The sequence below is a fragment of the Podarcis filfolensis genome (assembly GCF_964270895.1).
Source record: "Podarcis filfolensis genome assembly, chromosome: 3".
Classification (NCBI taxonomy): domain Eukaryota; kingdom Metazoa; phylum Chordata; class Lepidosauria; order Squamata; family Lacertidae; genus Podarcis; species Podarcis filfolensis.
Window position 1 is genome coordinate 61,000,069 of NC_139606.1, and position 243,793 is coordinate 61,243,861.

The window sequence follows — 243,793 nt, forward strand, 5'->3', positions numbered from 1 at the left end:
CCTGAATCCTGTCTCCAATTATCTCAGTATTTCTGCCACCTGTAGCACATCCCCTTACTGAGACATCTGATTACCTGGAAGTTTTTAATGTCAGCTGACTCAGCATAAAGTAAAAATAAAAATAAAAATCTGGTTTTATTTGTATTTTATCTTGTTAGTCGCTTTGAGACTTTTTTGTGTAAAGCGACTAACAAATGAAAATAATACTAGTATATGTTAAAAGCATGGTTTTCCCAATCCCTAAAAGAAGCTCATAAACACTCAGTCACCAGAGGTGGATAGGACACATGCTGGAATAAATAGAGCACTAGCTGAGCATGAAATACAGTGAGGAAGCTCTCTCCAAGCAGATTTCAACACTGATTTCTATAATAAAAAAAGGTGGGGGAAGGAAGGGCAGCCATGATGGATGAAGCCATCAAGACAACCCCAGTGAATGTGTGGGTTCATTTGCCTTTCAACCAAAGCTTCCATGTGGTTCACGATTCTAACGTTTCCTGTTCAGTAGTCAGATGGAAAGGAAATTCCATGTGCTTCCTGGATTTGGATGTGACATGGTAAAAAGGGCAGCCAGCATAAGCAATATTCAGAGCGTTACAAAAATATGGTTACTTCAACCATATGCAGCTTTGTTTCATCCCATTAAAAAACCATTGTTGTTTCTGTAAATTTAATTCAATTCCTGACTAAAGAAAGAATATTTGAAAGGCAATGAGACCCCCGCCTCCTCTTGGCCTATAAAATGCATTTTACGATCCATTTTGAGACTGAGAGGCCAGTCAAAATATTTTTCTCCCTTCCTTACTTCTGTCCAAACATTGAAGTTCTCTATTCAAGTGTCTGGGTGAATGCATGTGAGCTTAAAGTGGGGAGGGGGGGTGCCTGCATTCTCATCCTCAACCTCCCTGTTCACCCACTTCCAACCTTTACATACCAAACAAAAAAATCCGCAGGAAGAGTCTCAGTGTGTTCACCTAAACATGGTTAGAGGCCTGTTCGTGATCAGGAACCCTGCATTATTGTGTATTCAGCAGGCTATCAGAAGAGACCCAATACATATATGAAATGTAGATAAATAGTATTGACTCAGGAACTATTTTTTTTTCAGGGCTTATAACTGCAGTGACAGAGCCTAAGTACATGTAGTTTGGATGTACGTGGAATCCATTCTGATGGCCTAGTGCATGCATATAGCTCCCTTATCTATGCATGCTCAGTATACACATAAACACACACAGCTTTTCTAAATCCCAAGTATTTCTAAGATGATTTGAAGTTAAGCCATGTTTTCTGTTTCTAGCTCTATTGCTGTCTTCCTTGTCTTTGGGAAAGATGTTATTTGCACCCGTTTCCTTTTCTCTGCTGATAAAACGTTTGCAACTCTGAAATAACAGAATGCATTTTGTTACTATAGTAGACTCTCTTTAAAGAACAAGTCATCTAAATTTTTTTTTAGTTGAATAGTAAATTAGCTGGCTACGGAATTAGCTTTCCCCAAACCCAACCCACCCATTCATCAGCTGATGCCATTGGTGAAATCAGTTTATTGGAGCGAGGACAGGATTTAATCCTGCCTTGGCTGCAGGTTTTAACCCCTGCTCATCAGTTGGTGACTGGTGATCAAAGTGCTTCTCAAAAATGCTGTTTGAAGCAGCACATGCATGTCTTGGGGAGGTGGCAGTGGCAGCAGTAGTGGCAGCAGCAGCAGTAGAGTGGGGGAGAAGAGACCCCCCCCACTCTCCATCCAGCCACCTGCTCTCAGGAGAAGCACACAAGCTGCTTCAAACAGCACTTTTGAAAAGCAATGTGAAGTGACTCCCACGCTCCCTAAAATACTTCTCAAAAGTGCTGCTTGAAATATCAACCCTCTCCATCTACAGACAAAGGGGGTGGCAGACACGACTAAACGACTAAACAACAACAACAGCTTCAAATAGAACTTTAAGCCAGTGGGTGGGAGTGGTGAAGTCTACCCCACCCTCCCCATTACTGCACACCTACTTTAAGGTAGATGCCTGCTTTTGAGAACAGTGCTTTTGAGAAGTGCTTTCAGGCAGCTCTTGTATGCTCCCCATGCAGCTGGTCCAAAGTGTGGGAAATAACCCTGGCAGAAAATTAATTGGTTTGAAGTGAAAGACTTGTTTATTAGCAGCTTTTGTGTGTTAAGCTTTTAGGTGTGTATTATTCGGCTTTCCTTTCCTTTTTAAGCAGCCCTCCCTCTATATAACATATGTCTATATAATAAAAATGTAAGAATGTCATCACTCAGCTCCCATTGGAGATTTTGTAGTTCCCCTCCATAATCCTGGATTTGCATGAAGTCAGAGCATAGCCACTCCTGGAGGATTTGTAGTCTCTCATTACAGTCTTTGATTTGTACGAAGTCAGGGCAGGATAGGAGAGCAAAAATGAAGGCACATCACATAACAATAGGGGCCATGACATGGGAGGAACATGGGGGTTGAAGAGGTAGGGTTAAAATAATGGCAGGGGTTTGCACAAAGTACCTTCATTGTCTGAAAACACAATATAATAGTTGTATGCGCTGCATCCTTTATGTCTTCCACATGAGGCAGCTGAGGAATGGAAGAGGGCGAAGTTTAAGAAAGTGGCTACTTTAAGCAATGACAGATGTTGGAGTAAAGTGGGGATGTTGGAGTAAAGTGTGTCCTAGGTTTGCCACACACAAAGTTGTTGAGCTAATTTTCTGAAGTTTTGGAGCTGTTTTTAAGGAAAATTGGCAAAATCCAGACTTCTGACATGAGCTGCCATACACAGATTTCCAGTATTCCAGCTATGTCCAGGAAATTCCTGATGTATGGAACCCTATGGTGGTTTAAACAATCTGAATAAGGACAGGTTGATTGTTATTAACTCATGCCTTTAGTAATTTACCTTTTATTTCACTCTATAACTAAAACTCCTCTTTTTGACTTTGCCTTTTATTCCTTCCCAGATCTGTTAGGAAGGCACTCTACTACCTAGACTAAAGTTCCCTAGGCTGTGTGCTCTTGCATATTTTGGTAAACATGTTAGTCTCTGGGCCAGTTCTGTTGGGCTGACAGCAGCCTATTGCAAAATGCAGCCAGAGCCACAGAGGGAGATGTTCCCCTAGAGCTAGAGTAATTTCCTCCAGTCATTTGTGTTCCAGAAGGGCTTATTGCCTGCACACAGTGTAGTAGGTTTCAGACACACATAGAGAGCTGCATGACCTGAGCAAGTGCAGTAACAACGCTTAACCACTTTGGCAGCTGAAATGGTTTGTAGTGTTAATGTTCTTCCAAATGGAATACCTCCCTGTCTAGCGTAAGGAAGCATAAAACTGTACATATTTACATTGAGGAAGAGTTTAAACCACACATTAATTTAATTTGCAAGCAAATACTTATATAGCAGGTTATAAATACAGCAACCAGTTTTTCTCCAAAGCTGTCAAATCAGCACATTTCAAATATAATTTGGTATGCACAGTTTCAACAACCTCTTCCAAGGTGTAAATACCGTGAAAGTATCTGCTTTTTTAAATGAAAAGTTTTTTGCTTTGTTTTTAAGTGAGTGAAACCATTATTGAAGAAAGCAAAAAAACATAGCTGTATGGGCCATTTTGCAGCAGTAGTAGCTGCAATGGAACTGAGAGATGGTAACTTTATTGATCCTTTCCAAGTGGGCTGACTTGTCTATGGAATCCCCTCTACCTGACAGTAGAGATCCTGGTAACCAACGTTAATTTTAGCAGGGCACATTCAAGTATACACAAGATCTATATAGCTTATAAAAGATTCCTTCTTTTTCTGATACTGTGTGGCAGAGTAATCCACAGAACCTCAGCCTTACTCCTATCTCAGTGTGATGTTGGGGTCTAGACGGCTGGGCCTCAGGTTTGAAGAAGAGTTGGCACAAGGCTTCCTTGAAACTTCAGGCTCCAGTTAGCCTTTGGTCTAAAAGCAAACTTTGCTTGCTGCCAATAAGCTTTCCCCAAATATTTATTGAGGTTTCAGAACTAATTTATTCTGATCAGCTGAATTATGTATGAGTGCAACAAAAATGCTTTCTCCAAAAGTCAGATTTCTTTGTTTCTTCTGTGGCCAAACTTCTTTCAGAAATGCGTACCTCTCAGTTTCCCCTGCATATCCTTATTATGGCCATTCTCTTGTTGTTTGGCTCATTTCTGGTTTAACTGACATTTGGCACAAATGCAATTGCAAGAACCTTACCTGAACCTGTGGTCGGAATGCCACTGTTTCTTTTCTAACTTACAAATGTTGAAATGTTCATTTTCTTGTGCTCAAGAGTTGAAATGCTTTTCACTCGAGGAGCCAAGAATTTCTTTGCCTCAGGGGTTGACATTGACCACCATTTCAAATATTTTCAGATTGATAAGTGTGTTTGATATGTCAGTGTGTTTTTCTTTTTCTCCTCCTCCTCTCAGAAGTTAACTTTCTCGAGCAAATTGATGCATTTTGTTGAACGCTGCCTGGAAATGAAAATGTATAGAAGTAGCATAAAATTAGTGTATGCTCTTTTCCACAAGGCTCATGGTGGAAAATGAATTCTTATGCTGACGATAAACAAGTGTACAATGAAATATATATTTTTTTACCTTTAACACCCAAAGCATCTTGGGATCTGAGGACCTAAAAGGAACACCTCTTACAGTAGGAGCCCTTTTCATGCACTGAGCTCAATATCCACAGTGGCAGTGTGGTCAGTGAGGTGGGATTGCAGCGCTCACCTGACCTCTGGTCGCTTGTATTGTTGCTGCATACTAGGATGGAAAGAGACAGGTGGCAGTGAATTGGGTGCACTACACAAGCATTGACAGAGCCAATCTGGTGCTACAGGTGGTTTGTTGTCACCATGCTGTCCTCACAGCCTCCTCCACCCTCCTCCCCTCTTTCCCGCTGTGCAGCAGTGATACCGCCAACCAAAAGTCAGGTGAGCACTGCTGCTCCACCTACCACAGCTGATCAAAGACCCTGCTCTTTGTCCCACCACCAGTTGAATTTCATCAGATGCCTACGTGGAGCAGGGGCCTTTCAGTGGTAGCAGCAATTGCATAGCATGCCTCTCCAAAGAGGCCTGCCCAACCTCAGCACTTGGGTCCCTTAGGGGCCAAGTTCAGGTTCAGATTTGTCTAATTCAAATAATGTCATCATGATGAAAACCGCTGCCATGTCTGCAGTAGCCAGTGGAGGAGATTGGTAGGGGTGGGGAAATAATATGGAATGGCACGAGTACATGGAATGGGGAGGGAAATGCCAATCAATCTCCCCACCCCCCAAAAAGCTCAACAACTTTGACGAAGCTTCCCCCCAAAAGCTGAACAACTCTGGTCAATCCAATGGGTAGATCACTGCCAGTTTTTTTTAATAGTGGGAGTAGATCACAGTCTCTTGAAAGTTGGACGTGCCTATATTACTGCATCCCAACAGCACAAGGATTCCCTCAAGTGCAACAGGATCTCTCTCCCTTCTCTTTCTCCCTGACCTCCCTGTGCCCTCCCCAATTCAGGGGGTTGGGAGAACATATATAAGGGGGAGAGAGTTGAAGTTCCATTGCACAAGCAAAAACCCTTTCACTCACAGAGCTGCCTTATTAGCACACACAACCCCAAAACTGCAATCCTAACCACATTTACTGGGGAATAACCCCCACTTACTTTTCAACAGGCATGCACTGATTGCACAGGGCACATATTAAGGAGTAGATCTACTTCTAAGGAATGGTGCATTTTTATTTATTTTTTAAAGGAAACCAATTGTCTCCTTTGTTTTAATAGGGCCCTTGGCTACCTTTACCGTCCCTAAAAGCAAAACATGGAATTAATACACCTAATCTAAGTTGGAAAGAGTGGCTACAATTTAAATGGTGAGTTGTCTGTGCCCTTGTGAACAGCCTGCTCTCCTTTCCTGCCTGCTTTATCACTGCAATCGTAAGTGCTTGAATATGACTACTCCCGCTTAGAACATCCTGCGCTTGGCAGGTTGCCCAAGGTTAAAGGTCTCTCTTGCATGTTTGTTGCTCAACCCAAAGCATTTCCCCTCTTCTTTCTCCTCTAGGAGATCTTAAAAAGCTAGAAATCCATATAATCCAGTACTTCTAGTAGAGCAACATATTCTTAGGCCCTTTTCTGATGATAGCTGAAAAGACCCTTTAGTGTTGTACTAGGGTTAGGGATGCTGAAGATTTGAGAAAAGGTGCCCTAAACATAGTCTGCCTCCCTTTTTCCCTGACTGGATTACCACACCCAGTGGGGTCACCACCTAGTGGTCGTAAAAGACAATTGAATTTTGGAACATGGAATATACAGACTTTGTCAGATAACACAGACAGCGAGCGTCCTGAACGCAGAACTGCCATCATTGCAAGAGAGCTGCGACGTTTTAACATCAATATTGCAGTGCTTCAAGAGACTCAAAGAGCAGGCGAGGGACAACTGAAGGAAGAAAAAGGAGGCTACACATTCTTCTGGAAAGGTCTATCTGAACAAGAACATCAAATACATGGGGTAGGCTTCGCTATCAAAAACGACCTTGTGAAGCTCCTGTCAGAAGTCCCTACCGGCATTAATGAGTGACTCTCAACCCTTCGAATAAAGCTCACCCAAAACCAACAGGCTACTATTATAAGCGCTTATGCACCAACACTGGATGCGGATGAAGACATTAAAGAAAAATTTTACTCTCAGCTGGATACTGTCCTATCAGAGATGCCAAATGACTCTTAAAGGCCATCTGCTTTCAGAATTCCCTGATAACATCGAGGAACACTGGACCAAGCTAAAAACATCCATAATTGCAGCCTGTGAACAAACAATTGGATACCAAACCAAGAAACACCAGGACTGGTTTGATGAGAATGACAGTGAGATTGAATGCATGATTGACAAGAAAAGGAAGGCTTTCAGATCTGACAAAGAGATAGAAACTGTGCCACTAAGAAAAAAACCTATGGCAATGCTAATGCTGAGGTTCAAAGAAGAACCAGAGAACTAAAAAACACCTGGTGGATAAAAAAAGCTCAAGAGATCCAGCACTTAGCTGACACTCATGATGCACAGTTTTTTTAAAGCCACAAAGAAGAGTTTGGATTTGATATTCCGCTTTATCACTACCCAAAGGAGTCTCAAAGCAGCTGACATTCTCCTTTCCCTTCCTCCCCCACAACAAACACGCTGTGAGGTGAGTGGGGCTGAGAGACTTCAAAGAAGTGTGACTGGCCCAAGGTCACCCAGCAGCTGCATGTGGAGGAGCGGAGACGTGAACACGGTTCCCCAGATTACAAGTTTACCGCTCTTAACCACTACACCACACTGGCTCTCACACAAAGACCATCTGTTGGCCAATAACTCATGGCATGTGCCCCCTATGCTCAGCAGACAGTATCACACTTCTAAAAGATAAAGAAGCTATTGCACTGTGCTGGAAAGAACATTACCAACATCTCCTTAACCACAACTCCCCCGTAGCTGCTGAGGTACTCTCACAAATTCTGCAAAAATAAGTTAGAGATGAGCTTGCAGTATCTCCAAATCTGGGAGAGTTGTGTACAGCTATTAACCAAATAAAAAACGACAAAGTCAGTGGACCTGATGGGATACCTGCTGAAATCTTCAAAGTGGGCGGAATTAAACTTACACAACAACTTCACAAGCTCTTTGAAAAAATCTGGGAAATAGAAGAAATCCCAGCAGACTTTAGGGATGCCAAAATTATCAATCTCTTTTAAAAAGGTGACAAAACTGATTGTGGAAGGCATCTCTCTATTAGCTGCAGCCGGCAAAATTCTTGCAAGGATTTTAGCAAACCGTCTCGTAACAATATCTGAGGTGACCCTTCCTGAATCCCAAAATGGTTTTCGGCCCTCTAGGGGGACAGTGGACATGATTTTCACCACTCAACAGCTTCAAGAAAAATGCAGAGAGCAAAACCAACCCCTGTATATAGCGTTTATTGACCTGACTAAGGCTTTCGACACTGTAAATCGTAATGCCCTGTGGACTGTCCTTCTGAAAATTGGCTGCCCAGATAAATTTGTAAACATCATTCAGCTCCTCCATGATAATATGACAGCAGCAATTGCAGATAACAATGGCTCTCAAAGTGAACCATTCACAGTAGGAACAGGTGTTAAACAGGGCTGTGTTATTGCCCCAACTCTATTCATTATTTTCATTGCCATGATCCTATACTTTGTTGAAGGGAAATTCCCCACCGGAGTAGAAATCATATATCGAACAGATGGAAAGCTCTTCATAAGAGCAGGCTGAAAGCCAAGAGTAAGGTTACCATAACTTCCGTCATAGAGCTTTAGTATGCTGATGACAATGTAGTGTGCGCACGCTCAGAGGATGACCTCCAAACCATCCTAAATATCTTTGCAGAAGCTTACACTCAACATCCAAAACACCAAAGTGTACAAGTACAACCCTCTGCAGCGCCACAAATCCAACACAATGGTGTAATGTTGGAAAATGTTGATCACTTCTCCTACCTAGGCAGTTATCTTTCCACAAGGGCCAACATTGATTCCAAAATCCGGCATCACCTGAGCTCTGCGAGTGTGGCTTTCTCCCAATTGAAGCACAGAGTGTTTGAGGACCGGGACATTCACAGGGAAACCAAAATGCTTGTTTACAAAGCTATTGTACTACCAACCTTACTATATGCTTGTGAAACATGGACCACTTATAAATGCCATTTCCAACTCCTCGAAAGATTCCATCAACGGTGTACCCGAAAAATTTTACACATCACTTGGGAAGACAGGCGAACTAATATCAGTGTACTGGAAGAAGCAAAGATCACCAGTGTTGAAGCAATGATTCTTCAACATCAACTTCGTTGGACTGGTCATGTTGTGCGTATGCCTCATGATCGTCTTCCAAAGCAACTACTCTATTCTGAACTTAAAAATGGAAAGCGTAATGCTGGTGGTCAACAAAAGAGGTTTAAAGACTGTCTCAAGGCAAATCTAAAAAAATGTAGTATAAACACTGACAACTGGGAAACACTGGCCTGCGAGCGCTCTAGTTGGAGAACAGCCTTTACCAAAGGTGTCATGGGCTTTGAAGACACTTGAACTCAGGACACAAGGGAGAAACATGCTAGGAGGAAGGCACGCTTGGCAAATCCACACCGTGATCAACTCTCGTCAATGTCCCCACTATGGAAGGACGTGTGGATCCAGAATTGTCTTCCACAGTCACTTACGGACTCATTGTTAAAACCATGTTTATGGAAGACAATCTTACTCAGCTATGAGTGATTACCAAAGAGATCTGTCCAATAAATTTGGTGCTTACGATAATTTTTTTTTTTTTTTTTTGCCCTGGATGTGAATGAATACCCAAGAATGAAATACATAAGCAGCATGAGCTGGCACCTGATAAAAGTGGATCTTCTTCCATTGATGATCTGAGTTTTAGTTCATGGATTAAATTTGCACAGGGTTGTGTCCAGTGGTGGCTTTTGTGCCAGCAAGCAGTCCTTTTGCTCATGCAAGGCATGATACCTCGTCTACCCCACCTACTGAACTTTTCTGCAGCAGTCTGTTCTGGAAGGTCCCCCAACCCTCAGGAGCAGGGTTGATTTACTTTGGAAGGGTGGAGTAGCTAAGGGTGATTGGCGAAACATGTTGTGCTTTGCCTTGCATGAGCAGAAGTGCTTTCTTGCCAGCACAAAGCCGCCACTGGATACAACCCAGATATATCATGTGTGCTTTGAGGAGGAAGGGAGCCAAGAATAATCACAAACGAACAATTTGTATTTGTTGCACTGCTTGTATACAGTATTTTGAAATTGGTATACAAAAAGAAAGAACTCTCTTACAAAATTGCTACTGCTGTGCTGTGAGAAGTTGCTGCACCTTAATATCCACCCATCTCAGTCACATTCTGACTTTGCCTTTGTTGAGATCTTCTCTGAGTTCCTCCACAGGACCTGTCTATTGAGCATTTGTCTTTATTTGCTTGCCCAAAGCTTATGCAAAGATTTGGTGATGTTGAGTCTTTATTTAAACAGTTGCTCTGATTTGTTTCTTATGAGGTTATACGACCATGAACATTCATCCTGATTGCATTCTGATTTGCTTGCATGGTGGTTATACAAATTCCCACTAGCCAAATGTTTATCCCACACTTCTAAGTGCATTTTTCTGACACTTTCCTAACTGCAAAAATGTTCATATCTCTTAGGAAAATGGATTCGTTGTGCTAGGGCAATAGAGCACTTTTATCCATTCTAGTTGCACAAATCCAAATCTCTGGTATGCAGTTGAATCTCACAAAATACTGACAGTCTGGAGGCAGCTTCTGTTTTCCTCTAAGCTCCTTTCCAGATCAATGTCACTGAAGTCACCTCATGGAGTAATAACAGTAGTGAATTTACTGTTGTCTCCCAGCCGGCGGAGAAGAGTAGAGCCCTTGTTCTATCATGAGCTCTTGTCAAATTCTAATGCCAGTGATGTTTTCCAGTACCTACTCATGGCAGGTAGTCTTTGTGTTCTAATTCTTGTTCTCTTCCAGTGGTGTGTTTATGACAGGGAAGTTTTGCCCTTAATGATGAGTGCAGCTTGTATATGATAGGAAGATGTCAAAGAGAGGAAGCACTTTATGATCTATGCAACTGGCCACAGAATTGCCTTATTGTATGAATCCATATAAATAGGAATGCAGTGAGAGAATTTAGCCAAACTGAATATCCTCAGCAGTTTATCTTGTTTTGTTGTCCCTCAGGCTTTGTATGGTTCATATGCATGTTCAAAGCTTACTTCAGTTCTGTTTGGTTTACTGTCTAACCTAGTTCAGCCAAATCACTTTTCTGAATAATTTTTCCCCTGTGCTTGCTCCTCACCCCTCCTTCAGCTATTCTTTCTTCCCTGGAAGGGACACCTGCATATTCCTGAATTGCAGGGGGTTGGACTAGATGATCCTCCTGGTCCCTTCCGACTCTATGATTCTATGAGACATTGCAATCTTCCTGATACCCATTCTGCAAACTTCAGTCTGCAAATTGTTTCAACCCCATTACACATTTGAACAATTCATTCATGGCTTCTCTCTCTCTCAGCTTGCTGTATAACAGGTGTTTGAGTCTCAGCCACTTAGCCCATTGTATAATTCATGCTACACATTTTACTGCTTGTTTCCCCCTTCACTTTGTTGTCGCCTTTCTCTTGTCTGAACAAGGCATTGTGTGCATGCTGTCCAATTGTGAGCAAAGTGACTCCCTGATGAACGCAACATCATGCATGTTTAAATGGATGTGGAGTGGAAATTAAGTGCTTCTAATCTTTCATACACCAGTAATTTATTCTCCAGAGTCCACAGCCAGGCTTGTCGGCTTCTCAAATGTATTTCATTCAAGGCTCGGCAGGATTCCAAAAAAACAGACGGCAGCTTCTCTTTTGCTTATGCCAACTTTGAGGGCCTTTCCAGACGCTTCATAGGGAAGATTTTGCTTCTCTCTACTAGGGTTGCACTCACATTCACCATATGATGCCATATATCCTCTGCCCCCATGTACTGAAAAAGTCAAAGTTGCTGCAGGGGGTGGGGGGACTTGACAAACAATGACAGACCAGTGCTTCACTGATATGAGCAAGCACACAACTTCCAAGGGAACAACAGTAAAGAAACAGGGAGAACTGTAGGATCCTGTCTGTGCTCCCTTGTTGCCTCCACTGGTGGTACACGGTTGGCAGCTGGGATTTGGGGACCACAGGACTATCCTTTCTGCTACGTGCAACAACATATACAGTAACAAAAAGTGAAATCACTACTTTGTTTCCATGTGTCTAAGGAGTCAAGGGAGAAACTCAGGGCCCATCTGGACATCTGGGATCAGGGATTAAGAGGAGGGTGCAGGGAGAGGAGAAAAATGATTAGCCAGGAAGGAGAAGGTAGGGATGCTACAGGAATCAGAAGTGAAAGATAATGGAGTACTAAGAAGGCAAGGTGGGAGAAGATGCATGTAAACACACAAATCTAGATCTAGTAAAACTGATCTTTTTGAAATTGCATGGTTTTTTCCCACAGACTCTCCCTTCAACCACCATCAAATCATAGATCACATTTGTCTGCATTAGAGATGGGCTAAATCTGTCAATTTTGGCTTGTCTCGTTTTCTCAATTTTCCAGTCTTACATTCAGTTCTTCCTGTTTCCACAGCAGTTTGATCAAATTTATCCCCCATTCCAAGTCTCCATTGGCTGAATCATAAAAATCCAGTGCTTTTCACTGCTGCCATGATGCAAAACTATGCATCGGAGGAACATTTTTTATGAGGATTCCCTCAAAACAGCCATCAAACCATAAGCCATCTCGGTGTCCACATGTGTGTTTTGTGATTTGTAGGTGGTTTTGTTGTCATCCTATGTTAAAGGGGGAGGGGGACACCCATGAAAACCCATGCCTTGGATCAATGTTACTGAGGAACTGACAAGCACCAGATCTGGTAAAAATAACAGATCATGTTATTCTGTGTCCCCCTACCCAGTAAGCTTTTATTTGATGGTAGCTTTTAGGGGACACATATAGCATAATGCAAATTCAAGAGGAATTTTAATTCTGCTGTGTCAGAATTTTATCCAACCTTGCTTGTGTTTATCTGTCTGGGAGAGTGACCCAAGGGAGCGGGGAGATAAGCAACCAGAGGGGAAGGTGCCCACAGGAGTCACCCAAATTTCCAAATGAGCCCAAAGGTTCTAAAAGGTTGGTGATCCCTGTCCTAGAAATATTCCAGAATACTATTTTTCCTGATAATGTTGTATGTACATTTATTAAACTTGGTATATTTCAAGTACACTCAGTGAGTGATACAAATTTTGTTGTCAACATTAATTGCCGTTCATTAATTTCAGTTGTTGTCATTTAGACGGGGTTAAATTCTATAACAATTTATGGGCTGGATAATATTGCACACTGTCAAATATTTTGTCCTTATTATAACAAAGGACAGTTTACAAGTCATTTTTGACAAGGCAACCGAAGTCCCAGTACTAAAAATTGCACAAAGTAGCATTTAGGATTTTACATCCTACCGTATATGAGAAATATCCATTTAGGTTTTCCTTTCAGATCCATTTTATAAGCGTTTGCAGGCTTAGCCCATGCAAAGCCCAAGCAATCTTAGTAAGTCTTACTCATGCTACCCACAAAACTTTCATGTGGTTCCCTTAATTAAAAGACCGGGGAAAGTACAGTATGTTCTATGGTGATGCAGTCCAACATGGTGATGTGAACAAACGAAAGCATATTGATTACAAAACCTGAGTCAAAGCCCTTAAAACTGTAATAGAAAAGAAAAAGCGATTTCCTCTCATTCTTTTCCCCTTTCCTTGAAACAAACAAACAAACAAACCCATAAATTGTTAAATCATGAGGTGTAAAATGCATGCTTAAATTAAACAGTGTGACAGTAGTCACAGGTTAAGAGTCCTCCTCTGTACAGTATGTAGCACTAAGAGAATGATGTGGAGAAGAGAATTTGAATTTGGGAAGAATGGGTTACATCCTGAATAGTATCTCCTAAGTTACATCAGGACAAAGACAGATGTAATGAAAACATAGATCCACAATAGTAGCTCTATTTGCAGATTGACTGAACAGTGGTTCTGTGTGCGCCACCAATCTTGTCCCCTCCTTCTGCTCTCTCTTTCACTTTTTAATTTTATTTATTTAGAAGAGCATTTATAAACCACTGACTCACAAAAATATATCATGATTATACAATAAAAGCACATTGATCCCACAGTTGCCTCCACCAGGGAGAGAAAGTTTGGAGGAAGGTTAGATGTTACCAGCTATTTATTGAGTGATCATTCTGATTCATTTGTGGGGAGGTTGGATGATGTTGGCTATGTACTGGGTACAGCAGGGGTGGGGGACTTTTTTGGCTTTGCAGGTTAGATCTTTATCAGGATCAGACTCAGGGTCCAGTTTGACAGGTGGGTGGAGCCAGCCACCTATTAATCATCACATGGTGTCATTATGATTCAGCACAGGGCTCATGGTTAACTTCTTCCAACTAAAGAAAGAAAAGTCAGAAATGGCAGTAAGGGAGGAAGCAGGCAGGCTGGAAGAGACAAGACTGATATGCTGGTACAATCATCTATAGTTTTTGCAGAGCCAGGCAGGAAGCATGGTTAGTTCTCTTCTTATTTTATGTCTGTCATCAATTTGCACATGCACACTTGTGGACGGGGTGGGGAGAAGAGGCCCAAAGGAAACAATGGAACTGAAAGCTGTGGCCAACTGTGCATTCACAGCACTTTGGAAAACATTCAGACCTAAAAAAGAGAGTTTGTCATGCATCTCAACAAGACCAGGCAATTTGGAACTCTGGGTTCCAGATGGCACTCAGTTAACAGGTCATCTGGAAGGGTCCTGAATCAGACCAAGAATAAAAATTCTCACTGGAGAGAGAGCTCAGTTGGTAGAGCATAAGACTCCTGATCTCAGAGTTGTGGGTTTGAGCCCCACATTAGGCAAAAAGATTGGATCCTCATGCTCCCTTCCAATTCTATGATTCTAAAGTTGCTCACTGAGGCTTATTTTATTTCACTTCAACAATTTGCACTAATCTGCTTAATTTATCTTCTCTAAGACGTATACAGGAGACCTAGTACAATAAGACTAAAAATGAGTTAAAACTATGAAATCAGAATTCATTTGAGAAGCCTGGTGGAATATTTTTTTAAGTCTTCAGTAAGCACTGGAAGCATAACAAGGAGGTGGCCTGTTTGACCTCTGCTGGAAGAGAGTTGCATAGAATTAAACAGTATTTGTTGATACTGTTCAAAAGACCTTGGCTGAAGTATACCAAACAATTCAGGTTTCACCCTGAAGCTCCTGCACAGATCTCCTACACTGGTGCTGATGCTCTGAATATCATTCAGTAGTCAAGCGTATGCCAGTGGCAGGCTAAAAGTTAGGAGGCTTTGTAGTTGTAAATATGAAATGAAGGGGAAAGGAGCAAAAGAATCTCCAGTGATAAAAAGCTTTGAAACTGGGAGATTATCAGTATAATCCTAACTACTCAGATTTAAGTCTTACTTCAATAATTCAGTGGATCTTACTCCCAAGAAAGTGGGATTAGGATTGCATCCATAAGGTATAAAATCTTTTCCAACTATGAATTTTACTCATTGGCTATGGACATGTCAGTCTTTTCCCTTACAATCTATTTGGCCTCTAGTAGAGTGTGTGATTTACACGCAGAGGACTCCCGATTTAGTCCCGAGCATCTCATTTGCCTGGGACCCTGGATAGCCACTGTCAGTCAGAGTCAACAACTCTGGAGTTAAATGGTCAAGAAATCTGATTTAGTAGAAAGCATCTTTTTATATATGTCTATTTGACTTGGCTGCTCTGAAGTTTATTACTAAACCTAGGACTATGCCACATTTTTGTGGAGTGTGTTTTTTATTTTGAAATGGGGGCATTCAAAGTGCACTATTTTATTTTATTTTGCCAAATACAGTGCTTATTTTGGCAAACAATTCATATTGGTTTCAAACTGGTTTGGTTTTGCTTTCTGCTTGGCTGTTTTTGCCTCCATGGGTGGCAAAGTAGTTTATGTGTAATTAAACAAATCATCATCATCAAGGCAACCAATCAGCAAACACATGCACATAATGCTTTATATTATGCTATGTCTGGCATTGTTTTTATATTGTTGTTGTAAGCTGCTCTGGTGCCATTCAAGAATGGAGGTGGGATGCAAACCCTACAAACAAATCTAATCACACATCTTCTATCTGGAGATGCTAGAGATTCAGTTTGGAACCTTCTGCATGCAAAGCAGATAGTGTACAGCTCTACCCCTTCCTGCTTCCATTGGAAAGCAGAGCTCAAAAGCTCCTGAGCTTTCATAGAAGCAGCTAACTCTAACTTCAAAGTGGACTCAGAAGTCAGGGCTGGCCAGCTGTGCTACAATGGGTTAGCAAGGTGACTAAAGGGCTTGTTAAGGAACCCCAAGTTCTTTGGTGGGGCTTCAACTTAGAAAGTAGTGTGATTTGAGGTGAGTAGGCAGGGAGAGCATCTCAGCACAGATCACTGTTCTTAAACCAAGCTATGCCAGATAAACGACAACTTAAGAAAATTGCTCCCAGACAGCACAGTAAAAAACAAAAACCCACGGAATCAACTTTGACTCACCCTTTGTCTTTCCCAGGATACAGAAGTTTTTCCATATCTGGGAAAATATGTGTGACTCTGTGGGAGAATGACCTAAAATATGAAGAGAGTATGGATTAATTTGATGTCTGCAGTGAGCCATTTGTTTGTATTCTTGTTGTCTAATTGGAACCATATCACTTGCCACTATGACAAAACTCGTATTGGTTTTTGAGGGAGTACTGTTGCTTTAAGAAAGTCTTGTAGAAGCTTGCATGGATGTTTCCTAGTTGCTTACCAGGGTCGAGGCCCTTCCAAGTCCCGCTGGGCTAGATACTGTATGTGGAAAACTATCAATTGTCAGTGTCAGAACTAAAAGTGATGATCCAGAGCCTAAATTGTTGGGAAAAGTATCATTTCTACCGTGTCTGGTATTGCTATTTCAGTGCTCCTCCCCACTTGCCTCGTTCTGCTCCTGTTGTCACACTAAATGATTGCCAGGTCTATTTGCCTGTTATGTAGATTAGGTAACCAGATGTTATTATATTGAGATGCATTCAGAGCAACAGTGCAAAATTTAAGAAGCCCTACATTATCAAGTTAAATTTTTAATGCTGCTCTGAATGTGTCCATACGTGTACACATAGTGGCATTGAATTATGCTATTCACGATATTGATTACAGGCACAAACTTTAATTGTGTACAATTTCTGAAAACCCACACCTAGATTTATTTCTGCCTAACGTATTAAATTAATAAGTGAAGTTGAATTTCAGAGCTATTGATAAAAAATGAAACTTTTAAACAAAAGATGCCCAGATTAGGCAACAGGCTGAATGCAGATGTTTGTCAATTTAGCCATCAGATCAGGGGTAGCCAACATGGTACCCCCCCCCCCCAGAATCTATTGGACTACAATTCCCATCATCCCTCACTAGTTGCCAAGCTGGCTGAGGCTAATGGGAGTTGGATTCCAACAACATTTGGAAGGTACAACATTGGCTACCTGTGCTTCAGAAAATCCCTTCTCAGTCATACAGAGTGGCTAGCCAATTGCCCTAGAAAGAAACAAGGGAAGGCACCTGGGCCGGAACCAAAGACAGACAAGACCTCAAAGATGAACAAAGAACAACATATCAAGCGACATGTGGGACTTTTTTAGAGGCAACTGACTCACTTTTCAAGGATGCCTAGGGTGATAGGATAACAGTCAGATAACTATTCACTTCCAATGGATGTTTTATCTCAGTATTTTTCTCCTTTTTTTTTTATCCCTGTCCCTAAACTATGGTTCTTGGGAAAAGCAAAGAGCAAAAGTGCTAGAGTCGTGCCTTGTTGTTCTGTGTAAGATTTAGCTGAGCTACATACAAGATCTAATGGTTGTTACTGTGTAGAATCAGGCAGCTAGATGCAGACAGTGTGGGCAGTTCAGTGCCCCCCTCACTATACAGGACACTGAGCAATGGTCTTCCCATTCCCTGCAAAATTATACAACCCATTTCATTGTTTCCTCCAAATGGAGGTGTCCCAGCTGAGATTCACTTCTAAGAACTGGATCATGAGGAAGAGGAAATCAGTAAAAATCAAGAATAGGTCTTAATTTATTAAAACCTTGCATGAAACCATGACACGTTAGGCTGGTTTGTAGTGAAGTGTACAGAAGTATTGTCTTCCTTCCTAGCCATGCCATAGGATGTGACCAATCATTTTTATTCCAGAGCCAAAGTGCGCTTAATTGCCAATTAATCTTATTGAACTTAGCATTTTAAAATTGATTTCTCTTTAATCCTGAGGGAAAATAATAATTAGAAGGATATCAAGCAGTGGATGATACAGCTTCTAAACAATTATCAGCTCCTAAACTGCTGCTGTTGCTGAGATTTTCTGCTACATCTGACTGGCTGCTGACAGAGGGTCATTTCTGTTAGCAGCATGCAGCGTAGTGTAGCTTGCTTGAATCAAATTTGTTTTTTCCAGGTCCAAGTCCTTCCCCCCCCATTGTTTTTGCAAAAAAAGCAGTTAAGAATCTTGAGACACCTTATAGGTGAGAAATCAATATATTGTGCCATAAGCTTTCATGGACCAACTTAGCCAGATGCAATTTCTCTCTCACACACTCCTTTGTACAAGTACACTGTTGAAAAGCACTTTCTCCTGCATTTAAAGGTGCAATCAAGCTTCAAACTAACCTTCTTCCAAAAGAAGAGCTTGTTTTTATTATTTTATTATTAATTTTTATAATATATCTGTGCCAAAATGGCTTCTAAGCAGTTTGCAGCTATAAAAATGCGTACATAATTAAAATAGACAACAGAACCTTAAAATAGCATGAATTAAAATATACAGCAAAACATGGCAGCTAAGAAGCACAACAGTTAAAAAAAACAGGGGGAGGGAACCAGTTTAAATTGTTCAAAGTTCAAATTCAGAGGAATAGTTGCCAGTTAAAAAGCACAACAATTGAACAGTCAAAAAGAAGAAGTTAAAACTGTTCAAAGTTCAAACTCAGGGGAATCGTTGTCTAAACAGGTGTGTCTTCAGAAGCTGGTTGACTGCCAATACTGTTGGAGCCTCATGTATTTCAGCGGGGAGGGCATTCCACAAAACTGGTGTCACCAGTGAAGAAGCCTGCCTCTTTTATCACAAGCTGATAATCATCAGGCCATGGCAAAACTAACTGGGTTGCAATTGCTGATTGTAATGACCTTAATGGGCAATGGAGCAGAAAGTAGTTTTTGAAATAGCCTGGTCTGGATTTATTCAGGGCTTTGAATGTTAGTAGCAGAACCTGAAAACTGGCTCCGTGGCCAATAGGAAGCCTGTGCAGACCCCTCAGCATTGCCGTGATATGTTCAGTATGGAGCCCCACTCACCCTAATTGTTCTGCGCCAGCTGCAGCCTTCAGACCAGCTGCAAGGGAAGTCTGATGTAGAACACATTGCAGGCACCAATGCACTTGTGTGTGACCGATGCACATGTGACTGCTGATGGGCGTGCCACTTTTGGTGCTGCAAGGGGTGGCGGTGGAGCAGAATGGAGCAGAGAGGGGACAGAACAGTATTTTCATGATGATGATGATGATGATGATGAAGAAGAAGAAGAAAGCACTGAATAGTTGTGGGCTTCTGTGTGTTTCACCACAGTTGCTTGCTCTGGCAGGTTATTCCCCATGAAGGACTGATTCACCCAACATAAATTTTTTACTCAGCACCAATATTTATTTCAGATACTATAGTTTTTGTATGTGTTCGTGTTTCACAAGCTGCATAGTAGCCTCCTGATATCTGTCACTGCATCTGCAGTCCGGTTGATGTCAGGTCACACCGCGCAAGGCTGAAAATTGTGGCCTTTTCTTTTCTTTTTACTGCCACTGGACTTCTCAGTGCAATCTTGTGAGTATTTGTGCTGGCACAGCAGCTCCTTGGATTGTGCCATAAGTCTCTGTAATAGTGTGGAATAACTCATGACAGCTGTTGAGTTGTAAACACCAACTTGTCCTGGAGAAGACTTGTAAGAAAAAATGACCCTGCAATGAGATCACCATGTACTTCTAGGTTGTTTCCTGCTTGCTGCATAGTTAAATACACAGGGAATAGCCCTCCTGTTACATGGCAGGCTCTCCATTAGAGGGTGGGCAGCGATTCAGTTGAGAGACGGGAAAATGCTCTTACATAATAGCAGATGCAGAAAGCAGAAATTCTGCTTTAAATCCATTGGGAGTGGGTTTGTGTTGGCTTTCTGAAGTGCTAAGATTCACATTCCAATGAATTCACAGAAATAACGAGTCTGAAAATAAGGATCTGGCTTTATGTTTTATCTTTCCCCTTCTTTGCTATTCTGCATATATTTAGTTGCAGTTTCAGCATTATTGGAGCAAATCTGTATATATATATGCTAGATACAGACCATGTCCAAACATATTGCTTCCAGGGCCAGCATCCAGAATAGGTATCATTGGGCAACTGCCAAAGCCACACCACAGTAGAGGGCCCACTCCCAACCTTTGAAGCCTCATAGCCCTGCTGCCTTTCCTTACTGCCACTGCTTATTCACACCCAACCAAGGTGAGCAGAGCATCCTTTGCTTGCTTTTCATTCTCCCTCTGATTGATTGTATGGACTGGGGGTAAGGGCAAGTGAATGGGCAGGAGAACAGAAGTAGAGTGGGTGGGTGTACTCAGGGAGGTTGTACACCTTGCCCAAGGGCCCTCCAAAACCTGGAGCAAATGTATACAGTTGAAAAGGGAGCAATGAGGATCCTAACTGGGTCCCATTATGTGGAGCATATTACTCTATTACATATATTCTCCATTGGCTTTTAATTTGTACCCAGGCACAATTGCAAGTAATGGTACGGACTTTTATAACCATAAATTGCGTTTTGTCCTGGATATCTGAAGGAGCACCTCCTACAATATGAACCTCCCCAGTCACAATCAGAGGAGGCCCTGTTCACTATTTCCCCACCTGCCAGGTGGGTGGGGGGAGGGGGGCAGGTGACCATATGGTTTAGGAAAGGACTTTCTCAGGCTTGGGAATCCTCTTCAAAGGAGTCGCGAAAGGAGTGTTTTCCATTGGGGTTATAAAGACACTTAAAATTTCAAATCATGTTTGGAAATATGGGAATTTTAGCTGTCTGGCTACATATGTAGCCCCAGCAAGTAACAATCTGCTACACACCTACTCCTTGATTTTATTGCAGTTAGGGTTTGTGTGCTTTTAATGCTTGTCACATCTTATTGCCAATCTTACGATATATTAATTTCATGACTGATATGTTTTATCACTGTTGCTTTCATTGTGTTATCAAGTTCATTGAGTCATGGATCTGCTCTAGAAACACGGGGTCAAGCTCAGTAAAAACCAGTTCCATAAGCAGGGGAAGATGTCTGTGCACAGTTCTGATAGGCTGGCAGCTCTGATGTTAGGAACCCCATCCCTACAACTGAATGATAAGGTGATTATGATAAGGACCACCTCTGGCCCACCTCTTCTGCAGCATCAGACACAGACAAATCGCCCTTGGAGCTCAGCCGTGGCCAGCAGCAGAATTCCCCCCCCCCCAAAAAAAAATTAGGTGCCAGTACTCACCAAGAAGTTGTTACAGCAAGTGCCACACTTTTTAACAATAGAAAAGAGGTGCTGGTACTGTGTACCCTTGAGTTGGCAGCATGTTGAGTTGGAGAGGGCTATCACAGATAAGTGGTCAGGCCATGGGACAGAAGATGGGCCACCTCCCAAGGTGGAAGGGGGAGTCATTGAGGCCAGAGATTTAGGAGACAAGCAGGTGGAGAGCCCTCTCTTCCTTCACAAAGAAATGAGGGAGGCGTAGAAAAACAACAACAAGTAGCCTAAGTTAGCTGAGAAACATACCTGGATCCAATGACAGCATGGCCTTCTAAGCTTCCCTAGTTAGGGCAAGCTAGGAGACTGAGGAGCCAAGTTGGAACCTACTACATATTAGGTAGAGTGAGGTCCACCTCTCAGGCAAAGGATGCTCAAGGGAAGGAGGCAGGAAGTATCGGCAAGGTGTTGAACTGTGGGTGCCAGATAAGAAGATAAGAAGAGCCTGGTGAATCAGGCCAGTAGTTCATCTAGTTCAGCATCTTGTTCTCACAGTGGCCAGCCAAATGCCTGTGGGAAACCTACAGTAGGATTCATGCACAAGAGCACTCTCCCCTCCTATGGTTTCCAGCAACCAAACTGCTGCGCCTTGGCCTGCCCTGCACCCCCTGAGCCAGGCTTCTGCTCTCAGGCACAGTGGAGGACTCTGTTGCATCGCCAGTGTTGAAATAAGATCTAGCTTCTGCATGTGGAATGTGTGTGTGAGAGAGAGACACACACCATCTTTCTCTTCACAAGATGTTATGGGTGCAACCCTGAAGAGCGCTTTGAGGAGGAAATATTCAACACTCCTGTGAAGGCATGAGAGGTGGAGATAGGTAGCCTAAAGCCCTGAAGGCTTTCTGCGAAGACACAGTTTACCTTAATAAGCTCAGCTCTGTTGAAACATACTTACATATAAGTGTAGCCACCCTTGAGCGGCTTCCGTGGAGCTCCTGGGCAGCCAAACACACCACAAGAACTCAAAGCAATCAATTAATGTTTATTTGAATGAAAGTACATGAAGTGCTTAAATAAATAATAAAGGCACACAGGCTGCCTGAAGCGTGAGGGAGAGGCAATATGACGATGGAAACTGCGTTCAAATCACTGGGGGTCAGTATCTCTGTCAATTAAGAAGTCCCTGTCAACTATGTCTGTCAAGCTGGGCTCACCCACAGGATAAAAATGCAGAGTGACAGCTGCTTTTATGTTTTGTTTATATCCTGCCTCAGATGATGATATACTGTGCAACTGAGAGGGGCTGTGTGATGAGTTCTATATGTGGAGTGGGATTCTGGCTACTTCTTATTTTGCCTTGGTTCCAAAACAAAATGTGAAGCAAAATGCTTTGTAGTTCGCACTTCTTCAAATTTTGCAATACAGTTCTCTGACCATGGATCAATGCGCATTAAAATGCATATGTTAGGGAAAATAACATACAAAATGTGTTATATTTCAGAAAATGCTTTGCAAAAAATGTATATTGAGGAGAAATGCACACTAAAATGCTGGTGGGTTTTCATGAGGGCTTTAAAAACAACAACTTTGTGCTGCATTGTGTTGAACTGAGCTTCAGACTAAAGATTCAAATAAGAAACTGAAACAAACCAAAATGGACAGATTCACTTTTCCTTAGGGAAGGAGCATGATGTGGTGGGAGGTTTAAAAAGAGAGAGAAGGAAGGACAAACCCTAATGGACACAAAGTTATCTGGATTCCAGCCCCCTGCCCCCATCTAACATAGTTCATTCATCAGCATGCCTGTGCAAGTATCTGCTTTTAAATTGCTCCATGTGTCAGACTTTAAGCTTGTTTTCTGAAATGCCAAAGTTGCCCTGATTTCCGCTCATTTTGCGCATAGCTAAATTTGTTCCCCCCAGAAGAGGGCACTGCACATATATACAAATATGCCAACACAGCCTAGAACTTAGATCTTTGCAGAATTAAGCTCAAGGGTTTCAAGCAGGGAGAGCCTCTTAAACAAGGCAGAGGAACAGCAAGCAAGAAGGGACATTTCCCTTAGCTGGACTACTTATAAATGGGCACCTAAAAGTGCTCACCATGATGTGCCAGGTATTGCTAGCCATGTTTCAAGATATCAAATTGTGGAAGAGTAGCTGTGTTAAGGCCAGTTTAAATGTTCCAGCTGCCACATTTTAGGAAAACTGCCATGAGACACTAGTTTAATTGAATGGGCTATGATGTTTGACAGCTACATACCATGTGGATTTTCTCAAATCACGTAAAAGCTCTCCATATGAGCACCAGTGGTGACATACACCTACTAAAACCTAACCTGACAATATACAGCATACACAACTGGCTGGCAGGCTGCATGTTCTATATAGAACCAAAAGGCAGCAAGAGACAAAATCTTGATCTCTTGAACTTCTCACCTTAACTTGTGATGCAGTCTAATATTTTCCGCTCTACCAAAGCAGCAGCTAGCAGAGGAACTAATCAGAGAGGGTGATAGAGAGTATCTGATATTAAAGAGAGATGACTGATGCATCTGCTGAGTGGAAAGATAGCACAGCTAGTAGCTCGGTAAGTGGCGGCAAAAGAGCTCTAAAAGGATGTTTTAACTCATTTCCTCATCTAGTCAGATTTTTCTGTTATATGGATGCACGACTTGGCAAATTCCTGTTTAACCCAGCTTTGAAAATAGGGCAAGCACGTTGAGCATTGTGTTGGTTGACTTTCTGTGATTCTTTGTGCCGTATCGGGATGGCTTCTAGATGGCATCATCCTCGTTATGCAAGAAGAAGCAGAATTATGAAAGCAGCGAGGCTTAAAGTAAAGGCATGCAGAGGAATAACCAATTTCCCATGACACAGTAAACTGTGAAAGGTGGCATATTTTTCACCAAAGCTGCGACCACCTAGCAGCAACCAATGAGAGGGAGGCCCCCATCCCCTTACCCCTGAGTATTCCTTGTAAGAAGTCTGCAGTGAGTGATGTTTCACACTGCAGATACACGACTATTGGCTGATCAGTAGAGCACAATGACTGAATGAACTCAGTGCATCTGATCCTTCACATTATATGCAACCTCTTCACACATCCACATTTCATTGAATGGGTCTGTTCTTTCAAACAACAAGATGGTGGAGGCATAGCTATTGTGGAACGCCACCCCAATCTCTGAGTGGGATAAGATTCCAGGGGTTCCAGGTGCTTAACCAGGGTTCAGTTTCCTTACAATGAGGAACAGTGGAGACTGTGGTGTCTTTATGATGTATGGTTTATTCACATATAAATACAACCTGAGCCTATGGTGGCGAGGGTTTATGCATCAACACTGCAGGAGGGTCTTGCTTCTCCCATAGCCACAGCTTTGGATTGTATCAGAAATTAGACATGGCTCTCACTCTCTGACTGCTTCTAGCCCCACACTCACAAGTTGTCCTTCCAACTGCCAACCAGGAGAGGGAGGGAGCCACTTCCTTTCTTATACCGATGACCCATACCAAGGGGCCATTATGGCCCTTGCCTGGCTAATTCAACAATGGAATCCTCCATTAGATTTTAAACCTTTCTGGATCCAGGAATTGGAAGGGGATCAAGCATCATCCAACCTAACCTTCCCACCGCCCCAACTCACAACACTATAAAATGCAAATGAATGAATGTGTGACAGCCCATTCACATAGAAATAATTAAACTTATGTTGAGGCCATTGATTTACTTCATGGGACTTCACAGAGCCATGTAGCAACATATTTTTCTAGTTACTTCTTGTGCACATGGCTGTGCATCTCATTTTGAGTTAATATTCTGTTTTCTGTTAAGTTTTTTCCTACTCAAATACTCCTTAGGGGCCTTCCTAGGTACTTCCTAATATGCTTCCTAATATCCTCATTTTGGAGACTTCTCCACAATTCACAGTAATTACTTTCCATGACCTTTTTTTTTTTAATTAGTTGGAGATAATCCAATTAAAATGTAAAATATGGTTATTATGATTTTCCATTGGCTTAAACCGAGTGTTTGTCTTTCTCTTCATGCATAAGGAAGGGCAGATATTCCAGCAATGTTTCTTCAAAGTCACAGTGACATTTTATTCACCACCGTACCATTTTATCCTCCTCTGTGTATAATCTAATGATGCGGTTTGCATTTTGGTTTGGAGGGCTAAGACAACTTCTTGGTTTGCTTCTATCTTTAATTTTTTCTGGCAGGCATGAGTCGGTTAGAAGAATAGTGTGTGTGTGTGTGTGTGTGTGTGTGTGTGTGTGTGTGTATGCGTATGCTTTTGCTCTTCTACTTAACAGAAGAATAGTTTCTAAAGCTTAAGACTCACTCAGCACAGCAACCAATGCCTCATTTTGTGGCCTTTTGTATTATAACGGGTGCTAGTTTCAGCTGCTACAGAGCAATTTGCAAAACAGCCTGCATTAGGCATGCACACACACACACACACACACACACACACACACACACAGGGCTTGCCTTACTGAGCATTCATCCTAATTTGCTTGTGGGGAGGTTATATGACAGTGAGCATTCATCCTGATTTGCCTACAGTATGTTTAATATGTCTTCCCATGATTCATTCATTCATTCATTCCATACCTTCCCATGCATTTCCCTGTCACTTTCCTACCTGCAGAAAGCTCTGTTTGTTTTATAAAGTGTGCTTGGGTGACAAAGCGCCAGTTTCCTGGTATGTGCCTGAATCCCTCTCATAAAATACTAGCAGTCTGAGTGCACTGATTATTTTTCAGAAACCAATTACATTTGTTATAGGGAATGAAGTTTTCTGTGCTATGAAGGTGAATGTTTTGTGTGGAACTTAGAACAAAATCCTGTTGAGTTTAGCCAATGGCAATGGTGCCCACCTGAGAGGTGTTGGAGCTGAGCTTTGGTGAGCTCCAGCTGGGGGGGCGGGGAGCCCTGGGTTTAGCTATGACTGAGTAACCAAATTATGAAACAAAAATCCAAAATGTGAATGAAATAAGTTTTTCCTATTTGGCAAAAATGTTTGCACTTTCCCCTTTCCTTCTAGCTTTTGAAAAATCTCTTATATGGTTAATTTTGAAGTTCAGCAGTGAACTGTGGTATAAACATATTGATGTTAACTAATTAATTTCAGATGCCTTAGCACTGAGATTGGACCTTGGTCTCACTGGAGCTCTGAACAGTTCACTGGGATGGGGATGGTTCACTTTTGCAGACAGAGCAGAAATGTGCTTATCATTGTGCCACCATGAATTGCTGACGGCATCCAGGACAGGGAGGGTTGCATCCAGGGGGGAATGCCGAAGATACAATCCAGACATACAAATTTCCCAGGTACAGAATTAGCCTGTCTATGGGATTTTTCAGAAACGAATGCAAACATTCATTCAAACCATCCAATTCTACCCACCCACATACTTGCAGACAAGAGGAGCATCGTCTAGAGGGCTTCTGCAAGCATGTTCCACTCCAGACTCTCTTAAAATGTTCAGAAAAAGAGTGTGGTTAAAGCCCTCTTCAGACTACTGTTTCAGAATACAGGTTTGGGAACCAAATGATTTAAAGTGGCCTCGTGTCACAAACTCCCAACCTATGCAAAGCCAGCATGGCAGCAGAAGTCTAAATTAGAATTTTAGCATCTTCACTAGAATACTAGCTTTCCACAAAAGGCACACACCCAGAGATGTGATTCTTCATCTTGTTTGATGTTGCACCTTCCCTTTCAAAACAAGGCTTTTTGAGCAGGTGGTGGTGCCATTTGCTTCCTTTGGACAAACATAGAGCCTTGAGTTCCATCACTGGAACCTGGTAAAAGGACATACACTTCATTTAAAGAACACAGAGCCCAGGCATCTGAGTACCAGAACTTCATAAACTCACAGGTCTGCCACAGAAAAACCCACCCCTCTCAAATGTTCTTCTTATTGTTAAATAGGGTTGCCATATTTGAAGCAGTGAGCTTTTTTTGGCAAAATTGTACAGCTTCTTTTTTTGGGGGGGGGGGGGCTTTTCTGACAATTTGCCAATTTCCACCCGAACACTGCTGCCAACTACAGTATTCCGGATATGTCTGGGAAATTCCAGATGTATGGCAACCCTAATTGTTAAGCAATTCAAATGAGAAGCCTTTGCGGATCTACTGCAAATCACCCATAGATCTGCCAGCCAATCCTGATCTTACCTCCTGCCTAGCCTCTAAATAATGATATATCCTCACTAGCACCATCTCATACCTACCCCCTCAGAAAGGACACCCACAAACACCTTGAAAGGAAGCAAAGTGTTACAAGAAACCCTGCACTCCACCCACAAGAATTTCACTAGCCCTCTCTCCCCCCTCTGATAATTTTTGAATGCAATTTCCTTTTCTTATTAATTGATGGAGAATGCTTTAAAAATGCAGGAGAAATATTCTCCACGCTGTTCAATTTGAAGAAGCTGGAGAAACAAGAGAGTACACTGCAACTGTCTGGGACTGTCCTGCAGAAGTTACTGCTGAAGATTAGTCTCACAATGCTTGCTGGGTTTCACAGTTGCACTGCCAACACCTTGTGATGAGTGGAACTGAAGGTCACAGAAAGGTCTGATAGGATGGAACACGCACAATTTCCCTTGTCGGATTTGAACAGTAGAGGAAGGGAAGGACTGCATCTCGGTGTTAGAGCATCTACTGTGCATGCAAATGGCCCTGGGTTCAAACTCTGGCACTCCCAGGTAGCACTGAGAGAAAACTCTGTCTGAAATCCTGGAGATCTGCTGCCAGTCAGTGCAGACAGTACTGAACCATATGAACCAATGGTCTGATGCAGTACACGGCAGATTCCTAACTGTTGAAGGCAGACTCCGTATGTTTCTTTCCCTCTTTCCTTCTCCTCCTGCTCTCTGCCCCTTTGTCCCCTTGCTCTGGCCTGCTTCTTCAACATCCTCTTACTGTATATCCACTGGTTGAAAAGGAAGATAATTTAATTCTTTCAGGAAATGCATCCCTGGGACTTAACTTAAGGCATGTGGACAGATGAGAGCAATGGGGACAGGTTCTTTTAAAAAAAAGAAAAAAGAAATATATGTAAAGAGGGATGTTGTTTTTCCTTATAACACTTCTACTACTTTGGGCTCTGAAATCAAGTCTGTTCCAACAATCTTACAGCATAAATCACACAACACACACACACACACAGAGAGAGAGAGAGAATGGAGATGAAGACGCTTGTTTTGCGGCAGCAATAGCAGCTGCTTATTTTCAGGCAGCATCGCTTGAGAGCTTCTCACATTCTCTTTCTCCCACCTCTCCCCAAATGTTCAGCCTGCTGTGTTCAGGCTTGGTGTTTACAGTTCAGGGCTATGGAGGAGGAGGAAATATTTTGCCTATTGTTCAGTGACGTCAATGGCTTAGCTCCCAGTCACTTGAGGGACTCTGGTGCTTAGCAAATGTCAGAACAGTGCTGCTACAGCATGTGCCTCCCAAGCGCCTGCTTCTTGCAGCATATCTTTCAGAGGCCTCAGCCTGGATCGAACTGGCGTGTGTGAGGGAAGAGGTATGGAAATGGCACATTTTAAGTTTGTTAGCTTTGGAGCAGATATTATTTCCTGGCCTGTGGCATTAGGAGTGCGGGGGGGAGTGCTTCTAGGCAGTTTTCTATCCAGTGCAATAGTGCCACTCTTCCAGAGTCTTTTTTTCATATTATTCTAGAGAGAAAAGTATAGTGAATTTCATAATTAGAAGCAGCTACTTATGAGGTGGAACTGTATTCATTGTTTCACAGCTGTGAGCAGATGGCCTTCATTGGTTGTTGTTTTTTTGTGACCTTCCCTCAGCTCTCTCTTTCTCTTCCCACTCCCTGGCCCAGAAGTAAAATTCTGAAGGTGGAAAAATACCTGTATGTTAAAATGTAAGCAATATTGCTTCTTGGTATTAGTGCAAGTTATGGCAGTAGAAGGTTAAACTGAAGTGCCATTGTTGCATTTACGTATTACAAAAAAGCATTTGTAAAAAAAAAGAGAGAGAAGTGCTTTGAAAAAAAATTCTGCAGGGACAGCATATTGATTTTATTAATTTGGAAAGCACGTACCCTACCATGCCTCACTCAGGGATACTTCCAACTATTAAAAAGAAAACAGTCCCATAAAACAAAATCTGGTATGTATATCCACCTCAGTTAGGTGCACCAATAGGAAATGGGTCCTGTAGATGGAGATTCCCAGATTGCTTTCTATAGGTCCGTGTCAAATTGTTCAGAGTTGTGCTTAAGGCTGTGATATGAAGCTCACTTGCTTGGAATGCTGCTCCCTTGAAATCAGTGAGATTTCACTTCCAAGTTTATGTGGTTCGAACTGGGTCTGGTGAAGGCACAAGAATATGAATGTGATTTCTGGGAGGAACTTTCATCAAGGTCAGAGGAACTCGAGACCAAGCTTCCCATGTTGTCCATGCCTGAGGTAAGTTTGAGCACTTTTGGTTCTGCTGTGTTCCCATGATTAGATCCTTTGATCTGCAAAAGGGTGGGGTGGGGTGGGGGGGTAGAATCCAGCTCAAATGCAAGACATCAAGAGGCAGAGACAGCCAGCTGCCCTAGGTGACTGATTTGAGACAAAACAAATGGTATTTACCTATGCATCTTTATATGTTTTTAGTGGAGTATGGATTTGGATTTTCTCTCTTGGGTGCTCTCTCTCTCTCTCTCTCTTTTACTGGACCTATAACATGTACAGCAATAATGTCTAAATCTGTTTGTCTCATATTGCATTTGTAAGCTGAGGCAGCGTATCTGGCGCTGTCCCTTCTGCAGAATGGCAATTGTCAGCCAGGAGAGACTAACTGTAGGGTCAAAGTAGAAAAATGAACTTGGCTAAGCAAGCCATCGTCCTGGTTTTGACTAATTATCCTGCCGTTGCTCTGTGTGGAAAAGGAAGTCAGCTAGGGTCACCGGGTAAGATCCAGCACATAATCAAGTCTTGTTCAGGGCAAGGAAGCAGGAGAGAGATAATGCTGAGAAGATGCAGCCTGAAAAGTGGACCAGAGATTTTGTGATTTCACAAAATCTGAATACTGCTCAGAATCCTTCTAGGTTTTTCTTTCTCATTTGCACTAGCTTTTGCCTCACAAGGACAGTCAAGGCTTTATTTTGTTTCCCACCACCTGCCTTATCTTAATTCTCCTTGTTAAGGGCTGAATTAATTTTCCATAGTTTTCTGCTGTGTTTGGTTTGCAACAGGGGAGTGGGGACCAGTTGGACTCCAGCTCCCATCACCCCTGGGCATTGGTTATGCTGGCTGGGGCTGATGGGAGTTGGAGTCCCACAACAGTTTCTCTATACCTGGTTTACAATAATAATTTCAGAATGGCAAAAGACTGCATTATGGAAAAGTTGCATGTAAATATTTCTAAAGCGCCTGAATCTTTCAGACTGCACCATGTTTAGGAAAAAAATAGACTACTCCAGTTTCTTCCTTGCATTTTGTATCGTCTCTCTCTCTCTGTCTACATGTATTTTAAACGTGCTTGATATATGATGCTGGTGGCTGCTGTTTCAGAAAAAACAGCAGCAGCAAAATAGGGTTGTTATGATAGAAAGTTCCTACTTGCCTCACAGTAACAACCTGTGAGCTTGTGTAAATAAGCCTATTATTTCACAATGGGTTACAGAACTACAAGCCTTGTTATAAGACCTGCAGTGTAACAGAATTGGCAAGGGGGACTGTCCTTTCCCAAATAAGCATTCTCAACTGGGAACAAATCATCACTCTGTGTACATATGCTATAGTGTCCCCTTTATTTCTGCAAAAGATTTATATCCCACTAATGCATTAACATGGCTTAGAACAGCTAACACCAGTTGAAATACGATGATCTCATCATAAAACAACAGCACACACACACACACAAACACACACACACACACAGACACAGAGAGAGAGAGAGAGAACATGCACAATATAAGAACTGAAACAGGCTCAGCAGATAAAATACCTAAACAGGCTTGAGAAAAACTTACTGGAACAGGAAAGTTTTCATAAAATGGCAGGAAATGGCAAGGGAAGGAGTCAAGCAAACCTTGCAGAGCAAGATACTTCATAACTTGGATGCAGCCACCAAGAAGGCTCCTTCTCTTGTCCCAAGCAGCCATGCCTCTGCCACAGTTGGGACAGCTAATAGGGTCCCCTAGGTCTTAAGAAGCAGTCATGTATTGAAGCAGTATTGGAGGAGGTGATTCCTGTATAAGGGCTAATTCATCCCATCTTGTGTTATTTTTGTGGTGCAAGCAATGAAATTTAGAGGCTATAAGCCAGGGCTGAAGAACCTGCAGCCCTTCAGAAGACTGCAACTCATATCATCCCTAACTAGTGACCATTATGGTTGGGGATGATGGAAGTTGGAGTCTGACAACATCTAGAAGGCCACAGTCCTGCTGCAGACAAAGAAGAATAGAAGGGGGAAATCACTCATTCATACCGTCAGTTACATTACCACTTACCCTTTTGGTTTACCAGGAATGAAGTATGTATAGCAAACTAGATGGGTCAATGTTGTATGGTGGGAGAAAAAAATGAACAATGCAAAGTGGGAATGCTCTATTCCCAAAGTTGTTTCTAAATGAACCCATCCCACCCTCACACCCCCAGTAAAAATATATTTTAATTTTTAAAAAAAAATGTCCAATAGCACCTTAGAGACCAACTAAGTTTGGTCTTGGTATGAGCTTTCGTGTGCATGCACGCTTCTTCAGATACACAATGAAGAAGTGTGCATGCACACAAAAGCTCACACCAAGAACAAACTTAGTTGGTCTCTAAGGTGCTACTGGAGAATTTTTTTATTTTTTAAATATATTTCTACTGCATCAGACCAACATGGCTACCTACCTGAATCTACCCCCAGTAAAGATAGACAAGCTAATACAGACAGAGAAGTAAATGTAGTTGGTTACCGTATTTTTCGCTCTATAGGACACACTTTTTCCCATCCAAAAATTAAGGGGAAATGTGTGTGCGTCCTATAGAACGAATGCAGGCTGCGCGGCTAAGCCCAAAGCCAGAACAGGGAGACGGAGCACTGTGCAGCACTCTGTCTTGCTGTTCTAGCTTGGGGATGGCTGCGCAAAGCTTCCGCAGGGCAGCGGGGTGCCTTCACCCTGCTGCCCTGCGGAGGCTACAAAGGCTGTCCCCAAAGCCTCAAGCCTTTGGAGTGCAGCGGGAACTCCCACTGCGCTCCGAAGGCTTTGGGTGAATGCACCTTGAAAGCACCTTGTTTTAGAGGGGGAGAACAAGAAAAAAAAATTCCCCTGTTCTCCCCCTCCTATGGTCCGGTGCGTCCTATGGTCCGGTGTGTCCTATAGAGTGAAAAATACAGTATATGGCAGATCTTGATTTGAATGGCAGGGGGAGAATTTGTTATCATGTTGCTAAGGGTGCCTGATGAGTCAGAAAGAAAACAGGGCCTCATACTTCTTTAACTTATGGTTAAGCCAGGCTTCCTCAAACTCGGCCTTCCAGATGTTTTGAGACTACAATTCCCACCATCCCTGACCACTGGTCCTGCTAGCTAGGGATAATGGGAGTTGTAGGCCAAAAACATCTGGAGGGCTGAGTTTGAGGAAGCCTACGTTAAGCAATGGTGTCCTGCTATCTCATTCTTCTGAAGAGGTAGCCAAGGAGGTGCCCACCAGAGGTTGTGGCCAATGGTCGGATATGATGGGAATCATAATCCAAAACATTTGGAGGGCACCAAGTTGGCTAATCTGCTTCAAAGTTTTGCAAGTGTAGCATTCAGCTGCTGCATCCATGCAAGGGGCGACCACCTGTTCTAGTATACTAGGACTTCCCAATTACCAAATCCAGTCCACAGGCAGTTAAGCATGCAGAGAGATAGAGCTACAGATCTTGGCTGGATTGGGACTTGCATCAGGATGGAGAGCAAAGCCAGGTCTAGAGGCAGAAGCCATTCCAGGCCACACTCTTAGTTGAATGTCCAACCAAAAGGGGATGGAACAAGGACAGAGGAAAGCAGCGGGTAGAATAGTGTGGGAAGGAGAAGAAAGCAGGCTTTGACCAAGATCAGGAAGCCATGGAGGCATGTTTCCCATCTTGGAATCACACCCATTTGCATAAGATAATTTGGAGTCTATTTCAGACAGCTGTTGAGTGCACAGGACTGTTGGCTAGCTCACAGCTTGGTGGAGATCCTACAGTGGTGCTGACAGTAGGAATTGAGGCCTCTACATGGTAATTTTAGGGACAGCCACTAACATTTACACAACCCAGGCTATCCCAAAAAGAGCCTCCATAACTGCAGAAGTCACAGCAGCCACATGTTTGGGTCACATGTGGAAGCCCTGGTTTATATTACTAATGCCTCCATGCTGTCTCCACCAGGCTGCAAGCCTACTAGCAGCCCTTGCTCCCACCCCAATTCCCATGACCACTTTTGTAGAGCCAGTGGGTGTCTGAACCAAGCCTTAGTCTTTCCATCATTTCTAAATAATGTAATGAGTTGCAAAGTAGTCATTGGGAGGCACGTCATACATTTATTTTTCACTGGTATTCCTCTGTCTCCAGCATTCTGCCGTACATTTTCTCAATCTTGTCCCTTCCGAAGAGGACCACGACAAGGCCTTCTTTATTTCCTCTTCATGACTACTCAATGCTCTCATTAAAATATGTCAAACATTAATCAGATGTTAAGTACAGGAAGGAAGCTTGTCATCACTCACAGAAACAATGAATTGTATCCAGGGGGCTGATAACAGTCCTCTCTTCACACAATATAAATAACCAGGCACTTGGTTTCTCCAGCAGGGGCTGCAGATATATGGATGTGTTTGAAATCTGTCGACATGATGATGATTGACTGTGTGAAGCCTATGAACAAAATGTTGCTATAATTTAATTGGAGAAAAGATTGGGAGCCAGTTCTGGCCCAAAAGAGTGGGAGGTTGTAGTATATTGCTGTAAAGACTGAAAAGGGGAGAAGGAGATGAGCTTCGCAGCCACTGTCCTCTCTGGTTTTCTTGGTTGCCTTGGCTGCATGCACACTAACCAAATGTAGTTTGTTATTTTTTTCCCAATCCAAAATTGTTTGTCCTCAACATGCTGCTTTCAATCTAGATTGATCCTAGATCCTACTGTCCACGAGGTTGGATGTGGTTACTTGATATGCATTTGAAAACTCTCCCCTTTTCCTCCCTGCAAATGTCCCAGGTGAATGAAGAAGGAAGTGGTGATTGTGACCTTGGTATATGCCCACCCACTATGTCATTGAGCAGATGTAGACCAATGGTGGCCCATTGCCAGGACCACCAACATCTGTTTCCAAATAGGCACGCTGCAGGGTATTGCAGCATCAATCTGCAATGAGCTTTTATTTTCAGAACGAAACCAGTTTCTCAAGAAGCTCTTTTTAGGCTAAAACATATGCAATAGATGTAGATTGTGGGTGGCCTACATTGAAAAAAGAACTACTCAGTCTCCATTGATTCTGGAATAAAATGTTGAGTGTATGCAGCCTTAATCTTTATTTTGCCCCTTTGGATAACTTATACTACTGTACTACTGTTTTACTTTTAATGTTGTGATTTTTTGTGGTTTATTTTTAGCAACTTTAATTATGTTGCATCTACTTGCAGAAAGATTGGGTTGTGAAGGGCATCACATTTGATCAGGAAGCTTTGGGCTCCTCCAGAGCACCTGTTTATTAAGCATTCATCCCAATACTGAAAATTTAGGTTTTCACAATTAATGTGGATTGAAGCATTCTGTCACAACAAATCCACAAAAAATGCAGTTAGGAAAGTGACAGTGAATGTGCTGAAAAGTGCAGGTTAAAAATTTGATTAACAGGAAGACTGATAACCTCTGTGCAAGCAAATTAGGGTAAATGCTCACCTCCTGCAAATTCCCAATAAAAAACAAACATCATTTATACATTTTTCCCAGTGGAGAACTTGAAGCTTCAGATGAATCATGGCAAAGCACACACACAGAGAGAGGATAAATAAAGGAACCAGATACAAAAGTGTGTGGTGTGGTGGTTAGAGTGTCAGACTAGGTTCAAACCCACACTCTGTCAATCATGCACACTGGGTCTCTCAGTTCAATCTACATCACAAGGTTGTTGTGAGGATAAAATGGAGATTGAAGGAGAACCAGGTGTGCTACCTTGGAAGAAAGGTGGGGTATAAATGCAATAATAAATAAACAGAATACCACAAAGAGCCACCAAGTTTATACAAGGCTCAGTTATTCATTTCCCTAGTGGATACCCATTCAGTAAAATAACCATTTTGTTGTTGGCATCCATCTGTCTTGAGGCACAATGGAGTTACAGTGCCTGCTGTGACTGTAGAGACCGATACAAGAGAGACATGTTTTATTGCAGCGGGGGCAGATGAAGGTGTCTGGTTTTGCTGCTACAGGTGCACCAAGGTGTTTCTTCTCTCTGTGCTCCTCCCAACGGTCATTCCTCCTCTGGTCACTGCTGTGGATACATGACTTGACTGCCTGTCTCCAGGCACTGCGGCTGCCTGCGAGGAATTTCCACCAAGTGGGGTTTATGTTGCCAGCCTTCGTGGCATTGGAACTGACCTTCAGCCATGAGAAAATGCAAGCATTTGCAGTGGGACTCACAGCAATAGTTTAGCTGTAAACCCCCTGGTAAAAATGTTGTGTAAACACATCTCCCGTATACATAGCATAACATTGCAATGCAGCCACCTGCCACCTTTGAGATGGAACAACATGCAGCCTCTCTGTGCCTCCCTTGGTCCTGTGCGTGTAAGTTATCAGATGTGGAATGAATATTGATTTGCAAAGCGGAGGTGGGCCGACAAGTAGGCTGCAATTATTCTAATTGGAAGATAGAGTTAGACTTAAGCTTGCAAGGAAGAAGCAGACTTTTAATTTTCTTCCTCCCACTTTAAAAAACAGAATTGCAAAAGGCACTGGGTATTGTTTCAAACAAGCCCACTGGCCAAGGTAACACATGCAAAAATGGGAATGAAAGGCTTTGCATCAGATGCCACACTAAAGCGGGCATCTGCTGCACATGCAGCATTTAATGCAAGATCTAGAGCACTTCCCACCAGAGGAGAATAGTGCTCATGTTAAGTGTCCTCTAAAAGACAAAGCCTCCCTGGAAGCTGTTATAAAAGTTCCATATAATTTGCATCACAGCTCAACCATCCCTCCTCATTTGAATAGATGGATTAGAAGCACATTATCTGTTCCTGAAGTGCTTTGAGACAAAGTTTCGTTCTAGGTGTCAGGAGCATTGATTCAGCTTTCTACATGTCTGTAAGCTGTGCCGGGACCTTGAACTGATCTCTGCTAGTCAACATAGGAAGCTGCCTTATACAAAGTCAGTCCAACAATCTTTCTAGCTCAGTTCTGTCAACACTGATTGGCAGTGTTTCTCCAGGGTTTCAAGCAGGCATCTTTCCCAGCCGTGCCTGGAGATGTTAGGGATTGAACCTGCAGCCGTCTGTATGCAAAGCAGATCCTCCACCACCAAACCAGGGCCCTTCCCCAATATAGGAAATTAGGGTTTAGCACAGGAATGGGGAACCTGCAGCCTCTAGATATTGTTAGACTTCAGTTCCCATTAGAACTAACCAGGATGGCCAATATTCAGGTGAGGCAGTGGATGTGCTGGGCCAATGTCTTGCCTTGATAATGGACTGGATGAGAGCCAACAAACTGAAGCTCGGTCTGGACCAGACTGAGCACCGCTACTGGGTGGTTCCACAGACCAAATGGCTGGGAGGTTGCCTTCTCTTGTTGAGGTTATACTCCCTCTGAAGGAGCAGGGGCATAACTTGGGGGTAACCCTGGATCCTCTGCTGTCACTTGAGGTCTGGGTGGTCTTCATGGTGCAGAGTGCCTTCCATCAGCTTCAGATGGTAGCCCAGCTGCACCCCTATGTCCTGGACAGGGTAGCCTAACTTCTGTTGTCTATGCTCTGGTAACATCTAGGCTGGTTTACTGAAACACGTTATATGTAGGGCTGCCTGATGGTTCAGAAGCTTAGGCTGATGCAGAATTTCTGCTGAATCAGTGAGATCTCACCTGCCTATCCTGGCCTTCAAAATGACCCACAAGGAAATGTAGTGCATCTATTCCAATGGGCACAAGATGGAATGGCAGCTTACCTACACCTAAAAAATCAGGAGTTACAATTATGCATATCTGGCATTCACGTATTTGTCAGTATGTCAGGGTACAGGGCGCACAGAGATGTTTGGCTGAAGATGGTATAGGTACTATTCCTTTGTTGTTCAGCACATCTTTAGTATGCATTATCCTGTTGCAAATGTATGCATAGGCAATAGCAGTGAAGTACAACAAGCATCATGTAAGAATATTGTGGGAATAAAATTTGGGGCAGTATACCGACGTCCAGTTTTTTCCTGCTGTTTTCATGGGGGGATCATGGTACATGCATGTGCAAAAAGAGTGGGAGTAGTGATGCTGTTTGATGATGTTCATTATTGTGTCACTGGTGTGAATAAAATTTAGCACGACATGCAGGTATATTGGTCCAAAAGCCACAGTTCCATAATACAAAGGCTATTGCAATGTAGAAGGAACATTAGAAAACGTGACAGAAGAGCTAGCGTTATAATCAGGAAATCTAATGCAATATTCCCCACACGTGAATCCACCCCTAGGGTTATTAAATGGCTTCCTTGTTTTAAAAATCTTCACTGAGATCAAGAAATCCATCTGATGTACAGGATACCCTGTTGATAAGAGCTTTAGGTAGGGGTATCTGAACGCAGTTCACAAAGTGATTTGTAAACTGGTATAGTGATGGAAACTGCTGCCACCAAACCGTTTCCTGAAGATATTTGCCAATCTTGTTCAGGCTTGGCTAGAAGGGTCCTTATTTTAAATATGTATAAGTATCTGATTAAGAAGACGCTGAGTCCATGGGCCTCTATGGCATTAGAGATTTCAAATGGGGAAAATGAATGAGGTGTTTACAGGTTAGCCAAGACATTTGCAGCCATCCCAACCAAGTCTGTTTTCTTCATCTATGATTCCTGCAGCTCACCGCTGTGGAACAAAACTTGAACAAACATGACACCTCATGCAGTATCTGCCAATATAAATTCAAATCAATGCAGGACTCCAACACTGTCCCCATTCTTTCCACTCCCCCCTAGTTCAATACCTTTACACTTAGCAAAGCCTAGAAAGTGAAGATTCCTTGTGCCCTTTTTTGTGGACACACAACTTATTTCCCTCTTCTAATCCTTTTGAAAAATCTTATTTTTCTCTCTGGGATGGAAAAAGTGGATATAGAATGAGCACATAGGGCCTTCCCTCCACTGTAACCTTGGGACGAGGAGAAAGGCTTATGAAAAAGATTAATAATACACGTTAAAATAATGTTTAAGAACTGCAGGACTGAAAAGAGACCAGAAGACTTCTCAGTTCTCCCCACCTCCTTTCCCACTGCCTGATTACAGAGTCACAACAAAAGCTCTGCAGCAGGGATAGGGAACCTGTGGCCCTCTAGATGCTGCTGTTCTCCAGCTCACACCAGCCCAGCCTGGTTAGCCAATTGCCAGGGATGATGGAAGCTGCTGCCCAACAACATCTGGAGAACCACATGCTCCCCAGTTGTGCTCCACAGTGATGGTAGGACAACTTTGCAGTGTTCCATCAGTTTAAGGATGAAAATTCTGTTTCTTATAAAGTTGATACAATGACTTCTGTCCATATGAAATTTGCTTCATGAGGTGTACAAGCTCTTCGCATGCTGGAAACTTGGATAACAAAAGGCTGGGATTCAGCAATTTTTAAGAACAAAAATTGGCTGGCATTGTGAGGATCCTTTGTTTCCTCTAGAAAATAATGTACCTTAAAGGTATCTTTGATATTTCAACTATTTGATGGGTTGATTGAGTTTATTTATGTGTCACCATTCCAGAGGGCTTTGCCCAAAGTTGCGTACAACAATCATTCACTTACACGAGTACAAAGCGTCGGGGTGGGGAAGTGAAATCAGTTTACAAATCTTGCCAGTAAATTCAAATAGAACATACCAACAATTTGGCAAACATAGAATAAATTCAAGCTTGGACCCAGGACTCAACATAAGGTTTGAAGAGCAAGAGCAAGATACTGTGGCATTTCCCAGCAGCTCCAACCCAACTCTAATCTTTCTCTCATTACCACCAGGACATCATGAATGATGGCTATGACAGGCATGTGCCTAATCATGTATCAGGCACTTCAGTGTCCCTCTGGCAGCCTGAGACCTCCCTTCCATCTGGTAAACTCTGGAGGTGGAGGAGGCAAGCTCAGGGCCCCATGAAGATCTTGGAAGAGAGAGAGCCGCCAGTTTACTGTAAAATCATCAGTCCGTAGCTGCTTGGTGCCAGTTCATCTCTTCTGTAAGGCAACAACTCCTCTGGCTTTGCCAACCCAGATTTGGCTGCTTGAATTCTGTCATATGGATCCTCTGCTGAGTCAGGACGCTGGGGCAAAACCCTCCTCTCCTCCCTTCATTCTTGCTGGACAGATTGTCAGAAATACACACGAACCACAAAGGATTTGCATAATTTGGCTGATTTCCCAAAACCTTTAGTTAAGGTGAGGAGCTATGGCTCATAAGGCAAAAGTCTTACCAACTCACACAAAAATGAAACTCATGGAAGACTCCTGCTCTGAATCTGGGGCCAGTGCTGCAGTGTGAGTGTTTAAGAAGATGTGCTATGTTAGCAAATTCCATACGGTTATTTATGCTACCAAGTCTCTTCCAAAGCCTATCTTCAGCTGCAGAGCTCAATTGTGTGCATGTTTAATTGATGCATTAGCATGATACCAGACTTGGTCCGCTCTGCTTGTAAATTTCAATCCTGTGCATGTTTACTCATAAATCTGGGGCCTACCCACCTCTTCCTTCCTTTTGCAATATAGCCTCTCACCTCAGCACCCTCCTGTCTCCATTCATGTGCCCCTTTGCACACTGCATCTATCAGCCTTGCTTCTCTGAACATGCAGCCCACAGTGGCTATCTCGTGCCATTATGTCTAGTATAAATGAAAGATGCAAGGAAAGCCAGGGGTCAGCATGCAGCTAGGCGGCCGCCACCACTATAATGTAAGGTTTGGTGTTGCTTTCAGGAGGATTGTGGCTGGGAAGCCAAAGAAAATTGCTGACACAAGTACACTGTAAGAATAGCCAGCCAACGCTTGACTCCACTCTATTCCTACATTGAACACCTGCAGCAACTGAAGTCCCCTCACCTGGGATGCCATAGTGTGACTCCTGGTTAGCACTCCTTTTCCCTGCTGCGGATGTGCTCCACAAACTAAAGGCAAGGGCCGGCAGACAGTAACTGTTGGAAAAAGAGATGCCATTGGTTTGCCTCTCCTCAGGCTCTTCCTGTCACCACACACTCCATATCCCTCTATGCTTGGCTACCAGCAGTCCAGTGCTGACTCTGTGAGTCCAGAAGGGCTTCAGGGATGATAGAGAAGAAAACACAGGCACTCTTAACTCAAACATAGAGTTAAAGCACTTAAAAAAAAACCAAAAAAAAAAACACTAAAATATATTGGAAGCTGGGGTTGATTAAGTGGTGGCAGCCTTAGGTTATATTTAAGGATGGCAAGATGAATTAAATTCACAGGAGGTGTTGAGAAGAAAAGTATGGAGCTGGCAACTGTCAGCAGGAGTTCATAAGTGTACAGATACTGAAGCACACATCATTGCAAGGAAATAGTGCTGAGCCATCAGGACTGCGTTGTTCAAATGTGCCATACTTTCCAGATTGCTTTGGCTGGTTTTTCCTCAAGAGTAGCCCAAGCAAGCAGTTTTCCAAGAGTGGAATATCAGAGTGTGTCACCATGCATCAGGATGGGGGTCCCCTTTACAGAGCTGTTTGTGGGAAGCTGATAAAGAGAGAGAGAGAGAGAGAGAGAGAGAGAGAGAGAGAGAGACTGCTTTCAGCATGCTGAACAGCCGTCTTTTGAAAGCATTAAGTTCATTCTATCAAAATATATGCATATAAGCATAATATATTTTCCAAGTGTAGTTTTTTGGCAACTGCTGTACCTCTAACACTTTCAACAATTTAAGCAAGGCTATGGAAATTACTGGGAGCATTGAAGTAGCACATTTTGTTTGTAGAGAAAAGGATTTGCTGTTCTCTGCTTTTTTGGACCAAAAAAACATCAAGCCGAAGATGAACTCTGTCCTTAAAAAGAGAAAGCATTTTCAGAAGTTAAAAAGCTTCTGTCCTCATTTAGAGGGTAGTAAAACAATAACTTTATCAGCAACAGCTGAACAAACTCCACATTGAAGAAAGTGAGTAATTTCTAATGATGTTTCTGTTGCTCTTTACCTGAATACACACATGCATATAATAATCAGTATGACTTAATGCATTTCTGATTTCCACCAGAACTCCTTTCTCTCTATATGAGGATCATTAATAGAGGCGAGGAAGACTCCATTCTGTTGCTCATGGTAAATGCCAGCTTTTATGTCAGATACCTCCTCCACATTTGGTGCTATGTGTGAAGTCCCGCCAGTAAAAATAAAACTCATCAATATATTTTTTAAGGACACTTTCTGGTTTAGCATCCTAATATTATTCATGGACCCAAACACAAGAAGATATACAATGCATAGAGGAAACAAAAAAACACCACAGTGTTATAATGTGGTCTTTTATACTAGTACTTAAAAATGGAAAAGAAAGTGAGAGAGAGAAGAATGCCTAGCTTTGTGTAGAAGACCAAAATCTGGATTTTGGGGGGAGGGGAAACAGTTGTGTGGGATTTGGGATGTGAGATTTAAGTGGATGAATGGCAGGAAGGACAGGTCACTTACTTCACCACTGGTCCAACACTCTCAACTACAGCTTCTGGGGCTACTTTTCAGGTTTTTTTGAAAATGCAACAAGAAAAACACCAGGGGATGGTGCTGTTGCTGAAGAAACATGAAACTGGGTGTAACATGTAGTTTGGCTGTCAAGCGTCCTATACAAGATATGGCGTTATTCAAAATTACAGATACCTGCAAACAGTTTTGCATCCTCCATCTGTTTTCCTGTTTTCTGATGCTTATCCTTGACAGATTACTATCTCTGTTTTGCATTTTGCAAAGATTAGGAGCATTTTTAAAAATAAAAACAAACAAAGCTGTGCTATTGTGCACCCATATTCGTGCAGTACTGTACAATTAATCATGTTTCAGCCCCATCCTTGAATCTGTCTGGAAGTTAATTCTCCATGTGTGTGGTGGGAGGGCAGATGCACCTTGTCTCTGGCGCTGATGCAAGCTGTTGTATTTGTGCGGACACAAAAATAGGATTGCTTTACTTTTCCATCCTACCTTCCCACCCCCGGTGTCTATCCAGATGGTTAATGCAACTAAATGTGTTTTGAGTCGCAGCTATTCTATAATGAGTTCAAACAGATCCATTACTAAACTTTATCTTAAATATTTGTACGAAAGCAATATTGTAGGCAGTGGCACTATCTATAGATTACATGCAGATGTGTGTAAGGTCCCCTTCAGACTATCACTATTTTGTGGGGGAGATTTAATTATGTAACAACAAATTTATGTTTGTGCAATTAAAGTGGGTTAAAACACTCTGGTGCAACCACCCCACAAAAATCAGACTTTTTGCAGCAAGGAAAGTAATGTGGAAATACACTAGAACAGGATGGAGCAACTTAGGCCAACCCCTTCAAATATGGCTCTCTGGGCCAATGGGAATCTCCCCATGCCACACACTCTCCCCAGGCTCACAAGTCCTCAAGTGTTTTAACCTGATTGGGAATTGTCCCTGAACTCTGTTAATTCCCCTTGCTGAGCTGCTGCATGGAGGATAGAGGCATGTTTGTGTGTAGAAACTAGGGGTGAGTGGATCTGTTTATATTGGCTTCTCTCATTCCCCCTGAAAGAAAATAACAGTGGTTTAGCCAGACCTCATTGGTGGGGCCCCCATAACAGGTCAAGGTTCAGGGCCTCCAAAATGTAGGTCTACCACTGTGCACAGCCTCCAGGGGTCCCCAGAAGAGAATGTAGCCCTTGGTCCAAGAAGAGTTTCCCAGCCCTGCACTAGAAGGTGTAGGGCAACAATAAGTTGGCAGGAAGTCATATGTAACCCCTGCACAAACAAACCAGAATGATTGCTCAATAAACAGGGGACAGCCTATAATGTCCATGCAGGCATTGTGCAAACAAGTCAGGATGAATGCTCAATAAACAGGTCATCTGGAGAATCCCGATCCTATTTTGAGAAGAAGAAGAAGAAACTGCTGCACTGGAAGAGGAAATTTAAACCAGAGCAGTGTGGGAGAGATGCCCTCCATGTTTCTACTCCAAATACACCCCTCTTACAATTCAGGACACTTGTTTTACACTTGCCAACAAGTTTGGAATACTAAATACTAAAGGGGGAGCCATGGAGAGGTGATTTGAAGAAGAAACTGTTTTTTGCTGCTTCTTTATTCTGAAGTTCCCTGGCCCAAAGTGTCTTCTTGTTGGAAAGAAGGAAGGAAGGGTGTTGGAGTGAAGGTGTTCTCATAAGCATTTTGCATGCAATGCTCGGCCACTCGTAAACATAGACCTTACTTCAGGAGCCAGTCCAAGACAGGTCACTGCAAGGGAAAGGAATGCCATGCCTAGAAGAAGGGCCTTCACAATCTTTCACCTGGCTGGATGTGTGTGTGTATGTGTGGCACTCAGGTTGTGACCCCTTGCTGTGATGTTACAAATGCTCAAATGTTTGTTTTCATCAGTAGAATGTTGGAGAATATGCACTCTTGGCTTTTATTAGCTATTTATATAAACTTATAAATTCCTTTCTCCTCCTCTTTGAGATTGTAAGTATTGGTGGCGGCAGAAGAGGGGGGAGGTTCCGTCTAGTCTGAATGATTTTCTTTTCTTTTCTTTTCTTTTCTTTTCTCCAGTTTTTCACATAAGAGTAGTCTGAATAACGACATTTGGATTTCACTCCAGCCACGGACGCTGACCTCATGTTCGCCATTACCATGACAACTCTTATGATAGCACAAATGTAGAGTAGGACTTCAGCGGCGAAGGAACACAATTGCTAGCTGGGTTGGAAGGCTGAAGAGTACTTATTTGAACGCCGAGATCTAGTGCGGCAACAGAGTAATGAGAAAATTCACAAAACAATGACACAGTTTTATATTTATTGCCCAGCAAAACTGAGAATCAAATTCCACTCCTCAGTTTCTCATAGTAAAAAGTCTCCAGTATTTTCCACATCCCAAAAACTATTGTGGTGGGAGTTGCCATCTTTTTAGAAAGTCTGTGCAAGCCCTTGATAGATTCTGCACTGGATTATTTTTTTTAAAAAAAAAAACTTTCATTCTGCAGAATACTATACAATGTTTATACATAGTGCATTCCATGTGTACTTTCATTAGTGATTGCTACTGTTTTGGCTCTACACACACACACACACACACACACTGTTGTGTGTTTGGAGGTGGGTGGGGGTAGGTTGATGCCTGAGTCCCTTCAAATTCCTGGCTGCAGCAGGAATTCAATTGCTGAATTAACCAGACAGGGACCATAAAGGTCCCCAAAGTATAGGTCACTAAAGTAACAAAGGAAGTGGCTCTGTGCCAGAAAGCAAATGGGTGGAACCCCCTTCCACAACTGTCTGGTAGTTAGAAATACAAAAACCAGACTTGTGTGAGAGAGAACTGGAAGCTAGAAGCAGCCTGGGCAATTGAGAGACAGAGCCATGCCTGTTTTTTGCTGGCACCCAAGGCTTTGACTATGAGACAAGAAATATCCTCTTGGGGGCTGTGAGCCCCTCCACCCCTTGTTAATTTCAATAGGTTTACTCTGAGTGAAGCTTATTTGAATGCCAGCCTATGACTGTCACCCGTAGAACCAGCCTTTCTGTATCCTTGAAAAGCAGATTTTGCCATTAGTCTTTCTTCCTTCTCTAGAAGGAACAATTTAGCTTTTGGGTACTGCAGTAGACAAGGCCCCTGCACTGTTGAGCTAAGCTGTCCTTATCCAAGAAAAAATCCATTCCGTTCCTGTTCTAAATTTTTAAAGTCAAAAGCCAGATCAAGTCTCCAAAGGAGAAATGGCCTTGTGTTCACTTCATCTGAGAGCTGTGACCCAGAGTTCCATCTGCTGATTATACGTCTGTAGCAGTGCATTAGGCAGCCTTCCAATCAGATGTCTGTGTCACGTCCAAAATACACAGCATCTCTAAGCTTTAATAAAGGGTCATTTTTGTCTTTTTATGTTTAAGACCATCTTTTAGGTAATGCACTTCAGTAGTGGATACAAAATAGTTTGGCCATGCCCTTAAGCGGCTTTCCTATGGATTTCACCACGCCACAAAATGGAGCTGTGAAAGATAGTAGCAAAAAACATATGCTTCATCTAAGAAGCGTGCCTCGCCTATGATTCATTAAGAGCTTTCTCCAAGATTACTGCCATGCTCTTGGAAATATAATTGCACTTTCGGGGACTTGCCACAGCTCTTTAAATGGTTCAGCTCAAGTTGGAAATTCTCATCAACTCTCTGAGATTTTAACTGGCTGAAAAGCTATTACTATCTGCTATAGCCATTCCATAGAGAGCAACATGCTCTACCCAGACAGTTTAGAACCGAGTGAATAAGGCAGGACAGGGGATGTAAATGAAAAGCCGACTTCCTGTTTGCCTGCTGTTGGACAAGCAGACTTAATGCTTCCTCTTTCAACACAAACACAGCTTGCTGCAGAAATGGTCCAATAACAGAAGTAAAATCATTTGTAAGGATAATGCATTAGCAGTAAAGCTGTCAGGGCATCTGTCCACGGATTCCCAAGGAAGAAATGCAGTGCAAACCTAGGTGTGTTTATTTTTTAAAAAGTCCCACTGTGTTCAGTGGGGCTTACTCACTAGTAAGTGAGTTTAGGATTGCAGCCAGAACGCAGGAGAAAATATAGCAAAGCATTAGGCAAAGAGAGAAACACGCAGGAGGTAATTGTGGGGTGGATAAAATAGGCACAGATCAGTAGCTGAAGGGCTTGTTCTCACCAGCCTTGAACTGAAGAACTGGCTCTGGCACAGCTCTGTATCTATGAGGCATGCAGATCCATGGCAAGACTAACATTCTGGCTTGCCTAACTAGCAGCTGAAAGCAACTCCTCTATAACATTATGTGTTTCCTTGCACACGTGTGTACTTGGTTCCAGTGGCTGAAATTGCACTTGATCCAAGCATAAACTTGGCTTTAGTCTTGCTTAGGGATTCTTTTAGTTCCTTTTTGGCTGTTGATCTCTATTGCTCTGTTCACTGCCTAGACTCACAGGAAAAGAGAGGTTTTATTTTGTTTTGTTTAAAAAGTGAAATTATCAGTACCAAGTTAATGGAAAGGAGTGGAAAGAAAGGGGCCCCATCCAAGCCGTATCGAATTGCTGCCGTGACGGAAGGACAATACAGCAACCAAGGGAAGGTTAGAAATCACCTCTTGCTAAAATTTAGGAGTGTTGTTTTTGGTTTTTTTAAAAAATCCATTTGGCTAAAAACTAGGAGGTAGTATTTCCATTCAGAAAAGTTTTTCTATTCTTCTTCCTAATAGCACACAGCTGTTATCACTAATGCCTTGACTTCACGTGCATAACATGATTTGACTTCACTGTCGTCGGTTTTTTTTACTGGGGAAAGTTTCCAAATGAATGCCATGCATGGCCATGCAAAGTCCCTGAAATACTTGTCTAAACATTTGGTATATCTGCTACAGCATCATACTGTGCTGAGAGGCCTCAATCGAAAAGATACATGTTTTGTTATACACATTTTATTCTCAATGTAGGGCAAAGTAAGGAAACGACTGGGGAATATTTTTCTGACAAAGCTCCTATCAAAGTTATTACTTTGAAATGTTTAAAAAGTGTGAGCCCTGACTTACTTACTTACTTACTTACTTATTTGTACCCTGGGTTGCCCCAGAGATTCTGAGTGGCTTGCAGCATACCAGGTGAAATATAGAGACTAAGAGAATTAGCAATGAATCAGGAAGGCCCTTCTTCAAATCTCACCTTTACCAGGAGCTTAGTCCTCCTGCCTCCCATCTGTAATATGGAGGATAATGGCCGCATACTTGGTTCAGAGGTGGGCAGTGGTTGTGGCCCGGCCCAGCAGTCCCTCACACACCCGGGGACAAAACAATTCCACATGGTGCTTGGCTGTTGGGACTTGCCCCGGTTGGTGACTAAAGTCGCTATCCCAAATTTTGAAATTGCCTTAACAGGGGCAAACTCGGGGGTGGAGCCTGAGTGGCAGACTGGAGTGGAGAAGTCTTCATTCTGGTCCGTTGCCTGGAAATAAAGCCCGACTGTGCCTGAGCATGGCACAACAGTTGGCTGAAGAGCTACTCTCTCACCCTCAGCCCTCCCCCCACCTGTCTGTAATATGGAGGATAATAGAATTTGCAGGGGTGTTGGGAGGATTACAACTAGATAATGCATGGAAAACTCTTCAAAGCACTATACAGATACTAAGCATGATTCTGATATTAAGTAAGTAACCCACACCATAGGCTTCTTGTGAGGATGAGATAAAAAGGTCAAATTCTTCTTACCTAAGATAGAGTCATGAAAATACTGCTGGTGCCCTACTCCTTGGCTCTGAACCAGCTGAAGTTAGCTGTGAATAACTTCCATTCAAAGCTATATTAAAATTAAGCCCTGGATTTTTGATTGCATGGAGATTGTGCAATAAAATTCACTTCACAGTTTTGTGAGAAGTTACAGATTATCATGCCCCCCCACCTGCCCTGACTATACACCCCATGTGCAGTTGCCCCTTTTGGTGAGCAGGGGTGTGGAGGTGAAAGAGAGCTTTCCATCGTACCCCTTCCAACATTTCATATAGGAAAACATAGACACTCTTGTGTACTTGGATGGTCCATTTTTTAACACTAAGTTTCACTGGCTGAGATTTACCCCTCTGGCACACACATAACTTACACAGAGGTGTGTATGTGTGTGTGTGTGTGTGTGTGTGTGTGTGTGTGTGTGTGTGCATTCACTCCCACATAAATTGAAGCCAGGGTAGCCAACAACAACCTTTGTCATTCCTGATCATGGGTCATGTTGACTGGGGCTGATGGTATCTAACAATCAAAGAGAGAGGCAAAGGGGGGCTATTTTTCCCTGAGGGAGAGGCAGTGGAAAAGAGGGGCTCTCTCTTGTACATAGGGATGGTTGGGGGACTATGACATTGGACTGCCACTGGTTTCCCGCTCAGGCACCATTCAAGTTCACACCTACTTAACTTCAAATAGACTCTGGCACTGAGTGCTCACATTCACTGAGTTCAAAGCAGAAATCAGTTGGGCTAAATCTTTTCATGAATTCTCATGGATTTTCATTTGCATAGTTACCTCCGTTCTACATCTTTGAGCCAACTTGGTATATTCATTGTTCTGATTAACTAATTTCATAGCCCATTTGAAAACAGGCATTTTCTCATTTTCTTCTGGGGACCCCTGGGGGCTTCTTCTCAGAAGAGGCAAAATATCACTGACAGAGCCGAATGAGGTCAATTCTCATTGTCTTTACAAAGCAAGCTTGGAATTTGCATTTTCCCTTTTCCCAAGGCAACTTTCTAATATTGCCGAATTGAATGCCCTAAGTCTGCACTCCATTCCATCAGACGCGTCTCTTCTTTAAATTTGCACTAGTATCCTAATTCAGTTCTTGATCAGAAATTGAGTCAAAAGATAGAATCTTGGCTCCTTTTAAAGCCCAGTAAACGCCCACAAAAGTCTATTCATGGGCAGAATGCAAGAAAGAAAAAGAAGGTCACATGTAGCATGGCTTTTACCAGTTACAGCCCATCAGATATTTCCTGTTGTGAACGACACTGATTACTGTCTCTTTAAATCATAAAGGAAACAGTTTATACAAGATTGGAAACCAGACAAAGCGAAGCATCAAAGTGTACTTTACAAGGGAAGGCTTTGGCAGGGGTGTCATTGACGATGCAGAACAAAATTATAGGGCATGCAAAGCTCCCCTTGGTAATAGCTTTGTAAAATAACCAAGCTTGGGATTTCACCCTCACCCCTTGTGTGTCCAAAGTCCTGGGGTAAAATCATAAAAAAAGCTCAACTACAATCCTAAAGGAAAAAGGGTCAACAACTTTGGTCAGTCCTCATGCATGTTCACTTCATCAAATCTGGCCCTCTTTGAAAAAAGTCTGGGCACCCCTGGCTACTGCATTTGCTATTCACTCATGCAGATGTCAAGTCCTTTCAACCAGTGTCTAAATGCTGATTTTTCCAATGCTTCGTCTAACCACAAAATGGGGACTGAAATATGTTATGCATGAAGTGGGATGGATGAATCTCACCATTTTGGTTTATCTCTGTTTCTCATTTTTCCAAGTTCTGTTTGCCGTATCTCCATGTCAGTTTGCACCTTTAAAACACACACACACACACACACACACACACACACAATGAGTCCTCGTGAAAATTCTGCAGCATTTCAGTGTGAACTTACCCTAATGTGCATGTGTTTGTATGCAATTTCGCCAAATACACGCATTTTGTAAAGCATTATTCTCTTACATAATGCATTTTGTATGCTATTTTCAATAATGTATACATTTCACACACACTTTACCTTAGCACCTGCATTTTTGTACACATTACTTAGCTGGAGAATTGCGTTGCAAAATCTGAAGAAGTACGAATTTCAAAGGTTGGCTGTGTTCCAGTTCAAGTCTTGCATCAGAAAGTGTGAATTAGGTAGATTTGCCTTTAAATGGGAAGCAAATTAAATCCCCCCCCTTCCATAACTACACATGAGATATCAAGACATCACCTTCCTTGCTTGTTAGCTGCAAGTCTCTCAGGATGAAGCGGCCAGGAGCAATTGTATTAACTGAACTTTATAGACATAACAGACAACACAAAAACATATATATCAGGTTTGTGAAGATAAACATTTCCAACTCATGCCGATTTCAAAATGATGTGCATTTTAATGTTGGTTCTAGATTGGGGGAGGGGAGCGCAGGGGGTGATCATTGGACAATATTCTCTCAATGAACCCCCTTCTTTTATGAGCCCACTTTACTCGTTGACATTGTCACTACTGCTCATTCACTCTCTCCCTCTGGGAATCTATACCACTTCTTAGATGGGGAGGATGTGGTGGAAGTCACTGCTTGTATGAATAGGCAGCCACACCAAAGAGGAGGAAGCGCAGGGTCAGTGAGCCCTGGGGGTCAGCACTGGGATCCTAGATATGCTGACCCCTGGAACCAGCTCTGGGGTGCCGGATTGCTGTGGTGCTTCCTGCTGTCTTGTTCTGTCTGGTTCTTCCTGCTGTACATCCCAATACTTGCTCAACCTAGAATAAAATAAAATAAAAATAGACTTTTTGCAATATGGAAAATTATGGGGAAATGCACTGGAAAATGTGGCACAGTACTTGCTTGATGCAATGTCATCTAACCTCCCTTCAGACAAATGAATGTTGAAATGCTCAATAAATCGCCAACATTGTCTAACCTCTCTGCAAACAAATCAGGATAAATACTTAATCAGAAGGTCATCTGGAAACGGCCAGGGGATAAGTTTTACTCAAAACAGTCCCATTGAAATTAATGGACCTAACTTAGTGGGTCTACTTTGAGTAAAACTTAGTTGAATACCACCTTTAATCTGAAGTGCAGAAGAAGAAGAAGAAGAAGAAGAAGAAGAAGAAGAAGAAGAAGAAGAAGAAGAAGAAGAAGAAGTGTACTCTGCCCAGCTGACTGGGTCATCCCAGCCACTCTGGGTAGCTTCCAACATATATAACATATATAAAAACATAATAAAACATAACACATTAAAAGCTGGTCAAGGAAGCTGGTTTAATAAAGGCTGTCTTCCTACCACTCAAAGAAGATGGACTGCAAAACAGTATCTCTTCCCCTGTTTATAGAAAGTACATCCTCCTATAACAATATTATATGACTGCTTCAGGATGTATATTCATCCTCACTACAATTAAATATATTTCCCCCTTTTTAAGATAAGGAAACTGAGTAGCTGATATATTTCCTGATACGTTATGTGTGTGAGAGAAGGATTGTGAACTTGCATCTCACTTCCATTCTCCTCCCCTGTTTCCCCCCCTTTACTGTCTCCTCCTTGCTTCCTCTTTCCTTGTTTCTCCCAATCATTCTCTTCTATAGAGACTGTCTGCTTCATATTCTCTTATCGGGGTGACATTCATTTATGTAACCTCTAACACTCTTGATTACTACAATGAGAGACTGCCACCAGTGATTAACGTCACTCTGAGTGGTGCGCACTTCAAAGAGCACCAGACTTGCTAAGTGTGTCTTACAGTGCGCACAAAAAGTGGGAAAGAGCACTATCTCTCATCTCCACCAGAAGCAGTCTCTGCGCATCTGCCTAGTAGATCTGGAGTGGTATTGCAGTTGTGCTTATGGAAATAACTTAGCGATCTGTCATTGAGAAGCAAGGTGTGCCTTGGCTCACTGCTAGCAGTGTGTTATCTGGACATATATCATACTTCAAGTCATTTATAAGGCTGTCATGGGACAAAAGTTTCAGCATCAGTAGAAATGGTAGCCAGAAGGTGAAATAAAAACATTTTGCTTTGAAAGCTTAAAGCAGGGGTGGGGAACCCCAGGCACAGGGGGCAAATGAAGCCCCCCAGGAGTCTCTTTCCAGCTCTCTGGACTCTCCTTGGGCCATCCCCTCTCATCAAATTCTCATCACATTTGCACATGGCACCAAACTGGGAGGGGTAACCGATGCCGCAGAAGGCAGAATCAGGATTCAAGATGACCTTAATAAACGGGAGAACTGGGCCAAAACTAACAAAATGGATTTCAATAGGTCCAAATGTAAGGTTCTACACTTAGGCAGGAAGAACCAGCTGCACAAATATAAGATCAGGGGCAACTGGCTTGCCACTAGTACGTGTGAATAGGATCTAGGTGCCTTAGTAGACCACTAGCTTAACATGACAAAACAAAGACACTTTGAGACGAATCTTAATCAAGGCAGAGTAGGGCAGAGAGCAACTCATTCCCCGCTGCATCTGCAGACTTGCTGGCCAGGGCATATGCAGAGGTGGTTAAAACTTCTTCCTGTAGTAGCACTCAGACTTTGGATCCAGCACATCCATCTGTAACCCTGCACTGCATTTCGCAAATCCTTTATTTTGGGGTCTTATGCCAGTGATGCTATTGCACACGAATGCCATGCTATTTCACACTAACTGCTACCAGCAGCAGGGCTTTTTGTTATTATTCTATCTATGTATCCTTTGATTTAGACAATTCATATATATTAGTATAATTCATATATAAACTGGGTACAGGAAATATATATTACTCCTTCATAGTCCATTTTCTGCTACATGTTTTCTGTTGTTGGTCAAGAGACAATGGAGTGTGTCCCCAGGTTGAAGTCAAATGGCTGCATTAGCAGCACGAAAGTGACGTCCCTGGGGCACAAGCCTGGGCAGTGTGTATGGAGGTCCTGGGTTGCCCAGACGAAAAGAAATCAGAAAAGGAAATCAGAGCAAAAGGTTTGGTCCCAGTTTGGCTAGTGGGAAGTAAAAAAAACCAACAGAAAATGAACTATCATGATATCACTAGTGTCATTAAAGAACAGCAACACAGAAATTTCATCATTATACACTGTCAGCATGACAGAAAAATGGAATAGCAACTCAGTGAGGTGAAAAAGTCTTAAAGAATACCCTGCAAAGAGATTCTTAGTCAAGCTCAAAAGAAACTTAGTCAAGATCAAAAGGAATGTTTTGTAGCATCCTAAAGCATAGTTAACAAGGCCCATGATCCTGCCTGTCCATGTTATTCTGTCATTGGTTCCAGTGGGAAATTTCCTCTCAATACAAATTTCAGAAAAGAGATTTTCCTCAGGATCTCCCTCTTCCTCAGTAAATCCCCCTTCCAGGTTTCCTCTGATCCTGATAGTTATCAGTCTACCCAGCTGGTGCCGGCTCTTGGTCCAGCGTCGAGGGCCTTCTGGTGGTTCCCTCACTGCGAGAAGCGAAGTTACAGGGAACCAGGCAGAGGGCCTTCTCGGTAATGGCACCCGCCCTGTGGAACGCCCTCCTGTCAGATGTCAAAGAAATAAACAACTATATGACATTTAGAAGACATCTGAAGGCAGCCCTGTTTAGGGAAGTTTTTAATGACAGATGGTTTAATGTATTTTTAATCTTTTGTTGGAAGCCGCCCAGAGTGACTGGGGAGACCCAGCCAGGTCGGGGTAGAAATGATATATTATTATTATTATTATTATTATTATTATTATTATTATTATTAGCATTATTAGCATTATTAGCATTTTTAGAAAACCCTCAGGTTAAACACCAAAATATCAAGTGTTGTTTGACTCTTAAACTGACTGGAAAACAGGATTAGAGACCACCAAACTTTGTTGCCACAGAACTGGTAGCCATTCTTACACTTGTCAGTATAAGGGCAATACCAGATGTGAGCTAGAAATACAATGATACTGAGCCATGGCAAGTGTGATTGGGGAGTTACTAGCTCCTGTACCATGCTACTTTTGCAAATGAAGGTGACCAAATAGCTCGTGTCAGAAAAGCATGAATGTGAAGTTTGACTCAGATGAGTGGTTTTCTGTCAAACTTCATTTCCGTGCATCAAGAATGGCAGCAAGTTTCCAGGCAGAGTACACATGACAAATATGACTCTGTTGTCTCTGTCCCGAAGAAAGTCATGCTGACCTACCACTTTCACAAGGGATTGACTGTAAAATCCTCGCTCATCCCTATAGTGAATCTGAGTTAATCGCCGAACATTGCACAATTCAACTTCTCCTCCCTGCTAGCCAAGAGCTTTCCTCTTAATCTGGGTCATGTTTAGCCCGATTATGAGCCTTGCTGATAGAATAGTCTGCCTTTAGGATTATAGATCAGGAACCGCTCAAATGATTTCAGTCAACATATGCCTTTAATTCACATTTTAGTCCTTTCATAACACACACACACACACACACTCCTACCCGTTCTCTCACACTTTATTCTTCCTTTGGTTTGTGTTTTCACTACAAGATAATTATTACTTTCTTGTGTACATGTGTACAGAAGAGTCATTACATTTTGGTTATGGTTTTTAAACAAAACATTCAACGTTGGTTCTTAGTTGTGAACGCGACTTCTTCATTTTATATTTGTTACGCAATAAATATATGACTGTTATGGTATGATCCCTCCCTGGGCTTCTTTTTTTCAGCCGGAACTTGCTGGAACTCAGTTCCAGCACCTCTCAGGTGGGTGCCATTGCTGTTGTAAGAGAACAAGGGAGGCGTTCATGGCAAGCTCCGGCACCTCTTTTCTAGAAAAATAGCGCTGAACCCTCCGACTTCATAAATAAAATGAGGACAGAATTGAAGAAAAACAGTGCCACAATCGTGATAAAGATGTGAGCAAGGGGTATTAGCTGCACTTCACCTGCCCAAATTGGTTAATATGCAGGGCACCAGCCTCTTTCTCTCCCAGCTTCCAGAGACATGTTCGTCTGTGTCTGTGTGAAGCAGGGGCTGGGAATCTTTTTGAGCTTGACAGATGCATTTCCTCATGGCTAGCCTTCTGGAAGCCACATGCCACTGGTGGGCAGGGCCAATGCAAAAGTGGGTGGGGCCACTCAGGCGTATTCAGACTCCCTCCCTCACCCCCAGCAATCTGGCTTGGGAACAGCCTCTTACTGAAGCCAGTGGGAGGCATTTGCCCACACCAGTTGCTGTGTAGAGGTGCTACAACCCTTAGGAAGGCATTGCTTCTGTAGACAGATTTCTGGGATAAAGTGTAAAGCCATTTAGTTCAGACCCACCCCCCCCCCAAAAAAAAGTTCCTGCAACCTTGCATGGAAAGGACAATTCCACCTGCTGCCTTCTTCTGTCAGAAAGCATGGGAAACACTGCACCTGGTGAAATTCTTGGTTCTGTGCAACTCTTAAAGGAACAGCAGCTTCCTCAAGGGCCTTCTCTTTACCAGCTGGGCTAGCAAGCCTTTTCTGCACCTGTGTTGCCAGCAACAGGGAAGAGACAGCAGGTGCAACCAGCACAGCAATAAGAAGGAACATGCCTCTTTCTCTCTTTGAAAGCTTCCTTGGGCACCTCAGTGTGGTTGGAAGAAAAAAGCAGGTATGTTTTCCTTTTAAGATAGAAAGACAGTGACAACAACAGTTGCTGCTGCTTTTATTTTGATTATATATTTTGTGGTTTTATATTGTGATTTTATTTTGTGAACTGCCCTGAGACCTGTGGGTATAGAGCCGTATATAAATTGAGTGAATGAATGAATGAGAAGGCCCATAGCTCAGCTGCAGGCCATTTACAAGATTTAGTGGAGGACTGGGGGATGCAGCAAAGAAAAGGGGAAACTGCTACAATCGTGGAAGGAAAGTCGGGGTCCATGTACAATTACTTTAATGTCTTTCATTAATTTGCCATGACAGACGGCCAGCCATGACTCTTTCCAGCTATTGCCTGCAATTCTGTGCACACTCGTCACAGGGTTGCATCCCCTGCTATCAGTTAATGCCATTCCATGTATTAATAACCAGCCAGTTAGAATCCTGATCCCAGGGAGCTGCATTCCTTCCTACCACCTTGGAGTGGCAGTGGTAATTTGTATTACATCACACAGTCATGTAATAATAAACTACTGAGCTAACGTAGTAAGCTGGAAGTTCAGTGGTGTTGCCTTACCTGGGAGTGGCTGTTCATGTTAGTACTTGCAACTCTGACCTTTCAGCTTCTACTCTGATGGTTGGTGTACGAAACTAAGACCATCACTAGCATGATGTTGAGGCCCAAATTCCCCACTATAAATGCACCCAGTGCTTTTATATTATAATAGGAACTGCACCCCTGCTCACACCCTGCGCCGACCCTCCCTGCCACTCCTCCCATATTAACACCCTTCCCACCCCATGCAACCATTTTTTACCTTCCCAACTCCATTTCTGAAGCCACTTTTCTATTCTGCAACCCCGTTTTCACCTTCACTCCCTTGTCCATGCCTCCTCCTCCCCCTCCTTCTGTGCAACCCTTCCTGGCACACAAACCACCCCAACGCTAACATACCCTCCAACATTTCTCTGATGAAAATAGGGACGTCCTAAGGAAAAGTGGGGCGTTCTGGGATCAAATCAGAAATAGGAACAGCTTCTCTAAATCAGGGACATCCCTGGAAAATAGGGACACTTGGAGGGTCTGTAATTATACATTATTTAGGGCAGGTAAAAAGAGATGTCTGTCACCGATGAACACATCCACTCTTCGCAAAACAGCATGGGGGGGTGTTGTCTTGAGAACGTAGACCGAAACATTCCACTGCTGAAACTGGAGGGCAATAGTGAGAATCCCAACAGAACTCAACAATATTATGTGATATTTCAATCATGTATGTAACAGCAGTACATGAGAGAACGGAGCGGCAGTGGTGTACTTTGGGTGCCAGTACTGCATCCAAGGGGAAGGTGATGGGGAGATGTGAGGGCAAGGTTAGGGGAACTCCAGGTTGGGTGCAAGCAGTGGGTGCATGTATCTGCAAGGCCACTGCCATCAACCTGGAACTCCCTGGATGTTGCAATCCCTGCCCTGTCCCATCCCTATTGTGGCAAGCAGTACTGCTGCTGGGAGGGTGCCACTGTCCTTGCACACACACATGTGCCACTGCTTCATGTATGTGGGCAATTTTTTTTTAAAAAAGTGTTTATACTTGTGTTTTTCAAAATGTAGCAAATTAACCATATAATAAACAGAGTACAAATTAGTTTGGAGTACAAACGTAAACAGAAGTGCAAAAAGTAACAGCACAGTCTTGATTTAATATGCATTATACTCAATAATATGGAAATAGAAATATCTAAGACCAAACCTCTGTGTCTAGTACGTGAACAATTATGAAACCAAAAGTTTGTCCAAATCTAGAAAATTTAAAAGTTTCCTGTTGCTCCTAATTTAGTACCAGAAACACCACTGGTTTAAGAGGGTTCCTGTCAATATGGATTTTGAAGATGTGGTGACAAACCATGGTTGCTTATGACAAGAATGAGAACTGGCAAGCTACAGGCTTGTACAGTCCTCCCTCCACTATTCCCCTGCACATGAAGGAAGGAGATTTTTCATTTCATCTGAACGTGGCAAACTGTGGTTTGTGCAAAGCACCATTTGCCCTCAAATGATGTAGTGTAGTGCAACAGAAATTTGAATGGGCAAGAAGTTGGGCTGCTTGACTGTTCAAGCTGAGAGGTCAAAAGACCCATTGGGGGGTAACTCCATGACTTGAAAAGTTGAGTATGTGAATGGATTTATGAAGCAGGCAAGTCAGTGGCTTGCTCAACCATCTCTGATCTATTATGCAATTATTTCTTCACTAATTAATGATGAACCATCAGGAGTCCATAGGATGCAGATATTTTTGAATCTATAAATTATCTGTGAGGGCTGAGGGGAAATGCCACCAAAATGTTTGTTCTGATCTATGCTTGAATTTGTAGTATGAACAATGTCTTTGCAGCAGCAGTTTGATATCTGTTGATTAGCGCCACATTTATTTCCCCTATGCTAAGATGTACCCTTATTTCTTTCTGCCTCAAATCTCACATGTTATTCTCTTACAAGTTACAGTAGACAATATGCTTTTATCTGGTATATCTACTTAGAAATATAACCATCCGTTCTAAATACTCAAAATTGTTCTGGAAACTTTTACATAAAAGATTTAACCTTTTAGTGTTCCCCTTGGGAGATTACATGAAACAAGCTTTTACTGAACCTGTGAGACATTTCATAAAGGATTTTTAAAGCAATCCAGTTGTGCTTTATGATTTTAAGGAAATTTGTCTTGCCACTCCACCCCTCCAGCATAACTGGAGCAGTTCACAGCATTCTTTTAACATTCACATTTGCTTTTAAAAAGATGTATCAGAGATAATCCTCTGCTTCCAAATTATGACATGTCTATGCATGACTATTTATTACAGCTCAAACATGGTGTTGATTCACCTGGCTTGCACCACATTTGTATCAATCTGACTTCCAAATACTTTAAACCAGTGCTGTATTATAAGCAAAGGATTTGTTGAATCACCACCTTCCCTTTAGCACTGCCAAGGACTTTCCTTCATTGCCACAATCATATCTACTAATCAAACAAACAAACAAACAAACAAACAAACAAACAAACAAACAATACGTATCACAGGAACTCACACAATTTCCAGTTGCACTTATGCACTTAGTTTAAGCTTTAAACCTTCTAGATTTTTGCAAAGATCTAGCACCCAAGCTATAAAAGCAACTGTTATTTGCTGAAATATCGTGTTGCATTCTGATTACAATTAGATTAGCAGAGACACCATAAGTTGGGCCTTTGTACAAGTTTAGTGTCACAAGTCTCATGGAGATGTCTTGGAGAGGCTGGTCAGATCAGCATGAACAGTGGGAGAAGCCTGAGGAGCTGGAAGCCAATTATTCCAGGGAGGGATCCAGCAGGCTGAGATGGGCCATGAGAGACATCGGAGTTGCCTGGGGAGAACCTGGGGAGTCTGATCCCGGGGAGGGATCTAGTAGACTGTCCCCCAAGCAGCCCATGCCAGCCCAGCCCACAGCCCCTGCACTGCTGGAGCATCCTTTCCCTCCAGTTCCTACTGGTGAGCCTCTGCCTTTGGAGGAGCATCAGATGCCAGGTTGCCTAGAACATGGAGTTGCCAGCACTGGCATGAATGGACAGCTCAGGTCCAGCCCACCAGAAGGAGTTCCCATTTGCTTGTCCAGTCCAAAGACATGCCCCACTTGCCACACTAAACCCTTGCCCACCCCATTACTTTACAACAGGGATCCCTGGTATGTGTCAACGACTGGATCAGCATCTTAGCTTAAGCAGCCAACATATTGCACCTGTTGTGCCTTTAACCTGTGCCTTGTTTATGAACCATACTGATTTGAACATGGAAGTTTTTGGCATAATCTGAGTTTGAATTCTTTACCCAGAGAGAGCCAGGACATCTCACTCTTGGTGTATTTTCCACATCTGAAGAAGGAGGAGGATCTTATGGTTGTGAGTGCCCCCCCCTTCTCTTCAGATTGCAGGCCCAGGAACTGCTCTGATAGACCACTGAGTCTTCTTACTTCTCTCCCCCTTCTCCCTCCATTTCCTCATTCTCCCATGTGAACGCCAAGTTAAAGAGTGTCAGTATATGGTCTGCTTCTATGTTCTTTGCCACTGAATACAGTGGCTAGCCCCCCAACACACACACACGCACCATGGTGGCTAGGAAGTGGAAGGCAACCTTCATCTACAGTTAACCTTCACCGCCTACAGCTTTTCTGTGGCTTGGAGTCGTTTACTCAGAAAAATGGAGTGCTGCCTAGGGGCTTTGAACATGGACATTGTGTAAGTTTCCATGTTATGAAGTTGATAAGTAAAACTTAAGAAACAGTTATTTTTGTCAAATCCTTGGAAATAAAAACAAATAAATCTGATATCAACAAATACCAGAAACATTGAAGCATGGGAAATCTGATCCAGAGTAGTAACAAACATGAAAATACAGTGACAATTCAGATCCAAGTCCTCCTTCAGCTCTTTCTCATAGATCTTGGATATATGTTATATATAACAACAGAACACAGAAGGAGAACAGATCCATTTGAAAGCCCTTGCCTTGATGAGGTTGTTTGTGCCTTTTCCTCCTTTCATATGCCCCAGGTGAATGAAGAAGGAAGCAGTGATTGCAGTCTTAGTATACACCTCCCCACAAAGTCATTGATCAGGTATACCCACTGCTGGGACTACCCTCATCTGTTTTCAAGTGGACACACTCATGGGCGTAGCCAAGAGGGCAGTAGAATAGAAATACAATAGAAAAACAATAGAAATACTTAGGTAACTGACCAGTCACATTGGTTCTGTCGTCCCCCCCAAAGTCCTGCCCCCCCACCCAACAAAAATCCTGGCTATGCCCATGTTCACACTGCAGGGTAATGCATCAATCTGCAATGAGCTTTTACTTTTGTCATGAAACCAGTTTCTCAAGAAGCACTTTTCGGGGCAAAACACCAACAAAATAATCTAGACACTGTGTGGACTATGTAAAACAAACTCCAAATACTCAGTCTCCATTGATTCTAGAATAAAATGTGCGCACATAGCCCAAAGCTCCTTTTTAATTTAGATTCTTTCCATCAAACCCCTGCAACGTGCAGTCTTGCGTCCTGACACAAATCTATATGTGAAGCCTTTTTATTTTGCTGGCATTCATCAGCTCGCTCTGGCAGCAAAGCTGACTGCAAAAACATTTCTAAGTGAGATCTAGATTCTTTTCTTTTCCTCTTTTTTTTTAAAGAATAATCTGTTGGCGGGGGTAGGGTTGTGGGGCGGGGGACACCTCCAGCTCTGGTTTCTTTCTAGAGTAGGGTGGTAGCCTGCCGAAATCACTGCCACATTCTTCCCATAGTAGTCCTTTAAAATTAATAGCACATGCAGAGGAAAAACTAAACCCCTTTGACGTCACTCTTGAAACGAGGAAACATAAACAGAGCAGGCTTCACTCTAGCGAGCTCGCAGGGCGCAAGCTGATTGGCCGGCTCGGCTGTGCCTGTGGCAGTTGACAGCACCTCCCAGCCAGGCACGGCACTGGCCTTCGACTTGCTGCTGCTGCTGAACACTCAGCCACTCAGAGACTGCAGCAAAGCCCCAGCTGAGCGCTCTATCCCAGCACCCGTCTGGCAGGAAAGTGCCCGCCGCCGTCTTCTGTGGAGAGCCTCTCCTCTCTTTCTGCTTCTTTGGCACTCTCCTGTCTCCTTGGTCATTCCACCCACCCCGTTGCACATGTCCATGCGCACCTTCCTCTCTCCTCTCGCGCGTCTCCCTCAATTATTTGCTTCATCCTGAATTCAGTTTCTGGATCCTGCAGCACAAGTCTTCATGAACAAGCTGCGCCGCTCACAGATTTCGCAGCATTCAAAGGTCACAGAACTGCCACTATGGTTAAATGTCTTGTTTAATGGTTGAGGTATGTATATAGCAAATCCTCAGAAACGGCATGATCATGGGTGGGAAGGTTTGTTTTAAAGGTTGCAGGAGGGGGAGGGGGAGAAAGAGAGATTGCGTTTGCCAAAGTTAGTAGCAGAGGTGATATTTGTGTTTGGAAGAAAACCTTGATGGCTCTCACTAAGAAAACTGCTGCTTGTTTATTTTTTAAATATCCGTGGCTGCATTTTCATCGTTGTCCTAAGCCACGGAAACTTGCATGAATTGTAACCGAACTGAGTGCAAACGATAAAGGAAAGGTTCTGGGACAGTAACACTTAATGACCATTAGGAGAGCTTTCTTCCCCCTTTAGTTCTTAAGCATTTCAGTGGCTTGAAAAAGAGAAGCTTTACAGGTAACTGAGGCTGCAATCCTGTACCCATTTACCTGGGAGTAAACCCCACTGAACTCAATGAGTCTTACTTCTGAGTAGACATGAAAAGGACTCTGCTGTAAATGTGCTGGAACAGATAACTAGGAATATCGTGTGTTTTTAACGGATGGAGGGAGAAATGAATGGCAATGCAAATAAAAAATATTTCTTAGCAATATATGTTACAGATCTTTATCTTCTGAGTGATTTAGCAGGTTACAAATGCTCCTCTGTTTCCTTAACTTCATTGAAGGGTTTGTGCTGAAACTATCAACAAAGAGATAACATATTAACAGCTAGCTGAAGGGCAAAACAGTGAACAGCATCTTCTCAGGACTGTTTGATGACATATACGTTCAACTGGTCATCAAACAACAGCCTGTACTCTTAACTTGGAGGGTGGCTGCAGCATTCAAGTGACCTGCTAGTGCTGCAGGGAGCAGGAGCAGTGGTTCAGCTGAACAGAACTCACATTGTTTTCAGGAGAGTAGCTGCAACATGCATTTGAGAAAGCTGCTCCTAGAGAGATGTATGTTTAAAATCCTGCCCAAATAGCCCATGATGCACACACACGTATATAATGGCAGAAAGGTGTATCGTCTGAAGGCATTGCAAGGTTTCATCACTCTGAAAGCTCTGCAAGCTGTTCAGAAGGAGGGACGTGTTGCATTTTTGAAAATTATTGTTCTTAATTTCAAACTCATTTTGCTTTTACGAATTCAGAAACCTTGGATGGGTCACCCTAGCAATATACCTTGAAGGGGTTTTTTTTTTGGGGGGGGGGGGAGAAACAAGTAACTGCACTTGATTCATAAGTGCCAGCTTAGGAATGGTAAAATATTAGCTCTGAAATGCAGACTATCTGCTATGTGCTGTGAATGGACAATTGCTATCCTGCAGTGCCTGGTGGGAAAAACAAGGACTTTGTGTATTGCAAATGCATAACTGCAGCTCCTCCATTTCCTTTGCTGTATCTTCACTGATGGCTGCAAGAACAAAGAGGCTGCTGTCATTAATAAATTGCTTAATGACACATTTCATATGCAGAGTTAAGGCATACTTCTTCCTTTTTTGCCTGTCAGCCACAGTCAGTTTTTATCAGCTGAACTGTTAGCTTCTCTCGCTTCTCTCTCCAGTCTACAGTAGATCTTATACACTGAAAAATGTTAGCAAGCTCCGGAAATTCAAAAACACTATTTTGAAGAGAATCATTTCAACTGCTATGTATAAATTGTGCATTATTCAATTTGAATGATCACTGTAGCAGGAACAGGAATATGGAGAAATCAGAGGGAAGAAGAAAGAAGCCCTCAAACTTTCTGAAGGACACTAGTTTCTGATAGTATTAACAGTGCAATTCTTTACAGGTTACTTTGATGCAAGTCCCACTGTGTTCAGTAGTGCATGCTTCCATGGATGCAAGTATAGGGTTGTACCCTGAACGTCCCTGTTGCAAGTTTAATTGGGGTATGCAACTAATGCGGCACTATACTATATGAGTGCTGAGGATTGTAAATGGGAAGAGAATTCCCTTCCTGGCATCCAGGACTGCTGATCAGGAGAGGTTAAGTTCTGTTTAAATCCTTGTGTCCTTGTGAGTTTAATGGGTTTAAATAAGTCACAACAACCAAGGGAGAAGCTAAATGTTACAGAAGATGCATAGATGCTTGAAAAATCAGTACACCATGTGGTGCGTCTCTCCAATGTTCCACAACATGTTGCAGCACTTACTCAACGGCGTGTTGTCATCCCACTGTGGGCTCCCTTGTTCCCTTCAGTGGAAGCGAGCAACTTAGAATAGGGACAGTCGAAACATATGAGTGGAATGGAAAGACATCATGTTGTGCCCTTGCATCACGAGAAAAGAGATGCTTCACATTTCACAGGACAGGAGAAGACCTCAGTGCTAGGATACCTTTTTCAGCATCAGCCATTGCCTTTTATAACATGTTGTTCTTACAATTTGTGATTATAATTCCATTGGTTTCAATAGGTTTGGGGCCCTGTGTGTGTCTTCTATATGGTTAGAGGATCACTCTGCCTCTTCTAAGCATCCATTTTATACAAACGTTTTGCATGCCCTCAGAATGTCTGCAAAGAGACTGTATGCAGTATTCTTGAGCAGGCTTGCAAACAGTGATAAAATGTCTTAAGAGGCATACTAACTACAGGAACCAGAACAAAATGCGGAAACAAAATTACACTCTGTTGGGACACACTAGCTAGTTTCTGTAAATGTCCTATAAACAACACTGATCAGTCATTTGTTTAAATTTCTGGTCCACTGCATCCCAAATGCTAGGAGCTGATTACAATGTATAATTCAGATGTCAGGTAGACACACAACAATGGTAAAAAAATATATCCACCCAAAGAGCAGTATTCAACCAGGTTTCATTCAATGTAGACCTATTGAAATTAATGGCCTAACTTAGCAATAACAAACTCTAGCCCAAATAAATATGTTCTGTTGTGCTTTGAATAATACCCAGGCCAAATGTTTGCTCAGTTTCCAGAGGAGGAAAGTTCCAAAGGACCTCAGGAAAGAAAACTTAGCGTTAGAATGTTAAGACAAGGTAGCCAGCTAAGGGTGGGATTCACCTAACCATCCCTATCAGCAAAAGCCCTGCACAAGGACTTGTGCAATGGGGACTTCTTCCCTCCTTTGCCTGTGCCCTCCAAAATTGGCTCTGGGGTTCAGGAGAACCCACAAAACTGTGCATAGGCAGGGAGAGAGGAGAACATCTGGCAAGATGCAATACGTGGACAGACAGAATTACTGGAAGAGTGTGATGTTGAATTCCATCCTAAATGTCAGAATAAAATGAAATTATTAGAATGATTTGACTCAACCCCTAAGGGGGCTGGTTACTTTGTCCAACAATGTCATAGCCTAAACATATCAAAGCTCCGTATGAGAATATTAACAGCACCATGTAAGCATTCCATTTTTCTTACGATAGAGTTCATAGAGAATATATTTATCTTTATGCAATGCAACCTTTAAGCTTTCCTTACATGTGCTCATTTCAGCCTCAAGGGAGGTTGGCACAGGCTGAAATGCATTATGATAAACGCTAATAACACCTTCAACTGCAACTTCCGTATGGTTTTAGTTTGTTCACGTATACCACTACACCACATTGCCTTCAGTCAGGCAGACTTTGGGTCAATAGGTGATTGGAATTGATGTGCAAGCAGCCCATCTTTAAAACTTCTGTGCTTCATACCACCAGCCATGCCCTACCTAAGGGCAGGGGCAGCTCTTTCAGTCTGAGAACCACATTTCTTTGTAGGCAACCCTTCCAGGGGCTACATGCCAGTGGTGCCTGAGGCCAGAGGCAAAAAGTGAGTGAGAGTCTTTCCTTTCCACAGTAAACTACATACCAGCAACACAAAATTCACAGGCTATTACTCCTCTCTCTCCTCCATTTAGGCAAACAATAGGTTTAACATAGTCAAAGGACACATGACTATGTTCTTTGGGTGCAGAGCAGGGCTGGGGAGGAGCTGTAGCTCTTCCAGATTCAACCCACCATTGGAGACTCCTAAGGGCTTGCGGGGGCTGCATTCAGCCCCCAGGTCCGAGGTTCCTGACCCCTGCCTGACACACTCCCACAAATGCCTAGGAAATCACAGTAAGCATTGTGTCCTCGTGGCCCAGTCATAAACTCATCACCCTCCCTTGATTATCAAGTCTGCAGTTCCTGACCCACGTGAACAGTAAAGCCGATAAAACTGGTGTGTGTAGTTGAATATTTGCCTTAATAAAGATCATGTTTTGCGACTTTAATACATGCTTAAAAAATGAGAACATTCAGAGCTGCATTACATGTGCAAGGCAGCAGCAAGACAAGATGTGCCAGTCATTCCCGAGTCCTCTGCTGCAGTTTCCTGTAGCAAATGCAGCAGCTGAAAAATGCTTCATATAGTTATTCTTTATGGATGAAAAGCAGTGCTAAGCCTGTTCTGCTTTTATGTCCTGAACTTAGTCAGCAATTGTACTCTGTTAGAGAGTTATTCCCTCTCCTCCCGTTTTTTTTTTTCTTCTGAGAGGAACTATCCACAGACGTCTATTTTTGCTTAGGAACCACCTGTTAACCCTGTTCTTGTCTGAACTCATTTTCATCCAGCCTCTTTGTGCATTATTCCTCAGCTGGATCTCTGGTGACCCATGCTTACAATTGATCGATCCCGTTATTACTCACTGATGGATCCTAGCCATATATTCAGTAACTAAACAATGCAGAGACTTTGTTTATAGCTGAAAGCGGTTGGTGCAGCAGCACTGGACGTCTTTAAAATGATGCTCGTCTACTGAGCTCTATTCTCAACTGGCTTGGTACAGATATCCTGCAAAGTTTATCTTACTTGCAAGGTGCCTGTCATCAGCTGCTAGAGCAACCTTGTAATCTCCTGCGCCTTTCATCACAGGGAGCAAGCAGCAGATGCCGTTGGATGAGCACCTAAGTGCACTTGTCTGAAGGAAGGCAGATGTAGGCTTAACCAGACTTCCTTTTGTGCCATGTTACAAGGCATGGGTTGACACCTTTTCTGTTTTTGCCCTGGTGCTTTCCCCATGAAAACCAATGGGGAGTAAATGGCAATCTGCAGGAAACCTGAGTTGCAGTTTATTCTGATTCAGTGTTAAAGAGCTGAAGGGTGGAGGAAGAGATGGGGCAAATAAAAAAGCACTCCAACACGGAGCTTGAAAGTGCAGGGCTGTGCCTTGAAAGTACGGGGCAAATCGTAATTGTGAATGAGCCTTAAGTGCAGTTGACAGACAGAGCTGGGACTGGCAATACATACTGGGCTGTAAATGCAGCTATCTGACCAGACTCAGCCTTGCATTTTGATTATTCTTTGTGCACCTTCCACCCTCACTTCAGTCAATGCTCATTACTGCCAATTGACAAATTAATGTCACCCATGCCTAAAATGTCACCACACCTCAGGTGCTTCTAGACAGGGACATAATGTTGCAAGCAGGTCATTGAGATATCAAAAATGGCCCATTAGCAAAAGTTTTTTTCCCCTTTTTCCTTATTGGATTTCCTACTGGATTAAATGGGTGTAGGTGGGATTTTACGGACTGGCATTTTAGGAAAACAGAGTTGTCTGTGTGGAGTTACAGCCTCATATAGCTCTAGCATCTTTGAATCTAATTAGTGCATGAAGGGGTTAAACCTTGGAGTAAGTTGTCCTGCCAGGCTTAGCCTATGTCATCACTTCCCACCTTGAGAGGAAATGGGTCACCAAGCCTCTGTCTTTCTGTCTGTCTCTTTCTACCCATGTGAACTTCAGTATATAAGAAGCTCTGAGCCTGGCTTTAACCAGCCTCTTTTGTTTCAGACCTGAACAGAGTCTGAAGCTAGTGTTTTTCACTACCAATAGTTTAGAAACCTTTACCTTTTGTCTGCCTGTGCATCTTTTCTGATTGCTGTATGCAAAAGCACATGAATTCAACATTGGAAGAGTTTTGTGAGTGAACCATTTTATGACTTACCAAACTTGTGCTCTGCCTCTATGCCAGGGAAGTGTGATAGCTTGGAAACTGCTTTTAAAGGGGGACATTTTCGGGACCAGTGCAGGACGAGTCTCCATTACCTGCCTGTCCATATTACCCTGTGACTAAACAGATGCAATCCCATAGGTATCCTTCTAGTCTATCCCACTGCCAATTCCTTTGCAATCTCTCCCTCTGTCTTCTAGTGAAATTAATAGCTTGTTAAAAAGTAAAGGTAAAGGTACCCCTGCCCGTACGGGCCAGTCTTGCCAGACTCTAGGGTTGTGCGCTCATCTCACTCTATAGGCCGGGAGCCAGCGCTGTCCGCAGACACTTCCGGGTCACGTGGCCAGCGTGACAAGCTGCATCTGGCGAGCCAGCGCAGCACACGGAATGCCGTTTACCTTCCTGCTAGTAAGCGGTCCCTATTTATCTACTTGCACTTAGGGGTGCTTTCGAACTGCTAGGTTGGCAGGCGCTGGGACCGAACGACAGGAGCGCACCCTGCCGCGGGGATTCGAACCGCCGACCATGCGATCGGCAAGTCCTAGGCGCTGAGGTTTTACCCACAGCGCCACCCACATCCCAAATAGCTTGTTAGTTTCTATAAAAATTAAGTGTTGCTGTGCTCAGGAGTGCTTGTGCTCATACATGGCCCCTTTTGAGGGGTGGAACATCCCCCTCCTTTTCTTCAGCTATGGTGGCAGGGAAACGGACTGGACGGGTAAAAATTCCCCAGCGTGAGTGACAAGGTTTCCCCCAAGGTTGTCAGTTACACTGGAGGCAGGGGGAGGATGGTGAAGTGAAGCTTACTGGCAGCCTTGAAACTGATAAGATTTCCCAACAACCTTGTCATCTTCACTGTAGGTGGGGGAGGGAGAAGGGGAGTTGTGGAAGGAATGAGAAGGCTTTCCTCCCACACTTTTATGCCATTAGTGTTAAAATGTAAAAATCTCAGTCCCAGGTGTATACAACTATGGTGTGTGTGTGTGTAATGGCATATGGAGGACTAAAAAAAGAAAATGACAGAACATTTCTCTTTAAGGTAGTCCTAACACCGGTGTGGGGAAGCTTTGTCCCTCCAGATGTTACTAAAACTACAACTCCCATGATCCCTGACAATTGGCCGTGCTTGCTGGAGTTAATGGGAATTGTAGTTCAGCAACGTCTGAAGAGCCAAAGGTTCCCCGTGCCTATTCTAACAGGAAAGGAAAGCTGGAGTGAAATTTCAAATGTAAATCCATCTTCTTGCATAGCCATCGGTTATGCAATTACACTGAAAACTGCATTTCTGTGTTTCCCACATCCACACCGACCATGAGAGAGATGCCTCAAAAGTAACTGAAGTGGTGTGTGTGAAACCTGCATGTGCCTTCCTTTCAGTGGACTCTTTAAAGCACAAAAAAGGCAGGAGGAAGAGAACGCAACCTGGCACAGTGGTGGTATGGTTGCCTCCTTTACCCTTGGGCTTCTGAGTCAGGGAGAGGTGTGAGCAATGAATTCGTTCCTATGTTTGTCTCCCTGCTGTAGTTGAAAGTACTTCTGCTACCTGGTGTCTCTGCTATTGCTTCCCCCAAGTCCAAAGCAAGCCCCAGTAGAGCTTAGGAGCTGTTCCAGAGGGCAGGACCTGAACCAATAGATTCAAATTACAAAAAGGAAGTTCCGACTAAACATTAGGAAGAACTTTCTGACAGTAAGAGCTGTTCAACGTGGAATGGACTACCTTGGAAGGTGGTGGACTTTCCTCCATTTGAGTTTTTTAAACAGCAGTTGGCATAGCTGTCAACGTTTCCCTTTTTTAAAGGGAAATTCCCTTATTCCGAATAGGATTTCGCACAAGAAAAGGGAAAAGTTGACAGCTATGAATTGGGTGGCCATATGTCAGGGATTCTATATCTGTGAATCCTGCATTTAAGAGGGCTGGGCCTTTGGTGTCTCTTCCAACTCAACAGTTCTATGATCCCACCTCTATTAGAGCTCTTTCACACTTCCCTTTGTCCCGTGGTTTCTAGGCTCAGGCCCAATAGGGGTTTTTTTTGCCCTGCTGCTTTCGCAGGAAAACCCATGGTTTATTGATAAATCACAACGAATTTCAATCAGGTTTTCTGCGGATTGATGCTTGTTCTCATTCAGCAGTAAACCACAGGTTTTCCCAGGAAAACAGATGGGACACAAGAAAAACCTCTTGGATCCGGTCCTAGGGACAAGGGAAGAAATTGAAAGACAAAGGATAGTAGGGATGAGCCTTTCGTTTTGTCAAACAACTCAGCTGTTGCAGGTTTATCTTCATCTTAATTGCTAAGAACATGCTTATTTACATATTTAGCATGATAGGCAAAGCAGAGAAGGGCCAGGCTACAAGCTAGTAGATAGGATTTACAAAATGGCTGGGATATGCCTTTACCTATTTAGCTGGAGCATAGATGCCTAAACAGTAGTGTTGATAAGTGGTTTGTAAATTTTTTTTAAAAAAAAATAGAGGTATTGCTAGGACTTTGCATTTTAGAATATTTATTTACAACATGTGGTTAATATGCTTTTAGGAGTCCTCTTTGCTCTCTAATAAACTCTGGACATTGATATTAATCCCAGTGCTACAGCTGCTATATGTAGTAGATTAGTGATTTGGATTTCAGTCCTAGAGATAGAACATCATGTGCCTAAGCATTCTCAACAGATGCCTGACCAAACATTTCTTGAAAGCTGGAATTTGAATATCTCTCCAAGGAGGGAGATCTCATAGCTCCACTGGGTAGCTTATTTCACTGCTGAATTGTTCTAGTATTAGGGTAACCTTTAGAAGAAACTTTTTATGGAGGACAAGGCTTTCAATGGCTACGAGTTTTGATGTGGCTATGTTCTGCCTTTGCAGTTGGCAGCAGTAATGCTTCTGAATACTAGCTGCTGGAAACTGCTGGACGGGGAGGGGGCTCTTGTGATCGGGTCCTCCTTGAGGGTTCCCATGGGTGTACGTTGCCCACTGTGAGAATAGAACTGGACTAGATGAGCTAGATGGGCTGGACTAGATGGGCCATGGGGCCTGATCCAACAGATTCCTCTTATTTTCATCATAGGTTTTCCTATAGTTTTCTCTCCTTTATTGATCTTACAAGAAAGAAGGGAAATGGAAGAACAAATCTATGAAAATACAAAGAAAGACATATCAAGGTGTATTGTGCTCTCTCTCTCTCTCTCTCACACACACACACACACACACAAAACACAATATTGTGTGAGAATCCCTGCTGAAGGACTCTGAATTTTTTTAGACATTCCCATTATTAACTATCTCAGGATATAAACGTTCCATGAGTGTCATATTTTATTGTATAAACAGTCCCGAGCTGATTAAAATCAACTACTTGAAAAAGTTGCTGCTCTAGGCCAACTCTCACATTATCATTCCATCCTTATTCCCAATGGGAGTTTTGCTTGAACAAGACATCAAGTAAGGATTTAGGATTTATTTTGTCTCCATATCAGTTTGGAATGCAGTTAATCCCCAAGAAATCAGATTTCCAGGTGAAATATTGTTATTATTATGTTGCATGAAAAATTATATTATTTACAGCAGTGATGGGAGTCCTGGTGCCCTCCAGATGTTTTGGACTTCAACTTTCATCATCCCTGACCATTGGCTATGCTGAGTGGAGCTGGTGGGAGATGGAGTCAAACATCGGAAATGCCACAGGTTTCCCCCCTAGATATTGGCTAAAAGGCAAGCTGAGAACTTTTCAGCCACCCGTCATATACCGCAGATCCCACTGTCAACAGATCTGGTACTTTACAGTGAGCACAAGCACAAAAGAAAGACAGTAGATTTGGGTGTGGGAGGCCTCTCTGTTCTGGTGAGCTTGCAATCTAAAATTTGACTGGGTTGAGAGACAAGATAGGTAAGTCAGAAGTAAAAAATTATTGGGGGAGGCCATATGTACAAATGTAGTTATGTGGTTACATGTACACAGGTTTGTTCTTTATCATTTATTTACACTATTTTAATCAGCTTCTCAAATGAAAGTTGCCGGAGGCGGTGTACAAGATTCAAACAAACGAACCAGCGAATAATAAAAGTGCCATTTGCAATGCACGTGAATGATCCAGTAAATTAAGTTTTGTCAAAATGTTAATTTGGTTGCAGATTGCAGTGTTGAGTCAGATAAAATCATGATCTAACTTTTTTTTCTAGTTCCCATGCTTTTATAATGGATTGTTAAGGTTAAGTTTTCATGTCAACATGTATTCGTTTTGAACACTTTTTAGTAAAAATAAGTTAACATTAATATTTTCCTAGGACTTTTTGCTTTAGTTCTGGAATCTTGTTCTGATGTTCGGAGAACCTCTAAAATTGCAAAGCATATGCGTCCATATATTGTATTATTATTTATCAGTTTATTGTCCTTCAGAATCGTTTTCTCATTAACCCCTCCCAAGAACCTTTTGATAAAAGTTACTTTTCCCCTATGTCTTTTATAAATGGACATTTATATGGAGTAGCAGGGGCTTGTCATTCAGTGCCTATCCTTATGTTTCAGCCATCACATGGGACTTTATAGAAGTGTGAGCATTTGAACTTAAGCATCCGATACCCAAGGACCATGTCATACACGATGCTTTCATGTGCCTATATAGCACCCAACCCATCTCCCTGGCACATGTATATATCCAAACCAAATGTTTGCAGTTACATGTGCCTTGTAACATACAATCTGTTTATAGTATAGATGGTTTTTCTCCTCTTGTTTTGTTTGAGTTCTTTCCATTTTGAGTGCAAGTTTAGGGCTTCTTATTTAAATCATTTTTACATTTATGCACATCTAGGGTGAGGATTTGGACTGTGATTTGCTGAGAAACCTCATCTATGCATAGCTGCAGGAACCAGTGCCTTTTTTCTAGCCAAGGGTTTTTAAAAGCAGTCTGCTTCACAACCCCAGAGTATGGGAATTTGGACTGTAAGCATATGGGAATCCACATGTGGAGTTTCCAAGTTGTCCCCAGTGGCTGTAAATCTCTTCCTGGCATTCGGCTGCCCTCTAGGTGCCCAGCATAGAGTGAAGAGAACCACCCCCCAAGTTCTCAGTGTGTTAAAGAGAACTAAGAGGGGAATGGTAGACTTGTTCTCGCCATGTTGGCATGCACAAAAAACTTGAAACATTAACAAGAAGGGCCCATCCCATTCACTTTGTAGTGAAGCAAGCTTTGGAGATATTCAAGGCAAAGACAGTTTCTCTTGTTGGTGCCTCTGAGTAAAACTGTTGACTACCACCCTTCAAATTGGAAAAAAACAGAAACTCAACTTTTTGGGCTAAGAGCAATAAGTAAAGGGAAATGGAGCTAAGGATAAGGAAGGTACAGTACTAGTGCACCAGTCTCCCGCCCCCTCCCCACAATGGGGTTCCCCTTCCAATCCCTCCTCTTAATGCCAGACTTTTCTTTGAAGAACCCCTCAAACACAAAAAGCACTTTGGGGATTAGGTCTGATAGCTATTTAAAGAGGAAAATAATGCATGATCATTGGGGGCTTTTTCTCTTGATCTTTAAACTGCTTAGAAATCTTTAAATGCTAGAACATCAAGAGGAATCAACAGTACTGTAACACTGTGTTTTACATGAACAAAGAAAATAAGAAAGATGAATAGTGAGAAACAGAGAGAATTGTTCCTCAAATCAAATATATTTTTAATGACTAATTAGAACTGAAGTTTAATTTTTAATGTCTAATTTCAACTGATTAACTGTTGTGCAGTTTTTATTTTTGAAAAATCAAGTCACTTTCACATTTCATTTTTAAAATTTGACTTAGAAAGCTTAAAAAAAACCACCCCTGAATTTCACAGCAGTTTGTTTTTTAGCAGCCATTCCCAACCTGGTGCCCTCCAGATGTTTTGGACTAGAGCTCCCACCAGTCCCAGCAGCATGGCCAGTGGTCAGGAGTGATGAGAGTTGTAGTCCAAATCATATGGATAGCAGCTGGTGGGAGAAAGCCTGATTTAAAGCAATAACGTTAGGTAGTGCTTCATAAATAGGGACGCGGGTGGCGCTGTGGGTTAAACCACAGAGCCTAGGACTTGCCGATCAGAAGGTCAGCAGTCAAATCCCTGCAACGGGGTGAGCTCCCATTGCTCAGTCCCTGCTCCTGCCAACCTAGCAGTTCGAAAGCACGTCAGAGTGCAAGTAGATAAATAGGTACTGCTCCAGCGGGAAGGTAAACAGCATTTCCGTGCACTGCTCTGGTTCGCCAGAAGTGGCTTAGTCATGCTGGCCACATGACAGGGGAGCTGTACGCTGGCTCCCCTGGCCAATAAAGCGAGATGAGTGCCGCAACCCCAGAGTTGGCCACGACTGGACCTAATGGTCAGGGGTCCCTTTACCTTTACCTAGTGGTTCATAAAACCCAATCATTTGCACCATATTTATCTTTCAAAAACATATTCATATCAGTTTTTGGGAACAACTGAAAGAATGTTCTAAGTAGGAACAAACCATTGAGCGTTTTCAAAGCTGATATCAAGTTAGAATTATTTGCCTGAGAATCGTTTTCCAAATTCATTTTGTCACAATATGTGGATTGGTTGATAGTCAGAGGAGGATACCAACAAACTGAAGAGAATTCAGGGTGACTGAGTGTTTCGAGGCAGACGAGTGTCAATATGCATTCAATAGAAAAGGAAAGAAAAATGGGTTCATATGGCTTGGTTGCAATACATTTCCAACCCTGCTAGGAATAGTGGCAAGGCAAAACAGACAAATGAAAGGGAACATAGCTCCCCAAACAAACCATTGTGAAATATGTGTGTTTACAATGAGAAGTGTATGGAAAATATAACCCCATTAACACTAGCATTAACTCTACTCAGGACAGATTAGAAGGCAGTGTTTCTCTAGGACTTTGCCAATAGCATAAAGAAACAAGCCTCCCTTTCTTGTCCAGCTCACAATTAATGTTTTCTGCTTGCTGAATTGGTATAGTGGTTTTATATATTACACAACTTTATTGCAGCATCTGTCTTCCTTCACCATATTATGAAAGACAAGGCAGCCATGATTTTAGCTGTGTTGCTCCGTAGCATTTGGAAGCCACTATAATTCAAACAGCATTTGTCACTTCCATTGCCCTTCTGTCTCTCCTCCTGCCTTTCCTCCAGGCCTGCCACAACATTGTGAAAATAAACCCCTGCACAGCATTCAGACTGTCAGCATTTGCAAATTAAGTCATAAGCCTTTCCTTTGCAACTACAGTTGTGACCTGGGAAGTGCCTGACTTTTGTCTCCCTCTTGAGACATCCCTTCTACTCCATAAATTTGCCAAGCCCTCGATTCTTCTTTCCAGAGCCATGTTGCAGATGTTGTAGAGTAGGATTTCCCAAACTTGGATCTCCAGCTACTTTTGGGCTACATTTCCCATCATCCCTGCTAGTTAGCAAGTTTGGGAAAACCATCATTGCCCACTCTACATTTGATTGGTTTTGTCTCTGCCCAACCTATTTTTGGTACTTGAAGCTACCCTTGAAATTCCAGAACCACCCTGAGCAGCAGCTTCTTGGTAGCATCAAGTCTCCTTCTAGTCAGTATGAAGATTCAGATGTGTATTGCCTTCATTAGTCACAGTGAGACTTTTCATGATAGGACAGAAATAATTGTTCTCTCTGCAACAAAAAGTCACAGTGTAAAGTGCTTCTGTTTACTCTTTCAGTCAGTTAGCCATGCCCTCCTGTATGATAGTCCATTCCATTTTTCCTTCCTTCCAGTTTTCCATTCCCACTTCCAAACAGGTAGTCAGCATTCCATGGCTGCTGAGCACTCTGTCTTCAATGGGTTGTTTTGAGGTTCTCCCTCATTCAGAGTTTCTACAGGGTGCAACTTCTGTAGACGTCTGGATCTCCTGACAGCTTCTTCACAGATGTTACTAGAGACAATATTTGCCACAATACATCTCTCATTATCTTTTTGGAAGATCTCCCATAAGAAGTATTTGATACAAAAAGAAACCAAGTAAAGATAATGAACCAGGCTCATTTATCTTGATACATTGAAAGGCAAGCTTGAGCATTTAATATCATTGTTTAAATGCTATGTTTCCTAAGCATTTTTTTAAAAAAATCATTCTTTTCTGGCAGAAAACATAAGAAAAAATATTTAGTCAAGAGAGAGAGAGAGAGAAGCACTCATATAGATTTTATTTTAGAAAAAGAAAGCACATTTGTCTATGGATACCCAGAAGAAGAGAGGTCAATGGAAATCCAGAAACAACCTCACTAAATTAAGGTGTTGAAAAACAAAGTGATCCTAATTCTTAAAACAGCATGCGCTAGCCCATTTGTAATATTCCATATTGGCTTTTACACCTCTGTATTATAGCAATGATATAGAACACAAATTAGGATAGTAAATGTGAGTAAGTAGTTTTAAAAAAACAGAAAAATTGTGGACATAGACTACCAATAATGCAAAATAGTAACTTTAAAAGTCCCATGAGTACACTAGAAACGCTTATAAAAAGTGTCAGTGCCATTCATCCTCAATGGGTTTCAGTGGGGTTTATGCAGGATGCCACCTGCAAGCTGCAATGCTTGGAGAACCAGCTGCAGATGTAAGTCAAATCAGATTAGTTTCTCCCTTCCTCATGCACAGTTGGTTTTCATTAAGGCTGGGACCCTCTGTGACAGCAATATGGCTTCATGAAGTACCAGTATCTGTGCAGCACTCATATGCTGGCTGTCTGGGAGCCCAATTTAAACAACCTGTAAAGATACAAAACAGGTGAATACTTTTGAAGCTGCAATCCTCTGCAGACCTGCTTGTAAGTACTGTAAGTTCCATTGAGCTCCACAAGACTTATCTCTGAGTAAACAGGCACACAAAAGATTGGGGGTGGGTGGGAAATGGGGCTTTTCTGTGCTCTAGAGTAGTCTTTCTGTACAGGAAGGGAGTGGGTGAATGTAAGGAGTTGGATTAAGCCCTTCTATGAACACAAACATGCATGCACATCGGGTGTTGTGCTTTTTAACAATAGCATAATTGGCAGAATCCATCAGGCAAAGATTTTTGTGAAATAGAAGTTAATGGTAGCTGTCTAGACTTCTTTGGCGATCACTCGCAGCCGAGTAAGATTGTCTTCCATGAAGACATCAGGTTAAGGGCACATGAGAGGTGTGGCCAGGGGACAAAGTGAACATAGTTCTATTTACAGGTGTGTAAACCTCCTTTTCTATTTAACTGTTCAAGGTGTAGAAGACCTATCCTCTTTTTCACCTGACTACCCTACACAGGAAAAGGGACTGGGAAATTAGTTAAAACCTCTAGAAGATGTTTCTTCTTTGTGGGGGAAATGCTGCTTTTGTTGAACTATATCACTTGGCTTCTGTACCAAATTCATCCCTTCGTTGCTACTTCTTGTTTTGGATGGAGTACTCTGTCTTCAAGGTAAGCCTCTGAAAAATAGCCTGAATTGCTAGGTCACCATTTGTAAGCCATTTTTAAGACACACGAGAACGAGAGGGAAACAATCTAAGGTGCATCTTTCCCTTCCTCAATTTATTAAATTTTTATTTTAAATCCTATGCTTCTAACATGCTCTCTTCTCTGTGACATTTGCACAAACATTGCAATATTTATGCTTAACACAAACTTTTTAAAAAACGAAACCAGATATAATGTTCTTTTTAATTTACATTCCCATGCACAATAATAACAGTATGTGTCTACAGTTGTTTTCTTAAATTGTCTCCAAACTAAATATAGTATACTAAAAATAGACTGAAATATCTCATGACATTCTGCTGATTATCCAAAAGGCACGATTTTTCAATAAAAGAACTTCAAGGTGAAATTCCAGCGTGAAATTGCTGACTCAGAATTTATGGGCAAGTTTGACTCTATTCCTTTGGGACTTGGTTGAGACCAAGGTTTTCTCCCCAACCAGAACTGTTAACACAATCTTAATTGCTTTGATCTTAATTGCTTTTCCAGCAGTGGCAGTTGGGATAGTCTCAGTGATTACAATGTATATATTTGAGCTTGGCTTATGCATCTGATGAAGTGGGCTTAGTCCACAAAAATGTATGCCAGTGCAGTCCTATACATGTGTCCTATACACTGAGCCTCTTGGGCTTGCCAGTCAGACAGTCAGCAGTTTGAATCCACACGACAGTGGTGAGCTCCTGTTGCTCTGTTCCAGCTCCTGCCAACCTAGCAGTTCAAAAGCACACCAGTGCAAGTAGATAAATAGGTACTGCTGTGGCGGGAAGGTAAGCAGCATTTCAGTGCACACTGGCACTTGTCACGGTGTCCCGTTGAGCCAGAAGCGGTTTAGTCATGCTGGCCACATGACCTGGAAAGCTGTCTGTGGACAAAATACTTGAAAAGCAAGATGAGCGCCGCACCCCATAGTCACCTTTGACTGGACTTAACCATCTGGGGGTCCTTTACCTTTTTTAGTTTTGGCCAAAGTTGTTGTCAAATTTCTTTGCAATTTTGCAAAACAACTCATTTTTGAGCTATTTCTCAAATCAGTAAAAACGACATGGATTTTCCTGGACATTTAATATGATTTCCACCTGGACACTGCTTGCAGCAGCAGTATATGTCCGGGAAATGGCAACCCTACTCTAGGACTGTCACTAGGCAGAGCAATCTTACACTTGTATTATGCTGGGACTGGAGATATACCCCAGTGATGCTGACAGGAAGAGCACTCTCTTACAGTGGGACCTAGGGTTAAAAACTTAATTCATTCTGGAGGTCTGTTCTTAACCTGAAACTGTTCTTAACCTGAAGCACCTCTTTAGCTAATGGGGCCTCCCGCTGCCACTGCGCCGCTGCTGTGTAATTTCTGTTCTCATCCTGAAGCAAAGTTCTTAACCCGAGGTACTGTTTCTGGGTTAGCAGAGTCTGTAACCTGAAGTGTCTGTAACCCGAGGTACCACTGTATATTCTTGTTGTTATTATTATTATTAATTTGCTGAGTCTGGGAGATAAGATGAAAAACACATGAGTGGGAATGCAAGAAAGGTATAGAAACATGCCCCCACTTCCCTGGAAACTCTGTCAGTGGCTACCGATCAGGAACTAGGCCAGCAAAAATGTCCACATAACAACCTACATGTGGAACTAGTGAACTCACAATAAAGCGAGGCTACACTTCTGTAAGAAAGCCACAACACACATGACAATGCCAACAGCTGTATTGAACAGGATAGAGTGGATCCAGAAAGTGCTAACAAGTGTTTCGCCAGCCATGCGAATGCTTGGAATGGAGTGCCTGGCCTTTGCCAACAGAAAGCTTGCCTACATGTACAGATGCGTGCGTTTCCTGAGTGTGTATGTGACAAAAGGTAGGACGACATGGCACTTATACATAATGGTGTATGTTCCCTTATTCTATTGCTCATTTGTGTGGGGTGTTCTTTGCTGGCAATAGTGTGTCAGGGTAGTTCTGCTATTGTAGCTCATATTGCTCAGGCATATCGCGTACCCACCTTGTGCCCATAAAAAAGGAGCATCCTGTTTTTTGGTACGAGATTGCAGTGACCATCTTATGTGCTCTCGTCTTGGGGGAAAAAGCATGGGGGGCGGGCGGGCTAAGATTGCAGTGCAGGTTACATGACTTGCCCAGGAGCACATCATGGAAGATGGGCTTTTTTGACCTGAAATGTTGGACAGTATGATATCAAGGCTTCTGTTCCTAGGACCATCTCTAGGGGTGTGTTGTGCCTGAGAAAGTCACACTTGCTGTCCACCTAGCTGTGGGGCTCTTCCAAGTGCCTGTTGCTTCTGCCACCATCCCTGCTCCCATTTCTCCTCATCTCCCCACCCCTTATTTAAAGTTGTTTTGGTGCTACGCCAGCCCCCTTTCATTGAGGAAGGTGGCCCTTCCCTAGAGTGAAGCATTCTGGGCAAGGTGGCGTAAGAGAGCACCTGCATCACTGCTGGCTTAAGAATCTTTATTCAAAATGGTTGAATGTTTAAACAAACTTCAAACGAAAACATTTTCTATCTGCTGCCACAGCAGCACAGGCACTTTCTGGACCACCTTGCCCCAAATGCCTCACTCCTTCCTCAGAGGGAGGGAGAGAGAAAAATGGTGCTGCTGTACTGGCAAAACAATTTTAAACTGGAGGGTTAAGGAGAGGAGAACAAGGAGTAGTAAGGACAGCAGTGTTCACTTCTGGCAGTGTAATGCCTTGAGCCATCCCTCTGCTGGGGTCCCCAAAGCATGCAGCCAGGGTATTTACCTCAGTTCACCAAACCCTAGGGATGGTACTATCCATCACTTCCAAGTGTCCCTAACTAGAGGGTCTTGACTATAGGATTGTGCTGCTCAAATTTGTCTGCATTCTTTCTTCGTATTCCACAAGGGTGTGTGTGTCTCTGTGTGTGATCTTGTCACATTCCAAGTGCATCTGATGATCAAGGACAAGTGGCTTTAGATATCTCATGTGGTCTTAGGCATAGTTTTGAATATTTGCTGACGTAGTGATTGCTCTTGCTTTGCTGACACATTGGCTTATTTTATCCCCTACTATTTTTGGAGCTGACGTAGGTTTTGTGACATACAGTGGAATGTCAGCGTAGACTAATGTTACTGGCTGAGGTCATTTGTCGTTATACTCTCCCTAGAACATTATCCTATCTTATTTTTCTGTTGCTGAAGCAAAAACTTCATGGCTGGAGGGAAATATTTTAAGGCTACACTCCAGAGTGTTAAGTTTTCTTAGTATGGGACAATGAATTTTTATAAAATGTAGAATGTTTCTTAACCAAGCATCGAAGTTCAGTACATTCGAGATTATCTAAATGCAGTACGCAGAAATGAAATTAGTATATCATTTATCAATTCTTTTTATAACATTATTGTTCTGCTCATTTACATTTCAAATTACCTTATCTTCCGCGCAGTGTATAGCTCTTGGATAATTACAGAAATCATGTGGAAAATACTTCAAGGTTAATGTCATTCTTTGAGGTGACAATTGAAACACGCTGCAATTCTATGCCTATACATACATTGCATCCCCATTGAAAACATTGGTCTTGAATCTTAATCCCAAATTTTACTTTGAAGTTAGTCCTGTCCTCATCTCAACATAGCTTACGTCTAAGTAAGCAAATACAGGTTTCAAATATTCAGTCAAAACCTGGAGTAGAATTGTAACTTGTTTCCTAAAATGTACAGGAATACATCAGAAATATTACAATAACAATAATTCATCTGAATTTCCTGAGTCATAGGAATTTGCAAGGGCAACCTCTTTACAAGGTTTGCCTCCTTGTTATAAAAGCAATAGATATGGACCTGCCCCTGCAATATCTGTTTCTTTACAAATTTATAAGCAGAACAATTTCAGAGCAAGCAAACTCCTAAAGCACACAGCAGAACTGCTAATCCTGCATCAGATCTACAACAAATAACCCCAGGAATCTGTTTTATTTATAGTTATTTCAGCTAAACTCCTAGTTCTCTTGAACTCCTAGTTCAAACTTCCTCAAATAGTATGCTTGTCCTCTTCCCAAAATCTGCTGCATATGAAATTCCAAAGGCTGATGAGAGATTTCCAGTCAGTAATGACTAAAACACTCTTATCTCCCATTGCTTGTCCAATTATGCAAAACTGTAGTGATTGGCTGTTGGGCTTACAGTAAACACGCCTAACTAGAAGCAATATTTAAGGGGAAAGGTGTGCTTCAAAATAACTGAACACCCAACCCTTGGCATAGAAAAACCCACAAGAAATAATAATAATAATAACATTGTATGTTCACACATTGTATAGCTTCTTGTCACAAGTGAGCATGCCAGACTTCAGTTCTGGCCTAGATTAAAATGACTATAGGAATCTGCTTTAAACTGAGTTGGAGCACTGGTCTTTCTGGTCCAGGGATATCTGCTTTGTTCAATAGTAGCTTCCTAGGGACTTGCACATTACTTAGCACCTGTTAGCTGTTAAATCTTTTTAGCTAGAGATACATGGGATTGAACCATGTATAAGAATAAATCATTCAAAGTAGGACATATATAGAAACACACTGTTAAAGATTCACATAGACTAGTATATGAGCTTTCATAGGGAGAAGCCTACTGTTGTGGGTGTAGAGAAAACTAGGAAGTCAAGGTGGCCATTCTACCAGTAAGCTAAGGTCCATTACATACTTTTTTCTGTTCCACATTAAAATTGAAACATTTTTTCATAGAATTGAAGGTACCCTGGGGGTCATCTAGTCCAACCCCCTGCATGCACGAATCTCAACTGAAGCATCCTTAAAAGATGGCAATCCAACCTCTGCTTAAAATCCTCTAATGAAGGAGAGTCTGCCACCTTCCAAGGCAGTTCATTCCATTACTGAACAGCTCTTACCATCAGAAAGTTCTTCTGATGTTTAGGCAGACTCTCCTCTTATCCAAGCTAAACACTCAATTCCCTCAAACGTTCCTCATGAGGCTTTATTAAACACTTATCACCAAAGTAGGAATAAGCTGGCCGTACCTAGCAGGTTTCATGATGTGTGTATTTTCTAAACCACTATGCCTCCCTTAGTAAATCTGAATGGTGTAGAAACAAATTCATTACAATTCTATGCTGTGTTGCAGTAGGAGAGGCATTAATATGTCTATAAATCATAGGGACCTTAAACATCATAACAATATGCACTAAAAAGAGATGAAGTTCTGAAGAAAAAGGGTCTAAGAACTATTTCCAGAAGGATAAAAGAAGAGTCCTGTGGTACCTTAAGGATGTATTTATTCTGGCATAGGTTTCTGTGGCCCCTGAAAGCCTATGGCATAACACGTTAGTCTTTAAGGTGCCACAAGACTCTTTTGTGTCTAGATAGTGCCAAAGGAAGAGTGCTATAAAGAGGAACAGGGGGGGGAATACCTACTTGCAAAATCATCAATAGAACTCTTTGAAAAAAATATCAGCCATATTGGAGGATGCAGATGGAGAACCAGGAAAATCAGAATCATGGTGCAATGTGTTTTCACACACACACACACACACACACACACACACACGAATTCTTATGATAGTAAGGTACAGGAGCTGTGCCAAAATAAAATGTTGGAGTAACAGGGGGCTTTTTTATTATAAAAAGTTAAACAATTCAGAAATGTTACTGAGATAAAAAAATGATACAACATTGAAAATGTGACCCTACAGAAAACGAAAGAAGTCATTAAAAAGGCAAAGTATAACCTATGATGCCAGTTGAAAAAAACCTTTTCAACTGAGTAAAATATGTTTTTGGCCTTGATATACCCCAGATTCTATTGGCACTTTATATTAATTAATGTTTGGCACTGTTCAGTTTCACTTGCGACTGTGTTATTATCCTAATAACAAACTACCTAATACTTGCCCACCTTGGAAAAGACAGATTCATAAAGCTACCACAGAAGAATGGGGGTTCTGTAATCTGATTAAATATTACTGGTTACAAATCCTGTGCATATTTTCCATTGAACTCAGCAAGAATAAATCCTGCTTTCAGTGGAAATGCCCGCCCCCCCCCCCCCCCGGTAAACATAGATGGGATTGTACTGACCCAAATATAATTAAATTCTATGGAGAAATGCCTTAAAACCAGGATTAGGAACATGTTCCAAGGGCCATTGGCCAAAATGGCTGGGATGATGGAACTTCAAACAACATCTGGAGGTGCCAAAGGCCCACCCACACCCACCTGAAAACATGATAGTAGTAAGAACCTTAGTGTATGACAACTGGCAAAAAAATTTTTTTTACCTGTGCCATCAACAGAAGTTTAAAATTCAGAAAACAGCAGATTATTATTATTATTATTTTATGGTGTGAAACAAAACATAACCATCTGCTAGCAAAAGGTTGCCATATTTCAAAAACTGAAAATCTTGACGCAAAAGTTGTTGAGCTGCTTTTAGGGGGCAGGCAAAATTGTTGAACTTTTTTTAGTTTTGCTCAAAGTTGTTGAGCTATTTTTAGGGAAATTCACTAAAATCTACACTTCTGACATGGGTTGCCATACGTCTGGATTTTCTACCTGGACACTGTTTCCAACAGCAGAAACATGGAAATGTCTGCAAAATTGCAGATGTATGGCAACCCTAATGTTGCGGGAAGATGATTATTCAAACATACAAAGTAGAGAATACAACCTAAAACCTCAAATAGACTATAAAGGCACAAAGCAGCCAAAATTAAGAGGCGGCTTCTTCTTTGTTTAAGTCCATTATTTAAATATGAGAATAATTCCCCATTTGAATATATCTGATGGATCAAAGGTATTTAAAAGTGCTTGGCTTTGGCAGGATCATGCCTTATGTATTCATGAGCAGGGTGAATCCTTCAGCTCCAACTTTCACAAAAAATTTTCTGCAAACTTGTTTTCATCCAACACACAGCTGGTTCTTGTATTGTACTAAAAATATTGACTTCAGAAATACTGAGAATACTATCACATTGCTAGCTTGCTCTTCAGAGTACACATCTCCCAGGGCTGCAGTAAAAATCTCATTTAAAACTGAGACAGGCTGATACACTGGGATATGTATTTGTGGAAAACAATCCATCACTGGCATGCAGATAAACAAAGTAACATATATTCTCAGTCTCTCAATTTATACAGACTGCTTCAAAGTAAGAGCTCGGCATATTTTATTATGTTTTTAACAATTCCCCATTTTCTGAAGGTGCTTTGTATAAATAGTATTCCTTTGCACAATGTGTTACAAGACAGATTGTGTTTAGATGTGTTCAGATTGTTGGCTATACATCCATATTGTTGCCATTTCAGTGAAGTTGCGCTTTACAATAAAATCTCAGCTGCTCCTTGAGTGAAATGTGAGACATTTATACAATGTGCTGTGTTTGTTTAAGATGTACATGAGATTCTTAGCATGCCAATATGTTCTGTTTTCCTGTAATAGTGGGAGAAAAAAACTTAACAGCATACTGCATGTTGCCTTTCATAGCTACTGGTTTTATGTCTGGAATTAAACTAAAATGGCATTGTAGGACGGATTATGCCCAAGTTTTGTGGCTTTTTGTATTAGAATTTGTTTGCTGGTTTAGCAGTTGCTTTTGTGAAATGCTTTATTAATTGAGCAACAACATTTGGTTAGTTTTAAGTCACCAAGTTTAATTCCTCCAGATTATTTAAACAGATACTGAAATAAAATATCATGCCGTCTCTATATGTGAAAACCTATCATAGTTGGAAAATGGTATTACATTGTTACATACACTCCATGTCTCTGAACAGTTCCAGGAGCACAGTGCTTACTTAGGTTATGTTTCCTTTTGAAGGAAGTCACTGGTAGCTGGTTGGCATTTTGGCAGATAGTGAGGTGAATAATGTAGGTTTTGGCAGAAGCTGGACTGTAGTGGAATGGAAACAGTGATGATTGCAACAGACTCTGGGTGGGAAGGAAATTACTGTAGCCTTACATGCCTAGTTGGAGTCCAGCAACTTTTGGAGGGCCACAGGTTTCCCCATCCCTAATTTACAATGTACAAAGACAGGAAGCCAAAATTGTGTGTAGTCAAAACACATTGGGTGCAATGGTCAGTAGGATTGCCAATGTCTTTTTTTTCCTGAATGCTCACCCCCTTTCCACCCCCTTTAAAAATATGTAAAAAAAATTAATTTCCATGCACATAAAACTGGATGTGCACAAGTTAAATGCACATGTTGCAGATTTACTGTATACAAGCTGAGCACAGGGAAAGAAACAACTTTAGTACCATATTTTTGCATGTATAAGACTAGGTTTTTTTCCCTAAAAAATTATGCCAAAAATTAGGGGGTGTCTTATACATGGGGCCATCTCCCCCCATTTTCTTAAATCTGAGTCCCTAAAAATAGGGGGTGTCATACATGGGAGTGTCTTATAGACGGAAAAATGCAGTATTTCAACAGTGACTGAAAAGACACTATTCTTATATCAGATCTCATTTTAAGCAGAGAGCTATTCCTAATTCTACCCCATGGCAAGTTTATATACCACGCCAGGCAGTGAAGGTTTCCATGATCTTTATTATTGCAGTTTGATGTGGGATTTTGCATCTTTGAATGTGCACTCATGGATAAAGTTCCTTGCACATTTAAAGAGCCACATTGTATTGAGCCCAGCTAGCACAGATGTTGTGAATAGGGAACCTGTGGCCTTCCACATGTTGTAGGGCTGTGATTGCATCATCATTGACCCTTGGCCATGCTTGGTGGGGCTGATGCAGGAAAATGCAAGGGAAGTATATATGCCACATATGGGCGTCAGGGGCAGCGCTAGGGCACTACGTGATCTTGACGGTGATTCTTTGTCACATGATGCATGCATGAAAGTGGCTGCTCTGACACTAGAAATCTGGCATTCTTCTCAGGTAACTTCCTTTCCACTTAATTAAAGGAGTGGTATACAGTACCTGTTTGTAAGGGATATTAAAACCTCACATTACAGTATTGTGAGTTAAGCCAGTGTTAAATCACTGAATGGGCCTCAAATGATTTAAAACTCAAGTCTTTAGGATCATATTTAAAGGTCTTCCTGAATCAAACTTTCTGGCAGCTCTGTAACTGCAGGTACTGGGCCATAACACAAGCAGATCTTTAAGCTGCTACTGAGCTATAATTTCTCCAAAGGATACAATATGCCTTAAAGTGTCACTTAATATTTTTTTTCCTATTTAAGGAAGTGAATCACAAGTTTGAAACTATCCCAAAAAGCCACACTGAGAAGCTTCCATCTGTGGGATGACGTCACTGTGGGATTTCTACCGAACTGTATGTTCTGGTAAACAAAGCTACTGTGCCAATTGCCACAGGACAGGAAGAAAAGAAGAAACCCAATATATGTCGCCACTGTAATTTCTTATCTATTGTTAAGCTCAGATGTAAAAGCATCACAGAAAGAGCACGAGGATAACTGGGGTATCATTAAGAAAAACTTGGGTCCTGGAGAATTATTTTTGTACTTGAGAGTCTATCTTGTACTCCGTATATGTAGACAGCATTAGAAATTGTGGAATTTTTCAGCAAAATACACACTAGGGTGCCCAAAAGGATAAAGAGTTGTCTGGTCTATGGCTTTCCTCAGCAATTAGCTCTGTGACCTTAATGGAAGGTTGTAAGAGTCTAACTAGCATCCTTGGCCCCATTGCTGCAAGTTAACCTTTGCGGCTCCCACACTTGGCCACCATTTTGTGTTATGTCACACATGATGGCAGCCATTTTGTGACTGGCACCCATGGCGATTTCTAAAAATTCCAAATGCATTGACCAACCCCAAAAGGTTGGTAATCCCTTGCCATGGCTCATAAATGGTTATGTCCTCTATTTTATTTGGATTCAGCCTTAGTTTGTTGATCCTCATACAGACCATTAATTATAGTCTCCAGAATGTACTTTAGGATTGAGGGCATTGGTTGGAGGTCGATACTTTATTTTATTTTTTAGTTTAAGCAGTTTGAAAAAAATGCATTTGTACTTAAGTTGTGTACATACTTTACTTTCACTTTAGATAAATATGTTTCTTTTTTAATTATTTAGCTGAGTTATTTGAGCCCCAAAAAAATTCTTGAGCCAAAAATGATGTCTTGGATAGAAATCCTATGCAGATTCATTAGGGAGTAAGTCCTATTTACTTTTGAAATATCATGCATGGGGTCTGATTAAAATGAGGACTGCACCAGCTGTTTGCTTGATTCAATTTAACAGACAAAAGTAGAGTTTTGGGGGGAGTTGGAATTTTCTTACTCACCCTTGTTTACTGTCCATTGGTTTTTCAATAAGCTGCTTATTTGGTTCATTTTCTTAATGACCTAGCCTATTGTCTTCCTTGGAATAGTGACCCCTGACAAATGGAGGATCCTGTAGTGGGTTTGATGATGTCATGCACTTATTTGTCCAGTCAGATTTGCCCATGTGGCACTCTGAAGCCAATGCAGAGTGGGGGCAATGCTTCCTTTATTCACTTAGCACTCACTCTGAATGGGATAATACTATGTTTTCCTTTTGATGTCATCTCCCCCTCCCCCAGAATCCCCCAAAGAAGGAAACATGTCACTGCTACTGAAAATGTTTGAGAAAAGTGCCCCCAGCTTCAACTCAGCCAGGATAACATACAGTACTTGGGAAAATATTCATACTGAATATAATAAGGGAACATCTTTATCCATCTAGGCAATTGTAAGATTCTGGCAACTGCCATAAGATTCTGATTTATTCACCACAGCCATTTTACTACATCTAATAATCTCGTCTCTCTTTATGCTCTTTCTTGTAACATACCAATCACCTGCTTTTTAAACAGTGCAGTCTCTGGGGAATTCTGTGCTGCTTCATTTACACAATCCTATAATGAACAGAGGTTTCCCCCTGTTGACCCATCATATAACTTGCAGTGTATTTTTATTTCTCAGTTTCATCTTCCAAGCTTGGCTGTAAACTGCAGCACTCTTTCTGACCCTCCAGCTAAAACTGAGTCGGGCTTCTTGGGTCCTTGCCAATGAACATGGTACAAAGACTTCAAACAATAGGATTCAGCCACCTCCTGGAGAGCTGGCTCGTGAGTCCTACTGGTTTCAAAGCGCACAGATTCCCCATTTATAATAATGTGCAACAAGAAATCACACAGACAAGAACATGACTAGACTTGCAATTAAAAGATGTTTTCTCTTTCTGAACTCTGTATTTTATACAGACAAATCTTTGTCCTCATAATGCAGCTGTCAAAGGTGTGTGGTTGTGTCACAGCCACCAACAATAATAGGTTTGGACAAGAATGCCTAATCCTTACATTGGTTGGGTCAGGTGTGCATGGGCTGAACAGAAGCTTTTCTCAGCAGCTGCTATGGGACTTTAGAGCCAAAGGGCTGCAACTAGTATTTTTCAGCCTCCCATGTAAACTGTGCCAAAAACCCAACCAGGAAGCAGACATCTTTGTTACCAGGCTGTATAGGTCAAATGTGTGTCCATACATTAGCTCTACATAATTCATTTTCTTTCCACAATTCTGCATTTTTCCTTTTTTTGTTTTTTAAAGCAGATGTTTTAAAAAAGCAGTATTTCAGCAAAAGAAATGGAGGAACGGGAGCTACAGAGTTGTTTCCAAGTTTTTCTCAGCGATCATGAGAACTAGAAATTAGATATATATTTTATTTCTACTAATTGTCCATATCCATATAGCACTAATTTTTCATTTTCCAAGTCAATAAGCTTTTGGGTTCATAGGCATTTCAAATGGCTAAAGTATCTGGAAAGGGTACTTGGTCTTTTCTTACGTGATCAGGTTATCTTCAGTTCAGTTCAAATGCAGTGCAAAGCTATAGCTTAGTGACATGGCACATGCCTTAGTTCAATCCCTGGTAACTCCACATAGGGTTGAGAAAGACCCCTGTCTGGAAAACCACTAGAAAACAATGATCCTCCATGTATTATCTGTAGATTCTGTAGGTTCTCAGGCTGGTTGGTCTGAGTTTTCACTTTCTGTGCAGCATTTGTAAGTAAGAGGAAACAGGATTTAAGGTGAATTTAATCAATGTGTATGTGTTTCTGAGTGTTGTCACTGTTCCAAAGTACCTATCTCTGCCTGCACAGTGAAACACTTGGAAAACTGATGAAATTTAATTGTAAATCTTCAGAAAACTCCTGGCATTTTGCAACAAAATTGTACTGCAGAAAGGCTAGAGGCAGGTGAGTGTTTGGGTTTCTTTGTCTTTGCAGAGGTGTAGGCAGTTTGAAAGAGGGGTTTTCGCACATAGTGTGCACTTTTTCCTCTGGTAAACAGGTTTTTGTGAAATATATCTAAACCCATTTGGCCAGTGGCAACAGTAGGACAAAATAGATTTGTATGCACCATATTTCTTTTTTAGGTGCAAGTAAGTAAGGTGCAAGTGCAGGTCATTGTGTGAAATTTAAGATAAAAAGTCCCACCAGATTGCATAAAATTGTTCCACTGTTTTTTGCCTTTCATCACACAAATCTGAAACCCTGGTGAGCTATTGCCAGTGTAGCTAATACTGGTTGGTCTAGCCTGGTGTAAAGCAGCTCACTATCCCCATATGACAAGACGAATCAAGCACAATGTGCTTGAAAACATAGGTAGAGAAATTTTATGGAATAATGCATGTGTGACTTGAAAGTGAGGATTTGGTGTTTGGCTTCAAAGTGGGGACAAAGTGGGAAGTTTCAATCAGGAATGGCACTGCATACTCAGTGGGTCTTGATTCTAGGTAAGTGCATGTAAGATTGTACCCTAAGTGTTCATTTTCACTTGTGGACGTTAGAAACCAAAAAAGGCATACTTGTTATGTATTTGGGAGACAATAAATTTGTTTTCAGTCAGTCTTCAAATATCCCATTTCATGGCTTTGGAAGTTCTTAAGGGCTCTTCAGTTGTTTGGAATGAGGTGAGGTAAGGACAGACAGCTTGTCTACGGGTCCTGTATCCCCACCCCCACCCACCGGGTTCTCTAGGTTTCTTTGAAAGATGATTTTGTAAGGTGTCAGACTTGAGACACCCTGTTGGATTATAGGGAGCAACTGTCTGGGTGCATTTCAAAGAGACTTGCATTGAGAGCAGCCTTGGCAATATATCCTGGTGACCAGAATTTTTTTGTCTTGTCTTTTTAGTGGAAGGCTGGGAACTTTTAAGTACTTAATCTTCATTATGAAGGGAACCTTGAGTTTACCCAGTGCTTAGTATCTTTGGCACAGAGCTGCTGGTAGCCTTGGATTCCTCCAAGCAACATGCATTGCATTATCCAGGATATTTTGCAAGGCCCTTCTCATTTGGAGTGCAGAGTGAAAACTGGGGGAGTGCGGTGTTTGGTGAATATTTGTTCCCTCCTTGCAAAAACTCCTCGGCAAGTGACTGAGAAACAAGGAATGCAAATATATCTTAATATACACATTTTTTGCAAAGCAATTTTCCCCAGTGTGATTAATTTTTTAATGTTACATTCACTAAGCTGTGTATTTTATGCATACAGTGGTACCTCGGGTTACAAACACTTCGGGTTACAAATGCTTCAGGTTACAGACTCCGCTAACCTGGAAGTAGTACCTCGGGTTAAGAACTTTACTTCAGGATGAGAACAGAAATCGTGCGGTGGCAGTGGGAGGCCCCATTAGCTAAAGTGGTACCTCAGGTTAAGAACAGTTTCAGGTTAAGAACGGACCTCCGGAACGAATTAAGTTCTTACCCAGAGGTACCACTGTACTTTATCCCAACATATGCATTTTTTGTACATATAACTTGGCATTAAATGCGTTTTTTTTTAAAGTGTGTTTTAACTGTTAAGTTGCTTAAGACATATTGTGCATTAGGTGACACATGCATTTAATCAATAATATAATATTAATAGTTCATATGTAGTAATAGTTCATATTATTTTTTATGGAATGTATATTCAATAGTGCATCTGAATGCACATCACATCCTGCCTCAATTAGTGACACAGAACTGTGTGTGTATAAAACTGGATTGGGGTGAAAGTCTTGCCTTTGATTGTGCAGAGTTTTAAATCATGAAGAGACACTCCACAGGTAGAGAAATCTCCCCCACTTCAGATCTTCAATCTCATACTTAAAGGCTGCAGACTGGATGGAAGTGGTGCATTCAGTGGCGTAGCGTGGGGGGTGCCAGGGGTGCCGGCCGCACCGGGCGCAACATCTGGGGGGGGCGCGAGTCCAGAGGGAAGGGACAAGTTCCTTCCTCCGCCGGGCTCCCCGCCGCCGCCGCCAGCCTTGCGCCCTAGCGCGCCCCCCCCCCCGCCGCCGCCGCTGCGGCTGCGCTCCACTCACTGCTCGCAGGAGGAGCAGCCGCTGCAGCAGCGCCGACGCCTGGCCGGGCACCGGCAGCCTCCGCACCCCGATGCCGACGCCGGCGCCATCCCCTCGGCCCAGCCACAGGCGGCGGCTGCTTCTGCCGACTGGGAGGGAGGAGAGCTCCGAGGGGCCTCGACGCGCCCTGCCCTCCCCAAAACCCTCCGAGAGGAAGCCGGCGGGCGGGGGAGGGGGGGCGAGGACGGAGCTTGGCTGGAAGCCCCCGGACCCGGCCGGGAGGAGGAGAGGCGCTCGCCAAGCCCGGATCTGGAGCGCCTCGGAGCGCGGGCTCCACCTACAGCCCAAGGAGAGGAGGGGCGGGGAGGCGCCCGAGGGGAGGGGGCTTCGGCTGCCTCGGCCCGCGGGGGCTCCGCAAATAATAAATTTAATAAATTCCTGCTGAGCCTTTGGGGGGGTCTTTGGCTCCTTCGCTCGCCCCCAGCCCCAGTGGCGTAGCGTGGGGGGTGCAGGGGGGGCCGGCCGCACCGGCCGCAACATCTGGGGGGGGCGCGCTCGCACTCGAGTGCTAAAATCCACGGGTTAAGGGGCGCAAATTACTTGCCTTGCCCCGGGTGCTGACAACCCACGCTACGCCACTGGGTGCATTGGAGGGGTAGAGTTGAAATTGCACCCCCCGCCCCCTCACAGCTTGCTTATATGCAAGTATAATGAACATCCAAATAGGGCTAGCAAGAGTAGAAAGATAGTTAACTTATCAAGGCTCTCTAACGCATCACAATGCACTTACAGTTCATTCTAGTTGATTGGAGAACTCAAGATCCACCAAAGCATAATAAGAAATCTAACTGAACTATTTCAGATTCTCACAGCCATAATTTCATGAGCATATGATTTTCTTAAATTAGAACACATAGAGTAGGTTTAGGAATAAATTAATACTGAACTGTTGCCACCCTTTAAAATATAGAATAATGTGTTTGTATATCTTTAGATCTCAATCTGTGTGGAGAATTTTAAAAAAGAGGTAAAATATGTTATGTAAATATAGAAATAACAATAGTTATATATGTAATATTGTTGTATTTATGAGTGAGTAACAGTGAGAAGTTACATAACTAAAGCCCAGCAGTTACTTTGTGGGGTAAACTTACTGTTGGCACAGTGTACCTGACAAACATGCTGGCCACAGTTGCTACATTTACTATGGAAGCTGTTTTAGGTCGTAAATGGTTGGCAGTTAGACCTCTCAGTTTATATAATGGATAGGAAAATCCAGAAGGTTGGGTTTTGATAGGTCAGTTGATGAACCAATTGGCTCTAATTGTTGCATGAACATAGGCCAATGAGTTGGCCGATAGAGAAGTGGAAGGATATTGGCCAGAGAATAATGACTGATATATAAAACGGCAGTCACAGCATTGCCAAGTTCAGATGAAGAAGTTCAGGAATCTGAGAGGAAGCAATAGCAACTGTGCCTAGCAGGAACCTTAAGATTGGTTGAAATCATTCAGGGCAGAAGCTGTGAGGGCTAAAAAGGGTTGGAGAGTTCCACAACCAGTTTCTGAGGACAGTTTTGTGCCAGAGTGACAACAGAAAGCAGTTGGTTTCAGGAACCAGGTCTCCAGGGACAACTGTGACATTGTCTTTTGCATGTCCTGCTTGTCAAATATTTTGACAAGCAGAGAAGATTCAGAGGATGCTCAAGCAAGCCTACTAAAGACGTCCCTGACCAGAGAGCCAATTTCTTGTCCTCTGCATCTTTTAAGGAATGGTTCATTGGCATCTGGATTTCAAATTAAGGCAGTTAATGTTAATGATATAACAGTTTCCCTAAAGGAACTGTACAGATTTCAGTGACTATTGAAGTTTATGGATAACTTCTAGTCCTATGTATTATTAATATACTTGGATAAGTAAAGTTTTAATAAATATATTTGTCTACACTTTTAAATAATTCTGCATATTTGTTGATACCATGCCTATAAACTGAATACACCACTATGCATTTTAGACAGTGTATCAAGTGGAAAAGATTTTATTACAAATTCTATGGTGGTGCTGGGTTTTTTAAGGTTAAAGAACTAAAGTATATATATGCAATGCATTTTGAGGAAAGATTGGGAAGCCAATGTTCCACATTTCGTAGGTCTAATAGAGTATAAAGACAGCCAAACCAAGATAGTTGAGTAGTATTGGTGAGATAAAACCTCAATTGTTCACAAACTGGTTGCCTATTTGGTCATTAAAAGTTAAAATTATTCCAAAAGACTGAGATCCAAATCAGTTAAATGGGATATTCCTTTAAATACTTGATTCTAGCAAACCGTAATTTTTCACATAGTGAATTTAATATTGCAGTGGATGTTTCCTAATGTACTAACTGAGGAGGCCCCGATGGGTTGTGAAATACCACATAAAACACTAAAGAAAACATTATAAACCCAAACCATAACTTTGTTATCCTTTCACTGGACTACATTACATCCAGATGGCAAGAGTAGCCGTCCTAAGAGGTTGGTGGGGGTTTTGTTTGGCCTTAAATACAGACTCCTTTTTAACATCTGATCTTTGTGAGATGCATTGAAACAGGGAATAAAATTATATGCACCCATAAAAAGCAAGTTACAGCCTATTTTTATTTTTCTGTTGGATATATATCATTACATTTTGTTCTAATTAGCTACAAGCAAGCATGTCTGCTTAGATAAGAAGAAAATTAAAACCATACAACTGAGGAGGGCCAAGTCTTGACTCTGGTATACACTTGTAATAGACATTTATACATGCCTATGTGAAAATCCAAACTTGGGGCAATTCAGATGCCTGGCCTGCCTGTGTTGCTTTCTTATAACATGAAGCCTTCAATATTGAACCTGCTTGCCAACCACAATTAAAAAAGAAGAAGATGGGGATTAGGGTTATAGCCTAATCATCTTCCTAGTGGTTTACTATTCCATGTAAACAGTGAGTAAATTTCCAGAACTCTGAAATAATAGTAGCCCGAGCATGTTTAATGTAGGCTAACTAACTCTTGCTAATTTATGTAACCAATTACTTCAGATACAATCATTCTAAGACAGAATAAAAACAGGCTTCTATTATACCCAGTAGGGTGAGTTGTACCCAATAGGGTAATTTGCACTGCCATAGTTATGTCACTGGAAAAGTATAAGGTGTTTTCTGTAGTTCACAGGAATCAATGGAAAAAGTGGCACAGAACACGTGTGCTTCACTGGCCACTTCACTTGCAATCCTCTGTACAGCCCGTGGGATAAGAAGCCTAAATGCATACAGGGTCACAGCCTTATTGTTTACTTAGATACATATGAACCACCTTTCTTTGTAGGCATTTCCCCATACCACTCAGTCCTCCACATCTCAAAAAATATACTCCAAATTTGAAAAAAATTATGTATCAGTGCAGGAAGATTACGTCACATTCACACCATGCATTTAAAGCACATGGCTTCCCTCAAATAATCCTGGAAAGTGTAGCTCTATGAGGGGCAAACTACAATTCCCAGTATTCCTTGGCATAAGCCAGGTGCATTAAATGTGCGGTGCGCCCTATCTGTGTCTTCATTTCTTATCAGTGCTGCTACAATGCTGAAAATATTTTGTAGGCTTTGTAGTATACGTGAAATATAAAGGAAAACAAATAATTACTACACATCTTAGGAGGTTAATAACGGAAACTACAGAAAGCCTTACTCATCTGTCTTTGAAATAAAACATTATCCACATAAAACACAGAGGACAGCCTTGCATAGGTGCAGAGTAAGAGTCTTATTTGCAGTATTACTTCTTAAGCAATTAGAGTAGGGAGGGAAGAAAAATACCAGCATTTTGTAGTCAGTTCATTAGGGGTCCACCAAATTTTCATCCACAAAAATGGGTTGATTGCATTAGATGTCTACTCACAACTTCTCTCCTTGATTTGCAGTTTTAACACCACTTTTTATTTCAAAAAACAAGTGGAGGGCATTGTTCCTGAGGAGATCCCAGCCAGTCGGGGAATCATATTGACAACATGACTGTGTGACATCAAAGCCTGCCAGGTTTGGCTTTTTAAGAAAGCCAGGTTGGAGCGAGGGAAGTGTTTCCCTCTCAAGCAAATTTTTCTAGGACAACAGTTTGCAAGCAAATTAGAACATACATTCTCACAGTTGAAGACTACATGTGCACACACACAGAGAGAGGAAAAAATGTGTTCAAAATTCAGTAGCTTAGATTTAAACTTTGAAAAATTATGAATAGTGTGCAGTTCTATGTTCAGTTAGTTTAGATGGTAAAGCCTTGACTCTTTACTATCCACCCCTCTTACTGACAGATATGATGTAGTTGTGTGTCCTAACTTCTTTCTGTAAGACTAAAGCCACCGTGAAGGATTGGGTTGTCTCCCTGCTACTAATTTTATAGACCTCTTCCTGTTTTGGCAAAAATCAGTAGTTATGCTTTTTTCTGGTTTTTCATATTCTGAAACTAACCAAGTGGAAGAGGATAAAGGATATGCTTGCTCTTTGTGCATGAAAAAAAAGTGGCCTGCAGTTGTTGCCTAGAAGGCAGCTGGCTGCAAAAGAAGCAGGATGTTTCAGGAACAAATTTATCCTTCTGTAAACATCTGGAAAACGAATCATGTCAATAAAACAAAAAGATCCATTGGGAGGGTTTTGCGCCTTGATTAAGAGTTGGTGTAATGTAGCAATGAAGGCTGTGTTCATATATTCACTTGCCTGGGAGTAAGCCCCATTGAGTGTTACTTCAGAGTAAACATATTTAGGAATATCTGTAAGAGTATGAGCCATAAAGGAAGGAGCTGCTGGTTCAAATACTGCTTCATTGCTTAACTCATAAGCTGGTTGTAGATGAGCCACTCTTCTCTCAGCCTCAGTACCACCACGTGACCCTTATGCCTTCTAGGGATGGGCACAACTGTCCATATGTTTTTCTCACTTTGTCTTTTTTCCAAACTTTGTCAGTTCTCCACACTTCCACAACAGTTAGCAGTTTCTTTAAAAGTCCTCATAAAAATGCATCAGGATTTTAATGCAAATTTCTCCAAATTATTTTTTCCCTAACATATGCATTTTAATGCACACTTTACCCTTGTACATACAGTTTTGCGCACATTAATTGGCTGGAGAACTGTGCTACAGAATATGGAATGTGTTTTGGCTTGTCTATTGTTTCAGAAAGTCCAAATTAGTTAAGTTCCCCCTTAGCTGCAAACTGAATCACATTTCTGCTAGGGTTGGCTCAGGAGGCTTGAGACCCAGGTCTTTTATGCCAAGACACAAATCTCCTGATCTCTTCCCTCCCTCCTTTGTTTACAGGACAGCTGGGCATGCTGTAAAGCAGGGGTTACCAACCTAAGGCCCATGGGCTGGAAGCTGCCCATGGAGGTTGTTTGACCGGCTCCTGAGCCGCCCCCCAACCAAGCTGCCTGCTCACATGCTGCGCTAAACCAGCGTGGCGCAGGAACTCGCTTCTGCAGTGCCGGAAATAGCGGGTGGGCACACTATCTGGCCCAGGCAAGATAAACCTTGCCGACCCCTGCTGTAAAGGGTAGTGCTGGTGACACCACAGACATCATTGTAAGTTGCTCAAAGACACTATATACACTTATGAAAGTTTGTGCCATGGGCCTCTGCCACAAGTCCTTTAATTACCTAGTAATGCCCCTTCTCCCATCTCTGCAGAGTGGGGAAATAATTGTGCCTCTTATACATTTTGCAGTAAATATAAGGACCTTTCCACATTGCTTATCAGCATGTCTCCAGGTATAAATCAGTACAGTGTACTCTTGCTAGAAGGAGATGTAGATAACTCCCGCAGGCATGCTGTGCTTCTTGAAATTCATGATTTCAGTGGAGCAGAAGCCCATATTAGACCCCACAAAATTGTCTTTGATTAGCTGTCTCACATGGTAAACAGAGTTGTCTGGGCCAACATCATGCTGTATGAGTTCACTGGTCCTTTTATACTTGCATAGAAGCTGTTCAATCAGCTGTTGTTCAGCTAGAGTTTAGCAACCCATTAGATAACATAACTATGTAACCACTGGGACAGATGGGATTTTCTGGGCCCAGTGTACCATAAGTGGATCAGGACCTTTGCTGAACCTACACAAAGACACACAAAGAAGACACAAAATTCTTCTCAGTTTCTCATTTTTCCAATGTTAAATTCAGTTCTCCACATTTCTGCAGCAATTTGTGAAGTTCTTTAAATAAAGAAATCCTTATGAAAATTCATCAGCATCATAGTGTGAATCTCTTCTAATAAGCCTATTTTCTTATACATTCTGACTAATGTACACATTTTTTGCCAGCAATTTTCCCCAATATAATACATTTCTGTAAGCTATTTTCACAAATGTATTCATTTCACACACACTTTCCCTTAATGTGTGATTTTGTAAACACTGCATGGATAGAGAACACTAAAAAAATTCACAAAAATGTGGATTTTGAACAATTGCTCTGTTTCAGTTCTCATACTCTTTCAGAAAGTGCAGATTTGATAGATTTGCCCTTAAATGCAGACTGAATTGAATTTCTCCTCCATCTCTAATGCAAATCCTAAATCAGGCAAAGAGCTCAAGTGTGACTAAAAATGACAACAGTAAACATCTGGGCAACTTGGTTATATATTTTAAATAAAAATATAAGAAATGAATATCTGTAACTCTGACTTCAGTTATTGACTAAAAATCCTGTAAGGTGGGAGCAGGCAGCGTGGCTCATTTCACAAAAGGGCACCTGCACATTTTGTTTTGTATCTTTACTTCCAGGAAGCCTAGTGTTTTACCTTTTTGTTTTTTTAAGGAAAGCTTAGAGTTCAGGACCCCTGCTGCCTGTGGGTCTGGTGCATCTGTGCCTTCTGTTCCCACCTCTCAGCGGCACTGCATGAAACAATAATGTGATGGTTTTTTACTAGAGGAAACAGTCTTGGGGCAATTTGGAGCAGAGAAACTACAGCAACTGTTTAACCCTTGTCCCACCTGCTGGTTGTTGTTGTTTTTTGTTCCAAATGCCCCACTCATCTCCTAAAACTACTTTGCCCCAAACATAGTTTCAATGCTTTTTTTAAAAAAAGGGAAATGTTAAGAAAAGTAGCCACTGAGTTTTTGTTTCCTGTGCATGTGTGTAATGTGTAGTTACGCACACAGTCAGATACGCTGGCCATCGCTGAAGGGATATGGCATGTTTTCTCAATGGCCCAGTGTTTTCAAACATTATGAAATCATCCCAGAACTGCTGTTTTAAGCCTTTGAGAATTTACTTAACTCAGCTGATTTTTGGAACACTCCTTAATTTTACATTTATAATACAGGATCGACAAGCAGTTACTTTACAGCTAACACAGTGAGAGATGCATTTTCTCATCTGTTAAATTTATTAAAAGCATTCCTCTTTCCTTCAAAAAATTTAAACATGTGGGGTCTTAGGGGTGGGTGCAGGTAAATGAACCTCCTCTCCAGGCTTTAGAATATTAAAGAAATCTTCTTACAAGTTTGCATTAGGTGGTGTCAATTTTCCCCATGCAATTTTTGCTGGCAAAAATGTTTTCCCCAACTTACTTTTGTATTTTGGGATTTAAAAACATTAAACGATGGTAACTGAGTTAACTAGAATGTTAGCTTTGCTTTTAGGAAGGATGTCACATGCCTTCTATTTTCCAACTAGTTTTAAAGGCACCCTTCCCCCTCTTAATTGCAAAGAATATTGCTGAATTAGTATTCTGAGCCACATGAAAACGCAGTGTGTGTGCTTCTCAAAGTAGGCACTATTTGAGGCTATTTCTAAATGCATTCAGATGTTTGTCATCAGCAGCAGCGAAATGCATGCTTCCTTTTTTTTCCCTCCCCCCCAAAATGCCACTTGCTATTTTGTGGCTTCAGATGATCTGTTAGGAACATATTACATTTTGAAGTTCTGGGGTTCATTTTTGCTCTGCATTGAAGTTAAGTTAGTTCCATGGCCTGGCTTACCATTTTCAAAACTGAAGGGAATAAAGTAACATTTGATTGTTAGTTTCACATGCAGGGAGCATCTTGGGCTGGAGAGGCAACAAGTCCTTTACAAATGCTCTTCTGTTCAACATAAATTACCCATTTGGTCACATGCTGGAGAGGGATCCCACAAATATTTGAATTGTGGTATTTGTACAGAAGATCTGGATTTATTATAAGATGCTACTGTATTTAGTGTGCCGATTTTTTAAAAAAACTTTTTTGCTATTTATAAAAGTTGGTACAGTTACTTTAAATTGTTAGCCTTGGGCAAATAACCAAAAAAAGTAAGTGTTATTGAAATAAAAACCAAGGAGAAGATTGTGTGAATTTGGTTTGGGCAGATCTCATGATAGGAGGTTCAATGATTCCAACAAGTTCAGAAGGATTTTTGTAGTGTGCTAATAGTTAGTCTTTGCTACTAGTACTGAATTTGTCAGCTTTGTTGATGTAAAACCAGTCATGCCTTCCCGCAGCTATCATCTATCGTTCCTGTGTATAGAAACTAAATTACACATGGATTTATTATGCGTGTGACCTGCTACACCCTAAATTTACCATCCATCTCAATGGAGATTAAATAAAGTCTAGTCCAGATTCCCAACAATTCCTACATAACCAGCATTGGAATGTGATCCACTTCAGCATGATTTCTCCAATGCTACTGTTTATGTTATGGTCTCATAGATACTAGCCAGCAATCTAGGGAAGTTATGAGCTGTGGAACAAAACACAATCACTTGACTGGTGTTGCTTAAAATGTTTCTGACAGCCAAGATTCTACAGATTTCCAAGAGATGAAGTGTGGGGTCTTGTCATGGATGCCACATTGCACTTCAGAGAGACTTGGCGTCCTTCCAGAACACAGTGTAATCACAGACTCATAGAATGCATGTCATAGAATCATAAAATTGTAAACTTGGAAGGGACCCAGAGGGTCATCTAGTCCAACCTCCTGCAATGTACACATCTCAGCTAAAGCATCCATGGTAGATGGCCATCCACGCTCTGCTTAAAAATCTCCAAGGGATGAGAGTCCACAACATCCCTAGGAAGTCCATTCCACGGTCAAACAGCTCTTAGTATCAAAGGTCTTCCTGATGTTTAGTAGGCATCTCCTTTCTTGTAACTCGAATTCATTGGTTTAGGCCCTAGCCTCCAGAGCAGGAGAAAATAAGCTTGTCCATCTTCCATGTGACAGCCTTTTAGATATTTGAAGATGACTATCATATCTCCTCTCCTCTTTTCCAGGCTAACAATACCCAGTACCCTCAACCATTCCTTATGAGGCTTGGTTTCCAGATCTTTGGTCACCCTCCTCTTCACACATTCTAACTTGTTAGTACCCAGGTGTGGTCTGAGATGCTTGCCATGGCAAGTGGAATGATCATATCAGAGGACCCCTTCTAATAGCCATTGGGAGGCAGCCAAAGTTGTCATGCCACTGCATGCGATATAAATTGATGCTGTAGCCTGTACAATTAATGGATGGCTGGAGGGACAGATTGCTGCCTCCACACTGCCCTTCATGCATGCAGAGTACTGTTTGCACAGGGTCCTGAATGCACATTGAGGTAAAAAGAGGAATAGCACAAAAGAAGCAAAGGAGGATTGGAAGGAGCCACTGCTCTCTTACTCCCACAACATACAAAAATATAAGGTCCTTCACACAGACCTTATTCTTGTGTCATAATGAAGAATCCAAAAGGCATACTTTGTGAGAGTAGGAAAAAATGTTTGTTGCTTATAAATAATAGTGAATGCAAAAGAAAAATCAAATGAGAATTAACGAAGTATTTGTTTGCTCAAGAACAGACCTCCCCATACACAGAGTTTTCCAGTAAAATATACAGCTATCTTTCTCCTCTGGCACTAATAACTTCAATACAGTATGCATCTTTTAAAGTTCTGTTCTATTAAATGGGGGTGGGGGATCAGTAGGAATGAAGAAGCCTATTAAATACTGTGAAATAGGAAAGGAAAAAATGATTTTCTTGACCAAACAGTGTTCTACTGTATAGCCCATTTCCTCCTTGTGGTAAACCAGAGTAAAATGTATTGCATTCTTGGAAAATATTGAATGAGCTCACCAGTGTAGAGCCATGGCTCCTAAAACATATTTGAGGAATGAATCCATTTTTCATGAAACTTCATTGGAACTCTTCCATTCAGCTGAGTAAAAAATATATGGAGGCCCATCTTGGAACTCCCCGATATTTTTTAAAAAATCATTTTTATAATTATAATTTTTATTCACTTTTTAAAATCTAACAGTTTAGCAATGTAGAACACTTATAAGCTCTCAATGTATAGAATATAAAAACAAATAAGAAACATTTCTAATGTGAGACCTCATAGTATTATATCTATGAAGAATCAAATGTCAACAAAAGGAAGACAAAAAAAGAAGAAAGAAAATAAAGACATAAAAATCTATAAATAGAAAATAATACAATATTTCTCAAGTACATTCACCAGCATTAGAGATTCCAGCGAGTCTGGTGTAAGGATGATTATTAATGAACTAAATGCTTCCTTTATTGGATGATGAAGAACAGTATGTGTTTGTGTAAATGTGAGTGTGAGCTGGGAAAGGATTTGAAACCCAAAGCCTTTTTTCTATTGGGCGATCACTCTAGCCATATAGAGCTATATGCTGTGCGGGGAGGGGGGTGCTGATTACATAATAAATTGCATACATAATAAAGTTAAGCCAAAGCTTTGTGAAGTTGTCCGTTTCTTTTTGTTCCCTCAACAACTGTAGTTTATGGGTTAGTTTTTTCAGTAGGCTAGTGTTCCATACACTTTTGATCAAAATTGTTATTGTCATCCTTTTAATTCATTTTTTACCTCTATGATGTATATGACTTTTTCCAAATAGGTGATTTTTTCAATTAAATTTTTCAATTGAAGAAAATGCAGTGATTGTGACGTGTCTGAAATGGACCTGTGCTCAACTGAAATCATGAATTTCCATTAGCCTTCTTCAGGAATAGAAGGGAAATGGGAACATACAACATTAGAAGGGAAATAGGAATGTATAAATGGCAGGCAGTAGGAAGACTATGGATTAACCAGGCCAGGTGTAAATACCAGAAGCCTTGCCACCTTGACCTTGTATGACAATAAAGCAACCATCCTGCACTTTAGGCTCCAGCATCGCCACATACTGCAAGATACAGTACAGTTAATGTCCTGATAATTAAAGTCCTATAAATTCCCATGATATGTTCAGTGAAACGACTGGTTAAATTCCTACTCAAGCAAAACAATGATGACAAACCTGACTGAAAAGAAAGGCAAAATAAATAGACGAGAAACCCAGGTTCCTTTCCTAAGGCTTACCGCCACCCCACATCCCAAAGTGCAAGGGTTACTTATTAGCCTGATCTCAAGGCAAGAGGAGGAGATGAGCAAGGCATATTTTCTCACTCTGGTTAACAGAGAACTTTGGCTTCTAAAATGACACTGATTTCTAATGTTTGGATGAAGGAATAGGCATATGGAAAACAAAAGCAGTAAAAGTTGTAAAGCTAACGTGGATTAAATATTGGGTTTTGCGTTGAATATGTTCCTCTCCTTTCTTTTCCCCAGAGGTGTGGAGAAATCTCATTCGATAGCCCAGAGCAGAGTGCCAAATGTGTTCGCATGCTAGGTAAGTGGAGTCCATTCTCTTTAATCTGGAGTTTGGTATGTGGAGAAATATGCACTGTTTTAATGAGGTGTTTCTTTTCAAAGAGTGTCTGCATTTTAATGAGGTTGGTTGGTAGCCATAATTCTTCTGGATGTATAGTTGGCTTTGGCGCAACTGGTATGAATAGTGAATGCATATGAGCACTAATTGATTATAATGAGCCCTCAGTTCACTTGTAGAAAGTTGTTGACAGAGTGATTTCTGACTGTTGGCTGCAAAATCTAAATGCAGATTGTGACAAGACACTGCATAGCTGGAACTGCATCTATTTATTCATTTTTGCATCAACTTGCTTTTCTATTATTTTAACTAGGCAACATAAAGAGCACAGGTTCTTACTTTTATCAGTTTTAATTCTGTTTAACAACAAACTGTTTCATATCTAAAGCAGCTTACTTCGACGGTCTGATGTGTGCTGATTTTAAGTGAGAAGTCAATTGGGGCTGTTGTTAATTTGATACGAGGAGAGACAGTGTGGGCTGGTGCCTAATAGAACTGGTAGGATGAGAGGCCAACAGAAGGTGGAGCCAGAGCCAATGACAATCGGAGCCAACTAATTCTAGTTTTGCCCCTGCTGAGTTCTACAAGGGGCAAAACGGAAATGAAGGAGAAGGAAGTTGACAGCCAGTGAACTGGTTCTAGGTCAGAAGGCAGGCAAGTGGGGAACCTGGCTGAGGACAGAAAGAGGTTTGTACCTCATTCACCCCAATGAACCAGCTTGCACCGGTGAGGAGGAAAGACCATGTGTGAAAACTTCAGTATTTAATTGTTTTATCCATGTTTTCAGACTTTCCAAATAGTCCAGGAATCTACAGTGGTACCTCGGGTTACATACGCTTCAGGTTACATACGCTTCAGGTTACAGACTCCGCTAACCCAGAAATAGTGCTTCAGGTTAAGAACAGAAATCGGGATCCAGCTGCGCGGCGGCAGCAGGAGGCCCCATTAGCTAAAGTGGTGCTTCAGGTTAAGAACAGTTTCAGGTTAAGAACAGACCTCCGGAATGAATTAAGTACTTAACCCTAGGTACCACTGTATATTATATGCAATGTCAGAGAGGTGGCAGTGTGACAGAACAATCATAGCACTTGATTCTTGCTGCTGGCAGAGGTTATGATTCAGCAGAGGTCCACACCCCTGCCCTACACTAACTGTATTGGCAGCGGTCGGGAGGGAGGGCAGCACCAACCACCACAGTGACAGAAGTCCCTACAGCACCTCTTAAGATATGGGCTCTTGCCAAGCTGGTAATGAATTTCACCAGCAATAGCCAGCACAAGGCCCTGTAATGAAGTATTTTGGGGATAGAGTAAGGTTGGCAATGGATCAGCTGAATCTAAACTGATCTGACCCACACCCTGCAATCATAATCTGAGGCCCTTCTTTGTGTGCCTTCTCCATGAGAAAAGAAGGAACGACTCCCCACTTGTGGAATGCTCTCCCTAGGTAGGCTTTCCTGGCACCTTGCTCACATATCTTTAGGCTCCAGGCAAAAACATTTGTCTTCTCCCAGACCTCTGGCTAATTAAACAATCCATGGCCTTTTAAACTGTGGAGGGTGGTGTAGAAATTTAATAAATAAATAAAGAATAAACCCACTCTATTTTCCTCAGAGGGGCATTTGAGGAGTTGGGGCAGCGATAAAGTGCTCTTGGGATCCACCCAATGCCTGTGAGATAGAAGTATCATTGTAAATAAGCTGTAGATCACTGATGATACGTTGGAGTGGTTTTAGCTGGGAGCTGTAGGTGACAATATAGTGGTACTTCGGGTTACATACGCTTCAGGTAACAGACACTTCAGGTTACAGACACTGCTAACCCAGAAATATTACCTCGGGTTAAGAACTTTGCTTCAGGATGAGAACTGAAACCGTGCTCTGGTGGTGCGGCGGTAGCAGGAGGCCCCATTAGCTACAGTGGTGCTTCAGGTTAAGAACAGTTTCAGGTTAAGAACGGACCTCCGGAACGAATTAAGTACTTAACCCGAGGTACCACTGAATGTAGTGCACTGTTGCCATCCTTCTGGGTCTGCCCTGTAGACAATCATTCCTGAATATCTGTGTGAGCTAGTCAGTCAGTTCCCCCCTCCCTATATTGGGTGCATATACATTGTGTGTAATTTGGCAATAAGTCTTCACGGTTCTCACAAAACAGTCCATACAGTTTTTCACAGAGAATAAGAGAACAGTGGTACAAATAACTCATTAATGGCATTGATAAAACTGTGGCCTTTAGTTCAAGTTGCTCTCTGTGATAAAGTGCAGCTGTGCCATGCATTGTGTTCTACACAATTAATAATTTGTGTCCTTTAGTTAGAATAATTATTATCCTCCATTTGGGCATATTCATTATGTAACAGTTATGAGCTTCTAATTTTGTTAATCAGCTCATTAGTTAACTGGTTACAACTACAGTCATACGTTGGAAGTCGAACGGAATTCGTTCCAGAAGTTCATTAGACTTCCAAAATGTTCAGAAACTAAAGCACTGCTTCTGATTGGCTGCAGGAAGGTCCTGCTTCTGATTGGCTGCAGGAAGTGGTATGGCCATCACCTATTGAGATGATCCTCCGTGACCTGGTGCCACATCCAGCAATTGTCTAATTTTGAGTGTACAGTGGTACCTCTTGATTCCAAAAGCAGGATTGGAATTTTATTTGTGAACCACTCAGCCCACTGCTTAACTCTCAATGCTGAAGTTGATGGAGGTGGTCTTGGAGATAGTGCTGGTGTCACAAATCTGATTGCCCTGGAAGATGCAGCGCTCCTCCTCACTTGGTTCATTTAAGCAGCACCTCAAAATGGCTTGGTGTGGGAGTGGGGTTTTTTCTGGCATTGTTTCTGGGCTCTGGTGTGATTTAGTTATAAAATATTATTTTAGTATTTTAATGTTTATAGTTTTTCTCCTGGCATTGATGATGTCAACCTTTGACATGTTTGTTAACTGCTCTGAGTGCCATATTTAGAGCTGAAGTTGTAGGATGTAAGTGAACTACTAATAAGCAGTAGAGCTGCCGGAGGGGGCAGCAATTGATGGTGGAGGAACTGCATGATTGCTCCAGGTAGGCTTGAAAGTGTGGAACTAACAAAATGGAACCCAAGGTTTTAATTTAGCTGTGATTGGGTACCCCCCCCCATATTATTCTTAAAGCTAATATTCCTGTTTTTAACCCTAACAAATAATGATGACGACGACAACTAATTTATTACCTGTTCTTCATCAGCAGGTCACAGGGTGGATTACAACAGTTTAAAATTCAGTATTAAAACAGACTTAAAACAAGTTACTGTCAGAGTAACATGGTAACCCAAGTTTAAGTTTTTGTCAATTTAAAAAAATAACCCTGCCTATGCAGTGTATTCCACTATCCCCATATTGCTCTAGCTATTAAAGTGCTCTGCACATCTTGGCTTAGAAGTGCCATTTGCTGTTTGGCCTTGAAAAGCAAAATCTCTTGGCTAATCTTAATCTTCTCATCCTCCACAGTCTTATCCCTCTTATAATCTAGAAAACAGCAACAAAGCTTTTGCCTTTCATTAATAATAATAATAATAATAATAGTAATAATCTTATATCAAGCTCTTTTTCCCCATCTACTTTTCTGTAAATGTGAGTATATGCAGTGTCCCCTTTGTACGCAGCATGAATTGTATTTCTGAGTACGTTCTGGTTGTCTGAAAGTTGGTTGGTAGGCTAGGTAGCCATAGCAACAGGTTTGTCAAATTCTGAAGCTGTTGCTTCTGCTTTTGCTAACTTGCTCTTCTATCACACAGCCATAGCTGCTAGCCTGACTTCTTCTTTTAGGCAGAGATTCCTCTCTTTCTGGGGTCCCTACTTCCCACCTGCCGACTTCATATTGCAGATTTTAGTTATCCCGTGCTCTAGTTTGTGAAAGAAGCTTTCTTGTTCCAGATCTCAAATTATTTCCCCCTTTCACTCTGAAGATGCACACTTCTTCTCATGCATGGTGTTTGCTTGTTTACTTGTCATCACTCACCTTTGTCAAGCTTTTGGTTTCTTCTCTCATCTCTAACACAGACACTAAAGTAACTGCTCCTGCTCATCATTTGTGTTGACATACCAAATCATTGCATGCTACTTCCTTTATGCCTGAAGAAGCCTGCCCTTCCAGACTGTTTCTCTGGATGAAAACAGATCACGGTATCTGTGAGAAGTGCAGCTTAGTCTGGGAAGCAACTTGTAAAGTAGAACTCTTGTTTGCAAGACCCAGAAATAAAACAGTAACCTCGGCATTTTACAATCCCTAGAGTTTCTAAAGGGCTCTTCACTCAGGATGAAAAATCAGAATGGCTCTGACCGTATTAATATAATGTTATAAATCATCACTATTGAATGTAAGGCCAATTACCAATGTTGAAAGCCAGGCAGATTTATATGTCAAAATACATTTGTGTTCAAAATTCTGCTCCGAACTAAAGAAACGAAAAACAGGGCTCTTGTGTGTTGTCAATTGGCACAAATACCTGTTATTTTCATCACCTACCATTCGTCCTTTTACTACTAGCAAACTCATCCAAGTGTAAATCCTTTTGCAACTGAAAAGGCAACACACACAAATGGAACATCTTCAGCAGGCTTGGGAACCTCAAGGTTTGCAGAAGGACAGAAATCTTTAGAATGAGAAGTCTAAGGGTGTTTGTGAGGAGGAGGCTCAGAATACCCCAATGAGGACTGAGCATCCTCAGTAAGTACAGAATGCTGGCTGGGTGTGTATGTGTGTGTGTGTGTGTCCCAGGGGTGGAGTAGAATATTTTTGAGCTGGGCAAGCAGAGAGGGATTCCTGTTATTTGCAGTCAATGCATCAATGACTAACATTCTGAATGAATGTGCCAAGAGGTGCATGAGATTCCAGGGGCCTTGGCCCTAAACCAGGGTTTTCGTTTCCTTCGAAAATTAAGGCACAAGTGCTTTTATGAAATATGATTTATTTACACGTATTTGCAACCTGAACCTTTCACTGGAGAGGGTGCAGATCGTTATACCTCAAGAGTGTCTCTTGCCGCTTCTCCCATAACAGTGGCGAATCGTAGTCTCAAATTTCAGTGGTGCCCTGTGTGGAGACAAAATTCATCACACACCCCTTCTTGTGCTCAATTCTAAATCATAGTTGCGATTCTCAATAGGCCCTGGACCTAGTTGAGACCAATCTAACCACCTTGCAACTTGGGACCTCCAAAGTGTTGTCATTTGTGGACCTTAAGGTCCTCCACGGGGCATACCATTGCCCTGTGTCACTAGGTAACCTCTGCTTCAAAAGCCTCTTGCAAAAGGCACTTTTAATTTTGGTGTCATCACGTCCCCTGCAAACCTGGCAACTCCCATTTCACAGCTTTAAGGGTCTTCCCATGAAGGGCTAATGATTGGTCATCAGTACCATTGTTTCTTCAATGACCCCCCCCCCCCCCCAGCGAGGCATCACCAGGCTGGCCTCATGAGGAAGTTAGTTTGCTAAATTCAGTTACAGATAGGTAGCCGTGTTGGTCTGCCATAGTCAAAACAAAAAAAAAAATTTTCTTTCCAGTAGCACCTTAAAGACCAACTAAGTTAGTTCTTGGTATGAGCTTTCGTGTGCATGCACGAAAGTGTATCTGACGAAGTGTGCATGCACACGAAAGCTCATACCAAGAACTAACTTAGTTGGTCTTTAAGGTGCTACTGGAAAGAAAAATTTTTTTTTTGCTAAATTCAGGACTCTCTGAGCCCCTTTGCAGGCATTGCTTCAATGGCATTATGCATAAGCTAGCCTTGGTCCCAGTTGTTGAGCTTACTACAGCTCCCCTTTGTTTTGGGCCCACCAGATCCCTCCCTCACCCCTATCCTCTGCTGCAGTTGCTTGGTCTTCCTTCTAATGCTCCCTTACAGTTTGGGCTCCCCATCCTTCACCTCCTGCTCTTTCTGCTCATCAGAACCATGCAAGTCCAGATAGTGCCAGGAAGGGAGCATTTCACTAGACTACTACCGCAGAAAAAGGGCTTCCCCTTGTTTAGCGTTGCTTAGTGGCAACTGGCAACGCTGCCCTTGCATAATCTGAGAGAGATTAATTTTGTTTTAGAAATACTTAAGGAAACACGTATCATAGAATCATAGAATCATAGAGTTGGAAGAGACCACAAGGGCCATCGAGTCCAACCCCCTGCCAAGCAGGAAACACCATCAGAGCAATCCTGACATATGGTTGTCAAGCCTCTGCTTAAAGACCTCTGCTTAAAGACGTATTGGATAAACGAATTGGAATCTGAGGGAACGCTGTGCAGAAGCTTTTCCCCACAGATGCTGTGTCGAAACTGTAAGACTGTTGCTATTTCCTGAATTGATGCCAATTAATTACAGTTGTTAAGTATTGAGTAAGCCAGATGTCCTGTGTTATGTCAGATAATCTAGCCTGGCTGTCTCCATTGCCTGCGTGGATAACCTGACCACAATATGACTATATGGGGGAGGACATGAGTCTTCTTATGCTCCACAGTGATACAGATTCTTCTCCCATAACCCACCCCCCACCCCTGCCCAGCATTTCACAGATGATCACAGGGACGCATATATTTGTAACACCCCTGTTCTCAGACCAAAAATTAGTGGCCAAACTGAATTTAAGCACACACATGCATGCACCCCACTATTGCACATTGCTCTTCTCTGCTCAATGTATGTTGAGCATTTGTTCTGTTCATCCTGGCTGTCTTACATGCGCAACCTTTCAAAGTTAACCTCTTAAACCAGGGGTCAGCAAACTTTTTCAGCAGGGGGCCGGTCCACTGTCCCTCAGACCTTGTGGGGGGGGGCAGACTAAATTTTGAAGGGGAAAAAATGAATGAATTCCTATGCCCCACAAATAACCCAGAGATGCATTTTAAATAAAAGCACACATTCTACTCATGTAAAAACACGCTGATTCCTGGACCATCAGTGGGCTGGATTTAGAAGGTGATTGGGCTGGATCCGGCCCCTGGGCCTTAGTTTGCCTACCCATGTCTTAACATGTGAAGTGGTGGGATTTGCACATAACATGGTGCCTAGCGTTTCTGGGTACGTGTATCCACTTAAACATTGCATCCTGTCCTTCAAAGAGTTGTTCTTAGATCCCTGGGATGGAACTAAAAATGGCCACTTATACTAACAGGTGAGGGTATATATTCAATGGCTGGGATACAGAGAAGTGCCAACAGAAGGGGAGTGGTAGTAGCAGGGTTGTTCCTGCGATACAGGAGTATGACAAAATTGGCATGTGTTAATTTTTTTATATAGATGCCTCTTGTGGGTAGATTGAAGATGGCTGATGACTGGGGTCTCACCAGCACTTTCCAATCGGCCCAGCATCCCTAAATAACACATTTAAAAGTAAATAAAATAAATAGTTTTTAAAGGGGGGAGGAATAGGAGTTCTGGGGCTTGGTACAAAACACCTGGCCCTCCAATACCACCCCCTAACAATGACCAGGAGTAGAATACCTTTTTGCAATTCATTAAAGGTGTCTCCATCTGATTTTTGGCAATGCCCCCACGTCATAGCCCATCCCTGTTTAGGAAGGCCCACATGCCTTCAGAAGCTTTGGGAGTGGGGAGCTGCCAAAAGAGAAGGTGGTGGTAAAATCTCCTTCCACCAATCTTGTTGTAGTGCTTCTGCTAACACCTTTTTACAGGTCACACGGTAGTTTCTTTCTATGAGTTATATAACCTTTCTGATTTGTTTCGTTTTTCTACCAATAGTTATGCTACTACTGATTTTAGTATTTTCATTGTTCATGTTATCGTATTTAATTGTTTTTGTTTTAAGCTAGCTAACCTTTGTTCCATAATGAAGAAATATTTAATAAACACTAATTTTAAAAAGCAGATAAATATTAACAAAACAATGTTAGGAGTGTTCCCTGGAGTCTCCCCAAGGGCAAAACTGGGACTGGGATTTTTCTGACAGGAAGCAATTGGCTTACTGGGAATGCCTCATGCCACAGATTTAAATTGCAAATGATTATTTGATTGTGCTTTTTGTCTTGTGGCAAATTATCGGATTCCTCAGTGGAAAGGAGGCAAGGCTACAAAGTGACATAAACTGTACTTGGTTGTTTGCATTATGTGTTTGTTTTTTAAGAGATGGTAATGCAAACCATGAAAAAACTAAACAGACGTGAATAATGCCTCCAAAGCTTATGAAGTGTTGTTGTTGTTTGTGTCCCAGGAGCAGATAGTTTAGCACTGGACAAATTCCATGGCTGCTTCTTCAACTAAATTGTTAGAATCTGCTATTTCACTTCATAAAAACAAAAAGACTCCCATGGCACAAACATGGGCTTGTGCTACTGAAATTATAGGAACATCTTCGGTTGGATCAGCAACATCTTCGGTTGGATCCAGACCTGCTTTACTGGTCACAGAAGCAAGTCTGATCCAGGATGTCCCCCCACTGGTGCAAGTGAGGCAGATGAGGCAATAATTGCTGATTTCCCCTTTCCTCGAAGCCCCGCTACCACCTCCAGAGGGTTCCAGAAGTTCCCCCAGCCCCGCAGAGCACATTTTCAGGAGCACCAAGGAACTGTAAGGGTGAATTGAGGAGATTGTTTTCTCCACTACCCTATCAGCTGTGGAAGAGTCCAGATGAATAGGCAAGGGAAGCAGCCAGGGAGGGAAGAGGATACTAGTTGCACTACTGCCACAAATAAGAGGATTGGGGCGGAGGGTCCAGTAGTTTGGCAGGGGGAATTGACAGCAGCAGGACCATACTGAGAGCCCCTTAAGTCCAGGAGCAGCCCTGTGGCTATTACATTATCTCTCATACTAGAAGCATCATGCTTCTGAAAACCAGTCTCTTGGGGTGTGTGAGCAAGAGAGTATAGTTGTATTCATGCCCTGCTTGTGGGCTTCCCGCAGGCATCTGCTTGGACACTATGGGAACAGAATTATGGATTGGATAGGACTTTAGACAGACCTATGAATTCTTCAGATGGTCCAGTTCCATATGTATAGCGCCATAAGATCCCACCCAAAAGGATTGTAGCAGGACCCAGTAGTTATGTGATGTTATGTGGATAAAAAAAACTTGTTACGTGGATAAATAAAGACGAGAAGCCTGTGGACCCACAATACTTCTGTTATGTAGGCTATTTACTGTTGTGGCAGATTTTCTTCAGTGGACTCTTTAGGGAATTGCACATGTCATCTGCTTTATTATTTAGGAGCCAGAAGAATTAAAACCCATGTGATTCTAATTATTAACATATTTCCAATTTTTTAATGACAGAAGGAATTGCAGCAGCATAAATCTGGTTGTCTAATTTCATCTGCTGTCATCTGTACGAAAACAAACTATATGCCTTTGAAGTCTATCTAATATGTGTAATGGAAAGAAGTGTCACCATAATTAATTTCAAAAGATTTTGGGCAGAAAGTGTCATTGTTGGACTTTTCTTTCAGTCTACTTTCCTTGTACTGTGATGGGATCTATGTTCTGTCAAAGAGCAGCCATTTCGGTACTTCAGCTGTTTCAAAATGTACACTGTTAAAATGAAACAAGAAGTTTACTGTAATTAATGTAGCAATGCAAGGCACTAAGGGCAGGTTATTGCTAGGCAAGAGGTTTTTGAAGTTGTTGAAACAAAATCACCATAAAATGATTTCCCTCATCATTTCCCCAAGATTTGGGATGAGCCATCCGCCACACAAATTATGTGGCAGCAAAGGAGGGGAAATGCTACTGATACACCACTAAAATAGCCACCCTTTCTACCTACCCAGCCTGGGAGAAGAGTGGAACACACAATAGAATTCCATAGAATACAGTTTTTAATACTGTGAATCAATGTTAAACTTCTTAATTCTAGCCTCCCATTAACTTTGATGACAATCTTCTCCACTCCTTTCAAGTGTCTTCTCCACCTGTCACTTCCTGCCCATCCTGCTTACCTTCTGGGCAGAGTACCAGGTTCTAAGAAGGATAGAGCAGCAGATGCTCCCATTATTCTGCATGGACCACCTGAATGAAACTCATGGACCACAGTTTTGGAAAATCCTGCTTTAAGCTGCTCTATTTTAAAGGAACTGGGAAACTGCAGCCAAAATGTTTCCATCGTTTTCAGTAAAAGCATGCAAAGGCTTATTTTAGAAGTACTGTACGGCTGGAGGAAGCCAGACTGTTGTAAAGATAATGGTACTGGAATGTTAAGAATCTACTGGAAAATGAAGAGTCACGACTGACTTCCTATTTGTAAAAACAGATAGATGGCAATATCATTCATGTTCTGCTTAGTAGCTGATATTACATTATCTTAGACTGACTTCCTATTTGTAAAAACAGATAGATGGCAATATCATTCATGTTCTGCTTAGTAGCTGATAGCATTGCACTGTGTGCCATTCTTGGGCTCCTCGCAGCGTATAACTTAAAACTGTGAGCCTTCCAGTAACAATATGATATCAAACTGAGCTATAAACCTGCCATGCCCAAGAAGACTGAAGTCAATAGGACATCATCAGCTTACATCCAATAGCCTAGTATAGTAGTAGATATTGTGATGCTTAATAAAGCCCAGGAGTGTGGTAATTATCAGTAAACAAGGGTAACACAAAAATAATATTCTTGTGAAAATTGGATACCAGTGCATTTTATGCAGAGTGTTATTATGACTGGATGTTAGTAGACCCTCCTGTCCAGTGCTCTGATGGATTAGAATGACTACATATTACATTATCTTAGACTGACTTCCTATTTGTAAAAACAGATAGATGGCAATATCATTCATGTTCTGCTTAGTAGCTGATAGCATTGCACTGTGTGCCATTCTTGGGCTCCTCGCAGCGTATAACTTAAAACTGTGAGCCTTCCAGTAACAATATGATATCAAACTGAGCTATAAACCTGCCATGCCCAAGAAGACTGAAGTCAATAGGACATCATCAGCTTACATCCAATAGCCTAGTATAGTAGTAGATATTGTGATGCTTAATAAAGCCCAGGAGTGTGGTAATTATCAGTAAACAAGGGTAACACAAAAATAATATTCTTGTGAAAATTGGATACCAGTGCATTTTATGCAGAGTGTTATTATGACTGGATGTTAGTAGACCCTCCTGTCCAGTGCTCTGATGGATTAGAATGACTAGTGAATGCTTTCCTTGGCCAGGGCATCTAATATCTTCATCCTACAAGTAAACAGCTACAATAGAGTATGGTGTGGTTTCTTCAGTACAGGAGATTATTTTGCCATTCTATGCTTGTTCAGTGAGACAAGTCCAACCCATCATGATGCCTGTCAATTGCAATTCATGATGAAAGTGTTGCTTATTAAGTAAAGTAGTGGAACAGCAACACTTCAAGAACTGCAATATGTTCAGCACCCTGATCATACTACTAAATCATTCCTTATCGCTTATTAGGATTGTGAACCCAAGCCCAAGTCCAGCCACTGCTTCACCATTTGCCAACTCACTGTTCCATCTGTCATCTTATCATAATAAATTGTGTACTGTGTCATGTGCTTCTGCTCTTTGGGGTCTATATGGATCAGCACAGCTGGTGTAGCATTGGGAATATGATGAGCTCCTGAGCATCGAAATTTGCCACAATGGTATCAAAGTGAAGTAACACACATTACCATCCAAAGAAGTTCCTCCAAATGACCACTATGTCCAGAGTCTATAATTGCCTAACTGAACTTTGATTAAAACCCAATCACCCCAACCCTAAGAAACCTGTTTTACCAGATGGAAAAGTGAGATAGTGCACATGCTACAAAAAACAATCCATCTTTCAGTTTCTCAAACTTTAAATGGCAAAACTAAAAACCCTGCTGTAAAGTAGAATAAATTAAAGAGATTAAGTCCTAGATCAAATAGTAATAACATGTTTTGTGATAGGATAAAGGAAACTCTATTAATTTTGAGCATTTTCCAGAGAACATAGTGTCCTTCCTTCAAAATCCTGGCCTTTGCTTACAGTTGACTGGCAGTTTAATACTGTTTTCTTAAACTAGTCATTGGGCATTTCAGTACTCTTCAACAATCCCACACTTTTCAATAGTTGTATTCCAGCAAAAAAGGGTACTCCATTTATTTTTACAGAGGGTACTGCACAGTTCCTACACTAATACTTTTGTATAAAAGTGCATATATGAGCAGGAACATTTCCAAAGTATTAGTTGTTATTATGTAATAAACGGAGGACTAAGCCCATGCCATGTGAAGCACCTCTTCAGCACCTGTGACTCAGCTGGGAGAAGAAAATGTGCTTAGCCAAAGCAAAAGGATCATTTAAGTCCTACATATTACATTATCTTAGTCTATGAACTTGCCTATGGTTGAAAGAGCCCGAAACAAGGCAAGAAGCAGCTGCCAATGTTATCTTGCCTGACATAAAGCCTGTAAAAAATGTAAACAGAAGCAGAATGTGTGTGCTCTTACCTGCTCTAAAAAAAACACACACACATGGTAGTATCTGAGGAAGGTAGAGTAAGAGGCTTTCAAGTGGCAGTTGTTTACAAATGGCCAAAGTCCCTGGTTTACTGCCTCATGTTATTGACATCCTGCAATTTGAAGCTTTGTTGTACAGTAGGAATTCAACCCTAACTGAAGTTGTGAAGAGAGAGAGAGAGAGAGACTCCATAGTCATGTTGTGACTGATCACTAGGGATTTATTCCCACCAGGAAGAGCAATCCTGAGAAGCACTAGGAAGGGGTGAGCAGCAGATTCTCCACCAAATCTGATTTATGCAGCAGAGGGGCATGTATTAGATTTCTCTCTGGGGAATAGATAAGCCCAGGATGCAGCAGATAAATGACCCTGCTTCACTCTTGCCTGGTAATGGCCTGCTTCAGGTCTTGTGCCAGCTATTGCTACAGTAATAGCTTCTTCTTCTGTGCTTTTCATGGCTGCTGCAGCAGCTTTTAGGCTCCATATCACAAATAGAAGCCAGAGGTGGCAAAATTCTCTCAATCATAACCTGCTCCAGCAGCATGGATTTGGGGTTAGGTTTGCAGCCTTAGTATACTTTCTTCTCTTGTCTCCCGTGCACATTTTCAGTCTTGGTATACTTCTGGGTCTAGTCTCCAGCCACAGGCTGTCGCTCTCAGCCACCCTGCCTGAGCAGCAAACTACACATTACACTACGCACTGCATGCAACAAAACAGAAGAACAGAACAGAAGAGGATACATTGCTTTAACTATCTGATAATTTCTAGCAGCTCATATTTATGAAGGAAAGGTCCATCCATGACAATTAGCTGTACTTGGCTGTAGTAGCTGTAATTGAGGAGGGTATGTTCAGATACAGCTCTGTTGGGGGCTCACAGGCACTGCAGTGTTCTCAGACACCTCCTTTGTCCCTACAAATATTTGTATTTTATTTTTAATTGGGCATCTTTTGGTTTGTTTGCTTTTTTCTGTGTTTTAGGATATGTTTAAATACTTTGCTTAGTCGTCTTCTTCTTTTTCTTTGCTAGGGTATCTGTGCATACCCTCCAGTATTTCCGATGAAAATAGGCACGTCCCATAATAATAATTTTACTATTTATACCCCATTCATCTGATTGGGTTGCCCCAGCCACTCTGGGCAGCTTCCAATAAACATAATGAAACATTAAACATTAAGAAAACTTCCCTATGCAAGGCTGCCTTCAGATGGCTCAGGGGTCAAATGACTCTATATCCTCCAACATTTTTCCAGTGATGTGCCCCCCATTTCTCCAGATGTGCCCCCAGACCCTAAAAGGTTGGGGACCCCTTTATAAGGGATTGCTGTCATTAACTAGACTTGACTTGGAGCTGAGCACTGTTGGAAACAAAAGTGAGGATTAGCTGGACCTCTCTGTGTGACCCAGCAATGAAATTCTCGTGTTCTAAATATATGCCGACTGGAGAAAGCAGTAAGTTTATTCTGCATATTTAGAGATTTCATGTCCACAAATATTTAAAAACTTCATCTGTATGTGTTTTTATCTTCAACAGAGTTTTTCATTGCCTCATTTCTGTTTTCAAAATCCAAAAGCACAATGAAGATATCATATCATGGGGACATCTTATCTCATTTCCAAGCAAATAAGCACACAAGTACCTCATTTGCTTTCCTCTGACTATTACAATGTTCATGCCCCATTTACTCCTGCTGCAAAGTGCTTTCTAGGAAAAAATGTTAAACCAGGGTTCACACCATGTGCCAAAATGCCAGAGGCAAAGTGCTCGTCATCTTATATGAAACAAGTAAGAGTTTGTGTTTTGGTTTGCAGTCAATCACTTTATATGCTGCTACTATGGCACAGAAGAAGACAAAAATTGTATCTAAAAGGCATATTCAGCCCATCCATCTTTCTTCAAGATTACTCAGGCCTATGATTATAGGTTTTTTAGCAATAACCACACATAACTCTAGAAAATAATAAGCAATTGTAGGTGGTTTTATTATACTTTTATGTTTCTTCTCTCTCCAATCTATCCATCTGAGCACTAGGTCCTCATGCATGTACTGACCATTTTGCAATGAGACCCAGGGGATTCCCATTCCCAGTGTTGGGGTTACAGAAAGAATGAATATGTAACAGTGGGCTCATTTGTTTAGGTATCAGTGGGTAAACTCTGATGGAACCTTTGTCAAAACCTCTGACTGAGGTATCATTTAAGTTGTTGACATGGCAGAACAGGAGGTTATCACTGAAGAATAGTGTCTGGACAATGGAATGAAAATGACTGGAGTGGAAGGACAAAGGACTTTTAACAACTTTTGTGGGTCCTGACTAATTTGTTGTGGGAGAGCTGTTGGGAGGCAGGAGGCCAAGGCAGTTGAGAGCCAAAAAGACAGTTTGGTGCCAACTTAAAGCCTGCCTTTCCTTTCAAAGGGAAATGGATGAGGGAGACAGAAACTAAAATGAACACAAGTACACTAGGTTATTGATGGCTTTCTAGTAGACTACAACAGACTGGCAAGATACACAGCAGATATTTCTTTTATCATCAGACACATGGTAGATTTAAAACAAGTTCACAAATATGTGGAAATCCTTAAGATTTAGCTATTTCAAAATGTGATGTGAATAATAACTGCTCATTCTTTGATACCAGATGTGAAATACTTGCATAGTTCACCTCAGAGCACAGCTATTTATTAGGAATAAAATGGTGGTTGTGTTGTTCAGATGACCCTGATAATTTAACAATCATAGAAGCATCTTCTCATTAAGTGGCGATAGCGACGGCGAAGAAGACTTTCTTCACCGCCTCTATTGCATCCATGGAAAACAGCAGCAGGAGACTCTTTCAGATGGTTCACAATTTAGCAGAACCACCTGCTCCATCAGGGCCCAGTACGGGCCACATGATCTCCTGCAATGATTTTGCAAAGTTTTTTGCATATAAAGTCACTCAGATTCGAGAAGAGGTAGACTCCACCGTGGGAGCAGGGCGAGGGCGGGAGAGTGCTAGAGTCCTGTCTAGTCAAGTTGTGTGGGATCAATTCCAATCTGTTACCCCTGAGGATGTGGACAGGCTGCTTGGACGAGTGAAACCAACCACTTGTCTCCTTGATCCTTGCCCATCCTGGCTTATAAAAGCTAGCCGGGAAGGGCTGGGCAATGGGCTTCGTGGGGTGATGAATGCTTGCCTCCATGAGGGAGCCTTCCCGGACCCACTGAAAGAGGTGGTTATTAAACCGCTTCTTAAAAAACCATCTTTAGATGCGGCCACGATGGCCAACTATTACCCAGTCTCAAATCTTCCATTCTTGGGCAAGGAGATTGAGCGAGTGGTTGCTGAACAACTCTAGGCACGCCTGGAAGAAGCGGACCATTTGGATCCCTTCCAGTCGGGATTCAGGCCTCATCATGGGACTGAAACTGCCTTGGTCGCACTGGTCGATGATCTCCGGCGGGCACTCCGACACACTCACATTATGCACTGAAATCATCACAGATCAGCTTTTGGCCTCCAAGTGTGGTTTTTGGCCAGCTCCAATCATAGGTAGAGTATATGAGAGATTTCCACCATCTTCACATACCTCATGGTGATGTAGTCTGCAACATGCTTGAATCAGCAGCATTGGGTGGACCCAGCAAGCAGGGTCTCACCAGGGAAGAAGTCAGCAACAGTAGGCATTGGGAAGGGGGCAGGAACAGTGCTGCTGCTGCTGCTCACTGGGATAAGGATATGGCAGAGTAAGGTGACAGTTACGTTGGGAGAGTTCACAGTTTATTCATACCTGCACACCTGTGGAGCTACTGCTGACAACCCAAAGCTGCTTCAACCTCACCCCCACCCCCACTGGGGGACACCATTGTTACTTTGCCGCCTCCCCCATACATGACTGCTTGAAGAAGTGAGGGACGTCTGAGCATGCCAGGTGGTTTATTTCAGTGCACCACGGCAAGTAAAATTGTTACAGGTCTATCAGGGCTAACCTGACAGGGGGGAGGGGGGTCAGAAACAGACAGAGTTGTTAATACTCACACACACACACACACACACACACACACACACACACATCACAGCTGGAATTCTATCTGTCTGGGACATAACAGGCTTACAGCCATGGTTTTTTTTTATGAATGGATCAGTGCATCTGGAATCCTACAGAATGTCATTGTTTTCTTTCTTCTTAACCCCTTTGTTCTAAGGGTCAGGATATCCTGGTGCTAACCATTACTGGAAAATAATATAATTGCAACAACAGTGGTATAATACTTAAGAAGAACTTTGCTCTTGGTGCAACTGTGACATTGAAGTGCTTACTATAACGATAGCAGAGTTGAGAAATAATTTTTGTAGCACAGCAGATTAGAGAACATTTGAGAAACTCTTTAATAATACAGCCGTCCTCTGTTTGAGGTGGAAACACTTTAAGGTAAACATGGCAAAGGATTTTAGGACAGTGGAAGTATCATGCTGCTGCTTCTGATGATTTTGGCACCAGCAGGATAACCTTGTATGTTCCGTTTTTTAAAACCTAAGGATGTTAAAATTCACCCCGCTCTGTTTCTTCTTCTGAGAATGAAAATCCTGTTTATCTGCAAGTAGATTTTCCTTTCTAGAAAAGGACAATATGCTTAATTTTAGGCTGGAATGAAAACAAAAATTAAGCTGAAATTAAATTTTGCTTCTTGTAAAACTGTGCAGAAAAGGCAGAAGGACTTGAAATTTAAAGGGAAAAAAAGAATAGCTCCTCTCCCCAGAATGCTGAAAGTGGATTTTACAATCATATAACTTTAGCCTCTAGTAAACAGGTTTTATGTGCTTTTGTAGGTAAACCTAGAAAAGCATGCAAAACAACATCAGAGATGACAGTGAGAAAAAGAAATATGTGTGTGCACTTTGAAGACAATGCTTCTCTCAAACTGATTTCAGTGTTCTTAAAAATCATCTTCCATGTCTTGTCTAACTTTTCTTGTGGAGAAGTTCAAATAATTAGCCATCATGCAAACATATTAACTACTTAAACACTGCAACCCCATATGTGTTTACTCTGATCTAAATCCTACTGGCTTCAGTGGGGCTTACAACCTAGTAGGTGTTCTGGATTGCAGCTCTACCAACACTTCTGTATCCCACCCTTCCTCCAAGGAACTCAGGGTAGCATACATTGGTTTGTCTTACTTTATTCTCACAATCAACCATATGAAGGAACAGAAGTCAAGAGATACTTCGCTGCCTATAGTCAATCAATGTACTTCATAACGAGCATTGATTTAAACTTGGGTCTCCCCCATGCAAATCTCAACCCGCTATATCGTGCTCTCTGTGTTCTCTGTTGCAGAAAAAAAAATCCCTTCTGACTTGGCATGTAATGTTAAATTTGTTGGTGATTTATTTTGTTGTTTTCTGCTTCGGTAGCTTAGAACAGCTGCTATTCTTAAAGAAGCAAGTAAATTTTAAAAAGAGAGAGCAGAAATGAAGTATTTAGGAATTAGAAGGCACTTTGTACACCAAAACATACTTACTTGTGCACATCAGTACAAACATTAGTTTGTTTGTTGAAAACACTTGAAATGAAGGGCCCTCTGTTTCTGTGGATGGCACAAGGGCCTGAAGAGCAGTGAGAAGGATGTCTTTGGTGTTGTCTTCAAAGGTGAATAAGGAGGAACTATTGAATTCTTTGTGTAATCTATTAGCCCACACCAACAGATGTCCTCATATGAACTTGCTGCTTCAGTCAGGGCAAACTGTACAGTGAGGGAGCTAAAGATTTGGGGGGGGGGCAGCTCTAGATGGAAATGAGTTTAATTTTAACAGCTTGATTTTTCACCTGACAGTCTACCAAGACCACCATCTTCTGCTCTTTTAATAATTATTTTTCTTTTTAAAAAACAAAATTTCAAATTCAGAACAAACTCAGAGCTGTTCTGCTAGGTATTACGCCACCTCTGGATCTTACTGCTTTCCTGATTCATCTCATTCACAGTTCATTCTGGAATGTGAATCAGTGTTATTTCCTGTCCATCTGAAGGGCGGCTGAGGTTACAAAGTGCCTTGATTAATAGTCTGCTCCTCGGATTTGCTGAGATTGAAAACCAAACAACTGGGAAGAGGAAAGGGGGGGGGGTTGGGAAGCTTACGCTAATTGGATTATTTTGCAGATAAATTCAAATACAGCCTTCTTAATATCGACACCAGAAGGTAGTCATTAGCAGAACAGGGGAAATGGCCCTAAGGGCAGTTCCAGCCAGAGTGAGGTAAATTTCAGATGGCTTTGCTAGGCTACTCAGGCTTTCTCTGTCTGTCTCCGTCCCTCAGTACAGAACATAGCTTGACAAAGTTCTTGTGTTTGAAGCCAGACACAGTTCACATTATAGTGCCTAATTATTGCAGAACTGGTAAATAATTTTTTCCCCTGTGGGTGTATTTGCCAGTACCTTTGTTTGCATGTGGCTTATAGTCAGAGCTCTCAGAGGGTAAAACGGGGAGGAGGGGGGAGAGAAAAGAAATATCTCCTCGGTTGTATTCTCCTTTATAGTTCCAGCAGTAAACTGGGATTAATCAAGTGCAGTTAGCTCAAAACTTGAGAGAGGAGGAGGGAAAGGGCGAGGACAATATTTGCATGTATCCGAGAAGGAACAGTTCCAGAACACTCCCGACTGGGGAGCTTTGAAAGGTACATTTCTCCAGGGAGTTTTGGCCAATTCAGCTTCAGGAGTTACAAGGCTGCTGCCAGCGTAAGAGGAACCTTCTCTGTACACTGGGTCAGTGATGTGCAGCTTGTTTTGTTTTTTATATTTTCTCCTGGAGCCAAAGGAGTTTTCCTCTCCAGTAGCTGCAGCCTTGTGTTTTGAGGATGCCTTTGCTGAATAGGTTTTTCAACGTGTCGGACATGGGTAGGCGGTGGGGGACTGAGGGAGATCTGATGCCCTTGTCCATGGGCAGCCTGCCCTTTCGTCAGCAGGGGATCCTAGGTTGGGAGTTGCCTGAGATGTTCAGAATGGTAAAGCTCATTTGGAAATCAAAAAGTGAGCTTCGGGGGACAAAGCAGAGAAGCGTTCTGGACAGCAGCGATGGTCCAAATATTTTGCCAGGTAAACTGAAAATGTTATACAGTTCTTTTGTTGCGCAGGGACGTTTCTGATAGACTTGGAAAAGTCAAAGCTGACAAATGGCATTTTACAATAATGTGTTGCTTTTACCAATGAATTATGTATATGTAGTACATGAGCTTAATGTTGCTTATGTGAGAATACACTTAAGAAAAATTGTATTATTATTATTATTATTATTATTATTATTATTATTATTATTTAGGTATTTAAGGTGCAGTTCTATACTTAGCTGGGAATAGACCCCATTGAACTCACTGGGACTTGCTTCTGGGAAGATGTGTTCAGAATAGTCACCTAGGAGCAACAAGATTGTGATTTAGTGCTAACTTGTTAATTTACTTAAATAATTTGAAGCAGTATGCTGGAGACTTACTCCCTAAATGCAACCATCCATGAAAAAACCTAACAGTTCTGCATGTATCATTGTTAATGAATATGCTAAAAAAATGTTTCCTAAGTTCCTAAGTATAGATGCAGTCTTGGTGGGTTTGAAAGCCAGCTTTGAAAGCTTGTTAGCTCCTCCAGCCCAAGTTCAAAAGGGAATGAGTGAGGGAAATAATATTTTTTTAAATAAATAAACAAAGGTTTCAAAACCCACTAATTTTAACACAGTACATATATTTATGAATGTGCTAAAGTGTTTTTCCAATGAAATCAGGGGGCGTTTAAAGTGCTTAACTTTGCCTGAATTCTACCCGAATTATCTTTATGACTTGTTTATAAATGTTTTTGCTCTCCTGAACCTAAGAGTGGGGTACAAGTTGAAACTGAACTTTGAAGTGAAATCAAAGTTACTTTATGAAAGTAGTCGAAACAAAATAAAAAAATTCCTTCCAGTAGCACCTTAGAGACCAACTAAGCTTGCTGTTGGTACGAGCTTTTGTGTGCATGCACACTTCTTCAGATACTTCTTTTGAAAGTAGTTTGTGAACTTTTGAAGATGCCACCTTTAGTGCCTAGCTAGTAAAGTCTTGCAAATATTTTAAATGTGTTTCCCCCCTTGCATGTTTTCAGCCAAACCTGATTGATGATATTTGACTTCTTTAAAAATGTTACTTTAGGAAGCCATTTAGTATATTTATAAATGGTGATTCAAATAAGTCAACAAAAAATACATCTGTGTTATTCAGACAAAATATTCATACTGGCAATTACTGTGATCCTAATTTACTCTGCATCTTCAGGTAGTATGAAAATGTCAGTATAGGTCCATTTCTTTTAGCATACATGTTGGTAAGATCAAGAAGATACTTTTATTATAATCAGTCATTTTCAGACATTTGTTCTGTGTCTGTCTTCAAAATAGGGCAGTAACATTCTTTGGGTTAGAGTTCTTGTCTTGATTATTTGTATCAAAGCTGATTACACTTGACTGAGTTTTGATTGAGCTTTTCAGTTGTTAATGTTTATGTATAAGGGAGGAATGGGGGACAAATTCAGTTTATTTTACAGCTTAATGTGAACATACCTAATTCACATTTCCTGAAACAATATGGGAATCGAAACATAGCTATCCTTTGAAATTCCCACTTCTCTGAATTTTGGAAAACAATACTCCAACAAAAAATTCTGAACAAAAAGGTGTTTATTAGGGGAAAGTGTACATAGTAGTGAAAATAAAATGCATAAATGCATTATATTGGGGAAAGTGCTTATAAAAAGTGTATACTAGGAGAAATTAGCACTAATATGCTGCCTAATTTTCATGATGATCTTTTTTTAAAAAAGAAATTGCAAACTGATATTGAAGTGTGGCAAACCTAAGACTGGAAAGCTGAGAAAGAAAAATGAGCAGATTGGTCTATATTCGTAGAATACGGATTATCTGCCTGAACTTTTATGCACATTAGGTTTCCTTGCACAGTGGGTATCTGGCACTTAAAAACACTCTGCACTGACCATTTGATGTACTAACTTGCACTTATGATAATGCAATAAAAAACCTATTCATCAATGCAAATATTTCAAAGTGCAATATAGGAAAGGCCACCATAGGAAATGGGCAGGTGGAAGGGAAAAGTACAACAGTGATTCTTCTGTTAACGTTCTACTTGCTGTACTGACTTCATCAATGTTCAAATTTTAAAGCCATAGAAAAGAATCGTGGTCCTGTACATCTTCCTAGAGAAAGCCCTATGCATATCTTTATAAATCGGGGCCACTATCTCATCTTGGATTTTTATATATTTTTCAGTATATATAATTTATTACTTATACCCCGCCCATCTGGCTGGGTTTCCCCAGCCATTCTGGGCGGCTTCCAACAGGAGATTAAAAATACATTAAAACAGCAGTCATTAAAAAAAAAAACTTCCCTAAACTAATACATGTTTTGGAAAGTTTGTGGATATTCAGAGGAGCTTCTTCCCTTTCTTTCTTTAGCATGCTTACTGTACAAGCAACAAGTACAAAGTGTCCAGAAAAGGGCTGCAATAAGCAAGCAGCCAACATCATGTTATAGCATACAGATGCCATACTGGTCACGCAATACTTTTGCATCCAGAAAGGAAGATTAGGACTGTATGTGGTGAAGGTATACCGGGAGCACACAGTAACCCCATGGTAGGAACCCGCAGGCTATCATTCAAAGAGGATTGAGGTCAACATGAACACTTTTCTACACTTCTGACTGAATCATAAAGAGAAAGTGTATCTTTGGAGGGTACAGGCTGAGTTAGGGAGTATATGTATTGCTTTTGGCAGGATAACTTCTGGTCCGCATGATATTGTGGTGACTGTGGAGGGAATGATTGGCTAGGTGGCTGTAGCCAAGCAGCTGCGTTTCAGCATTAGTAATCAACACGGGGGGATTAAATATTGGGCTTTTATATTTTTTAATAAAGCAGGGATGGTAAAAGGAGGAAATCATGTCGGCCTCCAGAGAAAAAGCACTACATACTTTATTTTGCAGGCTGGGAACAACTTATATTAAAAGGACACTAAATTAGAAGTCTTTCCAAAGAGGTTATTTTGGGTAAAGGAAAGAGACCAGGCTATGCATGATTTCTAAAGCATTTTGGCTGGAAAGGGAATAGGGCAAATTGAAAGGGATTTTGAAGTTTTGTGGGGCAATTAGCAGTTCAATATTCAGAGGAATGGACCATGGCCAGAGGGGCATGAGGTAATGCTGTACCGGCCACATGTTGTGGGCAAGGGAGGCTGGAAAATACTGGAAAAGCTACTAAGACAGGAAAAACAATATTGCCATCTACTTGCTATAGCTAGAGAAAAGCTCCCCCTGTGAATTCAGTAGAACATGGTTGTCTCCAGGGCTCCTAATGGCTCTCGTATGTCTGCCAGGAATGTTTATCTGTGTATATAAAAAGTGCAGTTAGTGTATTCTGTGGAAACACAAATGTGTATATAGTGTACATATGTTTCAGTAAATGTCAGAAAGGGGACCAGTGGGAAAAGATTTCTAAAATGTGACATTAATCAGGAGTTTCCAAGAGCAACCAAGTGCCTCTGGTTAATGACCAAATACCATCCTTGTTTCAGTCACGTACTGGGAAAAGATTGCATTCACCATGCCTAGTCTGTGAATCTAGAAAACTAGCATCATAGCAGACACATTTCCGACATTTAACTGGTATATCTCAAGAACCATCAAATCCCTTCAACAAATTATTCAATGATTAATTGGTATAGTTTATGAACTGCCTTTATCTTCATTATTTACTGATTACTGTTGGGCAGGCTGAGAAATATCCAGACCTGTGAAGACACTGATTGTTTTTGAGGTGTTTTCTTATTTAAGAAAAGCATTAAACAATTATCTGCTGTTCTCATTCTCTCAACACATCTTTCCTCACCAACCTGCCTTTCCTCACTATACCATACTCTGTCTTTTCTCTTGCCAACCACTTTGCCAGTGACATCTGTATCTGCGAAAAGGCAAGGTCATTTTAACACAGCAGATTATTGTGGCCACTCTTCTGACATTTGCAGGAATAAAATCCCAGGGTGAAGGGGAATAACTAAAGAAAGGCGTTTCAAGGTGTTGAGACCAAGATTAGAGAAGATCAGCATCTATCCAATTACATTACTTTAAATCCAAAGTGTGTACAGTCATATTTTATGTTGTGAACTGCCCTGAGATCTATGGGTATAGGGTGGTATACAGATTTCTAAAAACCCATTTAAAGCCACAGGGTGTAATTCAACATCACACTCCTCTGAACATTTCATCTCCGTAAGCATTACAGTTTGCTGGATGGCATCATCACCTTTCTCCTCCCCTTGCGTGCTGTTCTGGGAGTTCAACTGACAACCTCCCAAGCCAATTTTGGGCATTCAGGAGGAAGAGAGGGAGGGAAAGCCCTGTTGTGCAAGCATTAGAAGTGGTTTCAGTGACTCCTGCCCATAATGACTTGGATTTAGGTGGTTTACATATGCACAGTTACATGCCTGAAAGTTACACTGAAATTGTTGGCAGTTTCTTCCAAACAATATGCTTTAGATCAGGGTATTAATCCATGTCGTCTTGGCGCAGCACCCAATTGCTGGAATAAATATCTGTACAGATGAAACTATGCCAATGGTTGCCTTTACTCCCCCAGCTAGACTGGAGTCAGGTACTAGCACCACCACAACACACTTGTTTGTACTGTGCTAGTACGGGGACTTTCTCTCTCACTATTTCTATATCCGCCTCTAAGCACAAGTATTTTATGGCATCTCAGGATATAGATATACAACCATTTTAGGATATGTTGATTAGTACTTGCAGCAGTCATTTGGTACACACACACAATCCAGTTTCACACTAGTGTGATCAAACCCACAGTGGGGTGTTTAGAGTTACACAGTAATACATTTTGGTTGGTTGCGTAAAAGCATGCAGCATGCTAAGAAATGCAATGTGCAGAGCTGTTTCTCAGTACCATGGAAACAACTTTTTCTAGCTGTGACTGAGGCACTATGGAGCATTATGTTTGATTCTGAAACGAGTAACTGTAAAATGGAGAGCCGTGATCATTATTCCTCTGGTGGAGTATAAGCATCATGACCAGCTTTACTCCTCACTGTTTCTCCAGAATGGAAAGGGGAAGAAAGAGGGCTATGGGCTTCCAAAACAGTTGCATGACAGGATATCCACAGGAGGTAAACCTAGCCCTGCTGTCAGCTAACACTTCATGTACGTCACTTATTAGGGTGTGGAATCAGAAACTAAGAGCATAAGAACAGTTCTCTGGCACATCAAAGAAAACTACCTCACATTACAAAATACAACATGGATGAACTCTTCACTGGTTGTTTAAAGCAGAATTTCACTGGGCTGGACCCAATATAATGGAGCAGGATTTTGTTCTATATTTTTAAACACAACAGGAATTACTCATTGTTTAGTTAAATATGGTAGGTTTATTCTACTGTACAGCAATTGTCAGTGTGACTTCTCTGCCTTCATGAAAACCATACATCTCCCTCTGTTTCCTTCCTTCATATTAAAATGCTTGGCAGATCTCTGCATCCACAACAGGAGGGACACGCAGTCACTTCAAATGCTTTTATGTATAATGAGGGTGTATAAGTGTGTACTTACTTCTCAGATGCCTTCAGGAAGTGAAGCATCTCAATAGCCTCTCCCTTTTCCTGTAGATCTTTTAACAACTCCAGTACACAAATGTTTCCCAACAAATACGTGAACACAAAGAACTGTGGCTTTCTATCAGATGACTGAGTAAAATTGTTTAGGAAATTAAAACAAAGAAGTTGATTGGTTAAGCTGGTTGGAATAAATATCAGTCAAACTTTAGGATGCCTGTATTTTTCTAAACCAACCAACCAACCAACCAACCAACCAAACACCCTCTTTATTGCATATTCTCCCACACACACACACACACACACACACACACTTAATAGAAGTTCTTTTTTAAAAAAAAAAACACCTGTTGCCTCCCCATCCCTAGCCTCTATGCTTGGCTGGAGTCGAGGATCTTGCAACACTATCAGAACATGATTGAAAAGCTAATTCACATCTTATCCTGTCTTACCTGGAAGCAACCCAGCAGCGCCTCTCCATTGCATGTCTCCACACCATGCCACCATGTGGTTTGGTGAAATGATGTAAAAGGTTGTTTCTGTATATTGCACACACACATCTTCCATGGAACTGCTGTCGTGAGGGCAGCTTCTAAAATACCTCACCCTATGTTTTCATGAACCACTAGAATAGAGGAGGCTCAAAGCTTTGGAGTAGCTACCAAAACACTCATTTGCTTGTCTGCACTATTTGCTTTTGCTTCATGGGAGTCACTGTCAAGAGGTTACTGGCCAGTTTTTCATAGGCCTAGTTTTTCAGCAGGGCCTAGAGAATATTGTCTAACTGATCTTCCGGGTTAGCACCAACGACGAATGGCGGAGTTCCTCCGACCGGAGGAACGGGCTCTGTGGAAATTGGGTCTTCCCGTCGCGGCAAAGGCGAAGACCCGCTAGAAATCCCAGGCGGAGAAGCCTGGGAACGTGGGGTTCGGCAGAGCACCAAGAGCGCCTCCCCTACTCGCGAGGAAACCCCTTTTTGGGGCTCCGGAGTGAAGTGGGGTGAGCAGCGCGGTGCTGCAAACCGATTGCTATTTCCACGGAGGGAAGCCGCACAGCCATCGCTGGAGAGCGCTGACTTTTTCCTGATGACAATTGGACTCTAAATCAAGTACCCGTGAGTAAAAATGGAAAATTGGATGAAGAAATCTGTAAAATTTGTGAATTAGGCAACGAAGCGGGAAGGTTTAAACAGGAAGTCCGCCTTCCGCTTTTTGTATATAGACTGAAGCAAAGACCTTGCAATCTAATAGCCTGGAAAACTGTTTTAAAGTTGGAAATTTCCTGCATCCACAACCAATAAAACCCCCTTGGAAGCAGGAGAAAAGGGGGGGAATTTGACTGTTTAATCCTGCAGGAGGAGAGTAAAGGAATTTAATTTTCCATCGTGCCAAACCTGGGGACGGGCTGTCTGGACAGAAATTGTTTGAGACGTCCATTGATTGAAAGTGGAGCATTTTGACAGATAGTTTAAAAAAAAGAGAGAAACAAATTAACTTCAACGCTACTTTCTGCATTTCTGCATTTTAAAGAAACAAAGTATTTGAAAACCGAAAGTAATCGCCTTTGTTGGATACATTTTAAAAATGGATACAAATAGAAATTGTGTCCCCTAGAGGGAGCCTGTCAGTTTGTTGTTGCAGTTTACTTGGAGACCTTACAGCTGCGAGATTGGGATCGTGGGACCAGCTGTTTGACCTTGAACAGAAATGTGTTGGAAGGAAGGTTTGGTGTCTGCCCTTGGCATGACAAATGCTTTGCTGGAGCAGCTGCATGAGAAAATGAACTTGATGAATGAAAAGTTGGACTTGATGAATGCTGTAGCCAGTGAATATGATTTAACAGGAAATAAGGATAAAGAAGCAATACAGCGACCAATTCAGGAATCTGGTTTGACAGGGCAAGTCCAAGGGCAGATGAGGAAGGAAGAGGCTGCGATTACACCTCAAACAACACAAATGGAGAGATCCAAAGTCCTGCAGGAGCAAAAGTCACTGCATTGGAAGATTGAACTTGGAGAGTGTCTGGAAGTTTTTGGAGTCAATGAAGCTCTTAACTCTAGTGGGACTATGAAACAGGTGGACAACTATCTTTTGGATAACTATTTTTTGGACTACAAAGATGATGACGGGGAGTGGGACTGTGGGGAATGGGCTAGTCTGATGAAGGAAAATGGAAATTATTACCAGATGGAGAAAGGGGAGAAACTACGAAAGAAAACAACAAAAGACAAAGAAGTGCGTAAGCACAAACAAGAACAAGAAAATTTGCAGAAGGGGCCTAGAAGAGACTTAAGGGCCTCGGACATAAGATCACCAGATTGATGGACTGGATGTAATGGTCAGAAAGGACTGACATAACCCGAGACCAGGAAGAAGGGACGTTGGATAAAAATTAGAGATATCAAGAAAAATTTCTTTTTATTTTTGGAATTAGTGCAACATTAATGAAATATCAGGGAACATGCTGGAAAGGAACTAAATTGGCTTTAGTAAAAAAGATTTAAGGAGTTATGTATGTGTCAGGGAACTGTCATCTGAGACGAAGGAGGTGAAAGGGCTCATGGAGGGTGAGAGAGACCACTCAGCGGAGGAGGGGACCAGCAGGGGGAGAAGTGGAGTTCCAAGGGAAAGTGAGTCGGAGGGAGGGCTCAGAGACACTTCAAGCGAGAACAGTGGGGAGGTTTCAGGACCTCCCGTAGGGACACCCACTCCTCGGCGGAAACTGTCACGCCGAGAGTCCAGAAGACGCGTTTCCGTTAAGGAGCTTTTATGCTGGAAGAAGTTCCGTAAACGCCCACTGTCCGATTCTACGAGCGATTGATGGAGCCATGCTTAAGAAGCTCCATCACAGACAGAGGTTTGGGAACTTAGCCAAACTCTGAGGGATCAGGATTTTACGCACAAGCAGCTCACCATCCCATCACAGCAATCGGACAGTCCCTGAAAGCAGCTTGTGCAGAGAGGCATCATGAGCAACCCAGCCGGAGCCGGAGGAGCAGCAGGAGCTGGAGAAAGTCCAAGTCTGGAAGAAAGGTACAGAATGTTGGAACTCCAGCTAGCAATGCAAACGGCGAGGCTAGAAGAAAGGAGGGCGCAGGATGCAGAAAAGGCAAAAGGCGCTACACTAGCAAGAAAGATGCCAGGAATGGTGCAGAAGTTTGGGGGGGACCCCAGGAACTACCAAGCCTTTAGGACAGAGATGCAGTATGCTCTCGAACTGCAGTTTAACGACTTTCCCGATGAGGCATCGCGAGTGGCGTTTGTGATTGGCCATCTCGAAGGAGGGGCGAGAGACTGGGTCAGGCCCCTGATGGCAGGGAATAGTGACATGCTGAAGGACGCGAGGAAGTTTTTTCGCGCCATGGATTTGATGTTTTCCAGCGAGATTGAACAGGGACTGGTGCGCAGACAATTGATGGCTTGCAAACAGGGGAGCCGATCGGTTCGTGAGTACTGGACTGAGTTTACAATGTTGATACATAAATTGGGGTGGGACCTATCGGCGGAACCCATTCAAATGCTCTTTGAAGAGGGGCTTTCTTCGGCGGTGAAAGACGAACTTTCCCGGGCGCCCAGGGTGGAGTCTATGGACCAGCTGACCAAATCAGCGCTGACCATTGGAGCGCGCCAGGAGGCAAGAGCCTTGGAGAAGCGGGAGGGGAAAGGAGAGCGTTGGAGGGATTTCCACATTCCAGAGATTCCAGAACCAAGTTTCCCGCCCGGAGAGCCGATGGAGGTTGGAACAGCGCGCGCGCGCGCAGTTTCAAATCCCAGTGAAGGGAGGAAGAAGGAGGGAAAGAGCGCCAAGAAATGTTATCTCTGCCAGCAGCCAGGTCACTTTGCCAGAGTCTGCCCGCAAAGAAAGGAATGGCAAGGGATGGCGGGAGCTGTTGGGGGGAAGGAGGAGGAAGTCCAGGAGCCAGTAAAAGCCAACGCCTGTCTGCCACTGTCAGGGCACTGCAGACAGGCCAAGGAGCAGTAAAAGTGCCCACTCCGGAACCTCCAAGACCAGCCCTAGTAATAGAGGTGTGGCTAGAGCTGGCAAACGGATACCCACTGAAGACCAAGGCGCTGTTGGACTCAGGCAGCTCCTGTAATTTTATGAGCAAGGAGTTTGCAGCTGAACACCAGATACAGACACTCCCTTTAAGCAACCCCCTGCAGGTCACCACGATCGATGGGAGGGAGCTGTTGGGGGGAGAAGTTAGCCTACAGACCGTCCCAATGGTTATGAGGGTGGCAAGGCACACCGAAAGGATAGCGTTCAATGTAGCCACCCTGGGAGGGGCGCCAGTCATTTTGGGAATGAGCTGGCTAGCGTTGCATGACCCGCTGGTGGGCTGGCATCAGAGAGTGGTCTCCTTTGGGTCAGCACATTGCCTGGAACACTGCAAAGAGGGGAAGGTGCCAGAAGGGGCAAAAGCCTCCCTAGCAGGGACGGAAGTGGCAGACAAAGGGAAGGTGCCCAAACAATACGCTGACCTGAGCAAGGTCTTCAGCGAAAGGGAAGCAGATAAACTACCACCGCATAGAGACTTTGACTGCCAAATTAACCTGGTCCCTGGGGCCCAGCTCCCCGTGGGCAAGCTGTACGCCATGTCAGACAGGGAAATGCAGGAGTTGAGGGAGTTTATTGACAAAAACCTGAAGAGAGGTTTCATCAGAGAGTCCAGAGCGGTGGGGGGCAGCCCAGTGTTTTTTGTGGACAAAAAAAACACGGATAAACCGAGATTGGTCGTGGACTACCGGCGGCTAAATGCCGTGTCAGAACCAGTGACTTTCCCCATGCCCAGGATTGATGACATTTTGACCAGGGTGAGGAAGGGAAAGATATTCACGAAACTGGACCTGAGAGGAGCTTACAACCTGATACGAATAAAGAAGGGGGATGAATGGAAGACAACGATGTTCACCCCCCTAGGGGCTTTTGAATATCTCGTTATGCCCTTTGGATTACAAGCAGGCTCCGCCTGTTTTCAATCGCTCATGAACCATGTACTGGGACCTTTGCTCTACAAGAATTGCGTGGCCTTCCTCGATGACGTGCTGATATATTCAGAGAACGAGGAGCAGCATGTAAAGGATGTCAGGGAAGTGCTGAGCCAGCTGCAAGCAAACCAGTTGTGGGTGAAACTGGAGAAGTGTCAGTTCCACACCAAGGAGGTGGAATTCCTGGGGTACCACTTATCAGACAAGGGATTAGCCATGGATCCAGGCAAGGTCCAGGCGGTGCTGGAATGGAAGACACCGAAAACGAAAAAAGATGTGCAAAGGTTCTTAGGGTTTGGGAACTTTTACCGTAAATTCATCAAGAACTTTGCCCACTTAACGGCTCCCATCACGGACTGTCTAAGCAGCAAGAAGAAATTCGTTTGGACGGCGGAGGCGGAGCACGCTTTTGAGGAATTGAAAAAGGCATTCGCTTCGGAAGAACAGCTCCTGCATGTGGATTTACAAAAACCCATGAGAGTGGAAACTGATGCCTCAGACCGGGCGGTGGGGGCGGTGCTGCTTCAGCCAGGGAGAAATAAGTCGGAATGGAGACCGTGTGCCTTCTTTTCGCGTAAGCTGAACAAATCCGAGAGGAACTACATGGTATATGACCGAGAACTACTCGCCATTCACGAAGCGTTCCGGAGATGGAGACACTTACTAATTGGCGCACAGCATAAGGTGCAAGTGTGTACGGACCACAAGAATTTGGAGTATTGGAGAACAGCACGAGTGCTCAACCAACGACAAGTGAGATGGGCCCAGGAGTTCTCCAAATTCCATTTTGAAATCTGCTATGTGCCAGGTCCAGAAAACATCAGAGCGGACGCTCTCTCTCGCAAACCTGAATATTTGGAGGGGGAGGGAGCGCCAGAAGAGAGACATATTATCCTAGAGGACCACTGGGTGTGTGGTGCGGCCTGGGTGGGGCAAAGAGAACTGGTAGAGGGAACGGTAAATGATGAGTACGCCCAGGATAAGCTCAGAGGTTTAAGGAGAGAGGGAGAAGACCCCGGAGGTTTTGAAGAAAGAAACGGGGCATTGTATTACAAAGGGGCGCTATATATACCCGAAGGGGAATTGAGGGGGAGAGTACTCAAACAGATGCACGACAATCCCACAGCGGGGCATTTTGGGCAACACAAGACCATGTGGTTGGTGACCAGGGAGTTTTGGTGGCCCAAGGTGAGAGAGGATGTACGGGAGTATGTGAGAAGGTGTGACCAATGCCAGAGAGCCAAAGGAGAAAGGCGGGCACCAGCGGGGTTATTAGAACCGTTACCCACACCAGAACGACCGTGGGAGGCGGTGTCGATAGATTTTATGACTGATCTGCCCAAATCCCAGGGGAAAACCACCATACTAGTCGTAGTAGACCTGTTAACTAAGATGGGTCACTTTGTAGCTTGCTCACATGCAGTCACGGCGGAAGAGACAGCGAAATTGTTTGTAGAACATATTTTTAGGCTGCATGGCGCCCCCTTGAGGGTGGTTTCCGACAGAGGGAAACAGTTCACGTCCAGATTCTGGAGGAAGCTTATGAGCTTGTTGCACGTAGAGGTCAACTTTTCGACTGCCAGGCACCCTGAGACCAATGGGCAGGCGGAGAGGGCAAACGGTATCCTTCAACAATACCTGAGGTGTTATCTCAATGACAGAGAAAACGATTGGGTCGAAAAGTTGGCACTAGCGGAATTTGCTTACAATAATGCAGAGAATGTGTCCACCGGGATGAGCCCCTTTTTGGCTAATTATGGGTGCCACCCCAGGGCGTTTCCAGGGGAAGGAGGAGAGAGATGGAGTGTTCCGGCCGCGGAACTTTTTGTAGAAGAAATGGAAGCGATCCATCGTCAACTCCAACACAACTTAGAAAGGGCCAAAGAAGAATATAAGAGGCAGGCAGACAAGAGCAGAAGGGAAGGCGAAACAATTAGGGTGGGGAGTAGGGTCTGGCTATCAACCCAAGGATTGCCGTTCAAGGGGGGTTGCAAGAAATTGAGACCCAAAAGATTGGGACCATTTGAGGTCATCCAACAGGTCAACCCAGTGGCTTTCAGACTCCGGTTACCGAACCACATGAAACTGCACCCGGTATTCCACAGGTCATTACTGTCACCATACAGGGGGGAAGGTGAAGGGGTATCCACACGGGGGCCAGCCATAGAAGAAAGGGAAAGCCGCAACTATGTGGCGGAAATCATCGACTCCAGGTGGAAGGGTAATCAGGTGGAGTATTTGGTCGCGTGGGAAGGGGAACCGGAGTCGGAAAACACCTGGGTGAAGGCAGAGGAGGTCCATGACGAGATCTTGATCGAAACGTTCCACCAAAGGTTCCCCAGGAAACCTCAGCCAGTAGCGAGGTTCCGGAGGGAGTACTTTGGCACCACCGACGATGAGGAGGAACTGGAGGGATTCAGGGAATCGGAGTTGGAAGGAGGTACAGACTCCGAGGAGGAGGAGTACTTGGAAACCGGGAACAGCAAAAGGTGGAGGGAAGTGTTCGAAACTTCGGAAGATGAGGGAGGTTCCTTCAGGGGTTTTGCTCCCTCGCCTCCCGCAGAGGAGGGGAGGGAAGGGGGTGAAGGGGGCCCTGGAGGGGAGGTGGATGTCAGGGAACTGTCATCTGAGACGAAGGAGGTGAAAGGGCTCATGGAGGGTGAGAGAGACCACTCAGTGGAGGAGGGGACCAGCAGGGGGAGAAGTGGAGTTCCAAGGGAAAGTGAGTCGGAGGGAGGGCTCAGAGACACTTCAAGCGAGAACAGTGGGGAGGTTTCAGGACCTCACGTAGGGACACCCACTCCTCGGCGGAAACTGTCACGCCGAGAGTCCAGAAGACGTGTTTCCGTTAAGGAGCTTTTATGCTGGAAGAAGTTCCGTAAACGCCCACTGTCCGATTCTACGAGCGATTGATGGAGCCATGCTTAAGAAGCTCCATCACAGACAGAGGTTTGGGAACTTAGCCAAACTCTGAGGGATCAGGATTTTACGCACAAGCAGCTCACCATCCCATCACAGTATGAATATGGTTTAAATTTTGAAATTTTAAGGTTTTTAAGATAAGATAAGGTTAAAGAAATTAAGGTAAATTGAATAACAGAATATATTAAAAGATGGAAAAGATATGTTGAATTAATAAATAAGATAGATTGTTAAGATAAATTATTTAAATTAAAATTGAGAAATATGGGAAGAATTTGCTGGAATAATGAATTAAATTAGAATACAAAAAGGGAGGTGTGAGGAGGTTCAAGAAATAAGCAAATGAAAAGATGTAATTTGAGATTTGTATTTTTCTTCTTTTTTGGTTTTTTCTTTTTCTTTTATTTTTTTGCTGTATTTTTCTGTTTTTTTTCTTTTTTCATACTTATGTATTCATGAAACTTTGAATAAATATCATTAAAAAAAAAAAAAGAAAGAGAATATTGTCTAACTGATGGCTATGAAGATATGCCCATCTGACAGAGCTGGTTTTATTTCCATTGTTTCCAATGTCCACATACTTGAGTGATAGCCATCTAATTGGGTTGTGCGTTATTAAATTTTAGTACAATAACAAGTACTGTCTATATAGTAATTATGATCCGGATCGACAGCCTGATTATTTGTTTTCGTCTGATTATTCGTTTTCTTGATATTGTCATATAGGGACAAAAATATGTTATCAGAATCTGGTTTAATTAGATTGCCTTGCATCTACAGCTGGAAAATGCTATTAAGTTCAGAATTATCATTGAGTACTGAATATACTCACAACTAAAATTCAGTTTTGTATGCTTACCTAAATTCTGTCTTTGATTTAATGGTATAATGAATGTCTTTATTTTTCTGACCAATGGGTGCATTATTTTTAGGCACATACTTTCTGCATGACAAAGTAGGGTAAAGGCTTACTTAACAGAGTTTTGTAATTATATGCTGCAAGTTGGATAACAAAAGTGCAAAACACTCATTGCTAATTACGGTAAATGTTCGTGCTTCTTGACCAAGTTGGCCACACAGACCTCACAAGCCTTTCACTAATATTTCTGTAGGCACCCAGAAATGTGCATAGGTCTGGCTTTGCAGTGGAGGACTGAGAAACTTTATGGTTTGGGCAAGGTCAAATTACTGTAGCACTTTGGGGGGGGGATACATACTCTTCTATATTTAGATGGCCTCACATGCACATATGAAAAAGCACACTGTTTATGTACAACATCATGAACAGTATTAGTCATAAAAAATCAATTGGTAGAAATCTAAGATTAAAAAATGCAGATTCCACCCATAATTCAAACTTTGTGAATCATTAAAATATTGTGTTTGTCTCTGCCTGTCTAATAGAAACCAGTCACAATTGGACCCCTAAAGTATACTGCCCAAGTGCTGACTGAACTGAGTAATCCAAGAGCATGCTAAATATTTTATTTATTGAACATTTATCTTTAAAATTATCAGTCTAAATGCCGGCTAGATTAGCCTTCAAGTCTTGCAGTAGAACATCAACCATATTCTGATCCAATACATACAATAGGCTCCCACACTCTTCTTTTTCCAAAAACAACTTGTTGTGACAGGCTTTCCCAGCTGGATGAATAGGTCTCTGCCATGGGTGTCTATTTTGTATTGTTTTGGAGGTAAATAAGTGTGTGTATGTGTGTGTTGTTGTTTGCATATCACCTTCAGATACTTGGGTAGAAGGTGATTAATAAAATAATAAAAACAACAGTAACAACAATAACAATAACAATAACAATTATTATTATTATTATTATTATTTAAATCAGTTGGAAATGCCTACAAATACTATTAGAAAAATAAAGGTTATTTTATATAGTTTGATGCTATGTAGTACTTCATAATTCAGTAACTGGGCGGTTCTGTAAACCAGAGAGGAAGGAACATTCTGATGACACTTGTGGGCAGGATATTAGAAGGAGTCTTGGCTAATATGTTTTCCATTTTCCTTCCTTCACCAGAGAAGTTCACCAAAGATGCCTTTTATAGAGTCAGTGACTTATGACATCATTATAATATTTGTTTTTGTTTACAAAACCAGAAACTGGTTCAATCCATTTAGACACATGGTGCTGCCTAGTTCACATGAGGTTTCATTTAGCTTTCGTTTCGGTTTCTTTGTGGAGAAGAAATTGAAGTTAACCTTGGAAATAGTGCAACAAGTGTGGCGGGGGTGGGTGGGTGGGAATCAGTTGAGAGCATGAGATGATACACATCTGAACAGTTCTGTGGTTTACACAAGGGGGTGGTAGCTTGCACATTCTCTGAGAGGTTCAGCAAATGAAAGCTCCCCAGACCACTTGAAAGGAACAATAAATAAACTCTGGTCTGTTTTATGAAGTTCTGTGGAGTGAACTCTGTTGATGTGTCACAGGTAACAATCTTCCATATGGATCTAAGGTGGCCTGGTGCTGCTGTCTTGTGTAGTTCATTCGCATTCCAGAGCTTTAGCAAGAAGCGAACCAGGAGACAGGCACTCACTCACTCATGGCTCCCAAGGCTTCAGTACTACAATTATGCAGAATTAATCAGATTTGTGAATGTGGAATCAGAAGGCACATTCTTGTTTTCCTTGCAGCTGTGGGCCTCCCTTCTCTCTCTAGACAACATTGCCAACTTTAGGCTGCAAAGATTTGAGCTGGAGTGGCATCTTTCCAGAACTAACAGGAACTTGAAATAAAGCCCATAACAAAATCCACATTATTTAGGATCACAGTGGCGGCTTCCCTCACTGCAATGTATAATTCCAGAGTGGGGGGTGGAAGAGATGGTTAAAAACTAGACATGTAGATTGCTGTTGCAACAAAACTGTATATATTAGAGAGCACTTTGGATAAGTGAAGGATGTGTATAAATATAGACCAGAATAAATCCAAAATAGTTGACTTCTATGAAAAGTGAATATCCCACTTACTCTGGTTTAATTGTACCTTTGGCCTTCTGTTGTCAGTTTAGAAGCTGTGGTAAATACACTTACTGAGATCTGTTTTAACCTCAGTTCTTACGTGTGTGTCACTTTAAACACCCATGTAAATTAAGATTCAAATATTTAAAATTGGAATGAGAGGAAGGCATCAAAGGCGTAGGAATGACTTCCACTTACACAGTGGGACTACCCCACCTCCCCCAATCATCCAGAGCAGATTTGGGGATGGTTGCAGGGCACACACAGGGGAAGGAGAGGGAGACAAGTCCCATTGTGGAAGCAGAAGTCATTCTGCTCACTCATTTACTTAGTTGAATGCCATCCGATGTCGGCTGCACTACAAATAAAGTGTTGAATTCAGGTGGGCAGAGCGGAGAAATAAACTGTGGGAGTCAAACACCAAGAAATGAAAAAAGGGGGGGGAAAGGAGAGAAGTTCAACTGAAACTTAAATAAATGTAAATAAGTATAGTGACTGTTCACAACCACTCTATCAAAGACTCCTGCTTACTGGACAGACTTGTCACTTAAATTAATAGATAATTTAGCAACCAACATTGTCCAGTAGTTAAAAAGAGACTGTTAATCAACAACCTGAAATACTTTCCATTCAGCGAGACAGACTATCATAGTAAACAGCACCTCACTTAGTAGCAAGCCTTTGCACTACGAAAGGAAGCATGGCCGTCTTTTCACCTCCTGTATCCTGTTGGTACACAGAGGATATTGTACCCTCCCCTACAGAAAGGCTTTTATTAACTGTTGGAGGAATTATTTCTAACAGCATTTCCCAGCCAGACTGCAATGATTCAATTCTTAACATTTCTTTCAAGAGAGACATTTTTCAGGCCTCTGGAAGTGAGCCACTAAATGTCTGTAACACCTTAGGCACTGTTTTTCAACACATCTTGTGGATCACTAATTGGGGTTTTCATAATACCACAAAATTGCAAGCATTCCTTTGATATAAGAAAGAATGTGCTTCGCTGTGGGGGTAAATGAAAAAAAGATATTACCTTTAAAAAGCTATTAATTATTTTTTGCATAGTTTGAAAAGCAGAAGTGTGTGTGTGTGTGTGTGTGTGTGTGTGTGTGTGTTTTCAAAGGAAATGAATTAGATCTTCCTCAAATCTTGAACTTCACATGGTTCTGTAGTTAAAATACTATTATATATACAATGCATTAAATAATATTGAAAATACTTCGAAATATCATTTTTGCACAACTCCCAATCTTGCATCCTATGAAAAAGAAAATAGCTCTGTAAATAGGTACGATGTTTCAAAGGAGCTCTTTGCAGTAGAATTTCTCGTGCTTGGTTCAGTTTTGACACACCATTTCCTTTTCTGTTAATCTGAATGTACATCCTGTGACTGACAAATCATATACATATGTATTTATCGAAAAATCATTTATAGTTTGCCTTTATACCCTAATATGAGGCACCCAATGTGGCTCACAAAAGACTGAAGAAAATCTTGGAAGCAAATCCGAATAAAATGTCTTTGGAATTAACAAGCCATGTTTGTAGCTAATGACAGAACAATCAAAAAAAGTGCAAGGGAGAAAACTAGAGACAGAAATACAAACACACCCAAATACACCCACCACATACATCAGATGAACATACATCCGCTTAGGAAAAAGTCTGCAGCTAATATGGGGATGTTCCTCTATGGTAATTGCACACGTATGTTGAGTGTATGAAGCAAAGGCAAATTAAAATCTCTTAGGAGAACAAAAAGGCTCAGTAACAAGGGCTGTTAAGATTAGAAATAAAAGTTTTGTTTGCCAACAAGAATTGCCTTAGATCTCCATGTGGTAAATGTTGCTACAGTTGATTGAATCGGTGGATTGATTTATTTGTGTACCATGCTTTGTAGTGATTTTGTTAAATCTAATAGTCCATCATGCTGGACACAAATAAAGAATTCCTTCAGTTATCTAAAATGGGACTATTCTATTTATCTTAAAGAAAGATTTGAGCTTGGAGGTTTTGTTCAGCAATGCATGCATCTGAAATAAACAGTTTTTGACAAGGAGAATAAAAAAGAAAATGACAACTTGATAAGCGATAGGGATCTTGCTGCTAAATGTCTATTTTATCCAGTGTTTCTCTCCCACTTAAAGATGTCTCGGCTTTGAGAGGCCTTAATCATCCTTAGGTAGAAGTTTTGTCTATCAAACACAGCAAGTTTGTGTTCAGCCTTGCCCGTGCTATTAGCTGAGAATGAGACACCTAAGGACCACCCAGGCTTTCAAACATTTTTTCTTATGGACCAGAGTTAAAATAGGTTGCTACTATGCACTCACTAACCAGTGCTATCTTCCGGTCTGAAATTGTTTCAAGATGGACCCATTTTCTATCACAGACGTAACTTAAGATCGTTCAAAGTGGTTTTTTAAAATAAAATCTAGAGAACAAAAACGTATTTTCAAGTTAAAGGTAAAGGTACCCCTGCCCGTACGGGCCAGTCGTGTCCGACTCTGGGGTTGCGCGCCCATCTCGCTTAAGAGGCCGGGGGCCAGCGCTGTCCGAAGACACTTCCGGGTCACGTGGCTAGCATGACGAAGCTGCTCTGGCGAGCCTGCACCAGCACAGCACACGGAAACGCCGTTTACCTTCCCGCTATAAAGTGGTACCTATTTATCTACTTGCACTTAAGGGTGCTTTTGAACTGCTAGGTGGGCAGTTTCAAGTTATGGAAGACTGAAATGTGCTTCTGTTATACCTGTCCTGGCTCCTATCCAGAACATGCAGATAGAGGCTTTTACTTGTAAGTAAAGAAATTCTTTATTCTTCTTCTTCTTTGGCGATCACTCATAGCCAAGTAAGATTGTCTTCCATAAACACGGTTTTAACAATGAGTCCATAAGTGATTGTGGAGGCCAATTCTGGATCCACACGTCCTTCCACAGTGGGGACATTGGTTTCCGGGCAGGAGTTGATCACGGTGTGGATTTGCCAAGCGTGCCTTCCTCTTAGCACGTTTCTCCCTTGTGTCCTGAGTTTGAGTGTCTTCAAAGCCCATGACACCTTTGGTAAAGGCTGTTCTCCAACTGGAGTGCTCGCAGGCCAGTGTTTCCCAGTTGTCAGTGTTTATACTACATTTTTTTAGATTTGCCTTGAGACAGTCTTTAAACCTCTTTTGTTGACCACCAGCATTACGCTTTCCATTTTTAAGTTTGGAACAGAGTAGTTGCTTTGGAAGACGATCATGAGGCATACGCACAACATGACCAGTCCAATGAAGTTGATGTTGAAGAATCATTGCTTCAACACTGGTGATCTTTGCTTATTTCAATACACTGATATTAGTTCGCCTGTCTTCCCAAAAGATGTGTAAAAAATTTTAGAGACACCATTGATGAAATCTTTCGAGGAGTTGGAGATGGCATTTATAAGCAAGCATTTTGGTTTCCCTGCAAATGTCCCGGTCCTCAAACACTCTGCACTTCAATTGGAAATAAGCCACACTCACAGAGCTCAAGCGATGCTGGATTTCAGCATCAATGTTGGCCCTTGTGGAAAGAGAACTGCCTAGGTAAGAGAAGTGGCCAGTAGTGGTTCAGACTCAGTAGCAGACACAGTAGCAGACACAGTGCCCAGGAGCTTACGAGCAGGGCAATAAGTTCAGAATTGGACAGCAGTGACAGAGATGTCCCAACAAGTTTCCCCATCTCTCCCACCAAGCTTTTAAAGATGAGACATGGTCACTCTAAATACTTTCACTTTGCATGAATCTCAAGCTAGCAAGTTTCCACTTTGTTAGGGTAGGTGGGTCTGCTCCTATCTGCAAAGGTGGCACCTGGTTCTAGGTGACAAGATTGACCCTCTTCAGTCACTAGTACCTTCTGTTCAGTCTCTCCCACTGGTTGATGCAAGCCCTCCACAGCCACCAGCTTCTTAGAAGTTTATAGAAAAAAAATCAAATATCCTTGTTTTACAATCATGCAGTGTAAGCATATCCAAATAATGACCAGGCTTGTGCCAAACATTATCATAGGAGCCACCATTTTGGTTTTACCATAGTGTCCTGGTTAGAGCGCATTGGCCATGGGAATAGCAGCTACCCCAAAGTAGTGTTTAGAATTCACCATAAGGAGGAAGTAAATGGGAAAAGCTTAGTGGCAGAAATGACAACATAAGCTTTATTTAAAGAATGGACACACACTTATTTCCCTATGCAGAATGATCCCTTGGGAGCTTCCAGATGACATGTTTCATGAGCATCCATTCTGATTTGTTTGCAGAGAGATTAAATGAAGTTGCATCTAAGCAAGTATTATCCCACACTTTCCAGTGCAAGTTCCCCACCACTTTTCTTATCACAAAAAGGTCAGCCTTTTTGGGAAACATTTTTGTTTTGCAAAACCTTCAAATTCAACTGTAAATATGCAACCTGAATTTTCTGGAAAATAGTGACAGTCTGGAAACACCCCTTGCCATACTAGTCACAGTGTCAGACTGAAATTCTTTCTCCTTACAGTCTATTTTCTAACTGGAAAAAGCAAAGCAACACTTTTTAAAAAGGGGGGCTTCATAGTCAGGTGTGATCAGCATCCATCCATTCTGCAAGTATCAGGTTCTTTCCACTTACTGATTTCTTTCTTTTCTTTGCCTCTGCTCTTCTCTTTGGCGAGAACCTAACTCACGGAACAGGATCCTTTTAAGCACGAGTTCTTGAAAAGCTTCTTAAGAGGAAAAGGAGGAAGAGTAATTGGAGTGGGGGGTGAACAGAATTATCTTGGCATTCTGTGACAGCTGTAATATAATGTAAATTATTACTAATAGAGAGCAATTATAAAGTGTTCAGCAAGCACTACCTCATTCCCAATAGATTTTCACACAAAAGAGGAGAGATGTTAAACTTGCAGTATGGCTCTGGAGCAGCTGATTATATCTTATCTTGTGTACGTAAGAACTGAGACGTTTTAAAAATGGCACAATAACCATGACACAGGAAAGAACATGATGTTCCAGGCAGCAGGATTTGCATTTCTCTCCTCTTTTATAACAATCTAGAGGCTGTCACTTTTATAACCTGGCTATGTTATTGCTTATGTGTGACTGCACTCTGATTTTTCAGCTGTACATCCTTCTTATTTGAAAGCCCGTTGCTTGGCGTATGTAATCTTAATCTTTCATTTGAACCATGCATGCTGTTGCTATTAGTGTTCCGATAAGAATAAATCAAATGCAAATATTGATGCTGTTGCTTGTCATTACTAATGGTTCCACCTTGCATTACATTCCTTAAGAAATGGTACTTCAGAGCTGTATCAGTGGCTCTCAAAGCTCTTCACTTGCATTAACACACGGTTAACTCCTCAGACAGATTTCTTTTTTTCAGAGCTGCAATTTTTCACCCTGTAGGCGGACTGAAAGCAGAGATGAGTTTAAATGATAACGCCAAGATTTTTTTTAGATAATAGTGCAGCCTAAAATATAAGAAAGAGTCTATACAGAATAACATCAGTCCTGTGATACGGAGTACTTATAATTATCCCTTGAAATCACTTTGGTGCAGTTGTGCTGTGGATTCATCTAGTGATCTGGGTACCAAACGAATACAAGACATCTTCCCCTCGGCCTCTTGTAGGTGTGAGGTCTCTGGTGTTGCTATTGAACTTGCCCATGCATTTCACTTGAGGGGGCACTCCCACACTTATTGCCCTTTGTCCTTGCCATGGAAATTAAAAAGCAAGCTGTGCAGGCAGATCACTAGCTTCATGGCAAATGACCTTCCTTGCTTCAGGCTTAAACTAACCATGATGGCCACAAATGCATGTTTCCCCTGCATGTGCAAAGGGTGCAGGGACCAGATTTCAAAAAAAAAAAAAAAGCGTATGAAAAGAGAGTGGAATTCTCATCTGGTCCATGCTGCCTTCCCTACATACCCTCCCAATGGGAACTTTTGTCCTAGAGGGTAGAGCCAAGTTGGTGAAAAGATGTCAGGTGGCAGGCAGCAGACAGGCAAGCAGAGGGTGGTGGAGAGAAAAGGAAAATGGGACTTCCTTGCTGGTTTACCCCCTTTTACTCTTAAAACTGAACCCCTTGCCCCTTTATATGACGGGAGCAGACTTGGGTTTAGAAGCAAGGGTTTACTGCCATGACCTGTAGGTTGATTCTTCATTTCCTCTTCCTTAGTTTCCTCTTCCATCTGCTTATATTCTTTAGCTACAGCAGTAGCTGCTTAAATAAATTGGTTGGAAGGCAATGCACATTGTCCAGCCAAAACTTCATGAATGATACTCTGTTTACTCTTATATTTATTTTGGCTGTTTTGAGAAGTTCTCTTAGGAAACAGATAAAATGAAGACATTCTAGACAGGGAATGGCAAAGGGATGCTGTCGCTATGTATTTATGATTAGAAATGACTCAAACATTTACATCCATTTAGCTATTAAAGAATCCAACCAGTAGGCCTTCATTATGTTACTCTCTAAAAGATGGTGCAAATTGGTAGTGCTGTATAAATTTAATAATAATATTGAATGCATTAAAGTTTCCTGCAGCTCTTGAATGCTCTTTATACCATAGAATAAGCAACACTTGCTGCATATCAGCCACTACAAAATCCCAGGGAAATGCATTCATTTTAATTTTCTTTAAAATGAAGGTCTATAACTTGAAGGCACTAAAAGAACCTGTGATTTAACATTTCTCAAGTGCTCAATTCCTGGCCCAAACCTGATGCTGGGCAGTTCCAGTATAAAGTGAGATTTAGTGCCATGTAATTTGGTGAGGGATATAATTTCCCCACACAAGAGCGGGTGGTGGATCTCAGCAGCTTTACTAACCAGAAATTTTATTTCTCTAGACAACCCATTCAGTTTTCCTTTTTTAAACAGGAAGAATGTGGAGATCAAATAAAGGCTTGGAATGCTTAATAACTTCTGTTCTTTCAGCAATGCAACAAAAAATGTACAACAGTGGGTTCATTTTTATAGAATTATATTATATAATACATTTATTGGTATAATACAGGAAATTGTTATTATACCAAAAGTTAAATTTACAAAAACATTTCTGAGTTGGCAAAGTCATTATGCAGGGACTTCCTGGTGGTAAAAAATGCTTCCTGGTGATAAAAAAAGCATACAAGATTGTAAAAGTGTAGTGTCCTGGTACTGTACAACATTGGTACTAAAAATGTTGTAAAGCAGTGACTATTGAAACAGAAGAAGATTATTTCCCACATCAAATTGAAATAATACCCCACTACCACAACTAGGGCCAGCTCTAGGTTTGAAGTCAGGGACAATGTAACCTGATGAGGCACCTCCTCTTTCATGCTAACGAATATCCTGAGTAGGAGGGAACGGGGAATCTGTCGATTTCAGTTATCTCATTTTTCCAAGTGGAAATTCAGTTCTCCACATCGCTGCAGCAATTTTCAATTTTTCTTTCTTTTTTTTTAAAAAAAAAGTCCTAGTGAATCCCCACCAGACCCTTGGTGGATCCAAAAGGAATCCAATTATCTTATAGAAATGGGGGAGACTCTGTGCTGCTTCATACCCACACCCTTCAGGATGGGGTCTCGAGCCCACAATCCCATATCATCCATTACTCTTCTCAGGAACTGAGAACTGACTGACAGCAAAACCATGGGAAGCTGTGTGCCAACCATATATGACATTATTGCATCATACAATATGGGTGTACCTTCCCACACTTGGCACAAAGTCATCATTTCAAGGATATGATAAGTTAAAGGGCAGGTGAAGTTCTTATGCACATAACATGTAACCTAATTGGATTGGTCCCTTCTGGTTTCATCCATATTTAAAACAGCACTGAAATGAAGGGTGGAATATATTTCCCCTTCCTTGTTAGGGGTTGCCAGGCCTTTTTCTCTTTGGGGTGTTCTGGCACCTTTGTAGCATTTCAGCAGGGAGGCACATCTCTCAGGGCTGCATGCCAAAGGCTGTGGGTGGCACAGTGCTTTGTGTTGCACAACGGAGGCTGTGGGTAGCATGCGGATTGGTGAAAAAGTGAAGCTTTTTAAGGGGTGAGCTCCTCTAAAAAAGCTCCACAAGTTCTGGCACCTCTTTTTCTAGGGGGAAAAAAAGCCTTGGGGGTTGGTATGGTAAAATCTAGGATATGCTTACGGTAGACAAATTATCTACTCAGCTAAAATCAATATCTTCAGTACAAAAGACAACATTTTAGAGAAACGGTTCCTCTTCTTAACAAAAGTAGACACTAGGAATTGAAAGTATAAAAGACGAGCTTGACTTTCTTTGATTATTAAGATTATGTGTTTTAAGCCTTAGTTATCTTCTCTCAGTTATAACTAGCTGATATGTCAGATATGCTAAGCTTTTAAATATATTTTAATAATTTTAGACCTGATATTTTTCACATGGCTTTTCATTTTACTTGTTTTAAATTCAGTTGTCCATACTATTAAGGGTCACTTCTTAAGAGTAAAATGGTAAAATAATGAGAAATCAAAATAGAAAAAGAGAGGATTCTGCTGCTGTGTTTTTAAAGAACTGTAAGAACTGCTCGTTTAATACAATTTCTGTTAAGATGCTGAATTAATAAAACCAATGTGGTATCATGGTAGACAGGAGTACTGAGACTAGGGAGCCTTGGGATCGTGTCTCCATTCAGCCATGAATCTCAGTGACATTGCACCAGTTTCTCTCTGCCTCCTCTTCCCTGTCTCTCCAGTTTTGCTCAACAAAATTAAGCCAAGCCTTGGCTTAGTGAAGCCATGTGAGTATCAGTCTGCCAGAAAGAAGCTCACACTGCTTTGCTCCTCTCTTTCTGCTGGCATGCTGAGCTAAGTTTGACTTAGTATGCTGTCCAAAACCAGGAATTCTGGTTAAGAGCCAGTGTGGTGTAGTGGTTAAGAGAGGTAGTTCCCTCATAATCTGGGGAACTGGGTTCACGTCTCTGCTCCTCCACATGCAGCTGCTGGGTGACCTTGGGCCAGTCACACTTCTCTGAAGTCTCTCAGCCCCACTCACCTCACAGAGTGTTTGTTGTGGGGAAGGAAGGGAAAGGAGAATGTTAGCCGCTTTGAGACTCCTTCGTGTAGTGATAAAGCAGGATATCAAATCCAAACTCCTCCTCTTCTTCTTAAGCTTCGTCCTCACTAAGTCCAAGCTGCAACCAAGAAGAAACAAGGCTTAGCTTAGCATGTCATGCAAACCTGATCATTGCTCTCTTCACCTAATCTGCATCCCTGACCTTTTGTAATATGGAAGAATTCCACATATGCTATTCTGGACTCTATAGAGAAATGACAGGGAAGAAATGTAATGTGGGATAACATTTGGAGAATTACCATAGCTCAGTGGTAGTAGGCCTGGGAATGGCCCTATCTGAAACCCTGGAGAGGCACTGCCACTTGCCAGTTAGCGCAGCAGACCATGTTGAGCTAGATAGACCAGTGGTCTGATTTCAGTATGAGTCAGCTTCCTTTGCTCCTAATTGCTCCAATCATGGACTGCTCAGCTTCTTTTTAGTGCCCTCATCTACTATTGTCTGCTGCTTGGCTTGTTAAAAACATCACAATAAAAAAGTGTGGAAAGCTTGTGTTTGTGCTGCTGCAGACTCCGACACAGAGTTTCCTGTAGGCTGAACAAATTATTCTAACTCTTCCTGGCATCGTGTGCTATTGCTTTGGCCCAGCTACTGAAGAAGTTAGTTTTGTTTCTTAGGCTCTCAGGGTCTTTCCTGTGCGCTGGCCCTTTAAAAACAAGCAATACAGTATCTGTAGAACCAGCTGCCCTTCCCAAACACCTGGTTCGCTTTAGTGATTATATGTGTGACCCCCCCAGGATGGCAATTTCAGCTGTCAGTATCAAAGTAAATTTGCACCAATTGGGGAAACGTAATAGAATTCAGTGCTTGCTTGAGAACATTTTATCCTTGTGGAATTTTCTTCTTTTTGAAGCAGAGACTCCATTGGAAAGCAATTCTCGAAGCCTGGAGTGAAGGTGTGTTGTAATTTCTTTGGGGCACATTATCTGCAAGAAGGGAGACAAATTGAGGACAGCAATTATTTGGTTGGGGTCAGGGGTGTTGTTAGGGGAGCAGCTGGTCTGCTATGCTGAGGCCCAGCTCTCTAGCCTGTGTGTGTGTGTGTGTGTGTGTGTGTGTGTGTAAAAGCTTTACTTGCAGAGTTGCTGGAGATACTGGAAAGCACAGTGCCATGTGAGACCACAGCTGCTCACTATCTTAATATGCTCAGAAACTAAAATGTGCATCTATTCACACCTTATATTTAAAGCACATGAGCTCCCTAAAGAAATCTGGGAACTGTAGTTTGTTGAGGGTGCTAGGAAATATAGCTCTGTAAGGGCTAAACCGTAATTTCCAGTCTTGGGGAAAGTATATATTATGTATGCAGCAAAAGTTAGTATACACAATTATTATTTAAATTTGTGTCATGGTAAGCCAGTGAGTAGCCAATAATTCCACTGGTTTAGGTGTCTTTTTGATCCTAGTGATTTAAAAGGTAAAAGAATGGCATTAATAAAATAAAATACATGACAGATGCCCATCCAACCTCTGCTTAAAAACCTCCAAGGAGAGCCCACCACCTCTCATGGGAGTCCATTCCACTGTCAAATAGCTCTTACAATCAAAGTTCTTCCTGATGTTTAGTTGGAATCTCCTTTCTTGTAGCTTGAAGCCACTGGTTCGGGTCCTAGCTTCCAGAGCAAGAGAAAACAAGCTTTCTCCATCCTCCATGTGAGGACCCTTTAGATACTTGAATATAACTACCATATCTCATCTCATTCTCCTCTTTTCCTGGCTAAACATACCCAGCTCCCTCAAGGGTTCCTCATAAGGAAGGGGAGTAGAAGAATATTTGGAAAGTTAGAAATATTTTTAGTCTTGCTGTTTTTGCAATATTCAGCCTTTATATGTTCAATCTGAGTTCAGGCATGGCTGTGGTAATCCTGATGGATGGGACGAGGGGAGTGTGACCCTGCTCCTGCTTCTGATACCATACTGGACCAGCTCCATGGAATGGAATGGGGGCAGTGTGCTACAGTGCAGGGGTGGCCACCTGAAGCAAAACAGGAAGGTGTGCTTCCTGCCTCCCACCTTGCCAAAGCTTCACCTACTGGGGTCATGCAGCTGCAGGTTCTGGTGAGAACTCACTGGGAGCCACCATTGTGCAGTCGGTGGGCTGTCCCACAGGATTCTGCCACCCAAGGAACCTGTTTCAGTTCACCTCATGGGCAGCCCTATTACAGTATTTCCAGTCCAGAGAATAGCATTGGGAGGGTGCTTTTCAGTCCCCTAGCAGTTATATTGTGGGGTACCCTAGTAGTTATATTGTGGGGTACCTTTATCCTCAGTGCTATTTAATGCCTATATGAAGCCACTGGGAGCAGTCATAAGGAGTGTGGGAACAAGGTGCCATCAGTACACTGATAACACTTGGCACTATTTCTCCATGACATCTGAATCAGGAGAGGTTACACAGGTGCCTGGTGGAAAAGGATGAGAGAAAATAAGCTGAGACTGAACCCTAGTATGATGGAGTTACTGTGGGCGAGTGGTTTTGGGGTATGAGAAATTAGATGGGTGGGGCTTCCATTCCCCTTGAAGGAACAGGTACGTGCTCTGGAGGTGCTTCTGGGTCCAGCTTTGTCACTGAAGGCCCATATAACCCCAGTGGCTAGAAGTGTCTTTTACCAGCAGCACCTGGTACAACAGCTTTGATCATTCCTGGAGGGAGAAAACTTGACCATAGTACTTCAGGCACTGTTGAGTTCAAGACTGAACTGTTGCAATGCAGCCTATGCAGGGTTTCTCTTGCACATGACCTGAAAACTGTAGTTAGTGCAGAATACTGGAGCAGTTCCTAACAGGAGTGAGACCCTGTTGGCATATGTCACCTCTGCTTACATAACTTCACTGGTTGCCAAGCCTGATGTTTTGATAGTCTAGAGTTTCCAGCTGGTTAGATTTAAACAAATTCAGGCAGCCTGTATTAGTGTGTGCTCCAAATAACGCACCTTTTAAAATATAGATGTGTAGTAAAATGATTTTGAAAAAGACTTAGATCAACTTCAGATTGAACAATGAAGTTCCAAGAAATCTTTGTGAACAAAATTAACAAATATTTATGTCTGTCTGTGGTATGAATATGAACTGTAATATGTAGAAGATAGCAAGTAATGTGTGTGAGTGTAGGCAATAGAGCACACGCATACAAGCACTATTGTGTGTTGGTTGTGCCAGAGAAGCATTATCCATTGGGCTTTACCATCACTACTCCCTTCACTTGGAATTAACTGCTGACAGCAAAGTTGAATAATTTTCATTCGACGGGTTTTGTGTGGAACATTTTCCACTAAAAATGCATGCATTGTTCGCACACACACACACACACACCCGGAGTTCCCTAACTTTCACAAATTGCACCTGTTGATGCTCCAGTGAACGAAACAAAAATAAAAGAAGACTACGGAAATTACTTGCCTGATTAAAAAGGAAAGAAGCTGGGCCTCTGAACATGTTCTGGCATGTTGTGACATGTCTGCTCTGCATTTCTGCAAATCATTTTTTTAAAGCTTGATTCCAGCTACCTGCTGATCAGTTCAGCTGCTTGATTAAGAGCAAGAAAAGCAAAAATGAACAAATGGCCGGCAGACTGCATCATTGTATTCACATCGAATTGGATGAAAGATAAGATCCTCCAAGTAAAGAGTAAGAACAAATTAACCATAGATGGAAAGGAAATAATAATTTTACGAGAAGTCCCACCTAGGCTGATAAAAAAGAGACAGCAATTCCAATTTCTAACAAAAGCACTAAAGGCCAAATCAATATCTTTCAGATGGGAATACCCAGTGGGGATTTCCTTCAACTTCAAAGGAAAAAGAAGACGATTTGAGACATTTGAGGAAGCAGATATGTTTTGGAGGAGGTATCGAGGAGAATTAGGAGGCGGGAAAAGTGAAGTAAGAAATAAGGAAGGAAGAAAGGGAGAGCTATCGGATGAGGTGGAAGAAGAAAAAGCTCAGCAAAGGGTGAAAGGATAAAGAACTACGCCAGTGGTAAATAATCAGACCAATAACTATTACACAACCCTTCTCCTTTACCACTGCAGATAACTTAAACTCTTTCCATTAACTTTATAATTTTTTAACTAATAAAGAATGAAATTTCAATTGTTATCATGGAACGTAAATGGTTTAAATAATAGGAGGAAGAGGCAGAAAATAGAACGTATCTTAGAGAGGCAGAAGTGGGACCTTGCTTGTTTACAAGAAACCCACATCAATACTAAGCATAAAAGACTATTGGTAAAACCAAAGTTAGGGGAAGAATTCATCGCATCTGATGTAAGAAAAAAGAGGTGGGTTGTAATGTATGTTAAAATCAAATATGAACCAGAATTGTTATATGAAGACAAAGAGGGGAGGATTGTAATAGTCAAAATATCACTAGAGGGGGAACCAATTGTAGTAGCGGGAATCTATGGATCAAATAAAAGAAAATCAGAATTCTATGTTAAAGTAAGATCATTATTAATGGAATATATAGATATGAGAATTATTGTGTTAGGGGATTTAAATGGAGTAATGGAACCAGAATTGGATAGATCGCAGAAGAAGAGGGGGGGGGATGAAGGGAAGTTGCCAAAAAGCTTTATGGAAATGGTAAAGATTTTTGATTTAGTGGATATATGGAGATATAAACATCCTGTCGAAAAGGAGTTCACATATTTCTCAGAACCAAAAAATTTGTATAGTCGAATCGACAGGGTATGGATTACTAAGGATATGACAATTGAAGCAGAGAATGCCAAAATATTGCCAAAAACACTTACAGATCACAATCCAGTATCATTAACTCTTAAAGGAAAAGAGGAGAAAGGGAAAAAAGGTGGAGAATGAATGTTTTCTTATTAAAAAACGAAAAAGCAATCCAAGGAGCCAGAAAGTTGATGAAGGAATATTTTGAAAACAATTGGAGGAAAGGGACAGATGTTAAAACAGTGTGGGATGCTGGGAAGGCGGTTGTTAGGGGATATTTCATACAACAAAACTCAATAGCATATAAGAATAAAGAAAAAAAAGAAAAGGGAGCTTTTAAAAGAAATTAAAAGGAAGGAAAAATTGGCCTATGCAAGCAAAAATAAAGAGATATTAAATCAAGAAATTAAATTACTGAGAGTAGGATATAATAAAATTATAGAACAGGAGGTTCTATAAGGTAGAACAACAAATCAAATTTTGGAAATATAAAAATTTTGAATGGGCAAATAAGCCAGGCAAGATCCTTGCCTGGCAACTAAAGAAACAAAGAAATGAAAAATTAATAAATAAAATAAAAGTAGAAGAGAGGACAATAAGGGATATGACAGAAATTAGAAAAGAATTTGAAAAATATTACAAAAAATTATATCAAAAAGATGAAGTGCCAATAGAAGAAATAGAGGAATATATAAAGAAAAATAAATTAATAGAGATAGCAAAAGAAGACCATAAATTATTAAATGAACCAATATCAACCGTAGAAATTAAGGAATCAATTCAAAAATTAAAAATAGGGAAATCCCTAGGTCCAGATGGCATACCAGCAGAATACTACAAAGAAATGTTAAATGAATTAATCGACCCACTAAAAGAAGTAATAGAGGAAGCAGTAGAGAAGGGGAATATTCCAGACTCTTGGACTCAAGGGTATATAACGCTCCTGCCAAAACAAGGTACGGATTTGGAATCTGTCTCAAATTATAGACCCATTTCATTGTTAAATTCCGATTATAAAATTTATGCAGGGTTATTGGCTAACAGGTTGAAAAAAATTATGGGAAAAATAGTACATAAAAATCAGGCTGGATTTGTGGAAGGTAGACAAATAAAGGATAATATCAGAAATATAATAGACATAATGGAATATCTACAAGTAAGAAGAGACAAACAAGCAGCCCTGATTTCAATCGATGCGGAGAAGGCTTTCGACAAAATCTCATGGGAATTTATGAAAAAACTATTAAAAGAATTGTGTCTAGGTGAAAAATTCCAAAAAGGTATAAATGCAATATATAACCAACAGAAAGCAAAAATTATTATTAATGGAGAGTTTGTAGAAGAAATCAACATCTTTAAAGGTATAAGACAAGGATGCCCCCTATCCCCAATGTTATTTATAATAGTATTAGAGGTTCTATTAAAGAATATAAGGCAGGACAACCAAATAAGAGGAATAGCAGTTGGTGAAAAAAGATACAAGTTAAGAGCCTTTGCAGATGATGTTATGATCACAACAGAAAATCCCCTACGATGTACACCTAGAATATTGGAATGCATAAACGAATATGGCAGATTAGCAGGATCAAATTAAACTATGGGAAAACCAAAATACTAGTGAAAAATATGGAAGAAAAGGATAAAGTGAAATTATAAGAAATTACAGGATTGGAAATTAAAAAGAAAATAAGGTATCTTGGAATAAATTTAACAACAAACACTATAGATTTAAGTAATGAGAACTATGGGAAAACATGGAATGAAATAAAAAATGACTTGCAAGTATGGGGGAAATTAAATCTTTCCTTACTAGGGAAAATATCGGTAATAAAGATGAACATATTACCAAGGATGATGTTTTTATTTCAAAGTATCCCAATACTAGGAGTAGATAAATGTTTTAATAACTGGAAAAGAGATTTGGCTAAATTCATATGGTCAGGGAAAAAGCCAAGAATAAAACACAAAATAATGATAGATAAGAAGGAGAGAGGAGGATTTGGTCTCCCAGATATGGAGTTATATCACGATGCGGTGGGTCTGACCTGGCTAAAGGAATGGATCAAATTAGATGACTCGGATGTATTGGATTTAGAGGGAGTAGAGACGAGATTTGGATGGCATGCCTATCTAATAGATGAAAAAGTGAGAGTACATAAAGGCTTCCTAGGGCATATAATCAGAAAATCTATATATAAAATATGGGAGAAATATAAAAGACTCCTAGAACCGAAAACTCCGTGGTGGGCATCGCCAGCAGAAATTGTCGCAGTGAAAAAATTAAATATGAAAGAAAATTGGGCTACCTATAAAACTGTATTAAAGGAAGAAAACTGAGAATTAGAATTAAAGGATTACACAGAAATTAAAGCTCATATTAGTGATTTGTTCCAATATATTCAAATTAAGTATAGATTAGCGAAAGACAAAAAGTTAGGATTTGAAAAAGAAATATCAAAATTCGATAAATACTTAATACAAGAAAAATCAAAAAATATATCTAAATTGTATAATCTGATTTTAGAGTGGGAAACAAAGGATGAATTGGTTAAAGCATCAATGATTAAATGGGCGCAAGATATTGGGAAAAATATTATGTTTGAACAATGGGAAAAATTGTGGAAAGAAGATATGAAATTCACTATGTGTTATATACTGAAAGAAAATTACCTTAAAATGCAACATAAATGGTATTTAACACCTGAAAGAATAGCAAAAATGAATAAAAATTGTAGCGATGTCTGCTGGTGATGCAACACGGGAAAAGGTACTATGATACATATATGGTGGAATTGTTTAAACATCAAACAATTTTGGGAAATAATATATAATGAAATGAAAAAAAATGTTTAGATACTCGTTTAGGAAAACACCAGAAGGTTTTCTATTGGGAATAGTACCAGGTAGCCTAAAGGAAGAAGATAAGACCTTATATTTATACGCAACAGTAGCAGCAAGGCTATTGATTGCGAAAAACTGGAAAAGTGGTATAATACCGACAAAAACAGAGTGGCTTGCCAAATCATTGGAGTATTACAATATATCCAAAACAATGGAAGAAGTTGGAAGGATTTCAAATGAAAAGATAGGTAGGGACTGGAAGGTGTTTAAAAGATACTTGCAAAATCATATCGAAAAATCAGGACTCCTATTAGAATAAACAAGTTCCATTTCAAATACTGAAATATCAAATAAGATGGATAACAATGTGTAATAGAAAAAGAAGTATGAAATTAGGCTAAAGGTGTGTGAAAGAAAGTAATAGAAGTGGAAAGAAATTGTAATTGAATAGTTTGGAAGTCAAACACAAAGGTGGGGTGAGGGGTGGTGGATGGTGATGGGGAAAGCAATTATTTGTGGGATTGAATGTAAGTATGTTTGAACACTTTTAAGGATTGTATGAAATGTATGTTTGTATGCTTGTATATGTGTATTAATGATGAACTATTTTAACAATAAAAACTTATTAAAAAAAAGAAAAAAGAGCAAGTTAGTGCAGAGCATGCGTCTGAAGAAGCCGGAGCTCAACTTAAAGAGAAGCTTCTTCCTTATGAAGGAAGGGTGGGGAACCAGTGGCCTCTGCAAATGTTGTTGGGCTCCCACTCCCATCAGCCCCATCACAACAGTCTGGGATTATGGAAGTAATGTCTAGAGGGCCACAGGTTCCCCATCCCTGCCCTGGAGGGAAATGGCAGCCAAGTACAGCCTTGTGAAATGAGCAGCTCAATATTATTTGTAGTCCACCATCTATGTACTGCAGTTTCCTAGATTTAATAAGAACCTGGCCAAGCTGATGTTCTATCAAGAATTTTGCAGGCAGAAAGTAAATGGCTGGCATTTTGTGAATGTTCTAGGGTTCTACGTTTGGTAGGCCTACTCTAGTGCTGGTTGTGCATTTATCTGTTAGGTTTCTAGCCCATCCTTCTTTCAATGGACTCAGGGTAACATCTAAGAGATGGTGTTAACCGTTCATGGAAGTGTAGTGCACTCAGACTACCAAATAAGCTGTTTGCACCAAATTTTCAGGGATTCACTGGTATCCATCAGCCCTCTATGTGACATCTGACACCATTCACTATTCCCCAACCTTCAAAAGAGGCTTTTAACATAAGAATAGCCAGGTAGAACAGGCCAACAAACCTACTAGTCCAGCAGCCTCTTCTCACAGTGGCCAACCAGATTTCTGTAGGAAACCCATGAGCACAAGAGCACTCTCCCCTCCTCTGGTTCCAGAAACTTGTATTCAGAAACATACAGTTTCTGTTTTTAAAGCCATCCAAGTTAGTGGCCATCATTGGCTCCTGTGGTAGTAAATTCCATAGTTTAAGTACTTTTGTCTTTCTTTCTGACTCCTCCAGTATTCAACTTCTTTGGATGTCAATGAGTTCTAGCGTTATGAGAGAGGGAGAAAAACTTTTCTTTATCCACTTTCTCCATGCCATGTACATATTTTTGATACATTATGTACTGCAAGCAGGAAGACCTCTTCGTGAATTACTCCAAGACCAAAATTATGGTCTTTGGGAAGCGTAGTCCCAGATTCAAATGGAAAATGGATCAGCAGAATCTGGAGCAAATACGCTCCTTCAGATATCTGGGAGTTCTTTTCACTGAGACACTATCATGGAATTGAGGCTACGAAACTCAAAGTGCAGAAAGCTTGTGGGGCACTAATGAAATTCTATTTTACCGCGGGTAAGAACCTATTAGAACCTGTGTTGAAAATCTTTGCCAGTAAAGTGGTTTCCCAGATGCTCCGTGGAGTAGCGATATGGGGCATGGAGCCAAATGCTAACAAAGCCTTAGAAATAGTGCAGAGCAAATTCCTCAGGAAAATGCTCTCACTCCCCAACGGGACCCCAGCTGCTCTTCTTCGTGCTGAAGCTGATGTGAGAACAATACAGGCTAGAACTGATTGCCTGTGCCTAAATTATGTGAAAAGACTTCAATCTCTTTCGGAGGAGAGATTCCCCACTATGTCTCACATAGAACGGGAACAGACCAAATGTTGGAAGGCTGGCATCCAACGCCTCTTGTCCCAATATCAATTACAAGATCTTCAGGTGACCATGAAGATGGATAAGAGGCACTTAAGAGACTGTCTCTTTAGGTCCAATGCAGAAAGGGATCTAACCATGATTGCTTCTACCAAGAGCTCACCATGGTTCCCACTTATCAAGACGTAGCATGCCCGAGCCAGATACCTGACAAAGCTCCCACTTGCCATACTAAGAATTGCTTTTACAGAACTAAGATTCCAATCGATGCCCTCGCCGGTGTTGGATGGATGGTACAGAAAAGTATATTACGAAGAGAGACTCTGTGTGGACAACCCTGCGTCAAGGACCTGTGCCATTATTTATTGCAGTGCCCGTTATATATAGACCCAAAAGACCGATTTATAAAATCCCTATTTACGAATGGAACACATTTGAATAGGGTGGAAAGGGTGAAATGGCTGCTGAGTGACACTGATGACTTTGTTACTTATAAAGTAGCACTCTATGCACTGGCAGCTAAGAAGATCAGGAGGAAAGAACTAGATAAAATAGTGGTCAACTACAAAGGGGATTCGGATACTTAATTTGGCACATCTTACCTGAGAATCTTCTGCTATTCTATTCTATTTAATGCAACAAATAATTTTAGTAGCTGTGACCATGGTTTTATTGTATTTGTGGTGCCCAATGATTTTTCTGGTTATTGTTGTTGTTGTTCTCCTTCTGAATGATGCCATGGCCTATGGCTAGTGCAATAAAAAGTTTAATTGAAAGTTGAATTGAATTTTTGATACATGGCAAAAAGCAGGAGGATCATGAACTTTTCTTGCTATATTCTTTCTACTCTTGGGACCAAATGATTGAAATTTCTCAGCATTCTGCCATGTGACCACTTTGGTGGGCTGCTGCAGGGAGGAAGGGGGAGGAAAGTCAACTTCATAGCCTTTTTATTTTATAAATGTGTATTTATAACACTTATACCTTAAACAGCAGTCCAAGGCACATTCACTTCAAGGCACTACTTGGCTTGCAGCATGTTCTCTCTCTTTCTCCTGATCAAGGAGGGATTATATAAATAAGATAAATAAAAATTCAGAAAATTTTGACCCCCTGTATTCACATTGATTTATGGCAGGGTAAATGAATGAATGAATAAGTAAGCCTTTCTTATTTACCTCCTTCTAAGATGCAAAAGTTGCATTTCAGAGAAGCCTGTACACTATCACACTGAGCTACAAAATGAGTTTATGTGCCTGGGAGGAAAGAGCTCTGTGCAGTATTTCCTACAAGTTTACACATGCTAAAATATATACAATGAGAAACCATATATTTCTACAATTTCATTCAATATTACACAGTCATATGCCTTTGTACCCAAAGACTCAAGGTTGTGATTTGAGAGAACTAGTATGGGAGCCACTATTGGTATATTACTTCAAGATCTGTAAAATGTTTTCATCTAGAAGTTTTAGATTAACCATCTGTTTTGCATGAACATCCAAACTCCCCCTCTTCTCTCTATATAAAGATTTGCTGCCTAGAAAGAAACAAAATACAGAGGCACGATTATAGGACTTTCCTGCCAAAATAAATATCCTCACTGATTTTTCAGCTTTAACCTATATCTTAGGAAACATTGACAGTGAGGGCAGCAGAAGGGAGGGGGGCATTTTCCTTTGTATGAATAGGATGAGGATATTACAATTTAGGGGCCACTTTCTTTGTGATGTTTTTGGCCAAAGTTGGCCAAAAGGCTTGTCCCCCTGGGATTACTCTGTTTGGAAATTCAGAAAGGTTTGGGGAAGGGGAAAACTGAGCCTGCATCACACAACCCAGTTCCTGAAACGTCCTGCTCTTTATGTTTTCAAATATGACTTGAAGAAGAGTTTGGGGAATTGAAGGGCACAGCTAGGACCCTTCTAAATGAATTCTTAAAAACAATTATTTGGTTAATACAGATATTTGTAATTTAAAGGCCTGGACTACAACCTTCGGAGAGATTTTTCAGGGGGCAGAGGAGGTGTGGGAAACTTTTCTTCTGTGAATTTCCTTCCGTCCACATCTTAGGATCCAAGCAATGTATGTGAAATACAGAATCCTAAACATATTATACGTATTATTATTATTTAGCCTTCATGGTCACAGAGAAAAACTTTTGAGAACCATACAGGAAGTTGTGCTATCTGTGTACAGCTATTCACTAGTAAGAACATTTTAGCAGATCAATTGTACAGTTTGTAATTTATTAAATTGAAATAAAATTGCACATTTAAAGAAACCTCTCTATAGGTGTGTTTTGGTGAACTGTGATACAGCTTGGCATATTAATAAATGAAAACTTCCACACAATACTAAGAAGAGCCTGTTCATTGCTTACATTTTAATTCCTTGTCACTAGAGGCAAAATGGCTTTGAAAAGTCAGCAGTCTTGGCCCCACTAATTAAAATGCATACACTGACTAAAATTTGCAGCTGTATAACAAGCAAGGTTTTAATTGATGAATCTAATGATTAAATCGCTGAAAGCTTGCAAACCTTTTAGAAATCAATGGGTGATTTGTGCCGGACTCTTGGTGATCACAAAAACTCCTACACAAAGTTATTTCTGTACCTTGCATAACTTCCCCTCTATAAATCCTACTGCTAGCTCTCATGCTGCTACTGGATTTTCTGAAGACATGCTTGTCTTCCTTTCCCCATTGCCCAAATGTTTAGATTCCTGCCAGAAATCCAAGACTTGCAACCTAAATATTCAAATCTTGCCAATTTGAGCATGTCATTTGAGTTTTCCCAAAACAAAACCAGAAATGCCTGTGATACAAAAAGGGTGTCCAATCTAGAATATTGGAGATGTTCAAGATCACAGCACAAGCCTTTTAAAACAAAGAAAATCCCCCAAAGCAGGTGGCATCTGTCAGAATAAAGACAATCAAAGACAGCCTGGCTAAATTTCCAGCAGGATCGGTTTCAATGGTTATTGTAACACATCTGGCAGGAGAAGCTGTCCATGAGCCAGATGTTACAGCAGCTACTTGGCATTGGGATGCATTAGTTGGCATCTCATGCAAAGAAAGGGGGTGGGGAGGAATGAGGCAAAAAATGCTAGGGAAATAAACCTCCATGCATCTGGATTTAGCTATAGAGCTGTATACACCACAGTCTTGGGAAGTAGACTCCTCTTTTATTCTACACTAGTTGGATGGGAGCTGCTTACAGTTAAAGTGAAGAAAGCCCATGAACTGCATTGGAAAGAGAATCCCAACCAGTGCTTTTTTTTGGGGGGGGTACTCAAGGGTACATATTACTGGCACCATTTTTTCTATAAGTAAAGCACTGATCCCAGCTGAAGCTCATGTGTGATTTTGGCCAGGCTGTGCTTTAAAATAATTGAAAAAGAAAGAAGGTCCAATTGTATCTTCAATAGAATTCACAAATTACTATGTACATATTACATCAATTGCACAATCATAAAACAAAATGCATGCAGTGTGACTCATTAAATCCATGAGCACAGACAAAGGACATGCATTTGCTGAGAGCTATAAATGATCTGCAAGTCCGTTCTTAATTGGAAATTTGTTCATCATTTGCAAGAAATGGTCACAGATATTTCAGGCAATTGGAAAGGGCACAGTTGTTTAAAATTGTGAAAGTTAATGGTTTGATTCTGCTTTATTGTGTTTGCAAATAAATTATTACAGCAGCACACACTAATTACCGAGTGGTGCCTACCACAACACTGAAGTGTTTAAAGAAACAATGAGCTAGGCTTTGCAAACAACTTATTGAAAATTAGGCTAGTCTACATATGCAGCCGAATAATGAAGTGGTAAATTGGGGCTGTATCACTCCAGATTGTTGAAGGGAATGCCTTTTTAATAAGAGCAACTCCTTGCAAGCAAAAGCACATAAAGGATCGGATTTTTGAAAGCTACCGTATATGCAAATAAATTTCCCACCACCACCACAACAGAAAACTAACAGAGCACAAAGAGATATGAGCAATAACCTTTTCTGCCTGGTGTGCTAGATTGTGTTGTTGATAAGAACATAAGAAGAGCTTGCTGGATCAGGCCAATGGCCTATTTGGGCCAGCATCCTTTTCTCACAGTGGCTGACCAGATGAATGGGGGAAACCAGCAAGCGGGATTTGAGCACAGGAGCCTTCTCCCCTCCTGCAGTTTCCAGCAACTGGCATTCAGAAGCATTGCTGCCTCCAACTGTGGAGACAGAACATAGCTCTCACGGCTAGTAGCCATCAATAGCCCTCTCCTCCGTGAATTGGTCCGATCCTCTTTTAAAGCCGTCCAGGTTGGTGCCATCGCTGCCACCTATGCAAATGAGTTTCATAGTATAGCTGGGCTCTGCATGAAGAAGTGCTTTCTTTTATCTGTCTTGAATCTTCCAACATTCAGCTTCATTGGAAATCCACAAGTTGCTGTTTCTACGTCTAGGACTTAGTAAGCTGAAAACAATTGGCATCCTCCAATTGATGGCAAGTCATGAATCCGAGACATGTCATAGATGGGGGAGTTTCCTGTGCATAGTGTTTACTACAGACCTCTGAACACAAGTAGGAGCAAAGGGAGGGGGAGTTGCTAGGAAATTGGTGGAAGGTCAGATCCAGAATCCTGGGACCCTACAGCTTCTTTTTCGTCAAAATAAAATTGGCAGTGGTGAGCATGCTTTAATGAAAAAGGTTAATTCCCAGTTCAGTTCTCTGCATCAATATGTACATGTGAACGCTGCTCCTCTGGTGAAAGGAATTTTACAAAGGCAACCGAACACTCATCAACTAGTATTTACATAATTAATAAAACACATTATCGTAATGAAACTTGTTAGAAATATTAATGAAGGCCCTGGCTATCGGGTTGCCATAGTAACACAGTGCATTATATGTTGCTAAGTGAGTTTAGTTATATCAGACTGCATGCGCTGTGCACTTTAAAAACAACAACAACACCCTGTATAGGGTAATTTAAATTCTTCTAACTCAGAAGCTAAATTCCATATATTATCTGGCATTTTTCATTTTTTTTATTCTGCTAATCATTGGTTCAGGGAATAAGCTGTAGAATGTGATAACCCTTGTGGTCTGCAACGTGGTAAAATGCAGCAATGGCATTCAAGGACAGTTGAGTTATGCTCGTTAGCTTTTGAATCTGCACAGCAATGCAATTAATCTTGATACCTGCAAGGTTTGTTTTTCAAAAACTAAAGTGAATTGTTTTTTCCAAATGCAATATACGCAACAGGATGCGGCACTAGATGGGCATTTGGACTGATCCGGTAGGGCTCTTATGTTCTTAATGTGCTCTTGAAGTTATGCTAAGATTATAGGGCACTGCAAGGGAGGAAGCCTGGACTTTTACGTTTCCGGAGGTTTTAGAAGGCTAATTGGGCCTGTCTGGGGTTGGGTTTGTGAATCTCATTAAAAACATGGGCGGGGGGGACAGGTTGCTGTTGCACAAATATCATGATAGATCACGTCAGTTGTTCCTTACAGCATAATCCTAGCCATGTCTGCTCCGAATTAAGTCCTGTTGAATTTAATGGGGCTTACTCTCAGGTAAGTGGGGTTATGATTGCAACCTTAGTTCTCAGTGTTTCTTTGCACACTCACAGACTTTTATAGGATAACCATTTCAGTCTGTTTTCTGTAACAAGTGTGGTATTGCGCACCCATGAATCGCAGATGTTTGGAGTAGCCCCATGCTCCTCAGCATTGCATATATGTCGACTATCCAGCTCAATATGTTTTTTGGTCTACAGCCCTGCTCTTAACTGGTGCTGGTACCAGCCATGTCCCAGTCTTGTCTTGCTTTCTTCTCTACATCCCACATTGACCTTGATGCTTTAGCTATAGCCAGCTGCTTGTTTTTGGTCACTTAAACTGATGTTCCATTAACAGTAAGCTGTCATCAGAGCACCCACACTCGCTGACAGTTACATAATAAGCCATATTAAAAACAAAAAGTGTTACCTAGCACAGACTTTTGTTAAACACAGACAAAGTAAGAAGCGAAGTGGGCAACAGATTAATCTGAGGAACGTCTCCTTTGGGAGAACCAGCAGCTGCCCCAGCCATTGGCTCTGACAGACAAGTAGCTGTTTGTAACACTGAACATTCCTGAGTGATATCTTTTGACTTCAGCTTCAACAAGCAGAAAAGAGACAGCCCTTTTTCCATTTCTCTTTGCTATGATTATTTTTCTTCGTGGTGCAAAGAGGCTGGAGCAACTCTAGCTTTTCAAGATTATAGTTTTCTGTTTCTTTTCTACAGAATCCTTTCTTTTTAAGAGAAGATGAAGTTAAAAGAAAAATGTAACACCCATTCTGCTTTGGTTTTGAACAAATAAGGCAGGAAGGTGGAATGCATGCAAGAAAGCCTAAAATGCATGTGCCGATTCCTGCAATTAATGATGCTACTATCAAACCTCCAAAATCTTAAGGGTAGAACATACGTTACAGTTGCCATGGAGTTGCTATTGGAAATGTCTCCTATGGTAAACAATCTTTACCTGGCCTGTAACTTTTGCAAGTACTCAGCATGTGATTTACACTCAGCACTTTTCTATATACACACAGCCTGTGGTCACTGGGGTCACACAACAGGGACACAGAAATTCACAGCATGATGTGGGCAGATTGCTCTTTTGCCAGGTTGTTAGGGTTTTGTTTTGTTTTTGTAAACATGGAAGTTATGCATTCCAGAAATGAAGAAAGTAGAGTGAGCTCTTATAAACTAAAAAAATAAAAAGAACAGGAGAAACTAGTATTCTTCAGCTGAGCCTCTGAAGAAGACAACAGTGTCTGCAGATTAAGATAATCTGTTTTATCGAGCATGGGAGGCGCTGCTTTTTGTCAGTGATGTCCTCGGCACTAGCCAATACACTCCTATGACACTACTTCAACTACATATCAGGAAGAGTGGGCGGGTAATCAAATATGCCAGTGATAAATGTAATTATCGAAGTGATGAAAAATGAATTCCCCAATAGCAGATGCACTATCTAGGTGAAAGGGTTTAATCTCAGCATGTGAACACATTTTTGTGTGTGGGAAGGTTGGGGGTGATGTGGAGGGGGCAGGGCTGGCACACATGCACCTGTTCACCCTGTTTCTGCCCTCATGCATGCATTAGTCTCCTTGCTGTTAACTCCTAGACTTGAGAAAGAAACGTTTTCCAAAGTCTTGCAGTAAGTACCCAAGATTCTGATGGAGGTACTTCATGGTAACCTGCCCCAAGGAGAAGGAGCAAGAAACAGTGGACCAGATCCAAATGCATTAACACTTTAAAGGTTGTTTACATGTGACTTGTTGCACCAGGCTGTGAACATCAGAACTTAGACTTCCTAACCATCCACTCCACACTCTTCCCCCCATTTTTCTGTTTTCTTTTTACTACTTACCCCTGCCTAGTAATGTAGGTCAAAATAATGTGAGGAAATCAAGTCCTGTCATGTGTTGCAATAAATCTGTGTTCTGTTTTATTTCTTTTTATTTCAAAATTTTATTTTACGGTTTAGTATTGCTTTTATTTTGAATTACAGGTGGAGGGCACAATAATCTTTTCAGTGCTTAGGGCTTCTAAATGTCTTAATTTGGTTCTGCTTGGATGTCCATTTGATTTACGTCTGTTGTTCCTGAACCAGCAACTGATACACATGGGGAAATGTACTAATGGAACAACTTATCATGCAAAACTCTAGTCAGATTGGAACCAGAAAGTACTAATTTCAGAGTAATATTTTTTCTTTTTAAGCTCATGTTTTGAGAAATGCCTTTAAACATATTATGAGCCAGTCTTTATAAGAAATGTAACTTTAAAAATTGGTGCCTAAGTTTGCCTTTTCCTTCTTCCTCCTCCCCTCTTTTCCTTTTGTGCCATGTCTTTTAAATGGTAAGCCTCTGGCTTTTTTTTGTTTTTAATAATAATCTGTAAGTCACCTTGGGAGCCTTTTTGGGAGAAGAATGGGATTTAAAAAAATTAAATAAAGAAATATTGGTATTTAAAATGCATGTTAATTTCCCAGGAAAGATCCATTAGAAATGCCACAAATACAGTGGTACCTCTGGTTACGTACTTAATTCGTTCTGGAGGTCCATTTTTAACCTGAAACTGTTCTTAACCTGAGACACCACTTTAGCTAATGGGGCCTCCTGCTGCTGCCATGCCGCCGGAGCACGATTTCTGTTCTCATCCTGAAGCAAAGTTCTTAACCCAAGATACTATTTCTGGGTTAGCGGAGTCTGTAACCCGAAGTGTCTGTAACCTGAAGCATCTGTAACCCGAGGAACCACTGTATATGCTCTTGCTTGCAGATCTTCAATGATAATTTTACACTATTTCACCCCATGTATTTTTAATTAAATAAAGATTAGACATTTCAAATCAGCCTAGAGATACATGAAATCAATTGATATGTTCACTATTTTTGATGAAGTAATCAATGAGCAAGAGTTAAGACCTATAGGCGAGGATTACTATAATTGTTTCCAGTATGTGCTTGTTTTGCTAACCAGATACAGATACAAATATGGATTTCCAGGGATATGGAAGTCTTGAATTACTCCATAAGAAGGAAATGACTCACATTTCTTGGACTCTGTCACTGTATTGTCAATTAGCTATTGCCCAATTTCCATGAACTTACATGAAACTTGCAAAAGACTTGTTTCTTGTGAGTGTGCTGAAAAACCCGTTAGCATAAAGGATGTGTGTGTCTTAGGCTGTGTACACATTCTTGTTTACTCTGCATCCAGTGTTCCCTCTGCTATTCTGAGAAGCTGTGTACACACAATGTAACACAGAATACATACCTATTCTGTATCTATCCATACAAAATACCAATCTGATGAGTTTCCCCCCAAACCAACTTCAGTCCAAACTGAGAAAAGGAATGACCTGTGTTTTAAGCTTATAAGGTGTATGCAGCCATATTATAGTTCACTGGCCGCTTCCTCCTCTCACTCTCCAAAAAAAGATCAGTGCAGATTCCATGAGCAGTAGGAACAGCATAGGAACATCAAATGTGCACAGATGGCTGTAGACTTCATTACTTTGACTTTTTTTACTTTTAACTGGATGGCTAACCACAAGGAAATACAGACCCTAAGCTGAGAAAAGACCACCCCTCCCCCCAGGTATAGTAAACCCAGTTTACTATATCAAATCAAACTTGGCTTCGTAGACATTTTCCTTTGCTACCATTAATCTCGTGGCTTAATAAGGTATCTCAACATTCTCTTGGAAGAAAATGTGTCTCTAATCTTGGCTGAATAATCATGTTTTGCAGGAGATGCACGGCTGAGAGGTCAGACAGGGGTTCTCTCTGAGCGACGTGGTTCCTACCCATTCATAGACTTCCGCCTTCTCAACAGTAAGTGATCACTTATCGGAAAGTGGATTTGTGGGCAGAGGGGCTTTTTTAAATGCACTATTTAACTTGTTATACCACAAGTCTAATAATTATGATCAAAGTCATAAATTAAATTTCACATTCATAAATTATTTTCCCTTAGCTGCGGCATCAGGTGAAAACTGCTTACTCAGTTCTGGATGTTCCCAGAGGCTAGAATTCATGGACAGATAAGAGAACAAGCCAGTACACACTACCTTGCCTGCTGTTGAAGAAATAAAATCAGAGGCACATATGGAAAATCTATTTAACCACATTTCCTTTTGTCCCACAGCTTCCCCCCAGGGAAAACTGCTCTCTAGCACTCAATCAGAGCAAATGGCAACCAGGTTTTCTGTGGGTTGCCATTTCCTCCAGTTTAGAGCTAAAGAGTGGGTTTTCCCTGAGAAAAGAGTGGGGCAAGGGGGAGACTGCTTGGACCCATGCTTTCTAGGCACGGGACAAGCAGATGTGGTGGATGAGCCCTTAGAAAGTATCCTAGGGAGTTTCCCCTCCATCTTCCTTATGTGTCAAATAGGAAGCTAGACAAACAAGCAAAGGGCTGTTATGTGATGAAGAATCCCCCGTGCGGGATCAGGTGTGCTATTTCCACTTGGGATTTCAGGTGGGGCTTGTTTTCTTTGAGGCCTGGGAGTTTTCTAGAATATGTAATCCTGAATTTTGCAACTCATGAAGATTTATGGTTTTAGCTCAATGTTCCTTTCACTTGGTGGAATTTCTGCTTGTGGTATGGGCCACAATCAAGCCACAGTTAAGCACTCTAAAATCCTATTGAACATAACTTAAAATGCTTTCCTTCATCTGAACTGTGCCTTTAACCTGTATGAATCTGTAGCACATTTCAGTGTACAAACCATGTCGCAATTCTGTAAACCCCTCAATTCTCTCAAAGTGAGAGTTCTGATATGTGTGTGTAATTAAACATGGCCATCTGTAGAAGAACAGGTTATCTGTATAGTATGAAGGGTAAATTTCACATTTATTTATAGTGCTTCTGTTATCAGATGTTTATTGCATCCTTTCCCCCCATTTTCCTGGAGCTTAGCCCAGCTTGGATTTCCAAACAGATTCTCCTGGTAAGGCAGCAATCCTCCGATTGACTAAGTTGCTCAGTGAATCACTGAACCAAATCTTTTCAGTGACTCATGTGTGGTGATTAAAATTGGCTTTCATTATCTTAGGATGCAATCTGTCAATGACTGATACAGCACATATTTCTTGATTGCCTTAATTAAGAACAAGAGGGAATTCCATGTGGTACAGTGGCAGGGGGGCAAGTGAATCCCAGAGAACTGGGGGGGGTGCTTTTCCTTGTTTGTTTGTTTGCTTGCTTGCTTGCTTGCTTGCTTGCTTATACCACCCTTCTTCCATAGATCTCAAGGCGGTTCACAACATACAAATGCAAGTTAAAAACACCAAATACATAATAAAAGCAAGAACTAAAAACCTCACAAACCAATAACCTGTTATGTTCCTAATGGGGAATTTGTTATTAAGCACCTAGAACTACAGCCCAAGAAAGGGACTATGAACCATATTAATATACTTCATTATTAACACCTATAAGTGATTGATAATGAGACCTACATCTCTTATTGTTCATTAGGACAAATTACACAAGATTGTCCAGTGAAAGTCACTTTCATATCTAAAAATATTAACACTAGGATGCAGATTTCCTTTGACCAACAACTATACAAGTACAGTTAGTATTCTTGGGTTATATTTTCATTCTCTGAACTTTCTTCCTTCATAGACGTTAGCTTGGGGCTTGAGGGAGACACCACTTGGAGATTTTGCTTCAAGCACCGAAATGTCTTTAGGTAACCCTGGCTCAAGTATAGTGAACTGTACACTTTGAACTTGACTTGTGGCTCATCTGTCTACTTTAGAGCACGTTCTCTCTCCCTCCCTCTCTCTCCCAAGTTTGGCAGAACAGACTACAGTAAGTCTGTAACCTCCAAGCATTTAACTTTATGCACTTAGCAATTAAAAAAAAATTTGAAAGTGGGGAAGAAATAGGGCAGACATCTGGGGGGGGTGTAATATTTTTGACATCCCACCTGCCATTGAACCCAGTGCTTTGTCTACTGTATATGCAGTTTTGGCTTTAGGTGTGATCACCAGAACGTTACCCCCCATGAAAGTTGATACTGTGTTCCAAAGCAATATCATAGTGTTCAAATGTAGTGTCTGGTGCACTCAGATGCCAGTTTCTTGAAATCCCTGTCAGGCACTAATGCACAGCTGGAGAGGGGAAAGTGCCCTGGGGAAAGGCATTTTTTTTCTCTGAGACATCCCCATGCTCACCATAAAAGTTCAGCCTGTGTCAGACTGGTGCCTACCAAGATGGACTTAGTAAAGAATCAAACAGGCTGAAGGGCACTGCATATGTGACTTACAGGTTTTGAAAGCACAGAAATTGATACTGGTATCAGACCCATCTAGATGTGGCTTGAGAATTTTTCAGCTCACCCACTCATGAACACCATAAAAAGAATATCCACAAAAACTCCAGCATATCTTTTGGATTTCTTGGTATGTGTGTTCAAATAAAATACTAGTAAAATGGCATTTTATTTTCAAACCCAATAACATGAATCATTTCATTTGCTTAAGTTAGGCTGCAAGGCTGTGTATGCACCATCCATTTAAAGCTCATTTCTTTCCTCATGCCCAAATGGGATCCTGGATACTGTAGTATACAATTCCAAGATTCCTTAACAAGTTCTCAAGATTCTTTGGGAAATAAAATGTGCTTTAAAAGTATGGTGCAGAAGCAGAAAGTCTCATAAAATTTAATCAGGCTTACTTCTGATTAGACATATATTAAAGTATTTGATGATACTTTTAGCTAGAAGATGTACAAGTAAAGCTGGAATACCATGAAACAGGACATAGTTATGGAATCCTCGTGTAGGATTCTCAAAGGACTTCAGTTATGGTGAAAATATCTATGTTTTTCGAATTTTAATTAGTTGAAACCATTACTGAAAGTAGGTTAGACTCTTCCCTTCCCTTCCTTTTTTTTTTTTTTTTTGAGAAAACCAAATCAACTTGTTGAGATATTTTAATTCACTAAAATAATGTCCCAGTGTTAACTTGCAAATACAATAAAGGATTGTTTTTCTAATTCCACAATTTTTTTTTATATTACTTGGACAATATTTGTACAAGAATCTGACTAGTTACTTGATCCTTTTTCATATATGACTTACACTTGCACACACACACACACACACACACACACACACACATATAGCGGTGAGTTGCTTAATTTGTTACCTGACCTTCTGTTCTAAGGAAAGGGTGTTCTGATGATAACATTGAGATTTTCCAGCTGACACAAGGAAGAGAGAGAACAAAGTGGATGAACTATTAAGATGATAAATGAAAAACAGGGTTTTCTGTTATTGCAGGTTATGTTCATTTTCCTTAAGGAGGAACGGGGGGAAAGAATGGCTATTTCCTTTCACTTACTCTGTAATCAGCCATAATTTTACACTTTGAAATGTATCTTACTATAAAACTACAGATAAGATTTAGGAAGCTAGGTTAAGACACTCAATCTGAAAATTCCTTAGATGGTTGATTGTCAAATTTATTACTGCGACACAATGCAGTTCTATCATACAATTGCATTTGCAGAATGATTTGCTGCCCCTCTAGAGTCAGTGGAACTAAACCTAAGTTTGCAGTACTTTACCTTAATCTGTTTGCAGATTCAGCAGTTAATGTGCTGTCAGGTATCAACCAATTTGGCCAGTACAATTTTGATGGTTTCCCTACTGAATTTAGTAGGTTTTCAGTGGAATAAATTCCTGTCCAGTGGTCGACTAGAAACACAGTGGCTTCTCTAATAGTGGTCATTGGGTCGTGGTCTAATCTTCAGTGGAATTTCTGAACTGGATTGGAAAGCTTGGAGCATACTTCTTGTTCAGAGAGGAAACTCATAAGCAGAGGCAACTGCTGACCAATAAGCACAAGTCAGGCTGTATTCCTGCTTCCATTAACTCCACACCCAGTATGCTCCCACCAATGGACTGTGAACACAGAACATTAGCCACAATCCATATCTATCCTGTAGATTATTGGGAAATGCTGCACTTTGATGCATTTCCCCCTATAACAGCTTCAGTCTGATTTGAAACTGTTAAGTCATATGATGAAGACATAAACACACCCTCTCCTCCACTTGTATCAACAGACAGTGGCTTGTTGAAGAGAGAGGTTTGGAAGAGATTGTTTTCTCTCTTGTAACAGAGAGGGAAGCAGGAGAAAGAAAAGAAAGAGAGGAGAGGAAGCAAAGGCTGCTGGAAGCCTAGTAACTTCACCTACACTGGCAACTTGAGCTCAGGGCAGGCTAACCCTTTCATGCACTCAAGTGTCAGTAAATGAATATTACAACATAGGTGACTTTGAAATACATCAAACCATACTGATAAATACAAAAGTGGTTTGAAACACAGCCAGGGTAGAGATAACCTCATTATATTTTAAGTCAGTAATATGCACACAGCCTCTGTTAGAAACAATTGATTGCAGATTCTTTGGGAACTGGTCTCTCAGACTGTCTGGGTCAAGCCGCTTCACTCCTGGCAGTCTGAGAGAGGAGGGGAGGCCAAACAAAGGGACAAAAAGAGAAGATCTTGTACCCAGTAAATGGCGGGTAGCTTATGATGAACACTGAAACATAACCAAGTTTGTCTTGGTTTGTTTGGGTGCCTCTATGTACGAGGCCCAAGACAATTGCCCCAACCTGAACATCGCCTATGTAAGGTAAGTTGGGAAACATAAAAATATAATGAATTGTACATTATCATGGAGCATCTTGTACCAGATACCATCTGGTCATGTGTGTTTAGTCAGTGCCACCATTACATTATTTAAATATAACATGCATTTTTAAGGATATTTTTCACACTTCTGTTATGACTGCAGATGTTTCATTCTGTTTGAAATTTGGCTTTGTTTCTATCTTCCAGTGCTCCCCTCAGCATGGTTTACTCAGCATTCCCTAGAACATTGTTCTATCAAATATTCATGCTGGTTGCAAGTCCAAGGTGTTCTGAATCACATTGCTTTTTTGTTTTTCGCTGAAAAACCCACTTAAATAATTCACTCTATCCTTATATTTGTTTTTCCAGTAGAACATGTTAAAGCATCCATGCTTTGATGCTCCATATCTTTGACAGTTTATAATTTGTTTTCTTGTTGCCCTTGGGAGAGTAGAATATAGTGGCAGAAACCTATCTGTTTGGAAGAGAAAACCCCACGGTCCTAGTACTTCTGCATTTTCAGCATAGTCAAAATCTGGTCTTCATTGAGTTCCTGCTTATTCGTTTAGTGAAGATCTTTGTACCTGTCATTTTTCCACAGATACCATTTACTCAGGGGAAATTGGAACAAAGAAAAAGGTAAAAAGACTGTTGAGCTTCCAGAGATACTTCCATGCATCCAGGCTACTGCGTGGAATCGTACCACAGGCTTCGCTGTACTTGCTGGATGAAGGCTACCTTGGGCAAGCAAGGGTAAGAGGCATCTCCAACAAACTCCCTACTAAAGACTTATTGTTCTAAATGCAACAAAGAGATCAGCTGAAGAGTCGCTTGAATTCAACATGAAGGAATGTTAGATATGTGGAATTGGATCCTGAGATAATTTAACATAAGGAAGTTCATGGAAAGAATGTTTCTCACCCCCTCCTCCCCCTGTAACCACTTGCACCCCCTGAAATGCCTCTCCAGTGGGCCAGAAGCCTCTCCTGAACAATGTGTGGTAGGGTTTGGGGACTGCTGAGGGAGGGGAAATGACCCAAGTGTGTTGTAGCACATGGGTAGTCAACATGGTGCGGTCAATATGTTGTTGGTCTACAACTCTTATCAGCCCTAGCCAGCATGGTCAATAGTTATGAATGTTGCAAGTTGTAGGAATCTAAAGTGTGTGACTCTGAATGGCACCATGTTGGTTACCCTTATTCTAGTATATCTTTAATCATCCTCATGGTCCCTTCTGACTCTGTGATTCTGTGAAAAGAAGCCATACCTTCAAACAGAGCTGGCTCTGCCATTAGGCACACTGCTGTGGATGCTTCAAGCAGCAGTCCCATGGATGCCCCACTGCCTCCGCAGAAGCGCCACTGATTTCAGCTGTAATCACGCAAGATTTGTGAGTGCGCAAAGTCTTTCTTGTTTTGGGTAAGATCTCACCCCAAACTGCAGAAGCAGAAGGGCATGCAAAGAAGGAGTGCCAGTGGCACAACAGGTATGGGAACGGAAGGGTTGGGAAAGGTGGCACTTCCTATTTTGCCTCAAGCGGCAAAACAGGATGTGCTCCCCCTGCCTTCATGGTTTCTAAAACAGCACTGGACCAGGTATTGCAGTGTAAATTAATACAGCAGAGAGCAGGCATTTCAGCAAACGAACTTTTCAAAAGGGTTAAAAGTAGGTTTCAGCAAAGCATACTTTCAGCTGGACGCAGCAATGCAGCAATGGATACCGGTTCCTGGAAACCACAGGAAGGAGCGTGTTCTTGTGCTCGAATCCTGCTTGTGGGTTTTCATGCAGGCCACAGTGGTTGGCCACTGAGAATAGGATTCTGGAGTAGATGGGTCATTGGCCTGATCCAGCAGGCTCTTCTTACATTCTTATGTCAGGAAGTTTCAACCAGTTGAGGTTTTGCAAATGTGTCCCTGTTTTTGTCTGAAATGTTGGAGGGCACAGTGTTGAGAAGCTCATTTCAGTCTTGGGCAAACCTTCAATTTCTCTTTCTAAACCACTTAGAGACGGTTCTAGCGTTAAGCAGTATGTAAAATATATACGAAATAAATAAATTTCTGAAGTCTGTAAAGCTGAAAGTGAAAAGCAGAAGCAATGGTTCTTTAAGATGCTGGTTCTTTTTAGAGAAATATATGCTAAGAACTTATTTCAAGGATATATAATCTGCTTGGATGGAATGGGATAAAAAGAAAGCAGGTTCAGCATAGCTAATTTTCTACGGTTTCTATGGGTGCTTCTAGAGAACCTGTTTATTGAGCATTCGTCCTGATTTGTTTGCAGGTAGATTAGATGGTCTTGCTGATTTTCTAAATTGTTGTTAATTACACTACAGCCGGGATGTGAAACTATGGCCATCCAGATATTGTCAGACTCCAGCTCCCATCAAGGATGAAGGGTCAAGGATAAAGGGAGCAATAGTCCAGAAATGAATGGAGGGCCATAGGTTCCCCACCCCCATTTTCTGAGTTCCTCCCTGCCCCCAATAATGTGAGTTCCGATAATGAGCTTTCCATATAAAAACCTAGTTTTGTTTACAGTGCTGTTTTCCCAACTGACAAATACTAAGCTATACGTAGGTGTCTTAGACTGCAATTTTATGCACAACCAGCCAAGACTAAGTCTCATTTTGGGCTTGCTTCTGAGACTTTTGGATTAGACATGTATAGGATGGCGGTGTTCGCTATGCAGGTTCCTCTCTAAAAACTGGCTACATTTGAACTATTACTTAATTAAAACAAAGGTACTTACACTTTCAAATGTCATAAATGCACCAAATAGTACAATTTTATGTATTAAATTATTTCTAATATTTTTTTCTTAAATTAGTACAATTATTTCAGGTTTATTATTAATTATTAAATCTAATTATTTATTGTTATCCTTGCTGTTGCTATTAAATATATCGCCTGCCCTTCACCCGGGACAGGTTACAACAAATTAAAATTCAAAATGCAGTTAAAATAGATTACAATCACAGGACCAGGCTGGGTCCTGAAAGCACGTATCTCAGGTGTCAAAGGCCAGGGCAAAGATAAGAAAGTAAATAATAATTTGTGAGCTCATATCCAGGGCATGTGAAAGGGGATGGTTACTTCTGAACATATATAGAGTGCCTTTCCATTACCACTGTGCAAATTCAGCCCACTTCCACAACTCTTAAATGAGGGTGTGCAGTTTCCTAGAAACCATGAGCCCCATAATTTATAAAGTACTGATTTTCATGTAAATCTGTCAATACTTAGTTTGTACATTCTGCCTTTTATTTTTATATTCCCAGTATATGCTATCCAAAGTGGGAATGTGGGATTTTGACATTTTCCTGTTTGACCGCTTGACAAATGGTAAGTTGCACAAAATACCTTTCAGAGAACATTATTGATTCTTAATCATTGCCTTTAGGTTTCTCCATCATCCTTAAATCTTTTATTGCTGTAGTTTTTACCTATGTGTCAGTTTTCCTAAATGAAGGGAAGGGTTTAGAAGTGTGCATCGCTGCAGTCACATCATCATGTATTGCAGAATCTGTTCCGTACAGAATCTGGTGGCATGTGCAAACTTCTGAAAAAATGCAATCCATTTTCAAGAGCCCAGTTTCTAGCTCCCATGGTTATGGGAAAAGGCTGAAATATATGTATGCTGAAGAGATGTCAAAAGGCAGTAGAGATTTGGCTATTGACACCATTATTCCTGGCATCCTTAAAGCATAGAAATACTCATTTCCCTCAATCGCCTAGATCTTGTTTTTTTAAAAAAAACAACAACACAAAAAAACATATCCAGACCATTTTCTGCTATAACCCAGAATTTGTCTTGCAAATAATTTAAGAAAACTACGATGCAATTTTCTTGGGAATTGTTTTTCAATGTTATTTGGTTGAAAAAAATATATGCTATTATCTCCTCCTAGCTCTTGAAGCAGAGCAATTTAAATAGCAACCATTCATTTTAGTTTCCAGAATTTGCAGAACTTTTAGACATGTAGGAGGATATTCAGTGCTAGTTCTACTCAGCGTAGACCCATTTACATTAATGGACACTACTGACTTTGATTCATTAATTTTAACGGGTTTACTCTGAGAAGGCTGTAGTTGAAGACAACCCCTTGGAATTTTGAATGTGAATACAAGACAGTTCACCACACCAAACTATTTGCAAAAAATTGCTATCTACCCTACAGGCACATTGTGGGACCACAAGCCAGTACCGCCACCAGCAGTCTCACTGTCTTTAACTGGAGATGGTAGGATATGAACAGGGGATCTTGTTTGGGCAAGCCATTTAGATTACCCACCAAGCTATGCCCCCTCCAGTCCTATGGCCCTTATTTTGGGGGACGCTTCTGAAAATACCACTATGAGAGGGATTTTCTTGCCATTGGGGTAACATGAGTCTATGCGTTAACATAACTGAGAAGCAGAAGGAAGGTTTTCAGGCTTATGGAGCCTGCATTTCTGGGTCCCCAGCAAAGCCATTATGAATTATAGAAGGCTACATTCTAGTGAAATCACCCTCAGGGCCCTTCCAACTCTACAAGGTTGCTAAATACAGTGATACCTAGGGTTATAGACGCTTCAGGTTACAGACTCCGCTAACCCATAAATAGTACCTTGGGTTAAGAACTTTGCTTCAGGATGAGAACAGAAATCGCATGGCGGTGGTGCAGCAGCAGTGGGAGGCCCCATTAGCTAAAACGGACCTCCAGAACGAATTAAGTTCTTAACCCGAGGTACCACTGTATGGGTTTTTTTCATCCAGTTAATGCACGTCTCTCTGTTCCCTCAGGAAACAGCCTTGTAACCTTGCTGTGCCACCTCTTCAATGTACATGGGCTTATCCACCATTTTCAGTTAGACATGGTTACATTGCACAGATTCTTAGGTAAGTACTTCTTCCCTCTCTCTAATAAATAAATAAATAAATAAATAAATAAAATAAAATAAAATAAAATAAAATAAAATAAATATTTATTATTTATTATTTATTATTTATACCCTGCCCATCTGGCTGAGTTTCCCCAACCACTCTGGGCGGCTCCCAATTGAGTGTTTAAAACAATACAGCATTAAATATTAAAAACTTCCCTAAACAGGGCTGCCTTCAGATGTCTTTTAAAAATAGGATAGCTGCTTATTTCCTTGACATCTGATGGGAGGGCGTTCCACAGGGCGGGCGCCACCACCGAGAAGGCCCTCTGCTTGGTATAATATGTTCTTCTTTAGTGTGGGTTAGTGTGACATTTCCTTTATCAGCCTTTGGTAAGTTGAAATTGAACAGTTACATGGGAGGCTCGGCTTCAGCAGCAAACCTGTACAATTCTCATTTCTTATGATAATGGGAGTGGGGAGAGCTGTAAAGTTGGAAAGTTGACCCATTCCAGAACTGGAATAAACATATTATCTAGGGAATCTTAAAATGCTTAGTTGTTGTTTTTTTAAGTGATAATCCAGATTCAGAATATCTGGTCTCTGCCTTAGTGCAGGGGTGATTTTGGAGGACCATATTTTGAGGCCATTTCCAGATAGGTAGTAGCTGTGTTAATCTCTTGCAGCAGAAAACGCAGGTACCAACATATTAATATTCATATAGAAAAGCAATCTTATATAATTATGCAATCATAGATTCTCCCCCTATCCTCCACAAATACTATTTATTTTTCTTCTGAATCCATGCTTTCATGAAGAACAATAAAGGGTGATTTATAAAATAGGCTTCAAAGCCTTTAAAAGTCTGGCGAAGCTTTTCTAGCATGTGGGTGCGTTTTTCTTCCACCAAGGGACAGTCTTGTAAGAGTGCCAAGCCACTGGGTTCTTTTTAAGAAAGAGCTTCAGTGGGTTGAATTCAAGACATAAATCCAAAGTTTCAAAATGACCAAACATATTTTAATCACATATTCAAAGAATGATCATGTTTTGGGGTAAGAGTCAGTGGTGTAGAGGTAAATTCTGAAGTGCTGGCACTCTGCATGACAATCCCTATACCCTTAGCCATTCTGCCTATGCAACAAAAATGAACTTTTGACCAATGTAGGCATTATGAATTCAGTGCCAAACCAGCTTTCCTCTCACTTCCACTCCTGCTTAACATCTCCCCCTTCTGGTTTGCTTAACAAACCAGAAGAATTATCTTGGACTCAAGAGCTTGCTCACTATTTTGTGACATTTTGGTTGGTCTCGACTTTTGAATGCTTCAAAATATAAGTGACACTTTAAACCTTTGCCTTCTAGCACTGTTAAGGGCTACACCAATTGTTTATCTTCTTTCACTTCTAGTTATGGTGCAAGAAGATTACCATAGTCAAAACCCATACCACAATGCTGTTCATGCTGCTGATGTCACCCAAGCTATGCACTGCTACCTAAAGGAGCCCAAGGTAACCAAACTCCTTCCCTCCTAAGAATTGTTAAGATAATTTCTCAATAGGACATATTGATGCCATTCTACTAATGAAAGACAAATGCATTCCTCAAGATGTATATTGGGGGTTTTTGCTTGTGGATTGACTGAGTTGCTGTGAAGCAGAATATAGATTGGGATCTACTGGCAGATCTGTTGATCAGCCACGGTTTCTTAGTTGTTTAAAAATGACAACAAAATTACACAAACACACAGAAATTATGAAGCTCAAATGAAGAAACTTGCAAGGGGAGGGGGTTTCAGTGGGTCCACACTGAGTAAAAGATAGCTGATTACCACCCAAAGTATCTTAGACCTGCATATCCTTTGCTTGGAATATATGAAGGACCTATAAGGCAATCTTAAATCCAGTGTCACCATATCAATAGAACAGCTGATGAATATACCTGTAGGTATGTACTCTGCTTATACAGCACCTTTTCCATTTGTTTAGAGCCCTCAGTTAAGCTATTCACAGCTACATTATTCATGAATGCCAGCCAGCAACAGAACAGCTGGATCTGTCCCCCCCCCGTCATAAATCAAAGGGTGCTACACAGACTTTTGAGATTTGCTAAAATAATGTTTTTTTACAATGCACTACTTTTACTCACCATTAATATCTGTCATTGTGGCAGTAGTGCATGAGGTTTGGCTGGTATCACTTGTATCTGGATTATCCTTTGGCAGATTTTCAAAAGGTATTTACACGTAACATCCACCTCCCCATTTGAACATTGTTTTGATTGCTGGCACCTCAACCATTTGTTTCAACCGAGGTCACTTCCAGGCATTCATCCTGATTTGTTTACACAACGTTTGTGACGTTAGACACTGTCAACTATCTATTGAGCATGCATTCAGATTTGTTTGTAGGGAGATTGTAAAATGTTGCATTGAGCAAATGGTATCCCACACTTCCCAGGGCTTTTTCTTGTCACTTTTATGCAAAAGGTCTGGTTTTTATTTTTATAAGAAGGGGGTTTCTTTGTGCTAGAATGCCACATCAACTTAATTGCACAACTGGATTTGCTAGTATGTGACTAAATCCCACTCAAATATAGCAGAAGTCTGGAAGCACCCCAAGTGTACTGCTGCAAAAATCAATAATGTGGAGCTGCAATATAAACTCAAGAGCCTTTATGACCTCATCAGTGTCATGCAAATGAGATACATAGTGAACTTACTCTGCATTGTCATAAAAGTTGAAGTTTTATGGGCATGAGTTCGCTTAACTGTGAATGGTGAGCAACAGCTCTCATATTTCATTTAACTTTGATTTTTTGCATGGTTGCAGCTTGCCAACTTCCTCACACCTCTGGACATCATGCTTGGACTACTAGCTGCTGCAGCACATGATGTAGATCATCCAGGAGTAAACCAACCATTTTTGATAAAAACCAAACACCATCTTGCCAGTTTATACCAGGTGAATGTACTTATGTCTCAAAAGTTATACAAGTACAATTTTAGATTTTTATTATAGCTTAGCTGCATTTTATATTGCAGCACTACAACTGCAACGTTAGGTTTTCTATCTTAGGAAGGAGTCATGTAAATTCTGGAACCATTTCTGGATACGAATCCTTCACGATTCTTCTCCCTTATACAAACAAACGTTCTAGTCACCATCACAAATAATCAGACATCATTATATCCAGGGCTGTCTATATGCTGCTCCTTCCTTTTCTTTTTCAAGTTGAGTTTTGGCATCTAGGCAACCCAACTTTTGTGAGTAGAACATCTGAACTTGGTAACTTGTGAAAATTAAACTGATTTGTATAATTTTTCCTGTTTTGCACAATACATTTTTGTTTTTTTGGTCTTGGGAAGAAAAGTGGAGCTATGTAGACACTGGAAAACTTCCCCTCACACTTTCAAACTTATCTCAGGTGCTTTAACCTTCTTTTTTTTTTAAAAAAAAAGTTATATTCCCATTACAACATTCAGTGCTATTCTGTATTTCTATGGAATCCTACCCAAAGCCAGACTTTTCAGAAAAGACCCCAGTTCAAAATGAAGAGCTGTTTCACACAGTTACACTGCTTTACTAGTAACTAGCTACATCTTTGTTCCCTGTGCTCCCCACCCTCTCAACATTATATGGTGGATGAGGTATCTGTTTGGCACAGGTTACCTAAATGACAATATAGCGTGCCCTTTGGCATCCCACAGAACCCCTTCCTGATTTAAAGTAGGCAGTAGTGACTGGGAGGTGGGGCTGGAGAGAAGTAGTTGGCCTTTTCCTATTCTTAAGAAATTGGAAAGTTTCAACTCTCATCCTCAAAACATAAAGTACAGTGTGCACAGAGGGGATTTCCAAAGACTGCACCCATGTCTTCAAAAAAGAATGTGAGAAGTTGCCCACAGCAAGCAGTTGCTTTTGTATCTGAAATGTGTAACTGTGGTCAGAGAACCTTAGGATTTATTTATTTTATACTACCTAATTCACTGGCCACTCTCACTTGTGCTCTGCTTGTTTCTGGTGAACTAGATTAGTGCGACTGAGTCTGTAACCAGCTCTCTGGGGAATCCTGGTTTTCTATTGAACTAATTGGGGATGGAGGGGAGAGAGAGAGAGAGAGAGAGAAAGATTCTCTTCAGTTCTCACTACCATCTATACTTTCTCCCTGGAGATGTCAGTTGTGTAACAGGCCAGACTGTCCTTCTACACTAAGATAAAGCAACAGGGCTATGAGAGCCAAGGCTATGACAGAAGGATGCTGAGATATCCTGTGACTAACTCAGCTTGCTCTATCTGTTTTGACAAGCCATAGCCAAACATAGATATACCACTGTGATGATCTGGGGCACTGCTCCAGACTCCTCCAAATGTCAGGGGTTCTGGATAGGAGGAAAAGAAAACTCTGAGGAACATTATTATCCTATGAAGTAAATGCAGATTATTCTTTGAGAGCTGTACAGTCTTCACAGATAAACCAAAATGTTGCATAATATAATCACATAGACATACAGATAAACTGCTATGTCAGGAATCTTCATAAGTATATTTTCCAAGTGTCCTCATCCTCACATGAACAACCACATCTCAGAGGGCATCCTATTTTAGGAAACCCACATCATGCTAACCTCAAAAGAAAGAATCTAGAGAGCAATATCATAGTTCCATCAGAAGACGGGCTCAACAAACCAATTTACAAATTATAAAGCAAGCAAGAAACCTTAATCTTGTAACAAAACAAGATTCAGACAAAATTACCTTCATTTTTAAATTTTTTTACATTTTTTAGTTTAGAGTGTTCAATATAATTGTGGAGGCATATCTGAGGCATTCGTTACTGTAAGGCTCCTCAAGACAACATTTTTTAATTAAATACTCATCCTGATTTGCTTTCACAAAGCTTATGCAGGTCTGGTTTTTATTGAACATTCAGCCCTACTTGTTTGCAGGGTGGTTATATGACAATGAACATTCATCCCAATTTTATTTATTCAATACAATTTAGATACAGCTTGATTATTTTTTTAAAAAAGCACCACCTCCAAGTAGTTTACAAATTTCAACCTGATTTGTTTGCATAGTGGTTATAAGTCTTCCTGTTAATCATTATTCCACACTTTTTACTTCATTTCCCCATCACTTTCCTAACTGCAAAAAGTCAGGTGGTTTTTTAAAGTGGATTTGCTGTGCCAGAATGCTTTAACCCAATTGCACAAGCCTAATTTTCTGGTATGTGGCTGAATGCCTCCTGGTTGCAGTATCTCAAAGTATGTGAAGAGCTGTAGTAAAATACCACATGTAAGGGCAATATCAGGTGTGTTTTGAAAGTGCATGTGTGGATACAGTGTGTAAAAATATAAGTCTGGTGTTTGTTTCAAGCCTGTTAGAACAGCATGCTTTAAAATGTAGCACGACATGGAACAGTGCCCCCTATATCACTATCACATACATAAGGAGCAGCGTCTACTTTATTTTAAAAGTTCCAAAACATGTTTAAATTACTTTTTAAAAAAATCCAACCCCCCTTAGCACTCACATGCCTAGTCAATGGTTCCTCTTACACATTTTGGCATTTCAGTCAGTCATTTACTGATGCATGTTGATGTGTGCAAAAATGCTAGTTGCAAATAATGAAAAAGCAGCATTTATGTCAAACATTAGACACCACTAAATGTGAGCGCATACAGGAATAAGGTTGTTGCATGAATAATTCCAGAAGAAAATGTGTTATTTCTAGTACATTCCATCATTTATGCATGACAAAGCTGCCTTTTGTGACCGGAGATTTCCAGATGGGAACAGCGTGTACCAAGTACCATAATTTGCTTCCCAAAGTACAAAGTTCTGATTTGAGCCCCTGATGCCACAAGGACAGCAGGGGAGCTTTGAACAATGATGACAAGGACCTTGGAACCACAGTTCCCACTATGAAAAACGCCTCGTTATCGCGCAGACTTTGCCTCCAACTTTCATAGGCAATTACAAATGAAAACATGAGCTCTTGTTTTCTTCCTGCTTTCCTGCCTTGTCATTATAGATCACGAGGTACAGTCAGTGTTAATCATAGCAGCACCAGAACTAACATACAAAATTAACACATGTATAAGGGAATAACATTAGTTAGTTGAGGACTCATGATGCCGTTACACTGGTAAAGCTAAGGAGGGAGGCCTGCTACCCATTTCATTCCAAACAACTGATGTACAATGGTTCAAGTGTGTAATTGGAGCGATGTAGTCCTGACTCGTGAATAGGACCGGGGAATAATTCATGCAGCAACCATTGTTTCCCATTCAGTTAGGGAAACATGCACTGATGCCTCTTCCTCCATGCACATGGACTTCATTGGGCTGAGAATCCTTTTGGTTATTTGTTTCCTCCTCCAGAATGTCTCTGTATTAGAAAATCATCACTGGAGATCTACAATAGGCATGCTTCGAGAGTCAAGGCTGCTTGCACATCTGCCAACAGAAGAGAGGTAAGCACCATCCACTAGGAAACTTAAGAAACATGGTATTTTCCAGAAAATTTTGACTCTGACAACTTCGTAACTCCCCTGCATACAGGGAGGTATGCAGAGTATTGATGTGAATGAAAGAAAATACGCATCCTAGGGATAGCCATCTGAAAAAAGTAAAATTACAACATTAAAATTGCCCAGTTTGACAGGTATTGCATGCATTCTAGGGTTCAGCTGAAACACACACACAAATTTTCTATCTGAGATGAAACATGGTTCCCGTTTCAACAATTGCAGTGATGGGAGGGAATGCTTGACAAATTTCGGGTGTGTGTGTGTGAGAGAATCAGTGACTGCTATTGTATCACACATCCCTTGTGGGTGTTCTTTTGTGCGTTGAACATTTCTAAATAATGTTCTTGAACTGCAAGCCACGGCATTATGGGGGGAAACAGCCACCACTTGGTAGTCAAGACAAGCAGCTCTGCTGCTGCTGAAGAGACAGCAAAGCACATTAAAGGAGAAATATGCTGCCACCTCTGACCCCAAAGTAATTTTGCAAGGTAATTTTGTGCTGCCCACACCCACTAGAATAGCTTAATTTTCCTCATACATTTGAGCTGAACGTGCCAATATTCAGTCTTTGGACTCTGCCTTAATCAATTCACTGTGCTACTAAGTCATTTTATGAAACAATATACTTTTAGAAATGGGAACAAATTTCGGTAGGGGGGAGGAATTGTGGATTTTAAAAATTTCCCATCATTCTATTTTTCATGGACAAAATAATGCCACAGTTAATTGTCTGACTAAAGTAACAGCAGATAAGACAGACCAAAGAGAAAAATACCGGCTTACCTTATTTTGTTTACATTCCATTTAACCTTTGGGTATAGGACAGTATATAAATTCAATAAAAATAAATAAATAATAATAGCCACCTGAGGTATGCATGAATAGGAACCTTCTATCTCGGACCAGGGCAATGTAAAACATCCTGCTGCAAATAAAGTCAGCATAAAGCAGTGATGGCCAAACTTGGCCCTCCGGCTGTTTTCGGACTACAGCTCCCATCATCCCTGACCACTGGTCCTGTTAGCTAGGGATGATGGGAGTTGTAGTCCCAAAACAGCTGGAGGGCCAAGTTTGGCCATCACTGCCATTAAGCCTCAAAAAGCTTCTCTGGAAAGCCATACATTTTCCTTCACCACTTGCTATTTGAGCTTGTTATGACGAGAGAGCCAATTAAGTAATTGAGCGATTCTAACCAATTACCAGGATGCAGTTAGTGGTCATGTGTTGATAGTTGCTAAATCAGTTCAGAGTGTTTGCTTCTGGGAGTGGGGAGAAACCTTTTGGAGCATAATTGTGAAGAAGTATACCAATGTGAGTTCAGCAATGGTGCATTAAACCGGATGCGCTAAATAAGGATTGCTACAACAATTGGCATCCCCAAACACCAGAAGATAGGAGAGATGATATGAAGAGGTATTAATAATGCCTTGCTCAAAACACTTTTCCTTTTTAAACTACAGGCATGATATTGAACAGCAGCTGGGCTCCCTGATCTTGGCAACAGACATCAACAGGCAGAACGAATTTCTGATCCGGTTGAAAGCTCATCTCAAAAATCAGGATTTGAAAATGGAGGATGCTCCTGATAGGCATTTTATGCTTCAGGTAAATGTATAGATTTTCCTACCTCTTTCTGTGAACACATAACCCGTGTGTGTGTGTGTGTGTGTGTGTGTGTGTGTGTATTCATAACATTCAATGTGTGGATTGGCTTGACAAACTGTCAAACACATGCAGAACAGGGAACGGCATACCACTTCTCTCCTGCTACTTATGAAGCAGAGCTTTCCTTGCCATATAGTTACATCAGGATTGATATGGGGCAACAAGTGCTTGCGAACATGTGTAGCGTTTGGGGTATTCTGGTTTACCTAGGCTGCTCCCAGAGGAGGCATTTATTGTGCAAGTTTACTCATATTTAACAGAAGGGCTAAACAATGCAGTCATCATCCTGTAACCTTCCTATATTTCCCAGCACTACTTCTGTCATTTTACCTATCTCCCAAAAAATCTATGATGAAAGGAGTGGAATAGGAGCACATTCCTTCTGCAGTTGCAGACAGGAAAAAAGTAAAACTGAGGAAGCTAAATGATATGCTAGAGATGCCATTACATTTCTGGTTGCAAAGCCATTTCATGTCCTGCACTGCAGATAAGGGGAATTCTCTCTCCTTAGCTATTTGCCTGGAGCTTAGAAAGGGGGGGGGGTTCCCATTAAAAACAGCAGGGTTTACTTTTGAATAAACGTAATAGGTGTGTTCCAGATGGTATCTTGTATGGCTTCGGTCCTCTTGTCTCAGGCTGAAAGTGCTGGTTTTTTGTTTTGTTTTTTACATGATTTTAAAAGATCAGAACACAATTGTGTTACAGTTCGTGCATTTTTATTGGTGCACCCAAGTAAAAGCTAGCAAAGCTCTCACCAGTGTTGGCTTTTTGTTTCTTGAAAGCCATTTAAACAAGCAGGCATCGGTTTCAAAACATTAGAGGAGACGACAGGGAAAGAAGGCAACAGAACAGCAACTATTGAACATCACTGTAGTGTAAAAGATTCCCCGTGTTACTTTTCTGACTTCTTTTAAGGCTTAGCCTAATTAATTACTTCCTCTTTTTACAACTGCACAACTGTTTGTCCCCTTAATTACAAAGAGCAGTTTCTCTGGTTGCAAGGAATCCTCTGTTTGCAAGGTTTTTTTAGAATGCCTGGGACAGAAAGGGAACTAAGGAATGCATTGCTTGGTTGAGTGAAGATGGCTGTAATGTCCCTGCATAGCCCCTTTTCTTTAAAAACACCCTAATTAAATTGCTGCCTCTCCTAGAGGGAGTTGTCCTCACTCTCTACACACTGCTGTTTGCACTTTTAAGTTTTTTGGTATATGAAGAGCACAATTACAATGTAACAAAATTCTAGTTGCCAAACTGCCTAGAAAAGGCAAACATTAAATTGCTAGCTGGGTTGTGAAGAAAAAGGAAGGACCTAGAACCCAAACACAGCAATGTTTACTTGAAAGTAAGGCTATGATCCTCTTGCACTGGATTGCACTCTTTTAAGTTATGCAATTGTATTATCGTGGAATATCGAAACTGGCCATGAAAAAAAAGTGCATGCACACCAGTTCAAAACTGGGTGCTGAAATGGTGACGAAAGGCACCAGCTTCAAAATGTGAAGAGAAAGTGTGTGGTGACTATGTGGAGTCAGTAAAGGGGAGGGGACAATACTTCCCACTGGTCTATGGCCCATCGTGGTGTAGACAGAACATAGCAAGATGCTGACACCAAACAAGTGCCACACCTCTGGAAACATGGACAGTGAATGACATGTCAACTTGTGCCTTCCAGCAGAAGAGCAATAATTTGGCAGTGCTAGAAGCCCTCCATCTGGAAACATTCCTAGGCTAGTTAGATTGAGTGAGACCACTGAGGTTGCGTTCCATGGGGCACATATAACCCAGTCACTGTATTATACACTTCCATATAAAAAATCACAATAGTAACTGAGATGGAAGAAATTAAATGTACATATTTTTCTGTAGAGTACAGTGGTACCTTGGGTTACAGACGCTTCAGGTTACAGACTCCGCTAACCTGGAAGTAGTACCTCGGGTTAAGAACTTTGCTTCAGGATGAGAACAGAAATTGCATGGCTGCGGCGCAGCGGGAGGCCCCATTAGCTAAAGTGGTACCTCAGGTTAAGAACAGTTTCAGGTTAAGAACGGACCTCTGGAACAAATTAAGTTCTTAACCCGAAGAACCACTGTACAAGAAATGGTAGAGGGAGATAAAGGGGCTGATGAGAAGTGATGCTGGTTCTGGTTACACATGGCTGAGGTTTAACTATTCTAGCAATGAGCATCATAAACAATGTTGGTTGCTGGGGTGGGGTAGTTCTTGAATGCCTTGGTTCTCTTTAATCTGTTAAGCTGCCTACAAGATTCGCAGTGGGGGTTTTTCACCTATATTTTTTCTCTGTTGGATTTTCTATTACTTTTCCTCTCTGAGATTCATACAGCATAAAATTTGGCATTCATCGTTTGCTTTCCAAAGAGATTCTCTCAGCACTAGAACACAAACAAGTACCAAATTTCAGGAACCAGGCTTCTCAAAAATTAGTGGTCCTGCTGATGGGAACATAATAATTCTCATGTGCAGGGTCATGGGATGACTGGAAACATGCTAGCATGCCAGCCAAATTCTAACCATTTTCTGTTGCTTTAAACTAGGATCTGGCTGCATATATTATGGGAACATTTAATGCAGCATGTAAACTTTGGGGCTGAAGGTACGTCAGCCTCAGTTACTGAGACAGAGCTCTGCTCTAAATATCTTCCCTTTATAGAGAAATAGCAGCAAAAATAAATGGCATCACATGAAAATCTTAAATGGATTTTGCAGATGATGTCTGAGTAGAAAAAGCTGCAATTAAACTACTTATTTTTGGTGGGAGGATATTCCCCACTTCTAAAGCGTTCAGCAAAAATAAACAAGTCCCTTGTTCTATCAAAATAAAGCCTCACCCTTAATGCATTTTGTTTCCATTATAGAAGAGGTTCTGGATTGTATTTTACTGAATATTTATACCATTATAGCAGCAGAGATGCTAGATGCTTCTATATAGCAGTTAAAGTGTGCTGCTATTCCTCTCCACTTACCTGATGTAGCTCAGAAAAGATGTATGTAACACTTTTTCTTACTCAAGTGTGCACTGAAAGTTATTCCAGAGAGACATATCCTAAAGCCATTTAGACAACAGTGAACTTTGTTATAATGAATTATGCTGCATATTCCTGTGCATCAATGGTTGGTGTCCAGTTAACTATGAAAATGATACAATACAGTCCTGCACCTAGTTATTATCTTATCAGCATACTACTACTAATGTGCTGCATGGAACATCTAAGCAGACTGCCATGCACAATTCAGCAGGTGACGCTTTGACAATCAATGTATCTCCAACTAGGAAGCATTTCACTTCTGCAATTTCTGGTAATCAGGCATCTTATGAAAGGCAGGAGATCCCTGCCAGAAAAGAAGCTGGTAGCCCTTCTTTTTGCCAAGTATCAAGAATCATTTCCCCTAACTTTGTTAGAAGTGAATGCCAAGCCATCCCTAAATATTTCTAATCTGCTACATTCTACCTATCAGGTCTCGCTTGGCTGTTCTTCAGAGGGCAGTGACAAAGCCAAATCTAATTTAGGCTCAGAAAGACTCAAATTGGTTGTTCTAGCTGTAATGCAGTAGGTAATAGGATCTTCAGACTAAGGTCCCACTATTATGGTTATTAACCTGAAATATAACTTGCGCTGATTGCTTAACAAAAGAAATGACAGTAGAAGATGCCTCCTACTTCATAGCTTTTAGTTTTTTAAAAAAAGCTTAGATCATTATTCCATTTCAAATGGAAAGCCCGCCTGCAGACTGCTTAACATAGCTGCTACTGTGGAGGAGTCAGAGGAACAAATCACGAAGCAGATGCTGCTTCTTCCGAAGCATAATTACAGGCTTACCTGTCTATCTTGCCTCTAGTCTCTCACACCTTGTACTTAATGTTCTTTGACCAAAATAGTATTTCACATGTTCATGGCATAGCCATATTTGCATGAAAGATAAAAGGAGACAACAAAATGAACTCCTCCTCACAGGGGCTGAGATATTTCATGTGTGATCAGAAGCAGTTTTGGGATGAGGGAAATGAGAATAAAAGCCACCTAGTAATCATAAAAAGAACAAGTCACACAACTTAAAACAGCTGTCCTGATATATACCCTCACCCAATGAAATAAGTCACTAGGACCATAGCACGGTACTCAAGCATTCTTCCCCTACAGTGTCTTCCTGATTTTGTCTTTAGCCAAAGGATATAGGCTAAAGCATTCTACCTCAGAAGGGAAATTCCTGATGTTGATGAACAACTTGTGGGGGTAAAATTTAGAAGTGAGCAAACTGATTAAACTGAGTAATGCACTTTCTGGTTGCTTAATGAATAGTGTATCAAGATTTAAGTGTTTGGGTATGAATGCTCTTGCTGTTCGATCAACTGATCAATTTTGTGATTAATATCTTATGAGGTTTAATTCAGGATTTAGACTAATTGAAAGATCTAATGAAATGATTAATGAACTGATGTTTATTATAATTAAGTAGCTAATATAAGGACTATCAAGGTATCAAAAACTTTAAAAAGCTGAAGTTATGCTAGAACATATCAAGTAGTTTGTGCTCCGTCTATTTTTGGTCAAAGTTTTCAAAAGATTGGATTCACAGACCTGCTGTGGGCCACCTGAATGAAGCTCATGGAACATTCAGGGTAGTTTGGAAACACCTGATGTATATAGCATATCATGCAACAATCTACAAATCTAAGACCAGAACCAGCTAAAAATTATTATGCACCTGAAATTAAAGGGTGTGTTATCTGACCTATATCTGAACAGGAGCCAAGTTATGTTACAAAGTGGGAAAACTAAGCTGACAAATGGAGGAAACTCAGGGTAATGCATCTCTAGAGTCTAGCAGAAAATCATGACAATGGCAATACCAAAGTCAATGTATCATATATGGCAGAATAAAAACATATGGATTTGCAGAAGCATTCTGGAAATTTTCAGGTACAAAGGTTCCCATGGACAAACCTGGATCCAGAATGATCCTTCCATAAAAACGGTTAATTAACATTTAAGACAATGTATTTGCTTTATGCTAAACAGAACTCTATGTTAGCCTATTGGTTAGAACTGACTTTGTTTCATACTGTCACTATTATTATTATTATTTTGACCCAAGTATTCCGTGGGTTATTAGGAGTGGGGGACACTTACTTTTAGATGGTACTTTTGAAGTTGTGTGTTTATTTCATTTGAAGTTTCTTCCCTTTCAATTTTATTCTTATTCATGAAAAATCTAGTAACTCCCCCAAAATGTGCTGAATTAAACTTTTAATACTGGACTGAGCAATCCTTGTGCCCATAAACAACAGTGGTGTTCTTAGCACAACTGACATTAGGCCTATACTACACATTCATTTTGAGTGTATGGAGTGCAGTATCTTTTACTGCGTCATTCATACCATCTTGTCCTTATTTCCAGATTGCGCTAAAGTGTGCAGACATCTGCAATCCTTGCCGGCTCTGGGAGATGAGCAAACAGTGGAGTGAACGGGTTTGTGAGGAATTCTACAGGCAAGGTCAGCAGGCTCATACGTTTCACTTTGTGTTTCCAGTCACTCAATCCGGTTTTGTTAATGGGAAATGGCATTTACTTATCCCACGGTGCCCAATGCTCACTTTAAGCCTCCCACAAAAATATGCTGACAGAACTGAGGCCTCGTTGAAAAAGTGGCTAGGATTAAAGGGCAGAAGTAAGTTAATAGAACTAAGGCTGTTTAATTAGCTGGACTACCAGATATTGGGCAACGATGTCTTGAGTTTGCCTGCAAGCATGTATCATTCTTAAAATGCAGTCCTTACAAGTGACAAACCACCTGTAGAAGGGTTTTCAGACAAGCTTTTGTCTACTGGTACCTGGTCACATTATATGGCATGATAACATCTGAGGACAACATGAACCCAACTCACTCAGAAACTTTTCTGTTCTGGACAAATCTCTACCTCCAAAGTGAGGTATCATCTTGAGCACTGTGCATGTCATTAGAGTTGCTAATGATTAGAATGCACTTGTCAGGCACACCAAGGGAGATGCCAGTAGATCACACAGTTTCATGTTATCTTTTATTCATTGAGCTTCACATAGTCCTAATTGTTCCAAAAGGGCATTGCAAACATGTCATACAAAATTACAATTTGGTAAGTTACAAGCCATTACAAAATCTCTATTAAATGTGTGTTGTTGTTGTTTTAAATTAAATTTTAAAATCATTAATCTATGAAAATCAAGAGTCTAAGAATCTTCAGCGCAGTAACTCTGAATGACACAAACCAGGATTAAGTAAAATTTCCTAGGGGAAATTAACACTTACCAGGGAGTACATCCCATGGAACTCAATGGGACTTCCTTCTGAGTATCCCATAAAAGCCAAGAGGATAGCAAGCAGAATCAAGGAAGATATTAGAGGCAAGAAATGGAGAGAGAGAGAGAGAAACCTTACATATATCAGACTGTCATACATAGCTATGGTGTGATTGTACTTGGTATGTTGTGTAGTTTTGATTGTACCATCTCAAAAAGGATCTTATAAAGGTGGAAAGGGCTTGAAAAAGGTTCAGAAAGGGGCAACCAAAATGATAAAGGGGATGGAGCAACTTCCCTATGAAGAAAGGTATATTTGGAGCTTTTTAGTGTGGAAAAGGGGGCATATGCTAGAGATGTATAAAATTATGCATCATGTGGAGAACGTGGATAGAGAGAAGTTCTAAAAATACTAGAAACCATTTTCATCAAATGAAGCTGAATGGTGGGAGATTCAGGACAGGGGAAAAAGAAATACTTCCTCCTGCAACGCATAGTTGAACTGTAGAATTCACAACAAAATGTAATAATGAACACTAGGTTTAGAGATAAAATTATGGAAAATAAGGCGACCAGTGGCTACTAGCAATGATGGCTGCATCCTACCCTCCAGTATCATACAGGTTTGCTGACGAGCAGCAGACATGGGGAGAGTGCTGATGTGCTCATTACCTGCTTGCAGGCTTCCCATAGGTACCTGGTTTGTAGAAATATTGTAAGAATAAGTCACTGGACTAATGGGCCTTTGCTCTGATCCAGCAGGACTTCTGGTAGACATTTTTAGGATAGCACTGTTAGGACGCATGGTTTTGTAAAGGCTATTTACAATGTGTCTAGACAGCAGTGCAAGAGTACTAGACAATGACAAAGCTTTTTGTTTGTTTGCACGCACATTTACAGCCTCAAACGTGGTTAGTATATTAATAGACGTTTCTAAACTCTTGTTAACCTGTGTCCTGTATATCACACAGACACAAAAGAACCACAACCACCCAGATAAGCCTTCAAAAGTTGTTCCTTCTTTCTGGTAGGTGACCTGGAGAAGAAATTTGACTTGGAAGTAAGCCCTCTTTGTAATCAGCAGAAAGACACAATACCTAGTATACAAATTGGTGAGTATGCAATGCCTTCCATCCTTAGCCTGACCATAAACCAAAGCACAAATAGATTATTTATGTAAAAGTTACCCAATGTCAAATTAGTTTTGCAAACAATCCAGGAGACCAATTTAAGCTGCAACAAAAAAGTATATACAAAAAGTATATACTTTTTTGTAACTAAAAAGTACATACAGGGCAGATCAGCTGTATGGAATCTTTCACTCGCATGATCTGATGCTTTGTCAGACAAGTGAAATGCGGGGGGTGGGGAAGGAGAGTGAAAGATGAAATATGAAAATGAAGCCTCAGACATTTTTAAGGCTGGAAACAGACAGCAGATGGAGAGCTGCATGTGGTGGTAAAAGCTCTTTCCCTATGTCCTGTTGCTATGTCAAAACCCATTTTGCAAAATTTTGAAGAAACAGAATAGTCCCACCACCACCTGAAGCCTCCTTACCAGACAGAAAAGTAGATATAATGTAGACACCATGCTCCGTGTTCCTGTTTCCAAATCACTTTCAGCGTGAAACTGAGGAGAAAAATCTATGTGTAATGGGACAGACATTGGTTCCATTACTAGCTATAATAAAAAAAACAGAATTCATGACCACCAACCCAGTAAAAAAGGGTGCTGCATGAAGTACCTCTAGATGAACCTTGTTGCTTACCTTCTGCAACACAGCCTCAATTAAATACTTAACAAGGAAACAAAATCTGAAATCCTGTATTTGTGAAGGACCAAGTTGTTTGTGGTTTTCCAGGAATCCTTCACATCTTCCCCTTTCCCCCTTTGTACACATCAAAGCACATGCGCCTGCGAAGTTGAGAGGTGGGATGCACCCCAGTTTTGCACATTTTGAATAAGCAACTGGAGGATTTAATTTACCTTCACCTCTTTCAAATGATTCAAGTCACTAAGATACAAAAAACTTCCATTCTCCCCCAAACCTGGATAGACTATTTACAAAGTCCTGTTAAGTCTAGGACAGAATTGAAGGATAAGGCTCGTTAGTTGAATATCTCAATGGTTGTTTTCCAGTTAAAAATAAATCATCTGTCTTTTGGTCCTGTGCCTGCCAAACAAAATAAGATAGTTATAACCTTTAAATGTTTTGCTCAAAGAAATGCTTCTACTTTTCTCTGAGCTTTGGGGTATTCAAAAGTTGGACCAGCTATGGTTAAAATCAATGACAGATTAAATTGTTTTGGTGTCTGTCTTCTTTGAGTAATTAAATATGAATTTACCCAGAGATCAAATTCAAAAAGATAAATGTCTGATATTTTTATAATAGTAGCAGCATCACATGAAATGTGTTCGCAACAATTTATGGCCCACCTCTAATTACTGTTTCAGACACTGAACAGATGTTTATCAGGAGTTCTCAGTTCCAGTTCCCGTTCACATTATAACGGTGGTCACCATGAAAATATACAATTGTAATATCCTTTTCTGGATTGTGCAAAGTAGCCCTAAGACTTCCTGAACTAGTTAATAAGCTCTCAGGACAGGGGGCACTAATAGATGAGCTAGGTCAATGTCTCTGCAGGAATTAAACAAATGCAAATTTAATTCAATTTAAACTTAAAATTGGATTAGACAACTAATTCAAGCTTCTGCATGGGGCAAGTCTGCACAGTTCAAGTGGTATACCATTGCCCTTTTTTATTAGACAATTTCCATTGCTGAAAACAGCAGAAGAAAGGAGTTGACGTAGAAGCAACTGGTGGTGTTGCCAGCTTAATTAACATAAATTTACATTAAATTTAAATAAATTGAAGGCCTGAAGCTACATGAGGCTCCAATGTTGCCATTTCCCCCCTGCCCCACCCCCCCATTACTGCTGAAGAAAACATGGTCCACAGGTTTTATTTCAAGCTTTGTACTAGTGGGAAGGCCTAGCTGACTTAGCTGCTGATATGCTCTGCCTCGTGTTTTCCCTCAGGCTTCATGACCTACATTGTAGAGCCACTCTTTGAAGAATGGGCCAACTTTACTGGGAACACACCCTTATCTGAAAACATGCTGAACCATCTGAGGAGGAACAAGACCAAGTGGAGAAGTCTGCTTCATAAGCAATACAGCAGCAGCAGGAGCACTGACCACACAGTCCCAATGACTGAAAATGAAGAACAGACTTTAAATGAAGGAGAAGCCCCATAGTGCTGGCTTAGCACTCTGCTGCAGTGCTACTACCTTTCACAACAGTGAACAAAACCCTAAGGGGTCTGTTGGGCCATGGTCAACAATGCAGGAAGCGAAGAAATCAGGGAGGAAAGCCAAAGCGACAGATATCCTCCACAACTAAACTTACACCACTTCGGGGTTTGGCCCTAAAGTTCAGCCAAATCCCACTTCCTCATCTTACTATCTGAAGCCATTCATCACTTCTGATCACAAACTGCTTGAATGAGAAGCTTTTCAGTAGTGCTGAAGCTGGGGCAGTAGGCAGGTACCAACAAATAAGAGGATTAGAGGATACAGGCAAGACCAATGCATTCTTGGTTATCTATTGCATTCACTTTGGGTCATGCTGTGACGTGTGTTTGTGAATGACGGCTTAAAGCAATGTACAGTCTTCAGTCTGGCAGCTGGGCTGCACATTAAAACCCACCACCAGCACCGTCAGAAGGACATCTGGCCATGCAAGAGAAAAGCGTCTCATTTTAAACAATTAAAGCCTTTTTAATTTTTGTATTTGGTGCACTGGACAAGGAATCTAAGAACCTTGATGTAAGGTTATTCTGTGTACACAAAGCTTTTTCATGGTGGTGCCCCATTTTGTTAACCATTTTATGCCACTTTAGGTAAAAGACTGGCATTCTTCTCACTGCAAGAACAGTATTTCCTATCAAATCCAAAAGGGAAGAGTTGTACAGTTTAAATGTTTCCAGATGTCTCTTTTGATGACTGTATCTGTGACCTGTTTATATTCGCACATGTGTGTCTCCTGTACATATAAGGCGCTACTGATCCCATACCGAAATAACAAAGTATTATGGGAAAGCTACCTATATAAACAATGGCACTGTGAACAAAATACTGTTAGTTTTAGTATTGGAAGCATTTGTAAAGATGTTAGACTATTAATACACTTTTGTTTGCAGATAAAGGCCTTAACCTCTAAGCATCCATTACTTTCTGATGGCTATCAAAAGTCATCTCATTTTAGTCCGGCCTGTTTTCAGTTGCCCAAGGATTAGATTAGAAGGGCAATTTATTTGAATGCTTGATAGACCTGCGGCTCCGTAGTGTTAAGCCACACTGCTCTAGTTAAGCTGAACCCAGTTCAGTCGTTGCCAATCCCTACCTCCTCGTATTTTTAAATGATCTGTCCATATTTGTCACAAAATTTTACCTTATTTAGGAACATGGTGGCAAACTGCAACCCGATGAAGCTTGGAGAACTAAACACTTAGGGAAAATAAGCAAGGGCTTCATCGTAATCATGGATCTTGTTGAAATTTTGCAGTAATTGAATATGCTGAGATGTATCCACAATCATTGGGAGTAGAGGCACACCCCACCAAAAATTTGTTGAAAGTCATATTTCGTGTCAGACATAAGCTCATTCTTTTTATCATATAATGAGAAGTACTCTACCTACAACAATCACAAACAGCTCATTTTGAATCTCATGAACTCAGTTTTGCATGCCAAAATTAGCAGAAATATGGGAGTACAGTAACTGATCACTGAATATATACGGGGGAAATTTTCTGTACTCACTTTCTCCTATATACAAGTAGAACCATTAATGGTTTTGCTTATCTGCTAGTGCTTCACCAAGCACATTTCATGATGATAGTTACATCTTATTTTGGGCTGCTGAAATTCAGAGAAAAATACAAGGTTTTCTAGACTTGTTTGAGAGTGTGGTGTGTTTAACAATTTAAAGAAAAATCATCTTGAAAATCATCCAATCCATTATTTTTTTTACACTAGTCACATATAAGTTATGTGACTATTAGGTGTGATCTACTTCCAGATTTGCCATAAAATTGCTTATTACATAAGTACTCCTTAATTTCCATGATAACCAAACTGTTATACAATTATGAGGGAGTTTCTATGACAGATTAATTTCAAAAGGCAAGTGAGTACATACAATTACATGTCGGCCCATTCTTCCATATGCACCCTGCAATGGAAATGTGAATCATCATAAAGTTTAACTATCCTTTGATTTCAAAAAATTCATCATCAAAATAAGGAACAAGTCAACTACCATGAAATCTTAGGTGTTGCCTGAATTGGAACACAGCAGAAAAGCAAACTCACAACAATGCAAAAGAACATTTTGTTTGCAAGTCAAATCAAGAGCTTGCTTCTGCTCAGAGATTGAAATATAAAGCTTTTTCTCCCTTTGTACAATGTGGAAGAAAGTGTACTGAGCAAACAGAGCTTCAGGCACACATTTTAGTTGCAACATACTGCAAGAAATTCACTGAAGAACAATGCTCAAGAACTCTATGACATACAGCTACACAACAGCATTACATTTTGATTAAACTCAGAGTTCTCTGGACGAGATATGGTACATCTGTGCTTAGGAAACACCCACACTTTCATTGCCTTAATGAGGCCTATAGCAACTCCATATAGCCAATTCACACAGCTAGAGCGGTAATCAGTTTTTTCTGTCTCAGCTTCCCTGACACAGATGAGTGCACTGTTCGTTTAATAAGGGAGCTCTATCTGTGCCACCAGCACATGATAAATTACAACCTACTGTAGGAGAAACCTGGTTGTGTGAATGAATGTCTTGAAGTGCTACTTCCATTAGTTTAAAAAACAGATACTAAAAGCAAGCATTAAGAAGTGAAATATCAGTGATTTGCCAAAAACCAGAACTAAGAAATACACAGCAAGAGCCACAGAGTCTCCAAGCCAAAGGAATGTAAACCTTAGTAAGTCCCAAGACAGAAAGGAAAGCTTAGGTTGAAAAAATAAAATACTAGTGTGATCTCTTTAGATTAGTGTGAAAATGGACTTTGAAGCCACATTTCACTCTGTGAAGAAAGGAGCTTTATATAAATAGTAATAACAGCATTAACTTGTCAAAACTATAGCAAAGACTGTTCAAGATTTTCTTCCACATATCCGGATAAGAAAAAACTAATTAGGATTCCATAGATTATTATTTTAACCTTAATTACCTACCGTGGTATCTCTGCGTCTTTCTGAAGATTGAAGTCAACCATAAAGGAGGGATGAACAGATTGCTGAAAAGGATAAATTACTGAATGTTTCAATATTTAACTCCACTTTGACATTTTTCTACAATTCTTATCAGATTCCTTTCTTTTTCAATTTAGGTGGGCAAGTGGGCCACATTGTGATACCAGTGCACTTTAAAACCCTAGCTGCAATTTACTCAAATATTCCAAAACTATATTCATATACTTGTGAGAAGTCTCACTGATTTCAGTGAAACACACTTTAAATAAAGGCTGCAATTCCTAAGCACATTTACCTGAAAGTGACAAATAAACAAAAATTCTAGAGTATGTTGATGTTCTCCCCAAGTCTGAAAAACAAGATTTCTCTGGGCATTATCTTCTTTCATTTTTGAATGGAAGAATGGCTATCATGGACAATTTTATTCTGATAGGTCATGTACCAAGCAGTCTATTCACAGGTCAGTCTGAGTTCTTTAACTAGATATGGGCATAAGACACCCTCAACAGCATTTATTTCTGTGGGAACCATACTGCAAAAACAAACTCTTGCTTTTGTATTGTGGCAAATATTTCAGCACAGCGGATGGCATCCACTGCTGTCTCTCCACTGAACTGATGGAAGGCATGTCAGCAAAACAGAGATTTAGGCAATTTCCAATTATTCCCCTCCCTTCCGCTACCTACCTATGCTTCCCTAAATCTGTTCTGAAGGGCTGGGGGGATCCTCCAAAGAAGATTTTTTAGTTTGGGGATCACTGAAAATTTGCTCCATTCCTCTCCTGCTAACAGATGATGAGCATAACATTGGTAATACTCAATCATATATATATTTAGGTACATAAATTTTACATGCAAATAGAAGTTAGACTTGAGTATAAAACACATCTTTTTACATAAAGCTATGCCAAATAGTATCACATGGTCCTAACAAAACCAAATGTAGGACCAAACTTTAGCTACTATGATTGTGTATGAATATGCATTAAGCTGAAAGGAAGCAATAGATTGTGTTTGAGCATAACACCAAGTCACAGTTCGTTAAAACCAGTTTGTTTACCAAGCCATGCACTTTGTCCACAATTGATACAATGGATTGTTTTGTGTAATGCTGGTTTGTTGCCCACTCTGCTGCCTCTGCAGTGGCCAAGGAATGGCATGGCCTTCACATTACTGGTTCTCTTACTACTACCTAGCTACAAAAATGGGGCAGGAACATACTTGTTACACCTCATGCCAAACACAAGCCATAAACTTTTCCTCTCCCAATTCTTCAGAATGCCCTACACATTTCTAAATCCTTCCCTCTCAACCCTCCTGAATAAAATAATTTCTTGCTGCAAGACATCTCCCTGCAGTTCCATGGCCATTTCTTTGAAATTTGTTAGCCACCCCAAAATATGACTGATGATAATGGAAGGGATGCATATACTACTCCAGTGGATACTCAGTCATCCCACACCAGCTCTGAAAGAACTACTCACCCAGCTTTACCAATCACCTGGTAAACACAAAAGACTCTTGCCCAACTTCTGCCTCCAGAGACCCTCTTAGCTGTGAATGAAACACCAAACTTCCCAACCATAAGCAGTGTAAGATGGACTCTTTCCACAGACATGAACATACCCCAAACTACCAACCTCTGTTTCATACCTGAACATATTTGAAGTCAGCTCCCAACTTTCTAAAAATCAATTCCTGGCTCCGACTTCTGCCAGACCTATCTATGGGGCCAAGGTCTGCATTATGTCAAGTTTCTTACCTGTAATTAGAGCTCTGGATGGTGGTTGCTTTTCTTCTTTTCCTATCTTGGAACCTAAGGAAGGTGGTGAACCAGTCCTTAAAAGACTGTAGGAAATACACAGGCAATTCATCAGCCCTCTTGGTTCCATTGCACAGTTCCTCTGAGGCATCTGACAGCACATTCAGGCTGATATAGCAGTTGTTTCTGGTACAGTCACCATCAGCCTCTTTGTCCTCTTGATGTTTGTACATGGCTACCATGATAATGACGCTTACTGCAGCTTTGCCAGCGAAGATGCCTCTCCAGAAATTCCAGGAGCAGGAGAGAAAATCTGCCTAGCCAGCAATGGAGCAGCCTGTCTTGGCCACCAATGCTGCTGACTGCCCAGTGGCCAAGGGTGGCATCTGTATCTAGGAGTGAGGCTAGTTTATAGTAGAACAGCATAGTGCATGGTTCTACCCCAGAGTGCTTATTGTGAGTGGCGAGAATTTTAAAAAGCTTTTAAGAGTGTTCATCTTTGCACAGCACTGATGAATGCAACAACTGAACCCTTTCAAGGACATTTCTTTGGACAGCTGGCTAAGTATCACCTCAATGCAGTTCATATTCTAGAGTTCCCTTTTGCACTTTTCTTCATGTGTCAACAAAAATCCCTCTCTCTTTCTTGTCCTTTGTTTCTGTAACATCAGCTACTACTACTATTCTGCAGCAGCAGAGCTTGATATTGCTGATGCAGTTGACACACATAAACAACATCATCTTTCCAAGGGAATACAAAGTAACACAGAGTGTTTATGTAATTTTTTTTTAAAAAAAACACTCTCCCCAATAATTGCTATCACACGTTGTTTACAATCTTCAAACCTTGGTACTAGTATGATTACTCTGAGTGAGCAATCATCCTTGGACTGCCTGAGTCCATGGTGATAGCATGATACTGACCAAAGGGGGACTTCAGAGAGCTAAGTACTGAAGGGTCATGAGTGTTTCCCAGAAGCAGAACTGCCAAAAGCACATAAATGGGGAAGAACAAAGGTCAGCTTCATGTACTTGCTATAGATAGGATTTTTGTGAAGCTGCATTTGTCTTTAAAATTGGGGTAAGATGCTGAGAACAAAGGAATGCTTTCAACATGTGCTCTTGGATACATGCTAGTAAAAAAATGGCATAAATTTTCTCATTGCAAAGTGGAGCTCGGTTGGCAGGCTGGAAAGGAAGAGCTTGGCATGGCATGGGTGGGGGGAACCCTAATGCTAGGCAGAGGAGGAACGAAGGAAAGAGCTGGAAAACTGCCAGTGAGATTCACTTGGCTGCATGAGCATTTTCTAACAACTCTTACCCCATGTGGGTGGCTGGGGTAGAAGGCTGGAACGAAAAGGATTAACCCAGGATAGCAAGTTTGGCTGCAATGATGAACATAGTTCAAGCAAGCAGAGAATCATGAACCAGCTTCAAACCATGGTTTCATATTCTAATATCCCGGTTGTATATAAGCCATAGTTAGGTGGCTGGGGAGGGTTTGGATGTACAAACTACAGTTAAGTTAAACAGAAAAAACTGTGGTTTAGTGTTAGGTCTGAACAAGGCCTTGTGTGAAATTGTGACTGCTATGCAGTGATGCCAAGAACTAAACTGTATCTTTAACATACTGCTGTAAGTATTCATGTCAAAAGATAAATGTTAATAAAAAAAATACAGAAGGATGATGTTTGCATATGTGCATATCTCACATTTTAGCCAATTTAGTCAAGCATTTGCTTTGTGCTTGCATCTTCACAAGAATTTCTGGCACTTTCAGATGCTGTTTATAAGTACAGGCTGAATTCTACAAGCCCGCTGAACACTCTAGACTATTTCTAAAAATCCCCCTACAGTTCAGAATTGGTTCAGGAGTGGGTAATACTTCTTATCACAGCAATCCGTGTGGTTTGGCCCTCTGAGAGCACGTCATACAATTAGTAAGAAGTTCTCAGAGTACACTTCAACTTTTAGATGTCAAAACATCCCCTATTTTCTCATTTTTCTTTAATCAGGGTTGTTTTTTTAAAAAAATTCCTCCATCAGGATCTCTTGAAGCCCTTCTTGGTCACAGAAGTATCCTAATAACTTTTATATCTGTGAGTCAAGGAAACAAACCATGTATTTCTGACTGCTAGTAGAAATTCTCCATTACCAAATCAAAAACTGATGAGGGTGGGAAAGGGTAACATGATTCCTATAGCCCAACGTTCAATTCCATGCCATTTGTTACTTAGGCTGCCTATGCCAATCTGCATTATGAGTCAATATGCTAAAAATTTTGATCCCGTTTTCAGGCTTTTCCAGCAGTTGAGAACATCCTGCACTCCATAATTTTCCAAGTGTCAGAGTTCTGTGCAGTGTGTTTTATAAATATCCATAAATATAAAAGTTAGTCAACACCAAGTACAGAGAATTTACTCAACCTATATTAACCCTAGTGTGAAATATAAGCCAGTGCACATTTATCAAATGAAAGATAAGCAATTTAAAAATAATAAACCACAACCAAAGTGCTGTCTCTATTTGCATGATATTTTCTATAGCTGAGTTTTCCCCTTCTACTTATTTAACTTGAAATAATGCTTAATGCATGGTAAAATGCAGTAGGGAAAAAAATCAGTATTTTAAAAGGTGCAAAACTCCTTAGATGAAGCAAAAAGTTTCAAGTTTTATCAGATAAAATGTATTATTTAAGATACTAAAAATGACTTGAGGGTAGATTACTGGATTATGGGAGGTATGTTAGAGCACCAAAATTCTTATGATTAGCAGTGTATCACCAGATGACACTTCTGCTTTATAAAAAATAAGCCCTAGAATATGCTCCAGATAAAGGAACCTCAAGTCCCATTTGCATCTCAGGATCCAGGAGATCTAAGAAATCCAGGCTACAGAGGTGATTACTAATTCTATGCCATGCAATGGTAACTCTATGCCATGCAATAGATTGATTTTTTGGTTTTGGAGAGAAGACCGTATGAAATGTAAGAGATAATTGCAAAACACAACTGCCAAGAGTTAGAGCTCCCATACAATATCAGGAGACGCACAAGCACCAGAAGACACAGAACAACCATGCATCAGAGGATTGAGCACTTGTAGAGGTTTCACTCCACTGATAAATATTAACAGACTACAGGGAGAAGGGGAAGATAGCAGCAAGCACACTGGGCAAAGAACTCACACAAGAAATACCACGGTCACTACAGTCCACATAATACTACATTAAGAAATAGCTGGTCAGCTAGCTGGTCTAGTTCCAAGTGCTGGTGCAGCTGTAATCTTCTAAAGACACCAACAGAATGGGTATGCCATACAAATCAGGGTGTAGGGGACTGCTAACAGAACAAGTGGCATAACCCAATAGTAGAGAAATATGTGGTAATGAGCCCACAGAGAGGGGAATTTACCTCTGGATATGCAGGAATCCTGTTTATCACCAGGCAACTGCAGCTTTTGAGAAAGTAGCCTTCTACGCTCAAGTTCTTTTAGTATCTACGAAGACCTAGAAACTTTATAGCATGAATATCAACAGACTAAAAAAACAAACAAGGTATTTGGTTGTTAAACTCTGCTTCTGGGAAGAAAAGGTGCTGTCTATGGAAGACAGGCAAAACTATTTTTTTTTGCAAAGCTATAGTATCAGATTGCCCTCTGGTGGTTAGAAGCATGTGTTAATCACATTTAAAATACATGGGTTGGTCATTAACATCTACGGTAAAGGATGTGACCGAGATACCATTTTCACAATCAGGATGACGGAGGAATTTGTTCCGTATTTTTCCGATCGTCCTTTCAGCTCAAAATGCAATCATACATTCCTCTGGATTTTGCAATAGTTTTGGTCCAAAAAACTTGTGCACAAAAATATGTATTTTATGTAAATAAAGTCATATTAAAAGAGGAAATGCATTCAAAAGCATTGAAATCTGTGTGTTTTGTGGGGAAGTGCATGTAAAATGCCTATCTTTTAATTTGTCCTAGAATTTCCATTACTGCCACAAAAAACACCCAACCATACATGGCTTCCAAGTTATCTCTAACCCACTGTTTAAATATTAAAAGGCTATATATCACACACTGCTAATTGTTTACAATTAAGAGGTGACATACTAAAACAGACATCAATGTACTGTTAGCTCTAGAGTGGCACATCACTCAATAACTAAACAGGCAGACATAGCCAACATTCAAATTACATTCATTTACTCCTATCACATTATTTATGATACAGGCCAAGTAATGTCTTTGTCTATGCAAATATCAATACAGAACTAAAAGTTATCTCTCCCTTGAGTAAGAACCATGCAATGATGGAACAGAATACAAAATATCAAGCAACAAATTATCAGAAGGAAGCAATTTAATCGCAGGGAAGGAAACCAATATATTGAGCCAAATTTCCTCTGCTTGCCACCCACACAAAAAACCCATTTGCAACAATGCACTCTTAACTGGGAAAATAAATAAAAATATAAATACGGTAAGTAAATAAAAATATAATAAATAAAAAGCAACACTCAAAAGTCCGCAAGAGTCCACCAGAAGATTTGAATACATGAGGAGAACCTGATAAACACACATTATGGGTAAAATCCAGAAACTCTCTGGGCTGTGCAATATCTAGGTTGCATGTATGACGGGGCATCCAGATTGTAAATGGTTGTGGCAGAAGAGATGCAAACTTTTTTTAGATAACACTTCCACCCTGTATAGTGTACTGTAAGTTACAAGGGGAATGACATATCATATAGCTTATATTCCTCCACAAAACTTCATACACAACCTACGAAATCTGAAATATTTCAGTCACGGAGAATGATCATACAGTTTAGACATAAAAGATTTCTTTTGTAAGCAAAATTTGCTGGAGTGCAAATAGTCAACAGCAATATTTATTTGAATCATGCATTTCAAATATGCACACAGTTCCTGCGTTTTCTTTACAAACTTTTACAGTATTCAATGAAATTTATGGTCTCTTACTCAAAACCAAGCAAACACCACTGGTGCCAATTATTGAGATCTTATAAGGCTGCACCACTGAATCAAATTGAGAACGGGATAATTTTGAGGAAGCTATTCCTTATTATCAACACATTAGCCCTATTCAGTGATGTTCCCATCATGAAATTAGCAATCATGTAGGAGGAAGTGGGGCTCTGTCCACTGGTCCTGTCTTTGTGTCTTCACCCCCAACCTCTCCCTCATTTTAAATGCATTGGGGGCAAGATTGCAAAGGGAAATCCCATCAAGCACATGCAAGCGCCGTACATAAGGGTCCCAGTTGATGGGGAAAGGCTACATGTGTTAGATGGGACACATGCTCCCTCTACAGAGATATCCTCAATGTGTTGACGTAAGGCTGCCGAGAATGTGAATGTGCAGGGGAGAGGCCAAAAGCCACATCACGCATCAACTCTTCACACAATAGCTAATCCCATTACAGGAAAACAAATGAACAGGATACTGTTTCGTAAATATATTATCATCATCTACATATAACCAAGTTAATTTATATTTTGTTTCTATGGTACTATTCTCTTCCTTTTTTTTTGACATATTTATATGTCTGCTTTAAATTCTGCAGCCCAGACTAGAAAGTTGTTATAAAAACCAGTAAAACATACTCCTGCTGGTAAAATATTTTATGCAAACAAATTCCAGATGCTTGGCTGCTGAAATAGATTAATGAAAAACAGCTAGCTCTAAAAGCCGTTGCTTTATAGCACAGTATCAAGGTCTACGAAACCAGTGGCAGAGCTTTTCTCAAGAAGCTCTACACCATGGCTAAATATGAATTGCTGGTTTTGCAGGTGATACCTACATCAGCTCATTAGTTCTAATAAGTGGCTGCTTCATACTTGGCTTCAAAACGCGACAGCCAACCTGAAACAAAACACATTTTAAATGCTATTTTTAGAAAAGATTGAAAAGGAAAATATGAGTTGATTAACACTTTTCTCAAATCTTAATGAACAGGCCAAGCAAGAAACTTCAATGTAGAGCGAGTGAGAATGTCAAAAATAGGCCTAACAAATAAACAACCAATTTGTTAGGAAATGACTTACCTGTTTTAAAGGAAGCATTTTTATATGAAATATGTTGGGCTTCCATATATTAGATGGAAAAATGCACTAAATATTTTAGCAAAATAAATAAACAAAATGGTAATAGGACAGTCTGCCACAATGAAGTTTTACTCATTTTTCAGAATGAATTATTTCATCACCTGCTCCTATGTCCAATGTGAACAAATCGACTGCCCTTCATGACAAAGAGTTTCATGGGTTGCTTCACAACTTCCTTTCCCACTTTGAGTTTGTCATGTTCTAGTATTATGTGGCTAAACTCATTTTATATGGGTTTTTAATTGTTCTTAGCCGTTGTGTCTATGTTGGTATATTTTGCTAATGTTTTTATAACTGGTTTTGCTAATTTTGGATGTAGCTGTTGTATTTTAAATGTCTCTGTAAATATGGGCAGTATACATATGCAATTATTGTTGTTCAGTTATTTATTTAATTCAAAATGCATCTATAAATCTCCCACCAGCTTCTGAATAACTGAAACTACTGCATGGCAGTTTATTTTTTAAACTCATTTCCTGAATTCAATAAGGGTCAAGAGAAAGTATCACAAGAAAATAAACTTGGGATCACAACTGTACAGCTACTGTGTGGCATCCTCTCTGTAAGACAACAGAATAATTCAAGCCATTCCTGTACTTTGAAAGTAAGCCCCCTTCTACTGGCCCCTAATGCAGAAGATGGAAGGCCCTTGCCAGCCCTGGGCAAGGATGGGAAAGACGTTCAGCTAGTGCAGAGGCAACCCTCTCCCAATCCTTAATCATGGGTAAATGATCATAATGGGAACATGGGAGCCTCCTTCAGGAAGTCCGCTCTCAAGTTTCCTCCACTAGCTTTAAAATCATGCTTAATGCTTTTGTAGCAGCATTAATCTTTTAAATTTGGTTACATCTCTTAGTATGTTTTAGATCTCTTCAGTGCTGTTGATCTTTTTTATGCTGTACTACAGTTACACCTGTTATGATTGTTACTGTTTTCTTTTAATATAAACTGTAAGCTGTAAGTGTATTTTAACTGACTTTATATGTTCTTGTGTAGGTTGCCCTAGCAATTTTAAAGAAGAGCTGTACAAAAATATCTATAATTAATAAAATGACAAACTATTTCATTCTATATCACTAGTATTGATGCCATATATAAATGACAGAAGCCATTAACAAGAAAAAAGCAAACAGATACATACCACTGGGGTATCTGGACTGGAAAATGGAGAAGCCCCATAGGATCTGTTCTCTTTATCAAAGGAATCATCATTGTTCTGTGATGCAAATTTCTCTTTAAGAGCTTCTGCTATTAAAGCTGCTGGATCCCACTGTGATGCAATTCTTTTTTTTGTTTTGGGTAGAGGTGTACCTCCTGGTGATCTGGAAAGAGAGCCAAAATGTTTGCAATCTTCAGTCAAAGATGCTTCTCCTACATAGTAAATGCATGCAGTACTACTTGCCACCCTCTTCAGTTCTGTGACCCTCCACAGATAGAAGGCTTTTTTTATTCCAGGAAGGCTTCTGACAATACAACCAGGAAAGAGAAAACTTTCATGTATTCCCTCTCTCCCCTTCAACCACCAAAGCCTTCACAAATCTACTTCAGAGGATTGGGGGGTACTCTTCAGAATAGCATGGGAAGTGGCACAAGCAGAGGTGTATCTGCGAAAGTTGTTTTCTTCCCTGTTTGACAAACAGGATCAAAGCGCTGGATCAAAGTGCTTTCTGTAAGCAAAGGGTCACTTTGAAAAGAATCAATGCATTCTCATGCAAAGTAAATTCTGGGTATCTTGCTGTACACTTGACACTATGTGCACCTGGCCTAGTATTGGGGAAGAGAGTTAAAGAACTCATTGAGTCCACTGTAGATCCTTTCCCACGAGTTCAGCTGCATGTGAGAGCATGAAGGAGGCACTTGAACTTTTCAAATAAAACTGGTAGCCAATTCTTCATCTATGTCTGGGGAGCTGACACCAAGACGTATTGAACTACATGACAAGTAGGCACCTTCACAACAGCACAACCTCGTGCAAATTTATGTGATGTGCTGATGCATTCAGGTATCAAATTTGGTATCATGCACCTCATTCTTGATTTCAGTTCATTTTCAGATCCAGGAAAAGACTCCTTAGGGAAAAAAGGAAGCTAACCTGTTACGACTATTATTTGAATTCAACAAATTGTAGAACATATATTTTTAGCTTTTGATTTTATTGATCTTCCTTTTCAAAATAAACTGTTTTTAACTAAAAATTGATTTTTATTGGCCATCTTGATGTGATTTTTATCATCTTTGTAAACCGCTTTGAGGTTGTACAGTAGTACCTTGGTTCTTGAATGCCTTGGTACTCGTACGTTTTGGCTCCCGAATGCTGAAAACCTTGAAGTAAGTGTTCTGGTTTTTCAATGTTTTTCAGAAGCCGAATGTCCGACGCAGCTTCCGCTTGAGGGCAGGAAGCTCCTGGAGCCAATTGGAAGCTGCGTCTTGGTTTTTGAACGTTTTGGAAGTCAAACAGACTTCCGGAATGGATTACCTTCGAGAACCAAGGTGCAACTGTATTTAGAGTTAAGTTGTATACACAGTTTGTTAAATAAAAATAAATACAAAATAAATACATTATATAGCAAAAAAGAGAGGTTTCAATGCCATGTCTCTGTCACCCACTCAGCACAACAGGGAAAGGAAGGAAGGTTATGAGCACCAACTTAGATTTTCAGGGGAAATAATTTTGCTAGTTCAGTGTGAGTTCTCTGCACAATTTATGTATTCACTCATCAGTCCAAGTGCATTCAAGCAGGAGTGGGTGCTGACAGCAGCTAGGCACCTGTGCATATAACACCAGTTTCAGGCACTCTTAAATAACTTCTCAGAGGGAAGATGTTGACCGTATTTTATATTCATTATTTTATCTTCAAACGCATATTCTGCTCAACATACCTCTCAACTGCTCTTAGTTTGATCTTATTTATATCCTTCAGAACATCCATCATAGTGGGAAGAGCTTTTTTCTTCTGCCAACCTGTACTATCTGTAGTATTTCTTATCTTACTTGAAGCCCGACGTTGTTTAATAAGCTCAATGGCTGAATTATGGGAATCAAAATTAGATAGCGGTACAGCTGGACATGGTGGTGCTGGTGGAGGAACAGCAATGTGAGAACTTGGGACTGGTGTCGAAGTCACTCCTGGCTGTGGAAGAGCATTAAAGGCCATGTTTGAGGAATTCACAATGCCTGAACCTATTAAACAATTAAAGAGGTGACATTAGGGAACTTTAATGTTGATATGACAATGACATGAAGGTCCTTTGATGCACTTTTAACACTACCTGCAAAGTCTAGCAAGAGTTGTCTTCCATGAAACAACAGAAGACACCAAGGAACAAAATCATACTACCTTGAAAGGTTCTTTTAAAAAGATTATTCAACAGACGAATCATTATACTACACTAGTTCTGGCAGATTTCAGACTTGGACCAGAGAGACCTGGATTCAGATCACTGTTCAGCCATGACAACTACTGAGTGACTCTCTCTTAACCTAGGTTTCCTCAGAAATATTACAAGGGTAAAATGTAATATTATAAATACTGCCATGAATTCCATGGAGAAAGAATTGGATAAGAATTGGATGGTAAATAAACTATACTGGACAACCTCCCACCACTAAAGTCACTCACAGTCCTTCTTTAGTTTAAGATTTCAGACATCACTATTACACCTTTTCAAGCACATTACTATAGTTATAAGGGCTAAAAGAAAATGTTTACAAATTTATTTGTTAAAGTGTTTATAATCCTCATTTCTAAAAGGCTGAATCCTGAAGAATATAGTAACATTTTCAGCTGGTATGGTACAATGGTAAAATATGGGTAATGCACAGAGCCCCAACTTTCATTTACATAATTAATGAATATTTTACAACACACAACAGCCATGACTCCCCCTTTTTGGTTTGAACAGTAGACCTCTATACTATTTCACAATTGCTTTTGATCTTTCCCTCAATCTAGAAAGAAGTTTACCAGGCAGCATTGCAAGGGGGGGGGGGAAGAATGCTGTTCCCTCCTAGGAATATATAGAAATAATTGCGAGTTCTTTGGATTCAGGCAAAATTCCCAATAACTCTCCTATCTAGTGTGTTGACTAGACTTCTATTTCTAATATATGTTATTTCATTTTCTCTTGTCTACACTACATATCTAACTTTCAAACGTATGCACACTGTGTGCAGGATAATGAACTATCAAGACAGTTTTCTATATAAATGTTGCTATGAGATGGCAGTGTGACTGGACATTATGAAGAGCAGGAGCCATGCATGGACACATGTATCAGGAATCACAAAGGCAGGCTTACATGGTTGATCATTTCCTGATCTAGGCACTGCCACAATTGCTGCAATCTGTGCACGAAGATGAGCTAATTCATTCTCAAGAGCAGAAATTTTTTTGAACGCATCCTCATTCACAACAGTTAATTTTTGCATACTTCCTTTTGTAGCAACCGGCACAACTCCTCTCCATTCATCAAATCTAAAAAATACCAATGTATAGATTTATAAGTGAACAGAGGAAACACTGAAAAAGCCAAAATTATTACTGTAAAGAGATATACAAACATATTTATCTGACCATGACAGAACTCAACATTAGGTGCTCTGCAGCACAATTCTATATATGTCTGTGTTTTATGGGCATTTCTCTGAGGTGCAGAAGAGTGCAGTTGTACTCACATCCTGCCTGTTCACTTCTTATAAGCATCTGGTTGGCCACTGAAAGAACTGGATGCTGGACCAGGTGGGCCACTGACCTGATTCAGCAGGTTCATCTTATATTCTTATGCACAATCAGAAGTCAACTTGTACAAAGTGCTTCTATTACATATTGGGCAATCTTCTCTCAATAAAATCCCCCATGCCACTGTTCTTGGGGGGGGGCGGGTCTCCTGACATTCAAGAGAGGCATTTCTCGGTGGGTGGGCAGAAGGAAAGGGAATGAGAAAGCCACCCTCCTCATCTTCCCTCACTCTCCATTCTCAGGATACAACCCATTACTGAGAAATATAAATGTGACTGCAAAAGCTTGGATGATTTTCTTATAAAAAAACAAATTCTGATTGTTATTGTCTCTCAAGTAAGGAAAGCAGTAGCTAAGAGACACTGAGACAATTCCATTATAAAACATACATTTATTCTAAAGACATGTCAGTTTTACTTACCTAAATCTAGAGTATGGTTCTCTTTCATTTTCTGCCATCCACAAAACATCAGCAAGAGATGGTGTAACAGAGCTACTAGAAATACTTTGCTCAGATATCAAAGAATTCAAACTCTGGATTACCTAAGGAAGCAGGGAAGAAATATTATTAAGAGTCTATAAATGTATATCAGTATTTTTTAAAGTAAAAATATCAAGCATCCACTAGTTCTAGTATTTTAATGAATTATTTCTCTGTTTAGTGAGTGGTGCAGGAGCACCTTGTTGTTCTCCTGTCCGATATCCTATCAGCTATTTGGCAAGCAGAATAACCATTTGAGAGCAAGAACAGATAAATCAGCCACCAATTAAGCCACTGTGGGTTGCCTGCCTCTGTGTGTCAATATGTGATGGGCAGAGGCTCACCGCATGGATCAAACCACAAGGGCAAAGAAAAGTGAGACATGGTGAATATCACCTGATCTGTATGGCAAGCCACTGTACACAAATGGCAAGAAGCAGCCTCTAACATGACAACTCTTTATTGCTCTCTTTGGTAGCAATGCCATACTTCCAACCACTTTTTTACTCCTTGTCTTTATCTTTGAAAATTCTAATCATTCATTTAAGATGAAGTAAACTAGAACTGTCAACAGCAGGGTTGTACATATTGTTTCAAGAGGTTTGGAGGCACTACCACCATAACTCTTCTGAATGTCCCCAAAGCCAACACTTAGGTGGGAGAGAGCACAATTCTCTCAATTCGTTTTTCAGGAGCACAGTTACAGCACCATCTTTTAGCTGAATTGCAATGGCTAGCAGATAGTATTCAGTACTTTTTTTCCAAAGTACTACAGAATAGATGATCTCATTGTCTCCAAAATCATTTGGCTTTGGACTCTCAAATACTTCTTTTTCATATTCATAGCATAGAAATATTTCAGATTTCCCCTTCCCTTTGTCCATTTTCCTCCTTAATTCTCAGTGCTGGATAATAATCATTTCGACCATAACACAAAATATATTTTTATTACCAATTTCCAAATCCTAAACAGCACAGTTCCAGCAGAATTCATTTAGGGATGCCTGCTGTTTGTCCCCTATATGCCACACAGAACATGATTTTAAATAATGTATTAAAACTGTATTAATCTTACACTTTGCAATAACTCCTATACCTGAAACTGAGGCCTTGGACAAGGAGTTAACGAAAGATACTTCCCCAGTCTGCGAACAAAACTTCGGGTAGATCCATACTTTTTTCTTTCCCATGCCCAGGACACCTAAGAATAAAGCAATCCTCTTCAAGTTAAATGAGAATATTTTTAAAACAGCTGTCAACCAATAAAAAAACTTTTGTTGCTTTGCCATCTATATTTTAGCCAATAAAATGTATGTGCACATTACTGAAACCTTAAGATAGATGTGTTTTGCAGGAATTAAAAAAGTGTAGGCTGGTTTTCAACTTAGTAGCAGATGCAAACACTTACTGTTTGAGCAAATAAAAGTGACTGTTACTGTGCAGGATTTTAATGTAAACACCAATCATCAATTTTAATCATACTTTTAGTAAAAAAAAGGGGGGGGTTCCCCAGGAATGCTTCAGTTGGAAACTGTTTCCATAAATTGATTGACATCTGATTCAGCATGTTTATTTTACCTGCTATATTAATTTATGTATTGTATCTCTCAAAAGGTCATGGCTGGATGGTTGCTTGGGAACCTGTTGAAGCTAAACTCTTTAAAGACAGAGGTCCTCTGGTTGGGTTGAGACGACATGGGGTTGGGGGGTAAACTCCCATCCCTTGCTGGGGCGCAATAAGTGCCAGCACCTTCTGTCAAGAGTCTGGGTGTAACCCTCGACACCTCCCTCTCTATGGAGGCGCAAGTTACAGCTACAGCAAAGGCAGCATTTTTCCATCTCCGCCATGTTAAGCAGTTGGTTCCTTATCTTTCTCGTCCTGATCTAGCCACTGTGATCCATGCGATGATCACCTCCAGGCTTGATTACTGTAATTCGCTCCATGTGGGGCTGCCCATGAAGTTGACCCAGAAACTCCAGCGGGTGCAGAATGCCGTGGCGAGACCACTTACGGGGTTTTGGCCGTGGGACCACATCCAACCAGTGCTATATCAGCTGCACTGGCTCCCGGTGGAGTACAGGGTCAGGTTTAAGGTGCTGGTTCTAACCTTTAAAGCCCTATATGACCTGGGACCCTTGTACCTACGAAACCGCCTCTCCTGGTATGCCCCACGGAGGACCTTACGGTCCGCAAACAATAACACCTTCGATGTCCCGGACCTCAAGGAGGTTAGACTGGCCTCGACCAGAGCCAGGGCCTTTTTGGCCCTGGCCCCAGTCTGGTGGAACGCTCTGTTGCAAGAGACCAGGGCCCTGCGGGACTTGACATCTTTCCGCAGGGCCTGCAAGACGGAGCTGTTCCGCCAGGCCTTGTTCCGCCAAGACCCTGCATATAAGTGGCCTCTCTAACTCTTCTCACCGACTCATACAAATAGCTGAGCCTGGTTCCCAACCCCTATAGTTATAATTTGCAGGTAGCCATCTGATCTTATTTTGATTTTAATCCAATTTTAAGCTGTATTTCAGTCAATTGCTGAATTTTATGTCTTAATGTATTACATATTTTGCTGCTCGCCACCCTGAGCCCAGTTCTGGCCAGGGACGGTGGGATATAAATAATTTTTATTATTAATAATAATTATTATTATTATTATTATTATTATTTCAGTAGTCAAAAAGTACTTGACGTGAAATAATGGGGTTGGGGTGGCGAGATTCAATAAAGCACACTGACAGTGCAATCCTGTGAATGTCTACTCAAAGGGAGGCTGTACCAAGTTCAAGGGGGTTTCCCAGGTAAGTAACACCTAGACTACTGAAATGCACTCTACATTGGGGATCCCTTAAAGACATCCAGAGATGTCTTTTAACCAGCTAGTGGCAAATTCTGCCACTGGAGTATTGATCTGCACTGTCCTAACACCTATTCTGCATTATCTGTATTGGATGCCTATGTTAGAAGGCACAGTTAAGGTGCTAGTGTTGACTTTTAAAGCTTCAAATGACCTGCAACCCTGTTATACTTCCTCCCATACCAACCAGCTACAGTGATGGGGGATAGGAACTTGTCTGTTGCAGCGTAGCACCATGAGTATAGAATTCTCTTCTCCTGAAGGCACAGATAGCAACATCCTTGCTGGGAGTCAACAGCCAAATTAAAATACGCTTGTTTTCCTGGGCCTTTGGTTTTACTCTGCACCAGCATGTTTGACTGATGGTTGTTTTTATTAGCAATTTAAGTTTATTACTGTTTTATGTTATCTGAGGCTGTGTTACATTATGTGGGAAACCACCCTGTGTTAACCGTGTGAGATGAAGGACAGTCTAGAAATTTCATTAACAAAAATAAATAGCACATGAAGTTATTAAAAGGCACAGTGTAGAACTGTAGAAGTTACAAAGAGATAACTGCTTGTGAAAAAGCATATATTTGCTAAATTTTATTACATAATCTGTCCTGTGTTACATATACTGCAACTTATGTTCATTGCTTATACTTTATTTTAAACATTTTTATGTATGCCACCAATAACTTTGGTTACAGGGTGGCATAGAAATATCATTAATCATCATCATGTATGGAAGACTCCCAAGACAGAAAAGAAAGAAAAAAGTGAAGGAAAAGGACACTGGAGAACGTTTCTGATAGCGCAGAAATGTGAAGCTAGCCATGCAGTAAAATTGCTATGAAGAAGCCAACACTTACACACTTCATAAGCACTATTAAGGAAAAAAGAAAAATGTTGATCTTACTGCATAGCTTCTTGAGATGGCACATAACTGTTGGAAGTGTGCTCTTGAAGAGGTGTTTGAAGGAAGATGAGATGCAATCATATGAGCAAAGGCATTAAGACAAACTTCACACCTCTGTATAAGCTGTAAAAAGAAAAATGTAATAAAAAGGCAATCTTTGCAAATCCAAGAATCTATAATCAAACCAAACATTCTAGATTCTCAGTCAGCAGGGTAGGGAATCAAACAGAAAAAAGCTAACTCTTCTTCAGAAAGAAGGCAGGATCAGGAGGGGAAAACTTCATGCCATCCCTGGGAAGGAGAAACCTTCCAGCTTTTTGGCTCTACCTTTTAAAGAAAAGCATGGTAGCTCTAGTCATGGTGGCTGTGCTCTGCGTTCACAATCAGAGGTCTATTCTACTGAATACCCCTCTGCTATTTGGTGTACTATCCTCCTGACTGAGAACAGAAAGTTGGACTCACTTTGTTCTTCAGGTCAGCAGGGAGTGGAACAGAGAGGTAAACTCACATTATATAGATCCATCAGATTATAGAGGGTGGTTTATGCCTCTCTTCCGTGCTATTTATTATAGTCTTTTTTTTGTTAAGGAAATTGTTGGACTCCTAATTCTTGTCCCTTATGATGTTCTTCTTTACTACTATGTTATTGGTGATAAATGCAGTTCTAAGCACTTTCAGTGCTGAAATCAAGTCTGAAACTGCAAGACTCCTCCTCTCCAAGGAGGACATACAAGTTTCTCTCTCAATCATTCAGCCGTCTTCCTGCTCTACTCCTCCACACTCATCAGAAGAACACTTCATGGTGAATCCAACATTCCAATTTCTTTCCCAGTTGAAACTACCATAACTGCAGCTCCCAGCAAGTAATAAAATGACAGGAGTAACCCACCTACAACTTTTGCTAAAACAAAATTACTAATGAACCAGACATTATTATGTCTGTAATCTGCCACTTTCAATAACATCAAGTCAGATATAACTATATAAATGCTAGAATTCAAATGTTAGGTTATTATGGTGTAAGGAAGCATTTAACCTACCTTTAAATGAAATGTGCATACTCAGGTTCTTATGGTGCTGAAGAGAAAGTACTCACTTCTGCTTTCATTATCAAATACTACCTAGCACGGGAGCAATTGTTTTTATGGAAGGTACTACTATTAAGTATGAAATCAACAAGACATCTAGCATCTAAGATCAATGCAACTGTGCCAACAGTTGCCACTGTCCTCAACTCCAAAGGAAGACTCTCATCCTCTCATCATGTTCCCTAGACGCTGATGGTAGCATACAGAATGGAGTCATGAAACACTGCGAAAATTGTATAGCTCTAACTCTGTTTTAATACAAAACTTCCATAAAACATCCCCACTCCTGAGCTTGTCAATAATATTTGCTTACCAATTCTGGTGGCACGCCATAATATTCCAGCAGTTGTCTTAAGAGATTCAGTACAAGAGACATAGTACAAAGCACTTGAATTAACTCAAGTGCCAGTTAAAAATTACTGTTGCACTTGCCAGAGGGGCTCAGCAAATATTTGCTACAGCTGCAAAGAGAAGAGTTTATTTCATAATTAGGGTATAACTACAAACTCGGTTTACTTATACATCCACATGAAATATTTATAAATGCAATGTAAAAGCACAATTAGTTAAAAGAGTAATAAGGAAGGATTATTATAAATTATTAGAAATAATAATTGAATCATTGAATTGTAAAGTACTTCCCCCAAACTCAAGCTCGATCCATAGTATGTGTTTCCAGAAGCAGTATTAATATTCAAAAGGGACACACCTCTCACACACAACTAAAAAACATTGCCACACTTTTACAGCCAAGAGAATGAACCACAATTTCTCAAACCCGCCCCCCTTAACTCAAGAGGCAGCTGATGTTTAACACAACCACCATTTCACCAACACCTCAAACTGAGAATTGTAGAGTTGGAAGGGTCTCCCAGGGTCGTCTAGTCCAACCCTCTGCAACGCAGCAACCTCAACCCGCGCTCTCCGATCCAATCCGAAACCAACCTGGACCCGGTTCAGCTTTGCAAATGTGCGAGCAGTTTTACTTCCGCGCCATTCGGAGGGTCACGTTTCTACGGAAGAAAGGGACGGCCGTGCGTTTAGAGACGGAAGGAAACGACTTTTTGTAAACAGAGACCTGGAAATATGATTAAACCGTGATATAAAAATATTGAAAACAAAAAAAGTATTAGCTGAATGAGAAACTGTTACCAGGACAAACTCTGCAGCTTTTGCAGAGACCTCACCAATGTGACAGGAAGAAGGGAGAGCGGGCGAGAGGTCTCAAGCAGAGGAATCCCTTTTCCTCGCTCGTTCATTGCAGCAGCTGAGGGGTCAGGAAGGGGAGTTTTACCATTCGGTGAGGGGGCTGTTGGTGGCGGGTTGCTTTTTAATTTTATTTTTTTGCATCCCGTCGTTTGTCTCTCGACAGGCCCGCTTCCTATCGGCCGGGGAGGGAGCTAGCCCACAACTGGCGTGAAGAGCCAACCCCGCCCCAACGGTCCTCTTCAGCCGTTGAAGGGCTGCTTTCATACGACTTTCCCAAACCGTCGGCTAAAGCAGGACGCTGAACGAAGCCCGCCCCGCAGCAGGAGCGCACCGCGCGGAGACCGAAGCAGCTGCCGGAGGGGAAACTCACCCGCCACCGCGAGACTTCTCTCTCTCACACACACACGCGCGGACGCCGAAGCGAGAGATGAGCGGAAAGACGCCGAGCGCGAGACAAGGACTTAGCGCAATCAAACCTTGGCACTCCCTCTCTCGATTGGGTGAGCGGGAAGAGGCGTGGCTTCGCTCTGCAGCCAATCCCGCAGCGCTAAGGCGCCGTTTCTGGAAAGGGTGTGGTTTGCCGCGGCGCGGAGCCCAACCGTAGGAGAGACGCTTTCGGACCTCGGGGGATGATGGGAAGCGGCAGCGCGCTCTAATAAGTGGGTGGCAGAATCCCCAAGGTGCTATTGCGTCCGCTGTGTGCACGAGACAGTGCCTTATACTGTATATGTTAAACATACGTCAGCGCGGGGTTGTGGTTTTAGTTGCACTTCTAGCTGCTTTTATGGGAGATAGCACACAAGACAAAAGCTATAATCACCTAATATTTAATCAAGTACCTATTGAAGCTAATGAAAACTTAACAACCGCTGCCATCCCTACCATAATTATATTTATTTATATCCCGCCTTTCCCTTTGACAGCGACTCAAGGCGACTTAGGTGAGCTAATTTCCACACAAAGCTGCCATGGCAGCCCCTCAGCCATTCCTCCAGAGGTCCACTAGCCTATTGGAGAACGAAGTTGTGTGCCACGAATCTTTTTTTGTGCACCGCCCTAAGCCAACAGGGGTCTCAAAGCTCCACACGGGTGCATTGGAGGATACTATGCCATCACCAGGGCTGAAGATTCAAGTTCCGCTTCTCTACATGGAATGGGGGAAGCCGTGCTTTGCTCAGGAAGCGGAATGTTTAGGACCTGCCTTGATAACCACCACTCTGCAGATGAAGTCTCAAAACTGCTAAACCCTAGGGAATAGTGTATACTGTACTACAAATCAATTGTTTCCTGATGGCTATGCAAATATCTAAAACAGGAGTGCAATTATGCACATGCTAATGAACAGTATTACTAGATTTCACCTTCCTAAATCTGATTTAATTTTTGTGCAAAGGAAAATTCCAGGTTTCAACTTGCTTCATTTTCAAATTTAGTCGTGATTATTGCTATAAATCCCCTTCCCACAATATGATCCTGCTTAAAGTGTATGAGCTCCCCCCACTAAACTGTGTTGCTTGTTGTAAAGATGCCAGGTGTGCTTTCACTCCCAAGTTGCAGCCTTTTTCTCTGCTTGCAACATGCACTGTTAACAAATAGATACAGTGGTACCTCTTGTTACGTACTTAGTTCGATCCGGAGGTCCGTTCTTAACCTGAAACTGTTCTTAACCTGAAGCTCCACTTTAGCTAATGGGCCTCCCGCTGCTGTGCCGCCGGAGCACGATTTCTGTTCTCATCCTGAAGCAAAGTTCTTAACCTGAAGCACTATTTCTGGGTTAGCAGAGTCTGTAACCTGAAGTGTATGTAACCCGAGGTACCACTGTACGATATTGTTTCAAGAAAGGAATGCCTTCAGGTTTACCTTAGTGCTTAACCACTACTGGCACGGTGATTGTTCCATAGTCCAAGAAACAAGCTTCTCATCTGGTTCAGAAAAATCTTGTTTCCAAATTGAGATTGTGTCTGTGGTCACTTCGATATGTCGCATCTTGAATCTATGGCCAATTGCAGCTTCCTGAAACATGTCTCTGTGTAACTCTCCTTTAAACATTATGTTCATCAGGAAACACAGAAGCAGTTTCAGTCATGTAAACAATGAATTGGTCCTGCATATCAAAACACATACCTTATTTTACTTGTAGTGATCTCAAGTCTGACAGGGCCTTCCTTGTTTGCTACTTTGCTCAGTCAAAGTGGTTTGGAAGTCTGTATCACCACATCCATGCTTTTTACCCTTGTTCATCATAATGTATTTGGTTCTTAAATTTAAGCCAAAACAGAAACTAAAGAATGCTATTCCAGGCCTTGCTGCTCACTGCATTTGATCTTTGGTTTCCCCCAATGCTCAAATTGTGCCATAGCTCATTCTTCTTGCCATTTCTGAACTAGTGCTGCGTGTGCCTGACTACTTGGGATTTTCACCAATATGTAGGATGATCCAGATGCTTTTGTTACTTTTACCCTAATCTTCCGAGTTTTGATATAAATATATCTAATACACTACAAACTTTCCATCTCCTGCCACATTATAAAACTAACCAACACATTTATGTCCAAGTCATTTATTTTCATTTATCAGTTCTTCCTGGAACAGTACAAGTGGTATCACCAACACATTTTTTAAGGTGGCTGGGTTTGAATAAAGAAATAGAGCAGAAGTGTGTCTGGTGTATGAGAAGGTAGATGGAGGTGGTCAGTTCTGTTTGTTGTTGTTTAGTCATGTCCGACTCTTCGTGACCCCATGGACCAGAGCCCGCCAGGCACTCCTATCTTCCACTGCTTTTATATCATATGTCTGTCAGTATGTTCAGTATACCAGAACTAAGCTTGTTGCAAGCTAATCAGTGCCCATGCTCTTGGAAGTGACTTTGTGAATTTCTTGGAGGAAGAAACATCAATGGCAAAATTATTTTGGTTAGCCTTTTCAGACCCCACAAGACCCCAGGACTTGACAGGACCATAGTATACAAGTAAATATAACTCACTTTGAGCACATCTTTAGCAATTTGAATTATTGGGGAAATGGCATAAGCAAGAGCCATGGAGGACCAACAGATAGATTTATTTTGCAGTTGTTATATTAATCATCACTAGGCTTGCCTCTAGGACTGAGTTGTTTATTTCAGTGCCTAAGAATACTATTCTACCATCAGTCTTTGATGCCTTTTATTATCAGAAGGGGTCACATAACTGACTGTACTTCCTGAAAATAGAAGATGTCAGGGAATTCAATAAATGTAACAATGTCATAATACCTTTACCTTACTAAATTTTAAAATAAAGGGTACACCTGCCCTCCTGAACATCAAGTTGCAGCTCAATCAAATGGGTGGGTTTTGGTGCATAAAAGTGTCAACCTGAAATGAGCTGGCCAATTTTCCCACTACTTCACAGAACCTCCCCCCTTTTGTAGATATTGAATTGTATCTGATTAAGTAATGCTCAGTGTAGAACCACTGAAATCAATGGACTACTTTAGTAATAGTCCAATAGGATAAATGAAAGTACGTCTTCTCACAGTGTATAGTTACAGTAAACTATGGAACTTGCTGTGATGGCCACCAACTTGGATGGCTGAAAAAGAGGATTAGACAAATTCATGGAGGACTAAGCTATTGGTGGCTTCAAACCCTGATGGTTATGTTCTGCCTTCACTGCTGGAGGCAGTAATGCTTCTGAATAGCAGTTGCAGGAAACCCCAGGAGGGGAGAGTGCTCTTGTGCTTGAATTCTGCTTGTGGGTCTCCCACAGACATCCAGTTGGCCAATGTGAAAAGGATGCTGGGCTAGATGGTGATCCAGCAGGCTCTTTTTATGTTCTCATGTTAGTAACTAAGTTAAGCCCACTGATTTCAATGGGTCTGCTCATATGATTTAGTCAGAGACAATCCATTGCTCCCAATGTTGCAAATCTATGCTACTGTTGTAAACAGATGACTTCTGAGCTAATCTACCTTAGAATCATAGAACTGTAGAGTTGGAAGGGACCCTGAGGGTCATCTGGCCTAAAGCGTCTTATCACAGATGGCCATCCAACCTCTGCTTAAAAACTTCCAATGAAGGACAGTCCACCACGTTCTGAGGGGGTTTTCAAACAATTCTTACTGTCAAAAAGTTATTCCTAATGTTTAGTTGTAAACTCTGTTCTTGTAACCTTGCTTGTTTAAAATAGGCACTGTGCTTCTACCCAAGGGCTTATAAAAATAAAATCCTGTGTGATCTGTGACTAGATTAAGAAAGCATAAATCTCCCTTTTAGATCCAAACTACAGTTTTATAAAGGAGATGCATGGTCGTACATTACAAAAGCCTAGAATTTATTTTGTGAAAACAAGTAATTTGGACAGCTGTATCTAGACTTCTTGGTTACTTAACCTAACAAGGTAAGAATAAATTAGGCTGCGTCCATAATAACCATCTGCTTGTGCAACAGAGCTTCCAATTTCTCCCCTCTCACCCCCCCCCCGAGCTCCCAAAAATTGCTTCATAGGGTTCCCCAACTCTCTGGAACAGATTTGGGGGGCTGAAGGGAGAACAGGAAAGAGAAGTTCTGTTGTGATGTCATAATGTAGACCATAATCTTCATATCACAGATTACCTTACCAAAAAATGAATTTTTTTTACTACTGAATACAGTACTTTGCACATTATCATTAAGATACTGAGCAGGGTGTGCTCAACGGTACACCTCAATGCTTTGCATTTATAGATGCCATTCAGTCTAATACCTGGCAGCAGGACTAGAGAAGATGGTAGTCTGAATCTCTCAATAGCTGATGGCAGTCAGAGTACAAGTACCAACAGTGTGACTTTCAGAACTTAGCAATTACTGAAATATGATTTCAAGCAGTAGAATTTATTGGACAAAACACTGGTTTTCAGCTTTTAAATGGACACATGAATTCAAGTTTGGCTTAAATTACTCTTTCAAAATGTGGTTTTTAAATGTAAAATAGAATGTCAGACTTTCCTCCACGAGTCCTTATAGCTATACAGCTTTAATAATGTTTCTATGACATGTGTTGGACCTGCAAATGAAAGTCTCATGTCATTTTAGAATTTTCACATCTTTATTCCACTGAAGACTGAAAACATGAAGATATCCAAATGGTCAAGTTATTTATCTGAAGAAAACCCACAGAAAATACTATTTTACAAACTGGGGAAAAGAATGATACATTTGGTAGCTGGATCAATATTGCCATGAGTTTTCTGGCCGACACTTTCACGAGATGTCAGTGAGTCTTCCTCTAATGTTCCTGCAGTAATAATGTCATTTCGTTATACACACTGCTTAAATGTTATAAATGGATAGCATCTAGTGCTTTACATAAGACTATGTTTATTATGCATGTAAACTCTGGGGGGGAAAACACTGAAACATGCTTGTGTTAAAGGTAACTTTTTCACTACAATTTACCTCTTTCTGTCGTACGCCTAAAGGTTTGGAATGTAGGACAAGTCTTCTTGTAAGAAAAGTATGCAGAAGGTCAAGCTACTTTTAGTGCTGTTGCACAAACAGTTGAGGCATTTCCCCATTAGCAGTAAGGGTATGTGGACGGAGAAACGTAGCACCTGTTAAGCTACAGCTCTACTTGTCAGATCTAGATCAGTTCAGAAGAGAACTCCCATCGTGTTCTAGAAATGTGAATGTATGAGAGAATTAATAAGATCCCAACACTGACTTGCATAATGTCCTATTTGCACTCATTTTTCAGAAAATGGGATACAAAAGATAGCAAAGTACTCAGGTTCTCAAACGTGATCAATAGCAAGCTTTGTGAAAACAGATTTCAAATCCTTAATCTTGCAGTGCTGTTCAAATGTTGAGACATTTGGTGGCTGCATTAAACAAATTATTAGTCTCCCACCCCAAATCAGTCAAAGTAATATTATGCTGCAATTTAAACATAAGCCATACAAATAAAAAGTTCAGGAAATTACTAACTCCATCATAGAATTGATCTTTAGTACTGATTTATTTTAAAACGCTGCCTCAAGATTTAGATGTGCAGACCTAAGTTTTACTTTAGAATAAACACAGCTGTGGAAGGGGCAATGAAATACAACTTTCAGGGTTCTCACCATATATTCTGGACAAAGCAAAGTTACACTGCTTATAACAATCAGTAAACATTTTAAAAAGTTGCTCATGACAAATAGTATTGTACTTTTTCTACTTGCTTTTGTATAATCATCAACAGTTACTATTTAGTGAGATTGCAAAAGAACAAAAAACAAAAACTAAACTAAACTACTCTCCAACAATAAAATTTAAGTAAAATGCTTACATTCATTTGAAGACAAGTCATATTATAATGCTGTGTAGATAGCACATAGATGTTTTCAGCTGTAGTTCATCTTCAAATTTACTATTCCTGTGCAAAAAGAGATGAAAATGTTTGCACTATTTACACTTTGGGTTTTTAAGCCATTTAAAATTAAAATTAGAATTCATAGAGCAATAAAGGAGTTCATAAACCAGAACTACTTACTTTTTCTTCTTTACGTCTCTCCTTGTCTTCATTTTCCATTGTTTCTTCTTCATCTTCCACAAGCCCATCCCCTTGGTATTTGTCATGTGTCCACTTTGGACTGCTACCTGATTTTTTGAAGTTGAATCTTCCTCTGCTACGCTGGAAAGTGCCACGACCTCTTCCTCTTTTAGCCCAGTAATCTACACCATCATCTCTGTCATCATGCTAGAGTAAAACATGGATTAACAATGGAAAATTAAGCATCTAACACACTTTATTTGGAAAAGTTTACACTGCCTGCTTCACATCGCTAAAAACTGTAGCTGAGTCATTTGTTCTTGATGTTCTGAAGCATACAGACATACAAAATTGCCCAATATCAAGTTAGAATATTGGGTCCATCAAACTCAGCATTGTCCATTTGGACTGGAAAGCTTGTGCAAAACTATGTCTTGGGTAGAGGCATCTCCCAGAGCTGCTACCAAAGATGCCTTAATTGGAGATGCCAGTGATTAAATTTAGTGTGTTAGATATACAAAGCATATGCTGTACCACTGATCTAAGGGCCCTCATTGATTTGAAGGGACACAGAACAGATTATTCATAGTTTTAGGTGCAACAAAATATCTTAGTCATTTGCACAGGCTTCTAAACTTCTGCTTGTCTGATTCAATATAAATTGTCTATGTTTCAATTATCTATACTACACCCTCGGGTTTACCAGTACTAACTGATGGAATGCAAAAATATATGGGAAGAAACAGTAAATAATGGGTTAATATACATATTTTCTGAAAAGTCACATGGCAGATTTTGCTACATCAAAAAAATCAAAGAAAACTAACCATGCCTACCATATCATTCTCTCAATTTCCAGTGTTGAGGAATGAGTGTGGTTGCAACTATAACTTATATAGTCAAAACTCAGAGGAACTCCCAAGATTTGTAGAAGTACAAAAAAACCAGAATAAAGTGGAGGATTCCCAAAACAGCCCAATTAGTGCTAGGTATGTACAATGCCTACAAAATGTTGGCTGGCTGCTGGAGGAGGGGGAAAGGGGAACAAGCACTGTTAACATTTTGTTGCAGATCACACTTACTTTTTTGATTTTCATCTATAAAAATCTGCCAAGTGAGCAATCAGAAAGATTTTACACAGAAATGCAAGTTCCCAATATTGACATAGTGTAGACCATGAAACAGAACACAGGATAGACAAGGCTATTCAGATATAGCCTTGACTTTCTTCCCAATGCAAACAGGCTAAAAACAAGTTAAGGAATTGCAAAGCCCAAATCACTTTGGATAGACGACAGGACTTCAGTGGCTTCCTTGAATGGATGCTTTTACTTTCCCTCCAATAAATGAATTGCTACTGGAAATGCTATACTCGGGGGGCAACCCATTGGGGGATAAACTTGCCCATTGCCTGACACTGGACGACCAGGCTAAGACTGATAGGGAAGGCATAAATAACTCTCTTTTGCCTCATAAAAGCAGCACAAGGTTATGGTGCAGGTAAAGTTTGTTGTAAACATTCCCCCCCCCCAAAAAAAAAACACCTGGGTCTAAGGGGCATCAGGAGAGAATACAATGCAAAAATGTGCTTTTCTTTCTAGTCAAATATTGACCAAAGGCTTTGGGTCAGGGAAGCATTTATAACTTCCTCAGGGCCTAAAAGGTACTTGGGGGAGGTGGTCGGGGTGAACAGGAGGGGCAAGATTTTTATTTTTATTCAACTGAAACCAGTGGTGCTATTACTATCGGTTTCTCTCACAGCTCTTATGCAAGCCAAACACCTCACAGTTGCAGGTATTACAACTGTGAAATCTGCTATGGAATAAGGTATTTACAACAGTGTATTGCAGGAGTAAGTCAGGCACCTCCAAACTCGGCCCGCCAGCTGTTTTGGGACTACAACTCCCATCATCCCTAGCTAACAGGACCAGTGGTCAGGGATGATGGGAATTGTAGTCCCAAAACATCTTGAGGGCAGAGTTTGGGGGCGCCTGTTGGAAGTACTAGACTTTCTCTCCTTTTCTCTTCACAACTGACAAGCAAGAGGTTGTGCAAAAAGACCTGTCTTCTACAGCTAGTCATTTCTTATCAGCCTATGTAGATGGATATAAAAGCAAGTATGAGCTCTAATGCTCCCCCTATAGGACTCTTAAGATTCTTCAAATGATAGAAGATGCTTTAGATATTGCCTACATAAATTTGCTTATAAGACAAGCTTTGAGAAAAGATGCATGCATAATAGTATGGCACCCACCAAGAAGTATTTCTTGCTTTTTGGGGTATATTCAGGATCCCATTCCTCCTCCTTCGGTCTCTTTTGAAAAGTAGTGTTTGAGTTGCTGGGACCAGTATTTGTTCCAGCAAACACGCCTCTGGCTCTTCCTCTGCCCCTAATTCGAAACTGATTAACCAAAGCATTTATGCATTTAATTTGTTTACACAAAGCAAATGATAAATTCCTAATGCATGAACTAATATGCTTTGTTATCATTCATCAGATAATACCACACACAAATGAAGTGGCTTATGGATCAATCTACAGAATTTAACAGCCACTTTAAGGTAATGGCATTCTAGCTAGCAGAAGAGCGTTTACATATTTTTTTTAAAAGGGGCGTATCCAAGATAACACTTTGAAAAAATAGTATATGATAGTGAGAAATTTCTAATGTCTAGTAGTCCACAGAAAACACAAAATTCAGCAATTTTTGCTGATGCTTCTAGTTCTCCAAAGAAGCAGCTTAAAAGCCTAGCTTTGAAGGATGGAGAAATTAAACACATGTGTTCGGGAGTTACTGTTCTCTTACTGCACATTACAATGAACAATCAAAGTCTGGTAGTCTAGAATATTCAACATAAAAAGCAAGAAAGGAGAAAAAGTAAGAGACATGGAAAGAGCCTAGATTTTTTAAAATGCGTTTTAACTGAAATAGCACAACAGAGATGTAACAGGAAAAATACTTTCAAGTAACTTTAAAAAAGTAGCATTAAAAAACAGTCTTGACCTTTTTCTAGTTGCTGGCATGGCAAGACCCACAGTTCTGTCCAAGTCATAGCTGCCTTTCAATGTTTTATACACTATCCCATATAGAAGGCTCATTTATAACAGGAACTATATGGCACAATATTACTTCCACCAAAAACATTAAATGATTATGTATTCACTCAAAGCCACTAACTAAGGTATAAACCACATTAAGTAACTAATTTGAAGATCTTGGAGAAATGGACTTTGGTAACATTTCTGAAAAGATAAAAAGATTGTGGTGTAGTGTTGAGGCAGATGTGGAGGAGCAACTGCTATAAGGAAGAAAAGAATAGGTTGCCTGAAGCTTAGGTTCTTAAATGTACATACTTACATTTATATTAAGTATGTAAATTCCAAGTCTAATATATAATATGGGTATACAGAATTTGCATACAGGATTGCATGCTAGGGCAAGTGCATTGTATTGCCCTTTAAGTCCACTCACATCATGTGAAGAAAACAAACCAAATTATTGGGCGCACATTAAGAGTCTGCTGAAAGACCAGCAACTTCTAGCTCTTCTTTCCCAAATCTTTCAATTCCATCTGGTCATTACAAGAAGCTCAAGTACATGAGCTTGTTTCCTCGCCCCCCCTTCAAACCCCTTTTGCTTCTGTGTGTCTCTCTTTTGATCTAAAGTCCAAGGGCAAGAACTACCTTTTTGATGAGTTTTGTAAGTCACACCAGAGCCTTTTTTTTTTTTTTGCATGAAGAGCAGAATAAAAATACTTTAAAGAAATAAAAGAAAGCACCACTAAATCATCTCTCTCTAATATACTTATTTGCCACCAAGTAACAGTGTTTCTTAAAATTTAAAACTGGATACACCCTCAATAATGATACCCAGTCCCAATTCCATCTTCCCATTTAAACTGCTAAGCTGTTAAAATGTTGCTTTATATTTCACAGAATACATGTCATTCCATAACAAGAATGTTATATATCCCTTTATTGTTGATTATATTCTTGTGTAACGTCTTAGGTCAGTTTTTACAAATATTGGTTGCTCACAGTCCAATTGAACGTAACAATTTCTTGTAATTCTTTAAAGTACTTTGCCCTAGTTTAGGTACCCTTGATAAACTATAACATTTTACTATTAAGAATTTAGCTATCCTACTCTATTCTGAAACAATGAAACCATAAGCACAGCAAAGAAGAGAGCCAACAACAAGCTAACTCTGGATTATTTAAATCTTGCAATTTTAAGGGCCTCAGGATTTTGGCATTTGCAATTAACAGGCATTACTTAACTGTGACTATGTGTCACACAAAACCAACACCTTACTAGTGAAGTTTGGGTTGGGTATAAGTAATCCATTGTTCGATTTGGCCTGCAATGAGATGTAGGCAGTAAAAATGCATCTGGCTCCTCCCCATAATGAACCCTCTCATCCCATTTTAAAGCACATGATACTATCCAGAGTTCAATGAACTTTAGCCCAATACAAATAAGGCAACTGCTTTAAAATTGTATACACCTGTCTCTCATGCCAATCTCAAATAATGGATGACTTGGCTCATTTGTCACTGAACATGAAAGTCTTGTAGTCACGCATTACTCTGGTTAATTTGGTCCCTCCTGCTCAAAACACTGCTCATGATTAAAAAGAGACTAGAAATACAAAAAAGTAAAATAAAGAATATGGAAAAAGGAATACACACAGCAGAAAAACTTACTCCTTAATTAAGTATCACCAGCAAGGTAGAATATTATGTGAGAAAATTCACTATCAACTTTTCAAACACTTAAAATCATGACTACCAAGCATATGTGCAAGCTAATGGTAGAACGCAATAGGAAACACCGCAGGTGTGACTAGATGTTTATTGTGCATATTTTTATTATTTTAAACCAAAAAAGATAAATATATCCCTATCTAGGATAGGATTTTATATATTTCCTCCTTGCAAGCTACATTTCCAGCAGAAACTTCTTCAAAATGCACTTCCATAATATTTCACATAAAACAACTAAACCCTAATAATTTGAATGCAGTTATTACAATTATGACTTTTTTAAAAAAAACAACAACAGGAAAAGTATGGTAGAAACTCACAAATGTGCCTCTAGGTCTTCCAACTCCTGTAAAACCTGGGTATTCTTTCTGCTCGTGATGGGGTTTAAATTCTTCATCTCTTTCTTTCTTGCTGTCCTTTTCTTCTCGGGAACTGGATGAGGAGGAAGATGGGGAGGAAGTTGAGGAAGATCGAGAACGGTCTTGCTCTCTTTTTTGTTTACTGAAAAATAAGAAACCATACTGTTTGCTGTAGCATCCTATACATAGGATTTATTTTCTGTGCCCATAGAAGCTATCCTCTTTTCTTGTTTGAATCTAACGTGCAGTATTATTACACTAACCAGTTTCCATCTATAATTCTTTAAGAGCTAATGGCTCATTAGCACCTAACAAGGAAAACCTATTAGCCAGCAAACTAATTTAAATATATATGCATGCTTTACAATGAAAGACAGAATAAAAGGTAGGGGGAAATCCCCAAGGGTAAAATTCTAAAGTGATACTATTTCATTTATTTTGTACGTCTTACCAAGAAGCAAAAATTGATATTGCCTTTTTGCTATATAAACCCAGAGTGCAGAAATAATCAGCAACTGATGGTTGTATGGACATCAGTGTAAGAAAGTAAACAGAAAGTGCAAGTAAATCCATGATTATGTAAGTAAGAGCAGGAAAATATGATCTTCACATTCAATTTCCCCAAAGCAAATACATTTGGCATTGATTTTACAGTTTTTATAGAATATAATACAAATCCCCAAAGGTAGATATACCTGAAGTAATTCTTATCACTGCTACAAGTTCACATTGAGTAAGTTGCTTTATTAAAGACTAACCTGTTCCTCTGAGCCCACTATCTGTCTTGAGGGGGGGAAATAACTCTCATCCCCCCTTTCCCACATTAAGCCTACATGTCAGTAAAATTCTCATAATCTGGGTGTTATGAGTTGAAAAAGTGCGGAATCAAGCATAACGAACCAAAGTTCTTACACAAACTGTTTACAGAAATGTACTGCATTGAAGTCCAACCTCCTGATGTAGCCTGGATAATAGGACAGATTAATTTGTCATTTTTTTTCAGTGTTAGCTTGCTATTCCAAAGTTTTTGTCCTCATCCACCATAAGCCGTGTAAAAGACAAATACATTTTTGCTGTAAAACAAATAATTTTAATTGTTTAAATTTAGATGTTCCATTGTACAGTGATAACTGAAAGCAATTAAGCTTATAATTACAAAAGTCTAATTAGAAGCTAAAAGCCTAGTTATGGGAGCTAAGCCTTTTACCTGTCATCTTTGTAAGATTTATAATCCTTGTAATCCTTTGGAATTTTCTCCTGCTTCCTTGATCCACTGGATTCCCTGGAACCTTTAGAGTCTCCTCGTTCTTTACTTCGTTCTTTTCTACGACGGTCGATGTCATGTCGAAGATCTGCAGCATCACACTTTAATTTTTTATCTCCCTGGATCAGAAATGTGCAGTGTTTTAGTATTAAAAACCCTTAAGAGAATGAAATAGGAAATCAACCTCTTTGCATGCAATCCTATACATACTTTCCTGTAAGTAAATCATAATGAACCTAGTGGGAATGCATCTAAATAAACAGGCATAGGATTCCATTGTTACCCAGCTATGTAAGCGATACTCCCTTTCCCAATAGCTCTTTTGCACATTTAGTAGGATGATCTTTCATAGAAGAGAGTAAACTTGCTTGAACTGGGACTGAAAAGTTACTCTTACAAAAAGAAAGCAGACCTGAAAGAAGCTTTCAAGTATTATCCAGGAACAAAACTTCAATATAACAACATCTTTAACAATTACTAGGACAGTCTAAAGAAAAGTTTATTTTACATCCTTCATGGATAACATTGGTAATTAATGGACTGGAGCCAGATATAGGATACCCCTCATGAAACAGGGCTTTCTGGATATCACACCCCCACCCACCCCCACTTAAAAGAAAAAAAAACTGCTCCTGAGAGTGAAAGACTTTAGTGTGACTGGCAAATTCAGAGAATTAAGCAAATTCAGAGAATCCATTGTCTATTTTTTTAAGAACAAAAAGTACAGTAATCCTTTTGTGTCAAAGTGATAAAATGTCACAATTAGATTACACTGGTCCACTGTATCCTTCGAAAATGATCAGAACTAGGTGAGACCTATTATCACTTAAGACATAAAATGATAAAAGCACAATTTGTAAAACATGGCTCTGGGATAAAGGGCTTGGATGCTTTAAACCAAAGCTAAAATAAGGATATCAATTTAGAACCTACTTTCTGAGTTTCTTCTTTAAAGGCTCTCTCTTCTCCCGCTAAACGGGTATGCTTCCTCAGGGCACTTGGAGAGATGTCAATCCTCCTAAATGCAAGATTTTTAAAAGTAATAATTATGGCTGCCAACATTCATCTCTGTCAAGTGGAAAACTGGAAACACAAAAGAAGAAGTGCCATTGTGCAGTCTAAAATTGAACCCATTTAAAAGTACAGATACATCTCAAGAATAAAACCCATAGACCTACCAGTCAAATCAAAACAGCAACAGCTACACATTTCCACGAAGTTAAACCAACAGCAGTATTCAAAAACCACATAATGCAACATTTTCTTTCAGGGGCAATGAAGTTGACAATTTCAAACTAGAAAATTCAACTGCTTTTTTACATTAACAATACACAGACATAGCAACTCCACACAGAGAAAAACAAAACCTGTAGTTCATTTGACAGGTATCATCATTCACTTAAACACACATAGCTAGAGTTAGGGAGTAATGTTTTATATCCTATTTAACTTTTTGCAAACTTAGGCCTTGAGTCAAAGAGCTGTATATCAGAGAAAGCCCCAGTGAGAATTCCAATTCTCTTTGAGCAATTGCACTGTATGTACTTTTGTAACTACATACAGTTTGTGATACAGTACAGAGGATAGCTATGGAAAAAGCACATATAGTTCCCTTTGCTCTTTGTATCCTGGCCATAAAGTTTCGTATCCCCTCCCCTACAGGCCCAGCCCATCCATTAGCTATACTGAGACCTTCTCTTCAGATGGCAGACTGAGAAGAGTAGCATATTCACACACTGTCCCTCAGTCTGGTCATCCTTCTATTTAGCACTCAAGGAGTTCCTACAAGGCTTTTAACTGGAACTGGGTCACCCAGCCTTGTTCTAAGGAAGAGTAAGCAGTTTAAAGTTTAAAAGTAGTACACTGTTAATTTTAAAAGGTATTTGCTGGCTGCCATGGTGTCAAAGCAGAGACAAAGACACCCTTCAGAGCCACCTGGCCCACAATGCCTCTGTCTGCAATGATCCTATGTTCCCTAGAATTCTTCATTAGAGTGAAGCACTGCCAAGTAGGAAGCCCTGGAGAGAGCTCATCCATGCTGCTGCCACTGATGCAGCAAAAAAGACCAAAAGGAGTAGGCAGTAGAGCAGTGCATGGGAATGGTACACTGGGAAGCAGTGCTGGCTGTGCCCTCAGGTACCAGGAAATTTTGTGCTGGTCCTGCCAATATACACAATTACCATTTAAACTGAATGAAGCATTTATTGATTTACTTACAATATTTCTATACTGCCCATCAACAAAAAAATTCTCTGGGCAGTTTATATATAGAAGTTAAGCTATGAAATGTAAAAATAGAAGAAAGACATAAAATATTAATCAATTAAAACAGCATCAGAAAACAACAATAGTGCACAGAACTTATAAATACACTAAATCTAAACAACGTTTGAAAATTAAAAAGTATTCATTTGGCACCAAAAAGACCACAACCTTTTTGGAGATAGCATTCTACAACTGTGGCCTCACCACTAAAAGGCCCTTTACCCAGTGGCCACCACCTCACCTCATTGGGTGGGAGCACCTACAGACAGACCTTTGAAGATGATCTTGGAGTCCAGATACATCTACACGGGAAGAGACTATCTTTAGTCAATACCAACACAGGGCCCAGAAATTGACTAGGAGTCAGTGCAGTTAACAAAGCATTGGTGTTCTTTTTGTCCTATTTTAAACCAGCTGGATTTTTTGGACTGTTTTCTAAGACAACTCCATATATATCTCATTGTGGTATTTCTATTGCTTGCCTTTCTGAACTGCACTGTAAACAGGCCTTTATACATCTGGAAAGGTTCAGCTAAATAACACTGAAAATACAGTGGTGAACATAATTTTTTAATTTAGCAGCAACACTGCCACAGAATAATCTCAATACAGCGATTAGGTCTCAGCACAAGTCTTCATTTCTCTGCATTTAAGCTGACTCCCATCTTGTTTAATTGCCCTCACCATAACAATAACCATAACCATAACCATAACCATAACCATAATAATATCCCGCTTCTTCCCCAGAAACAGGTATCAGTGTAGCTATACTGCCCAGGTTCTGCTAAGGAGGAGGACACCTGGGCACTATGATGTCAACTGCCAAGTCATCTCCATATTCTACAGAGCAACTAAGGCTTCAACAGCAGTGCCAAACATACCAGAAGTCCTACAGAGCCCCCATTAGTCTTCAGGGGTGACCCATTTCAACAGGTCTCCTCCATCCATTCACAGGGGGGAAATCTAAACCTCAAGAGAAAGTAACCATGACAAGGGATTCATGTTAAATTCCCCACTTTCAGATCTCCAACCTCCTGCCTTTTTGAAAGAAAGAAAAACCCAGTCAGGAGTGTGTCCTGTTACAGAAACATTTTCAATTCAAGAAACATTTTCTATTATTACCAGACTTTAACAATTAAGTATGTATCACAACTGATCTGGCAATTTCCCCCAATAATTTCTTCTCCATTCCTGCTCCATATCTATTTTAGATAAGGAACTTGTTGTTTCACTAATAAGTTACTTATCTTTTTGAGAGTAACTAGTATTTCAGCTCAGCAAGAAGCAGAGAAAATTATGTAATACTGCACCTGTGTATTTCAGGACTCTTTTGCCGGGTGCTATGTTCTTCAGTAGACTTCTGATAAGCAGTGAACCTCTCACTTAGGGTCATTCCAGCTGACTTGAAATATTGTTCTGTTGGTTGCAGAGGACAAATACTGTCTAATTTCACTACACACACAAACATATATATCATACCAAACAAGGATGTAAAAGAAGCAAATGAATTCTTAAAATATACAAGACACAAAAATAACATTTGTCCCCACATCTTTCTTAAAGTACAGCAACAGGTAACCATTGTATTTTACAATTTTCTCTACACATACACTCTGCCCAGTACAACTACGAATTCAAAATACGTAACTTTTTAATGCCGGAGACAGTTCTTTTTGCCAAACATTTTTGCTTTGTGCCCAGAAGAGCAGAATACATTGATGTATTTGTAGAGGAAAATATTACAAATATAAAGAGCGCTTCTTTGGTTATTTAATTAATCGATAGATATAGAGCTAAGTGTTCTTCATTAATGTTGTAACCCTACACACGTTTATATTAGAGTTAAGCCCTCTTAAATTCACTTGGACTCATTTCTAAGTAAACATATATAAGATAAAGATATGTGAGGTTTTTTTCTTAAAACAAACACAACTTCTTCTTTTCAGACCAGAATGAAGACCTTAACAGCTGAATATATTTAAACATCTGGCACCTTGGCAAACTTGGTAGCATATTTAAAAGTTTCCTTTTTTTAACCCAAGACCATTAAATTAGTAACACACATTACATTTTGAAAGACCAGTTCAACAGATGTTTGAATGTAAATGTAAAATAGAAACACGTGTAAAATTATAACGGACTGTTAAATGCTACAAATAAAGCAAGCTATCCGCTTAACAGGTCAATGTACATCTGTATCAACTTACCGCCCAACATCCAGCACATCTCTCATAACCAATCATTAAAACTTGATATGGCCACTACAAGGGTAGTGCCTCAATCATAATTCCATCAAACACAGGAATTTGAGCTAGCAACTCAGTTTTTGTGCCATTTTTGCCAGGAAGATAGAAGGTTCAACTTTGCCTGTTTGTGCATCTGTTATCTTTCAACAGCTATTTTACTTTTGTAATATGGATTTTGCCATTTCAAAACACATTCCAGGACCTAGTTGCAATGAAAAAGAAAATATCACTGGGCATTTTCAGCTCTAGGAAAGTGAAGAGCTGTTTAGTCTAGCTGCATTGCACCAATAATGTAAAATTACTACTACGCTTTTACCAAAACTCGATCCACAGGTTTTGTTTTGTTTTTTCAAGTGTGTAAAAAGATTGAAATACCTTCGGAAACAAATTATGATTTAGACACAGCACTAATTTGGCCACAGATTAGTGATATCTGGTCAAATTGTGTATTTTATATATTCACTGGAACCATTCAATTTAAATGATCTCTTTAGCTAGCATAATGTCAGGGATTTCATAATTTGGTAAAACATTTTATAGGTAGGGAAGCTTATTAAGATTTGTTTTGCAGTTCTCAAATTGGCATGAATTGAAAATGTTTAGAAGATCAGCTGACAACTACAGTCGATGTACAAATATAACACGAGACATACAGAAATGCAACTTTCTATCTAGGCCAAGATAAATACTTCATTCTATGGGTGACATCCAATGATGTACACCCACTTGCATAAAGAAAATCTGCTTATGCAATATGACTACTGGTTTCTCTTCTCCACCCTCCAGCTCCTTGCAGCTCTAAAATCTGCTCAAGGGTCCCCCAACTTGCCAGGGCAGATTTTGGGGGCATGCAAGGGAGAGAAGGAGAAGATGGCTTGATACGGGAACAAATGCTGGCTCTTGCTATGTTGGATCTCATCCTATAGTAGGCAAAAAAATCAATTGTCTGCTCCTCCCTTGATGAACAATTAGCAACATCTAAGTTAGTACAGTGAGAGAAATAAAAGCATAAGAAAGTGAATTTTCAGTAACTTTATTATAATATTGTGCCCCATGTTGCATAACTGTTAGAGATCTGGTCAATCAGTCCATATACTATGTTATTTTCAATATTTTCACCAGCAAATTCACATCTTTGAAATTCTTCATGATTTATTCCTATTATAACAAAACTAGCTGTTCCTCAGGAAAAAGCAACATAAAGCAGGAAATTTAGGGTGGTATTTAACTACATTCTTGAAATAGCAAAATGAAACCCCCCTCTTCTCCCCCATCATCCCCAAATCTGCTCTGGAGGGCTGGGGGAACTCCAGAACAGATTTCATGGGTGCACAGGGGAAGAACATACCATTGCACAAGGAGAAATCCTTACACCAACAGAATGTTCACATTAGTGGTACACTGAACACAACCCAAAATCTGTGCTTAATCAAGATGTCCTGCAGTTGATATTTGCTGAGCTTGAGTGATGGTGCCTTCCAATGAATACATTTGGCAGACCCACTATTCAAACTCAAGTATATGCATGTGGAAATGCTAGGAAAACAGCTATACATATCAGTAACATTAGATAAGAGAATTAACTGTAGCTAAGCAATAAAGCACATATTTTGCAAGCTCAAGGTCCCATATTGAATCCCAGGCCTCTCAAGTTAAAAAGAGGAGTAGGTAACATGAAAGACCTCTGATTGTTACACAAAACCATACTGGGCTAAATAGACAAAAAGTCTGACCAAAATTAAGGCAGCTACCTATGCTCTCTTCCCAAATGCCTACTTCACCAGGGGGGAAACCCCAATGACTAACAACAGAAAACAAACCAACATATCACATCTCTTGACTTATAAGATACTTAAATCATTCAGCTAGTGTTTTGCAAACACAGGCACATGCCTCTGGCTGCAACTGAAAATCTTCCCCTTCTAATCCCAGCTTGATTCAAATATATGACTGAGCAATGTCATACGTGGATGCTTTTGTTTTGTTTTGTTGGATTCGGAGGGAAGTCTTGGGACTTGCCTACACCAAATAGCAGCTTTCTAGCTAGCAAGTAAGAGCTATCACCGTTTTGAGGAGAAACTTAGAAATCTATTAGTAACCAGGGTGTCTTTAAATATATATTTTAGAAGAATGTCATTTGAATCAGTCAGGCAATCCCAATCAGCTTTAAATATAACTAATTTAAATGCAACTCATTTAATTACAAAATAAGAAAAGTGCTAACACACTAAAATCTAACTAAGATTGGCTTCAGTGCACTGTTCCTTGTACATGTAAAAGCTAGGCTCTTAGATCTGGCATCTAAGCCTGGCCTCCAACTTGCCATTCCATCTTTCACTTTACAGGTGGTTCAGTGCACTGAGGCTGGGGTTATAATGTCTGTCTGTGCCCCCTGTACTTCCAAGTGACCTAAGATTGCTCTTACTACTAGTGTTCAGTAGATCTGCTCCTATGCACAGAAAGGGTAGCATCCAAGACTACAGTTCCAACTGTGTAATATATTTCTTTGTACAATCAAACTTCCCCTTCCTCTCTTCCCACTTTTAGCTCTCATGCCCCTCAAATCTGCTTGATGGTTCAGAGACCTTTCAGAGAAGATCTGCAGAGGGCAACAGGGTGGAGAAGAGAAATGGGAAGTCCCATTGAGCAAGTGGAAGTCCACTCACATGACAATGGAGGTCACCCAGAGAGTTCATGGGACTATGGAGGGGGCACACTGGGGGATTTTATATGGCATTATTCATATTCCTCTCAAAACAGAGTATGCAACTATGGAGAGGAGCATGCATTCCATTTGCCCACTGGGGCTATGCAATGCTGTGTGTTTTTGGATTCCCAAACAACTAATGATTTTGAAGTTCAGCCCTGTACAGGTACCTAAGGACAACTAACTTCACACTCCCATGCCAATCTCTGCCCTTTGGGTACCATCCAAGGCCTACCCAGATATAAATGGACTGCCTAAGTTCCTTACACTGGAGCAGGAGACCCAACTTCTGGCTGTAAGTTGAAAAACAAACACTTACACCTATGCAAGTCAGCAATGCACTTAGTTCCACTACATATTGACATTAAGATGACTTAATTTGTCACTACAGAATGCCTACTGGAGTGTGACAGTAAGGATCAAGGAGACTTAACTAAAAAGACGTTATGCTGCATTTCTCTGTTATATTGACATGTAGTGCAAACCAAAATTATTCAAGACCAGATGAAATCTCAGCAAGTTGTAACTATATCAGATACACATGCACACAATTAGATGCAACAGACTGGCGTATGCCAGAGGTACACAACTCAAATCACCCTGAGGGCCACTTTCTTATTAGGAAACCACTATATTTCCCACAATGTTATGATTTTATGCCAGCACTTTATTTAGTCATCTCTAACTAGGTTGCTCTGTACATCATAGCACACATTCATTTTTCCACCTGAACCTTCGTTTCTCAGTTAACCCTCTTTTTAATATTTCCTCCCCACCTACAGGGGTTTCTGCAGCTCAATTTCTGTTACCCCCATCTTTTCACTCTGTATCACTTAACACTATCTGCTCTCTCACCTCTATTATCCCCATCTTTTCCCATCTCTCTGTCCTACACATCTCTTTAATCTCCATCTCCTTTCCTCCTCCTTTTCATCTGAATCCAGGGAAAAGAGGAATAATTTAAGTAACATCTGCCAAAGCTTTTCTAAAACTATGCAACACTCATCAAAATCTACATATCCATTTCCTAGAATGCTGAATGTTAGGATATATAACCATAAGAGGAAAGCATGAAGTCTACATGAACATAAAAGTGCTGAATTTCCCAATGGATTGACTTCACCATCACTTTCCTAATGCCATGTGATGCTCACTTTGTATGGCAAATTCAAAGCATACCTTTGACATGATGAACTAAGGACACAATGTGCTGAATAAATGACTCTGATGTGCTTTTGCTGGCCTGTGGTAGCTTAATGTGGTCAAAGATGGATCGGAATTCTTGCTCCTTCTTGACTGAATGGACAAGTGTACTAGCAAGCAGCCTGTCTTTAGTCAAGGAAGCAGGTCTAAAGTGCATAACACAAAAAGAAGAACAAAAAATTATGAAAAGCAATTCCTTCATGGATAAGTGAAAACGGTTACAAATTCAGATAATTACCTGTTTGAATCATCAAGTGGTACAGGTGCCATTTTAAGTTTAACTTCAGGTCGATGAGAATCACTGGCTATCATTTTGATCCTAAGTGGGCTCTCCTCCCTGAAAGTAGATTTCTCTCTTGCATCCAAATTCTTGTGCAGGGGAGGACTATAATCAAAGAGTTCTTTGAGCTTCTCAGACTTTACCTGCTCAGGTGACTGGGTTTCTTTCTTCATCATTCTCTCAGATACTTTCTCATCTTCCTTGTGCTTATCTTTTAGTGCACTAGGCCTCTCCACTACATAGCTAGTTGTGTCTTTAAGCTTGTAACTTTTATCTTCTCTAAATACTTCACTTTCTCTGTTTGCCTTCAGAGAGATTTTAGATTTATACTTTGAACCTTCCTCCTCAGCATTCCGGTGAGATGCAGCAAAGCCCTTACCCTGATCTGCCAAAACAGACTTTCTGAACTGTCTATAATCTTCAGTCTCCTCTGTGTCCTCCCCTTCAGAGTCATTAAATTTTTGTTTTCCAGATTCTTTATCCATATAATATTCCAAAGCTTCTTGGTCCTCCCACTCTCTCTCTCCCTCTGTCCTCCCTTTTTCTAGCCCTCTCTCCTTCTGACCATCTTTCTCCCTAGCATTACTCCTATCAAGCAGGTATACTCTAGACTCTTCATCTGTGTACCTGTGGATGGCAAAGAAGAGGAGAATAACTCCCAACTGCTTTCATTTCAGTTTGTAGCATTTATCCTTATGGCATCCCAACTCCACAAAATGAGTACCAAAGCAAACAAATTTAATTACACAATTATAACGTTTTTTATATATTGACTGATGAGATTCTTCAGCGGTTCTTCAGATTTTTTAACTATTTCTTGTGCCTACTTTATCTTGTAAGAAAACTGCTCTTTTACAAATCATTATTTTTCTTAAATACATTTCAGCACAAATACAGTATCTGTATCCCATTTAATTCCAGAAGTTCAGAGCATATAACACTGTCAAAAAACAGCTTATAAAAATGTCTTCTTACACTGCTTACATAGTAGAACACACTAACAATCTGGATACAATAAATTGCAAAGCATTTGCCAAAGCAGTTACTGAAGCAATACAATGTGATTTTTAGTCTCTCCTATATATTAAAAGTACATCTAGCCCCCTAGCCTATTTCATTTGTAATCTTCTGCGATATTTGTATGCCATTTATTATATATTACTAAGCAAATAGAACAATTTTCCTTTATAAAAAATGATATATTTCCGAATATATATTCAGTAATTTGAGAAGTGAACAGAATTGTGCTATCTATGCTGCAGAGCTCAGATAAACAGATTTCCAACTGGTTATTTCGTTTTTAAAAGACACAACATTGCATAAATGGTTACTGCTATGTTCAGTTCTACAGATACATTATAAACAAAGGTGAGAACCTTGTCAGCTAGAAAGTTGCCAATGTCCAGTTTAAATTTAACAAATTATGTTTCTCTACTGAAGATAGATACAATCTTGCACTTTTGAAAAATCTGGGCCACCACAATGGTATTTCCTTTACCAAGACAAAAGGATCTTTCAGCACTACTGCTTAACACTGCTAGAGCAACTCTTACTAAAGCTGTAAAAAATATGGGAAAATCACTCTCATAACAGGACTCTCAATACACATTAATCTGCAGTGTATTTATTCTTTAATTGCTTCCAATGAAGACACTGTAACATACTAATGAAAACGTATATTTACAGCTCTGACCGAGAAACAATGAAAAGTTCATGTATACATTCCTAAGTCAGAACCTAAGTATAACCAGCATAAAATTAGAGAAAATTCAGGTACTTTTCATCGCACAATATACATGTATAAAGAAGTATGCTTAGTGTACTATTTATGTTATCTTTATTTTTGTAGTTACGGTTCCTACCTTTTCAGAAATTTTGCACCCTTTGTACTTTCTTGATCCCCAGCTTCAGGATAAAAAGAACGTATCCGAGATTCCTCACGTGGAGCATTCTGCGATGCAACTGCTTTAGCAGGACTTCTCCTTGAAGGAATGTGATGCAGTGGGCTATTCTGGGAAGGGCTATAGCGACTAGAGCCATTTCCAAGGGAGCCAGACCCAGACCTCTCAGGGCTATGCTGAATGGAATGAGAGTGCTGAGGTGTGTTTTTTGCTGAGTGGACTGTGCTGAGTAAGTGGGCATCAGAGCACGAGGAACTCTGACTAGGTGGGGAAGCAATAGAAGGACTATGGGGAGACCTCGGACTGTTATCATATGCTGAAAGGCCAGGCCAAATATCACCTGAAGCTGCTGCAGATTTACTGAAATCATCTAGTGCCTCAGAAGGATCATGTTCAAATGCACCCTTCTCCTCCTCTTGTGATTTATTTTTTAATGGACTGTCTTGTAAAGCAGCTCCCTCTGTTTTCTTTGCTTGCTTTTCTGATGACCCACGTCTTTTAGAAGATACAGGAGACTTGCTATATGGAGATGAAGACCGAGATGAAGAGGATCTTGGAGACCTGGAAGATCTGTAGGATCGGCGAGATCTGCTCCGAGATCTCTGGGAAGAGACTGACCTTCTCTTTGGACTTCTAGAACGTGAGCGACCTCGTCTAGGGCTTCGAGAGTGTCTTCTATTCCAAACAGGTCTGTAACCTCCACGGTGGTATCTACCTCCACCTCCTGGATAATATCCTCTACCTCTTCCTCTATAGCCATAGGGGCGTCTCATTCCTCTATTATTTCTGTAATCTCTGCGGTAATCTCTATTATAAACACGATCTCTACTGCGAGATCGTGAGTACGTCCTAGACCGAGACCTAGAACTAAGATAAATAGAAATGTTAGTGCCCATAGTTTATGACTCCTCTAAAATAAGAGTTACCCATATTATGTACAGTGGCATGGCCCAGAGAAACCCCTGCTCCCAAGTAGCTCCATTAAGGTCAGGAGGCACTCTGAACAGCAGCCTTTGAGGTTCAAAGTGCTCTGTCAATGGTTTAAAATATAGAAGCCCTCCCTCAAAGAAATGTGCAGATAGCTACTCTTTCTGTTTATATGATGGGAGCTGGGGAGAGTCAGGGTAAAGAATCAGAGCAACTAATTCCCTAGGTTTCTCTTGTTTATAGGCATTTCTTTCTTGACATTTCATCTACTATAAGCATTAAGTCCTGTACATCCTTTGCAACTACTCCACACCCAACGGTAGCCTACAAGCTTCAGTAGCCAAAGCAAAAAATGTCTTCTAAAATCAGTTGAATCTTCTCAAAACAGCACTTAAGCTATTAGTGATTCTTAGCATGCATTTCAAATTTCTGCTGATAATAAAGTCTGTCTTTCAAATGTAAAAAAAAAAAAATTAAAGCACTGAGAAAGTTAATAAATGGAAGAATTGTACCTGTATCTCTTTTTTCTAGAGTGTGATCTGGATCTTGACCTTGAACTGGACTGTGATCTGGATTTTGATCTTGAAGAATGCGATCTAGTGTTAGAGCGACCCATTTTCCTCCCAGTAGCTTACACCTACCAAATAGAAAATAGTAAATTGAAACACATTACCTTAGTTTCAGGATGATCAATTCATATATGGATAGCGGTAAATTATGGTTTAAAAAAAAAAAATCAAGAAGAAGCCATCCCACTCTTCCAAAAAAACTTTTCAAATTATCACTAATCTCCTCAAACATTCTGTTCCACATCATGGCAAAGATCAGTGGAAAGCACTATAGGTAACAGGGAACAAAAATGTCAACTATTCTTTCAATATTCACACTGAATACATTTAATGCTTATGCATTTTTGTGTGTGTGCTGTTCCTTTCTTGATTAAAAAAACCTTTCATTTATCCTTGTCTATATTGAACTAAAAATAGTCACTAACTACTCTACTGTTCTTTACCCCAAAGATCTACCTTTGATCCATAACTCAGAAAGTCACTCAAAACACCAATTCTTTTTGTACTAACATAGCTAGATCAAAACAGACTAGTAACATAGACTTCAATGAACAAAGCCATCACTGGTGTATTCCCCATCACTGAAGTATTGCAATACAGTATAAATATGACAGCCAAGGCAAAAGCTATCTCATTAATTTATTTTAGTAGCTCATATTCAATGGAAAGCAAAAACAAAACAAAAACCCCAAAGACAAAATAGCTAACTCAGAACAGACAGAAAAATATTATTTTCCTTTCTTTCCTAGCTTTCCTCCATACTTGAAAATTTGGCTGTTTTCATGTAACCTGCCTAATGCATTCAGTAATTCAACCAAGTCATTTTACTTTCCTTTTAAACAAAGGCAACACTTTAAGTCATTATTTGACAATAAAAGTCAAAACAGCCATCTTCATTCCAATTTACCAATCTATGCCGAGTTTGGGTTGAAGAAATGATAACTGAGATCTAAGCTGAAATTGTTGAAATTTGGAATTTTAGAGATCTGAATATATTGGATTTTAAAAGTTATAAACCTCTAGAAATAAGGACCAAAAGGTACAAGTTTAAAGCCATTTTAATAAATTAGTACCATTATTTAAAACATTATTATTACTTATTATGAAAAACACACTGGATCACAGTAACACTAGACATATTGCTTCTTCACACAAGGGTTAGGCATCCACCAATAGTTTAATCCTTATGTTTAATTCACATGCAGGGGAACTCCCTAACTGACTGAGGGTTTGAGACCCATCAGCTACCTTCACCTGGTTTACCCAGCTAGTAGAAGCCATTTCCAGGGTGTATCATGCAGATAAATTTTAGGAGTCACAGGTGAGAATTGAGTTCAGGGTGGGGACCAAAGGGGGAGAAACTACCCCAGAAGGAGCATGATGTGTCCCCCACCAGAGGTACTACCAGAGCTAAGATCTAAACCCTACACAAATATGAAGTAGAGTCCCTAAGGCAATTGGATGGCATCTTGCATGCCTCGTTCCGGCACCTCTTGCAACCAAGCTAGTGCCAAATGTATTGCTCTGCTTTCCTTTGGATCACATTAGTGTGGCTGAAAGGGGGGGGGTCTTGTCGTCTAGGCAGTTCAGGACCTCCACACACACTGCCCAGGTTTGCACCACCAGAGAGGTCACTTTGGTGCTCCTAACACAGCAAAAACAATGTAGGTGGGAGCAGTTACAAAGTACCAATCTCTGTAGCCACAGCAGGTGCTGTGATTCTCGAGGTTTGAATTCACCCCCGGAGATGCACTCCATTGTCTTTTGAGACAGATGGATGCCAGCAAACTGTCTCCATCCCCCAAAAGGAAACTATAAATGATATGATTTAATAAAACAACAACAACAACAAATTATTTATACCCCGCACATCTGGCTGGGTTTCCTCAGCCACTCTGGGTGGCTTCCAACAAAATATTAAAAATATTTTTGAATTTTAATGGTCTTAAAAATATTTAAAATAGCTAAGTATTTATTTTTTTTTTTTTATTTTATTTTTATACTATATTTATTAAAGTTTTCAAATAAAACATATATCAAATAAGCACTTATCGTTGTCCATTTAACATCTTTCAATTGTTACATGGGACTCCCCCACACCTCCCGCATACACTTACATCATTATTAAATTATTTTCAAGCAAATTATCATTTAACTCATCTTAATTAATAATCTTAATTTGGTTTGACATATAATTCGACTTTAAATCTATTTTAATGGTTGACAATTGTCTGCACTGGCATCCTATTCAGCACTCAGCCAGATTACAATATTTTTGTAAATAAGTCTTAAATTTCCTCCAGTCTTCTTCCATCCTTTCTTCTCCCTGGTCTCGAATTCTGCCGGTCATCTCGGCTAGTTGCATATAGTCCATCAGTTGCATCTGCCATTCTTCCACAGTGGGTAGCTCCTGAGTTTTCCAATTCTTGGCAATTAATATTCTTGCTGCTGTTGTTGCGTACAAAAAGAATGTTCTGTCCTCTTTTAACACACTC

The 243,793-nt window shown here is 40.8% G+C and overlaps 4 protein-coding genes and 2 long non-coding RNA genes across 34 annotated transcripts; 3 read left to right on the forward strand and 3 right to left on the reverse strand.

The window, feature by feature from the left end:
• Nucleotides 1-28,582: 28,582 nt before the first annotated feature.
• PDE7B (phosphodiesterase 7B) lies at nt 28,583-195,084 on the forward strand. Of its 5 annotated transcripts, none has more exons than XM_083607790.1 (13): nt 28,583-29,620; nt 102,500-102,560; nt 166,624-166,707; nt 172,126-172,277; nt 174,802-174,865; nt 176,307-176,402; nt 177,794-177,894; nt 179,215-179,346; nt 182,766-182,857; nt 184,375-184,519; nt 189,996-190,092; nt 191,906-191,986; nt 193,918-195,084. In XM_083607790.1, exons 1-13 carry the CDS (start codon nt 29,504-29,506, stop codon nt 194,133-194,135), a joined length of 1,440 nt encoding a protein of 479 aa, XP_083463916.1. In that variant the 5' UTR covers nt 28,583-29,503; the 3' UTR covers nt 194,136-195,084. The 5 variants fall into 5 exon arrangements, 3 of the variants coding, with proteins under 3 accessions (XP_083463916.1, XP_083463917.1, XP_083463915.1); XM_083607791.1 differs by lacking the exon at nt 28,583-29,620 and adding an exon at nt 60,783-61,240; XR_014546670.1 differs by lacking the exon at nt 28,583-29,620 and adding an exon at nt 60,789-61,240 and having other exon boundaries at nt 189,996-191,137; nt 191,185-191,986.
• Nucleotides 103,796-110,887, forward strand: LOC310760036. The gene is made up of 4 exons (XR_014546710.1): nt 103,796-107,501; nt 107,824-108,079; nt 108,312-108,692; nt 108,833-110,887. It is a non-coding gene; the product is annotated as an uncharacterized lncRNA (long non-coding RNA).
• On the reverse strand, nt 191,993-203,637 carry LOC310760002 (uncharacterized protein). The gene is made up of 4 exons (XM_083607861.1): nt 198,915-203,637; nt 197,136-197,197; nt 195,331-196,113; nt 191,993-193,047 (listed from the first exon to the last, which is right to left on the reverse strand). Exons 1-3 carry the CDS (start codon nt 199,154-199,156, stop codon nt 196,058-196,060), a joined length of 360 nt encoding a protein of 119 aa, XP_083463987.1. The 5' UTR covers nt 199,157-203,637; the 3' UTR covers nt 191,993-193,047; nt 195,331-196,057.
• A 143-nt stretch (nt 203,638-203,780) lies between these two features.
• MTFR2 (mitochondrial fission regulator 2) lies at nt 203,781-216,941 on the reverse strand. Of its 13 annotated transcripts, none has more exons than XM_083607818.1 (10): nt 216,795-216,917; nt 216,055-216,122; nt 215,423-215,570; nt 214,022-214,144; nt 211,365-211,469; nt 210,209-210,330; nt 209,348-209,523; nt 207,929-208,229; nt 206,190-206,370; nt 203,781-204,806 (listed from the first exon to the last, which is right to left on the reverse strand). In XM_083607818.1, exons 3-10 carry the CDS (start codon nt 215,483-215,485, stop codon nt 204,741-204,743), a joined length of 1,137 nt encoding a protein of 378 aa, XP_083463944.1. In that variant the 5' UTR covers nt 215,486-215,570; nt 216,055-216,122; nt 216,795-216,917; the 3' UTR covers nt 203,781-204,740. The 13 variants fall into 13 exon arrangements, with proteins under 13 accessions (XP_083463944.1, XP_083463941.1, XP_083463943.1 ...); XM_083607815.1 differs by having other exon boundaries at nt 216,689-216,840; XM_083607817.1 differs by lacking the exon at nt 216,795-216,917 and adding an exon at nt 216,689-216,758 and having other exon boundaries at nt 216,055-216,187.
• A 4,424-nt stretch (nt 216,942-221,365) lies between these two features.
• BCLAF1 (BCL2 associated transcription factor 1) lies at nt 221,366-241,360 on the reverse strand. 13 transcript variants are annotated; one of them, XR_014546657.1, is made up of 13 exons: nt 241,242-241,360; nt 239,764-240,669; nt 237,860-238,528; nt 237,598-237,767; nt 232,776-232,881; nt 230,134-230,218; nt 229,144-229,319; nt 228,849-229,009; nt 227,898-228,078; nt 225,064-225,210; nt 222,810-223,016; nt 222,606-222,692; nt 221,366-221,952 (listed from the first exon to the last, which is right to left on the reverse strand). XR_014546657.1 is itself a non-coding variant. In XM_083607642.1 (11 exons), the coding sequence occupies exons 1-11, from the start codon at nt 241,343-241,345 to the stop codon at nt 222,687-222,689; spliced, it is 2,688 nt and encodes an 895-aa protein (XP_083463768.1). In that variant the 5' UTR covers nt 241,346-241,360; the 3' UTR covers nt 221,366-222,686. The 13 variants fall into 13 exon arrangements, 5 of the variants coding, with proteins under 5 accessions (XP_083463768.1, XP_083463767.1, XP_083463770.1 ...); XR_014546652.1 differs by lacking the exon at nt 228,849-229,009 and having other exon boundaries at nt 221,366-221,573; XR_014546653.1 differs by lacking the exon at nt 228,849-229,009.
• Nucleotides 226,371-243,261, forward strand: LOC310760032. Its single transcript, XR_014546707.1, has 3 exons — nt 226,371-231,098; nt 231,291-241,800; nt 242,967-243,261. It is a non-coding gene; the product is annotated as an uncharacterized lncRNA (long non-coding RNA).
• Nucleotides 243,262-243,793: the final 532 nt, after the last annotated feature.

What these genes read in the sequence shown, in the direction of transcription:
- BCLAF1 (XM_083607640.1), bottom strand. Translation starts at nt 241,345, where the DNA reads ATGGGTCGCTCTAACACTAGATCGCATTCTTCAAGATCAAAATCCAGA. An exon ending in AAGAGTCCTGAAATACACAG is followed by an intron (nt 230,219 to 232,775) that starts GTGCAGTATTAC and finishes TCTTGCATTTAG; the next exon opens with GAGGATTGACATCTCTCCAA. An exon ending in AAAGCAAGAAATACTTCTTG is followed by an intron (nt 223,017 to 225,063) that starts GTGGGTGCCATA and finishes GTTTTACTCTAG; the next exon opens with CATGATGACAGAGATGATGG.
- MTFR2 (XM_083607818.1), bottom strand. Translation starts at nt 215,485, where the DNA reads ATGTCTCTTGTACTGAATCTCTTAAGACAACTGCTGGAATATTATGGC. An exon ending in ATCAGGAAATGATCAACCAT is followed by an intron (nt 208,230 to 209,347) that starts GTAAGCCTGCCT and finishes ATTGTTTAATAG; the next exon opens with GTTCAGGCATTGTGAATTCC. An exon ending in AAACTAAGAGCAGTTGAGAG is followed by an intron (nt 206,371 to 207,928) that starts GTATGTTGAGCA and finishes CTCTCTTTCCAG; the next exon opens with ATCACCAGGAGGTACACCTC.
- LOC310760002 (XM_083607861.1), bottom strand. Translation starts at nt 199,156, where the DNA reads ATGGTAGCCATGTACAAACATCAAGAGGACAAAGAGGCTGATGGTGAC. An exon ending in ATCCAGAGCTCTAATTACAG is followed by an intron (nt 197,198 to 198,914) that starts GTAAGAAACTTG and finishes TATCCTTTTCAG; the next exon opens with CAATCTGTTCATCCCTCCTT. An exon ending in AAAGACGCAGAGATACCACG is followed by an intron (nt 196,114 to 197,135) that starts GTAGGTAATTAA and finishes TTTCCATTGCAG; the next exon opens with GGTGCATATGGAAGAATGGG.
- PDE7B (XM_083607789.1), top strand. Translation starts at nt 121,862, where the DNA reads ATGCCTTTGCTGAATAGGTTTTTCAACGTGTCGGACATGGGTAGGCGG. An exon ending in ATAGGCATTTTATGCTTCAG is followed by an intron (nt 184,520 to 189,995) that starts GTAAATGTATAG and finishes CCTTATTTCCAG; the next exon opens with ATTGCGCTAAAGTGTGCAGA. An exon ending in AATACCTAGTATACAAATTG is followed by an intron (nt 191,987 to 193,917) that starts GTGAGTATGCAA and finishes GTTTTCCCTCAG; the next exon opens with GCTTCATGACCTACATTGTA.